The sequence below is a fragment of the Alligator mississippiensis genome, chromosome 15, assembly GCF_030867095.1.
Source record: "Alligator mississippiensis isolate rAllMis1 chromosome 15, rAllMis1, whole genome shotgun sequence".
NCBI lineage: Eukaryota > Metazoa > Chordata > Crocodylia > Alligatoridae > Alligator > Alligator mississippiensis.
The window spans coordinates 26,479,562-26,760,740 of NC_081838.1; the positions used below are offsets into that span (position 1 = coordinate 26,479,562).

Genomic DNA, 281,179 nt, shown 5'->3' on the forward strand with positions numbered 1-281,179 from the left:
CCGCTCCCTCTCTCCTCCATCTCTGGGCTGGGGATGGGGACTGGGCTGGGCCAGTGCTCCTGCTGGGACCAACCCCTCAGGGTCCTGGCCGGAGCGTCCTGCCCCTGCACTCAGGCTTAGACTGACACGGCACTGGGGGCAGGAAGGGATTTCCCCCTGCTCAGACTGGTCTGGACTGGGGGGTTTTGCCTTCATCTGCAGTGCAGCCCAGCCTCTGCCTGGGGTCTCCTGAGTGCAGATGAACCCCCCTGTGCATCAGCAGGACATTGGAGCCACGACCCCCTTGCTCTCCCTGCACCAGGTGCAGCTCGATGCCCCGGGCAGTGTCAGGGTGACGAAGGCTGTGGTCACTCCTCAGGAGTGGTGGTGTCTGAAGTCTCTCCTGAAGTCCCTTCTGCTCCCCCCCCCCATCTCTTCAGGTGATACCAGGCTTCCTGTTATCCCTCTCTTATGACCCTGCTCAGCAGCCCATGACACACCCTAGCTCTGCCCGTCCTGACAGGGACATACAGGCGGTGTTGCGGGGGGGTCGGGCTCGGAGACCACTGATGCCCAATGGGGTGGGGACGTGCTCTATGGTCTCGGACTGCACGGAGAGGTGCAGGCTACAGGCCCAGCCAAAGCCTGAGGCATGACCAACACATGCTGCACCTCAGACAGTCCCCCATAGGTACGCATTGGAGTCGGGAGCAGCAGGCTGGGAAAGCAGAATAAAAATCAACATCCAAGGGCCACTTTCTAGGGGTTCAGTGTGCTGCAGGGTGCCTGAGGCGGGCCCCAAAGCCTGTCTCTGAACCAGCCTTTGCAGACCTCACCACTGGGCGTGACAGGGAAGTCGAAGCGGCAGATCCCAGTGAGGAGCCTCCCAGTAGGGTGAGGGGAAGAGATAACCGGGCTGTTCTCCAGGACACAGACCCCAGGTCATGGCCAAGTCCACGGGAAAGCTGCTTTAGGCCAGTTCCCAAAGCCTTAGTGACCGCCAAGCAGAGACAATTTATGGCCATCGGCTGCCTTGTTCCCAAATGCTGGTGGAGTGACAGGGAACAGCCGGTACCCAGGTGCAGACACCCAGCCCACGGCCAGCGGGCACCTGGCGCGGGACCTTCCACACATGAACTTCACTGTCTGGGCCCATCTGCAACCTGGAGGGGGAGACAGTCACCCTGCAGCTGCTGAGGAAAGACAGCATTAGGCACTGCTATGCCCTGCAGGTGAGTCTCCCCTGGCAGTATGGGGCATAGGACACACAGGCACATGGGGTGTGCCATGGGGTGTGCCAGGGCGTGAGCTGGGTGCAGCCTCCTCCAGCTTCCCCTGCAGACCCTGGGCAAGGTGCAGGGCAATGGTCTTGGCTGGGGCTGAGCCCCTCAGGGTCCTAAGCTCCAGCCTTGGCCCCTGCTTCCAGGCGCCTGGGGCAGCGGGGCTTCCAGAGCTGCCAGCAGTGCCTATTGCAGGGGACCGAGGCCCCGGCCCCTGCCCTGGTCTGCTGCCCCACGTGCCCCTCGGATCACTGGGTCCTGGATCTGGACTATCCCTGAGCTGCGTTATACTTGGCAGGTACCCAGCATTTCCTCTCCAGAGCTGGCTGCATTCCCCAGCTATCCAACACCGCCCCCCCGGTTGTTCTGCTCCGGTCCCCAGAGTTTTCGCCCAGAGCTTCATCCCCCAACAGGCTGACTCCCCGGCACCAGCTGTGTTATTGTTGGCCAGTGCCCAACTGGGGTGGGTGGGGGTGCGTGTGCGTGCACGGGTCCTAGATGCCTGGGTTCTGCATGCATACCTGCACACGGGGCAGCCACCGGGGCTCTCCCTGGTGACCCCCGAGACCACAGAGGGTTTCCCGGAGCTGGTGCCAGAGGTCAAGGGTTGCACCCAGGGGATCCTACACTCAAGGAGGAAGAGCTCAGCCTGAGGGATGCCCCAGAGCCAGCCACGCTTGGCCACGGCCGACTCCTCTCTCCCCCATTCCTCTCCCAGAATGGGGGGCGAACTCAGGTGTCCCGGCTCCCAGACTGCCCTGCTCTCCTCCCCAGTCTGCCCTCCCCTCTCAGACTGGGGGGGAAGCTGTAGGGCTGGGTTCCCACAGCCCCCCACTCCCCTCCCACTGCTGCAGAGAACCCAGGGGTCCGGGCTCACAGTGGCCCCTAGTGGCCCCCAGGCCACAGCAGCCCCCGGTGGAGATGCATGGTGGGGCTGCAATGGGTTTAGCACCCCCTAGTGGCCACTGCACCCCAGCGGTGCAGGTACAGACCTGGTCCCCCGCTCCCCTCCTAGAGAACCCAGGTGTCCGGGCTCTCGCCCACTTATTTCCCCACAACCCAGCTGAGAGAACTTGGGCTCTCAGCCCAGTCCCCAGCTTTAAGCCCACCCCGCAACCTGACTCCCCTCCCAGAGCTGAGAGAACCCAGGCATCTGCACCCCAGCCCTGCCCCCCGATCAACAAGAGATGGCCAAGGATGCCCTTTATTTGCCTTGGAGATTTCATGACAGTGCCAGGCACCCCCTCACTGCGGTACACTCAACTGCTCCCGTGGCTCCGCCCCAGATATGGCTGCACCTTGGCACCAGGTAAGTCCCCCCAAACCCCAATGCACTGTTTCACTCGGCGCTTTCTGAGCTGCTCCCACCCCAGAGCTGGCTGCATCCCATGACTGACTGACACCCTCCCTGAGCTGCATTATACTTGGTTGGTGCCCAGAGGCACCACCCCAGAGCTGGGTGCATGACTGGGTCAAAGCACCCCAGGAAGCAGGAGCTGGGACAGGAGTGGGTTTGAGGCGTGGGGCTTCTGATGATAGGGAGGTGGATGCCCCCAGCCCCAAAACTTGGAAGGAGATGGGGCCAGGTGTTGGCAGGGGGTGGAGCTTGGGGGTTGTAGACAGGGAGGTGGATGCCTGGGTTTGGTGAGAGCCTGAGCCTGGTACTGGAAAGGGGGCGGGGCCTGATGTTGGAAGAGGGCTTTGGGTGATGGTCAGCCTAGGTTGGGTGAGAGCCTGAGCCTGATGGTGTTAGGGGGAAGGGCCTTGCTTGTGACTGACAGGGGGTGCTTGCCTGAGGGTGGAGCTTGGGATGATGGACAGGCAGGCACATGCTTGGGTTGGCTGGCAGCCAGCATGGAGTGTGTGGAGGGGGGTGGGGCCTCACTGTTGACTGACAGGAGGATGTCTGCCTGGGTTTGTTGGCAGCCTGTGCCCGGTGCTGCACAGGGAGCAGAGCCTGGTCCCTCCCCTAAGTCCTAGAGCCACGCCTCAGTCCCATTCACCAGTGACTGGCACAATGAATGTAGGCCAGCAATGGGTGCAAGCCATTTTCATGCGATTCCCCGGTGAATTGCGCAAGGAATGAAAAACCGGGCACGGATGCAAAACCGCTTCTGTGCAGTTCACTGGTGAAATGTGCAATAAATATAGGCTGGCCACAAGTGCAAAGACATTTTCATGCAATTCACTGGTGAATCATGCAATCAATGGAGACCAGCCACGGGTGCAAACCATTCTCAGGCCATTCACTGGTTTCTGGCGCAATAAATGTAGACCCATTTGGAGTTATCAAGCCATAAAAATGGCCATCCAGCTACAAAATTAGTGCTTAGCACCTTATAGGAGGCAGTGATGGGGCAGCCACCCACAGGGACAGGTGCTAGAGTCTGCTGCGGGGATCTCAGTACTTTGAAACCTCATGAGAACAAGACGAGATGGAAAGGCAGTAACGGCGTGTTGCCGACTGAATCAAGAACCCAGTGCTACCCACCCCCCATGGGAACACGTGTCCAAGCTGCAGTAGAGTCTGTCGATACTGGGTGGGCCTTTTCAGCCATCTTCGGGCACACAAATACGACAGTCATGGAAGACAATCAGCCTTGACTGTGAGGGGTTGCCAAAGGAGAGGAGGGAGCATGCTCAGCCACTACACCGATTTCTCCGAGAAGTCCATCTTCTGTAATACCATATATCAACTTGTATGCACAAGTCTTACCATATACTGTCTTTAAATTCAACTTGCTATAATGGGGTGCCTTTTTCTAGTACTAGAAGCAGGTACTAGATTTAATTCTCAATAGCAAAAGTGCAAAAAGGCCTCCATTTTCCAGTCATATACCTCTCGCTCCTTATACACCTGCCTTCTTCCCACCATGCTGGGTTTTCCTCTCAGGTGCCCTGGTGAATTTTCCCACCGAGCCCTTGATGTACTCCCCTAGTGTAGTGCTAACCTGCTACCAGATTCCCTCTCAGACTTCTTTTTTTTCAGGCTGAAGAGTCCCAGATCCTTCAGCCTTTCCTCGTATGGCTTGCCATGTATGACTCTGATCATACAGGGGGCTCTTCTCTGGACTCTCTCAAGCTTGTCCACTTCCTTGTTAAACTGTGGTGCCCAGACCTGGACGCAGTGCTCCAGCTGCGGTCTCACCAGTGCTGAGTAGAGCGGAAGAATCACCTCCTTGATTTTGCTGGAGATGCATGAGTTAATGCATGCCAGAGTATTATTTGCCCTGCTGGCAACAGCATCGCACTGCCAGGTCATGTTCATACTGTGGTCTAATTATTAATCCCAAGTACCTTTCATCTGCAGTGCTGGTCCATTTGGTGCCGCCAAGCCTGTAGGTTTGTTGGGGTTGTTCATCCCAAGATGGAGCACTTTACGTTTCTTGACTTTGAACTTCATCAGGTGCTGATCCACCCAACTTGCCAGCCTGTCTAAGTCTGCCTGTAGTTGTAGCCTGTAACTGTAGCTAATCTTCAAGTGTGACCACGCTTCACCATAACTTGGTGTTGTCTGTGAACTTAGCCAGTGAACTCTTCACCCCCACATCCAAATGGCTAATAAAGATGTTGAAAAGTACTGGAACAAGCACTGACCCCAGCAGGACACCACTGTCCACTTCTCACCAGGATGACACAGATCCATTCACTATGACTCTCTGGGTCCTACCCCGCAGCCAATTTCTCACCTACCTGATTGTCTCAGAGTTAAGCCCACAATCCTTCAATTTTCTCACGAGGAGGAAATCAGGGGACCAATTAAAAGGTCCAAATCAATTTGAATCAATTCAAATCTCTCTGAATTGATTTGGACAAGATTTGGATAGCTTTGGCGATTGGGGCAATCCCCACCCGCTGCAGCAGGGAGCTGGACCCAGACTCCATGCTGGTAAGTAGGGGGTGGGGGGAGGCTGGAGGAGTGGGAAGAGGACCATGGCGGGACTCCTGCCAGGGCCCATACCCTTCCTGCTCTCCCACCCCTCCTGAGCACCTCCCAACCCCCACCTGCTCTCTTAGCCCTCCCCACCCCATGGCTGCCCCACCTTCCCCAGCTCCCAGCCCTTTCCCTCTATGAAAGCTAACTTCAATGAGCTCAGGAGATTAGTAAGTGAAGCACTGCAGGGCAAGAGCATTGGTGTGATGGGAGTCCAGGAAGGGTTGTCGTTCCTCTAGGGAACAATCCTTTGGGCACAGAAGGGGACAATCCCATTGCACATAAAAGGGGGGCAAAAGGGCTTCCTTGGCTCGCACTTGCTGGGAGTCAGTTAGAAAGGCAAAAGCAGCAATGCGGCACAGGCTGGCAACAAAAATTAAAGACAACAAAAACTCCTTCAGGTATATAGGGAGGAAAAAGAAGGTGCATGACAACATAGGAGCCCTACAGGACAAACTAGGGTAATTGGTGACAGATAAGAGGGACAATGCTGAGTTCTTCGATGAGGTTTTTGTCTTCTGTATTCCTGAATATGGATCAAGACAAATCTCCCAACTGGACTATATAGGCAGGAATGGGAGGGACGCCAACCTACCAACATTTAGCACCGACCTAGTGAAGGGACACTTGGAGGAGCCTGTATGCATTTAAGTCAGCAGGCCCACATGATCTTCATCCAAGTGTGCTGAAGGAACCAGCCGGTGTCATAGCAGAACCACAGGCACGGCTGTTTGAGCTCTCGTGGTGCTCAGGACAGTCCTAGAGGACTGGAAAAGGGCCAATGTGGTCCCTATTTTCATGAAGGGGAGGAAGGAGGATCTGGGTAACTATAAGATGGTTAGTCTCACCTCTATCCTTGGGAAGACCTTTGAAAAACATTATTAAGGATTACATTAGTGGAAGTCCAGCAGGAAAAATAATGCTGAAGGGCAACCAGTATGGGTTCATAGCAGGTAGATCCTGCCTGGCTAATTTTGTTTCTTTTTACAACAGGGTCACAAAATGCTTAGAAGCAGGAGTTGAAGTTGATGTCATTTACTTGGATTTTAAAAAGGCCTTCAACACGGAGTCTCATCCCATTCTCATAAACAAACTGAGAGGCCGTGACATAGATGATTACAAGTTCAGGTGGGTGGAAAATAGGCTTATAGGATGCACCCAGAGAGTGTTGGTGGACAGGTCGGTATTGACCTGGAAAGATGTGGGAAGTGGGGTCCCCTAAGGCTCCGTCCCTGGACCAGTGCTGTTCAATATCTTCATCAGTGACTTGGATGAGGGCGTGGAGAGTGCTCTGTCCAAATTCATGGAGAACACCAAATTACGGGGCAAAGTAAATGTGCAAGTGAGCAAGGAACGGATTCAGGCAGATTTGGAAAATTTGGAAAAGTGGGCAGAACAGAATAGGATGCAGTTTAACAAAGATAAGTGCAAAGTGCTGCACCTAGGGAGAAGGAATCTCCAAACCACCTACAGACTGGGAGATGACTTCCTAAGCAGCACAGAGGCAGAAAGGGATATCGGAATCACAGTGTACTCCAAGATGAACATGAGTCATCAATGTGATGAAGTGATCAGTAAAGCTAACCACACTCTAGCATGCATTAGCAGGTGCATCATGAACAAGTCCAGGAAGGTGATACTTCTCCTCTATGCAGCATTGGTAAGACTGCAGCTGGAGTACTGCATCCTGTTTTGGGCGCCACACTTCAAGAAGCATGTAGACACCTTGAGAGGGTCCAGAGGAAGGCCGCTCGGATGGTTGTGGCTGTCTACAAATTCGGTGGGGTGGAGGGTGGGCAGCAAAGAATAGGGGATATTCTGTTTACCAGGGCACCCCATAGAATAACCTGGAACAACAGTCACAAACTGATGGAGAGCAGATTTAGATTAGACATCAGGAAAAACTTGTTTATGGTAAGGGTTGCCGAAATCTGGAATGGGCTTCCAAGGGAGGTGATGCTCTTCCCTACCTTGGGGGTCTTTAAGAGAAAACTGGAAAAGCACCTGGCTGGGGTCACCTGGCTGGGGTCATCTTACAAAGTCTTATGTTCTGGGCTTTGAATGGCTTTGCTAAAATAACTAATGTAAAACTATCATGTTCAAAACCCTTCAGCCACCAGGTAAATGCTGGTTTCCTTACATCAATAAATACAAAGAAATGTCCAGTCCGAGAAAGCTCGGTGCATCCTGCTTTTGTGCATTGTAAGCTCTGAAGACACTTGAGACACCCCACCTGTGTAACAGGGTCTGCTTCACAAGGGACCTCTCAGAAATGGCCTCCTATACCATGTAAAGCACGAACGGTGGCTCAGCAATGGGATCTGTGCAGCCCTTCCTGCCAGGCAGCGCTCACTGCAAAGGGACCAGCATTTAGCAGACAATACCCCAGCCCAGCTGGTAAACTACAGAACGAGCTGCTTGAAAAACTACTGGCTGAAAGCAAAACCATGGTTTGGATCTTGAACTATTAGGTGATTTTTTGACATTATAGCAACTGTATCCAGCCCAAGGAATAAACTGTTCAGTCAGGGGAAAGTAATGTTTCTGGGAAATAGGTAAGAGTCAGCAGCCTTTCCTGCCATGTGCGGGGACAGGACCCAATGATCCGTACAGTCCCTTCCAGCCCCAAACATCTCTGAAACTATGAAACTTGGGGACAAAAAGAGGAAAGCAGGAAGACCAGGCCTAGCTGCAGTCTTGGGTAAGAGGATTAGCAAGAAGAGGTGCTGTGGGTTGCTGTGGGGCTGAGGCAAGCCACTCTGTGGAGCTGGGGCAGTGGGTGTGCTGTGGGAGGACAGTGGCGTTTTGCAGAGCTAGACAAGAGGAAATTTTGTGGGAGCTGGAGCTGCTCCAGGGAGTTTGGTCTGTGGGCATGGAGAAAGAGATTCTCTAAATTTCTGGGGCATGGGGTGTGCTGGGGCATAAGCGGTACTATGGGGGACTTAAGGGCAGATGGTGAGAACCCCTTGGCTGTAGGTGGTGTGCGGGTGACAGGGATGAAGTGCTCCTGCCAGCTGTGGTAGGGGTACCAGTGTGGCTAGGGGAGCAGAGCTACAGGGTACGTGGGGGTGTAGGAGTAGGTGGTCTGGCTTTGAGGGTGGCAGAAGAAAGGCAGGTCTAGGGAGCTGGTCGTCTGCAAGCTGCATGCAGGGGTTGGGCAGACAGCTCTGGTGGTCCCTGGACAGCTCTTAGGGGTGAGGAGAAATCTTTTTTGAGAGCAGGGAACAGTGTGTGAGCAGAAAAGGAGATGCAGACCTGGAGCTTTGAGACGGGAGGGGGTCATGGGAGTTTGAATTTGCAAGGGGACAGAGACGTTTGGGAGTGGGTGGTGTGGGATTTGGGGAAGCTAGAACATTGCGGGCAGGGGAGAGTTTGCCCAGTCCCGAGGTCTCATCTCTGCTGTCCTTTGCCAGCAGGAGCACAGGCAGATGTGCGCAGGGGTGGGTTGGGAAGTGAAAGACCAAAGCAGGGAAATTACAGCTCGAGAGAGATCCTTTCCTCCACTTCCATATTCCCTATCAAAAAAAGGCTTCACAGTCCCAGCCCCACAGAGTCCTCCTAGCAAGTCTGACTATGATGGTCTGGTCGCATTTTCCTCCTCAGCTGGGTTTTTGCCATTTGGGATCAGCTGCCTGTGTACCTGCCATCCCAGCAAACAGCAGCTTCTCGGGGGTAGCAGCACAACCTGGCTGGGGAGCAAAGAGCATCTCTTACCTTTCCAGGGGAGGCCTGTGCTGGGAAGCGTGTTGACCCTGAGCCCCTCTCCTAAATCCTTCCTTCTCTTAGGTGCAGAGATAATGCGAGCGCCTCTGCTTCTCTGGCAGTGCTTGCCTGTGATCAGAGCAACAGCTGACAAAAATGGAAAGTGAGAGCAGCAAGTTCATGGACAGACGTCTCCGTACCAAGGAGCTGCTGGTTTGGGGGTGGGTTTGAAAGTATCTCAGCAACCCATCAGATGCATCTTGCTCCATCTCCTCTTTAAAGAAATCCCCCATCTCCCCATAGAAACTGCAGCATAAACGCAAGGATGCAGCCAGGCCAACGTAAGGTTACCATATTTCCGGTTCCAAAAAAGAGGACGCTTGTCGGGAAGACACCTCACTCTGAAACCCCAGCCCCCAGCCCTGATGCTGCCCCACACTCCTGACCCGCAGACCCCTGGCCCCGTTGGTGCTCCTCACTCGCGACCCGCAGTCCCTCAGCCCCCGGGCTATGCTGGTGCCGCCCAATCCCAACCTGCAGCCCCCTGGCCCTGCCAGTGCCCCTCACTCCCTGTCCACAATCCCCTGCACCCCTGGGCCAAGCTGGTGCCCTCTCACTCCCAACCCACAGCCCTCTGGTGCTGCCAGTGTCCCATACTCCTGATCCCCAGCCCCCTGCTGCCTGCAGCCCTGCCGGTGCCCCTCACTCCCAACCCGCAGCCCCCTGCCCCGCCAGCCCTGCTGGAAGGGGCCTCCAGCTGCCCCAGTCCTGACTGGGCTGGAACATGGCAGCGGCTCTGGCTTGTCTGGGCGGTGGCGGAACAAGTCCAGCCCTGGGACTGGCTGGAGGGAGGAGGAGGGGGTGCTTGTAGCACCCCTTGCTGGAGCCTGGGGCTCTTGCAACATGCCAGGTGACCTATCTGTGCCCTCCTCCCCCAGGCAGTGCCCTCCCTGGCCCCTGCAAGCCCCTGGAGCCACTAGCACCTAGACACCATTCCCCAGCCCCAGCAGGCACCCGCCCCCCTCACACACCCATCCCCTCCACCCCCCACTCCCAGTCCCCAAGCCCTGGCCCTCCAACCCCTACTCCCCATAGACTTACCTGCATGCCTCCCTGGGGTGCATATGTTGTGGTCTGGGGTCCATATGTTAAGGAACGATGTGGAATAGTAAAAGGGGGTGCAGAGGCCAGGAAAAAAATGACAGAGAGGCAAGCCACATGCAGGGAGGGTGAGGGAAATAAAAAATTTTTGTCAGTCTGCCTCTGCAAAGAGATGGCAACACCTGGGTGAGACAGGTAAGGTCCATTTCACCATCTGTTTGCAGTGACCAAGCAGTTAAGAGCAGAGAGGAGTTTGGGAGTGAAGACCACCTCTGAATCTGTGAGAAAACTCTGGGTGGGTGCCCCAAGGGTGCATCTGGCTACATCCATGTTCAGGGTTTGTCACATTTACACACATACATCTAGTCCAAGAACTGAAGGGATGTCTTAAAGCATGTAGGGAAGCTGATCAGTAGCAGGCTGACTGGGCTGCCAGGCCACCCTTGTGCTCATCACTGGATACCATTTGGCACAGAATCTCTCATCCGCTTGCCCATCTACCCCATAAACAAGCATGAACTCGAGAAGGTTAAACACAACACTATCGATGCATAAAGACTATATACACACCATGTCCTTTAAACAAATGCGATGGGGGTCTCTGATAGGAACCAAGTCTATAGCTGCTGGGTGAAAGGTCTGGGAATTCATGAGAATGAAAACTTAGCTGGTAAAGAAAAGACTCTGTTTCTTGGTGACATGAAGGGCATTGTTATAAGCAAACTCTGCTATGATGAGAAGGGCTACGTGGCCTTCCAACTGGTAATTTGTGAAGCAGTGTAGATACAGGCATGTCGCATCTTACGCGGGGGTTATGTTCTAAAGGCAGCACGTAAGGAGAATATCGCGTGTAGTGAAATCGCATATTACTGTGCCAGCGGTGACTGCCTCTGCCTCCAAAACCTCCCGCCGCTGCCGTGAAGCCGTGCTTAGAGCTGTGTGGCCGGCAGCAGTGGTGCAGCGCGGGGTGGTGGTGGGGATGGCTGCGTGCCGCCTGGCCACCACCATGCCCGGTGGCCGGCCACACTGCTCCGGGCACGGCTCCATGGCGTCAGCGGGAGGTTTTGGAGGCAGAGGCAGTCACCGCTGGCAGTGTGGTGTTGGCCGGGCCTCCAGGTAAGCGGCAGCGCCGTGTGCAGACTCAAGCCCCGCTCCCCCTCCCCACCCGCGTATAGTTGAATTCGCGCAAGTTAAATGCACGTATGATGTGACTGGCCTGTACTATTCCAGGGTCTGGTTACCCTTTTTGGCATAGGTGAGGTGTAGTGGGGGCACGGGGTGGGGTACATGCCCCCCCTGAGATTGGCCGCTGTCACAACCACCCCCAGCTTCTGCAGGCAATCTCCGCCCCCGCCCCTTGCTGTCGATGTGGCCAGCAGTGGCTGTGGGTGGTCCCCACTTGCCACTGCTGGCAGAACAGATGGCAGCTGCGGGCTGTTTCCACTCGCTGCCCACTGCTGGCCACCCCTCCCCCTTCGCTACCGACACTGCTGGGGCTGTTGCAGGCAGTCCCTGCTGAGCCCACTCTCCACCGACGTCACCGTGGCTGCCTGCAGGTGATCCCCACTCGCTGCCACCACACCGCCACCACTGACACCACCGCTGCCTGCGGGTGGTTACTGGGCCCCCTGCAGCCTCAGGATGCATGTGTCGCTCATGCTGTTTGGTCTGCCCATTTGTCTGTGGATGATATGCAAACAAAACCAAAAAGTACACCTGAAGTATCAGGAACTTACCTTCAAGAACAGAGAGAGAAAATATATCCAGCCTCCATGACAGACGTTTCCATCGTGGGCTTGGACATCTAACGGAGGGCAGGAATCCGGACTGTGTAGCTGTTGGTGGGCATCCTGTTCAAAGGCATCACAGATGATAGTTATTAGTCCAGGGTCTACTGTGCCCAATGCAAAGCTTGTGAGGGTGTAGGATATGAGTAGAGGCTTAAGGGCACAAGGTGAGGTGTTCATCTCACTGAGAAAGAGCATCCACCTTATGGCCTGGGTAGCCAGAGCAATACGTTATCGTAAAGCCAAACCTAATGAAAAATAGCACCGAGCATTTTTGGTGCTCATTCAAAATGTATATAGGCGTTCCAGGTTCTGGTGATCTGTGAAAGCCCCAGTGTGGAAATGTGCCCCATCATGGTGGTGATCCCATTCCTCAACAGCAGCCTTACCCACGTGTCCCTGAGGATGATGCAAGCTCTTTCCATTGGTGTTAGGTTCCAGGAATAGAAAGCGCATCAGCGTAGCAAGGTGTGGGGCCTGCACACTGTGACATGACTGCCCCTGTTGGCAGGACTGTCCCCTTCCGTGCCCAAAGGATTGTTCCCTTGAGGAACGACGACCCTTCCTGGACTACCATCACACCAGTGCTCTTGCCCTTCAGTGCTTCGCTTACTAATCTCCTGAGCTCGTTCAAGTTAGCTTTCATAGATAGATTAATAGACTGTAAGGCCAGAAGGGACCTTGGCAGATCATTAGGTCCAGCCCCCTGCACCAAGCAGGAAAGATAACAGTGGTTCAGGTGACCCCAGCAAGGTGACTATCTAGTCTCTAGTCACTTAGGTGCCCTGCTCCTTTAAAGGGCTGAAACTGCTAGGGAGAGAGCCCTAGCAGTGAGTGGGGAGCCCCAGCTGCTGGTTACCAGGGCAGCAGAATGAGTTAGCCCACACCTGCCCACACCAGCCAGCGGGCAGCTGACCAGAAGGGGCAGGGCCTGGCTCATATATAAACCCCAGGGCTGAGGCCAGGAAGGCAGTTCCCTGCTAGCAGCCAGAAGGGAAGGAGCCTCCTCTGCCCAGTGACGCTAGGGCTAAGGGGGCTCCATGAGCTCCACAGGTACCCTTGCCTACTAGACAATTAGTGCCAGGGACGAAACCTGATCATTTTCAAGGGTTAGAGCACACCCTGTTCTTTTGTATTTATGTTATAGCCCAGGGGCTTATGTTTTGTTTGCTGTTGTATAAGACCGGTGGTTTCGGTGAGGCTATTTGGGGAAGGAGGAGGCCTCATTGGGGGCCCACTGCAGTGTGGGGACCCTGGTGCCAGTGAGGGTGCAGCATTTGGGGGGGTGCAGACCCAGGCGCCAGTGAGGCGCAACAACAGGGCTGCAGAGAGCCCAGAGAGAGGACAAGGGGGCCAATCACAGCAAGGCCTAGATAGGACAACGTCAATGCCATCAGTGAGGCTTGTGGCATGGTAGAGGGGCGGTTGAAGCCGTGCATATAGCCCATAAGGCTGGGGTGTCCCGGGACATCTGTTTTTGAAACGGGACCCACAAGAGGTCCGGGACCCATAGGGCTCAAGAAAATCCATCAGGACAGTGTCCAACAGGACGTGAAAGCTGCCTCCCTATATTATAAATACATCAAGTCGTGGTGGGTGAGAATAGAGGATGCCCATTGGGCCGAATTGGCACGGTCAAGGGGCTGTAGGAGTAACACAGTCATCCTTGAGGACCCCATCCCATGACATCTCCTCTTGAAGATTTCCAGGGTAGGTGATTGCACCACCTCTGGAGGGAGCTTATTCCACAGTCTGGACACTAGGCATGTGTGAAGCAGCTAGTATTCACTTTGGATTCGGATTTGCCCAATTCAGGGGACTACATCCACCTACTCCTGTAATACTCTTTTAGCACTTGTGATCATGCTTTATATCTCTCCCCAAATAAGAACCCTACACACCTGCTCATCCTGAAATAACTGGATGTTCAACTTCCAGCCCCCTTTCCACCTTCCACTTCTGCCTTCAACACCCAACTCCACTCCCAATAACTAATGACTGCTGAACCCCACATTCTGAATCTCCTTCCTCCACACTATAATACTTTCTCACACTAACATAACGTCTATCCTCAAAGTTTTCCTCCCTCCCGGCTCCACCCTCTCCCCCAGCCACACATTTTGGAAACTCTTCTCCTTAATAATGATCATTAACGACCATGAGGAACTATCCAGCTCACTTTCCTCTACACCCCCACCCATTTCTTAATGTTTGCACCATCCTTGCCCATCTCCTCCTAGCTTCATTGTGGGCAGGTCTTGCCTTACCAACCTAATCTCCTTTTATGACCAGGGAACTCACCACCTGGACAAGAGAGAGGAGGTTGATATTGTTTACCTTGACTTCCAAAAAGCCTTTGATCTGGTATCCCATGATGTCCTCATCAGAAAATTGGAGGCTTAACTCTGAGACAGTCAGGTAGGTGAGAAACTGGGTGCAGGATAGGACCCAGAGAGTCATAGTGAATGGATCTGTGTCATCCTGGAGAGAAGTGGACAGTGGTGTCCTGCTGGGGTCAGTGCTTGGTCCAGTACTTTTCAACATCTTTATTAACAATTTGGATGTGGGGGTGAAGAGCTCACTGGCCAAGTTTGCGGACAACTCTAATGGTGAAGCGTGGTCACGCTTGAAGATTGGCTACAGTTACAGGCAGACCTAGACAGGCTGGCAAGTAGGGTGGATCAGCATCTGATGACGTTCAACGTGAAGAAATGTAAAGTGCTCCACCTCCAGGACGAGCAACCCGAACACACCTACAGGCTTGGCTGCACCAAACGGACCAGCACCACGAATGAAAGGGACCTGGGGGTAATAATGGACCACAGGATGAATATGAGCCAGCAGTGCGATTCTGTAGCCAGCAGGGCAAATAATACTCTGGCATGCATCAACCCACGCATCTCCAGCAAAATCAAAGAGGAGATTCTTCCACTCTACTTGGCATTGGTGAGCGCTGCATCCAGGTCTGGGCACCACAGTTTAACAAGAAAGTGGACAAGCTTGAGAGAGTCCAGAGAAGAGCCTCCGGTATGATCAAAGTCTTACATGGCAAGCCATACGAGGAAAGGCTGAGGGATCTGAGACTCTTCAGCCTGAAGAAAAGAAGTCTGAGTGGAGACCTCGTAGCAGGTTACCACTACACTAGGGGAGTACATCAAGGGCTCAGCGGGCAACTTCACCAGGGCACATGAGAGGAAAACTAGGAGTAATGACCACAAAAGCCAGCACGGTGGGAAGAAGGCAGGTGTATAAGGAGCGAGAGGTGGATGACTGGAAAATGGAGGCCTTTTTGCACTTTTGCTAATGAGAATTAAATCTAGTACCTGCTTCTAGTGCTAGAAAAAGGCATCCCATTATAACAACTTGAATTTAAAGACAGTGTATGGTAAGACTTGTGCATACATGTTGATATATGGTATTACAGAAGATGGGCTTCTTGGAGAAATCAGTGTAGTGGCTGAGCATGCTCCCTCTCTTCTTTGGCAACCCCTCACAGTCAAGGCTGATTGTCTTCCACGACTGTCCTATTTGTGTGCCCAAAGATGGCTGACAAGGCCCATCCAGTATCCACTGCAGCTTGGATATGTGTTTCCATGGGGGGTGGGTAGCATTGTGTTCTTAATTCGGTCGGCAACACGCTGTTACTGCCTTTCCATCCTGTCTTGTTCTCGTGGGGTTTCAAAGTACTGAGATCCCTGCAGCAGACTCTTCTTTCATTTGGGGCAGTTCTGGGCAATAGTTTTGAACTGACATCAATGTTGCATTTTTTTCAAGATGGCCTACCAAACTACCAAGCACAGGCCAGCCTGCAGCTCTGTCACATGCAGACTAGTGACTGCTGAAGTGCAGCCACTAGTGCCTGTCCCTGTGGGTGGCTGCCCCATCACTGCCTCCTGTACGGTGCTAAGCACTAATTTTGTAGCTGGATGGCCATTTTTATGGCTTGATAACTCTAAATGGGTCATTTATTGCGCCAGAAACCAGTGAATGGCCTGAGAATGGTTTGCTCCTGTGGCTGGTCTACATTGATTGCATGATTCACCAGTGAATTGCATGAAAATATCTTTGCACTTGTAGCCAGCCTATATTTATTACACATTTCACCAATGAAATGCACGAAAGCAGTTTTGCATCCGTGCCTGGTTTTTCATTCCTTGCGCAGTTCACCAGGGAATGGCATGAAAATGGCTTGCCCCCATGGCTGGCCTACATTCATTGTGCCAGTCACTGATGAATGGGACTGAGGCATGGCTCTGGGACTTAGGGGAGGGACCAGGCTCCGCTCCCTGTGCAGCACCGGGCACAGGCTGCCAACAAACCCAGGCAGATGTCCGCCTGTCAGTCAACAGTGAGGCCCCACCCCTTCCACACACTCCATGCTGGCTGCCAGCCAATCCAAACAGGTGCCTGCCTGTCCATCATCCCAAGCTCCACCCTCAGGCAAGCACCCCCTGTCAGTCATTAGTGAGGCCTTGCCCCCACAACCATTAGGCTCAGGCTCTCACCCAACCTAGGCTGACCATCACCCAAAGCCCGCCCTCTTTCAACCCCAGGCTCAGGCTCTTACCTAATGCAAACAACCACCCCCTAGGCCCCACCCTCTACCAACATCAGGCCCTGCCCCCTTTCCAGTACCAGGCTCAGGCTCTCACCAAACCCAGGCATCCACCTCCCTGTCTATCACTCCCAAGCTCCACCCCCTGCCAACACCAGGCCCCACCTCCTTCCAAGTTTTGGGGCTGGGGGCATCCACCTCCCTATCACTAGGAGCCCCACCCCTCAAACTCACTTCTGTCCCAGCTCCTGCTTCCTGGGGTGCTTTGGCCCAGTCATGCACCCAGCTCTGGGGTGGTGCCTCTGGGCACCAACCAAGTATAATGCAGCTCAGGGAGGGTGTCAGTCAGTCATGGGATGCAGCCAGCTCTGGGGTGGGAGCAGCTCAGAAAGCGCCGAGTGAAACAGTGCATTGGGGTTTGGGGGGACTTACCTGGTGCCAAGGTGCAGCCATATCTGGGGCGGAGCCACGGGAGCAGTTGAGTGTACCGCAGTGAGGGGGTGCCTGGCACTGTCATGAAATCTCCAAGGCAAATAAAGGGCATCCTTGGCCATCTCTTGTTGATCGGGGGGCAGGGCTGGGGTGCAGATGCCTGGGTTCTCTCAGCTCTGGGAGGGGAGTCAGGTTGCGGGGTGGGCTTAAAGCTGGGGACTGGGCTGAGAGCCCAAGTTCTCTCAGCTGGGTTGTGGGGAAATAAGTGGGCGAGAGCCCGGACACCTGGGTTCTCTAGGAGGGGAGCGGGGGACCAGGTCTGTACCTGCACCGCTGGGGTGCAGTGGCCACTAGGGGGTGCTAAACCCATTGCAGCCCCACCATGCATCTCCACCGGGGGCTGCTGTGGCCTGGGGGCCACTAGGGGCCACTGTGAGCCCGGACCCCTGGGTTCTCTGCAGCAGTGGGAGGGGAGTGGGGGGCTGTGGGAACCCAGCCCTACAGCTTCCCCCCCAGTCTGAGAGGGGAGGGCAGACTGGGGAGGAGAGCAGGGCAGTCTGGGAGCCGGGACACCTGAGTTCGCCCCCCATTCTGGGAGAGGAATGGGGGAGAGAGGAGTCGGCCGTGGCCAAGCGTGGCTGGCTCTGGGGCATCCCTCAGGCTGAGCTCTTCCTCCTTGAGTGTAGGATCCCCTGGGTGCAACCCTTGACCTCTGGCACCAGCTCCGGGAAACCCTCTGTGGTCTCGGGGGTCACCAGGGAGAGCCCCGGTGGCTGCCCCGTGTGCAGGTATGCATGCAGAACCCAGGCATCTAGGACCCGTGCACGCACACGCACCCCCACCCACCCCAGTTGGGCACTGGCCAACAATAACACAGCTGGTGCCGGGGAGTCAGCCTGTTGGGGGATGAAGCTCTGGGCGAAAACTCTGGGGACCGGAGCAGAACAACCGGGGGGGCGGTGTTGGATAGCTGGGGAATGCAGCCAGCTCTGGAGAGGAAATGCTGGGTACCTGCCAAGTATAACGCAGCTCAGGGATAGTCCAGATCCAGGACCCAGTGATCCGAGGGGCACGTGGGGCAGCAGACCAGGGCAGGGGCCGGGGCCTCGGTCCCCTGCAATAGGCACTGCTGGCAGCTCTGGAAGCCCCGCTGCCCCAGGCGCCTGGAAGCAGGGGCCAAGGCTGGAGCTTAGGACCCTGAGGGGCTCAGCCCCAGCCAAGACCATTGCCCTGCACCTTGCCCAGGGTCTGCAGGGGAAGCTGGAGGAGGCTGCACCCAGCTCACGCCCTGGCACACCCCATGGCACACCCCATGTGCCTGTGTGTCCTATGCCCCATACTGCCAGGGGAGACTCACCTGCAGGGCATAGCAGTGCCTAATGCTGTCTTTCCTCAGCAGCTGCAGGGTGACTGTCTCCCCCTCCAGGTTGCAGATGGGCCCAGACAGTGAAGTTCATGTGTGGAAGGTCCCGCGCCAGGTGCCCGCTGGCCGTGGGCTGGGTGTCTGCACCTGGGTACCGGCTGTTCCCTGTCACTCCACCAGCATTTGGGAACAAGGCAGCCGATGGCCATAAATTGTCTCTGCTTGGCGGTCACTAAGGCTTTGGGAACTGGCCTAAAGCAGCTTTCCCGTGGACTTGGCCATGACCTGGGGTCTGTGTCCTGGAGAACAGCCCGGTTATCTCTTCCCCTCACCCTACTGGGAGGCTCCTCACTGGGATCTGCCGCTTCGACTTCCCTGTCACGCCCAGTGGTGAGGTCTGCAAAGGCTGGTTCAGAGACAGGCTTTGGGGCCCGCCTCAGGCACCCTGCAGCACACTGAACCCCTAGAAAGTGGCCCTTGGATGTTGATTTTTATTCTGCTTTCCCAGCCTGCTGCTCCCGACTCCAATGCGTACCTATGGGGGACTGTCTGAGGTGCAGCATGTGTTGGTCATGCCTCAGGCTTTGGCTGGGCCTGTAGCCTGCACCTCTCCGTGCAGTCCGAGACCATAGAGCACGTCCCCACCCCATTGGGCATCAGTGGTCTCCGAGCCCGACCCCCCCGCAACACCGCCTGTATGTCCCTGTCAGGACGGGCAGAGCTAGGGTGTGTCATGGGCTGCTGAGCAGGGTCATAAGAGAGGGATAACAGGAAGCCTGGTATCACCTGAAGAGATGGGGGGGGGGAGCAGAAGGGACTTCAGGAGAGACTTCAGACACCACCACTCCTGAGGAGTGACCACAGCCTTCGTCACCCTGACACTGCCCGGGGCATCGAGCTGCACCTGGTGCAGGGAGAGCAAGGGGGTCGTGGCTCCAATGTCCTGCTGATGCACAGGGGGGTTCATCTGCACTCAGGAGACCCCAGGCAGAGGCTGGGCTGCACTGCAGATGAAGGCAAAACCCCCCAGTCCAGACCAGTCTGAGCAGGGGGAAATCCCTTCCTGCCCCCAGTGCCGTGTCAGTCTAAGCCTGAGTGCAGGGGCAGGACGCTCCGGCCAGGACCCTGAGGGGTTGGTCCCAGCAGGAGCACTGGCCCAGCCCAGTCCCCATCCCCAGCCCAGAGATGGAGGAGAGAGGGAGCGGTGGGGGCAGCTGCAGGGAGTGGGGGGTTGTTGCTGGTGGGACCCAGCGTGTGTAGCATGGGAAGGGGCTGCGGGTCAGGAGTGAGGGGGAGGGGCTAGGGATTGGGAGTGAGTGGCACTGTCAAGGCTGGGGGAGCAGGGGCTGGGGGTTGAGACTATGTACTGACAGGGCTGGGGGGCTGTGTCTGCAGAGTGGGGTGGGGGCTGTTTGTCTCTGCTTCCCACTAGTGGCAGGCTCTGAGCCAGGTCCCTTGAAGCCGGCCATCCTGCCCCTGGCTCTCAGCCCGAAGGGGACACCCCACCCAGTCCCTGGTGCAGGAGCTGCACAGGGCCCCATTCAGCCCAGGAGCCAGCATCCTAGCCCTTTGACCAGGGGCACTGCATGACTGGTTGTGGAAACCCAGCCCTGATGCAATGCCCTGGGGGTTTCTTCTCCACCCTGCACCACGTTGAAGTATGGGGTCATGGCCTCCAGACATGGCAGGAGCTGAGAGTCCAGCAAGATGCACAGTGGGAAGCGACACAAGCTTGGAGAAAAGGGGTATGGACAGCTGTAGTGCAGGGAGAGGAGCAGGGTTCGGACCCCAGACACTCTCCCTCTGTCACTACATGATTCAGGGCAGGCAGGACCAGCCTGTGGTCCTTGCAGCTCCTAGGTCTGTAGCAGGGGTGTGGGACATAGCAGGGGAATGGGGAGACTGCCTGGGTCTGGCTGCACTGCGGGGCAAAGCCAGCGAGAATGGGGCCAGCGTGGCCAGCACAAGGCCATGGCCCTAAAGGCCTCATGTCATCCTGCTTCTGTGAGCATCATGCCCCCGGTAAGCATGTGACATATGGTCCCACAGAGCGCACAAAGCAACAAGACTATATCCCCTGCTCCTCCCATGCACATGTCTGGCCTTGTGCAATGCTCAGCTGCGCTGCCGATTTCCTACCCAGTGTGAAAGGGGAAACACTCCATAAGACTTGCACCGTGCTCGGGATCTGCTCGTGTCCCCAGTGGCAGCTGTGCCCTTAGCTGCTCACCCTCTTCTCTTTATCAAACTACTTTTTGGAAGCCACTTGGGATTATAGATGGGGACATGACATACGTTTGCAAATATGGTATTTGGGTGGTCACCACACAACTCCCTGAAGCATCACCAGTGCTCTAGGACCTTGCATGCCTGCTGCCACGGAGCTCGTGCCACCCCTCGGTGCCAGCCTCAGCTCCCCCAGCTCTCAGGCTGGGGTTGGTTGCAGAGAGAGCTGGGGCCAGGCTCCCAGGGATATGGACATGGTGATGGCCAGGGCGCACTGGCCAAGAGCAGAGACCCTGCTGTCACCCACCCCAAAGCCTCATGCCCTACCACAAACACGGGGTATGAGCTACCCCCCTCTTGGGGGGCAAGAGAAGCGTGCTGGGGGCCACGTGTGTAGGGCAATGGGGTATATGGTGCAGGATCAGCAACGGGGCCGTCACCAGCACGTGCTCTGGGATCCCGGGGTGAGGCAGCCCAGGGCCTGGACAGCGGCCCCTCCCTCCCCGGGATTGCAGCGTTGGCCTCAACCTTTGCTCTGTTCTTGCACAATCCAGAAAACGAAAGGGAATGTGCAGGGCACAGGCGGACGTGGCTGGAGCAGAGGGAGCTGTGGATGGCAGGGCAATGGGGCTAGGGGCTCTCCTCCTCCTCCCCCTCCTCTTCCCTGCAGCTGGTGGTAAGTCTGGTCCCCAATGTCCCCCTGCCAAGGCTAGACCAGGCCCAAGCACCACCTAAACAGGGAGCAGGGTCCTGGCAGGACACGGGCCTGTCCCCGCCCTGCATTGGGGTACCGAGTCTGGGAGCTCGTGAGCGGGGAGGGGTAGAGCCAGGGATGTGTGGAGGCACCACCCCAAGTCCACCAGGACCTGGAGAAGGAAGCCAAATGGTGGAGAGGAGACATCAACTGGACTGGGCACACCAGCACGGTCATGCAGTGGGGAAAGTGAGGCACAGAGGAGATGGGGGCTTGCCAGCGACCTCATGCAGAGCTGGGGGTAGGACCCAGGCACCCAGAGATGTGGGCTTGCAGATGGCTAGATGCCAACCCCCTATACCACCTCCCTTGGCTCTTCCCCCCCACTCCCGCCCACTCATGGCAGTGGTTTGAGGGAGGGGGCAGAGCAACTGCAGAGGGAAAGAGCAAGGGGGGAGAGGGGAGTGTTAACCTCCCTCAGGGCTGGGGCCCATGTCCAGCTGAGGTGCGGGGCCAGCTGGCACTGCCCCGTGCAAAGACATCCCAGCCACCTCCCACAGTGGGCCGCCCCACCCCGGCCCTGGGGGCATGTGGGGAGCCCAGGGGCAGTGGAGGCTCTTGTAGGGGTGCCGCTGGCATCTGCTGCTCCTGTTCCCTGTAGGCTTCCAACTGCAGGTGCGCACGGCACCCTCTTACCAGGCTGTGCTGGGCGCTGGGGCCCGACTGCAATGCTTCTTCGATGTCGGGGAGCCGGTGGCCCTGAGCGCCCTGCGGGTGACCTGGTACCTCTGGGATGAGAGGATTGCACGCTATGCAGAAGGCAAGGGCCATGCTTATCCTGGAGCCAGCCTGGAGGAGACAGCGCTGGAGAGTGGAAATGCCACCCTGGTGCTGGCCAGGGTGACACTGGCTGACGAGGGGCTGTACAAGTGTGTCGTGGGCTATGGGGTGCAGCAGCAGGAAGCCCAGACTACCCTCCATGTGCTCGGTGAGAACCAGAGTGGGACTCCCATATCCCTGGGGGGGCCCTGACTGCTCTGGGTGAAGGGAAACTGGAGGAAGCTGGTGCTGGGGTGCACCGGGCCAGGAAGCGCAGGGCTGAAGGGGACATTGGGCCCGTGCCCTATGCTACAGCCATCTGTGGACCCCCAGACCACCCAGATCCTGGTACAGGAATGAGGGGGCACAACACGAGACCAGCAGGTCGTCAGTTTAGAGCGAAGACAAGGCCATTCTCTTCCACGCTCTTCCAGTTCTAGATCCGGCCGACGTCCCCTGCTCGGGGTGGAGGCGCCGTGCCAAGTGCCAGGGAGCCTGGAGGCTCCCAACATGACCCAGGCCTGTCACGCAGACCCCAGAGGCAGCACAGGGCTTTTCTCTCTCTTCCAGCTGCTCCCAGCATCTCTGTCCCCCAGCGCGTTGCTGTGGCTGGTGCCAATGTCTCCCTCCCATGTCACGTGGAGGGTTTCTACCCCAAGGATGTGGATGTCGCATGGCTGCGAGATGGGCGGGTCCTGAACAACACCACCCCTTCTGTCCCGCAAAGAAACCCCGATGGGACTTTCAGCTTCACCCTGACCTACGCTTTCACTTCTGCCAGGAGCGACGCTGGCAGCATCTTCTCCTGCCGCGTCCAGCACCTGGCTCTGGAGCAGCCCCTGCGAGAGGAGTTCCCCTTGGAAGTTGCAGGCCAGGATACAAATGGGGCCTTACAGTCAGCCCTGGGGGCAAACATGGGCAGATCTAGGATTTGGGAATGCGTGGGGAGGGGTGGTGGGGTGCAGATGGCGTAGCGCATCCTCATGACAGACCCAACACGGCTTCATCTCCACTTAAAGAGAAATGAGAAGCTTTACCAATACGCTGGGGGTAGTGCTATACTGATCCCTTTACGAACAAAGCAAAAATATATATATATAAAACTATTGGAATGTGCCCTCATTTCCTACAGCTTTTATCTATTTTTAAATAGCATAATAAACTAGGCCAAAAAATAGGCAAGGTTATTGTATTATGAGTGTTGTCATAATTATCAATGTATTTACGTCTCCAATTCAGATTCATAAAGGAAAATCTAGCCTTCTGGAGTGCCTTGTCAGTGCCTCCAGTACTTCACTGGCAGTTATTTCTACCCCTGAATTACTGCACCTGAGATGAGGCTGTAGCTAGAGGTAAAAGCAGTCTGCAGGGCTGTAAGATAGAGCAGAGAAGTGGCCAAGAGTGCCTGGCAGGCTGCAGCGCTGCAGAAGAAAGGGGATCTGGAATAGGGGCACACTGAGACCATTAACAAGGAGAGAGGGTTGTTAACATGTGTGGAGGGGGGAGAGATTAGCAGGAATCAGGGAGATGACAAGCAGCCATGATGGCAATGCACTGTCTCAGCGCTGCCTGGATGGAAATGGTGTGCCTCTCCCAGGCAGTTAGGCCTAAACCCTGGGGGAGGAGGGTTGAAAGCGGGGTGTGACTGCACCACTGTCCTCCCCCCGCCTCCCATTCACCCCTGCCGAGCGGAGCCTGATGGGGCTGTGATTTTCCTTCCCCTTCAGTGCAAGAGGCAGGCACAGATCGCACTGGCACCATCATCGGAGTCTCCCTGGGGATCGCGGTGGCAGTGGCAGCTGCTGCAATGGCCATTTACTGCTGGAGTAAGCAGCGGGACGGTAACAGGGAGAAGGCTGGGGGTTGTAGGGAGAGGGAAAAAGCAGAGGACGTGGGAACCTCTCTGCAGAGCACGGTCCCCATCCCTTCACTGTTCTGCTCTGCAGCTCTTGGCCCCCCATGCCCTTCAACCCAACTGACCCAGCTGTTGCTCTGACCCCAGGCAGGAAAGCCCCCTACTCGGTCTCCGAGGTGCAGGAGCCAGCGCAGTACGTGCTGGGGCAGGAGGTGACGCTGTGCTGCTGCATGGAGGGGACATTTCCTGAGGACGTGGCTGTGACATGGGAACTGGTGCACGGGGAGGTTGGGATGGGGATTGGGGAGGATGGAGCTGGGGCCGGCCCAGAGCACCAGCTGCTGTTGCACCCTCTCCCTGAGCACTGGAGAACAACACGGGAGAGATCCGGGACCTGCCTCGTGGCCTTGCTGATCTTCACCCCCACAAAGCAGGACGATGGGGTGCGCGTCAGGTGTGTCTTCCAGCACAAGGCCAGACAGATCCGGGAGCAGCGCGAGTCCCAGGAGATACGGGTGTGTGGTGAGTGGCCAGGCCTGCAGAGAGGCCCAGGACTGGAGCAGCCTCCATGGCCTGGGCCTTACCTTCACGGAGGCTTGGCAGGGTGGGTGGATGCACCTGCCGGGCGCGGGCACAGGGGCCCTTGGGCCATTGCCAGGGGACGGGTTCAGTGGGGGCAGCAGCTGCTCTGCCCTGATTTCTGTCCTGGGGGAGCTGAGAAGGATCCCATGCAACAGCCTGGGTGTCCTGCCCCACGGTCCCCTCAGCTCCTCTGCAGGGAGACTTTGTGGAGTTGGCCCTCAAGGCCCAGGAGTTTGTGCCCTGCCCTCCGTGCTCATGGCTACTCCAGGATTGTGTCCAGTCTCCTTGGGATCCTGCTTAGGCGGCTCTGAGCACACAGAGCATCACCAGGGAAGCCCGAGGGGCTGGGTGCAGGGCGCGTGGCAGTCCCCAGTGTCCCTCGTGGCCCAGCTGATGTGGGAAGGGCCAGGTGGGGGGATGGCTGTCGAGGTAGAGATCTCCCCTCTCCTTTTACCAGGCCGTGGCTCCAGTGCCCAGGGGGGTCTGCGGGGCTAGAAATAACCTCACAGGGACCCCGCATGGAACCACAGCATGGCAGGGATTGTCCCGTGCCCAGAGCACATCCCAGCCCGGGCTCTCACCACCACTCCTGCTGCGTCCCCAGCCCGGCCAAGGCTGTCCAAGATCCAGGTGCTGCCGGACTGGGACCCCCCAGAGGAGGTGCCATTCAGCGTCCAGATCCAGAACTTCTACCCCCGTGACATCCACCGCGTGGAGTGGAGCTGCGACGGGAAAGTCTGGGAGAGGTCTGCACCGATCGAGGTCGAGGACAACGTGGACGGCACCTTCACAGCGACGAGCCTCTGGAGAGTGCCCAGCCGGTGCCTGACGCAGCCGGAGCCCCGAGTTCGAGTGTCTGTGCAGCACAGTCCTGGGGATGCCCCTGTTGAGGAAGAGCTGAGCCTGAGGGATGCCGGTGAGTGATGGCTCCCCTGGGCTCAGGAGCGGGGATCCTCACCTCTGTGACCCAGCCAGGCCATTGATGGGGACAAGCTGTGGGGTCCTCTGGTCCCCATCCCATTGCCCAGCTGGAGATGCTAGTGGGTCAGGGCGCAAGGGGGGAGATTTCAGGGGTCCCAGCCCCACTGCGGGGGGTCAGTCTCTCTCTCGCATCTCTCTCCAGCTCCCCCGACAAAACCTCTCGTTGTCTCTGGGTGTTTCCTTCCCCAGGTCTCCTGTGGCCCCCAGAGCTGTCACAAATCTCCGTCCACAGTTCACGGTGGACCTTTGGTGGGAGTGAAATCACCATGAGCTGCCTCATCACGGGGTATTTCCCAGGGGAGCTGAGCTTGACCTGGCTCAGGAGGGGTGTTAGAGGTGCTGGCGCCGTGGCCCTGCAGGACTCATCTGAGTACAGCATCGACCCTGGTGTAGCCGTTCTAGTACGGGGCGGGAAGAGGTTCCAGCGGGAGACGAGACTCCGCTTCAAGTCCTCCCTACTCGGTGACATGGGTGCAGAGTACATCTGCCGGGTGGGACATGTCGCCCTGGAGACCCCCATCGAGAGTCGTTGCACGTGCAGTCTGGCAGGTCGGTCCCACGGCGTTCAGCGGGTTGCAGCCTCGTGCGAACAGCGATGCCAGCTCTGGGGTTCCCGTGAGCTCAGCGTCCAACGCCGCGCAGGGAGCAGTCCCTGACAAGAGCCGTCCCCTCCCCACTCACTCCTCAGCTCCCACGGGCTGGGGCTGCATCCCAGAGAGCCGCCGGGCTCCGGAGCCAGCGCGGAGGGCAGCACAGCCAGCCCTGCTGCCGGAGTCCATTTCAGGACCGTGGGAGCCCTTACCCCAGCCCGAGGTTCGTCCCTCAGCAGGACCCACGAGCTGGAGCCGGCCCAGGTGCTGCAGGTTGTGGCCCGGGGGTTTTGGGGTGTGAGCAGCCTGCTCCAGCCCCCAGCACTGCCTTCAGACCTCTCTCTGCCCCGTGAGGGTCTCCTCACTGCCCTTCTCTGCCCATAGCATCCCCAGCGTCCCCTGACACTCACAGGCCAGCCCCTCACCACGGCCCCTCAAGCTGAGAAGCTGTGACCTTCTCACCCTTCCCTGAGCACCGCTCCCCACCCGCCAGGGCAGGGAACGTGACCCCAGGGGGCTGAGGGTGATCAGATCAGGAGGGACAGGACATGCCCATGCTGTTCCCTTGCAGGCGGCTACCAAGCACAGAAACCAGCCCAGAGCTCCTCACAGTTCCCTGCAGAAGATGGGACTCCTCTTCCGCATCACGGGGCAAATGACATCCATGTGGAGGGTACACCTCTCCCTAAAGACCCTCCTAGCAGCACAGAACCAGGATCTGCAGTGACAGGTGAGCCTGAGCTGTGCAGTTAAGGACTGTGCCTCTCACCGAGCGAGCTATTTTCCCCAGTAGTCCACAACCAGCACCGGACATGGCACAGCCCAGAGCAGCAATAATTCACCCCACCAGCCCGTGGGCATGTCCACAGAACAGCTTCACAGAGCGGGCCCAGGACACAACATGGGCCGCACCAGGCCTCGGTCCCTAGATCTGTCTCCTGGGCCAGCCAAAATATTCCCCCAGGATCCACGGCCACAGGGTTGGGGCCGAGGGAGATGTCCTAGTACAGAGCATGAAAGGAAACACAGCTCCAATCTATACCAGGGACAGGTGGGACATTTTGGAGGGAGGGGCTGACTGCCATCAATTAATACAGCCCAGCCTTCATGATGTCACATGCAGCGGACCAGCGAAAGCCTGGTATATGACAGCATGGGTCAGGCTTCCCATCGGGGCTGAGGAAGAAGGGGAAGAAGATGCAGTTCACAAGACAATGGCAAGCAATGAATGGCCATTTTTCCCCTTGATAAAGTCTTTTGTCCCAAGGCAGCCATAAAATACATCCCCCCCACACCCCCACACTCTGATCACTTCCCTAAGGACAGAGCCACGGCTCTAAGTATGGAGGAGAACAAATTTATTCTTTGCTCTTTCTGTGTACTCTATTTGGCTTCTGTACCAGGCAGCTGCAGTGTATATCTCGTCCTGTACATAAGTGGAATAAACCTCGTCTTACTGATGCCTTGTTAAAACCTATCTAGTAGCATGATAGGAAGGTGCAGCCCATGATCTGATCCTTTTGCTCCTAGTTTTGTCCTTGTCTTTGAGTGTCACAAGGGCCCAAACGGTCCCGAGCAGGAGGGGAAAGGATGCACCTGTGAGACATGGAGACCACTCACAGGCTCGGCCCTGCTACCTGGCTCTGAGCCTGCCCAAAGGGCCCCATTGCAACGAGGGCACCTGAGATCATCTGCAGGTAGAAACCCCCTGGCGGGGTCTAGATAATTAACAGCACGCAGCAGGTCTCTTAGATGAGGTAAATTGCTTTGCTTGTAATGCATTATCTTTAACTCGCCCAGGTTTTGGAGCATCAGTCAATACCTGCAGCATTCAAGAGCGAGTTTGCACAGCAAAGACTGCTGAAGTGATGCTCTCCAGAGGGAATGGGTCTGTGTTACAGGGTGGGGTGTCAGCCACTGTGAGAATGGGCTGAGGGTATTATACTGGGGAGAGAGCACAGAGCCAGGGGACAGGAAGGGACCTGTAGAGGTCATGTCTCACCCTCACACTAAGCTACAGTCACAGAAAGCAGTATGGAAGCCCACCAGGGACCTGATAAGAAGGAAGAAAAAGAAAAATACAAGAATGAGCAAAAAACAGCAGCTGATTGACTGTAATGAGGAAGACCTCTCTAATGAGACCACATGCTGGTTTGCGAGAAGCAGGAGGCAAGGACCGGGGACCTCTAAGCAGAGTTGGGGTCCCGGGAAGGTGGAATATTACTGCCCAAGGGGCTCATGGGAAATTCTTTACTGTTTGCGTTTTGGGTGGACTCCTGGTGCCTGACGGCACACTGCTGCCCTGTGCATGGGGATGTGGCAAGTGCCACCTTCCTGATGCCAAGAGCAATACATGTGAGGGCTTGGTGGCAGGCAGAGTAGTGCGTGGGCCAAAGGGCCCCTGGTTTCTTGATCCTTGCTTAGGATGCACAGTTTTCAGAGGAAGCGACTGGACTGGTGACAGCAAAAAGGACTCAGAGAGAATGGGTGAAGGACCCCTGAGTCCGGGCCTGCTGGTGTCTGACTCATTGCACCCGCTTCTCCCGCACCGCAGAGGTAGAGCCCAGGTGCCCGGGCTGCCAGCACCTGCTCCACCCAGACCCCAAGAGTCCTTGGCCTTGCACCAGGGACTAGTTTTGCATCGGATCAGCACCAGGGCCAGGCAGCGTGTGGGCATCCCCTTCCCACAGGCTCTGCAAGGAGGGTGCCCAGGTCTAGCTGCTTTGGGGCCCAGGGGTGAACTGAGCTCATGGGGTGGTCAGGAAGTTTTGGGAGGGGTGGGAGGCTGCAGGCCCAACAGTCCCGTGTGATGTGGTTCCAGGATGGGGCAGGAGGACGAGGAGAGGGGGCATATCCTTCCCCCCTGCCAGCCCAGCCCCTCCGGCAACAGGAATAACTGGGGCAGGCCCCGAGCCAAGGGGCTGGAGTCCGGCTGAGGCTGAGCCCCCTGCCCAGCTGCGCGACTGGGCCCAGAGGAGAGGAGAGGGGCTGGAGAAGCAGCTGGGGCCAGGGCAGATGGGGAGCTTGGAGGTGTCACAGCCATGTCTGTTCTCAGCTGGTTGTTCCCTGGGAAGGTTCCCCTAAGGCCTGTGGGGGGTGTCCACGTGCGTGCCCATGTCTGTTTTTTGGATGCCCGGGCTCCACACCCCACTCCTCCCTCAGGTCGGGATGGATCCAGGGGCAGGGCCAGCAAGGGGGGTGGAGGGCCGGGCTGGAAAGCAACAGGTGTCTTTGTGCAACCCAGGACTACAGATTGGAAGTGAGGGGCACTGGCAGAGGGGCAGGGCTGCAAGTCGGGAGTGAGGGGAACCGGCACGGCCGTAGCGGGGCCAGGCCATAGGGTGGGCTGGGGTGCCAGGTTCAGGGTGGGCTCTGAGGGGTTTTGGGGCTCTTGGGGTCGGGGGGGGGGGCAGGGCATCTGCAGGTAGTGGGGCTGGGCAGGGATAGCAGGGGTCAGGGAGACTTGGCCCCCCACCCAGCCACGGCCTCCCCGTTGTCTTTTGCAACTCAGACACCCCAGAGATCCCCCCTCCCACCACCCCAGTATCTATCTGTAGTCTCCCCTCACTGTGGGCCTGCGCTGCCCTGGTCACACAGGGCAATGGGTGCTGCCCATGGTGGGGTGCCCGCGGTGCCAGGCCCAGTTCTGCTAACATCCCAGGGAGAAACAGCACTGGCATCCCTGCATGCTCGCTGCCCAGCAGCAGGGCTGTGTGGAGTGCTGTGGCCCCAGCCCATGGCTCCCCAACACTAAGCACAGAGCAGAGTTGAGCTCAGTAGACCTTAATTATCATCCTCCCATTCCCTGCCAACCCCCCAGTTCCGCATGGGAGCGGGCATCCTACCACTCCACCACCCATGCTCTCCTGAAGTGTGCTGGCGTAGCGTGGACTGGTTTGCAGAGCACCCGAGGGAGAGAAGTGAAAGGTGACTTTGGGGTGCAATGTAGCTCCTTCCAGGGAGAGAAAAGCTCAGGGCTTCCAGGGCTCTTCCTTGTCATTCGCCAAAGCAGAGCAAGGACCAGGGACTACAACTGAACTCCACCGCCCCAGACTCAGAGAAGGGGCGGTGGGGGATTAGCCAGGCGGGCCTGCTCCTGAGCTCTGGGTTTCGATGCCTTCAGCTCCAGGCTGCCACAAGGAGCCCAAATCTCCCTTGTCAGGCTCCTGCTGCCCAGGCCCACCCCTGCCTTCTGAGGGGCACACGGGGATGGCTGGAAGCAGCAGATACCCCCACCCACCCCCCTCCACTCAGTGTCTCCTGGAGGGGGGAGGCGACTCTGCCGCTGCCTGGTCGCTGGGCTGCTCCTTTGCCCTCTGCTGGCTTGCTGAACACGGGTGGGAGCCTTCCCTGTTCCCTGGAAAGTGGGAGGGGAAGAAAGCAAACCGCAAAAGAGACAGAGCTCAGAGGAGAACAACTTTTGCTGGGAGTTTGCCTCCTTTTGGTGCTTGCATCCAGCCAGGGGCAGGAGAAGCAGCCTTGGCTGAGCTGAGCTGGACACGCACTTGGCTGAGCTGATTGTGGCACGGCCGATGCTGCCTCAAGCAGGGGCTACACATGTTGGGAGCCAGGGGTCCCTTCCAGCCTGACTTCTCTTTGACACTGCCCTGGATCACACCCGTGCCCCAGGTGCCCTGTCAGCAGCCTGCTCAAGGGCACTGCCCGCTGGGGCGCTCTCAGCCCCAACGGGCTGCACTGCGTCCCGGCATGTTTTGTATCAGCATGAGTGCTCCGGCCTGGGATGTGACGTCATCTCTGACACCCAGGTCTGGACTGCAGGGCTCCTGACTTACCATTTTCTGCTGCTTCAGCGTCCCCAGAGGGAAATGGAAACAGCGTGAAACTACTGGGCATCACTCAGAGGTGGCTTGAATCAATTCGGCCTTTAAGCACTGCACCTGGCCCCCGGGTTACCTGCAGCATGGCTGCTCCCCGATGGTCCCAGGCTGTGCCCCGCTGACCGGGGCTCCCACCTCCCTCTTCTGAAAGCAGCCAAAAACAGGTGGAGGAGCAGGACCCGGGCAAAGGAGCTCCATGAGTCTGGTCAGCAGCTCCATCTCCCTTTTTCCTGAAGCAGGAAGAATAAAAATCTTTTCAACCAGGGCCTCCAGGTATTGCAGCTCCATGGGTTTTGTGATAAAACTCTCCTCTCTGGGCAGTACATCTCGCAGGATGCACCCATGCCAGGGATTAGTGTCCTATGCTCCCTTCTGCAAGAGGGGAGAAAGTGGTTCCCCATGGGAGAAGTAGTGTGGTGGGCAGCTGAGAGGATGGGGCAGCAGTAGGGTTACTGTGTTACCAGTTGCAAAAAAGAGGGCACCTGTAGGGAGCAGGGGGTATATGATTAGAGAGGGAGCAGTAATATGCCCGGGCCCTGCCCCTGCTTATGCTGGTGCCCCTCATTCCCAACTCCCAGTACCTCACCACCCTTGGCCATGCTGGTGCCCCTCACTCCTGACCCATGGCCCCCTTGCACTGCTAATGCCCAACTCATAGCCCCCTGCCCTGCCTTGTACCCATCACTCCCAAGCCACAGTCCCCCCAGCCCTATGAATGCCCCTCACTCCTGAACCACAGCATCCTGCTCTCCCCAGTCCTGCAGCATCTGTGGGCTGACCCACCTCCACCAGCAAGGGCACCGACCCCTGTACCGTCCATCTGGCCATGCGACTCCCTGTTGCCCCTGCCTGCTTCCCCTGCTGGAGGTGCAGGTGCCTCCCCCCTGCTCCCGTCCTGCTGCAGCCCCAGCACCAGCAGGTATCCACCCCACCTTACACACCCGTTCCCTCCACACACCCTACCACCCAGGACAATCCACATAGACTTACCTGCATCCAGCTGCTGGGGCGGCTCCCAGCACCCTGCCTGGCTGCATGCCAGCCACATGAGTGTGCATGCGCACATGCACACGGTACCCCTTGCCCCCAATTGCCCCACCCCCCAAGCAACTCCTTGCTAGCCCAAGTCGGGAAGTGCTGGTAAAAACACGGATGTGGAGCAGATCAAAATGTTGAACATTTGTTCATATTTTAAAACCTCCTGGATGGAGATGGGAGGACCTGAAAACAGGACATGTCTGGGAAAACCCGGATGTATGGTGACCCTAGGCAACAGGGTTCTGGTACAGGATGTTGTTGCTCATTCGTACGGCCGGGTTGGGGGCAGCTGTTGGGAAGCTGCTGAATGCCCCATGCAAGGGGTAGCGCTGTGGGCCTGTGAGGGGCAGGATGGTGTGGGGGCTACTGACAGACCCCAGCACTCTGTGGGGGAAGCTGCAAGGCTGAAGGACCCTGTTGGAGCAGCTGCCAGGACTCAGGACATTATCGAGGCTGCTGCAACCCTGGAGGGCCCTGTTGCAGCTGTTGCAAGCCCCCAGGACGCTGTCAGGTCTGCTACAAGCCCCCAGGATGCTGTCGGGACAGCTGCAAGCCCCCAGGATGCTGTTGGGGCTGCTATGAGCACCCAGGATGATGTTGGAGCAGCTATAAGCTCCTAGGATGCCATCAGGACTGCTACAAGCCCCCTGGATGCTGTCAGGGCTGCTACAGGACCCCAAGATGCTGTCAGGGCAGCTGCAAGGCCCAAGGACAGTTTTGGGGCAGCTGCAAGTCCCCAGGACACCGTTGGGGCTGCTACAAGGCCCCAGGTCCCTGACGGAGCAGCTGAAAGGCCACAGGAAACTGCGAGAATGGACTGACTAAAGCCCTTAACCAGTGTTTGGGCAGGGAGGTGAGGGGTGTGTGAGGTTGAGCCGAAGCATACAGCACTAAGACAGGGCGGATGCCCGCAATAAGAAGCAGGCCATCTACTTGGTTATGGGCTCACCCATACGGATGCTGAGAGGGTCCTGGGCCTGTTGACTCCCGTTTGTAGGGCAGACTGAGAGAGGTCAGCCTGCCCTACAAACCGGAGGGGCAATTACCTAGGGGTTCCTGCTGGAAAAAAAAATTCACCCAACCCCAGCCTGAGCCCCTACCCGACACCCGGGCAATGAAAAGGCATTTCCTGGGTGCTCGTCGTTGTTCAAGATCTCCCTGCTCACGGGTGCAGTGAAGAACAAGCCAGGAAACCCCCCGGGATACAAACATATTAGACTCCCCAGTTCCTTATGCAGCGCTTGTGGACATGTGTGATGGCCCAGTGAAACCACAGTGCAAGGAGCCTGGGGGACACGAGTCTCCCTAGTTCTGGTCCCACACACCCATGAGGCACTTCTGACCCCTAAACTTTCCCCTCACCTGGATTTCAACTGAAAATGCCCCAGGTGTGACATGCCCCTAAAACCCTACCTCGTGTAGTGCAAACCACAATGGATGTAGTCCAGTGTAAGCAAGGGCAGCAAGTCGCCAGGACCTGAGCTGAAGTCAGCTCTGGTTGAGAAAGGCAACATGGACTTTCCATGTAGAGGGAGCTGCTGGAAGCCATGTGTGATAGAGGCAGATCGGACCCAGCTGGAGCCACCTTGGCATCGGGGTCTGAAGTGGAACAGCAGTTTGCATAGGGTTTTTCCTGCCCAGGCCTGGAGCTGGGGCATTGCAGCTGGGAGCAGTGGAACCAGCTCCTTCCTCAGCGCATTCCCCTTCGAACCATTAATGGGCTCAGTGGCAATCCCCCAGCCCTGCGTGCTCACAGGTCTTTGGGGTTCGCAGTCCTCTCAGCCCATCACTGCTGAGTGGGGCAGGGCTTGGGGAGGGATGTGGCCCTTCTGGTTTTCCCAAGGGTCTTTTGTCCCACGTGCCTCACTCCTTGTCATGGAGGAATGGTGCTTGTCACGGGCACCTGCAGGACATGCTCTGATTTCCTGGGTGGCGGGAGGATGTGAACCCAGTTTCCACCAGCAATGATGCTGGAAATAAGGTCACATTGTGCCTCAGTTTACTTGGGAAACCAGGAGGAAGTCAGGACAGCAGAGAAACTGGTGCAGTCAAGCTCCACAGCTCTTGGGTTTCTGTCCTTGGGGACCAGGTCTCTCACCTGGTAGGTGGATGTGTCCTCTCCACAGTCTTGTTACCTGCCTCATGTCCACTGAACCTCTCAGGGGATGGACAGCCAAGACCCAGGCATCTTATTCAGGTCTTATACAATCTTCCCTAGAAATCTGGGTCCGGTATTGAGAGCAGACACATTTCAATGCACATCATTCCTGTGCTCCAGCGTGTCAAATCCCCCATTGCCCCATCCCCTCGGCCAGACTACATCTCCCGTGAGGAACCACTTTCTCCCACCTTGCAGAAGGGAGCATGGGACACTAATCCCTGGTAGTGGTTCATCCTGGGAGATACAGTTTTGCCCAGAGAGGAGAGTTTGACCATGAAGCCATGGAGCTGCAATACCTGCCTGGTTGAAAAGACTTCTATTCTTCCTACTTTACGAAAAAGGGAGATGGAGCCGCTGACCAGACCCACAGAGCTCCACTGCCCAGGTCCTGCTCCTCCACCTGCTTTTGGCTGCTTTCACAAGGGGTCGGTGTGGGGCACAGCCTGGGACTGTCGGGGAGCAGCCATGCAGCAGGTAATCTGGGGACCATGTACAGCCCTTAAAGGCTGAGCTGATTCAAGCATCCTCTGAGTGATGCCTGGTAGTTTCATGCTGTTTCCACTTCCCTCTGGGGAGGCTGAAGGAGCAGAGGGTGGTCACTCAGGAGCCCACAGTCCAGACCCGGGTGTCAGAGGTGAGGTCACAGCCCACACTAGTTCCTGATGCAGATGAAGATGCAAAACAGCTGGGTGCCCCAAACCAAGCCAGGATGCAGTGCAGCCCATTAGGGCTTGGAGAGCCCCGGCGGGCAGTGCCCTTGAGGAGGGTACTGACAGGGCATCTGGGGACAAAGGTGTGATCCAGGGCAGTGTCACAGAGAAGTCAGGCTGGGAGGGACCTCTGGACCCCAACACGTGTAGCCCCTGCTTGAGGCAGCATCAGCCGTGTCACAATCAGCTCAGCCAACTGCGCGTCCAAGCTGTCCAGAGAAACCCCGACGTAGAGACTTGCAGCCCCTCCCAGCACCTGCTCTCCAGGGCTGACCCCCCCTCCACATATCCCCCCTCAATCTGCCTTGGTACAAGTCAAGCCCCTATACCAGTGCATGGGATTGTCTCCTCCTAAGTGCAGGACTTTGCACTTGTCCTTGTTGAACCTCATTTCTTTTGGCTCAGTCCTTCAATGTGTCAAGATCTCTCTGAATCCTAGCCCAACCCTCCAGCATATCTGCTATTCCCCCCAGCTTGGCGTCTTCTGTAAACTTGCGGAGGCTGCACTGCATTCTGTCTTCATATCTCCCCCTGGTTCACACTCCTGGTACCCGACAGGCTGCTGAGCAAAGGGAAGCCTGGCCCTGACCTAGGCGCCCAGTGGAACTGAGTCAGATGGAGCTGGGCAGGCCACAGCAACATGCCCTAGAGCAGCACAACCCCAGCTGGGATGGGAAAGGGCAGCCCTGACTGGACACCAATGCCCCCACCCTGAACCATACCCAGCAAGGGATGCATTTAGAGCAGGAAGGCAGGGGTCCGGGGGGGGGGGGGGGGGGGGGGGGGGGGGCAGGCTCAGGCCTGTCGGACAGTCTGTGCACAGGGACAGTCCGTGCACCCCCAGTTTAGGTCATGTAGGGGCCACTTCCCCTTGTGCCCACATGGGGCTCTCACTCTTGCCACAGGCCCCCTGGGCTGGGAGGGATCATTCCCACCTGGTAAATTATCCCTGTGACAGGAGGATCCATGATAAATGGAAAAGGTGCAGAGGAGACTCTCTCAAATTGTACTGAGGCCAGCATCTAAAAACGAGGTCCTTTTTAATTGCATTTTCAGCAGAGAGGAAGTTCTTACCCTTTTATTTCCCTCCTTGCAGTTGGGGATAGCATCCAGAGCCCCCTCCCCTGCAAGAATAGGACCCTGCAAGAAGTCCCAGCTGTTACACCTCTGTCCCAAGCAGCAAGGGGAGCAGCTGTAGGGCCCTTCTCCCAGCTGTCTGAGCCCCAGGGGTGGGAGTCTGACCCCCCATTGCAACATTTTTGTAACAAGATGCTCCTTAAAACAGGGCAAGGGAAAACCTCAATATTGTTTTGGACATAAATACTGGGGGAAAAATATATAACTAACTGCAACAGTGAGAAAACGATGGGCTGAAGGGGCAGCAGTAAATAGATGATGCCCAATGCTTCAGCTCCTAGTCAAGAAAGACATTTGACGATGGGTTTAAACCCAGTGAGGCCAAAGTCCCTCCAGTCTCCCTAGGGAAGTACCCCCAGTTTGGCAGGCCCTGTCGGGCAGAGTTTTTCCCCTTTCAAAAAAAATAGAATACAAAATTACAGGGTGGCAATTATCTGCCATCCATTAATGCCACTGACATCACTGTCATTTGTGACTTCATGTTTCCTATGCATCTCAAAACGAGGGAGTTTGCGCCTCTCTCATTGACGGTGATGATCCGCTGTGTATCAAAATAGACTGGAGTCTCATCAGCACCAACCATTGGGCCCAATCAGTAATTATGAGTCTTATACAGCCCAAAACTGTACCGCTGGAGTTAAAGTTTCTCGCTGCAGCCTGACGGTAGTTGCTGGGCCAGTGGTGTTCTCTGTCGCAGGGCTAAGCCACTGCGTCGCATCATGCGGATGCACCACCCGTTGCTTGCCTTGAAATCGTGCTGTGGGATATTTAATTCCTTTGCTATTTCTAATGCCTGGAGCCTCAGCATTTCACAGGTGACACGCACGCCCTCGCTCCTCTGCCTCTGAACATAGTTCAGCACCTGCTTCTCGATTTCGGGAAAGCGGCCCTTCTTCGGACCACTGAACGACCGCCGCGTGGACTTGGCTGTCTTGAGTTTGCCTTTTAGCTGCCTCCATCGACGCACGTTGGCTTCGGTCACGCTGTAGATCCTCCCCGCCTCGCAGTTGTTCGTTTTCTCGGCGTAATTGATGACCATCATCTTAAAGTTCCTGTCATAGCTGCGCCTCATTCCCTTCAGCATCTTCCCCCGTACACCGCTCCGTTCTCTTTTTTGGACATGATCCGCCAAGACGATACCGAGGGCTTCCCCGCCACTGCCAGCCCTGTAGATCTTACCGTAGGCTCCTATATTAGTAAATGTGGGCCAGTCAGTAGTGATCAAGCCCTGTGCCCACACCCCCATATGCCCACCCCTTTCCACCACTAGCTGTGCTACCTGCTCCCCTGCCACCACTTGCCTGGTTGCCAAGTATCTTGCTGCTGCATGCTGGGTGCCTCGCCACGTGCCACGCTGCTGGGTATCTCCAGGCCACCACCTGCTTCACTGAGTGGATCCTTGTTGCTTGTTCGCAAGGTCCCGCCGCCTCTGACTGCAGGTATTGAATTTGCATGTGATACTCAATTCAAGGATAAGGTTTTATTTCACTCCCCTCCCATGCAGAACAGGATGGGACAAAGAAACCTCATCTTGGAATGAAGTCACTATGGTGGGGCGACCCATGAGCATGTGCTTGGGGGGAAAAAAGAGCACCCAGAGAGCACAAGAGGGGGTACTAGGACTTGACTGCCAATACTGACCCTGCAAGACCCAGGATAAAGCAACCAAGGAAAAGGATCTTTCTGCTGGGCAATGAGACCACACAAGAGGCCTTCAGTCCTGGCCCTGCCCAAGGGGCAGGGCCAAAGATTTGAGACCCTCGCTGCAGGTGGCATGTTACCTGACTCCTCGCGGGGTGGGGGTTCCTCTTTGGGGACAGGAGGCAGCTCACTCTGGGGCCCCAGGCTTTCACCCCATCCTGCCTCCGGCACAGGCTGGGGCTCTGACCGCTGCAGCCAGGAGTCAAGAGGTTCCCACAATGCCCCTGTAGGCATCATATTGTCTGAGGCCACCTCCTCCAGCTTCACGTGCACCGTGACCTGGGGAGGAGCGAAACGTGTCACTGGGGAGCCAGGAACCGGGAGAGATGGGGGTGGAAGGGAACATCCCCCAGACCCACATGGAGACAGGGCTGGCAGCATTGGTGATTGGGGTGAAAAGTTCTCACCTGCAGCTTCTCCTTCTCTGCCTGCCCCAGCTGAAACCCCTCAACTAGGGCCACGGCCTCCGCACAGGTCTCCACACCGCGCCCCCACACCCAGCTCTGCATCTCCTGGGGCAGGACAGCCAGGAACTGCTCCAGCACCACCAGCTCCAGGATCTGCTCCTTGCTGCGGTGCTGGGGCTCCAGCCAGCGCTGGCAGAGCTCCCGCAGGTGGCCACAAAACTCCCGTGGGCTCATAGCCTCCTGGGAACGGAAGCCTCGGAAGCACCGGCGCCGTGTCTCCAGCGTTGGGGCATCGTCCCTGGGAGCCACCTCCAGCTGTTGCGGGGTCAGCAGGGCTGGTGCAGCTTCAGCAGGGAATAGCGGGGCCTGGAGCACCTCCCAACGCTGGACCGGCTCCTCCTGTGGCTCCTGTTTCACCTGAAGTGGAGGCACCAGTGTCAGGGACTCCTCGCTGTTCCTGGCTGGGATGAAACAAGGGACTTTGTCTGTCACCACGGGGCCTGCTGGGTCCTGCTCCTCTTTTTTAACCAGGGGCTGCACCAGTGCCTGGAACGGGAATCCCAGGGCTGGCGTCGAGCCCAGCTCAGAAGCCATTTTATCCACTGGGGGAGGCTTCACCCCAGCTTGGGGCCTGTTCTCTTGCTCCCCAACGGCTTGTGCACTGGGTGCGCTGGCAGCAGCCTGCCCCCTGGGTGGTCTGTGGGTAAGAAGACAATGTAGATTTAGTCTTGTGATGGAGAGCGCCAAGGCCAAGGCCTACCTCCCCCAGCTCTGAGACACCCTGACCCTCACTCACCCAGAGGGGCCACATGGATGTCCCTGACCACCCTGACATGTGGTGCCATTAGGGCACTGTCTCCCAGAGGACCATGCAAAGGGCTGTCACCACTATAGTCTCCAAGGACCCTGTACCTCTGCAACACCACAGACCATCAGGTCCCTGCCCCACCTCCTCCACAGTCCCCCACACTGCCAGATCCTGCAGGGACCAGATATGACCCCCAGCCCATCTCCCCAGTGGGGCTCTCCCAGTGTTTGGCCCCACCACCCCCACGATCTCAGAGCTGAACCTTCAGTCCCCACATGGCCCACAAAGCTTCCTGCACCAACAGGCCTGCTGCCTCCGTCCCCTCCCCCAGGCTCAGCCCCTGTGCTACAAAACCAAGCAAAGGTCATTGCTGCCCCCATCACACTGGTAGCAGTCACAGCACCCATCTTGGTCCTTCAGATGCCAGCGGGCCTGGGCCTATAGGGAGACCAGCTTCCCTGTGCCCACCAGCCCAGGTGCACCTATTTTTTTAGGCACATGGGGGTCCTCTTATTGTCACACTAGAGGCAAGAGGCAGCCTTTTAACATGCTTGTCAACAGAGGTGTGGCCTCTTTAATCTCAAGCCTAGACCTCTCCAGGCAGGGCCCCCCTGAACCTTTCAAATGCCCTTCTCGCCATTCCCCTTCACCCATGTTGCTATTTGACATCTCCCTTTACATACAAGGGAAAGCAGCACCTCTTTACTTGAGTATCACAGGGTCAACACGAGTGTCCTGCAATTTGTCATGCACCTGTGATGCAGCCACGAGAGCAAGCAGCCTGTGGCAATCATAGCATAGAAGCAGAGACAATGAGGGCTGGAAGGCACCTCAGGAGGTCACATCTCGTCCAACCACCTGCTCAAAACAGGACCAGCCCCAACTATATCATCCCAGCCAGGGCTTTGTCTAGTTGGGTCTTAAAAACCTCCAAGGATGGAGACTGCACCACCTCTCCGTTCCAATGTTTTACTACCCTCCTTGGGAGAAAGCTTTTCGTAATATCCAACCGAAACTTCCCTTGCTGCAACTGGAGCCCATTGCTCCTTGTTCTGTCATCTGCTCCCACTGAGAACAGTCCAGCTCCATCCTCTTTGCAACCCTCCTGCAGAGCTGAAGGCTGCTGTTGGGTCCCCTCTCAGTCTTCTCTTCTCCAGACTAAGTCAGCCCAGTTCCCTCAGCCTCTCCTCATAAGTCATGTCTCCCAGCCCCCAAGCCATTTTTGTTGCCCTCCACTGGACTCTCTCCAACTTGTCCACATCCTTTCTGTAGTGGGGGGCCCAAAACTGGACACAGGACTCTAGATGTGGCATCACCAGTGCTGAATAAAGGGAAGAATCACTTCCCTCCGTCTGCTGGCAATGCTCATACCCATGCAGCCCAGGATGCTGTTAGCCTTCTTGGTAACAAGGGCACACTGTTGGCTCCTATTCAGCTTCTTGTCCACGGTAACCCCCAGATCCTTTTCTGCAGAGCTGCTGCCCAGCCAGGTAAGCCCCAGCCTGTACTGGTGCATGCAATTTTTCCGTCTGGAAAAAAAAGTGCAGGACTCTGCACTTGTTGCTGTTGAACCTCATGAGATTTCTTTTAGCCCAATTCTCCAATTTGTTCAGGTCTCACTGAATCCTAGCCCTACCCTCCAGCATATGTACTACTCCCCCCAGCTTGGTGTCCTCTGCAAACTTGCTGAGGGTGCACTCTGTGCCACCTTCCAGGTTGCTGATAAAGATATTGAACAGACCTGGCCCTAGGATCAACCCCGGGACACTCCACTTGATACCAGCTGCCCATTAGACATCGAGCCATTGATCACTATCCTCTGAGCCAGATGATCCAGCCAGTTTTCTATCCACCTTCTAGTCCATTCATCCAGCCCATACTTCTGTAGCTTGCCCATGCAAATATTGTGGGAGACAGTATCAAAAGCCAACTTCTCATCCACAGCCTTCTTGGCAACAAGGCACACTGTTAGCTCATATCCATCTTATTGTCCACTGTCACTCTCAAGTCCTTTTCTGCAGAGCTGCTGCTTAGCTAGTCACTCCCCAGCCTGTCCCCAGCCCTTTATGCAGACTACATCCATGATCATCCCCAAACCAAGGAAAAAAGAGAAAAAAAGATGACTTGGAGGTGCTGCAGAAAGCATAAAAATATTTGAGCTGGGCTGGGTTTAAAGCAGTGGTTTTCAGTGGTCCATAGACCCCTGGTGGGCCAAAGAGTGCATCTAAGGGGGTCCATGAAAGATTACTAGGACCAGTTAAAGGTATGTGAATATCCATACTTACCATTCAAAAGGGGTCTGCCCCTCCATTTGACATTTCCAAAGGGGTATGTAGATGAAGAAAAGGTTGAAAACCACTGGTTTAATGTCAACCTAGCAACAGCTCAGCTCAATCAGCAATCAATGACCTCAGTGTCCACCTGCGCAGACCAGTTTAACACAGCTGGAGGACTATGGTGACACTGCCCTGGCTTCCAGACTTCACCAGGCTTTGATCTTTTTTTTTTTGGTCATTGACTAGATTTTCTCAAGATGGTATTAAAAATGATTAATGGATTCATAGATTGTAGAGTCGGAAGGGACCACAAAGGATCACTGTGTCCGACCCCCTGCCCCTGGCAGGAAAGAGGACCAAGGTCAGATGACCCCAGCCAGGTGCCTATCTAGCCTTCTCTGGAAGACCTCCCAGTTAGGTGAGAGCACCACCTCTCTTGGCAGCCCGTTCCAGATTCTGGCCACCCTTACTGTGAAAATGTCTTCCTGATGTCCAACCTGAATCTACTCTCCACTAGTTTGCACCCATTATTCCTAGTTACTCCCTGGGGCGCTCTGGTAAACAGCACATCCCCAACTCTCTGCTGTCCTCCCGATAAACCTGTAGGCGGCTACAAGGTCACTCCTTAGCTGTCTTTTGTAAAGGCTGAAGAGATCCAGATCCCTCAACCTCCCCTCGTAGGGTCTTGCACGGAGGCCACTAATCATGTGAGTGGCCTCCTCTGAACCCTCTCCAGATCCTCCGTGTCCCCCTTGAAGTGAGGTGCCCAAAACTGGACACGGTACTCCAGCTGCAGCCTGACCAGCGCTGCATAGAGAGGGAGAATCATCACCCTCGATCTGTTGGTAATGCACAACAAGATGCGACTGGCTTTGTCGATGGCCTCGTTACACTGCCAGCTCATGTTCATCTTGGAGTCAAGTATGACTCCAAGATCCCTCTCAGCCACCGAGGTCATCCCCCCACCTATAGGTGTACAGAGGATTCCTCTTTCCTAGGTGGAGTACCTTACATTTATCTTTGTTGAATTGCATCCAATTTCGTTCTGGCCACTGATCCAAACTGTCCAGATCCTTTCCCCCCAACCCGCGTGTGGCCTCCTGAAAAGTCTCTGAAATGGGAACAAACAGAGGAGGACACATGAACTGTGAACAAGTTAAAACCACCTCTGCACCCATGTTAGCATTTTCTGATGAAGAAAACTTAGCCCGCCCGTAAGGGAGAACAAACCATCCCCAAGGTGCGGCTTGGGGGGGGCTCCTTCGCTTTTCTCTAATGCAGCCAGGATTCAGACCAGAGCGATGAGTGTATCCACTCCCTGCAAAGAAACCATTGGACTCTCCTGCAAAGCCTGGGAATATCATTTGTCTAGCATTAAATGGCATCTAACCCAAGCTTGGATACAGGCTGTAATCACCGGGACCTCAAGAGATGGAGATAATGGCACCGGACCCCAAAAATAAAGCAAATCATGAATGAGGCAGGAACCAAGTGGGAGAAGAAACTGTAACCCTGGGGGAAGCTGGTCCTAAATGAAGTTAACCAACCATCAGACAGCATGGTACCCTACGTACTGACTCTCACAGAGTCCTGATCCCCGCACGTCTACCCCGTCGCCCCGCTTCAAGAAAGGAACTCTACTGATTCTTGATCAAGTCAAATCAGCCCCGAGGCTGCAGTGACATTGGGGCACCATAGATGCTGTAACAACCCTCCTAGGCGAGTTGAGTTGCCTTGTGTCACTGGTGCCTTTTTGGGCAGGGACCTGGTGGGGCCCATCTCTGCCCCAGGAACCTATTGCTGATACCGGACCCCCAAAAAACAGACACAAATGATTGGATCAGGACCTGTGCGCACGCAAACTGGGTCTCCAATTGACTCATTAGACCTGCCAAGACACCTGCTTTTCAACGACCGAGGGGCAGCATCACATCGAGATCGAACCCCAGGGGATCAACCACACAGGAGCAATGTGATTGAGACCAGGGCGCACTGGTCTGCACCACGTGCCCAGGTGTTGTTGTAAATGAATGCACACTTTGCTTGGGCACATGATTCATGTCACGTCACTGCCACTCGGGGATGGGATCGAACGTTACAAGCCCCAGTTCCACGAGCCAGGTGTGAACCGGGGATTGCGCATCGCCGTCATAGAGAACAAGGGTCGAAGGGACCTCGGGAGGTCACACCTTGTCCAACCCTCTACTCCAAGCAGGATCATCCCCAGCTCCATCTTCCCAGCCAAGGCTTTGTCTACCTGGGTCCTCAAGACCCCACCACCTCTCTACCCTGGTGCTTTCCTACCCTCCCCATGAGTTTCCCCCCCAGATCAAACCTAACCCTCCCCTGCTGCAACACGGTATAAAGCAGTAACAGCAGCTCTCGCAGGCTCGGACCCATCACAGAAAGGTCGCTGCTCCACGAGCCGCGGGCTTTGCAAGTGGAGGAGATACAGCTCCGGTGCATCCGACGGACAGGCGGCGCAGAGGGCTTGGGAGGAGATAAACGAAGGCGATGGGTGCGACCGCAGGAGCCTGAGATCTGCTGCGACGGGGTCTTTAACCACCTACCGCATCCACCGGCCGCGCTCGCAGGCTGTGGGAGCTGCTCGTAAAGCGGGGGGCCGACCCCTGGGCGAGGGCACGTCTGCAGGGCGCTGCCACGGCCTCGCCTAGGCTACACACCCGGCTGCCACCAACGGCCTGAGCGAGAAGGAGGACGGCCAAGGCCAACCCTGATGGTCACCCACTGAGACGGGCCGTGTCCAGGCCGGCGGGCAGAGGCCGAGCCCGCAGCAGCAAGACTGGGGAAGCATCAACTCTGAAGCGCCAGCTCTGCTGAGGGCAGGGAAGGGGGCGAGGGACGCGGCAGAGGCGGGGGACGGGTCCAGGGCAGGGAAAACACGACGGAAACAGCCGCCAGAGTCAGCGCTGGAAGAGGGACCGGGCGGGGAGGGGCAGAGCCGGGGACAAAGGGTCCCTGCACTCGGCGGGGTCCCGCACGCCTGGTTTGGGGAAGACCCAGCCCTCTGGTGCCCCCCACCCCTGACCTGCATCCCCCTGCCCACACTGACGCCCCCACTCCTGACCCACAGCTCCTCACCCACCCTGATGCTCTCACTCCCGACCCGCAGCCCCCCACCCACCCTGATGCTCTCACTCCCGACCCGCAGCCCCCCACCCACCCTGATGCTCTCACTCCCCACCTGCAGCCCCTCACCCACCCTGGCGCCCCCACTCCCGACCCGCAGCCCCCCCACCCACCCTGGTGCTCTCACTCCCGACCCGCAGCCCCCCACCCACCCTGATGCTCTCACTCCCGACCCGCAGCCCCCCACCCACCCTGATGCTCTCACTCCCGACCCGCAGCCCCCCACCCACCCTGATGCTCTCACTCCCGACCTGCAGCCCCTCACCCACCCTGGCGCCCCCACTCCCGACCCGCAGCCCCCCCACCCACCCTGGTGCTCTCACTCCCGACCCGCAGCCCCCCATCCACCCTGATGCTCTCACTCCCCACTTGCAGCCCCCCACCCACCCTGATGCTCTCACTCCCCACCTGCAGCCCCCCACCCATCCTGGCGCCCCCACTCCCGACCTGCAGCCCCCCACCCACCCTGGTGCCCCCCCCCACTCCCGACCCGCAGCCCCCCATCCACCCTGATGCTCTCACTCCCCACTTGCAGCCCCCCACCCACCCTGATGCTCTCACTCCCCACCTGCAGCCCCTCACCCATCCTGGCGCCCCCACTCCCGACCTGCAGCCCCCCACCCACCCTGGTGCCCCCTCCCACTCCCGACCCGCATCCCCCTGCCCACAGTGACGCCCCACTCCCGACCCGCGGCCCCTCACCCCACACGCACGCGGCCCGGCAGGAAGGTCCCACGCGCGATGCAGGCCACCCCACCAGGTCAGAGCAAGCTCCCACCCCCGGGACCGCCAGCAGCCAATCAGGACGCACCCCGGCAGGGTCGCAGCCAATAGGCGCCAGGGAGGGGGAAATCCCGCCTCTCTCCTCTCCCCATTGGTTCGCTCCCTGCTCCGCCCCCTGGCCACGGACGGGGGCGGGGCTTAGGGTGACGTCATCCCCGGGGCAGGTTCTCCGCGCCCGGGACCGTGGATGTTCCACGACTGTAGGGGTTGCCGATGACGTAAGCAGCACGTACGGCTCGGCGGGTGCGCGTACGCCGCTGTTCCTCGGGGCACGTGCGTGCGTGGGGAGCGCGGGCGGGCAGTGCTGGTGTGCCGCGGGTGGGCGTGTGTGCGCGCGCGCGTTCCCTGATGGCAGGGGTTGTGCCTGCCTGTGTCCGAGATGCCGGTAGCCCGCGCGTGTCCGTGACGTGGATCCCGCTGTGCCAGCGCCGGACGGAGCCGCGGACCTGCCGTGTTCAGCCCGAGCTAGCGCAGCTCCAGCCAGGTGCCTCCCCTGCCCTGGCTGGAGGCCAGCTCCCAGCAGAAGTCCTTCCCCTCCCGCTTCCCGGGGAACAGGGAAGGCTCCCACCCGTGTTCAGCAAGCCAGCAGAGGGCAGAGTCGCCTCCCCCCTCCAGGAGACCCTGGGTGGGGGTCTCTGCTGCTTCCAGCCATCCCCGTGTGCCCCTCAGAAGGCAGGGGTGGGCCTGGGCAGCAGGAGCCTGACAAGGGAGATTTGGGCTCCTTGTGGCAGCCTGGAGCTGAAGGCATCGAAACCCAGAGCGCGGGAGCAGGCCCGCCTGGCTAATCCCCCGCCGCCCCTTCTCTGAGTCTGGGGCGGTGGAGTTCAGTTGTAGTCCCTGGTCCTTGCTCTGCTTTGGCGGGTGACAAGGAAAAGCCCTGGAAGCCCTGAGCTTTTCTGTCCCTGGGAGGAGCTACATTGCACCCCAAAGTCACCTTTCACTTCTCTCCCTCGGGTGCTCTGCAGACCAGTCCACGCTACGCCAGCACACTTCAGGAGAGCACGGGTGGTGGAGTGGTAGGATGCCCGCTCCCGTGCCGGCCTGTTATGAAGGTGCAGTGGAAACTGCAAGCCCCACTCGGTTGTTACTGGGGGGGCTGCTACCCACATAGCCACAGAGGACTTGAGACATGGCATGGAAACCACAGGCTGCCTCCTGCACAGGACCCTCGAGTTCAGTTTCCAGCCAGTGCAGTATCTTGGGTCATCCATCCAGCTGCTTAGGTTCATCCAGCAGCTTAGGCCACTCAGCCAGCTGCTCTCAATAAGTTAGAAGTAACAGAAAGACCAAGCAAGATGTTGGTTCCTCAGGGAAGGGGATGGGAAAGAGCTGATTTCTGCAAGGCCTTTCTCACTTCAGTTCTGTATGACTAGAAAAGGATAACGGCAGTGCCTATTGTGACAGGTGGAAACAGGAGTGATCCAGGGAATGACAGCGTGGTCCATCTGACCTTGACGCTCAGGGCCTAATGTGCTACTCCAGGATCCACAGCTGCACAGCTGACCTCATGTGCCCACCACAGCCATTTCCCAGCAAGCGGGGTGAACTGTGCTTGATACAGCACCCTGTGCTGCACCCAGCATAATGACACCCCCCTCTCAGTTGGGAGGGAGGCATGATGTGTGCTGGGGTCTGTCTCATTTTGGAGCCTGTGGGATGGCTGTGTGAGTATTCATGCAGCCCAGAGGGTCCATGGTACCCCCATGGCTGTCCCACCCTCCTCAGGCATGCTTCAGGAGATGCCCTCATTGATTTCACTGGCCTGACCAGGCGGGCTTACAGAGGTACATAAGACTTGCCCTGTACTGGGTCGGACCATAGGCCCGTGTTTCCCAGTCTCTCGTGTCCCACAGCAGCAGCGAGCAGAGGCTGCAATGGAGAGTGAACAGGGTCTGAATGGACAAGGTTATTTAGGTAAATGTCATATTTTTTATTAGACCAACTTAGACCAACATGGTTACAACCAACAACCCCAGGTTCTGACCAGGGTTTTTTCCACTCTTTCTACCTACTTTGAGCCCCCCAGTATTTAAGGTCTAGGAAGTTTTAATTCAGAGGCTGTGCCCCTCACTCCCATGCTCAATAGCGACTGATGCCTGTTTCCTCCAAGAATGAGTCCAGTCCCTTGGTGAATTTGGCTAAACTCTCAGCTTCCCCCGCATCTGGTGGCCACGAGTCCCACACTATAATTGCGCTCTGCGAAAAGGAACTTCCGTTTCTTAGTTTAAACTTCCTACCTGCTCCTCTCATGTTATGGCCCCAGACAGTTGATAATAAATCCCCATTACCTTTCCCTTCACTGTTTCATGTTTTATAACACCTTCTCATGTCTGCTCTCAAGCGTCTCGTTTCTGAACTGAACAGGCCTGGCCTCATTAGTCTCTCCTCAGAGGGAGGCCCTTCATCAGCCTTGTTGCCCTTCTTTGTACCTTCTCTAGGGCTGCATCTACACATGCACTTTAATGAGCCTTGGCCTATTTTAATGTGCATTAAAGCATCACTAAGAAAACCTGTGCTATTTAGTTAAAGCACATTAAAATAGGCTAACGCACCTTAAGCATCACCTAAAAACCACGCTCTTTAGTTAATGTGCATCAAGACAGGCTAATGCACATTTTCCTGGTACCTCACAATAGAGGTACTAGAGCTAATGTGCGTTAACTAAACCACATTAATGCATGTGTAGATGTGGTTCCTCTGTTTCTTTTTCAAGGTGCGGAAACCAGACCTGGGCATTGTATTCAAGGTGCGGGTGTACTGTGGGTTTAAAAGGGGTGGGCAAAATGTGGCCTGTGGGCTGGATGTGGCCCTCCAGGCCATTCTATCTGGCCTGCGGGTCCCCCCCAAAATTTAGAAAATTAATATTTATCTGCTCCTGCTGCCTTTCATGCAGCCCTCGATGGCTTGCCAAAACTCAGTAAGCAGCCATCCCCCCAAAATAATTGCCCGCCCCTAGTTTATAAAGAGGCATCAGGATACTTTCCACATTTTTTACAATTCCCTTCTTCATCATTGCTAAGTTTGCCTTTTTGATGTCTGCTGAGCTGATGTTTTTAGAAAACTGTCTGCAGTGCCTCCCAGAACTCTTTCCTGTGGGCTAGCAGAGCCCCTCATAGTATCAGTCTAGTTGGGGTTATTTTTGCTCGTTTTTGCCCAGGCTTCCCCGAAGAGGGGCCACGAGATACACCCACCCTTGGAGACCTGCCTGTGTTCTTTCTCTAGGCTTCCTTTTGTGAGGGTGCGCTAACACACAGGTTAAATGAATCCAGGCATCTCCTGGTGGCATTTGGGCTTCCCCAGACATGCAGGAGAAAGCTGAGGTCCAGCCTGTTCTGTGGTGGGATTTTGTGGGATCTGGGAATGTCATGTAAATGTCTTATGGGAAGAATCAAGAGAGCCCATTTAATTTATTTTTCCCCCACCTCTGAGGAAATGTCACCTCCCTGCTTCCCCTCACACATCACTGCTCAGCCTTGAGGGCTTAAAAATCCTTTTTGGGGATAATTCCCCAATCCTCCCAGGTGGAGCCTGGGGGCATTTCCCAGCTATCAGGTGGGATATGGGGGGCACGAGGGGAAATGACTCCCACATGAACCAAACTGGGGGGTTCTGCACAGGGACCATCTGTGTCACAGGCTCTCTTGGGGTCGGAGCCTGGATACCTGTGTTCTCGCTCTTGACATGCCCTTTGTCGGGGGGGGGGGGGGGGGGGTTGGAGGAGGGGCAGCCAACATGTAGCAAGCATGCCACAAAGATTGGCCCCACTGGGTTGGAGGGGGTCACTGCTCTGCTGTACATCACTGGCCACCCAGCTCCATGCAGTTCAGCCCCCCAGTTGCATCCGTTTGAGGGCTAAGCTGCCTGGCATGGCAGGGAAAGCCCGTGCACCAGGCCCGGCTTAACCCGGTGCAGTAGCCCTTTGAGTACTGGGGGTCTGAGTCAATGCACGGAGCAGAAATAAAAAAAAAAAGGTGGGGGGTGCATCTTAAGGGAATCCCATAGGAAGTGGAGTCAGACTGCTCTCAAAAGGCAGAGCAGGAGGATGTGAGGAAATGGCTCCTGCCTGAACCAGACTGGGGTTCCCTGTGTAAGAACTACCTGTGTCACAGGCCTGTGTCTGCACTTCTGTTACCTGCAGCAATGCTGGTTTCTCAGGGAGCACAGCAGTGTGAAATACTGCTTATGGGTGAGCCTGAGCCCTGACCCCAACCTAGCACCCCAGCACCCTGCCCCTGCTCAGTACATCCCTCCCTGACTTCTGTGTTGACTAGGGTACAACTGGGCCCTTCCCCAGCAGACCTGGGCATGATGCTGCTTGCAATGCCTCAAGCCCCCTCAGCCTGAGTGGGCAGGATCTAGTTAGAGCAGGGTCGAAGCAGAGCCAGGCTTTGCTTCTAGAGACACAGCAGGCGACCTTAGCTGGCCTGTCACCACACTCTCCTCTGAGGAAAGAGTGATTCAGGCTTCGGTGCCTTGCACACAGCCCCTCACACCCATCCACCACCCCCAGCTGTCTCAGCCCTGGGGAAATTCAGCTGCTAAAGGGGACCTTCAGACCTACTGCATACACCCTCCTTCCAAGAGTGAGACCAGCCAGCCCTCCCTCAACAAGCACGAGGGTCATTCAGACATCACAAAGGTTCTTTTCTTTAAGAAAAATTGTAATATAGGGAAAGTTTCCTGACTTTGGAGCTTCTGCCATGTTCAAGGAAGGTGAGTCTTGGCCCTTCCTGCAGTACAAGGACCCAAGGGATGAGCTGATACAACAGTGACAGGATGAAAGAAAACCTGATGCGCCCGACCTCTTGGAGTAATTACTTGGGGAGAAACCCAGAGCCACGTGGCTTTGGGACCCTTTGCAGGAAATTCCAATGGGCACAATCTCTATGCAAATGGCTCACACACCGGGCATCTTTGATGAGAAAGGCAGGACCTGCCAAGGGGTCTCTCCCCAACTCTAACCTAGCAGAGGGACTCCTAGCTCAGAGACCCCACAAAAACCCTCAGTGCAGGGTCCTGACTGTCCAGGTTTATAAGCTACATCCCAGAGCATGACTGGCTTCTATTCCCTGGCCAGGAAAGCTCCAAGTGTTGGGATCCTGGTGTTCCCACTGAAAGAGAAGAGGTTGGAGGTGCCAGTGCCACTGAGGCCTGGCAAGAGGCTCTGGCCCCTGGGCTTTTCCTACTGCACAGCTCTGGAGAAGCAGCAGACACTTGCCCTGGGAACACGACAGGCAGTTCTGAGACAAGCTGTGAAGGCAAGTGATGGGGCAGAAGTATGAGGAGAGGCTGAAACAGGAAAACCTGCCAAATTGGACTGGGAACATGGCAGCAGGTTGCAAACAGCCTACTGAGGAGGATAAGTTATAAAAGGCGGGGAAAGCAGGGTTCAGCGAGCACTATCATTATTGCTGCACTCCAGAAGCCTCACTTACTGGGATCCCGGGGCCTGGAGAGGGACAGTCTGTCAGCCTGTGCCGTGACGAGCATGGAGCTGGGATGACATGCATAAGAGTTGCCAGGTGCTCATCAGACCCAGCTGCGACGATGAAGGCCTCTGGCTGGGAGAGCACCCTGATCCACCTGGGAGAACCAGACAGCCTGGAAGCGTGATGGAGGGTGCTGGTTCCAGGAATGATCCAAGAGGGAGGAGGGAGGTCTCCCCTGGGGCACCTTTGTACCTATTTGAGGCCTCTTGTGCTCACCACGATCCTAGGCCAGATTCTCATTCCGCCTCCCTGAGCCTGGCCCCCCGCTAACTCCTGCTGGCATCCCAGCTGCGGGGGCAGCCTCTCTCTGCCTCCCATCCAACCTCAGGGTCAAGCCCCCATGCATCCTTAGTGCCTTGGGAATAACAACGGGAGGCTGAATTGCACCCCACACCGGGCGCAGGGGCTGGGGCCACAGGCAGCCCTAGGCAAGTACCCGGAGGCAGAGCTACGGCTGCTGGCGTGCGTGAAGGTGGCGGTGCCGGACCAGGCTGGAGTAGAAAACGAAGCTGTCGCCACACTCGTCACAGGAGTACAGCCAGGCCTCTGAATGGCCGCGCCGGTGGCGGGCCAGGTGGGACAGCTTGATGAAGGTCTTGCTGCACTCGGGGCACTTGTGCGGCCGCTCCTGAGAGTGCACACGCAGGTGCTTGGCCAGGTCCGAGTGGGTCACACAGGTCTTCCCGCACTCAGGACACTTATGCAGCTGCTCACCTGAGTGCAGCCGGCGGTGGATAGCTAGGTTGTTGGCACGGGTGAAGCGCTTCCCGCACTCTGGGCAGCCGTGGCACTTTTCCCCAGTGGGGCGCCTCGCCGGCACCTGCTTCTTGCGCTGCCCGGGTCGCGAGGAGACCCTGGCTCCTGGTTTTGGCAGCTCCAGGTCAGCAGGACCTTCCTGAGGAGGCTGCTCCTCTGCTTTGTCCCGGGGCCCTGCACCTGCTGGGTGGGGAAGAAAGTGCACAGGTTAGTCCCGGTGCTGCAGGGCAGGGAAGGCCCTCCCTGCTGGCAGCACACAAGAGACGAGAGGGAAGGATGAATCGGAGTCCCATGGCTTTTGCTAACACATCTCCACAATGATGTAGTGAGGGGGCAGTGCCTCCTGGGACTCTCAAGGAGAATTTGGCAGGTGTCTCAGGGACTCCCCTGACTCGCTCTGGCCCAGAGGGGTGAGCAGAAGGGGCATTAGATCCTGCAGGGGGGAATCCCAGGACAGTCCCTGGGAGAGGGTGGACATGATAAGGTGGGGGGAAGGAGGAAGAGAAAGATCATGGGGGAGCAGGTGCTCCAGCAGGTGGGGAGCTGTCTAGGGCAGCGCAGAACGGGATGGATGGATCTGTGGTGACATCAGCCCCTGCCGAAACCTCCTGGCAGGCCAGAGCTGTCTGGGCTCAGGGACAGGGCTAGGGAGGGCAGAACCATGGCTCCTTACCGGCTCCTGGGGAAGGGCCCCGTCTGCGGCACAGGCCCAGGGAGCTCTCATCCGCTGACGAGTCCCAGGTCCGGTCTGTGTCCGAGGAATCTGCAGCAGGAAGAGGGGCGGGTGAACCATTTGGGAACCAGGCCTGGGGATGGCCTGCCCCCAAGCATGCAGGGGGTCATCGGGGCTTCGTCACTGCTGCTACACGATCATGAGGACTGTGCTGGGAGCTGCCGTCAGACACCACGCAGCTCCGGTCCCAGCCCTACGCCACCCCGAGCTGGCAGTGACGGGGCCCAGACAGGTGGCAACCTGGCCCTAAGCCCCTCTCCATCACTCAGACCCAGGCCCCTGCCCTCCATCCCCTGAAGCAGAGGGACATGTCTCTGCCCGGTGGTCCCAGGCCCGCTGGCTCTGTGCAGGGAATGGGTGTCCCCCATGTTACCTGACTCCTGCTCGGGCGGGGACTCCTCTTCACGGGTGTGAGGTGGAGCTGGGCTTCCAGCCTGCCTGCGGGGCACGTGCACGGGCTGCTCCAGGCAGGAGTCTGGGGGTCCTCGCGATACCCCCTGGGGCGCCATCACAGCCACCTGCTGCTGCTCCGCGTGGACCGTGACCTGGAGCGCATCCCCCGGCACCAGCTCCAACCGGTGCGGGGTCACTAGGACCGGTGCGGCCGGGGCCGGGGCCAGCGGGGCCCGCAGCACCTCCCAGCGCAGAACCGGCTCCTCCCGCGGCGTGGGCTGCACCGCTCTCGGGGACCCCCTGCCGGTCCGAGCCCGGAGGACGCGGGGGCCTGTGTCGGGCCACTTGCCTCCCGCGACGGGCTGGGGGCCAGCTGGGGCCTGCTCCTTCATCTTCGCCGCGGCCATCCTCTGCGCCGGCCCTGCTCTGCTGCCACCCCGGGCCGCCTGCAGGGAAAGAGGTGCCAGGGACGCTGCTCAGTCCCCTCCCCCACCACCCCTATAGAGCCCCACGGCCCCCCCACCCCCCATGGGGTCCTGCAGCTCTTCTCCCGCATGCCTCTATAGGGGCCCAGAGCCCTTTCCTCCACTGCCCCTATAGGGTCTCACAGCCCACTGCCCCTATAGAGTCTCTGAGCCCATTGCCCCTATAGGGTCTCAGAGCCTCCACCGCCCCTATAGGGTCCTACAACCCCCTCCCCGTAGTATCCCAGAGCCCCCCCCCCATTCCTACGTGCCGGTGGAGTCCCCAAGCCCGCACTCGCCCCGGGCGCAGGCCGGGCAGGAAGGTCCCGGCAGCTCGGCCCCGCCCCCGCACTGTGACGTCAGCCCACGTGGCAGGCGGGGCCCGGCGTTAACCCCGTCGGCGCCGCCGCGCGCCCGCCTGTGCCCGGGCTAAGCCCGGCGACCCAGGAAAGAGCCGTGGGCGAGGGCTCTGCCTCAGTTTCTCTGCTCCCGGGGCCAGCAGCCAAGTGTCCCAGGACAGGGGCAGGGACACCGGGGAGCCGGAGCCGGAGCCCCCGGCAGCAGCCTGCACATCTCACCTTTGAGAGCAGCGGCGCGCGGACACCGGGGAGAGAAGCCTTACGGCTGCCCCGACTGTGGGAAGAACTCACCGGCAAGTGCCGCGTCCTGCCCACCGGCGCGCGCACGCTCGGGAGAAGCCGCACCACCGCGCTGCCTAGGGAGAGCTCCGGGTCCAGCACAGCACTCACCAAGCAATAGCAAACCCGCGGGCCAGACCCTTGCCATTGACACACGGCTATTTCAGCCCACTTCCATCTCGCCTTCCTTTCCTGCAGCCTGTGCCCTGTTGTGGGGTTTGGGAGTAGATCCGGCCCCTGGTCTAAGTGCTCCCACCTCCCCATGGGCCACGTGCTGATTTTGCGCGGCCCTGAGAATGGAAAGGGAGGGAGATGCAAGTCCCCAGGGCATCTCTCCGCAGGGGAACGACCCTCACTCTGTTCCCTTGGCTGTCAACACCTGCCCGTGTGCTCCAAGCCCAGGGTGCGTTGTGAAGGGAGCAGCTTGCTGGGGCTTTCCTTTCAGTGCCTGGGAGAGGAGAGGAGAGGAGTTTGGTCCGCTTGCTTCTTCCCTGAGCTTTGCTTTGGAGAATTAACCAAGGAGCCCCAAAGGACGTAAATTCTCCGGCAGAAGCCAGCAGGGCAAGAGACCTGCTTTACAGCAGATGGAGCCCCTGAGCCGGTGGGAGCTGGTCTGGCCCATCCTGGCTGCGGTGGAGCTCAGTGCAGAGCAGGAGGAATGAGAGCCCAGTCGCTTGGCGGGGAGCAAGTGGGTTATTGCTGTGAGCTAGATGGTGCCTGACTTCTATCCCAGCCCGGGGTCTGTTGGGTTAGGGAAAGGGGCCCCTGGAGAAGGATGCCTGGGCTCTCTCTTGGTTCTGGGAGGCGGGTGAGAGCAGGAGAAGGGTGTGGGAGCCTGGGTGCCTGCATTCTTTCTCAGCCCTGGGACGTGAACGGCATCTGGTGAGGCAGGTGCTTCATTCCTCACCTGGGGGAGGGAGAGTGCAAGGGCATTTCCCCCACACTGAGGGCAGTCCAGCCCTGGGCATGCATGGGATGCTCTCCGCTGTGCCCCAGAGCACAAGCTGCAGGGGCTGTTGGGAATACCCTGGCCCCTTCCCCACAGCACCTGGGACAGCACCGGTTAAGTGGGCTGGCTTGGAGCCTGCAGCTCTTGTGCGGGGCTCAGTGCAAGCTGGCTTTGCTGTTATTTTTATTGTAAATAGGATGCCCTTATGTCTTGTTGACTTCAGGTGCAGTCGGCAAACCGGGTGTGATGGCGGGCCGCAGAGGCAGCTCCCTGGCTGGTTGCCTGTGACGTGTTTTGTTTCACGGGGCGACTGCTTGTCCCTGTGTCGAATTCTTAACGGCTGTGCTGAGAGTGCAGGTGGCAGGGCTTGGAAGAGAACAGGTGAGGCCCTGGGAGCACCAGGGAGAGACGGGGCAGTTGTGCATGCATATGTGCATATATGTGTGTGAACGTGTCCTGGATGCCTGATTCTGTGTGTATGTGTATCATGTGCTTGGATTGTGTGTGTGTATGTGTGTCCTGGATGCCTGGGTCCCATGTGTGTATGACCCAGATACCTGGGGATACAGATACATGGAGGTGTGTGCACATATGTGTGCATGTGTGCCCATGTGTCCCAGACATTCAGAGGTGTGTGCACATATGTTCAGGACACCTACATCTGCATGTGTGTATGTACACATATGCGCGTGTGTGTGTGCATGTGTTCCAGACGTTTGGGGGGTGGGTAGTGTTTATGTGCAGATCACCTGCATGTGTGTGCATGTCCTGGACTCCAGGATTCCAGCTGTGTGTGTGTGTGTGTGTGTGTATGTCCTAGATGCCAGGGGATACATATACACGGGGATGTGTGTGTATGTGTATGCATGTGTACACATGTCCCAGACATTTGTGGGGGGGTGTGCTTATGTGTGTGTGCAGGACACCTACATCTGTGTGTGTGTGCATGTGTCCCAGATATTGGGTGCAGGACACCTGTGTGTGTGTGTGTATATGTGTGCAGGACATGTGCGTGCATGCAAGACATTGGTGTGTAAGTGTGTATGTGTGCAGGATGTGTGTGTAACACCTGTGTGCACCCATGTTTCCATGCCTCCGTGTGTAAGCATCCTCAGCTGCCAGTCTCTGGGCGTGACTTCAGCACCCTGCGAACCCTCAGGGAGGCTCTGCAGAGCAAGGAAGCTTAGAGCATCTGCCCCAGCCGCATTTCACCCAGCTATCTCATTCAGCGCCCTTTTAATCACAATCATAATATGAGGAGACCATGGGGGTGAGGCAAATCAAGCTGTTGATTACAAAGAAGGAAACAGTTGCTCATCCAAAAGCAAAGTAGAAGCACCAGTGGCAGCCCGGAGAGTGAGTGTCTCAGGCACACTTGGGCTCTGTCTCTCTCTCCCTCCTCCTCGTAGCCCAGCAAGCTCATCTCCAGTGAGAGTAGCAGGAAGTCACTGTGCCTGTGACGCTGTTTCAGCATTACTAGAAGATACTTCCTTCTAATAGGGTTTTGGGACAGACCTCATTTGTAGCCCAGGAAATGGGCGTATTTTAGTTGACAGCACACAGCTGTCTGTGCCCCCAGCCCCATGTGCAAGACACCAAGCCACAAAGTAAGCTCACGCTTCACTGGCTGCCTCCAATGACCTAGGGGCTTCTGCCTCAGCAGCTCTGTAACCGATCACCCTCCTTCCTCTTTTCCTTCCTCAACTCAAAGTAGATAGGACATGGGTCTAACATTCCACTATTAAGCAGCCTAAGCCTACTGTGATCTACAGCCAGCCCTGGGGCCTCCCCGGCTCCACTGCCCCATCGCACGCACAGCCAGCTGTCCATGCTGCTTGACTGCGCTAGCCCACTCCATCCACCCATCACTGTGGGCAGGACCCCAGGCTTCTGCAGCCTTGCCATACTTCATGGTGGCTGTGGATGGGATAGTGGCAATGCCACAGGCATTCACTCCACAGTAGATGTGGAAATAGCCCTGGGGGTTTAATGGAGAGATGCAGTCAGGGGCTAGGCAGATAACCCTCACCTCTCCCACTCCCCACTGTGCGCACATATGTTGGGAGGATGAGCCTTCTGATGTGCTCTATCCCAGTCTGCACTGAGCAGAGGTACAACCAGCCTACAACGCATCCCAGCCATAATCTGCACCGAGCAAGGGGGACCTTTATAATCAGCCCCCAGTACACGCCGTTCCACCTAGCTGCAACCTGCAGTGAGCTACAGGCCCTGTATAACCAGTTCCCTACACTCCCATCCCAGACCCACTCCCAATCTGCACAGAGCAAAGGGGGGCCTTTATGATGAGCCCCCAGTGCACCCCACCCCAGAGCTAGCTGCATCCTAGCGCACAATCCTGCCAGCCACTGCCCCCCTCTCACCTGCTCTCTCCACTCTGGCCCCCATGAGTTCTCGACGATCCAGAACAGTGTCTTCTTCTCTGGAGTGAAGAGGGAGGGCAGCAAGGCAGGGTTGGTCAGAGCCATCCTAGCACCAGAGCTCTTGGCACCCTCCAACCTGCTTGTCCTGCACCTCTTCATCCCAGGGCTCCTCTCCATCACCTTCCCCATCCACCAGCCCCAAGGTTTATGATTTTACTTTATTACAGTGCTTCAATCCACCTAATAAACCAGAATTTTTAAGGATCCCGAGTTGGACATTTGTAGCCAACACAGGGAGTCTATTCCAAGTGCTTTACCACCCTCCTAGTGAGAAAGGGGAGCAGGGCTGAGGTCTCTGTGGGGAGTGAAGGGGCACAGGAAACCACAAGGAAACATCAAGAGTCAACGCTGGGTTGAAGCTGCTCAGTCAGGAGAGACAAGCTGGGGGAACTGCTTAGGGGGGAGCAGGGGGAGAATTGGGGGCCACCAAGGGCTGCCCTGGGCATCAAAGCTACCCTTAGGGAAGTCCATGGTTTCCCCATCCCAGCCCCCCCCCCCCCCACCTGATTCTTGGCAGGGTGGCAGCCCCAGCCTTCCTCCAGTCACAGCCATGGGGGGCCGGCTTTCCAGGGTCCTGTACAATGGGGTGTGGGACCTGGCCCAGCATGGGGTGCACTAACCATCCCCTGAACTCTTCCTCTTTGCGGAAAAGAGGGAGGCAGAGCTGAGGTTGGGGGTGCTGGGATGTGGGCTAAGGGGACTTAGTTTGGGGGGGAAAGGGTTGCAGGGTGGGGGATTGCAGAGGAGCTTGGGGAGTGGCTTGAGGGGGATCAAGGGGAGGGCAGGTAGACGGTGTCGTGGTAAACACATGCAGCAAACTTTAGGTCAGGTCAGCAGAAGCTTGGTTTATTAGAGAATGTATTCTGGACAGACTCATACACAATTGGAGAATTGTGAACAGGTCTGACCTCATACAACAGGTGAGGAGAGTTCATATAGAAAATATGACGTCCTAAGCATAGCAACGACATATACCAATCAGCATTTGCCATGACTTTGTTAGTAATGTGCATGTCTTCAATTTATCTCTGTTAGCAGAATTTAAGGGTCTTTTGACTTGAAACTTCAGGGGTTACTTCCCTTTTTGGGCTGACTCAGCAGGCTGGTTTGTGGTTACTTTTGTGCTAAGCTTTTGTTTTTTACTAGACTAGGGCAGGATGGTCTTAGTCTGTGTTAGTTTGGCAGTTTCGGGTCATGTTCTTTTGACTTCTCCATAGCTTACATATTTTGCACCTTATACATAAGGAGATTCAACTCTATTTTTCTCTTCTTCCACAACGGGATGTAAGAGGGTTGGGGAGCCATTTTGGGGTCAAGCCTGGGGGGAGAGGGTGATGCCCCCTGGCAGGATTTTTGGGGGCTCACCAGTAAGGTCACTGAAGCAGGTCATGCTGAACCGGGCCTGGCCTGGCTCTGCCTGCTCCGGGGCTCGCGCCGTTGGCAGGTTCTGCTGGAAGATCCTAAACCGTTGGTGTTGCTCTGCAGGGGCAGGCAGGGTTTCAGGACTAGTGTGGGGGAAGAAGGGGCACTTCACCCCCACCAAGGAGCCCCCACAAGGCCTCCATGCTCCAAACCCTGAGGACCCCGCTCCCCCCCACCTCCCTGGTTCTAGAGTCCCCTCCTTCCACACATCCCCCTGGTGAAAATCGCTCCCACATCCTCCACTGCCACAGAAGGGGAAAGAAGCTGAGGCAGCTGCAGAGCCAGAGGGGACAGGACCCCTGTGACCCCCCCCCCCCCCCACCATTCCTAACCTGCAGATCCCCCTCTTCAGCCTTGTTGCACTGGACCTAGCATGTCCTGGGCACAAGACATCACAGCCTGGCATATTTGTGCAAGGACAGGGAAGTGGCGGGGAGGGGGGTTCCCCCTCTATGGGCCTTTTCTCCTGCCATTCCCCCCGCCCCACCCCCAGCCCACCTGAGCCTTACTATGCTGGGCTGTGGGGCTGGGTTAGAGGCCTCTAGGGGAGGCCTGGCCCCGGCTCCCCAGACCAGTAGCAGCAGGACACAGGTCCTGAGTCCCAGAGGCCCCATGGTGCTGCTCTGCGCCTCCTGCCTGTGCGGGGGGGGGGCGTTATGAAGTCCCAGCAGGGATGACACCAGACCCTCGCCTAGGAAGTTATGAAGTGGGAGGTCTCAGACCCAGGGGGGTGATAGAGGCTGGGAGGACTCAGCCTGGCAGCAAGGGGGTGAGAGCCCACATCCCCCACCTCATAGCCTACCAGTACCCCCTGCACTGTGCCTTGAAGGGCCCTTATCTGGGGGGTGTACCCTCCCCAGATACCCCAAAAACAGGATAAGGAGGGCTAGAGACTCAGCTCAGGCTCTGAAACCTGGGTCCACACAGGTTTTTGGGGTTTTTGGAGGGTGGGGTGGGGAGGCAAGGAACAGAAGGAGGTAGGATCATATTCTGCATGGGACAGGAGAGTGCTGAACTGGTACCACTGCTGGGCCTCACATGTACATCACAGTATCACCCAAATTCCCCCACTCTCAGTCCCAGCCCCATGGTGCCCTCTGCCAACCCCATCCCTGCCACCAAGCCCTGTAAACCCTCCTGCTTCACGGGGCGTGCCACCCATCACCACCGCTTGTCCTGGACCCCCTCACTCCTTGTCCTTCTCTGTCTCTGAGCACTCTGCCATGGTGCTGTGTGTGTTGTGTGTGCTGTGTCTGTTCCTCCAGGCACCTTGTGCACCCTTGGAGATCATACTGTTACAGAAAGAATAAGCCAAGTCCTTGCACCGAGTCCCCCTACTGAGCTCTTTTTTCCCCTCCAGCTTCAGACCCACCCCCTGACCCAGGCTGTAGGCAACAGGCTAGAGAAGTGGGCACATCTCAACTACACAACTGCTACACAACTTTACAGTGCTGCTACATACCTCAGCCTGTGATGCAAGACATCTACACAGTGTAGCTCAGATGCTCATCACAGCAGAGGTACACAGCTTGGGGTTCCACAATGGACCTACACACCAAGGCACTGAGACATGAGGGGGATGGTTGTGTATTGATGCTGCATTGAGCTGTGTGGGTTTTTTTAGCTCTCATGTCATTGTGTAGTGTTATTGCATAACCCTGGTGTGGGGTGTAGCTGTTGTGTTGCTTTGTGTTGTGTGGCAGGGGAGTTGGACAACGTGTTGGACTGTTGTGTAGCTAGGGTCTGGTGTGCAGTCGTGTAACACTGAAGTCATGTAACAGTGTGCTGTGCCTGTGAGTTGCAGCTGTGCAGGGCTGCATCTGCATTAGTGGGCATGTCTACAGGTGCAATTAATGCTATTTGGATTTACTGTGCAGTAGACTAATTTACTGGGCAGTAATCACCTGCACATGTAGACAGTGACAGTTTACTGCACGGTAGATTAGTCTACTGCACAGTAAAGTGTCTCGTGTAGACATGGTCAGTATTGCAGTGCCCCAGTGTGCGGTGGCAGTGCCAATGCATGCAGCTGTGGCCTGTATCTGTCTCATGGGTGGGATTTGTAACCCAGTTGTGTAGCTGTGCTGTACTGTGCTGAGTCTCTGGGCTGCATTGTGTAGATGGCTTGTGTCACAGCTAAGGTATATAGCAGCACTGTGTGGTTGTGTAGTTGAGATGTAGCCCACTTCTCTGCCCAGCTGTAGGCAACAGGTCCTGGCACGGGCAGGGTTGTGTAGCTGTATTGTAATGTGTTGTGTAGTTCTGTGGCTGTGGCTTGTAGTTCTGTGTCCCTGTCACTGTGCCGAGACCAAGCCTCTGGGGGGAAGGGGAGGGGAATTAGAGCAGATTCTTCCCTGTGGGTTGGGAGAGGGTTTGGCACACACAGCTCAATGCCCATATTCCAGCAAGGCCTGCATTCCCCTCCTTTTTTGTCTTCGTAAGGGGAGGAAGTCTAACCCTAACCCTAACCTTAATCCTAACCCTAACCCTCATCCCAGAAAACATCAGGTATAGACTAGGTGTTTCTACACGTTCATGAAGGTGCCATAGTTACTACGCATTAAGTTTAGTACTTGGATAACCAAATACTAAATCAATGCACAATAATTTACGCTATTGCACAGTAGCTTTGGTGTATGGGTTTATTTGGGCATTAATTGTGCAATAGCCTAATACTACTGTTCAGTAGCATATTAGCGCAGGTTTTCCCTGGCATGCTACTGTTCTGTATTATTAAGCTACTGTGCAGTTAGCGTCTCGTGTAGACGCACCCACTGAAGATGACCCAGCAGACTAACACTAGTATGTGCCCACCTTGCTATAACCATGTGTACATTCATGCCCCTTCTCTGCCTACTCATTGTTCTTCGTGTTCCCTCCTGCAACCTGTAGGCAGTTTATCCGAGCCACTTTCTGCCCCTTACATTGGGCTTGGAAATAGGAGATCATAGAACTATAGACAAGCAGGGCTAGAAGGGACCTCAGGAAGTCGTTTTTAGGGGCTCACCTGGGTGCACTTCAACCCCATCTTTGATTCCTGGTCTACCCAAAGTTCAGGCAGCAGTGAGGGAGTCCACTGATTTCATGATTCATTATAATCTACTGAATTTCTTCTAAACTCTTCATCCCACAGCCTTTTTCTTTCTTTTTTTAATGATCTTTAATCTTTCACTAATTAAACTATTCTTTCATCTGCATTTCTTCTGTCTTTTAGCTGCTCCTAGTAGTGTAGCTTCTATGACTCAGTCCTCCAGGCTGATTTGCACTCTAGCAAGAAACATTCACTCAGGTATGGAAACAAGCTTCAGTGAGGTATTGGATGCACTGCCAAGATGCTCAAGAAGGCTTGATTTTGTTTTATGAATCTGAAAGGGATGTATATTTATGTACATTATGAATCTCAAAGGGATGCAGCAAGGGAGGCTTAGGTTGGATACTAGGAAAAAAATTCTCCTTAGGAGGGTGGTGAAGTACTGGAATGGGTTACCTAGAAAGGTGGTGCACTCTCCATCTTGAAGGTTGTTAAGGCCCAGCTCAACAAAGCCCTGGCTGGGATGATGTAGTTGGGGCTGGTCCTGATTTAAGCAGGGGGTTGGACTAGATGTGACCTCCTGGGGTCCCTTCCAGCCCTCATTTTCTATGATTCTGTCATTCTATTTCATTCTAATGACTGAAGAAACAATGTCTTCTGAGAATTTTTGTCTAGTATGTTGTTTTTTAATACATGATGTTCGATACAGAAAATAAATGTTCATTCCAATACATCTTATTTATTTTTGCTTTAATCTTGAGCTGAATAATATAACCCTAGCCCCCTAGCATATTCATAACGTTTCTAGTTTCTTTTTACCTGGAGAAAACTGTGTCAGATTATATATGATGCTGCCCCACACCATCTGCACTACCCGTTTCGAAATCCTAGATCCACCCATGGTCATTTAGTCAAATCCCTGGTCAAGGCAGGATCATTCCTATCCAAACCATCCCATACAAGCGTTTGTCTAACCCAGACTTAAAACTACAAGACCAGCCCTGACACATGACTACCAGGCACATCTCCCCAAAACACCCTGTCCTTCCACAAGTAAAGCAAGGGAACAAAGGCATTATCAATCAAGTTTTTGTTAAAATACATTTGGGAGGTCCAAGAAAGTTGACCATGCCCCCTCCTCCTTAAGAGGAAGTCAAAACCCCTTGTATTCTGGGGTTTAAACTGAGAGGCGTGGCCTGTTTATAGTTGCTAGAAGCATCTTGGGTACACAGTGGCCATGTCTATATGAGACACTTTACTCTGCAGTAGTCTAATCTACTGCACGGTAAATTGTCACCATCTACATGTCTAGGTGCTGACTGCACAGTAAATTAATCTACTGTGCAATAAATTTACTGTGCAGTAAATCCAAATAGCATTAATTGCACATGTAGGTGCTCCCAGTGAGAGTGAGAGATAAGGAATGAATGATCATGATAACAAGCTTTAAATATTGTTAGGTATAATGATGGATAAGTACTAAGCAGTTTTACATTTTATTCCCTCATATGAAAGAAATGCACAAGAACTCCATAGCAGAGACCAGCCATCTTTAACTCAAGGCCATCATTGCCTTTGTTGTTTCCTCAACATGCTTGGACTCACAAGTCCCAGGCTGCATCTTAGTCGTAGTCAGGTTTCCCATCATATCACAATTCTTGGGTTTTTTTGTGGTGATAACTGAAGGTCGTTTGTTTCTATTCCATTTCAGATAAGAACTCCTTAACAATATTTAACACATCTTCACAGATTTTACAAGTGCAGAGCAGGTTCTTGCCTTTGAGAAATATTGACAACAGGGGTGTCAAGCTCCTGTAGTGTGCCCTGAGGCAACCAGAACCCCTGGGTCCTCCAGAGAGATGCTCTGGCATCTGGCCAAAGTGTCTTTATGACTGCCCCCTTCCCCTGCTGCCCCAGCACTGCCTCTGCAAGCTGGGGCAAATAGGAGTGGGGTACGACTGCAGTGTGCACCGGATCCAGGCACCATCCGAAGTAAGTAGGGATGTGGAGGGGTGGGGAGATTGTGGGTGTGAGGGGGAATGTGGTGGGAGGGGCTGTGTAGGTGTGGGGGGAGCTTCTTGGGAAGAGTGGGTCCCCTGCCCACCCCCCCAAGGCGCACAGCCCCGCCCCCCCAGCAACAGCAGCAGCAGCAGCAGCTATCAGGCACTCAGGGCCTGCTGCTGGCAGAGTCCCACCAAGTCACTGAGCCACTGTAGCCGTCACCTGGCCTGGGTCCTGGCACTGCATGCAGGGGCCACACGTTGTGTCGGGTTGGGTCATGCCTCTAAGTGCCCTGCATGGCATTGGCCGGGCCTCGTCCATGGAGGCAGGACCTGGCCTGGCGCAATGCACAGCCCCTGCATGTGGTGCCGGGGCCCCAGGTGACAGCCAGAGTGGCCTGGTGCTGGCCAAAGGTGCACACCCCCAGGCCAGGACAGGTCGGGCCTGTGACATAAGCCCCAGACCCCCCACAAACCCTACACCCACCTACAAAGCCCACCACACCCCTTCCTGCTAAACCCCATAACCCTCCTCGAATCTCACACCCCGCATGCCCAGCTGGCCACATGGAATAGGATGGGACCTGCTGGTGGGAGCTGCAGTTTTAGGGGCAACTGCCTTGCTGCAGCCCTGTTTCATGCCCACACCAGTACTGAAACATGTGGCCCCATCCATCCTGTGGGGGCTCTTGGTCCAAGGAACCACTTGGGGAGTGTGATGGGCTGGGGGGAGGTGGGGAGGTGGCAGCAGGGGTGTGTGTGACAGAGAGAGAGATGGGGGTCAGGAGTGGGGAACTGCTCTGGGTAGGAGAGGCCGTGAGATTCAGGCTTAGAGCCTCCCTGCCCCCATAGAGCAGCCTGTGCAGGGGGAGTCTGGCTGGGAAGGGAAGGGCCTTGCCCAGTCCAGTCCCTGAGCCCCAGTCAAGGGCTTCCCAGGAAGGGCATGGGGATCTCTGGGGCCTGGGCACAGGTGCAGGAAGCAGAACAGCAAGAGCTGGCACTGATCAGAGCCACAAAGCAGTGGGTGGGACATCTGCAGCTGGATCCATGTTCTGGTGCTGGGATGGAGCTGCTGCCAGGAGGGAGCTAGTGGGGGCAGGCAATGGGTGCAAGTCAGGAGTGAGAGGACTGGAGGATAGTGGGGAGCTGTGGGTTGACAGTGAGGGAGAGGGGCAGGTCACTGGCATATCAGTGCTGCTCAGTGCTCCACATCCTGGTGAATGAAGGGCGGCAAGAGAAGCCTTATTTTTCTATGTTAAAAAAACCAAAGAAAACACCAAAGTGTATAGATATTTAGAATTTTTATGATGATGATAGAGGCACTGGTAGGCTTCCAAGTTGCTCTAAAATTGTAAATATATCAATAAAACATTGCCCAACTGATCTCTCTTTATATCTCTCACCTATATAGTGATGTTTCATTTTAATCATGGAAGAACACGGATTTTGCGTACTCTAATGAAATAATTTGGGGGTTTTATCAGATAATTCTCTCATTAAAGTACCCAAAATCCGTGTTCTTCCATGATAATCCCTCCTGTCTCCCCTCTGAGGAAGTGTGAATGGTGCGGCCACCTCCTTGTGCTGATTCAGTCTGTGCAGTCTTGCACCTTAGCCCCAGGGTCCTCTCTCTGCTTCCCAGCCTGACATGCCCGCTGCTCTGCAATGTTGTCTCAGGGTTTCTGGGACAGGGCCTGGCCCCAAGGGGTGATGCACATCCAACAGCCATGGTTCCTATTTCATAATAAGTTAGACAAGGATTTGTATGGGTTGATTTGAATAGGGCTGATCCCAGGGGCGATGCGTAGTGGGTGCACGGGGATGCAATTGCACCCCCTGAGAGTGCCAGTGCAGCCCCTGCCAGGCCATGCTCCCTGTTTAGCCAGTGAACAGGGGGGCAGGTAGGAGCACCACTGCCCCCCCTGCAAGCACCAGCCAGGGAGTGGGACCGCCAGCAAAAGCAGCTGTGCTGCACCACTTCCAGAAGCGGCCCTGGGACTTCTGGAAGTGGTGTGGCTGCTTTCATGGTGACTGAGATCGGCCGCTGGGGAATACCCCCCTCCCCCGCCATCAGCAGGATTAGCTGCCGGGGGACTCCCCCCCCCAGTCACTGACTGGTGTCAGGAGGGGCACATGCCCCCCCTGATTCAAGAGGTACCAGACACCCATGGCTGATCCTGCTTTGAACAGTGTGGTTGGTCTCCTGCAAAGTGTGGCCTCTTACTGCTCTTCCAAACTGTCCCACACCTTGCGCTGCCCTTTGTCTGTCATCAGGGCTCTTGGGCAGTGGCTTTCCCCTAGGCCCACCAAGTCTCTCCCAGTACAGGCTTTTCCTGAGGTCTATTTGTAGTTTTCTGCAGGGCTTTTACTAGCACAGGCCTTCCTATGAAACAGGTAGGAGCCACAATGTTATGGGTTGTTCAGTCTAGCTGCTCTTACCATTGTAGCAGCAGCAGTGGCAAGGTGCGTGTGTGTGTGGGAGGGCTTTTTTAGGCACCGCAGATGCTAAAAAATACCCTCCCAGTGATGTCCAGCTGGTGGTTAGTATGCTTCACTCCAGTACCAGCTGTCTCCTGGCCCCAGCAGGGATATTACAGCTGGAGGCAGGGATATTCCAGTCCCTGCGGAGTGGGTTTCAGGAGCAGGGTGTGAGCACTTCAGAGTAGATGGTGGAGGGCCCATCCCTGGAGGTCACAAGAGCTCCTTGAAGGGCAGTGGGCACAGAAGGCTCCTTGAACTGCAGTGTGGTGTACTGGACATCAGCTGAGCCCTGCAGTGGCCAGACTTGTCATTAGATGAACCATTATATAGCAGGGGTCTCCCACTCCCTTCATCACAGCAGCCTCTAGGCCCTGCAGCCAGCCCTGCCTGCCTGGGGCTAGCACCCTCTGCTGCACCCTTTGGCCTCCCTCCTTGTAGCACAGTGCCCCTTGGCATTACCTCTGGGCTGGGGTCGCTGTTAGGGGAGGATTTCATTTCCCTGGTAGCCTTGGTCTCAGTTCGTGTTGGATACTCTGCTGGGAAAGAGGCGAAAAGGAGACACAGAGGTGACAGAAAGAGGGGGGAAGCCAGCCGGTGCCCCCAGATCAGGGCCAGAGCCCCTGCCTCACTCACCAGCCTGGTCCCCGTGTCCTTCTGCTTTCAGCACTATTGGGGTCTGGCTGTGGAGGGGAGGGTGATTATTTCCATGTGGCACCAAGCAGCCTAGAGAGTGCCACTGCTGCACCAGCCCACCAGCCCTGACCCCCTTCCTGGTGCTGGGAGATAACCGAGGCATCCCAGCTTTGTTGCCTTTACCCCCCTGACTTCATCCCCTCCCAGACTGAAGAGAGACACCTGTGTACCTGGCTCTCCTGGTCTGGTGCCTTTTGAAGCAGACAAAGGTGAGGGCTCCAATCAGGATCAGGCCCAGGGCACCAGCCAGGCTGCCAGCGACTATGGGAAAATGCTGGTGAGTCCATAGGGATCCCAAGGCTGGGGAGAGACAGGGCAGGAGCATCAAATGCTGCACTTGGACCCCTCACCCAGCACTGGGATATTACTACTGGGCGGGGGGAGGAGGGGGGGCATGTTGGGGTTGGTTATACAGAGCCTGAGGCATAGATGTGGCTTCCTCTTTGGGGGCTGGCTACACAGGGACCCGTTGCCCAATGCTGAAATTCAGCTGCTTCTGCGGTCATATCACAGGTTGGTTATGCAGAAACACCTCCCCTGGCATGAAGATACGCCTGCTTCTGGGGTGGGTGTGGATTAATAGCCACATCAAACTTCTCTCTAGGGGGATCATTATTTTGCCAACCCCCAGCTGGGCTGGATGGCAGGTGCTTTGGAAGGCATGTGGCCCCAGGCAAGTGGGCTTTTACCTACCTGGGGGAGCTGAGGTGGGGGTAAGGGTGGGCTCCAGCTCCAGGCAGAGCTCCCCAGAGAGTGGGGGGTCTCCAGACAGGACACAGCCCCACAGACCTTGATAGCGGGCAGAGAAAAACTTGATGGTGAGCTGCATCCGCAACTGCCGGACGCCTTCAAGGATATCTGCTGTCTTCCCATTGAAGCTCCAGGTGGCAGTGTGGGATGTGGAGGCAGGGGTGCCACCCCCTGCACAGGGGGCACAGCGCAGGGTCACTGTCACCCCCTTCATTAGTGGTCTTTGGGCCGGGACACTGATGGATGCCCCTTCCTGGCAACCTGAGGACATGACATTGACTGCCAGATGGTCTGAGACATAGTGCCCTCCTCTGGCCCTTGCAAACATCCCCCATAACCATCCCAGAGCTGGGAGAGAACCCAGGCATCTGGGTTACCAGCCCCACCTCATTCCAAACCCTAATCCTCTTCTGAAGCCAAGTGTCCTGCACTCCTTCCAGACCCCACTCCCCCTGAACTGGGGTAGAACCCAGGTGTCCTGGCTCCAAGCCCTCCCAACCCCCAGCCACTTTCCAGAGCAAGGGTAGGATCTGGGCACAATACCTGGGGTAACGGTGACCTGTGTTGTGGAGGCAGTCTGGTTCCCGTTGGTGCAGGAAAAGAGTCCTGAATCACTGACCTTGGGCTTTGTCAGCACAAGGTAGCTGTCCCCATTCCACGGGTCCCCCCTGAGATGTAGGCGATACTGGAAATGAGCCAGTTTCACCGTCTGAGTCTTTGCTGATGTCCAGGTGAATATGTGGGTGTTCTGCTGGAGCTGCCTTGCACAGAGCGGATATTGGGGGACCCAGATCCACATCAGACTTGGCCCCCGGAGGCTGCAGGGCAAGGCCAGCTCTGACCCAGCCTCCACCACTGTCTGCTCAGAGCCTGCAAACACCAAGCCAAGGTAAGTGCTGAGGTGCAGCTGGCTCTGTGGTGGGATGTGTCAGGGGGCTGGTTATACACTGGTGCTGAGGTGCAGGATGGGATGTTTAGGGCAGGAAGCAAAGGGCAACTCTGGCTGTGCAGGGGGGCTATGCTCAGCCCTGCCTGCATGGGTAGGCCTCTCCCTGCAGACCTAACTAACCCCTTCCTGAAGGTTTCCCTTGGTCCCCCAGACCAGGTCCTACCTTATTCAGTGCAGTCCCCCCTCCTGAGGCTGGGCTGGCTCCTTACCTCTCTTGGCCATGCCCCTCTGTGGGGCACAGAGCATGATGGACAGGAATGCGAGGGTCATGGGAGCATTAAAAGGATTAATCCATGAGGAGCCAGGATAGAGGCCCATACTTCCGGGTGTGTCTGCCTCTAGGGAGGAGCCAAGGGCCCAAGAGCAAAAGAAGAAATAAAGAGCAGAAGCAGAGGAAAAGGAAAACCACAAAGGCCCCAAGTCCATGGCAGAACAGCGTGATCATGAGCCTGAATGACACACTTGACAGCAGGAGAGAGATCCAGCCCACAATGCCACAGGGATGGCTGACAAGGGCTTCATGAGCTGATTTCTAAAAAGGCACCATCTTGTGTGACACAAGGGACCATGGGATGCAAAGTCCTGAAGTTAGGATGGAACAAACCTATCCACCGGTGCAGGCTGGGGGGTGACTGGCTAAGCAGCAGCTCTGCAAAAAGGACCTGGGGGTGACAGTGGACAAGAAGCTGAATAGGAGCCAATACTGTGACCTTGTCACCAAGAAGGCTAACGGCATCCAGGACTGCATTGGCAGGTGTGTTGCCAGAAGGTCCTGGGAAGTGATTCTTCCCCTCCGTTCAGCACTGGTGAGGCCACATCTGGAGTCCTGTGTCCAGTTTTGGGCCCCCCACTACAGAAAGTGGACATGTTGGAGAACTGGCAATGAAAATGGTTAGGGGTGAAGGACAATGAACATGGTTCTGGGGCTGGGGCACATGCTTTGTGAGGAGAGGCTGAGGAAACCGGGCTTATTTAGTCTGCAGAAGTGAAGACTGAAGGGGGATTTAATAGCAGACTTCAACTCCCTGCAGGGGGTTGCAAAGAGGATGGAGCTGGGCTGTTCTCAGTGATGGCAGATGACAGGACAAGGGGCAATGGCTTCAAGTTGCAGCAAGGGAAATTGAGGCTGGATATTAGAAAAAAATGTTCTCACTAGGAGGGTGGTGAAGCACTGGAACAGGTTACCTAGAGAGGTGGTGCAGTCTCCATCCCTGGAGATTTTTAAGACGTGGCTAGACAAAGCCTTGGCTGGGATGATGTATTTGGGGCTGGTCCTGCTTGAGCAGGGGGTTGGACTACATGTGACCTCCTGAGGTCCCTTCCGGCCCTCATTGTCTATGATTCTAGGATTCAGGTGTGTATTCCCAACCCGTAACATGGTAGAGCTTTTTCTCAGTTTCTCTGAGCTTTCCTGGGTATGTCACTCTGGGACAGGGTCTGATTACACCTTCTTTGCCACAAGTTACTGATGGCTCCTCTCAACCTCATCCATCTGGAAGGGCAAAGGGTTTAGGGACCCAGGTCTCCTGTGCACAAGGGGAACGGAGAGGAAGAGACTGGAAAAGTCATTGCTTGAAACTCTTCATCACGTTCTCCATCTGTGTAACATGTCTCTCCTGCTTTTTTAGAGGGGCACCATGCTGATAAATGTAATGATCCTTCATTCATTTCCCCAGGAAGGGAAGCAGAAAGTTTCATGTTTTGCAGCTGATATTCCAGCAGCTCTTTAGGGCTCTTTCTCAGAGCAGAAGCTCCATGAGATTTGTTCTGCCTCCCAAGTAACTCCCCAAGAAACCTCATTCTCCCAGGGACAGGCCTTTCCTCTGTGTGCTATGGGCTAAAGGAGCAGCATGCATTTTGGGGAGGACAAAAGTGGAGGGTCTGGCTTAGCTCTGTCAGAAGAGAACGTGGGCCAAATGAGAGACCTGCCTATTAGGATTGAGAAGAGGCTGGATCATGCAGGCAGGGATGAGAAGCATTTGGGACTTGGAGACAGGTTGGGGGGGGATGCAAAGCAAACAGAGAGAAGAGTCTGAGACAGCCTGAGACTGTGGCTGTGAGGGGCAGTGACAGAGGAGGGCTGGAAGGGGAGAGGAGGAGTTTTCTTTGGCCTCCATCCTTCTGAGCTGAGGAGGAGACCGTCTAGACTGAGATTTATAAGGAAGGCCAGGTTGGGGTGGAGTGGGAGGAAGTAGCTGAGGGGTATGAAGTGGATGTGAGAGCTGATGGCATCTGATGCCAGCTGAAGACTATGTGAAGAGATGACTGGTGTGAAGGGAGAAGAGCAAGGAGGACAGAGCCCTGGAGAAACACTCACAAAAGATAGGAAAGGGTTAGGGTTAGGGTCAGGGTTAGGTTGGGATTAGGATTAAGGTTAGGGTTTAAGGTTAGGGCCTGATTTAGGGCCAGGGCCAGGGTTTTGGGTTAGGGTTAGGATCAGTTGAGGAGGCACATCTACTGGAAGAAATGGTGAAAGAGCAGGCAGAGAGGAGGGGAAATGTGCCTGCGGAGCCCATTGAGAAGTCATATTTCTGGAGAGGCATCTGGAAGGTGGCCAGGGTGTGTCATGGAGCCAGGCAGCCCTGCTCTGTGCCCAGGGTGTCCATTCAGAGACTGGGGTGCAGAGAAGGTAACCCAAGGCAGCCAGGACAGCAGAGCCAGGTCCCACATAAGTCCCTTGACCCAGTCCCTCAGGGCAGGATGTCAGTGACATCATGGCTTCTCAGGACAGTGGATGGGCAGAGATGCAATAATGGGACAGCCCAGGGGTAGCGTAGCTGTGCCCCTCATCCTTGCATCCAGATACAAGGGCTTGGGACCTTCAGTGGGTGTGCAACTTTCTGCTGCAGTAAATGACCACAAAGGCCAGAACATGTGATGAGCCTCTGCCACCCCTATATGTCCTACCCGGAGCCTCAGCTTCCCGTGCTGGGCTGAAACCAGCAGCTATATCCTTCCAGGGTGTGAAGCAACAGGGCTGGAGGATGGTGCAGGGTGTGTTGGAGGACGCTACACAGTCTTGAACCTGGTGAGGATGAATGCACCAGGTCACGGTATGTCCAGATGCTGCAAGACAGAGCCCATCTCTACCAGGCTGAGACAATGATTTTGGCGTGAGGGAAAGGCTTAAGGACCTCTGTGGCAGGGCGCCTTTAGTGCCTGCCACTTTAAGAGGCTTGAACAGGCTGTGGAGTCACCAGCAGGTCCGGTGTGGCTTAACAAGGTGATCACATGACTTCAAGAGGGCTCCTGGACTTGGGGGGTGGGGTTGGGAAGCCTCAGTATAGCCTCAGGGGTAAGTGGGCAGTTGTTGCAGGGAGCCAGAGGAATAACATTGCCAGCTGCAGCTGCTGCTCCTAGAACACCTGGAAGATGGGGTAGGAACTATGGGGATGGAGGAGGTTCCTGGTCCTGGAGTGTAGCAGGCTTGCCTTTTGGAGCTTGGGTTGAGTCCCAGGCTTGACATTTTGCTGTTTTGATTGGTGGAGTCCATCCACCAATCAGGAGGCAGCAAGAGGAATTAAGTCATGCCCCTTTCCTGAGGGGAGGGGGAGAGGAGCTTGCCCTCCCCCACACCCCACCTGATTCAAAACTGCAACACTGCCAGGTTGGGAAGACTTCAGGGGCGGAGCCCTGGGGAGTATAAAAGGAGCTGAGTGCCCAGTCTGCGGGGGAGCCATCTGGGACAGAGAAGAGCGAAGAGCTGAGAGCTGCCCAGCCTGGTGAAGCAGTAACCTGGCAGCACCCCTGAAGGCTTCCATTGGCAGGGAATGGTGGCTGGCTCCAGTGGCTAGGCTCTCGGTGTGCAGCCCCGCACTCGGCGTCCAGACCCTGGGAGCTGCATGAGGCAGCTCGGGTCTGCAACCTCTGGTGTGCAGCCAGAGACACAGTGCACAGACCAGTGCGTGGAGGTCAACTGCCAGAACGAAGATGGGAGCTCAGCGCAAAAGGCACTGCATAGAGGGTCCAGGAGTGGACTGAGCCTGGTGCTGCATGACACAGCCCAGGCCTCTGACTCGTAGCAAAAGGGTTGAGTCTAGGAAGCCAGACGGTGCTCAGGCTACTGAGCCAGCAGACAGGGCCAAGCCAGAGGCCCCAGAAGCCTGCATAGCAAAGCCCTGCTCCAGAGGACAGAAACCCTCCCCAAAGCCCACCACAGGCGAGAGAGCAGCTTGGCGCAGAGGACAGGGGCCACCCTCCAGGCCTGGGAGCCATGACTTGCAGGGAAAAAAGGATTCCCACAGGGGAGGAGGAGTCCCCACTGGTTAGTTAAGGGCTCCTGAAAGTGGAGGTCCCACTAGGAGGGCCCCCCTAAAGTTACCAGCTTCCTTGAAGGGCTTGGGAAAAGCCCAAGGGCATTGGGGTTTCCCCTTGGGATTAAGTTTTTCTTTGGGACCATAAGTGGTGTGATGTCATGCCTTATATTTTGTGAACTCTCATGTTTGTAAATTAGTAGATGAGTAGAGTCCTAGGGATCTGCTGGGACCCCCTTTTGCTATTATTTCACCTGTTGTTTATTTGTATTTATTTGTGGCTTATTTATTGTTCACTCATACTTATCTATAGTTTATCTGTTGGCTATCTATGTTTATTTTGGGGTTTATCTGTTTCAGATACGGTATGGAGGAAAACTGAGCAGTCTGCAGTTCCCCCACGGCACACCTGCCAGCTAACAGTTCCCTTCCCTTGGAGAAGGGGAGTATATATCTGAGTAAACCTGGGGTATAGAAGCATGACCTAAAACTGCACCCTGCTAGGTAGGATGGTGTGGTGGGGCTGTCTGTGGCAGGGTCGTCCCCAGAAAATGCCACACCAGTACCTACCTCCCTAGTGAAAGGTGTGTATGGGGTGCCATATAGCCTCAGCCCCCATGACCTGGTGGGTTACCTCATAGAGGGCACAAGTGAGGGGTTAAGGCATGTCATCAGAGGCCTGAGGCCCAAGGGGTGTAAGACCTAGTAGCCCTGGTGAGGGGGCGGTGTAGTGGCTCCAATGAGGGGACATGTGTAAGCAGTAGGCCATGTAGAGTAAGGTCTGTGTGGGCAGTCCTTTAAGGTCTGTGTGGGCAGGCCTGAAGGACTGTGCATAAGCCAGCCTTAGAGATCGAGTGAGCTGTTTGGAGGGGCCCAAGAGGGCAGACCCATATGGGAGAGTGAGGGCAAGCAGCTCAGTACCTACCCTAAATCACCTTGCTGACCTGTGCTGGGGCCAGGAGCAGACCAGTTGAAGGGCCAGAGTGTCCACCCTGAGGGACGGCTAGAGGCTAAAGGCTGGGAGTCCTAACCTGCCTAGAGGTGAGGCCAGGGCCAGTGAGACCAAAAGTCCTGGAGAGGGCCATAGCCACAAGGGAAAAAGGGCTTAAGGAGTTTTGCAGCCCAGAATGAGGGCAGAGTAGACCGCCTGAGGAGGAGGGATCTGGGTGGGGTCTGAACATCAGGCAGGCATAGAATGAGGTCCATTGTGGGCCAAAGCCACTTAGCAATGCCATCTGTGAGGCATGGGACATGGTATAAGGTTCAGTTTGGACCTGTGTATTACGCCTTTGGCATTGGGCAGTAAAGGAGCAGCCTCCTGCCTTAGAAACAGCTACTTATGATGTTACAACAAAGGGGTGGCAGGCAAGACAGGTGGGCTGACTACCCTAGACAGCTGGGTGGGCCAATGATTAGACTGACCTCATGACAGCCTCCTGTCACACCCCCCTTCCACCTGGTACATAGCAACTCCAGCCCCAAACACTGCTCTGCTCTCTGGCCCTTCAAGACTCACCCAATGCCTGTGGGAGTTGACAGAAGCTGGATAGTGGGATGTGTGCAAGAACCAGGGCCTCTGCAGGACACTGTCCCCAGAAAATCTCTTCAAGCTCCCACTCAGGATTAGCAGGTTGGAAAACCCATCTTGCACATAGTAACAACCCCAGGCCTTGCATCAGGTGTCCTCTAGGACCAGGAGCTCTCACTAGGCCTGTTTTGGGGAAACTGAGGCACAAGGTGGGGTAGGGAGGAAAGCAACTCAGCCAAGGTCCCAGCAGGTCCTGGTCTCTGGGCACCCTGTTCCGTGCTTTCTGTTCTAGTCCAGGCCATCTGTAGTAACCATGGGACCCTGGGAGCCCTGAACATCGATGGAGCTGGGGTCAGGGTCATGTTGACTATTGAGTGCAGGAACCTGGAGAAGTTCTGATCTGACAGGATCCAGAGTCTGTGCTCCCTGCTTCAGAGCAGCTCAGCAGGTACCTGCATCCCTATCTTTACAGCAGCTTCTGCAGTAACCGAGGCTTGCTGCCTGTGCCCACACCTGAGTCTCCTTTCCCTAACGACACCAGCATAGTTCTCTCAGCCTTTCTTCACAGGTTGCTTCCCAGCTCCTTCCTCATCTTTGGTACCCACCTCTGGATCCTTCTAGTATCTCCCCATCTTTCTTGAACTGCAGTGCCAGGGCTGTGCGCAGTGCTCCAGTGGGGCCTAACCAGCCCAGAGTGATATGGAAGGGAACAGACAGGCCTTGATGGCACTGTAATATGGGGTAACATTGAGGATCACAGCTCACTACCCCTGCCCCATGGCCCTCCCCACACTGCTTTCAAGTCCCCATGCTCCTTCCTGTTCCCCTTCAGCTAGTCCCGAATTCTCCCATTTGCTGATGCATTCACACTGAGCTCCTACCTGCAGTTACTCCAGCCCTATCTAGGCTTCTGTGGCCATGTAAAGGGGTATTGAAGTAAGTGAATACTCTGTCTGGGAAAGGGACTGTCTCAGCTAGTGTGTGATCCCTGCATTAGCCTTGCTGCTAGCATTTCCCCCTACTCTGCAGAGAGTGGCTCAGGCATATAGCCAGAGCACTGTGTTGGGAGTGATCTGTTTCCCCAGGGTCTCTAAGGTTGCTTTAGTTTATGCAATGACCAAAGAAGGGCCATGAACCTCCCCAGATCCCATGAAAAACAAATGGAAATTAAAAATAGCTTGATCCCATCTATCTAGTGCCCCAATGCAGGATCACAGGGAGGGAGAATCAGGCCCAGTTCACTTGTTACCATGGATCACCTCTATCTCTCTACAGCTCTGGCTGCAAACTCTGCCTCATGGACTGGTGGCTGCATGGGGACAAGTGCTACTGGGTCTCCACAAAATATAAAATCTGGAGTTGAGAGCCTTGAGGACTGTGCAGCCAGGAGCTTCTAGCTGCTACTAATCCAGGACAAGGTGGAGTTGGTAAAGGGAATGACAATGTCATGCAGGGGAGGGGCCTTGGGGACAGACCCCAAGGAACGTGGGAGGATTCATTGCAGGGATGGGGCTTTCAGAACTCCTGGAGTGAGTGGGAGGCCCAGTACATGTGAGTAAGAATGCTGTGTCCAAATTCCCTGGGCAACTGTGACATCCTCCCCCTTAATCACTAGCCCCAAGACCAGAGTGACACAGGGGCAGCTTAATACCATCCTAATGGTTCCCCTTGTGGTTTTCTGCCAAGAAGAATTAGCTGAAGCCAAAGATCAGGCTGTGAGACAATGGATGGGAGATAGGGTAGGTGTGGGGATGAAGCCATGGATAGATAGACAGAGGAAAATGTATGGGGAGTAGTGTATATAGGGACAAACACTAGTTTGGTGAAGGCACTGTTAAGAACATGGGAGCAGAGGTGTACCAGGCAGCACTTACCCAGTTCCTGTCTCACATCCTCACAGGAGTCCATGAAGGGGCTGACACCAGCTCACACACTCTTCTGGATTGGCCTGTCTGTGCCCTCCCTGGAGAAGGGCTGGACTTGGCTGAACGACCCCCAGCTTCATACAGCCCTGTGAGTGTTTTCTGTTCCAAAACTAACTTTCTCTTTTCAACAGAAAGTGGCAGGGCAGTTGGGGAGACACTGCAAGAAAGCCCAGCAGCCCTGGGATACCAGTCTGCTCAGTTGGGGGAGATGGGACACCTGGGAGGAGGTGACACTGATGCTGGGGAGACTGCAAATACCATAGATCTAGGAGTCAGGGCAGGAGCAGGCAATGGCACTTTACAGTATTATGGGGGGTGGCATTTCCCTGACAAGGACACTCTGCTCTGATCTGCAGGTTGCCAGTAGCCAGCCTGGCAGAGGACAAGGTCTGTGGGGCAGTGAGAGGGGATCAAATTCAATCTGAACTCTGCAACACAGAATTTAAGTGGATTTGCCAGAAAGACGCCAAACTGATCTGACTATAGCTCTGATGGTGCCTCCCAGGGCCTTGTTTGATGGTTAGAAAATGATATTTAGAGATTTGCTTTTCTGAATTGACTTGTAGGTAGAGTAGATATTGCATTAGAACAATGGTCCAGGAGAACAGCAAGGATTAACTGGTTGCTGAAAGCCTGTGTGAGACACAGTTTCACAGTCTCAGTCTTCAAGGCAGACACCATGTCTGAGGTCCATGGACAAAAAGGCTTGGAAATGTGAACCATATGCACATTATAGAGATAAGGATCTCTGCAGCATTGGCTAGGTCACAGTGCCCAGCTGCAGAGCCCCTGGGATTTCTAGTTTTGGTGGACTAACCTAATTAGGAGGCCAGGACATGTCCAAATTAAGACATTGGCAAATGACCAAATTAAAATGTGTGCATGTGATGGGTTTGGGAAACAAAGGAATATGCTGACAGAACAGAACGTGGACAGTGTCAGGGAAACCAACCAATGGTACCCAGAGATGAAGAGTCATTAGAGGTGGGAAAGAATATAACAGGAGGGATTTCAGAACAGGAAAGGGTCCCCAAAGGGGGAACCTGAGGCCACCATGGACAGAGGGTACACCAAGAGCCTACGTGGCCCTGGCCCTTGACCTCCAAGACTTCTGACATTCAAGCAAGACCAAAGGGTGAAGCTTTCATACTGGCCAGATGTACCTTCCCTCTGTGACAGCCCTAGGACTGGTAGATATAGAATTGGGGAGCAGGGTATTTTATTTACCTTGTCTGCATTACTCTTATCTTCTATCAGTGTATATCAATAACATTTGCCTATTATCAAATGGAAGAAGTCATGGTCAGCCGGAGGGTTTGGGTCTGCCCAGAGCAAGGTATCTGGGTCATAAATCCAGAGCCAACATGCTGCTCTCATCATTTCACACTTGGAAAAACTGAGATGTGGAGACAAATGGACCTGAGTGAGATTGGGCAGCAGTTGGTGGCAAAGGGAAAATAGAACCTGGTGTCCTGACTCTCAGCCTTACTGTGCTCCATCCTGCTCGACCCCAGTCTCATCCCACAGCTGGGATAGTGCCCAGGCATCTTAAGTCCCAGCAGCCCTCACCTCCAACCCACTAGATCCCATTGCCTACTGGGAGAGGTAGATTGCAGGATACACTGAGCTGAAGAAGAGCATTGAGAGGTACAAGCCACTCAATGCTGGATACCCATGTCCCCCACAGGGTGATCAAGAGCACCAGATGCCCTGCACTGAGCAGCCCCAGTACCCAGCAGAGGATGCTGTGCTGGTTTCTCAGGCCAGAGAGGGCAGATGGGAGTGACCTATCCTGCATCTGTAGAGGGCTAGACAAGGATCCTGCAGGTTCCCACAGCTCCATGACCATGATGCATAGTGGGATCACCGCAGGATAGGAGTGCCCTCTAGAGCTCCTGCCCTGACCCAGACCTAGAAGTGTGCTAGGCCACAGGCCAGCTCCATGGATGAGTTCCTACATCCCCAGGGCTCAAAAAGCATGAAGGGAGGAGGAAGCAGGAGTGGTGCAAGGCTGTTGCATGCCCCGGGCACTGCCCTTGGCAAGTAGGGACTGGGAGTGTGTGGGGGGATTATGCGTGTGGGGGAGGCTGTGGAAGTGTGAAGGGCCTGTGAGTGTGGGTGGGTTGAATGGGGGTGGGGCTGGTCATGGAGCGTGGTTCCCTTACACGGCACACAGCACCTGCCACCCCCCACCCCCCATGCTCAGGGACCGCTGCTGCCAGAGTCCCCCATGGCACGGCATAGCCACAGCTGCCTTAGACCTAGTACCACCTGTGCCACTTGTCGCAGGCCCATTTTGGCCTGCTGCAGGGCCATCCACCTTCAGACAGCACCAGGCAGCTCAGGCTTTTACCCGGGGGCCTGGCACCATTTGCAGGGACCACGCATTGCACTGGGCTGAGACCTGGGCCGGTTTTGTCAAGGCAGGACATGTGGAGGCAAGACCTGAGCTGGAGTGACATATGGTCCCTGCAAGCAATGCCAGGCTCCTGAGGGGGGCTTGAACAAAGGTGGCTTGATCAGGGGACACAACACACTCCACCCTGCAGAGGACCCATGCCCCCGGACTAGCCCTGGCATGGCCCACCCCACTAGCGTGCCTTTGGACAGGACTGGGACAGCTCTTGCCACCACCTCCAGCTCTTGTCCAAAGGTGTGGGCTAGGGGGCCAGGCTGGGTGGGGTTGGGTCTTGTTGGGCCAGGCCCGTTCTCCATGAGGGTGAGGCAGCAATGAGTGACCACAGGGCTGAGCTGACAGTGGGCCATGGCCCTCGTGGCCCAGCAGGATGCTGCTGCCAGTGCTGGGGGTTGTGTGCCCTAGTGGGTGGGAGGGGTGGCATGTCATAGCCCACCTCACCCCCCCACATCCTGGTTAGTGAAAGGGTCAGGGGGTGCTGTAATTTTTCTATGATAAGAAAGCCGAAAGCAAACATAAAAGCATATAGATATTTAGAATGTACTTTATTAGGATGATAGAGGCACTGATAGGCTTCTAAATTGCTTTAAAATTGTAAATATATCAACAAAACATTGACCAAGTGATCTAGTGGCCTTTTGTTATATTTGTGGAAGACCATGGATTTTAGAGTAGTTGGAAGAGTGAATTTGGGATCTTTTTAATCATAGAATGTGCAGTTTTTAAATAGGGAACACTAGGATTCCTGGTAGTGAGGCAAGTGGCAGGACCCAGGCAGAGGAGCCTACTCTGGGCTGGCACACAGGACCCAGCTGGAGGGCATATGAGGTGTCTGACTTTTTGGCCATTTAGGGCCAGGAGGACATACTTTGACAGTTCAAAGCAGACCGCCATGCTGAGAACATCTTCCAGGCGATATCTGCCCAGATGATACGGTGGAAGTACAAATGGCAACAGTGCTGCACAAAGGCCAACTGTGCAGCCATGGCCCACTGGCAGCTGGCCCAGAGGTGCAGGCCTCTGCTGCAGCCATGTGGTCTCCATCTGGGTCTGGCAGGTGTGCAGCCTTGGGGTCGCATGCTGCTGTAGATGGCAGCAGGTCATATCCAGGCAGCAGCCCCCACTGCCAGACTGCTGCAGTGGGTAGAAGGTGCAGAGAAGTCTAGGTTAGGGCTGCTTCAGCAGCCCATTTGGCACAAGGGGCTAGTGTCCCCAGGTACCAATTGGCTGGGCCCCAGAAGGTCTTGTCTATTTGTTTCATTCAATTACTATGGGCCCTAAGGCCCACCTAGCTAACTAGTTGCCCCTACTGTATGGGGGCTAGTGAATGAATGGAATAACAAAATTCTGGGGACAACAGGGGCACAAAACACGATGGGGGTGTTGTGTGGGCCAAGGCATTAAAACGTGAAAATAAGTGCTCCTGTCTATTTATAACAATCATTTAATGGGCCCTCAGGCCCACCTGGCTAACTATTAACTCTGTGTGGGGCTAAGGAATGGGTGGTACAACTAAATTCTTGAGACAACTAATGAAAAAAGCAACCAGGATAGGAGTGTTGTATGGGTCAAAGGGTCAAAACATTAAAATAACTGCGCTTGAGGAGGACACTGAGCAGAGCCCCCCCCCGAACTGCACCCACAGGTCCTCAAAGGCATCCAAGGAGCTGGTGGATGCCGCCAACTGGTGCTCTGCCTATAAATGTGCATGGACAAGTAAGAGGAAAGTGGCTCCACAGTTTCCGGGCACCATCCCAGCCAGAGCATACTTCCTGGTCAAGTACAGGGCCCACTTGGCCAGGCCCAGGATAAGGTTGACCAGGAGGTCCCGGGACTTGGTCGGGCCATGGAATGGGGTGACCAAAAACAAAAAGGTGGGGGGTGAAATTCAACCAGAACCTCACAAGGAGGTTCTGGAGGTGGAGGGCCTGCAGCCTGGTGCACTCGGGGGTCATGTGTGCCAGGGTCTCCCTCTGCCCACAGAAGGGACAGGAGAATGGGGTATCCATGAAGCTTGCACATACATGCCTGTGGTGATGGCTCCATGGAGGAGGGTGGAGTACAGACTCAGCCACTGGGGTGCCCCAGCTGCACCCTCGCTGAGCAGGTCCTACCACTTGGTGTCTGGGTGGGACTCAAGGGTGGCATGATGGATTGTGTGACACATGAGTGTGTAGAGGTGGCGGTGATGGATGATGGAAAAGTGGACCGGTTTGGTGTCCTCCAGCTGGCTTAGGTGGTGGAGCAAGGAGTGCTGCGAGGCCAGGCGAAGCACCATCCCCATGACAAACTCTGGTGGGCTGGGGGACATGGGTGGGGGGAAGGGACTGCCACTGTGCAGGACCTGGTCAACAAGGGCAAGGGCATTGGGAGGTAGGGCAGATTTCACCTCTTGGACCAGACAGCAGGTCACACATGTCATGAGTAGACCCATGCACAGGGCCAGCATAGTGAGGTCCACCCACTCCTGCCTATCATAGTCCAAGAGGTTTCTGATATGGGTGGCACCAGCCAGGATCAACCTCTGTCGCAACTGGGGTGTCTCTGCTATCAGCACCTCCAGCTGGGGGTTCCAGAGGAGGGGCTCGATGAGCAGGTCAGTGCCCTGGCTGAGTGTTGCAGGGGACCTGGAGACATAGAGCAGCTCCCATGCCCAGAGGAGGTCCTGGTTGAACTCTGGCAACCCTCGCAGGTCCTGCAGGGATAAGCCTCCACAGGCTGAGGAGCTGCCAATCGTATCGGAAGTGGTGGAGGAAGGTGCACCCCAGGTGGCCCCATGACACATGGCTACCGACACCATATAGCATTTGCTGCAGGGCCTGAAGGTGCAATGTCAGGACCTGGCTGCACAGGCAAACCAGGCCCTGGCCAGCCTCCTGCAAGGGAAGGCTGAAGACCTCTGCAGTGACCCAGTGCTTCCTGGCCAGAACTCCAGTGCCCATCTCTGGAGCCCTGCCAGGACCTCAAGGGGCAGAGGCAGGGTGTGGAAGCAGTGCCAGAGCATAGACAGGACCATCTGGTTCAGCCCCAGCACCCTCTCACACAAGGAGAAACACCTCAGGAGCCCTGCCCATGCCTGAAGCTGCTCCACCACACTTGCCTCCAGCTGGTGCCAGTTCTCTGGTGGGAAGGGGTCTGTGGGGGACAAATAGACCTCCCAAGGAGAGCAGCAAGCCCATGCTCCAGCAGATCCCACAGAGCGTGGGTGGGAGTAAGCCCACCTGCCACACCGCACCCACCACCAGGCCAAAACTCTTGACACAGTTGACATGGGCAGAGGAGGCCACCAAGTAGGATGTCTGGCAGGCCTCCACCTGTGCCAGGTTGCCTGAGTCCTGGACCATGAGGAGTACATTGTCAGCATACACAGACAGACCCAGCCACACTGCTGGCTCCCGGAGCATCAACCCCACCACCTGCCTTCACAGAAGAATGAGGAAGGGCTCCAGGGCCAAGGTGTACAGCTTGCCTGACAGTGGGCAGCCTTGACGCACCCCTCTCCTGAATGGGATGGGCTCCATCAGGATCCATTTGAACTTGACCAAACACTCTGCAGAGTTATACAGCACCTGGAGAGCCTGCACAAAGCAGGGCCCAAAGCCAACATGCCTGTGAGGTACCCACGATCCACTCTGTCAAATGCTTTCTCCTGGTCCAGGGATAGGAGGATGAAAGACAGGACCTCCCAGAATGCTAGCTCCAGGAGGTCCTGAACCAGGTACAGGTTGTTGAAGATGAAATGACTGGGCACTGTTCCATCAGCATGGACCGCAGGTATAGTGAGATGACCTTCACTGTCACCTTGCAGTCTGTGCAGAAGAGGAACACGACGCCAGTTCTTCAGGTCATGGGGATACGCTTCTTCAGCAGGAGGGTCAGCACGACTTTCCGTCATGACAGGGGGAGTTCCCCACTTCCCTCAGAATCATCCCAGACCACTGCAAAGTCTGGGCCGAGGACATCCCAGAAGGCCAAGTAGAATTCCATGTTCACCCAATGATGCCTGGCACCAAGTGGAGGGCAGCTGAAAACTCAGCCAGAGTGAGAGGAGCCTTCAGCTGATCCTGGTTGCCCGCGGTGACCTGAGGGAGTCCCTCCCACAGGGTCTTATAGGCTTCAGCGTTGGTCGGATCCAGGGAGAAGAGCTCTTTACAGAAGGCCCATGCACGCCCATGGATCTTACCTGGATCCATGAGGGGGGTGCTGTCACCTGCCAGAAGGCAGGTGATGTACTTCTTGGCACCCCGCCTCCTCTCCAGGGAATAGAAGAAGTGGGAGCTGGGGCACATTTCCTGAAGGAGCTCGATGCAGACAAACGCATCATGGGTGCAGTGGTCATCCACAGCACAAAGCTCTTCCAGCCTCTCCCGACACTCTTCTCAGAGGGATGGGTTGGTTGGGTCAGTGGCCAGCAGGCCTGTGTGAGTAGGCAGCTATTAATCCAGCTTCAGATCTGGCCACTTCAGATGTCAGTGATCCAATCTGGAGCTCTGGACCATGTTCCCGGTTAGATCCTGCCGAAGCGGCTCTGAAGCTTTGGAGCCACCTTGGAGATCCAGCCATATGGTATAATGGAGAATCAATGAAACACCTATAACTTTGTGTTTTTTTGTCTGATTTGGATGAAACTTGCAGAGATGGTAGCCTCTGCTGAGCACACAAACCCTGCCAAGTTTCAAGAATATCAGTGCAGGGGTTTGGGGGGAACTATACCCCAAATTCTTGAAAGCAAAACTCATGTCACATCTATATGTTACACCACAGGGGGTCAAAACTGCAGGGATGGTAGCCCCTGTTGAGGCCACAAAGCCTGCCAAGTTTCAGGGTGATAGGTGCAGGGGCTTGGGGGGAACTGCACCTCAAGTTGCTGACAGGCAAAACTCGTGACGTGTGTTTGTGCAACTGTGTCTGTCTTGGGACAGTTGATTGTCTGTATTGATTCTTTCTTCTCCTTAGTCTCATAGATTTCATAGACATTTGGGCTGGAAGGGACCCCGAAGGATCATCAAGTCCAGTCCCCTGCCCCAGGGGCAGGAAGTCAGCAGGGATCATAAGATTCCAGCAAGATAAGCATCCAACACCTTCAAAGTGGGCGCTTGAACCACCTCCGGCTGCAGTCTATTCCAAACCTTGGGGGCTTGGACAGTGAAGAAGTTCTTTCTTATGTCCAGCCTGAATCGGTCATGGCGGAGTTTGTGACCATTCAATCTTGTCATCCCTTGGGGCGCTCTGGTGAACAGATGTTCCCCCAGATCCTGATGAGCACCCCTGATAAACTTATAGGTGGCCACCAGATCACCCCTGAGTCTGCACTTTTCCAGGCTGAAGAGTCCCATGGCTCTCAGCCTGTCATCATAAGGTCTGTTTTCCTGACCTCTGATCATGCACATGGCTCTTCTCTGCACACTCTCAAGCTTCTCCATATCCTTTTTGAATTGTGAAGCCCAAAACTGGGCGCAGTACTCCAGCTTCAGCCTCATCAAGGCCGAGTCAGTGGGAGAATGAAGTCCCGGGATTCGCTTGAGAAGCATCTATGGATGCAAGCCAGTGTTTTGCTTGCTTTACTAGATGCAGCATCTCACTGAAGGCTCATGTTCATCTTGGGGTCAACCATGACCCCCCAAGTCCCTTTCATTAGTGCTAACCAGTGTAGCACTACCAAGACTATAAGCATGCTGCAGGTTTTTTCTCCCAAGGTGGGGAACCTTGCATTTTTTTGGTGTTAAACACCATAAGGTTCTCATCCGCCCATTTCCTGAGACTGTCAGGGTCAGCCTGAATCACCCTCCTGCCCTCAGGTGTGGATGCTTTACCCAAGAGTTTGGTGTCATCGGCAAACTTGGCCAGTCCGGGTCTGACACCAATGTCCACATCATTGATGAAGATGTTAAATCATATAGGCCCTAGGACAGAGCCTTAAGGAACCCCACTGGTCACAGCGCACCAAGACAATTGGCTGCCATCAACCACCACCCTCTGGATCCTACCGTGGAGCCAATTCCCCAGCCAGCGGGTCATGGTGAGGTTGAGGCCACAGTTAGCCAGTTTTGCCATGAGGTGATCGTGGGATACCAGATCAAAGGCTTTTTTGAAGTCAAGATATACAACATCAATCTCTTCCTCCTTGTCCAGGTGATAGGTCACCTTGTCATAAAAGGAAATGAGATTGGTCAAACAAGATCTACCGGCAACAAACCCATGCTGGGTATCCCTCAGGATATTGCCTTCAGCTAGTCTGTTAAGGATGGCCTCTTTGATAATCTTTTCCAAGACCTTCTCCAGGATAGAGGTCAGGCTGATGGGCCTGTAGTTAGGCAGATCTACTTTCCTTCCTTTCTTGAAGATAGGCACCACATTGGCCTTTTTCCAATCTTCGGGCACTTCACCAGGGTGCCAGGATTTCTCAAAGATCTGTGCAAGGGGCTGAGCTATGATGCTCGCCAGCTCTCTGAGGACCCCTTGGGTGTAACCCATCAGGGCTGGCTGACTTGAAGGTATCCAGCCTGTCAAGGTGTTCGTTCATGAGGTCAGCTTCAATGGAGGGGAAGGACTCTCCCTCACCTGGGCCTCCCTGACCCATAGTGGGCAGGGCTGTCCCATGGGACTGGTGAAAAACTGGTGTGAAGTACCCATTTAGCAAATTCGCTTTTTCCTGGGCATCAGTTGCCCCATCTGGTTTAGCAGGGGTCCAATGTTGCCCTTGCTTTTCCTCCAGCTCCCCACCTATCTAAAAAAGGACTTTTTATTGTCCTTGATATTTGTAGCTAGCTGGAGTTCCATCGCAGCATTGGCTTTCCTGGTTTGCTCTCTGCAGGTCCGGACCAGAGCAGAGTATTCCTCCTTGGTGGCAGTTCCAGTCCTCCATCCTTTGTAGATCTTCTTTTTAAGATGCAAGAGGTCCACCAGTTCCCTGGAGAGCCAAGGGGGCTGCTGTGCCCTTTTGCTGCCTTTCCTCTGAGATGGGATGGACTTTGCTTGTGCATCCAGGATTGCTCCCTTGAGGAGCAACCACTCATCCTGAACTCCCCTCTCCATTGGGTTGTGGCCTTTTAGGGCCTCTCTGACAAGCCTCCTGAGCTTGTCAAAGTCAGCTTTCCTGAAGTTGAGGACTTGTGTATTACTGACTGACTTGCCAGCTTTACGGCAGATGAAGTTGATCAGCTCATGGTCACTGTCACCCAGCTTCCCTTCAGTCGTTAGGTTGCTGATTAGGTTGTCCCAGTTGCCAGTACCAGGTTGAGCAGCGCTTTACCTTTCATTAGCCTGTAGACTTCCTGCATCAGGTAGAGGTTATCCACGCATGAGAGAAAGGTTTGCGACTGCTTGGATTTGGCCGAGCACTCCTCCCACAAGATTTCTGGGTAGTTAAAGTCTCCCATGACAACCATACACTGGGATTGTGCTGCCTCAGCCAATTCCCTGGTGAACTCCTGGTCAAGGTCTTCACTGTGGGTAGGGGGTCTGCAGTAGACCCTCACCATAGTACCTCCTGTGCCATGTTCCCCACAGATTTTAACCCAGAGGGTCTCAAGTCATCCACTGTGGGTACCAATGTTGTCTTGCAGGGATACGTAGCTTTCCTTGACATAGAGAGCTACACCCCAGCCCCTTTTGTCCACTCAATCCCTCCTGTACAGAGTATAGCCATCTATACCCATGGTCCAGTCATGGGTGGAGTCCCACCAGGTCTCCATTATCCCTATGACATCATAGTTATTTGCATTTAGCTGGAGAACAAGTTCCTTCTGTTTATTCCCCAATCTCCTGGCATTTGTGTATAGACATGCAAGTGTCCCCTTGGGGGCCCTTGCCCTGCCTACATTTTGTTCCAGGGCTGGGGCTCGGGTGGGATCCCTTAAGTGCCATGGCCTGCTGGCTTTGCAAGGGCTACTCAGTGGGCCAGCAGTGGTAGTAGACCCCCCATTCCCCAGCAGGCTTAGTTTAAAGACCGGTGGAGCAGGTCAGCCAGTCTGGCTGAGAAGAGCCTCCTCCCCAGCGGAGAGAGGTGGAGGCCATCCCTTCCCAGCAGCTCGCTGCCTCTCTCTCCAAAGAGTGGACTGTGGTCAAAGCCTTTCCAATGACACCAGTGCCGCAGTCTTTGGTTAACTACCTGGATCCTCCTCTCCCTCCTCAGCCCATAGCTCGAGACTGGGAGGATCGAAGAAAACACCACCTGTGCCCCCAGACCCTTTAGCCCTGCTTCCAAATCCCTGTAGCGCCTCATGGCCCGGCTGGGAGCACTTTGAGCCATGTCATTGGTGCCCACATGAATGAGGAGCATGGGATAGTGGTCAGTGGGCTGGAGGAGCTTAGGGATCTTCTCCGCAATGTCTCAGATGCGGGCTCCCAGAAAGCAGCAAACTTCCCGGGCTAAGGGGTCGGGGCAGCAGATTACCCCCTCAGTCCCCCTTAGGATGGAGTCTCCTACGACAAACACTTTGCGTTTGGTCTTCGGCAAAGTGGGGGCGGTTGCTACAATGTCATCTGCGTTGCCTGCGGGAGCTGGCAACTTAGCAGGCTCTGCGGGGGCTGCAAGAGGTTCATACCTGTTGCAAAGCTCCAGCAGGGCAGGGGCCTTGGTGCGGTGAGCCTTGAGGCCCCTTGCCACCTTGGTCCAAGCCCTGGGCTAGACACTAAGGGAGGTCCCTGAGTCCTTCTTTGTCCTGCAGGGAGACCGTGGTCTACCCTTTGCCTCCCAGGGGAGAAGGGCCTGGCAGTAGGAGTCTATTTCCTGCTCACAGTCCCTGATGGCACACCGTGTCTGGACTGTGGCCTGGAGCTCCTGCAGCTGGCATGCCAGAGACCCCAGTAGCGAGCAGACCCCACAAGGGGAAGTGGTCATGCTCCCAGGCTCCAGAGCCTGAAAAAGTGACAGGCACCCTGCAGCCGAGAGCCAGGGGCTCCGTCTGTATGGAGCTTGGAACCATGGGCTGCATCTGAGTGGAGGTCTCTGAGGTGCTGGGGGGGGGGGGGGGGCCGCAGACTTAGAGGGGACCCAAGGGATGTGGCACATGCCCATCCGTGTCATGCCACTGGTGCGCTGACTGTGGCTGGAACTGTCTACCCTGGGGGGCTCACAGGCAGGGCCTCGGGCCCTCCCGTGCACCTTTCTGCTCAAACTCCTGCACTAACTCACTCACCGGGCCCAGGACCGCAGCCTGTTTGTGCGACCTGTTCATGAGGCTCCGGTCAAGTGGCTCCCTGTGGGGCTGGGTGAAGTAGGAGCTGGGTGGGGCATGACCCTCCTCAGCCAACTTAGCCCTCTCCCAGCTGACTATGTCCCTCCCTCCATGGGCTCTTGTTTACCTGCCGGTAGGCCGGGGCTCATCAGGGGTCCTGGGGTTGCTGCTGGGGTCCCTGGGCTCATGAGGGCACAGCAGGCTTACACCCACATGCCTCACACCAGACCCGGGACTCTAATGAGGCTTATGCCATTGCCAGGCCCTTTTTAAACTGTGCACATGCGCAGAAGGGCCGGCTGGTGCCTCGGTGCTTTCTGGGGGGCTAAGGAGGGTCCCTCCCCTCCACCGAGGGAAGGAACAGGTAGGTGACTCCCCCCTAGCCTGGCACACATGCCTGCAGGGGGGTCACGTGGCTCCTTGTGGGGCTGGGCCAAGTAGGAGATGGGGGGGCATGACCCTCCTCGGCCCACATAGCCCACTCCCAGCTGACTAGGTCCCTCCCTCCACAGGCCCCTGCTTACCTACCTGCAGGCCAGGGCTCATTGGGGGTCCTGGTGTTGCTGCTGGTGTCCCTGGGCTCATGGGGGCACAGCGGGCTTACACCCGTGTGTCTAGCACCAGAGCCAGACTCTAATGAAGTTTGTGGTTTTGCAGGTGTTAATCCAAGCTCATTAAATCGTTATGTAGTAGCTAGGTACTGTGTATTGAGCTGGTCCCTGAGTGAATCATGATTAATTGGTAACTGGTAACACAGTAGCTTAGCAGCCCCGCCTGTAGTAGTGTCTTCCTCCACCCCCCCCCCCCCCCGCCAACACACTGTCATGTATCATGTCATGAGTTTTGCTTGTCCGTAGCTTGAGGTGCAGTTTCCCCCGAACCCCTGCACTTATCTTCTTCAAACTTGGCAGGGTTAGTGGCCTCAGCAGGGGCCACCACCCCTGCAGTTTATAGCCCACTGTGCCTTAACACACACACAGTCATCTATGTCACAAGTTTTGCCTATCTGCAGCTTCTGGTGCAGTTCCCTGCAAACCCCTGCACCGATCTTCTTGAAACTTGGCAGACTTTCTGGCCTCACCAGGGGCTACCACCCCTTCATTTTGCACCCCCCTGTGGTGTAACATACATGCCATGAGTTTTGCTTTCAAGAATTTGGGGTGCACTTCCCTCCAAACCCCTGTACATATCACCTTGAAACTTGTCAGACTTCGTGGCCTCACCAGGGGCTACCATCCCTGCAGTTTTCACCCCTCTGTGTTATAACACATAGATGTGACATGAGTTTTCTTTCAAGAATTTGGGGTACAGTTCCCCCCAAACCCCTGCACCTATCTTCTTGACTCTTGGCAGGCTTCATGCTTTCAGCAGAGGCTATCACACTTGCAAATTTCATCCAAAGCAGACAAAAAACAACAAAGTTTTAGATTTTTCATTGATTCCCCATTATACCCCATGGCTGGATCTCCAAAGTGGCTCTGAAGCTTTTCCGAAGTGATTCAGAAGTTCTGAATCACTTTGGAAAGCCTAAAGGAGCCAGTGCTTCAATCCAGAAATGCTGCTTGGGATGCTGAAGCATCCAAAACTTCTCCAGATCCGAAACAAGCTCTGAAGCCTCGCACAGCCCTAGCTCCAGCTCCAGCACTTCCTGCTCAAGCTGCTCCTGCATCACCTCCCTCTTTTGGGTGTTCCTCCAAGTGTAGCTGTGCCAAAAACCCAGATGCTCACCTTCCCCACGTCCCACCACCTCTGAGCTGAAGACAAAGCTTCCCGTTGCTGCCACCATGCCTGCCAGAACTCTTGGAAGGCCTCCCTGAAGCCCACATCCTCCAGCAGACTGGCATTGAAATGTCAGTAGGTCAACCCCAGATGCCCAGGCCCTAACGTGGCCTGGGCCAAAACAAGATTGTGATCACTGAAAGGGGTCAGCCAGATGCCAGAGGAGTGGGCCTGGGCAAAGTGTGGCAGAGAGATATAAACCTGGTTTAACCAAGAGTGGCATGCTCCTCCCCAACCCTCACATAGGAGAAGGCAGGGAAATCAGTAGTGTGACAGACACACCAGACATCCACCAGGGAGTAGTCCATAAGGATCTCCTCGAAGATGCCCATGGCAGCCTGGTTCCGCTTCCTACCAGACTGGCCTCATGCATCCAGGGTGATGTTAAAGTCCCCACCAGTGACCAGGAACTTGTGAGGGTTGAGGGTGCCAATACAAGTGGCCACCTGGCAGGAAAAATCCACCAACTCCGGGTCTTTCAAAGGGGTGTACACATTCAGAAGGTTCAGGACCTGTCCCTGCACTTGGACCCGGAGGTGCACCACCCCAATGTCCTGGAAAACCTCTGGCTGCAGGCCTGGGGAAAACAGGGTGGCCACCCCACAAGAGGTGGCCAAGAGGTGACAAACCCCCCCCCCCCCCCCGCCTCTCTACTCCATCTGTCAATTAGGTTAATTGGCTGGAGTCATCAGGGTCTCCTGCAACAAAACCATGGGGTACCCCTCTCCTGAAGGAAGAAGAGCACCCAGCATCTCCGGAGACTCTTCCTGCAGCCATGGACATTGATGGTTGCAATCTTCATAGTTTCATCGTAGCTAGGGTCATGAGGGACCTGAACAGATCATCTAGCCTGACCCCCTGCCACAGGCAGGAATGAATGCTGGGTTCACAAGACCCCAGACAGGTGATCGTCCAACCTCCTCTTGAATTTGCCCAAGGTGGGGGCAAGGACTACTTCCCTATGAAGTTGGTTCCAGATTCTGGCCACCCTAACTGTAACATATTGCCTTCTGATCTCCAACCTAAACCTATTCTCCATCAGCTTATTACCATTGTTCCTCATCACCCTAGGTGGTGCTGGGGAGAAAAGGGCTCTGCCTATTTGCTGTTGATCTCCCCTGATGAGTTTGTAGGCAGCCACCAGGTCCCCCCTCAGCCTCCTCTTGCTGAGGCTGAACGGTTCAGGTCCCTCAGTCTCTCCTTGTAGGGCCTGTCCTGCTGCCCTCTCACCAAATGGGTGGCCCTCCTCTGAACTCTTTCCAGGCTGGCCAAATACTTTTTGAAGTGCGGTGCCCAGTACTGGATGCAGTACTCCAATTATGGCCTGACCAGTGTCTCATAGAGGGGGAGGATCACCTCTCTGGACCAGCTTGAGATGTATCTTTGGATGCACGACAAGGTATGGCTGGCCTTGCTGGTTGCGGTCTGGCATTGGCAGCTCATGCTCATCTTGGAGTCAATAATGACTCCTAGATCCGTTTCTGCCTCTGTGCTTTCAAGGAGGGAACTCCCCAGCCTGTATGCATGCTGTGGATTCCTTCTCCCAAGGTGCAGCACCCTGCATTTGTCTACGTTGAACCCCATCCTATTCTCATCAGCCCACTTTTGTAGTCTGTCTAAATCTAGTTGCAGCCTCTCTCTCCCTTCAAGTGTGCTCACCTTGCCCCACATTTTAGTGTCATCAGCAAACTTGGACAATGTGTTTTCAACCCCCTCGTCCAAGTCACTGATGAAGATACTAAATATTGTGGACCTGAGGACTGAGCCCTGGGGGACCCCACTGCTCTCATCTCACCAGGTTGAGTACAACCCGTCCACCACTACTCTCTGGGTGCGCCCCATCAGCCAGTTTTTTACCCATCCAACTGCGTAGGCATCAATGCCACAGTCACTTAATTTATTGATGAGGATGGGGTGAGAGACAGTGTCAAAGGCCTTCTTAAAGTCTAGAAAGAATAGGACCACTGTGACACCATCATCCAAGGATTTAGTTACTTGGTCATAAAAGGCAATCAGGTTGGTCAGGCAGGACCTGCCCTTGATGAACCCATGCTGATTGCCCCTGAGCATGATCTCCCCTGCAGGCCCCCCACAGATGTGCTCCTCAATGATTCTCTCCAAGATCTTCCCGAGCACCGAGGTGAGGCTTACGGGCCTATAGTTACTTGGGTCCTCCTTCCTCCCCTTCTTAAAAATTGGGACCACATTAGCTAGTTTCCAATCCCTCAGCACCTGGCCAGATGACCACGAATGCTCGTACAGCCAGGCCAAGGGCTCCGCGACGACCCCTGCCAGCTCCCTCAACACCCTTGAGTGGAGGGCATCTGGACCTGCAGATTTTAAAATGTCCAGCCTTTCCAGAAGATTTCTAATTACATCTGTGCTGACTGAAGGCCTGACAGAGCTATCCACGAGATTGCCCTTACCTCTGGTAGGTGGGATATCTCGGTCCCTGTTCAAGAAATCAGAGGCAAAGAAACTGTTAAAAATATTGGCTCTCTCATCTGGCATAGCCACAAGGTTACCATATGAGTCTTGCAGGGGCCCTACATTGCCTGGTGCTCTCTTCTTGCTCCTAATGTACTTGAAAAAGGACTTTTTGTTGTCCTTAATCCTGGACATTAGCCTGAGCTCCATCTCTGCCTTGGCCTTTGTAATAGCCCTCCTACACTCCTGGGCTGAGGAGGAGTACTCCTCCTTGGTGATAGCTCCTCCCTTCCACTGGTTTTACACCACCCTTTTAGTCCTCAGGCATTGCTGAATGCCCTTGCTGAGCCAAGGGGGTTTCTGAGCACTCTTACCCACCTTGCTTCTCGCAGGGACTGTTACCCTTTGGGCCTGGAGGATCGTCCCCTTAAGTTATGACCATCCCTCATGGACTCCCATCTCCTCTCCCTTCTGGGCCCTCAGTGCTTCCCCCACTTGTCTCCAGAACTCAATGAAGTTGGCCCTTCTGAAGTCAAGGGCTTTAGTCTTGCTATAAGCCCTTGACACCCTGCGCTGGATAGTGAATTCCAGCAGGTGATGATCACTATTGTCCAGGCAGTCAAGGACCTGCAGTCCCCTCACCAAGTCATCCCCAATGGCCAGGACCAGATCCAGCAAGGCAATACCCTTAGTGGGGCTGTGCATTTCCTGGATAAGGTGAAGGTGCTGTAATACAGCCAGGAACCTACATGAGCAGTCAGACCTGGCTGTCTGCTCCTCCCAGCAAATGTCTGGGTAGTTTAGGTCACCCATGACAATAACATCCCTTGACCTAACCACCCCCATAAGCTGCCCAGAGAAGTCCCAGTCCAGTTCTTTCCCCTGGTTGGGTGGTCTGTAGTAGACACCCATCATAAGGTCCCTTCCACCACGTTCCCCTTGTAGTTTGACCCACAGTGTCTCTGCCCGACCCTCCTCTAACCGGAAGCTAATTCTTGATGTTGTGAGGTGCTCTTTGACATAGAGCATGACCCCCCTCCAACATTTCCTCTCTGTCCTGTCCCTTCTATATAGGGTGTATCTCCAAATGCCCACTGCCTACTCATGGGTAGGGTCCCACCAGGTTTCTGTGAGCCCTACTAAGTGTGGATTCTTACTCGCAATCAGGAGGCACAGTTCCTTCTGCTTATTCCCCATACTATGAGCATTAGCGTAGAGGCACTTGAGTCCTCCTGAGGGTGCACGTGCCTCCCCCTTACTCACAGGACAGTTGTGGCCCCCTACTCCCAGGACGTTGTTGCTTACCTGGGCATCCCTTTCTCTTGTTACCCTGCATGCTAGTGAAGCATCCTCTCCACTCAGAGCAGCCCCTTAAATGAACTCATGGCTGCAGGGATGGAGTGGATGGTTTGGCAGGGGCCTTGTGCATCTCAATGCCCAGTGTAGAGTCTGCCAGCTCATGCAACACACTCCCATAAGTATAGAGGGCATCTATGAAACTGCGGGCCCACCTATAGATACAGGTATCGCAGCTTTTGGGTCCCTTGCCTTTCCCTGCCAGTGCCCTCACAGTGGTGAGGACGCTGTCAAAATCTCCCCAGCAGTCCAAGGCAAGCTGTACCTTGCTGGTAGACCGATGGGTGTAGTCACGGTCAAGAAATGCAAGTAGTTCAGCCCCGGGGATCATTGGGACTGAGAGGTCTGCAGGCTCCATGGAGCCTTCTGGTCCTTGAGCATCCTTCTCCTGGTTCTGGACCTCAGCAGGCTCCTTAGGCACCATCTGAACCCCCAGTCTGCTAAGACCCTGGACTCCAGTTGGGATTGGAAGAGTTCTGCAGCTCCTTGGGACAGGGGTGGGGCTGGGGTGGGGCACCTTCACAAGATGGTAGGGTAGAGCTGGAGCCCTGGGGGGGTGGTCTGTGTAGGGTCCCCAACAAGTTCAACCTTTTGATTAGGGGACCCGACCCCGATCCCCTCTGGTGTGGGACCATGAGGCAACCTGTAATTCTAATAGCCAATGTTTATAGTGGGCCTTCTGCCTATGTAAGCAAACCACCTTCACTCCCACACACCTTGGTGCTTTTTTCCAAGGTATCAAGGCTGGCCTTACAATGGATTGAGCACGTCCTGTGTCTATCACAGCTCATACTGGTCTGCCAGCCACTAGCACTGTTACCTCAGGTAAGGGTTGTAAGGTCTCTGCCGAACTATCTCCTATGCTACAGTGCATCATTTCAACCTCATGGCCCTCTCTTGGCCCCATCCTACTGACTTTAGGTTCTTCCTTGGATTCTTTCAGTCTCATGGTTATCTGTGTCCCGCAGGGATGCTCTTGGGCCATGTGACACCTGCAGCCCACAGGGACACTCTTGGCTCATGTGACCGTGTCTACCACAATTGAAGCACACCATTCCTGCTGCATTTCCTCGCTTGATCTCATGACCTTCTCCTTCACTTTTGTGCTCCATCTCCCAAGCATAATTTGTCCCAGTTCCCTTGTGCTTCTATCCTGGCTGATCTCTGCCTGTGCTGTATCAAAGTCTTCTGCCAGCTGAAGGGCCTTGGGGGAGGATTTTTGACAGTGGCACCAGACCCACCTCTGTGTATTGTCTTCCAGGTCTGAGAGGAGCTGCTCTAGTAGTATTTGATCACAGACTTCTTCTTTGGTTAAAGTTTCTGGCCTCAGCCATTTGTCTTGCAGGTCCACTAAGCGCTGCCGTAGAACTTGAGGTACCCTCTCTTCCTTCCTCTTCTTGCCCCTGAATGCCTGTCAGCGTCTCTCTGGGGTTAAATTGAGTTTCAATAATATTTCTTTTTTCACCTTGTTGTAATCTTATGCATCTATATGAGTCATGGCACAGTAGGCCTTCTGGGCCTGTCCTACCAACCACACTATCCTGTTGTCTCTGGGAGGACTTCCCTCTCACTGTAAAGAAAAGAAGAAATGAAAACAAACTGGGACTTATATTCCAAACTTTACGGTTGTCCCCCCCCACCACCTTTATTTTTAGCCCTGCTGTTAGGGTCTTTATGGTACCTCCGGACTGCCCCACTGCAGTTTTAGTTTCCCTTATGGCGTTTCCTTCAGGGTTCTCTCCTTTAGCAGCTGCCTCTGCAGAGCTGCCTCTTTGCACCTTTGGTTGTCCCTACCATCACTCTGGTTGAGTCAGCCACTTCTGGTTCCTGGTGTCTCTCTTCTGCCTGTTCCAGATATCTTTTTATCTTGGTGTTCCAGCTGACTCCCCATCCCCTCTGGAAACACCGGGTGAAGAACGAGCCCTGCGTAGTTCTTTGTGGCCTTGGGCCTGGGACGGCTGTTTGCCATTCAGGTGGGACTATCTTACTTTCTTGGGGTTCTTCTCTTTCCTCACAGCATGGACGGGACCTGCACCCACTCAGTCATGGGGTGGTCCTCAGGTGGAAAGGTTCCAGTAGGAGAAGGTGAGGGTTGGGGGGGGGGGGCAGCTACAGCAAGGGCATGACTAGGGGCAGGGGGCCCCCACTCCTTCTTTCCCCTTGGTTGCTCTTGCCCTCCCCAGGATCCTGCCAAACTTGATTTGGGAGCAGGGTCCTCTGACCTTACAGGGGAGCTGGATGATGTGACTGGGGTGCCATGGGGGCCTGAGGGGGGAGGGGTACCAGTGGCAGGGACACCACTCTTGCCAGTGGGACCTGCAGATGCCCTCTTCTCCTGGCCCATGGGGCATTCATGACACAAGTGCCCTTGGGCACAGCACTGGAAGCACCACAGGTCCCACTGTGTATAGAAAACCCTCACCAGGGCCCCTTGAAAAGGAATCACGAGGCATCACTAAGCTTCCAGACATGTTTCCACTGTCAGCTGGACCATAACCTGGCAATGGAAAGAGCACACGTGGCAGAGGCCAGGGTCTTGGCACCCCAGCAAGAGGGTCACCACTTGGGAGGTAACTCTCCACAGGGTTTGAAACGGGGGGAGTAGGGCGCAATTCGGGATATAGGGAGGGATGGAGCTGAGGACTAGGGCTGTGCTAAATGGCAGTGTTCCGTTTTGATTAGTGTTTCAATGTTTTGATGAAACAGTGGTTTTGAATTTTGTTTTGATTCAAAGCAGCTGCTCTGTTCTGTTGAAACAGGGTCAAAATGGTGAAACTGTTTCACCATTTTGCCCATGGGATATAATGGGGAAGGACAAAAGAGCCTATAACTTTGTCATTTCTGGCTTGATTTGGATAAAACTCAAAGGAATGATAGCCCCTTCTAAGGGCATAAAGCCTGCCATGATTCAAGGTGATAGGTGTAGGAAATTTGGGGAAAATGCACCCCAAATATTTGAAAGCAAAACTTGTGTCATGTGGACCCCACAGTGGGGTCAAAACTGCAGGCCTACTAGCCCCTGCAAAGGCCATAAAACCTGCCTAGTTTCAAGGAGATAATTGCAGGGGTTTGGGGGGAATTGTACCTCAAGCTGCAGACAAGCAAAACTCATGACATGGGTGACACTTTGTGTGTTAAGGTGCATCAGGGTGAAAGCTGCAGCCCTGCTAGCCCCTGCTGAGGCCATGAAGCCTGCCAGCTGTCAAGGAGATCGGTACAGGGGCTTCTGGGTTCTGGGGCCTGCACTCCTAGCTGCTGACAGGCAAAACTCAAGATATGGGAGCTTGTGCAACTGACTGTCTCTGTCTTGGGGCAGAAGCAGTCCCTGGCTCTATATTGGTTCTTTCCTCTCCTTAGTCTGTGGTTTCATACCTGTTAATCTTTGCTCATTAAGTTATTATCCGCTAGCTACTGTGTTACACAATCAAACATGATTCATTCAGGGACCAGCTCAATACCCAGTAGCTAGCTAGGATAATGAGTTGGTGGGGCTGAGGCAAGGGCCAGGGACAGGTTGAGTGGGTGTGCTGGCTGGTGTAGTGCACCTGGTCCCCTCAGGCACCAGTGGTCTAGTCTTGGGCCCTTGCCCTTCCCACCCCCAGCTGTGGAGAAGGATGAAGAGAAGCCCTTCCCACTGCCCTTGCCCTTGGTCCCTGATGGTGGGGGATGGGACTTGGAAACCCCTGGGGGGGGGTTAGCTAGGGGAAACCCCCTGGCCTTATTGGCTCCCAGCCAGAGTTCTGCCTGTCTCTGAAGTGGAGGTTGCAGGCTTCTCCACCTCCAGATGAGGTTGGTTGGACTCTGCCTCTGGGATGGGGGCTGCAGGGGCATTCATGTCCTCGAGGGCTTGGCTGGGACCTGATCCCATAATGGGACCTGCAGGGAGCTCTGTGAGGACATCTGCCCCCCACCCCGCAGAAGGTTCCAGCCCTGCCACTGCTTCACAAGGGAGGGGAGAAACAATAAAGAAAACCAAAATATGCAGTGGGGCTGGTGAATCTAATAGGGGAAGGTTGGGTATGTGGGGGAAATGGGGTGGGGGGGCTGAAGCTCACTGAAATACAGCCCCAGAGGAGAAAAATTGGGAGGGCTATGTTTGGGGAATGTGGGGGAGGGGGTAACACACACAGAAGGGCTGGGGAGACTCGAGCTGGCTTACTCAGCCACACAACAAGCAACAAGGCAGGAGGAGTGGACTACAGGACTTACCACACAAGGGCAAAAACTCAGAGTAAAGGCTGCCGAGGCAGATGTAAAAGATGGTTGGAGCAGGAGAGGGGCTTTTTTTTGTTGAAGATCAGTCCAGGAGCCCCTCAGGCCTCCAGCCAGGCAATCAGCAGCAGAGCAATAGGCAGGAAAAAAAAGGCAGAATGAAATGCAGTGAAGCAGCTGTGGGGGAGTGCAGGAGCAATCAGTCAATTAGGGAGTAATCCAGTGCAAGTCTGGTGTTGAGTGGTGCAAGGTGGTGCAGCAGGGAATCTCCCTTTCTCCTGAGATGGGGCAGAACAGAAGGCAGCAACAACAGCAGCAGTGGTGATAGCAGCTGTCCAGTTCAGCCACTCAGGGTATTCTTCAGATGAAAGTGGATGGGAAGGCAGAGGGTGGTCTGCCAAGGCATCTGGGACAGGCAAGGTGCCTTTAGACTCTGGCAGTGTTTGTGGGGGAGGGGCCCACAGGTGGGCTGGGCAGCAGGTCAGAACAGGAGTGCAGAAGCTGGGGCACATTGCTGGGCTGCAGTGCAGTGTGATGCCTGCCCCAAGGGGTGGGGGGGCAGTGGCATGTGGTGTGCAGCAGAGGACCCCTCTGCAGGGGGCAGCAACAGCAGCAGCCACCCAAGACAGGAAAGGGTGCAGCCAACTTATTCCCAAGAGCTCTGAGAATAAGCCAGCAGCTAACAGTAAGCAGAGGCAGGAAGGGGTCTGAAGCTCCGTAGACCAAGCAGCAGCCTGGGACAGGAAGGGGCATGGCCAGCCCCCTCCCAAAAGCTCCTGAGGGTAAGTGAACTGTTTCCAGGGCAGCTTTTTATACTGCTGGGGCCAGCACCTGTGCTGGCCCCAGGCTCTAGCTCTCCCTGGCTGAAGAACCGGGAGGAGTTGGGCAGGGTCATTTTGCCCCAAGTGGCACAACTTGCCCCACACCAACGTGCGTGTCCAGGCATGTGTGCTGAGGCAAAAATCCCTGGCACAAATTTCTGCTGCTCCTGTTTGAGCTGCTTCACGTGCATGTGCCTGCATGTGTGGACATGCCCATAATGTCTTATTTATACTATGATGGTATTGGTAGGCGGGGGGCACAGGAGAGTGTCCTGGCTGTCAAACACACCCTGCCCATCCAAATGCACAGTTCAAGCCTGCCAGCTGTCAAGGAGATGAGTACAGGGGCTTCTGGGTTCTGGGGCCCTGCACCTCTGGCTGCTGACAGGCAAAACTCATGACATGGGTACTTGTGCAACTGTGTCTGTCTTGGGGCAGTTGATTGTCAGTATTGATTATTTCCTCTCCTTAGTCTGTGGTTTTGTAGGTGTTAATTGTTACTAACTAACTAATTATCTAGTAGCTACTTGTAGCTAGCTACTGTGTATTCAGCTGGTCCCTGAGTGAATCATGATTGATTGATAACTGGTAACACAGTAGCTTAGCAGCCAGGCCTGCAGTAGTTCCCTCTCCTGATATTTTTTGTAATTAGTATTGGCTGCTCTGGCTCCTTGTATTCCAGCCTACAATGACTCCATTCCATGTTCATTCAAACAGCTTCTTTCCATCATTGTAATATTCATATACAAATGTAAGACATACGTTGCACATAAGCAAGGCATACCAAATTATACAGTACACAGACTAGAAACTATGAATCATATGTGTTTTATTTCTTCATTGTACATTATATTGTCACTAACCTTTTGCTTTTTGGGGGTGGGGTATATTTCACAGTCCAGTTCAAAGTGATTGTACCTGCTGAGCCTATTACTGCTTTAGTGGGAGACGATGTTGTGTTACCATGTCACTTGTCTCCTGAAACAAATGCTAAGAACATGAAGGTGAGATGGTTCCAAAATAAGTTTTCATCACCTGTGCACCTATATCATGCTGGAAAGGATCAAGATAGAGAACAGATGCCAGAATATAATGGAAGAACGCAGCTTTTGAAAGATGGCATTGGAGATGGTAATGTTACTTTGCGAATTCTCAGTATCAGGACCTCTGATGAAGGACAGTATCACTGTTTTGTTGAAAATGGCACGTATTATGAAGAAGGTATACTGGAACTGAAGGTAGCAGGTCAGTAGCTTGCCATAGTATTTCCTTCTGAGGTGGTTCATTATTTTTCATTTTCAGAGTTCCTCTTTATTTACACCCACATCCACCAAGAAATGTGCCAACCAAATTTTGCATGCACCTATCAGTCCTTGATAATTCACTAAGCAAATAGTACAGTTGTCTTGTTGTTGTAGCCATAACAGTCTGAGAAGGAAGCAGGTACAGTCTATGGTAAATAACATACAGCACAATAAAATCATTACACACAAAATAACAGATTAAAAAAAAACCCAGATCAAGCACAAGTTATTGTTTCATCTGTTATTTGGCTTGGGTGTACCTGCTTCTTTCCCATGATTTGGTGACTAGGACTGAATTGGTCAGAGCAAACTTCAAGGTCTCAATGACCTTTCAGAAAAAGAATGGCCATGCATACACAATATCCAGATTTCTCCAGCCCTCTGTCACTAATCCACCCCATCTTATGCCAGAAGCATAAAGTCTAGAGTTTGCACAGTGGTGGTAAGGGTGGCAACAGGGACTGCATAGCCTGCAGCTGGGCCAGCAGCTGTGGTAGCTGCCATTCATGCCACCCTCCAAGTGGGTACCTGGGACTAGTGCCCTTTTGTTACACTACTGCCTTATGAGATGATAGGTGAATCATTCCCCACTGTCATTTGTCTCCTAATATCACCACTCTCCCACATGTTAAACTTATACAAATGAGTAAATTGGACATGATAAGGATTGATGTTCCACTTACTTTAAAATCATCCTACACTGCACTTATGCTGATGCAACTCCATTGGGCCAGATTGCACCCACTGGGAGCATCTACACGTGCACTTAACTGCACGTTAGACTAATTTGCTGCAGTGTAAAACATCACACGTGCAACACTATTAGACTGCAGCAAACTAATTTTTGCTGCATAAGATAGTAGTGTATCCAACAGTACTATCTTATGGCAGCAGCACATTGTGCCCAGTCAGCCCAGACAGCAGAGAGCCAGACCTCTTCCTGTCACCTAGCTACAAGGGTCCACCTGCTGGGGCACTCATGTGCCCCAGCCAGCCCCTCTGACGAGGCCTCCCAGAGCCTGGGCCTGACCCCTTGGGCCCTTGCCAGCCCAGGGCTACTCTGCTGTAATTCAAACAGCTGTGGTTCTGAGTGCAGCATCTGTACACGTGTTCTGGACCGCAGCAGTTTTAGCATCTACACATCCCATTAAGGCACTGTGATAAACTCTGGCACAAACTGCGCCAGAGTTTATCACATCCCCTCAATGGCACGCATAGATGTACCCTCTATCACTAAAACAGAATCCAGAGTAATGCCATTAATTAGGATGTTGTACATCAGTGTAGATGGGGCATTTAATGGCCACTGGGTAAAATGGATAGACAGCTTTGTGGGCAGGGGACAGAACCCAGGACTTACTTCCTGATCAGGCAGCACCAACCTTTCTCATGCCAGTTAGGCTTTATGTTGCTTGTTCTTCTTCTGGACCTATGATTCTTTTCCTCGTGACTGGCTAGCCAGCTACCTCAAAAAGAAGGACCAAGACCATTGCTCCTTTTTTTTCCCTGTCATTTGCCACTATTGAGAACAGTTTAGCTCCATCCTCACTGGAACCACCTTTCAGGTAACTAAAGACTCCTATCAAATCCCCCCTCAGTCTTCTCTTCTCTTCTCTAGACTAAATAAGCTCAGTTCCCTCAGCCTCTCCTCACAAATCATGTCTCCCAGCCCCCCAACTTTTTTTGTTACCCTCCCCTGGACTCTCTCCAAGTTGTCCACCTCCTTTCTGTAGTGGGGGGCCACAACTGCACACAGGACTCTAGATGTGGCCTCACCAGTGCTGAATAGAGGGGAAGAATCACTTCCCTCCATCTGCTGGCAACACACGCACCAATGCAGCCCAGGATGCCATTAGCCTTCTTGGCAACAAGGGCACACTGCTGGCTCATGTTCAGCTTCTTGTCTACTGTAATCCCCAGGTCCTTTTCTGCAAAGCTCTGCTTATCCAGCTGGTCCCCAGCCTATACCTGTGCATGGGGTTGTTTTATCCTCAGTGCAGGACTTTGCACTTGTCCTTGTTGAATGTCATGAGATTTCTTTTGGTCCATTCCCCCAGTTTGGTGCAGTCCTCCAAGGAGCACACTGCTGGCTCATAGTTAACTTTTGATCTACTGTAAGACCCAAGACTTTCTCTGCAATACTGCAGTCTCTCTCTTCAGTGGTCAGTGCAATTTCCTACTCCTTCCCCAGTTTGTATTTGTGTACACAATTATTTCATCCCAAGTGCAGGACTTTGCTCTTGCCCTGGATGAATCATATCTGATAGAGTGTAGACAATTTTTCCTGTCTATCCAGGTCATTCTGTTCAGAAGCCTATTTCTTTCCTCCAGAGTATCAGCAATTCCATTCAACTTGGTATCATCCCAAGTTTATAACTTGGGTAAAAATCAAATACTTATTTCTTAATTTTGAGCATTTGTACAAATTAAAGCATCAATTACCATAAATGTATCAAATTTTCTTTAGCCATAGGTTCTGAACCTCTCATCTCCGTTGAGGATTACCAGGACGGAGGGATCTGGGTGGCATGTCAGGGATCTGGGTGGTACCCAGAGCCCGAGATGGCATGGAAAAACCCTGGTGGACAGCATCTACAATCAGTTTCAAAAACAGAAGCCCAAAAGGAACATGGACTGTTTGAAAAGCAAAACTCTATTATTATAAGAGAAGATTCATCCGAGATCTTATCCTGTTCTATCACTAACTCCCACCTCCACCAAGAGAAGATATGCAGAATTTATATATCAGGTCAGTTACCATGCAACCAGCTACACCTTAAAATCATCATCATTAAAAGGACAATATCCAAAACACCTCCCCAAATATAAGAGAGGGAAACGTTTGATGTTGAAGAGTTTGGGGAATTGAGACATTATAAGGGTTCATAAAATGTTTTTAAGGTAAAAATATATGTTGAGTCAGAAAACAATCAAACAGAACCCCCCCCCCCAAACCCCACTGTTGTTCTCATTTTCCTCCATCCAGCTGACAAGGGATTACATATACCACTCATATTAAAATATACAAGCACAATATATTATTTCCCAGAAGAAAAAATAAATGGCCTCAAGGTGGAGTTGTTTGAAAGTATTTGTCAGCACTTTCATGGTTAAAAATATCCCAGAATTGCTGGGCTTATTTCCCCAGACAAGCAATATTACTTATCTAAAAATGCAGACTTATTGTTAAATTGGAAAGAAATGGAAGGAAAAAAACCTCCTTTGGAAATCTCCCATGGAAGGCCCCAAAGATCCTGATATTTTCCCCCTTAAAGATGCCTGTAGGAGTAGCAATACAATGATTTTAAAAACATTGCCTATCATGACGAAAAAACATGACATTTCATGACATTTGTGTAAGACTGTGGGAAAGTCTTTCCAGTTTCTGGTCTGTCACATAAGCAGGACCTTATGTTAGCAATTGGATCAGTTAGCTTACTGCTGTGGTTCTTCTTTATCAGTAATGATATTTTAATCATATCCTTCATTTCAAGTAATACACGTTGCATTTTTATTTTGTTTTGCTGTTCTTTATTTTTTGTTTCAGGTCCCTTTTTCCCATCAGTCTCTTCTTGGATGGTGGCTTTTAGTGTGAACCTTGTGGTTTCCCTCATTTTCATCACCCTTACCATCTACCTTTTTAAAGTTAAAGGTAAACATTGATCATGGAAATATAAATTAATTCCAAGAGAAGTTCTTTTCATAAAGAAATTCAAAGATGCTTGCATATGTGAACAGAGGGAGGAAATGTAGGAAGTGTTACCTTCACCCTGTACTTCCTGGTTTGCCAAGCAATATTTTATGCTCTAACAAGTTGTGTGAAGAATAGGACTGAATTCCTGGGCATGTCTACATGTTGCCGTATGGACACGTTCTTTAGGCAAGTGCAAGTATGCAGCTATTGATCTGGCTTTGGATCCTGCCGCTTTGGATGCCAGGAATCCGATCCTGAGCTCTGGATTGGTTTCCTGCTTCGATCCAGCTGAAGCAGATCCGAAGCTTCAGAGCTGCCTTGGAGATCTGGCTGTAGGGTATAATGGGGAATCAATGAAATATCTATAACTTTGTTGTTTTTGTCTTATTTCAATGAAACTTGCAGGGGTGGTAGCCCCTGCTGAGGCCACAAAGTCTGCCAAGTTTCAAGGTGATGGGTGTAGGGGTTTGGGGGGAACTGCACCTCAAGCTGCTGAGAGGCAAAACTCATGACATAGATGACCCTGTGTGTATTAAGGTGCAGCGGGTTGAAAACTGCAGGGGTGGTGGCCCTTGCTGAGGCCACGAAGCCTGCCAAGTTTCAAAGAGATAAGTGCAAGGGTTTGGGGGAAACTGCACCTCCTGTACTGCAGCATATGGGCACTGCATGCTTAAATTCACCAGCTACATCGCTGTAACAGCACACTATAGCTGGGAAGTACACCACTATGGAGACATAGCTAGCAATCACATGTGGACACACGTGATTGCTATGTCACTGTAGCGTGCTGTATGGCAAAGTAGTGCATCACTACATTGCCGTAGGGTGACATGTAGACATGCCCACTAAGTTGGTATGATCTTTTATGAGCCCATGACTGTGCACCGAGTAAGCTCTTGTGTACAGCAAGCGCTAACTGAAATATTGACTATTGTTTTTTGTAACTAAGGCCTCAATTCTGGTTGAAAGTTTCTGTTTTATTGCAATCCTATTCTGCCTGGGAGAGGCTCATGCAAGTGTCTGAAATTTTATCTAGGGAAAAAAAAGAGACTAAGCAACTGAAGGGAAGGAGAAAGTCATATTTATGTTTCAGCAAAATAGCCTAGTGGCATGACACTTTCCTAGAAAGTGAGAAACCCAGGTTCTGGGCCTTCCTTCATTCAGAATGGGTTTAGGCCCTATTTCCAAATTCCCACTATATCTATCCCCTGACCAAGCTATGGGCTAGACAGAGCCAAGAGTCCCCTCCTGCTCTTGTTTCCTATTCTATATTTTCCATTATGTATTAAACTGTCATTGGATAACATGCATGGACAGCACTTGGAGCTGGAACTGAGGCCAAAAGAGTACTGGGACTTGGAACAGAACCCAGAACTGACTTCCTTCTGGTATTGTGGGCATCTCATGAAACTGCAGAACTATGCTTCTATTCAGTGGCTTACCTTCTCTGCTCCCCTGTGGGCCAGGTACTCTCAATGGAGGGAGATCTCAGTTTTGTCTAGTCCATAGGCTGATGGTTTGGACTTTTCTGGGAAGTGGTAATTGTGGATTCAGACCTTCTTTGGCTTGGGAGAGGGGCTGTAAAAAGGATTTCCCAGTCACTACTCAAGTTCCTTAACCATTATACTTTTGACCTGATGCAGAAGGGGGACAGTTCCTGGCCAGGTCCAGGCTGGGTGGGGAAACCCTTGCACAGCCAAGAGCTGGCTGGGATCTTCCTCAGAAATGAGACTGCTTCCCTGCTCAGCCTCAGGCTGGCCAGGAACTGAGATCTCTGAAGTCCCAGTGCTGCTAGACTCCTAGCTCCTGTAGGAAGCCAGGACCTGGGCAGAACTTGGATGCGGGGGGAGAAGGGGAGTGGGGCAGAGAACTACCCCATCCCAGCACTGCTTGGCTCCCCGCTCCTGGAGGGAGCTGGGAGCTGAGTAGCACCAGGACCAAGGGAGTTCCCTGTCTGCTGTGGCCCCCTAATGTTGAGGCTGACAAGAAGCAAATTTGTTCCTGGTCAGTGTCTACACATGTGCTCCTGCACAGTATCTACTGTGCAGTTAGTTTATACAGGTAATATAAACTACCTGTTTATACCCCAGGGTAGGGGGTCGGACTTGATGACCTACAGGGCAGGGGGTTGGACTTGATGATCTACAAGGTCCCTTCTGACCCTGCTTCTATGAATCTATGAATCTACACAGTAGACTAATTTACTGTGCAGTAAATGTGCACATGTGTAGATGGTGATGCTTTACTGCACAGTAGATTAGTCTACTGTGCTGTAATGTGTCTCATGGAGATGCGCCCACTGGGTGTATTCAGATGAGCCTGCATGTGTCTCTTGCAGTATCTCAAAGCAGTTTGAGACCCACAAGAGGCACGCTGGGACCAAAAAAAGTTTCCTGCACTGCATATTTATAGTAAGGGATCAAAATCTGATACCTGGAAATCTAGTTATTGAAAATAGATAAATAAATAAAAAGGAAAAAAACCGGGACAGGGCATGGTCCTGGACCATGCCCTGAGGTAACCAGAGGCTGAGTTCCTCTAAAGAGACACTTTGGTAGCTGGCCAGAGCATCTCTTTGGCTGCCCATTGCCCCAGTGCATCATCATGCTACCTCCATGTGTGGGGCAAAGAGTGGTGTAGGCTGCAGCCTGATGGGACTGGGCTCCTTCCCAGGTAAGTAAAGGACTTCAGGGTAGGGGGGACTGGAGCAGGGGGGCTGTGTGGGTGTGGGGGACTGTAGGTGGGTGGCTGGGCTGCTTGGAAGGGTTGGACACCTTGCCTGCCTCCTACACAGCGCACAGCCCCCACCCCGCCCCCCCGGCAGCAGCAGCTGCAGCTGCCATTGGGGTGCTCAGGGCCCTCCTGGCACAGCCCCACCATGGTGTGGGGCAGAGTTGCTTGGCCCCACCCATCTGGTACCTGGAGCCATCTGTGCCACGTTGCATGGGCCTGGTCTGGCTTGATGTGGGGTCATAGGCCTTCGGGAAGCTCCAGGCCACTCAGGCTGTCACCCAAGGTCCAGCATTGCTCGCAGGGACTATGCATCATGCTGGGCTAGGTCCTGCATGCATGTGCCCCACGCACCACTGGCCTGGGCCAGTTCTGTGCAGGACCTGGCCCAGCGTGACATGCAGTCCCTGTGTGGGGGGATGTGTGCCATGCAGGGGGGAGGATGTGGGCCTTGTGAGGGGGGCATGTGGGCCATACAGGGCAATATGGGGGCCCTGTGGGGGGGTGTGGGCCCTGTGAGGGCGGAATGTAGGCCATTCACAGGGGTATGGGGGCCCTGTGGGGGGGCATCTGTGACATGCAGCGGGCATGTGAGCTGTGTGGGGGCATGTGGCCCTGGGGGGGAGCAGTGGGCCTTGTGGGGGGGGTTGTGGCTCTGTGGGGGGAGCTGTGGGCCCTGTGAGGGGCAGTCCATGTGCTGTGCAGGGGGGCTGCAGCCTGTCGAAAGGCAGGGGACCCACCTTTCCTCAGCAGCTCCCACTACACAGCCACCCCACATCCCAAATTCCCCCACTATTCACCCACATCCCTCCCACACCAATCCCCCTACCCAATCCACCTACAACACCCACATCCCCTACCCACCCCCACAAACCCCTCACCCACATACCCAGCCACATACCCCAAACCCCTGCACAAGTCCTATACCCCCAAACCTCACCCCCACAAACCCTGCACCAACCCACAAGCTCCCCCCCCCCACTCATTGCTTTAAATTTGTAAATATATCGATAAAACATTGCCCAGCTGATTTCTCTATATATAGTGGCATTCCATTTTACTAGCTCAAGAAAAATATTTTGGGTTTTTTAATCAGCATATTTTGGTTTCTTATCAGAGTATTTGCAAGTTTTAAACAGGGAACACCAGGATTGCTGTTGGTAAGACAAGTGGTGAGACCCATGCAGGGAAGCCTGTCCAGGGCCAGCACTGGGGACCCAGCTGGAGGGCAGATGAAGTGGCTGACCTCTTGGTCATTTGGGGCCAAGAGGACATGCATTGACACTTCAAAGTGGGCCACTACAAGGAACTCATCTTCCGGGCCATAGCTGACCAGATGGCAGAGTGGGGGCACCCCATCCAGGTCTGGTAGGCATGCAATCATGGGGCCACAGGTCCAAGGGGGTGGAAGCTGTTACAGATGGCAGCAGCCCCCACTACCAGGCTTCGGCAGTGGGTAGAGGATTCAGGGGCCGCTCTAGGTTAGGGCAGTCTAGCTGGCACAAGGAGCTACTGTCCCCAGATACCAACTGGCTGGGCCTCAGAGGCTCCCTAAACTGCTTGCCAGGGCAGCTGTTTATACTGCTGGGGCCAGCACCAGGCTCTAGCTCCCCCTGGCTGCAGATCTGGAAGAAGCAGGGCAGGGTCTTTTTGCCCCAAGTGGCACAACTTGCCCCACACCAAAGTACATGTCCAGGCATGTGCACTGAAGCAAAAATCTCTGGCACAAATTTGTGCTGTTTATATTTGAGCTGCTGCAAGTGTACATGCTTGTGTTGATACACCCACACAGGGTGAGCAAATAGGATGGCAATTGGGCATGCAGATCATGATGAAGTCTGTAACTTCAGAACTTATTTTCCAATGACAAGAGGAGCAGCAAACAGAAAGGGGCTTTGCCTGGGAGCAGTTGTGAGAAGAAAGAGGAACAGCTCATCAGTGGGATGATTTTCCAGGAGCTGGTGGTCTGAAGATCAGATATTCTGGATGTCTGATTTGTTGCATCTGTGTGTTTGACTTGTTCCCATTTTTGGAGAGACTGCTTAGTAAGGTTTGCAGTCATAGATGGATGTGCAATCATCTGCTTCAAGTGGGGTTGGTTTAGCAAGCTGACAAGCAGAGCCAGGCAGACCCAGGCTAGGCACCCCTTTGCAAAGAGAAGGAACTTGAAGCAGAGAGGGAGTTTGCCTGGGAGTTCACCACAGGAAGGAGTCAGGGAGCAGAGAGCTGTGTGCATGACACCTGGCTGGATGGCAGCACTGGAGAGAAAGCACTGGAGAGAAAGTCTGAGAGTCTTAGTGGATCACAGATTCAGTGGACACATCTACACATGCAAATGCCCCCAGGGTGGTTTACTCTAGAGTAATTTACTCTGTAAACCCACCGCAGGCAGTCTACACATGTGAGGAAGCAGGACCAGATTTGCTGATCATGGCAGCAGTCTACTCCTGCCCCCACTGGGCCTGGACTGACCTCTTCCAGCAGCCAGGGGAAGCACTAGGCTCCCCCTGGGTGGTAGCCCAGAGGCTGGCAGGGAGTATGGGGCCAGAAGACAGCTGTCTTCTGGTAGGGGCTGGGAGATCACTCCCTGTCCCTGGGAAATGAGTGCTGCTGGGTCAGCCTGCCATTGGAGCCTGGGTGGAGACAATATCCCCCTGCCCCAGCAGCAGGGAGCTCCCAGCCCCTGCTCCATCATTGCAGAGTGGGGTCTGGAAGCTCCCTGCTGCTGGGGCAGGGGGACATTGTTCCTGCCTGGGCTCCCATGGCAGAGCCTGTTCCAGCAGCAGGCAGCTCCCAGGGGTAAGAAGCAAACTCCTGCCCTGATGCCTGGCTGCCTGGGAGTATATGTGCTCCCAGCTGGCCATCTACATGTGTTATACTGCACACTAATTACTGAGTAAATTTGCTACTTGTATTTACAGGTAGCAAATGCACTTACAATTAGAGCAAATTATTGCACAGTATGCATCTGCACATGTAGATGAGGATGATTACTGTGCAATAATTCGCTCTAATCTTGAGTAAAGCATCTCACGTAGTTGTGCCCAATATGAGTCTTCAATGTGACACAGCAACAGAAAAGGCACATGCAGTTTTGGGCTGCATCAACAGAAAGAACAAGTTTCAGGGCACAGGAGATGACAGTGCCTCTTTATTCAGGACTGGTTAGGCCTCATCTAAAGTACTGGGTGCAGTTTTGGGCTTCACATTTTAAAAAGGATAGGGAGAAGTTAGGAAGGGTCCAGAGCTGGGCAACAAAAATGATAAATGGCTAGCTATATGAGAAGAGGATGAAGAAAACTGGCACATTCTGCTTGCAAAAAGTCTGTTAAGAGACGACATGATAGCAGCCTTCAAATATCTGAAGGGCTGCCATAAAGAAGAGGGAAAGCACCTTTTATCTCTTGCTGCAGGGAGCAGGGCATGGGCCAATGGCTTGTAGCTTCAACAAAATAGGTTCAGAATGGATACTATGGACATCTTCAGTGTTATAATAGTGAGACAGTAGGATAAACTGCCTAGGGATGTTATGAATTCCCCATCACTGTAGGTCTTCAGGAATTTGGACAAACATTAATCAGGGATGACCTAGGAGTAGCTATGCTATACTGTGGGTATTTCCCATTCTTTTGGGCTTTGCTGGTTGCCTTATGGGGCCAAGAAATATCCCCCCCCCCAGCTGCCGTTCTGTTGCTACATGTATTAGGATTTGGGGGAGGGATGGGGAGAGGTTGTCTTCTCAGAAGCAGTGAGTATTGCCTACAGCCAAGGCTGTGGAGTGGGACTGAGTTATGCTAGGGGTGTGCAAAACTTCAGTCACTGATTCGATTTGGAGGAGATTCGGGCCAATTTGCCGGCCAAATCTCCGAATTCAAATCGAATCAGGAGGCACATTAATCTCTCTGAATCAAATCAGAAGCCTCCAAATAGATTCAGAGAGATTCAATGATTTGACCATAGACACAGCTTTATATGTTTTTTCTACATACCTTGAGGTTCAGGTGTGGCTCGTGAATGCTGAGATGGTGGGGTGGATGGAGTGTCCCACAGGAGCGCATGGGGGACCCCCTTCCCCCTGTCCCCCGGCTCAGCGGCTGGTGTCTCCTGGGTCTGGGGGGCACCTGGGGGCAGCAGACCCCTCCCTGCACTTCTGTAGGACACTCCATCTGCCCCACCATGTCAGGGTTCACAAGTCATGCCTGTTACGTCAAGGTATGTAGGAAAAACATAAAAAGCTGTGTCTATGTCCGAATAGCTGATTTTATGAACCGGAATAGAATCTTCAGATTCGGCTGAATTGAACCGAGAGAGCGATCAAAATCAGCGACTTGAATCACTGTCCCCTGAATCAGGCGAAATCCGAATCCAAATCAAGTACTGCCCACTTCACACACCCCCAGGGTATACCAGTACGCTGACTAGGAACAAAGCCTAGTCTGGCTTTGTTTCTGGCTAAAGGGTCTTACCCTTTCACTCCGGGTCAAACCAATTGCTTCATGTGGGCTCATGAAGCAATGTTAACCCGTGGTCAGATTGATCTGGACCATGGGGCTTTTTGCCTTTCTCTGTAGTGGGAGGCATGGCCCTCTACTTGGGATCTCTCAAGCATATTTGAACACCCTTAATAGAAGCCAAAAGAGGCTGCCATTGTCTGCCAGCTGTACCTCTGGCATATTTGGGAGTCATGCCTTCTGGTTGTGTGTCAGTGTTTACTGTGTAATTTTACTAATCGATTAGACAAGGTTTTGCTTAGAGTGGTTTAGATAGGGATGACCCTACCTCAGGAAGGGGGTTGGACTAGATGACCTATGGAAGTCCCTTCCAGCCTTCCTTTTCTATGATTCAATATTCTCACTGCCCTAAATATGCAGCACATATGTTGCCTATTTCCCAGTAGGCACTTTAATGTTGAGGGAAGAAGAAATACTCCTGTACTAACTGCTTATTTATTCTCTTTTATAAAGGAAAACTCGAGGAGGAGCTAAGTAAGTATCATTCTCTACCCTCTTCCCTTCCCTCTTTTCCCTCCCCACAAAAAATCCCCTTTTGATGAGGCTGTGGTCTCATAAGAGTATTTTGCTTGTTTCTGATGTTTTTAAAATTTAACTTTTAAAAACAGTATGAGTAAAACTAGACTAAGAAATATCATACTGTGGCTAAACACACAAGTTGAATATACATTTCTTTATGACGAATAGATATGATCTTTCAGGAATTCCTATTGACAGCTAGGGCTGTGCGAAACTTTAGTCCCTGATTCGATTTGGCAGAGATTCAACCCAATTCAGTGGCTGAATCTCTGAATCCAAACTGAATCAGAGGATCCTTTAATCTCTCCAAATTGAATCGGAACCCTCCGAATCGATTCGGAAAGATTTGGCAATTCGAACATAGACACCGCTTTAAATGTTTTTTCTGCACACCTTTAGATAGCAGGGGCTCATGAGTGCTGTGATGCTGGGGCACCTGGAGCGTCCCACAGAAGCACGGGTGGCATCCTAGCATGCTCGGAAGCAGACCTGGAAGTGGATCAGAAGCACTTCCCGTCCACTTCTGGGTCTGCCGGGGAGCGTGCCAGGCTCCCCCTCCCCCCATGCCCCCCCAGTTCAGCAACTGGTGACTCCTGGATCTCAGGGGGGCACCTGGGCTTCCCCCATGGCTGATTGCCAAGCTGGGGGGGGGGTGCAGGGAATCCCCCCCTCGTGCTCCCTGGTGGACCCGGAAGTGGGCTGGAAGTACTTCCAGTTCACTTCCAGGTTTGCTGCTGAGCACGTGAAGGCCCCCCCCCCACCCAACTTCTGTGGGACGCTCCATGCCCCCAGCATCGCAGCATTCACAAGCCGCGCTGGTACCTTGAGGGATGTTGAAAAAACGTCTAAAACTCTGTCTATGTCTGAATAACTGATTTTCTGAATCAGCATTGAATCTTCAGATTTGGATTTGGCCAAATTGAATCAGGCACAGTGATCTGAATCAATGAATCGAATCACTGTCCCTGATTTGGGCTGAATCTGAATCTAAATTGAATAAGGCCCACTTCACATGCCCCTACTGACAGCCCTTTATGGTAAAGTGTGTTAACAGGGGAGAGAGTATATCAGGGGTTGGCAACTGATAGTCCGTGGGTTGGATCCAGCCTGCCAAGTGATTTTTATCCTGCCCCACAGTCAGCAATTCAGCATCTGGAAGAACTGACAGCAGTCAATGGTGGGGGGAGTGATTTCATAGATTTCATAGACATTTGGGCTGGAAGGGACCCCAAAGGATCATCGAGTCCAGCCCCTTCCCAGGGGCAGGCAGTCGGCAGGGATCATAGGATCCCAGCAAGATAAGCATCCAAATGTGTCTTGAAGGCATTCAAAGTGGGTGCTTGAACCACCTCCGGCGGCAGTCTATTCCAAACCTTGGGGGCTCGGACAGTGACGAAGTTCTTTCTTATGTCCAGCCTGAATCGGTTGCGGCGGAGTTTGTGAATGTTCGATCTTGTCATTTCTTGGGGCGCTCTGGTGAACAGACGTTCCTCTAGATACTGGTGAACAACCCTGATAAACTTATAGGTGGCCATGAGATTGACCCTGAGCCTGCGCTTTTCCAGGCTGAAGAGTCCCAGGGCTCTCAGCCTCTCATCATAAGGTCTGTTTTCCTGACCTCTGATCACGTGCGTGGCTCTCCTCTGCACTCTCTCAAGCTTCTCCACATCCTTTTTGAATTGTGAATCCCAAAACTGGGCGCAGTACTCCAGCTGTGGCCTCACCAAGGCCGAGTACAAGGTGAGAATGACGTCACGGGATTTGCTTGAGAAGTATCTATGGATGCAAACCAGAATTTTGCTTGCTTTACTAGCCACAGCATTGCATTGAAGGCTCATGTTCATCTTGTGGTCAACCATGACTCCCAAGTCCCTTTCATCTGTAGTGCTAACCAGTGTAGCACTGCCAACCCTATAAGTATGCTGCAGGTTTTTCCTCCCAAGGTGGAGAACCTTGCATTTTTCGGTGTTAAACACCATCAGGGTCTCATCCGCCCATTTTCTGAGCCAGTCAAGATCTGCCTGGATCACCCTCCTGTCCTCAGGCGTGGATGCTTTGCCCCAGAGTTTGGTGTCGTCGGTGAACATGGCCAGCCTGCTTCTGACACCAATGTCTATATCATTGATGAAGATGTTAAAAAGTATAGGCCCAAGGACAGAGCCTTGGGGGACCCCACTGGTCACAGCGCACCAAGACAAATGACTTCCATCAACCACCACCCTCTGGGTCTGACCACGGAGCCAATTCCCCAGCCAGCGGATTGTGGTGAGGTCGAGGCTGCATTTAGCCAGTTTTACCAAGAGGTGATCATGGGATACCAGGTTGAAAGCTTTTTTAAAGTCAAGATATATGACATCAATCTCTTTCCCCTTGTCCAGGTGATAGGTCACCTGATCATAAAAGGAAATGAGATTGGTCAACAAGACCTACCCACAACAAACCCGTGCTGGCTATCCCTCAGGATATTGCCGTCAGCCAGTCTGTTCAGGATGGCTTCTTTGATTAACTTTTCCAAGACCTTCCCCAGGATAGAGGTCAGGCTGATGGGCCTGTAGTTAGCCAGATCTACTTTCCTCCCTTTCTTGAAGATAGACACCACATTGGCCTTCTTCCAGTCTTTAGGCACTACATCAGAGTGCCAGGAGTTCTCAAAGATCTGTGCCAGGGGCTGAGCTATGATGCTCGCCAGCTCCTTGAGTATCCTAGGGTTTAAACCATCAGGGCTGGCTGACTTGAAGGTATCCACCCTGTCAAGGTGTTCCTTCATGAGGTCAGCTTCGATGGAAGGTAAGGAATCTCCCTTGCCCAGGGATCCCTGACCCACAGTGGGCAGGGCTGTCCCATGGGACTGGTGAAAAACTGACGCAAAGTACCCATTTAGCAAGTTTGCTTTTTCCTGGGCATCAGTTGTCAGCTGCCCCATCTGGTTTAGCAGGGGTCCAATGTTGCCCTTGCTTTTCCTCCCGCTCCCTACATATCTAAAAAAGGACTTTTTATTGTCCTTGATATTTGTAGGTAGCTGGAGTTCAGCTGCAGCCTTGGCTTTCCTGGTTTGCTCTTTGCAGGTCCAGACCAGTGCAGTGTATTCCTCCTTGGTGGTGGATCCAGTCCTCCATCCTTTGTAGGTCTTTCTTTTAGACGCAGGAGGTCTGCTAGTTCTCTGGAGAGCCAAGGGGGCTGCTGTGCCCTTTTGCTGCCTTTCCTCCGAGACGGGATGGACTTTGCCTGCACATCCAGGATTGCTCCCTTGAGGAGCAACCACTCATCCTGAACTCCCCTCCCCTTTAGCTTGTAGCTCTTTAGGGCCTCACTGACAAGGCTCCTGAGCTTGTCAAAGTCAGCTTTCCTGAAGTTGAGGACTTGTGTATTTGCTAGCTTTATGGCAGATGGTGAAGGTGATCAGCTCATGGTCACTGTCACCCAGCTTCCCATCGATCATTAGGTTGCTGATTAGGTCATCCCCAGTTGCCAGTACGAGGTCGAGCAGTGCTTTACCTCTCATCAGTCTGTAGACTTCCTACATCAGATGGAGGTCATCCACGCATGAGAGAAAGGTTTGCGACCGCTTAGATTTGGCTGAGCGCTCCTCCCACGAGATACCTGGGTAGGTAAAGTCTCCCATGACAACCATACACTGGGATCGTGCGGCCTTAGCCAATTCCCTGGCAAACTCCTGGTGAAAGTCTTGACCCTGGGTAGGGGGTCTGTAGTAGATTCCCACCATAGTATCCCCTGTGCTATGTTCCCCATGGATTTAAACCCAGAGGGTCTCAAGTCTTCCACCGTGGGTGCCAATGTTGACTTGCAGGGATGCGTAGCTTTTCTTGACATAGAGAGCTACACCCTTGCCCCTTTTGTCTACTCGATCCCTCCTGTACAGGGTATAGCCGTCTATACCCCTGGTCTAGTCATGGGTGGAGTCCCACCAGGTCTCTGTTATCCCTATGACATCATAGTTATTTGCATTTAGCAGGAGAACAAGTTCCTCCTGTTTATTCCCCAAGCTTCTGGCATTTGTGTATAGGCACGCAAGTGTCCCCTTGGTGATGGCAGGTGGGTTGCAAGTGGTGGCCAGAATTCAGACTGAGCTGCACTAATTCAGCCCACTTCTAATGGTTTCTGACCCCTAATCTAAGTCTTAAGAAAATGTGAATGCTAAATTTCCTTCATTTTTGTGATATGTGACAGTCTGGTCAGCAAAGGCATAGCAAGGCAACTCCGTGCCCAAGCCAGATGCTGCTGTGCTGATTGTGGTGGCTGCTTTTGCTTGTCATCCATATAAAAATATAAAGAGCTGTGGAAAAAGTATGGGAATTCCTGAAAGAAAAGACATTACATTATTTTAACTTTAGAAATTGTAGTTCTCATCCACTGTATATCTCGAAAGTAATAAGAAAAGATCCCTCTATTTTCAATGAAATCAGGGAAACATTTGCCAGTGTCCTTAAAGGAAGATTTACAAAGGAAAGCCCAATATACATTTTCATTTTCATCAGGGGAGGAGGTTGAGGACAATATAAAGATGATAACTAAAGATAATACTGATAGTATAATAGAGCCTGTTAACTGTATAAGTGTAAAAAAAATGCTCCCACAGGGTACGTGTATCATTGCTTTTTTACTTATGAACTTTCATTGAAACATTATTTGAATATTCTTAATGCATTATTTGTTCTGCTCTATCTCTTTTTATGTTATTAATTTAAGAATGGAGAAGAAAAGCCAAACACCCAGGTGAGTAAAGGCCACGTTTCATTTATACCAAAAGCCAAATTCCTATTGTAAAATGATGACTGTTTTCTTAGAGAGCTCAGAGCAAACTCCTCAGCAGTCAGAACAGCTCTTTACAAGATAAATCACACAGTTTTGATGCTTCGCTGTCTTCTGTCCCTGTTCTTATGTGCCTGCTTGCCAGAGGTATAGCAGGGCAACTGGGCATCCAGGACAGCAGTGATGCATGGAGACAGCAGTGACTTCTGGCTGCCAGTGCTGGAGATATGGCTGTGGCAGCAGCTGTTATTTTTTCATCTGTACAACTGCTCCAGTGCTGTGCCTGGTTGTGCCTCTGAGCACAAAACTGAACACAGTACTCCAGATGTGGCTTCCCCAGTGCTGAATAGATAGGAATAATCACTTCCCTGGACCTACTGGCAACACACCTACCAATGCAGCCCAAGATGCCATTAACCTTCTTGGCAACAAGGGCACGCTACTGGCTCATATTCAGCTTCTTGTCCCCTGTCACCCCCAGGTCATTTTCTGCAGAGCTTCTGCCCAGTCAGTCAGCCCCAGCCTGCACTGGTGTGTGAAATTCTTCCATCCTAAGTGCAGGACTTTGCACTTGTCCTTGTTGAACCTCATGAGATTTCTTTTGACCCAATCCTCCCATTTGTTGAGGTCACTCTGAATCCTAGCTCTACTCTCCAGCATATCTGCTACTCCCCCAGCTTGGTGTCATCTGCAAACTTGCTGAGGGTATACTGACTACCATCTTCCAGGTTGCTGATGAGTATATTAAACAAAACCAGCCGCAGGACTGACCCCCTGGGACGCTCCACTTGATGCCAACTAGACATTGAACCATTGATTAATACCCTCTGAGCCTGATGCTCCAGCTAGTTTTGTATTCACCTTACAGTCCATTCATCCAGCCTGGACTTCTTTAGTGTGCCAACGAGAATGTTGTGGGCGACTGTATCAGAAGCGTTGCCAGAATCAAGGTATACAACATCCACTGGTCTTCCAACTTCCACAGAGCCATTCATCTCATCATAAAAGGCAATCAGATTGGTCAAGCATGACTTGCCCTTGGTGAATCCATGCTGACTGCTCCTAATCAACTTTTCCTCCTCCAGGTGCTTAGAAATAGATTCCTTGAGAATCTACTCCATGATTTTTCCAGGGAGTGAGGTGAGGCTGACTGGTCTGTAGTTCCCTGGATCCTTGTTTTCCCTTTCTTAAATATGGACACTATGTTTGCCCTTTTCTAATCATCTGGGACCTCTCCTGGTTGCCATGAGTTTTCAAAGATGATGGCCAGTGGCTCTGCAATCATATCAGCTAACTCTTTCAGCACCCTTGGGTGCATCCTATGTGGCCTCATGTAATTGTATATGTCCACCTTTTCTAAATAGTTCCTAACCTGTTCTTTTGATACAGTTGGCTGTTAACTTCCTCCCCGAACTGTGCTGTCTAGTAAAGTAGTCTGGGAACTGACCTTGCCTTTTCTGCATCTCCTGTCACAAGGTTGCCTCCCCCATTCAGTACGGGACCCACACTTTCTCTGATCCTCCTCTTGCTACCAACGTACTTGTAGAAACCCTTCTTGCTACCCTTCACATCCCTTGCTAGCTGCATCTTCAATTGCACTTTGGCCTTCCTGATTTCACCTCTGCATGCCCAAGCAATGCTCTTATATTCTTCTCTAGTTATATGCCCAAGTTTCTACTTCTTATAAGCTTCCTTTTTGTGATTTAGTTTACTGAAGAGTTCCCTGCTAAACTAAGCTGGTCTTCTGCCATGCTTGCTAGTCTTCTTTTTTTTAGGAAATTTTTTCATGTCCCTGGTCAAATTAGCCAGATCAGGTCCAAATCCATTTGACTAATTCAGGAACCATACTTGCTAGTCTTCCTGTGCATCAGAATGGTTTGTTCCTGCACTCTCAGTAAGGCTTCTTTGAAGTACAACCAGCTTTCCTGGACTCCTCTCCCCCTCAATCTGGCTTCCCAGGAGATCCTGCCCATGAATTCCCTGAGTGAATCTAAGTCTGCTTTTCTGAAGCCCAGAGTCCTTACTCTACTGATTTCCATCCTTCCTTTCCTCAGGATCCCAAACTCAATCGTCTCATGGTCACTGCTTCCCAAGTTGCCATCCACTACTACATTCCCCACCAATTCTTCCCTGTTTGTGAGTAGCAGGTCAAGAAGGCTCCTAGTTGGCCACAACCAGCACTTACACCAGGAAGTTGTCCCCAACACTCTCTAAAAACTTCCTGGAGAAGTCATAAAAGATCAAGACTCAAGATGGCAAGACCCTACACAGGCATGCCAATCAAATGCAAGGTTGAGTACCATCTGCTGTTGTTCCAGAGCTGCCAAATTCCCCAGCTGATAAAGAGCTTAAAGAGCCTTCTGTCCCTTCCAAGGAGGTGAAATGAATATCTGAACTGAGTTATCTGGGGTGAATTATGTTCCACCCAAAATTGTAAAAGAATAGTTATCTAATAGCAGAAAGGTGTCATGTGTTATGCATATATGTTATGATTCCTGCTGTTCCATATTGTTCTTGCTTCCTATTAGGTGAGACGTGCTGCTAGGCTTGGAAACCTTCAGTTCATCCTTTTGTTAGTACAATACAGATACATACGCTACCGCTCCACGTATGATCTCACTGGGATAAACCGACCTGTGCAAAACACAAAAGAAGAATTTGGTACTAGCTGGGAGTTTCTGACAACTGATGACCTTAGGCCCAGGAACAACTCTTTTGGCCTAGTCTGGAGTTTATTAAGGTTTAGAGTGTCAAAAGTAGGTTTTCAAACAGCTAGAACATTCTTTTTTGGATGCTGCTTCTGTCTGTATCTCCTGACTCTTTCCCAACTCTTACTGCATCCAAGTACTGTCATGGAGGACTGAACAGTAGTCTGTGGGAGAGAAACAGACAAAAATCTGCGTGGGGCATCTTGATAACATATTGAAAGGAACATTACAATCCTAGGGATGAGATGTGGATTAAAGTGCTTTTTTCTAATACGCATTAAATCTAGTACCTCCAATGTGAGGTACTAAAGGAATACACGTTAGGCCGGCATAATGCACAATAATGAACACACACATAGTTTTTAAAGTGATGCTTTACTGCACAGTAAAATAAGTAACTTCACATTAAAGTGCATGTGTAGCTGTGCCCAGAGACAGATAAACACAGAATCTCCCCTGTGCTTTGGTGGGATCTCAGAGCTGCTCCCTTTCTGAGCCAGGTGAATCCTGGAGAAAGGAGATGTCCCAGTTCATTCCCCAGCTGGGGCAGATCCTACCAATATCATGATCTACCAAAAATACCATGCCTCCTTGTACTGAGTTCTACTGTTAATGCTGATTTTTTTTCTCTCTCTCCCTCCTTCCCCACTCCCTTCTCAGAGATTTTGACTCTAGATGCAGAAACAGCTCATCCCATCCTTGTTTTGTCTCATGATCTGAAAAGTGTAAGATGGGGACAGAAACGGAAGATTCTTCCTGAGAATCCCAAGAGATTTGACACCTGGCGCTGTGTGCTGACCTGTGAAGGATTCACCACAGGGAAACACTACTGGGAGGTGAGGTTGGAGGGCAAGGGAGACTGGGTTGTAGGTGTTGCCAAGGAGTCTGCAGGTAGGAAAGGATTCATCAGTTTTAACCCTGAGTATGGGTTCTGGGCTCTGCAGAAGTGGGGAGGTCAATACCAGGCTTGCACCTCCCCTGTGACCCACCTCACCCTGAATAAAACCCCCACAATCATCCAGGTCTATCTGGACTGTGAAGGAGGATGGGTAATATTTACTGATGTTGTTAATGAGACCCATATCTTCAGTTTTCCCAAGGCATCTTTTGAGGGGGAAAGAATCCTTCCTTGGGTTGGGCTGGGAGTAGGATGTGGGCTCAAACTGTATCCCTGAGACATGGCTGGAAATCGTACTGAAGGGTCTTAAATCAAATATTTTAACCCAATGGTTCTCAAACTTTTTGGACTCAAGGCACCCCTGATTTGACTCATTCAACTCAAAGCACCCCTCCATGACTTTTTTTAATGCATTGAGGATACCCCCATTTAAAACTATCTGTTAAAATGTTTATTTCTGTTAGAGTGACAGTATTTGGATTTTGGGGAGCACTGGATTTGCAGATGAATAAAGGCTTTTAATCTGTGTCTCAGCAAAAGCTGCTGGTCACAAGGCAGATTGATATATTAAAAATAACCTTGCAAATGCTTAAGCAAGCAGTCTTCTAACAATGGGGTAGTGTGTAGCATATATGGGTTGTTATGGGTGTAGCATATATGGGATTGTCCTGGGGAAGAGCTTATGGGGTTGTTCCTGCTGCAGCCCAGCTAGGTGATTTTTCTGCCTCCCCTGGCAGCAGCAGACTTCAGCCTTTATATACTATGTTCTCAAAATGACTGCCACCATCAGGCACCTGGTGGATGCCTGACCCAGCCCTTAACGTGGCAGGCACCAACAGTACCCTGCCACAATAGTTAATTAAGGATTGAATTAATGAGTATATAACATGGTGCCTAAGTTATTAGCTGTGTATCCATTGATTTAAGCATCCTTTAAGTATAAATAGTTCTCAACTGTTATTCTTGTATTAACTCATCCTTGTACATTGTAAATAGAGAATTTCAAACTTTTGATATTTTTTAATGTTTGTTGGCATGTAACAATTACCTCCTGTATATAATTCAATTTTGTAAATAGTTATTTATGAGCCTGCAAGGTCTTTCCATTGTAAAGGGAGCCTCTCCTCTCAGGGAGCCTCCGGCCACTCCTAGGTGAGCTGAGCAGGGGGTAGAGCTACCTGATACCCCAGGTCCCGAACAATTAGACACAGCCATGGATAGTACCATGCCCCAAGGGTCAGTGGAAATGCATAGTGGGTGCACAGGGGTGCACGTGTGCCCCCTGAGAGCACTGGTGCACCCCCTGACAGGCTGCGCTTCCCACTTAGGTAATTGGCAGGGGGAGCAGGTGGGAGTGCTGGTATCCCCCCCGTGAGCACTGGACGGGAGTGGGAGCACTTCTGGGAGTGCTGCAGCTACTTCCTGTGTTGGTGCAATTGGCTGCAGGGGGAGCCCGCCAGTCAGCGAGATTGGCCATGAGGTCCCCCCCTTCCCTGGTCACTGAATGGCCCATGCCAAGGGTTACAATAGGAGTACTCTGGGCTCATTGCTGAAGTACAAGTGATTGCAATGTGTTGCTATGAGGTGACAGGGAGAAGGAACTAACTAGCAAACAGCTTCTCTGAGATGGAAGATAGCCCCTAACCCAGTGCATTTTCACCACTAATGTATCCCAGGCAAATTCTACACTGGATCTGAGTGAATATCACTTGTACAGTGGTGTGTGTCCTCATTCTTTACTCCAGTGTAAATGTCGCTTACACAGGTGTTAATGTGTCATGTGTCCAAGGATTCACGTAACTCTGGATGTTTCCATTCACCATTAAAATGCTCAGTCCCCTTGTCAGGATCTGGCTGTGCTTTCCATTGCCACAGTGCCTTGTAGAGCACTGTCCATTTGTGCCAACACCCCAGCTCAAAGGAGGACTCTGGGCTGGTGGGGAGTGAGGTTGGCATCACTCTCACCTGGTCCACGGGGGTGATCCTGGCCTGGTGTTGGTTCAGGGAGTTGGGATGTTTTTCTCTAAGACCCACCAGGCACTGATCCCAGCCAAGGAGACACAAGGCATGGAGCATTAGTGCCAGATGGAGGTGAAGTTCTTCCCTTTATCAGAGAACAGGGAACATTTTCCTCCATACCCAGCCCGGCCCTTTGGGGACCAGGGATTTGGGGTCTCCCTGTGCGAGGCTGTAAGGAGACCCTGAGTTACAAATGCATCCAGGGGCCTCAATCCTGCTTGGGGGAGACACCCCGAGAGAGTCTCAGCCCCTGGGGGCAGCTGAGACATGGCCCTGCCTGAGATAAGTGCATACAAGGGGCCCAGCCAGGTCTGGGATAGAGGGAAACCATGCTGTGATGCACAGTCAGTGACATGAACCAGCCACAGGGGAAAACCAGTACCTTAAAAACAGTCACAGGCTAAGCTAGTGAGGGCATTAAACCTTCAGTGTATTTAGGCTAGTAAGTGTTCTTAACGCTTCCTGTGACCATTGCCTGCCTGCTGGCAGAGCAGGGCAGGCATCTTACAATAGCCCCAAGGCACAGGTTTGAACCTGTTTTTAGACTCATGACAATGGCTGCCCCTCCCCTCCCCTCCCCCCCAACGAGGCTCAGCTAAACATGGTACCAGGCCATGTGGTTGGCCATGCCAGGCACCTGGATGCAATTCCAGACACATCCCTCCTATGGGTGTCATTGGTTACAGAGGTGATCTGGCCTCAGCCCCTCCTACCACAGGACCATCCTGCCCTGGCTGCACTGGAATTTTGACATTAACAACAAGGTTTTTGGCATCGTGACCAACATGCCCGTGGGCCTTGGGCCTGGAGCATCATGTGCCAGGCTGCAGAAAGTCAGAGAAGAGAGACCTTCCCAGCAGACTGCATCATGGGTTGCAGGGAACCCCTCCCTGGGTCTGCAAGAGCATAGCTCTTTTCTTGCTGGCAGGGATAACAGGCTGGTATCACCTCCAGCTTCAAACCGTGGCAGTGTTTTAAACCAAGTATCTCAAGTGTTGCACCTAGGGAGGAAAAATGTCCAGCACACCTACAGCCTAGGGAATGACCTGCTGGGTGGCACAGAGGTGGAAAGGGATCTTGGAGTCCTAGTGGACTCCAAGATGAACGTGAGTCGGCAGTGTGACGAAGCCATCAGAAAAGCCAATGGCACTTTATCGTGCATCAGCAGATGCATGACGAATAGGTCCAAGGAGGTGATACTTCCCCTCTATCGGGCGCTGGTCAGACCGCAGTTGGAGTACTGCGTGCAGCTTTGGGCGCCGCACTTCAAGAGGGATGTGGATAACCTGGAGAGGGTCCAGAGAAGGGCCACTTGTATGGTTAAGGGCTCGCAGACCAAGCCCTATGAGGAGAGACTGGGGCACCTGGACCTCTTCAGCCTCCGCAAGAGAAGGTTGAGAGGTGACCTTGTGGCTGCCTATAAGTTCATCACAGGGGCACAGAAGGGAATTGGTGAGTATTTATTCACCAAGGCGCCCCCGGGGGTTACAAGAAATAATGGCCACAAGCTAGCAGAGAGCAGATTGAGATTGGACATTAGGAAGAACTTCTTCACAGTTTGAGTGGCCAAGGTCTGGAACGGGCTCCCAAGGGAGGTGGTGCTCTCCCCTACCCTGGGGGTCTTCAAGAGGAGGTTAGATGAGCATCTAGCTGGGGTCATCTAGACCCAGCACTCTTTCCTGCCTATGCAGGGGGTCGGACTTGATGATCTATTGAGGTCCCTTCCGACCCTAACATCTATGAATCTATGAATCTATGAACTTGCTCAGAATTTACTAGCTGCTGAGGCCTGGCCCAGGATGCAGCCCTGTCTCACCAACTCACCAGGAGGGGCAGCAGAAAGCTCCTTCTCCATGGAAGACAGCCCAAGCAAAGTCTCTATATGTGACTTCAAGGCTAAAGCAGCAGCTGAGGCCTTGGGATACCTGGGGTCCTGGGCCCCAATCTGCCACTGTCCTGCTGTGGTAACCTTGGGCAATCCATTGCTCTGTGCCTTTGTTTCCCCATTACTCTGTGGTCCATTCTCTAAAACAGCTGGGGAGATCTTGTCTCCAGTATACAAAGCATGGAGATCTGTCAACAGGTGAGGGGCTGTTATTTCCAGGAAGCCAGCTGCTTCCCCAGGGAATAAATGTGGGCAACCCCTGAAAAAGTGAAGACAGCTGGGCCTGGAGGGTAAAACACAGCCACAAATCCCAGCTGGGAGCTCAGGACTCAGGGGGTCTCAGTAGCTCCACCCACCACTAGCTATGTAGCCCCACCACTCCTTCATTTCTGCTTCTGCTGCCCTCAGAACTCATGCTGTTCCATTGGGAATGGACACAGAGTGTACCTCAGACTCCGGTCAGCCCTTCTGCATGTGTATTTGTGATGGGCGCTGAGGCACCAAGGCCTGTTCCACTCAGCTTCAGGGCCCTGAGCTACTGCCTCTGTCCAGATGTCCTAGAGAGACCTAGAATTCAGGACGTGGCCATTGGGGTGGGCAGGACTGTGATATCATTCAATGTCAAAGCTTCATGATACATCATGACCATAAATAGCAAAACCCTGGGGTCCTGTCCGTGCCCACAGGATATGAATGACTTCCTTGGCTGAGCATCCTTCAGGACAGAGAGGTCAGAGCTGGATGGGACCCTCGTGTCACTGAATCTCACTTCCTGGATGGTACCGGGTCAGAAAGGTCCATGCAGCCATCTTCCCTCCCCATCCCTCTCATGTTCTGACCCCAGTAACTTGTGTGACTAATGTATCTTCCAGGAGTTAAGGCACCATAGGTATAGAGACTCCTTGTGGTGGGACATCGGGGTGCTCCTGCACTGAGACACCCACCTCACTGCGCCCGACCAGTTTCCAGGCTCCAAGTGCCTCCATGGGGGCACCTCACATCTGGCTGACTCCCCTCTTGAAGCATACCCACAAGCCTGGGGGTAATGCCACCACCACCCAGAGTCTGGACTGGTCTTGGATCTGTGCCCTTTGGGAAACACAGGCCTAGCAGTCCTTGAGGGTACTTGACCCACTGTAAGAACTTGGGGTGCTTCCCTCAGTCTGAAGCACAAATAGTGGTCTCCCTTAGCCCAACCAAGGAGACCCCAAGGCATAATATAGGCTGCTCTCCCATTAAGTCCCCATGCTAGGTACCAAGGAGAATTTTATTGGTTACAAGGAGTAGATTTGGAATAGGGTCCAGGGTAGAACAATATCAGAGAAATACCTTAGAGCAAACAGTGGCATGGTAGCCTTTGATCATGCATCTGAGTTACTGCAAGCTGTATATCTAGTTAGATCTCAGGTAGCTTACTCATGGGTAACATTCAGAGGTAGGTGGAGATTCCCTCTGGAGGCAAGCAGTTCATTGATCATAAGTTTCAAGAAAGAGAATTTCAGATGGTCCAGCTTCTCTGAGAGTTTTCATCATGGCTGCTGCCCTGCCTCCTGGGCAGTCCTTCACTTATATAGCCCTTATGACCTCATTTACCTGATCCAATGAAGGCCAGCATCTGTTGGCTGCCAGCCAACCAATTTGAAATGTTTCACTGGTTGCCAGGTAGACTGGCAGGGTCTCTAGCCCCCTCCCAGTCAGGGTGGCATTGCTTAGAACAACAGGGAGCCCAAGCCCCTCACCCAGGTGTGTGATGCCAGTCACGAGGCAGAGGAAGCAGGTTTCCCCTCCCTCAGGAATGTATCCAGCTCAGGTTACAACTCAGGGTTACATGAAGCTGATGGTGTCCAGAGGGGTCTGCCCTCCGCAGAGACCATGGTAGCCAGATTGTCAGATAGCAGAGTTTGGGGACAGACAGAGATGGTATTCTGCCACACTCCTGTTTCTCTCATGGTTTTTTTGCCAGGTATGGCCATTTCCTAGGTGCCTGTGCCAAGCTGTATTAGTTTGGCTGCAGCACCTGGCCTGAGAGGAGGAAATGTACTTTAAAATGGCTCTAAAAAGAGGGATCCCCAAAACAGAGCACACAACGGCTGTAGCTTAGGACAACAGTGGGAGTGAGTGACATGACGCAGTGCAGTAGACGCAGCTCTGTGGTAACATGTCCCTGTACCCAGGCCCTTCTGGTCCATAACACAAAGGCATTATTGAGCTGGAAGGCAGCAATGAATATCTAATTTTATAATCATAGAAAATGAGTGTTGGAAGGGGTCACATGTAGTCTAACCCCCTGCTCAAAGCAGAATCAGCACCAGCGACAGCATCCCACCCAAGGCTTTGTCTAGCTGGGTCTTCAAAACCCCCAAGGATGAGGATTACACCGCCTCTCTAGGTAACCCATTTTAGTGCTTCACCACCACTCTAGTGACAAAGTTTTTTTCCCCTAATATTCAACCTAAACCTCCCTTGCTGCAACTTAAGCTCCTTGTTCTGTATCTGCCACCATTGAAAAAAGTCTCACTCCATCTTCTTTGGACCATCCTTCAGGTAGTAAATGTTGCTATCAAATTCCCCCTGTCTTGTCTTCTCTGGACGAGTGCTGATGAACCTAATTCATTTTATAGATGGGTCCCACAGCCTTGCGCGTGATTTACACTTGGGGCAAGTTGTACATGGGATGGTTTCCTCACTATCACCTTGTGAACAGATGTCAGAGGTGTTTCAGCACCTGGCTCCCTTGTGTAGTATCTTCCAGGTCTGCTGTGCACATGCTCTGGAGGCTGCAGACCCAGTGCCTCTCGGTGGTGCACCTTGAGGAGCTGACCGCCTTGTCATTCAGGTATGCACAGCCACCCCCTCCTCGTATAGGAAACCTGAAATGGGAGATGATGACATGGTTGTCAGCCAACAGACAGGCCTCTCTTGGTAGTCCCAGAGGAAGAGAAAGCCTCTGGCAGCCCCAAGATGGATCACTGGATCTCTTACTAATGTGAGAGGACAGGTTCCCTCAGAGATGCCACTGCAGTGTATGGTGGATGTCTCACACTGCTTCTGGTGCAGGTCACTGCCATGCACAGGACACTGGATTTGATAGATCAGTCTGATGAGGCCTATTCTCCCACATCTGGGATGGGATTGAACAGGATCTGGCCCAGTCCCACTTCCCTGGGGAACACGATTCCCCGAAGCGGCCACATGAGGCAGTGAGTCAGGAAGTTAATCTCCTGCCGGGGGCAGGGGGGCTTATTTCTGACACCTTTCACTCTGACTGTTAACTGCACTGCCTCTTCTTCCACAGAACAAGGACTCTGCTTTCTGTGAAGACTGGGGGGCATTTTGTGTCCGTCTCAGATAGCCTGCTAGGCAAACACTGTGATCCTTTGTAGGGGACTTCACTTTTTCTCCTCCCAAGACTTCGAATTATAGAATCATAGAAAGTGAGGGTTGGTCACATCTAGTCCAACCCCCTGCTCAAAGCAGAATCAGCCCCAAGTAGATCGTCCCAGCCAAGGCTTTTTCTACACGGGTCTTAAAAACCTCAAAGAATGGAGATTGCACCACCTCTCTGGGTAACTTGTTCCAGTGCTTCACCACTAGGGCTGTGCAAGGCTTCGGACAGCGCTTCAGATCCAGAGAAGCTGCGGACGCTTCGGGGTCCGAAGCAGCACGTCCGGGTCGAAGCACTGCCACGTTCAGCTTCCCAAAGCGGTTTGGAGCCGCCTCAGAGATCCAACCATAGGGTAGAATGGGGAAACAATAAAATATCTATAACTTTTTTGTTTTTTGTCTGATTTGGACAAAATTTTCAGGAGTGATAGACTCTGCAGAGAGCATAAAACTTGCCAAGTGTCATGAAGATCGGTGCAGGATCTTGGGGGTAACAGCATCCCAAATTCTTGAAAGCAAAACTCATGTCACATCTAGGCGTTACAACGTAGCAGGGTGAAAGCTGCAGGGCTGGTAGCTCTTACTGAGGCACAAAGCCTGCCAAGGTTCAAGAAGTTGGGTGCAGGGGCTTGGGGGGAAGTGCCCCTCAAGCTGCAGAAAAGCACAGCAGGTGCCATGGGTGCTGTGGGCCTGGCTGTGTCTGTCCTGGGGCGGGAGGGGAGACACCGCTGCAGGCCTGGCTGCTCAGCTGCTGTGTTCCCACTTACCCATCAATCAATCATGATTCACTCAGGGACCAGGGACCCAGGGACCAATTCAATACACAGGACCTAGCTACTACATAACGACTTAAAGAAGGTAAGAAACAATGGGCCCCATGGGACTGGGAGCGGGGGGGGGGCAGCAAAGGCGCCAGTCACAGGGCTCAAGTGCCTATATACTAATGCTAGGAGCATGGGGAACAAGCAGGATGAACTAGTGCTCCTGCTTGCACTAAACACCTATGACTTAGTGGGGCTAACAGAGACCTGGTGGGATTCATCCCATGACTGGGCGGTACATATTGAGGGCTACAGATTGTACAGAAAGGACAGGTCGGGGAAGAAAGGGGGGGGGTTGCACTTTATGTCAGTGAGCAATATACATCAACCCTCATCAAGACAGAATCCGAGGCTGAGGAAGTAGAAGGATTGTGGGTTAGGCTACATGGGGGGCAAGGAGAAAGGGATTTGGTGGTAGGGGTCTGTTACAGACCCCCACACCAAGAGGAAGAAATAGATGCGGGGCTCCTGAGGCAACTCTCGGAGACCATAAAAGCTAAAGAGGCGGTAGTCATGGGGGACCTAAACTACCCGGACATCTGCTGGGAGACGCAGACAGCAAGGTCCCATCGCTCACGCAGGTTTCTAACTTGTGTACAGGACCTCCACCTGACACAGGAGGTGCATGGTCCCACTAGGGGGAATGCCATACTGGATCTGGTATTGGCAACGGGAGATGACATGATAGGGGACCTCCAGATCGGTAGCTATCTGGGAGACAGTGATCACCTTATAATAGAATTCAACATAAGACGGCGAGTGGGTAAGGTAACTAGTAGGGTAAAAGTGCTAGACTTTAGGAAAGCTGATCTCATTGCACTCAGGCGATTAGTCAAGGAAGCACTGCAGAGTAGGAGTTTTGATGGGATGGGTGCCCAAGAAGGGTGGCTGTGCCTAAAGGAAACGATCCTTTGGGCACAAAGCAAGATGATCCCCGAGCGAGGCAAAAGAGGGAAAGGGGCCAGGAGGCTTCCATGGCTGACCAGAGAAATCCAGGGCAGCCTAAGGGCCAAAAGGGGAGCACATAAAAAGTGGAAACAGGGTGAGATCACTAAAGATGAATATACCTCCTCTGCTCGTGCTTGTAGGGAGGCAGTTAGGCGGGCCAAAGCTACCATGGAGCTGAGGATGGCAACCCAAGTAAAGGACAACAAGAAATTGTTTTTTAGATATATAGGGAGTAAAAGGAAGGCCCAGGGAGGAATAGGACCCCTGCTAAATGGGCAGAAGCAATTGGTGACAGATAGGGGGGACAAGGCTGAACTCCTCAACGAGTTCTTTGCCTCAGTGTTCCTAAGCGAGGGGCACGACAAGTCTCTCACTGGGGTGGTAGAGAGGCAGCAGCAAGGCGCCAGACTTCCATGTGTAGATCCTGAGATGGTGCAGAGTCACTTGGAAGAACTGGATGCCTTTAAGTCGGCAGGCCCGGATGGGCTCCATCCGAGGGTGCTGAAGGCACTGGCCGACGTCATTGCAGAGCCACTGGCGGGAATATTCGAATGCTCGTGGCGCACAGGCCAAGTCCCGGAGGACTGGAAAAGGGCTAACGTGGTCCCCATTTTCAAAAAGGGGAGGAAGGAGGACCCGGGCAACTATAGGCCGGTCAGTCTCACCTCCATCCTTGGTAAAGTATTTGAAAAAATTATCAAGGCTCACATTTGTGAGAGCCCGGCAGGACAAATTATGCTGAGGGGAAACCAGCATGGGTTTGTGGCGGGCAGATCATGCCTGACCAACCTAGTCTCTTTCTATGACCAGGTTACGAAACGCCTGGACACAGGAGGAGGGGTGGATGTCGTATACTTGGACTTCAGGAAGGCCTTCGATACGGTATCCCACCCCATACTGGTGAACAAGCTAAGAGGCTGTGATGTGGATGACTACACAGTCCGGTGGGTGGCGAATTGGCTAGAGGGTCGCACCCAGAGAGTCGTGGTAGATGGGTCGGTCTCGACCTGGAAGGGTGTGGGCAGTGGGGTCCTGCAGGGTTCGGTCCTTGGACCGATACTCTTTAATGTCTTCATCAGCGACTTGGACGTGGGAGTGAAATGCACTCTGTCCAAGTTTGCAGATGACACAAAGCTATGGGGAGAAGTGGACACGCCGGAGGGCAGGGAACAGCTGCAGGCAGACCTGGATAGGCTGGACAAGTGGGCAGAAAACAACAGGATGCAGTTCAACAAGGAGAAATGCAAAGTGCTGCAACTAGGGAGGAAAAATGTCCAGCACACCTACAGCCTAGGGAATGACCTGCTGGGTGGCACAGAGGTGGAAAGGGATCTTGGAGTCCTAGTGGACTCCAAGATGAACATGAGCCGGCAGTGTGACGAAGCCATCAGAAAAGCCAATGGCACTTTAACGTGCATCAGCAGATGCATGACGAATAGGTCCAGGGAGGTGATACTTCCCCTCTATCGGGCGTTGGTCAGACCGCAGTTGGAGTACTGCGTGCAATTCTGGGTGCCGCACTTCAAGAAGGATGCGGATAACCTGGAGAGGGTCCAGAGAAGGGCCACTCGTATGGTCAAGGGCCTGCAGACCAAGCCCTACGAGGAGAGACTAGAGAAACTGGACCTTTTCAGCCTCCGCAAGAGAAGGTTGAGAGGCGACCTTGTGGCTGCCTATAAGTTCATCATGGGGGCACAGAAGGGAATTGGTGAGGATTTATTCACCAAGGCACCCCCGGGGGTTACAAGAAACAATGGCCACAAGCTAGCAGAGAGCAGATTTAGATTGGACATTAGGAAGAACTTCTTCACAGTTCGAGTGGCCAGGGTCTGGAACGGGCTCCCAAGGGAGGTGGTGCTCTCCCCTACCCTGGGGGTCTTCAAGAGGAGGTTAGATGAGTATCTAGCTGGGGTCATCTAGACCCAGCACTCTTTCCTGCCTATGCAGGGGGTCGGACTTGATGATCTATTGAGGTTCCTTCGGACCCTAACATCTATGAATCTATGACTTAATGAGCAGCAATTAGCACCTACAAAACCAGGCTAAGGAGAGGAAAGACTCAATACAGACAATCAACTGCCCCAACACAGACACAGTCTTGGCAGGAGTTTTGTCTGTCAACAGCTAGGGATGCAGGGCCCCCAGGACCCCCCTGCACTGATCTCCTCGATAGCTGGCAGGCGTCACAGCAGGAGCCACCATCCCTGTGCTGTCACCCCGCTGTGCCTTAGCACACGCAGTGTCACTCATGGCATGAGTTTTGCTTGTCCACAGCTTGAGGGGCAGTTCCCCCCAACCCCTGCACCTATCCCCTTAAAACTTGGCAGGCTTTGTGGCCTCAGTAAGAGCTACCAGCCCTGCAATTTTTACCCCCCTGTGGTGTGACACACAGCCGTGACATGAGTTTGGCTTTCAAGAATTTGGGGTACAGTTTCCACCAAACCCCTGCACCGATATTCTTGAAACTTGGCATGTTTTATGCTCTCATCAGAGGCTACCATCTCTACAGGTTTCATCCAAATTGGACAAGAAACAACAAAGTTACAGATATGTCATTGATTCCCCATTATACACTATGGCCAGATCTCCAAGGTGGCTCCGAAGCTTTGGAGCCGCTTCAGCTGGATCAAGGTGGAAACCTGGTCTGGAGCTCTGGATTGGATCGCAGCCATTCAAAACGGCTGGATCCAAAGCCAGATTGGATCGCTGCCGACTTGCACAGGCCTATTCACCACCTTCCTAGTGAGAAAGCTTTTCCTAATATACAACTTAAAACTCCCTTGCTGCAACTGGAGACTATTGTTCCTTGTTCCATCATCCATTGGTGATGCATAGGGAGTTCACATGGGTGCACATGCACACCCTGAGATTGGCGGTGCACCCCCTGTGATTGGCCACTGATGCCACTGCTGATGGTGTCTGCTTGCCACCCGCCCCACCCTCATTGCCAACACTGCTGGCAGCATCTGCGAGCGGTCACCGATCGTCAGTGGAATCTGTGGGTGGTTGCCATTGTGGCCACCTGTGGGAGCTCCCCACTGCCATACCCCCACTGTTGGCACTGTCACTGCCACCTGCGGGCAGTCACTGTGCCCCCCCAGCCTCCGGGGGCACTTGTCATTCATGCTGTCATCTTCCACCACCAAGAACAGTCCAACTCCAGATCACTCTTTCTGGAGAAACTTTCTCTTAGCCTAACACAATAAATGTCCAACATGCAGCCCTTGGACCAAAACAATCCCTTTGCCTCTGCCCTGAAGGGCGTGAGACCTCATTCAAGTTTGGCCCAAGAACATGTTTCTTCACAATGAAATCAAACCCCCAAATATTTGTCTGGAATGGAGCTCTGCTGGTGCACAGGAGTTGCAGTGCACAAGCCTCATGCTTTCTTGTTGCTTTACTGGATGACTCAATGGCCCGGCTACATTTCCCGCTATGCACCATGTTGCTGATGAGAGATTGCACTTCATGGAGTGTCTGGCCATGGTGCATCATGGGAGACATAGTGGACAAAAGAGAATGGGGACATGAGGAAACCAAACCATAGAAGGTATCAAAACAGAGCCTCCAATGGAAACATTTAATTTTTGGAGTGCTTTGACCTCCAAAACATTTACAGGAATGAAAGAGGTACTCAGCCATGTTGGTCTGAAATCAGGCAGATGATACAGTCTATAAGGTGCATTTCTGCCTTCTACACAAAACTCAGTTTTTGCAAAGCCTTGTTTTGTTGAAAACATATTTTCCCATTTGGATGGACAGTTTTGGTCTTGCTCTGGTGCTGACATCCTATCTCCTGAGGCAGTGTCTCCAGTCCTACTGAGCACAGATCCAGATCTGAGCAAATGGGAGACAGCTTCAGCCACTGGAGAGGACACTAATGTCAATCACTATCAGTATTTTTCATTCAAAGTAGGGGATGTTGGGTCTCACTAAACCCATCACCCACCCCACAGGGCTCAAAACCAGAATGGGCCGAGAAAGTCTCACCTGTGACTGAATCCGGTGCCATTTGTCCACTTCCATGGCTGTCCCTCATTCCCCCTCCACAGGCCAACCCAGTGCTCAGCGATGCCTTTATACCTCATCATGAAGGCCTTTAAAATAAAAAAAAAATTAAAAGCATCCGACTCCACATGGGCTGGTCACAAGGCACCAGGCAGCACGGGGTCATGTTCCCGGGTAGATTTCCCTGGTTACAGTTAAAGCGGAGATAGGAACTGAATCAAAATCTCCCATGGGCCTGCACCATACAGCCTTCAGGAGAGCTGCATCTCCATTACAGCAGCCATGCAAGTAGGATAACAAATGCAGCTAGTTGTTTTGGCCCTCAGTCAAACTTCTTACACAGCCCTGGCTCATTCTTTGCTCTTCATTCCTGTGTTTGGTATGAATCAGGGGCCCAATAGGAAAAACAAAACCCATGCACCCACTTAGAGACTGTATCATCACCAGTTCAACAAAATGAAAGAAAAGAAAAAAAACCAAACCCCAGCCTTGGGACAGTGCTGGTTTGGGGCCCAGCATCATTTCAAAAGTGCCTTCAGGCATATTCCATGATTCTACTTTGCACTGTTCAGCTTGCCTGAGACAGAATCAGTTCTCTCATTTACAGACGCATGCAATCCCAGTGTCATGGTTCTGAGCTCTTGGGGGTTATTTTTCACCAGTCTCAGACAGCACCTGTCAACAGTCCCATTTCCTGTCCCAATGGTCTTTAAGCTCAGGGAGATGGCCCTGCTGGGCTGGAGGTGGTGAGCTGCAGACCAAGAACTTCATCTCAGACCCATCGGAACCCCTGATGGTATCTACACATGTACTAATGTTCGGACACTTAAGCCAACTTAACTTTTTAAAGTTGACTTAACTGTCAGGGTGTTGTTTTAGTTAAGTCAACTTTGCTCACAAGATGGCTGCCACCATGTCAAGAAGCTGAACATGTGTAGGCTCCAACATGGATTAACTTAAGTCAATTTAGTTAAGTTGCCTTAGTCAAGTCACCTTATTTTAAGTTGACTTAGTATATGTGTATGCACCCAGAGTGCCTTGAAGATCACAGATTCTTTGGTTCTTACCAGGTCCTCTTGGCTGTCAATCATAGCCAGGGAGGCCCCAAGAGAAGAGCAGTGTCCCTGGCTCTCATTCCAGGACTTTTCGATCTCTGAGAAGTAATAGCATTTCCTTTGATACCCAATCCAGCCTGCTGGACACCAGGCAGGGCATTGTTGCTGAGAGTGACTTGTCAGACCTGAAACTGAGAAAGCAAGAGGGTAAGGATATCACCATTCTCCTGCCCTGCCTCAGGTGGTGGAAGCTTTCCCCATATCCAGGTATCGGATATAATTCTTGGCAGCTTCATGCAGCTACAGCCTGGTCATGGGAGGGGGCAAAGGGAACATCAGAAATGGGACTGTAGGGGTTATGGTAGAATCACAGATCATAGTCTGACTCCCAGTGATACTCTGATGGCCAGGACTCCATCTGCTGCAGCATTACTGTGAGCCTGGGAGCAGGGAGACAGCTAAAAGCTCTGTCCCTAAACCACCCAGTGCTTGGATATGGTAGCCAGACCCTAGTCTGAGGAGGTGCCCTGACTCCATAGATACATCCAGCAAGGAGAGGACATGAAGAAGAGGAAAAAACCACCAGGGACCAGCATGATGGAACACCATCAGGGACCAGCACTCACCTGCCAAAGCAGAAACAGCAGCTGTCAGACCTAGAACCACCAGTATCAATGCTACTGTCACCTCCACCCTGCACCCAGACAGTGCTATGAGACCTCTGACAGAAACATAACCTGGGAGAGAAAAAGCCTTTGATGTTCCTGGAGTGCACAGGGCAGAAACCCACGAAGGGACACAGAGGGCCAAACCCCAAATGCAGCCAGCATGTCCTCCGTGACAGACATGTAAGTTCCAACCCCTTACACACAGGAAACACTCTTCCTACTTGTGCTCTTACCACCAAAGCCAGGCTCAGCAGACCCCAAAGAAGGCTCATCAGGCTTCAGACAATCCAGCTGTCTTGTTGAAGACTGACAAGCCCTAGAAGCTTGAAGTGGGGGAATGATGAAAACACACATTCCCATAACCATGATGCACTCCCCAAACTGCACCTTCCAAGGTGCCCATGACCTACATCTCAACACTCTGGGTTGGGAGGCCTGCTCCCCTTGACTTGGGGACATCTGGATAGTCTGGCAACCAGGCAAGAGTCCTGCCAATGGGTTGGGTGAAGAGCTCCCTATGAACAAGCCCATCTGAGGCTGCAAGAGCTGTTTTCTGTCCATGCACAGACTTAGAAAATACTGGTACATGTGGAGGGTCACATTTAGGCCAGAAACAAGCAGCCCTCCTCCCCCCACACAGAAAAAACAGGACCCAGGGCTGTATGGCCACAGGAGTTCAAATCCTGCCTACCAGCTGCCTCCACCCTTGCAGACACCAACCCTTTTTTGCAGTGGGTTCACACCTGCAATTTTGTGGTTTTTTTACCCCCTAGCACCTGCTCTTACTCAGTCTGAAAATGCTGGGCTGGATACAGAGATGAAAGTTTTGTTCTTTGAACTTCATTGCTGCCACCCCACAAGGTTTCTCACTGTGAGCTGAACAGAGCCAAGCATATTCCCTGCTGACATATTACCCTCCACCATACATGTGATACCATTTTCCCCAGTCTCAGCATTATTCTCTTCTTTGTCCCCAGGCAGTTGCACTTATCTTCTGAGATCAGCCATTCAAGAGTTTCAACAGTGTTAGGGTTCCCCCCTCCCTTCCCCAATCAACAACCAAAATGCAGGCCCTGGCCCCCCTATGGTCACTCCTATTTCTCCATGAGTTACCTGGCTTCCCTTCTCCATCTAGGTCTGCACTGACAAGGTCCTGCTGCTTCTCACTGGCATCCATTCCTCTCTCTTTCTGTTGTTCCTTAGCAAAGCATATGTCTGGATGCTGGGCTTGGTGCCCAGGTGCTCATGAGCTATACAAGTATCAGGAGGGTCTGTCCCGGTCAACAGGCTGAGCACTGGTTCCTGGTGGTGATGAAATTCAAAAGACATACTGGTCAGGGATGAATGAGGCCTGGGGGGTCCTCAGGGCTCTGAGCAAACACACGATGTGCCTGGCTAGGGGGAGACAGCTGTGCTAGAGCTGACAGGAGGTTGTACCTGGCTAAGGAGCCATGGACTTTGCCACAGGTTAAAACTTAACTTTTCCTCAGTACAGTTGGTACTTTGGATGAGAAGGAGGGGCAATATTTGACACAAAGCAGGAAAAAGAGGCAGAAAATTTCCTGTCTACCCACAGGCCTGAGTCTAGATGTGAGTTAATATAGGGAACTGGTCTTGCTCCTTTCTTAGGGATAATAAACAGCTCTCTTCTTTACAACAAAGCTTTCCCAGTCTTAATCAGGCTCAGGTCTGGGGTGGAGGGGTGGCAGTGTGCACGTGTGTGAATGAGGACTGAAACAACACAGTCCCCTATGGTTTCCACAAGAAAATCTGATTTTTCTTTCCCTATGCTACGGACAATCATGTGTTGAGCGTATCTAATGATCCAGCATTTTGGGAAAAACCTAACAAAGGAAATTAATCCCAGAAAGGTATCAGGACCCTTGTCTACACCAGGGGATGTTAGGAAAGGAGACCCCAGCAACTGTGCTGATGGAAGCAGGATCAGAGGGGCAGTCTGCAGGAAGGGGGCTGTATGGCTGAATATCCAGTTAAATCCCAATAAGGTGCAGATCCAGCAGCATTTGGCAGGCTGCAGCCAAATGATCTGAGAAGCATTCAGCTTCACAGATGGAAGTGAAGAAAAAGAAGTTATAGCTAAGGGAGCTGGGAGGATGGAGAGTGAAGATGTGGGTGTAGCAAAAGGTCAGCATGTTACATTCAGTTTTGCTTTCCTGGAAGAGGGGATGTGTGTGCCTTTCTGATAATAGCTGTAGAAATGAAAGGAGAAGTGCCTAGTCTCCAAAATCTGACAGGTGAGGTTAGTATATTGTTTGAGTTGTCCCCCCCAAGACAGGGTAAAGGGGAGTCCCTCTGCTCTCCCCCCACAACCCCAAAGTCTTCAGCTCACTCAGATATCCAGGATCAGGGGATGCCTCCCATCTCCCTTCCCCCACCCAGCAGCTCCTCCTAGACAAGCAGCCTCCCCAGAGTCACCCCCACCCCAAAATTATCCCAGCATGGGTTGTAGCTGATTCTGGCACCCCATCTAAAGCAGTGCCCCAGGATGGTGCCCCACTTCCCCCACCCCCTGCTAGTGGAGTGAGCTGTCTCTCAGAGCCCAGGGCCTATGGTGAGGAGGGGATGAGGCAGACCCCTGCAGAGCTGGGGAAGGGAGTGACTGCCACTACTGCTATAGCTGCTTGGGCTCTGGCTACTGCTGGGGGGGGAGAGACCCACTGCTCACCAGCCACAGCAGCAGCCCCATGGTGCCTGGTCCCAGAAGCTGCCCCGATGTGCCATTCACTCCTTCTCCCTGCCCACTGGGTACAGGGTACCCCTGCTATGTCTAAGATTGCCCAAGAAGCACCAGTAGTAGTACATACACTACTAGGTGAGGGGCTACGCCTGGTTGCCTCATAGACCTGCACAGCACAAGGCTGTTTCCTGCCATGGCAAAAATTCCCAGGGTGATGTAATTCTGCCAATCAATTAAAAACAGAAACTAGGGCTGGTGGTGCCCCCCTCAGTCCCCACTCATTACATTACTGGAGGAGATGGGGAACGAATGCTATCTGTGCTCTCTGCCCCTGTGACAGAAGGAACTTCCCCAGGATGGGAGCTCCCTTCCTTTCAGGATAGGGGCCCCTGTCTGCAGAAGCGAAGTGGTTAAATGGATGAGAGGGTTAACTGAGTCTGTAGAGCAAGCTGGAAGGGGGGGGCTGGAGGAGCCAGGCAGGGTTAGCGTGAAAGAAAAGAAGGGGAATGGGTGATAGGGTTGCAGGCTCCAGGACAGAGGAGGGTGAACCACACTCCAGCCCGGAGAGCAGGGCAGTGGGTTTCAACCCCAAGAAGGCAGATGCAGTGTATCTTTTTGTAGCTGTTTACAGAGGAAATTTCAAGCCATGTTAAAAGGAGGGGACTTCACTAAGGAGTGTGCCTCAGCTTTTCCAGTTTAACTGGACCCACCACAGCCCCAGTGAGTGAAACCCCAATCCCATTAACCCTGAATGAAACAAGTTAACAGCTACAAAACTTTAGCTTCACTAGGCTGTAAGTGGCACCAGGACATCCAATACTAATCTGTCAACATCCTAGCATCAGAGCTGACAGGGCCTGGAAAAATCTGCCCCAGGAAGCCCCATCCTAGGTGAATTTAAGAAGAGGCTGGCCAGGCTCGGTGAGGTGCAGGGGGCGATAAGTGACCCCTCCAGCCCTTTCTGTCCCCTGGATTTTATGATTCTTCAGTCATGATCATGCTTCTGCAACCCTCCTCCAGCACCAGCCCTTGCTCTGACCTCCAAACCCAGCTCCCCTCCTGCCCAGCCTGCTCTGGGCTCTGCTACCTGAGGACAGCTGCGCTGCTGTGTCCTAGGGGCTCCGCTTGCCTGCACTGCTCACAAAACCCTGTCAAGCCTTGGCTACTTCCTCCTTGACCCTGCCCAGCCCAAGGTGGGTCCCAGACAGTGCCCACCTCATCCCCCAACCAAGCCCAGCCCCTCCCCTCCCATCCTCTCACCTGGGACAGGGCTCTCCAAAAAAAGCTGGGAGCAGGATACACTTTCATGGAGCAGCCAGGGCAGCAATGGAGCCAGCTGTGAGAGAAATGAAAAGAGAAACCAAAGCAGATATAGTACACATAAGCCCCCCCCCCTCCCTCCCCTTCCTCCTTACAAACTGGAGAAGCAGGTTACTACACCAATCCTTTCTGATCCCAGAGCTGGTAGAGCAGTGTCCCATATTAGAAGGTGACCCCAAAAGAGGAGATCTGTCTCAACACAGTAATCAGAGCAACCAGAGCTCAATGAGGCTAGGGAAAGACATTCAAAAGCCTGAGTCTGAACTGATTCAACCTTTGCAGGTTAGTCTAATCTGGCTAGGCTGAACTGGTTTCCAACCATACAGATAATCCCTCTGGATTGAGGAAATTCAAGCACAGGCCTGCAGTGGCTCAGGCTGGAAGCGGGGGGGGGGGGGGGGGGGATGCTAGAGCATCCTTCCCTGCCTTTCCACACAGCTAAACTGAGGGGGCTGTGGCCAGGCCCAGCAGGGCTCTGATTAGGGTGCCCCACCCTGCCTGCAGCCCCAGGCTTTTCCCCACCCGCTGCTCAAGGGGTGGGGGTGTTGCCATTCTGCAGCCCTGGGCTAGCACTTGGGGGGAGGGGGAGGGGGGGGCATTGCAGTGTAGTGCAGTGCATGCATGTGTTGATGATATGGAGCTTTTCACCCCCCCCTCCCTGCTTCTGTATACTGTCTGCAGCAAAATGACAGGCAAGCAAGTTGGGCAGGGAGGAGGAGCTGAGAACCAGGGATCCTGTTTTTTTCTGAGAAAAAGAATTGTAAATTCTCTGATAAACCCCTCAAAATCCATTATTAAAATTAAAAGCCCCCTGCAACATCCCCCCCCCCCCGCCCTTGCTGGAACCACTCACACTGCTCCCAAAGCCCCCCCAGCCCTGCTGGTGCCCCTCACCCACTCCCAAAGATCCCTCAGCCTTGCTGGTGCCCCTTACTGGTCCCAAAGTCCCCCCCACTCCTGCTGGTGCCCCTCACTGCCCCCACAACAGTCCTCCCACCCTACTCATGCCTCTTGCCCTGCACCCACAGCCCCTGCCCCCCAGCCCTGCTGGAGGGGGACCCCAGCTCCCAGGGCTATGGGGCCAGGGACCCAAATCTGCAACTCCCTGTCCCCAACAGATGGCAGCTGTAGCAGAAGCAACATAGAGCTGACTCCCCCACTGCTGCCACCTGTTTGGGCAGGGCTGGGGACAGCTTTTGGCTCTCCCCCAGCCCTGCTGGTGCCTCCCAGCCATGACCTGCACCCCTGCCCTGCCAGAGGGGTTCCCATCTACCTGCAAGCCCTACTTACCTCACAGGCTTCAGGAGCAAAGAGCAAGGCTGAGATGAGTCTTGAGCCACGGCTGACTGAGAGTCTCAGGTCCTGCCCTTCCCCCTCCCCCTGTCCCTCTAGGCAGGGTTCGGGGTTTCCTGCCCTGTTTGCAACAGCTCTTGCAGGCTAGAGCTCAACCAGCCTGCAGAGCTCTTTGCAAAAGGGGGAATCCATGGGTTCCTCTGCTAAAAGAAGACATCTGTGTTTTCTCTAATAAAATGGGAAAATCTGTGGTTTTCTCCATTTTGTGTGAGAAAAAGAAAACCCAGATCTCTGAGTGATAACAGTATTTATTACCCTAATCTCGATGTTTATAGCCCCATTAAGAAAGCAACAGAGATAGATTACTAGGTATCTGTTGATTCAGTACAGACCCAGCACGTGGTCTGCTGGCTAATAAACACCTCAGCAAAAGCAGAGGCGTGGGGGAATTTGTGTTTAGCAGAGAGTGGGGGGAAGGGGGAGAAGCTAATAGCTTTTTCTCAAATAATTTTCAAGGAAGGACATTAAGCCACCTGTTGTTTAGCTACAATAAGCCTTTCTGCCTTTGTCTTTCTCACAATATGGACTGTAGCCAGCATGTGGTCTGCTAGTTAATATGGAGATGTCTGCTAAAGGGGGGCGGGGGGGGGCGGGGCTGGGGGTAATCCCTGTTTAGCACAAAAAAGCCAGGCAAATGCAGAGGGGAGGGGCCAGCCCTGATGTGGAATAGAAAATCCTGCCAGGCCCAGAGAGCATGCTGGAATGCTGCGGGTGTCTGGTTTGTCTTAAACCAGCAAGGGGTTTGGGACAGACATTGCATAAACCTGTTTGAGCTAAATCACTTAACTCTGATATATACAAACAACTAGAACTCCTGGTTCCAAAATTATACCTTTTATTAGATGAACTGGAAAATGGCAAGAAAATTGTCCTTTTCTGCAAGCTTTCGGGATCAAAGTCCCTTCGTTAGGCTCTGGGAAAAGTGTAGATGGTACAAGATGGTAAAAAGTCCCCATAGGTAGGAAATAAACTTCATTTTTGCACAGAGGGAGCTGCAGATGGAAGTCTGTCCCTCTGGGTCCATGAGACTGTCTTTGTGAGTTGTGGTGAGTAGCTCTTTGCTGTGTTGATCAGGTAGAATTCCTTCCCTGGAGGTGTCAGATGGCAGGCAGGGAGGTAAAAAACTTTCTTGTTGTTCTGCAACTCCAGTTGGTCTAATAAAATTTATCATTGTGGAACCAAGAGTTCTAGTTTTTTGTATGTCTTTTTGTCTCAGACCAACACGGCTACCAAGTACACCCCTGTTAACTCTGATACTACATTCAACCACGTTTACCTCAAACCGGTTTCAGCCATTCTCAAACTGGTTTATATGCACTGAAGATCTATTCTGTTACAGGTTTAAACCAGTTTCTGATCATTTAAACCAGTTTATGTGTAATGTCTGTCCCTAGTCTGAGAGTCACAAGCCATGTTTATACAAGATGCTTTACTGTATAGACTAATCTACTCACAGAAAGTCATGGACTCAATATAGACAGGAGAATTCTGGCACATTGCAACCTGCTGGACATCTGACACCCCAGGCATCTCTGCACTTTTACCTGCACTGCTACATCCTCCTTTTCCCCTCACCCCGCACTGCAGCCTGTCCCTCCCCCCAGTGCCTCCATTTCCATTTTCACTGACTGGCTTTCTTGCCTGCATTATGTACCAGGCCAGCCTCTCGCTTCTTTACTATTCCTTCCAGCCAGGACCAGGAGACACACCAACTGCAGGTACTTCCTCAGCCTGACAAAGACATGACAGATCTGGGCATTCCCCAGCCAGGACTGTGTGCATGTGTGCATTAGCTGGAGATTATGGCACTTCCTACCCACCTTTCACCAGGGGATCATTGGTGCTGGCATTTATGGGGCTGCCGCACTACCATCAGTCCCACCAGACCTCCCTACCCTGGCAGGGTGCAATTTTAGCAGTTATGCCCAGGACCTGGGGCCTCCTCCTTCCTCATAGCCCCATCCCATACCTCCAGGTTCATCCTGGCAGGGGAATAAGCTCAGCAGGGATATGTTCTTCCCCTGCTAGCTGGTGATGCAGTTAGTGCCCCTTCCAGCTGAGAGTGGGGAATTACCTGGGTTTTAAAAAACTCAAAAAAGGAAATCAGTCCAGACGGAGTGAGGAGGGTGGCACTCAGTCTGTCTGCAGGTGGAGCTTGGGGAACCCCAGCAGCAGAAGGTGCACCTTTAGGAACACCAGCTGCTCCACCAAACCAGGATCCAAGCAGGTACAGTGGGATGTCATAACATCCCCAGCAATACTGAACACCCTCTCGCTCAGCACACCGGTCAGTGGACAGGACTGGTGCTGCCAGGCAACCGTGGCCAAATCCTGCCACATCCAGCTATGGCTTGCACAGTAGGCCAAGGGGTTGCAGTCCAGTGGCTCCATGTCCTCAGTGAGATAGGTAGCCAGCAAAGCCTTGGTGCTGCCTGCCTGAGGCTGGGGTCTGGTGTGTTTGGACCCCAGCATTGAAGCCATGCCGATGGCCCATGTTGGCAGTGGCTGGCATGGAGGAGACTGGCTGGTGCTGGTGCTGGTGCCAGTTCTGGGAGTGCTGGCCTGGGAATGTGGATCCCCCACTTCCACATCCCCACACCTCTGCACTTTGGTCTTCCTGACTTTGTTGACCAACACCTGCATCCAGTGATCGAGGGTTTTGGGGCTGCCAGTGCACATGCTTCTCTTCACCCTTGGGTTGCACATGCCCGCCATCATGTGGACTGTACTGGACTGGAAGGGATCCAGCTGTCTCCTGATGCCCTCCTTCAGCCGCCTCACCAGTGCCTGCATATCTGGTGGCAGCATCTTGCCCCAGCCAGGAACATCGATCCCTGGAACTTCTCCATTTGGTTCTCAAGTTCCCTCACTAGGGGGATCACCTGGCTAAGGAGGGCATTGCAGCACTAAGAGTCTCGGTGGCCTTGAAGAAAGGCTTGAGGACCATCGAGATCTGGGAGATGGTACCCCACTCAGCTCTGTTCAGGGGCCTGCTGATCCTGATCTCCCCAAGCAAGGCCATCTCATGGATGGCCTTCTGTTGCTCCACCAGCCTCTCAAGCATCAGGTATGTGGAGCTCCACCAAGTCTCCACATCCTGCAGGATTTTGTGCTGCAGGATGCTCAGCTCTGCTTGTTTCTCCTGCAGCCTCTTTCTCCCCCTGATGCTGCAGTGGAAGTAGCCTGCCACCTTCCTGCATTTCAAAATCAGCTGGCTTGTAGCAGTAGCAGTGGAGGCACCATCACTGGCAGCCCTGTCCCCCTCCAAGGCATCTCTCACTATGAGGTGCAGCCTGTGTGGCATACAGCGGAAGCCAACAAAGTTGGCATCATGGACAGCTTTCACTATATTGGCCCCATTGTTGGTGACCATGAACCCACAGGTGAGCTCGGCCTGCCCAATAAGCCACCCCTGCACCATGCGGTTTATGGTCCTTATGATCTCCCTTGCCGTGTGGGACTCATTCAGCACCTCGGCTTGCAGTAGAGCCCACTGACAGCCTGACTGATCGCACCAGTGCCCTGTGAGGGAGAGGTAGGCATGATCGCTACCCCGGCTGCTCCAGATGTTAGAGGTGAAGTGCAAGGCTACCTGTGGTCTTGCCTTGTGCAGCTCCTCCCTCAAGTACTCCCTGCATGCCTCATATAGGGAGGGCACCACCATCCTGCTAAAGGTGGTACATGCAGGCACTTTGTAAGATAGGGCAAGAAGTGCTACAAGCCACCTGAACCCTGGCCGCTCACCTAGGGAGAAGGACTGGCTATCCAGAGCAATCTTCTCCCCAGTGCCCTGGGTGATATCATTTGCCTTTGCAACTCACCCGTCTCTGTCTGCAGCTTTCCCCCACTGGTCCAGGGTGGCTTGCCTCTTCTTTGGGGGGAAGGGGGCTTTGGAGCACGCATGGGACTTCCCTTTCAGCACGCTCACACTGGTGCCAGGCTGAGCAGCAAGAAGGGCAAAGGGGTGCTGCCTCCTCAGATGCAGCAGCATAGCCATGGTGGAAAAGTGTTTCACCTCCTTGCCCAAGCTAATGTGCCTTTGGCAGGGCTGGCAGATGGCAAACCTGGGATCATCTGCCAGCTCAAAATGCTCCCACACTATGCTACTTGCCCTCTTTTGGGTTGAGGGTGTGGATCCTGCTTTATCCCACTCCTCAGCAGGCTGAGACACAACAGCAGGATGAGCTGCCTCAGCTGAGCCACCTACCTCCACAACCTCAACCTCCTCTGAGGTGCTGCTTTCCAGAGGAGACCTGGGTCTAGGGGAAATTTGAGGGGTGTGGAGCACAAACTCTGATTCCCCCTCGGTTCCCAGAATTGCTTGAGCCAGCATGCTCAGCATCCCTGGTTCCAGCTCCAGCTCCTTCTTTGGCAGTGGGAGGCTCACGCCTAAGAGATGACATTGGGCCGGAGGAGACAGCGATTCCACTGCTGGTGCCTGTTTCTGGACTGAGGGGAGGTGGTGCAGGTGCAGGGACGTCAGCTGCAGACACTGCTCCTACCTCCTTGCTTCCACTGGTAGCAGAAGTGTAATGGCTGCTTGGGAAGAGAATATATCTATGTTTGTGGGGGGTGGGAGGTGGACTTGCAGCTGTAGCTCTCCCCCTACTCCCTCTCCCTCTCCTGCCAGAAGACCTGGCACCTGCCTTTCCAGCATGCTTCATATTAATCTTTCCTGTGCTGCAAAAGGTGTGTGTGTCACTCCTTTTGTGTTGTGTGTTTGCTTCTTTTGCATTATTCATGTGCACTGGACTCTGGTTTGATTGTTTGATTCACTAATAAGTATGAAGGCCTATGTAAAGAATGTGTGCTATCTGTCTTCTTCTCTGCTGGGATGTGCTTATTTTTATGAATTCTGAATGTGGAATGTGACTCTGTTGTGTGTTTTATTCCCTCTGTGTTGCATGCATTCACTGGACTCTTCGTTGATTATTAATAACTATATATGGTGTCTTCTTCTGTGATATTCTATTAATGTGAATGTGTGACTACTACTGTACTTCTTGTTCTTCTTCTGTGTTGTAATGTGTACCTAAAATGATATATCTCCTTCTTCTAAAACTGTGAGTTCTGCGTTAGTCTCTATCTGAATCTGACTTCTGTGCTGTCTTCAGCCTCTATGTAAACTATAATAATATTAATAACTAATAACTACTATATATAATCTGACTCTCTTCTTCTCCTATGAATATCTGATTTTTCTTTGCGTGCATATGCGTGTGTGTGTGTGTAATCTGTATGCCTCCCTGCACAGTGATGGATCACACTGGCAGGGAAAATACTGAGCTTTCCTTTTACAAATTTACACAAAAAAAAGAGAGCAAATATAAATTGAAAGAAATTAATTGGATAATATTAAGAGATGCTAAGCTAAACTAAGCTAAACTAAGCTAAATCCTACCCAAGCCTTTCTAACAACAAAAAAGGAACAGGCAAGTAGTGTAGTAAAAAGATGTTAGCCCCCATAATTTTGCAGTAATGCTTGAGCAACAACCATACGATAGAAGTGTCTTATGACCATCTTATGACCCTTTTGTGTAAAGATCAGGAGGTCTAATGTCCAAGCTGTGGTTCTTACTGCTTGCCTTGCATTTTGAAATCATCTCTGTCCAGTGCCTTAAGGTTACGTTAAGATAAGAAGTTACTAAAGTTTAACTAACTTTGTTGAAATTGCTCTTTTCTTCTGAGCATGCTGCAATTCTACCTTTGAGTGCGCACGTACTAACCCTGATAAGTCACATTAACCAATAACTAGTTAAGTACAGCCTACAAGATAAGACGTCACAATTAGGAACTGGTACTGCAGCCAATAAACTTCTAGTACGTCAAGACTCTGTTGAATGTAAGCTATAAAAATGAGATTCCAGGCCGGACTCATCGTCGGCCCTGATTTGAGCTCTCTGCTCCTCAGTCGAACTGTTTGCAAACAATAAACCTAGATGGACCCAGCCTGTATGTATGTGTGACTCTTTAGCCCTTGAGGGTAATTGAACAAGCCTCCAGGGGAACGAAACTAGCCGTTTTGGCAACAGTAGCAACTCCTGCCTATAAAGCAAGCCAGGCAGTGCACAGTACCTTTCTCACACTGTTCCTCAGACAGAACCAGCTTACAAAAGGCACAGCACGCCTGCACATGGAGGCTTTTATGTTGTTTCTATGTCCCTCCCTCCAGACACTGTAACTGGAAAGGCAGTCAGAGAGAAATCTTGTTCACTGTCCACCTAGACATGTCAGTCTTGCCACCCTGCTCCCTCTCTCCCTCCCCCTCCCCCACTCCCCCTCCCGCTTCTAAGTTTCTGTTTCTCCATACAGACAGCCCTCTGAGTCACTGAATATTTTCCAAATCGATTTGGAAGCTCTGAATCAGTTCAGAAAGCCTAAAACAGCCAGTGATTTGCTTAAGATATGCTGATTCAGCCACTGAATTTGTCCAACTCTTTTCTGAATCTTAATCATGGGCTGAAGCTTCGCACAGCCCTACTGCTCAGCTCACTTAGGGGTGGCCAGAGGCTTCCTGAGAGGAGAGGCTTCCTTTATAATGGAAAGACCTTGAAAATTCATAAATAACTATTTACAAAATTGTATTATATATAGGAGGTAATTGTTACATGCCAACAAACATTAAATAATATCAAAAGTTTGAAATTCTCTATTTACAATGTACAAGGATGAGTTACTACAGGAATAACAGTTGAGAACTATTTACACTTAAAGGATGCTCAAATCAATGGATACACAGCTAATAACTTTTAGGCACTATGTTATATACTCATTATATTCAATCCCTAATTAACTATGCACAACCAAAGTCCAATCACCCTGACTTATGCCCAACAAATAGAGGGAGGGGCAGTCCCTCACTCCTCACCACAGGCTTGTGGCTCCAGCTGCCTCAGGGTACCCACGCAGGCTCAGGTGTCTCACAGTCTGCAGAAACTGTTCCTACTCAGACTTCTGCAAAACACAAATTCTCCTCCATCCACTGCCATGTGCTCTTCTCTTCCTGGGCACGGCTTCTCCATGCTCACAGAGTTGTTTACACAGTTAAACACAGAGGGAGAGCAAGCTGCTGCCGGCAGACCAGGCAGCACATCTGGGCTCACTTTCCCTTATGGCACTCATTCATGCTGAGGCTCCCTCTCAGGTCATGCCCCCCTGGGTCTCAACCCAACCAGGCATCCTGGGGACTTTCCCTAGCTGGTGTCTTTCTACGAAGACACCCAGTCCCACCACAGTTCTTTCCCCAACCGCTCACACGGGGGGGGGGGGGGGCATTATCACACTCTTACTAACATCCCCTCCCCACCCCCCACCCCCCACACTTTAAGCCCAGCAGGGAATTGACTTCCCATGCTCCAGTGCAACACTGCTGAAGAAAGGGAAGCTTGATTAATGAAACATCAAGGGCATGTGTAGACAAAATGGGGGCCCTAAATTGAAGCGGTGGGTTCTTAAAAACACCACTTCAATTTCAGGCCAAGTAAACCCCCGTGTTGTGCACACATTCGTGCACTTATTTGCCTCTCTGGCGACAGGGAGGGGAGGACAAGCTGCCAGATGGTGAAGCGGTCACTGGGCTGTTGGGGGGTGATTTCCTCTGTGGCAATGGCAGCATCCGTCCACAGGCACCTGGCTTGGGCAGTCTCAGAGGCCACCACAGCCATGGAGGGAAGCACCAGGCCCCATGCCACTCAGGCAGGCAGGGAGGCTCCAGGGGAAAAAAAAAAAAAGATCAGTCTCACTGCTTTTTTTTTTTTCTTGGGCAGAGCCTGCCTTCCTGGGCTGCTGCCGGGCTGCCTGCACGGGCTGCCTGCAGACCCCTGAGCTGCACAGAGCCTGGTGCTTCACCCCGTGGCTGTAGGGTAGTAAACTAAAACTCCTCAGAGGAGTTTTAGTTTGCTGTGCCTCAAGTCATTTAAGATGCATTACACCGACGAATTTCCTACAGCGGCTGGAATTACTACACAATATGCCGCTGATACGTGCAAACACCAACAGAATTAAAGCAGTGCAAAAGCATTTAACCCGCTTTAAAGTGTCATGCACACATGCCCCTCATTTTGTTTACACATGGCCCAAGACTATAAAAAAGGAGAAAGTGTCATTAACTCCAGGGAAGGGAAGACAGATCACAAGGAAGTAGGTAGGTGATAATAAAGAGAATCAACTTTATTGAGCATTAGTTTTAAATTGTGGGTAGCTCCAGAGTCAAGGGGAAGGGGGGAACTGCATTCCTGCCCTCCTAGATCCATTCCTGTGGTACAGGTGGTTTGGATTTTAAAAGTGTTAGAAGGATTGGGGTGTCATTGTTCAGAATCAGGCACCAAGCCAGATGCTGTCACTGTAAAGATGGTCAAATGTGTCACAGGTAATTATCATTCCTGGTGCTGAACAGGAATGTTCCCTGGGGGCCAGGCCTCAGCTCATGCACAGCACAGGGGTGCTGTCTAGGTCCCTGGGGTGGGGGGAGGGAGTAAACATTATGCCTGGTTCTGTGGAAGAGCCTGGTGTAGCCTCAGCATGCAGGAACTACCAGAAGGGCAGGTCCACGCTGAGCCCAAGTGCCATGAGGCACCAGAGATACCGTGGCCCCTGGTCATGGAGTCCCAGGATGGCTGGGTTGGTGGGACCTTCAGGATGTCACAGTTCATGGGAGCCCTGATCCAAGCAGCATTGGCCTTGTGCAACCCACCCAGGGTGCTGTGCAGCTGCACAGATGAAAGCAATGAACATGATGGCTGCTGCTGCTTGCTTGCTTGGCCTCCAGGCACCATGGCGGGGATTGCACTTCAGGGTGTTGGCTGGTGACAACCCTTTCTGGGGAGGCAATGTCAGACTGGGAAGGAGGAGCGGGGCAGGTTGAGGTGTTCCACGATGGAGGGATTTGGTGGGATGGCATGTGGTAGTGTCAGCTCCCAACTCAGAGAAATAAACAGCAGGCACAGGCCAAGGGTGGCTCAAAGGGTGGAGGGATCAGCTCTAGAGGTGTTGGATAACAGGGTTTGGAGGGCTCAAAAAAACCCTTTCTGGTCCCTTCAGGGATGCCCCAGGGCTCAGGCACTAGCTGGCTTCTGGGAAAGGGAGCAGGGTTGGGGCCTTTCCTTTCCATGGGGTGATGGGCCTGATCCAGCCCCCAGGAAGGGTCACTGGCTGGATCAGGAGGTGGGAATGGGTCATGGGGCCCTTTAAGGGTGCCCTTGCCCCAATCTGTTCTCATACCTGGCACACAACCTAGCTTAGCTCCCCGCCTCCCTGTCCCCTGCCCCATTGACCTTCCTCTGGCCCAGTGCTGAGCCTAGTTCCTGCAAGTTTTTCTGGTACTTGCTCCTTTCCTTTGCTGTCCATCACCCTGAGGTGAGCTACACTGCCCCCATGCTTTCCTGGGAGCAGAAGGCAGAGCCAGTCACCAGTCCTTCAGAGCTACACCCACACCCAGAACCATCCCTCTATGGTCAGTGCATGGAAAGAGGTCTCTGGGCACACCTCTGCAGGGATTGTCTTTGCATTTAGAGTCCCAGCACTTATTCTACCACTGGGGCACACTGACTGCTGTTGTCCTTGCAGGGGAAGCCCCTACAATAAGAAGTCTAAGCAATACAGAGATTAGTCTGCAGCATTTAGAAAGGTTGCTTGGGGCAGTCAAGACCATCCCAGTATCCTCGGTGCTCACTTGGGCCCCAGAGAAGTCTATTTGTCTGTCCAGTGTTGCCGTTATTCCATCACTTGCTCAAAGAGATTCAAAATGGCTCCCACACAGTCCCCAAGGTTTGAAGAGTCCTACACGTCTCACAGAAAAGTGTCCTGCTCATCCACGGGCCCTCTTCTGGCTGTGTCTACCCTTCCCCATGCCTACATTTCTTTCTTTCTTTTCCCCCACACCCAGTGTCTGTCCCATATGAACTCTCTGTCTGTCTCCCCAGTCCCTTATGCCTCCCTACAAGCCCCTCTACAGGCCATTCTGTCTCTCTGTCTGTTCACAGTCCCCCTGTTCCCCACCCTGCCCCAACAGATTGGCCCAGGGGACTTGATAACAGACTTCAAATACCCAAAGAATGGCCAACAGCACGTTCAGGACCCATGACTGCAGTTTGCTGTTATGGGCCTGAGTGTCCTGGTTATGGGTGTTGTGCTGGAGCCTCTGCAGGGACCTGGACCCACACTAAGCCAACAGCTTGGGCTGCCCCAGAACTGCATGTTTAAGCCAGTCAGTGCTCCACTGAACAGAAGACGGTGCCTGGCTCTGTTGCTAGCAGCCCTGGGGCAGGCTCAGCGTTGATGGGGGCAGGCCTGGGCTGACCCATGGGGCAAAGAAAGCCTGGGTGAGGTGGCTCAGCTGGGTTCTCTTAGCAAGGGCATGGAAGGTATAGAGAAGAGGATCAAGTGCATCCTGGCACAGGGCTGCTGTGGAAGTGATGGGGGGACCTAGGACCAAGGCGCTCCCCTCATGGCCTGCAGTTGCCTGGGGTGCATGTGCCTGGAGTGCACCCCTATGCCAGTCTCAGACTCTTCTCTGGAGAATTGACAGCACCTCTATGGGTTTACAGCAGCTGTGGGGCTTAGGGGAGGGGTGTGTTGGCTCATACCCTGGCTAGAGCTGCACAGAGGGGCCCTGGGGGTATGTCAGTCCCAGGGAAAGGCAATACCAAGCCCATGCAGCTGCTCGCAGGACATGGTGGTGATGCGGTGGCTCTGCTCCTCTGACAGCAAGTTCTTCCAGTCTCCAGACACCCCTGAAGAGCCAGGGAGAGACATGAGACCCCAGTTAGATGTAGGGCACCAGCTCTGGGGCCCTCAGCCCTGCCTGTACCCCTCAATCCTGACTGCAGCCCCCTATCACCCAGTTCAGTGCCCACCTTTCCTAAGGTACTGCCCTTTCTGGTGATCCATGTACTCATCAGGGATCTGTGAACCATTGGACATCTGGTTCTCCCGCATGGTTTGGAAGGAAGCGTTCTTCACCACTGAGGATATTTGCTCTTCACTCAGCTTCTTCCCCAGGAAGTGGCAGATCCTCACCACACTTCCCTGAAGGTCCTAGGAGGGAAAGACCAGCTCTTTGTGAGCCAGGAAGGTATCTAGGGAAAGGCTAAACTTATACTGAAGGGCTCACTTTGGTGCCAGAACCAGTACTGCCATTGGTGATGTGTAGGGGGTGCACGCAGGTACACATGCATCCTCTGAGATTAGCAGTGCACCCCCTGCAATCAGCCACCACTGCTGCTGCCAGTGGAACCTGTGGACAGTCGCCACTTGCCATGCCCCCCCACCCTTGCTGCCAACACCCATGGCACTGTCCGTGGGCAGTTGTCGATCACTGCTGGCCACCGCCATTCCTGCTGGTTGTGTCTGCGGGTGGCTGTGCTGCCGGTGGCATCTACTCACCCCTCCCCCCGCTGCTGACACTGCCATGGCTGCCTGCAGGAGCTCCCTCTTGCCACTGCCATGCCCCTGCCGCTGCCACTGCCACTGCCACCACCACCTGTAGGTGGCCACCGTGCAACCCCTCACCCCCAGCCTCTGGGGGCACGTGTTGTTCATGAGTACTGCACTCCTGGTGAGTTAGGGCTGGTTAAGCATGCCTCACCCAGCCTTGCCCAGAAACAAGCTTGGAACGCATCTGTGGAGTAGGATGGATGTTCCAGGCAGGATCAGCCCTGACTAAATTGTCAGAGACTAGGGTTTGTTCAATCTACTCTTGGACATTTCAAGACTCCAGAGCTACTTCTAGACCACCTGTTCCAGTGCTTGACCCCCCTTAGAGCCAGGAAGTTCCTCCTGGTCTCCAATCTCAGTTAGTACTACTGCACTTTGAAGCCGTGGCTCCTCAGTCTGTCCCCCACCACCACAGAGAAAAGCCCATCTTCAGCATCTGTAGACTCGTCCTTTGCATAATTCAAGCCTGTTATCGAATTTCTCCTCACGGTCCTCTTCTCCACAGCTCTTCCAGCCTCCCCTCATCTACCTTGCTTCCCAGGCCTCTGACCATATTTGTTGCCCTGCACTCACTCTTTCCAAACTGCTGGTATCCTCCTTGATGTTTGGGGTCAAAAGCTGGACACAGGGCTCTAGGGGAGGCCTCAATTGGGCCAAGTCTGTGTCTCACCAGCACCTTACATTTTCCCAGTGGAGCAAAGGCAGGGCTGAACTGGCATCTGGGAGTAACTCTTGTTTTACACCAGAAACAGCTATCGGGTTTTGACCTGAAAGCTGCTCCTCCTGGTGGACATGGGGACCCCATCCCCAGGGTCCTACCTGCTGCAGCTCCTCATAGGTGATGTAGAAGAAGTTCTTTTGGCCCCGAAGACCCAGCCAGCCAGCCACGTGGTCGAACCAGGAGCCGTAGTGGACTGCATGGGGAGAGAGTAGCTGTGATAATGGCCCACAGCTTGGTGAACTAGCCCATCCTGCCCTCCATGGGCAACTGGTGCCACCATAGTTAGGGGGGCACATACCCCCTTCCCCCCACCAGCTACCAGTCAGTGACCAGGGTGTCCTCCCATGACAAGTCTTGCTGACCGGGGCCGGGCAGTCTCCCTACAGCCATTCTCACTAGCACTCACGGGGGGGGGCAGCAGTGATCCTTCCTGCCCCCCCCATCACCTAAGTGACAAGTATGGTCAGTCAGGGGGGTGCGCTGGCACTCTCAGGGGGTGCATGTGCACCACCTTGCACACTCTACATATTGCCACTGCTGCCCTTACTGCCCTGGATAGTGAGAGAGGACCCTGAAGGCCTGTCCCCAGTAGTGGGTGGGGAGTGGGTCTCACTGGGAGGTGTGGGGTGCTGTGTGTGACACACCAAGACTTTTGTAGACTCCTGATAGAGCTGAGACTTGTGGGGTGGGGACTAGGGACACCATCACTGCCCTGCTGAGCTCCCTGCTGTGTTGGACAGGGGGATTCCCAAATTAAATGCAGTGGGGGCTCCCATGAAACCCAGGTGTCTGCCTAGGACAGGCCTGCGTGTTTTGGGTATAGGGACCACCCACGACTGCTGCTCACGGTTGCCGCTGAGAAAATCCTGCAAGAAGGCATCCATGGGTCCAGGGTCCTTGTAGAGGTGCAGGGCCTGGGAGAAGTGATAGAGTGAGACCAGCACATCTTTGGGGCTGCGCAGGGTGTAAATGACCTGGGGAGAGGGGAGCAAGGCTCAGATCCTGCAGAAGAGATCCTCCTATGGCTGCTGTGAGCCCTGCCCTAGTCTTCCCCACTGCTAACATGGCATGTGCTTGTGTGTGGGAGGGGAAGAACTGTTTCAGGACAGTCCAGGCCCATTCTTTCAAGCCAGGCAACTTCAAGAGCTTGAGACAGAGACAAAGGAGAGGACCACAGAACCCTGGAGTAGATGGGCTAGAAAGTACCTGGGGGCACCTAGAACAGGTGGAGCCAGGCTTCCCTGGGAGCTTTCCCAGCCTAGGGACCTGACATACAGACAAGAGCAATGCAGTGGATCCTGTCTCTCTGGGATTGTGGAAGCACTGGTAGAAGACAGGGACTGGTGCCAGAGCCATAAGACATGTAAGGAGCTGGGTCACAGGATAGGCAGCAGGCAGTGGTGAACAGGGGTGTCAGGCTGCAGGGGGTCACAGTGCAGCTCTTCCAGAACCCCCTATGATAGATCCTATGGGATAGTGGTAATAACAACCTCAGCATACAACATGGGAGTGGGCTGATGAAACTGGTGACATCCCAGGGCAGGGAGCATCATCTGCACAGAGGAGAACCTGAATATCTGGCAGAAGGAACTGGATGATATTGAGGATGGAGAAAACAGGAATGGGGCAAAAATCAACAGCACAGAGGGCTGGGTCTTGCCCTCACAGACACAACAAGGACCAGTACCAGGCACTGGGGCCTCATGGGCTGGGAGGGGAGACCATCCCAGGGTGACTCTGAGTCACCAGCATGATGCAACCAAGGGAGGGACGATGCTGGATGGGGTGAGGCATTTCCTGCAGAGACCAGGAGGATCTCTGTGCCACCCTGGGGACATCCTGCGGAAGAAACCCAGTTGGGTTTGGAGACGGTGGCTCAACCTGTTCAGGGGCTGAGGGGATGCTGTACCTGGGAGAGCCCCTCACTCCTGACCCATAGCCCCCTGCTCACCCTGCTCACCTTCGCCTGTGAGCCCTGGAAGGACCTGGGGAAGAGCTGGATGGGCAGGTGTGAGCTGAGAAGCCGGGGCGGTGGGTACCTCAGGGCAATCTGCAGCCCCCTGTTGGTCTCGATCCAGGGGGCCCGCCTCAAGTTCAGCACACTGCGCACCCAACTGGGGTCTCCATCGCACCGAATCAGGCTCAGGATCTCCAGCATCCAGTTGGTGCCTGGGTGAAAGGTTTGGCATATGGGAATCAGCTCCTGCTGCACTTTCTGGACAACTCTCCTCTCCCCAAACTCTGAGTTCCCCTCCACTGCCTACCTGCTTTGGGGTAGGTGATGTTGAAGATGTCATCGTCCTGCACCTGGAACTGTCTGTCCACGTAGTCGAGTGTCTCAGGTGAATACTCCAGGCAGGGGAAGGGGATCCCCTTGTAGGTGAAGAACTGAGCGGCCATCACACCCTGGGATGCAGACGTGGGACCCTGGGGCCCAGCTGACATGGGCAGCTATTGTGAGGCAGGGCTCTGGGCTGAGCTCAGGACACATGGTGGGGTGGGCAGGGCCATGTGTGGGGGGCAGCACAAAGGGAGGGATTTAGCCCTGGTGCCCTGTCAGGGAATGACCTTTTCATGCCCTGCCCTGCCCTGCCCCCAACCCAGAGCTACCTGGTGCCACTGCCCGGGGGCAGTGGGGTCAGTGTCCACAGGACCGCTCCTCCCTCCCCCCCCCCCGGCCTAAGCTGAGCCATGCTGGCTGTACATACAGCTTCCCTGTGGGGCAGACTTTGCTCCTGGCAGGCAAAGGGATTCAGTCCTCACCTTTGGACCTTGGGGGAGCAAATAGCTGCCAGATCTTGAGGAGAGCAGCACTGACAGGGGAGTGGGGCATGGGCATGGGCATGGTCCAAGTCTCCCTTACAGTCTTGGGGGCCATCAGGAGTCCTCTGACTGGTTCCCTGCCCCTGTACCCCTGTCCTGTTCTCTCAGAGGCAAATCAGGGGCACCCACTGTAGCCCTTGGCCCCAATCTCCACCCCCAACTCTCTCTAAAGATAACCCTGCAGTGGCCACCCCAGCTTTGGGGTCCACACCTAGGGGTCAGACTCCTCAACCCATTTTCCATCTCCCAGCCTGTGGCCCCAAGCCACAACCCAGGCCCACCACTCTGTGATGTCCCATTTCTGAGTGTCTGGCTCTTCCCCCAAGGGGCAGGGCTGGATGGGGAGAGCAGAAATGAAGGCTGGGGAGGGCTGGGAGCAGCAGGGAGATGTCCCTTTCATAACATCCCATTGCAGTGGGGATGTCTTCACTGAGAAAGCTATGTCCAGAGAGGTCTGACAGTCAGAATGCAACCTCATGTGCTGTGTCATCCAGATCTTTTTTTTTAAATTACAACTTCCAATTGAAACCAGAGGATACTTTCTTTCCTCATTCTTTAAATGTAAGAAATGCTTGTGAAAGCTCAACATTTGAAAAGACATTCATTTTACACACAAAGAAATACCGCTAGAGATAGGTATGACCAGACACAGCATATGATTTTTATTTTGAATAGATTTTCATTAGATTTTGTTTTATTTTAGATAGTTTATTTTACGGTCTATTCATTGTGTTAGTCCCACAGTCATCATAGTTAAATTTACGTCTCTCATTTTGATTCATAAAGCATAGCTGAGCCTCCTGGAGCATCCTGACAGTGCAAACCACCCTTCACAGTTAGTCATCTCCAAACCTGAGTTAATGTTCATTTGAGTCAACATAAGCACACACACCTGTTATAAGGATTTTAGTTAGAAGTAAAAGAGGTCTGCAAGCTGGAAAATAGAAAAGGGATATAAAGAGGAATGGCTGACACACAGCAATGCTGCAGAAGGAGCGGAAGCTTGACTAAAGGAACATTCGACCATCAAGAAAGAGAGAGGTTCATCAACCCCTGGGAAGCGAAGAGACATCACCAGGAATCAGGTAGATGCTAATGAAGACAATTGACCTCATGAACAGGCACTTGGTTTTAAAGTGTGGGTCAGGAGTCAAAGGGGGTAGTGGGGCAACTGCTTCCCTGCCCCCCGCTTCTCCCCCCCGGATCCACCTCTATAGATGTGCTTTGGTTTCTAGAGACCATTAGAAGGGTTGTGGGGTGTTGTTGTCCAGAATCAAGCCCCAACCAAGATGCTGTCACCGTAAAGACATTCAAGTGTTTTGTGTCACAGGGAATTCCTGCTCCTGGTTCTGAACAGGACCCTTCCCCGAGGGCCCCCACACTCAGAGCCCTGCAGGCCAAGCTCCAGCTCATACACAGTACAGGGGCCATGTCTAGGTCCCTGAAGTGGGAGAAGGAGCAAACATTAGGCCTGGTGCTGTGGAAGAGTCTGGAGTAGCCTCTGCAGGCAGGAGCTACCAGAGAGGCAGGTCCACAACCAGCCTGAGCACCAAGAGTCACTGGAGAGATGGCAACCCCTGGTCATGGAGCCCCAGAATGGCTGGGCTGGTGGGACCCGTAGGCTATCACACCTCATGGACCCCCTGCTCCAGGCAGCATCAGCCCCTTGTGACACATCCAAGGTGGGGGCTGTCTTCATGCACTTGGAGAGCTGGAACCAAGGCAGCCTCTGGCTTGAGGCTTATCTGTTATTTATTGCCTTCTAGGAACAGGTAACTGCTGCTGGTTTGCTCAGCTTCCAGGAACCTAGCAGGGATTGCACTTGAGGGTGTTGGCTGGTGACCACCCTGTGTGGGGAGGCAGTGCCCAGCTGGCTGAGGACCAGGTCAAGGTGGTCCATGGCGCAGAGATTTAGCAGCCAGCTGGATGGTGTGTGGCAGGACTGGGCCAAGTGTTGGGAAAGGGCTGGCTCATAAGGCTGGGGGATCAGCTGTAGAGTCACTGAATAGCTATGTGTCAGTGTTGGTATGGACCCCTCTGCCTCTAGCATCTGGACCCCTTCACCCTTCCGCCAGCCTGCCCCTCCTTTCTCACTCTGTCCCCCACACCAGTATCAGGAACTCTCAGTTGCAGAGCAGTGACAAGAGGAAGCTCCTGCCCTCTGCACCCCTCTCTCTACCCAGCCCACAGGCATGGGGCTTATCTGTTCCAGGAAATTGGATCTGGCACTGGGTGCCCCTCCCTAGGTGTCCCCTGCTCCTTCTGCCTGAGGCTACTATATGACCTCACTGGCACCTACCCCAGCCTGTCAGAATCCTGGGGCAGGGAAGTGCATGGCTTTCTTTCCGCAAAGCTCAGGGGACTCCTTTTGCCTTCTCCATGCAGAAGGGATGGTGTCCTTAAGGTGGGGGAGTCCTTGCTATGGGGCGTATGAGCCCCAAGCTCAACCCCTGTAGACTCTGCATACTCCTCATTTGGGCATGGGGTCCAGGGGTTATGAACCATCCTCTCTTCAACTGACTAGATCCCTTCCTCCCCCCCCCCGGCCGCCCCCAGACACTGTGCATGTTCCCATCCTTTGGCACCTTGTTGCCACCTCTGGCCCCTCTCTGAAGAATGACCTCTCTCCTGGTCCTTACTTTTCCAGCCATGGCACTGAGAATAAGGATGTTTCTACTGGTGCTGTTCTGGACTGGATTGGTGCTGTGAGGTGAGTCTGAACTGAGCTGGGTCCGGGCTGACTCAAAGGGGGACAGGACTGGCATGAGGACCTGGGGGAGCCCTGGATGAGCTAGCAGAAGGTGAGGGGCTGGGAACACAGGGATGGAAGGTCCCTACTGGACTACAAACCAGTGCCCTGTATTCAAAGACAACTCTTTACCTAAGGACTCCCCAAATGCCCACTTAACATCCCCAGTGACAGGCACAGTAACCAAAAACACCCAGGAATGCACCATGGCTAAAAAGTAGGGAAGATGGGGGCACTGCCCACAGGATTATCGGACCCCAACCACCCTGTCCTAGACTTACCTCCATGCCCATCTTGGGGGTGGCAGCATGTAACTCCATAGACTTGCTGAGCCAGGGCTCCATGTCATGGCCTATCATCCCTTCCACAAGGAAATCCAGTCCCCGCTTGAAGTGCTGCCAGTGTTTTGTTTAGAGAGGCATTCCAAACATTTGCTTCTCTGACAGTTAGATGTCTCATTTGCAAACTGAATTTGTCTACACCTGGGTGGTAGGAAGGTGCACTGGCAGAGCTGGTGCAGAGGAGTTCAAGGCTGCGGTAGGTTGAGAGGTGGGGGCACAAGTAGCACTGGGAAGTTGGGAGCAAAGAGAATGGGTGCTGTCAGATGAATGAGGGGGTTGTGGGTCAAGAATGAGGAACACCAGAAGAGCCATTGGGGTGGGAGCTTTTATAAATGCTCCACCCACCTCTGCCTCACACCTGGCTTGGACACCAATCCCATGGGGAAGCAATTCCTCATCAGCTTCCCATAGATGCAGGGCTCATGGAGCCCCATGGCCCAGGGCAGCCTCCAGCTGCTCATCACTGTCTTGGCCCCTTCCACTATGGTCACCGTCACAGTGGAAGGAACAGTTTTCCAGAGGGTCCTCACCCTTCACCAGGGTGAGATGTGGACTTTTCAAGCCTCCACAGAGATGGTGGGGACAGGCTTATTCAACAGAATGGTTCTGGTGGTCATTGACCAATGGTCCCCATCATCACAGTGAGCTCAAAAGACCAGCCATCTGAAAGCATGGTGCTGTACCCCATGGGGACCTTAGGCCAGAAGTACTATGTGGTCAGCCCCATGTCAGAGACCAGACTTCTGGCCAGGGTTCACCATCTTGACTAGGCTTGAAGTCCCAATGGTGGAGATCCACCCCCAGGGCCCAGTGAAGATCTATGGGGTTTCCTACAACCCCTGAAACATGCTGACCATTGATCTCCCATCCTACCAGGCCATTCAGCTGCAAAGTCAGGCCTTCTTGTCTGGCTCAGGTGTCTTCTCCCCATGGCCCATGGTGGTCCTGTCTGGACACATAAAGCTGCATAAAGTTAGGTGACACCCAGAGTCACATCATTAAGCATCTCCTGGCTATATCCAGCTGAGTCTCCTCCTTCATCCTGCCCCCACTGGGGAGCAGCAAGGAAAAGCTTAACCAAGTCTACATTGTGGCCTCCCAGCTCAGTGTCATTGCTCACCGGAGCAGGAGCATCCCCAGGACCCAGAATGCGGCAGCCAGGAAGGTGGTTAAGCTGGTTGTTGGGGGCTCCACAGTGCTTTCCATCATGGCCAGTGCTAGCATGCAAGTCTTCTAATGTTCTCTGGGGAGAACAAATGAGCACATCACCTTTTCCCCATTCTTCACCCGCCCATCATGAGCTTTTGCTTATCCTACCACAACACTGGGCCTGCAGGGTTCAACAACTATGTGGCCCTGGTGGCCATGGAAGAGGATGTCTGGGCCACCACAATCAATAAGAGGCTGCCAGGATCCACCCAGTGGCAGATGATGCAGGAGCTGGATTACCTCTGGGGCACCTATAGCCTGGGCAGGAGTTTCAGCAGCCACAACATGGAACACCCCCAGTGCAGTCTTCGGCATCCTGAGCTTTGGGATTGCCCCGATGTACTTGTAGGGCTCGGTGGGCATCTGTACTGAGGGTGGCGATGGTCTGAGAAGTGTTCAAGGGCTTCATGGACCGCAGGGATGGTCCAGACTAGCTAAGCCTGGGCTCCAGTTTCCTTTGGAGGGACCGTGAAGGATTCTCAGGATTTGGGAGAAAAGGGTGAGTCCAGAGGGCAGCTGGGAGGGTGCTCATTCATCTTCTGCTTTCCCTGCAGGCCCCTCTTGCCTCCATCCCTCCCACTACAAACTCTGTGGGAGTGATGCCCCATGTGCACTGATGCCTGGACAAAGTTGTATCAGGCTGTGAGTCCAGCAGGCTGATCTGAACCATATCTGGGTTCTTCAGCCACTGCCACATGCTGTTCAATCCTGCCATCTACTTTGGCCACTGTCTCTATAACCTGTGTGCCTCTGATGGGGCATGAGAAACACTGTGCTGGAGCCTCCAGGCCTATGCAACTGCCTGCCAGAGCCCCGATTGGGGCCTCCTTCTGCCATGAGTCTGCACAATTGTTTCCAGTGCATTGTCCTCACTCACTACTTTCCTGATTTGTTTTCACTGTCCTTAATGTGGGATAGGGGGATGCAGAACACATACCAGGGGAAGGCAGAAAGAATGCTTGTCTCTACTGGGCTGGCATCAGGGGTTGACCTTGGGTCCTTTTGGTCTAGGGGAGAATGGCAAGCAGTAGAGAGTTGTTATCCTCTCTGAGACAGCCACTAAGAACCAAGATGACATGACCTGACTGGGCAGGGAAGGAAGCACGGAGCCACCAAAAGGCCCAGGGTGAGGGGGCCTGGTGGCATACCAATATCCCCAAGCTTTGCATCTCACAGGTGTCACCTCCAACCATCAGCTGCCTATACAGGAGCCACTATATCTTGTGCACCCCCTCCTGTCACATCACATGCACCAGCCCAGCTCAGCCCGGTGCACGAGGAAGTGCTTTAAAGGCTGCCAGTGAGATTAAGGGGCCCTGTACAAAAAGGAGAAATGCATGTCTCTAGACAGCTGTGGCTTTGTCCATGGCAGGAGGTGCATCCAGGTACATGCACAGGGGCTGTTATGGCTGGCTCCACCATGGGGGAGAAGCAGTGAGCATCCTTTCCATGTCCACATGGCAGTGGGTGACTTGCTACCTGGCTCCCAAAGCAGCCCCTCAGGGTAGTGCTGTGACTCACCCCACATCCCACACAGAGTTTGGGACCCCACTGGGCGCTGAGTCCTCTGCTCTTGGACCTCCTCTTGAACTATGAGGCCAAGGGAGCCTGTGGCCTTGGTGTTTTGCTGCTGGAGGTGGTGACCTTTCAGGGATTCAGGTGGAACTTGTGAAGGGCTTCAGCCAGAAAAGACATGGTGGGAAACTTTGGAACGTGTCATGACAATTTAGACTGATGGTTTCTGCCATCTTGGAAACCCTGTCATTTTTCTTCTTAACATTTTTTTCAATGAAGCCCTTGATGTTTTTGTATCAAAACCTGTTTTCTTTTTATTTGGTTTGACCTTACGCAGAAAAAAAAAAGGCTTTTAAAAGGGTTGAGTGACTCAGAAATGAAAGCAGGCTGGGTGGAGATGTACCTTGTAGACTAACTAAGTAATGTGTATAGAGAGGGCTGAAGTGAGATGCATAGAGAGCTTCAGTACACAAAACTTTGTGCTCTCTCTATCCATCTTATTTAGCTGGTCTGTAAAGATGCATCTCTACCTGCCTTCTGACTAACTTCAGACTAACAGACTGGATAACCTTTCCTTTTTTTTTTGGTGTTAATCCAAAATTAAATGTTTCTAGGATTTTTCTGAGTCATTTACTTTTGACCCGCCCAAGATTGTCTTTCCCTTTGAGGTTCAGCTGCAGAATGCACCAAGCCTGTGTTCGTGCTGTTTTGATGTGAGCTGCTTGATACCCTCACCCCTGTGGCGTCTCTCTCTTCTCTCTGGGCACAGTCCTGTCTGCCAACTGGTTGGAAGCCTATACCTGTTATGGCAGGGCCATGCTTCTCCATGAGAGCACAGCTTGCATGCCAGAAGAGACCTGTGCCATGGAGAATGGTATGCATGCCTGTTGCAAGATAGCACCGGTGCTTCCCCTCCCCCCACCCCTGGCATTATGACCTTCTTCTATCCAGGAGGGCAGTGTCACCTCTGCTAGTCTCCCCCCCCCCCCGCATGCCTGCTGCTTACCCTCCTGGATCCTGCCCATGCCTTTGCCCTTGGGAGTGAAACCCCATGTTATACTACTCCTGCAGGAAGCCATGCTCAGGGGCTGGCTGCTTGCCACAGGGAAAGGTCTTTGTCTCCAGGGTCTGACCGCTTTGTGCAAACAGTTGCTGCAAAGCAGATGCCTTTTACAGCTGCAGGCATTGAGGGATAGTGGTTTGTCCTGGCTAACATTGACCCGGCTATGTTTCCTCATCAGGACAATAAAGAAGAGGATCAGAGCCACCCAGCTTTCTGGAAAGAGGAAAAATAGTATTTCCCTCACAGAAGGGGCACATCTGGGGGTGATGGGTAAGTGGGATGGAGAGGTGGCTGGAATGGGGTGGCATGTGAGGATGGCCTGACTGTGGCACATACCATTGAGGAGGGTCTCAGGAAGGCAACTTTGTCATGGAGCTGACTGTAAGAAGACAGCAGTGACCTTGGTCATTCCACAGGCCCTCTGAGGTCATCCCCATGGTCCTTGGAGTCTGTTGTTCTGTAACAGTTTCCTACATGCAAGGGCAGTGAGTGAGTCCTGTCCCTGTGGGCTGAAGTGTTCTCAAGCCATGGGAGTTCTCCAGCAAGGCAGATCAGGGTGTGGGCACACAGGATATGCTCAGGCCTTTCCATGTATGCAGCATAGAAGAATCTATAGGTCAGAACCTCCTGGCCAAGCCAAGCCAGAATGAAGTCTATTCTATGTCTGCAGGGCAGACTGGCCTTTCCCCAGCACTAGAGCCTCTGCTGTCCTGCTGTCTCCATCACCCACTGCCCTCCTACTATCTATGGGAAGTTAGAGTGCAGCTGGGGAGAGGCCAGGGCTGTAACTCAGGGATTTAAGCAGCAGCACCTGAGGGTAGACTGAGTACTGGGTGAATTAGAAAGCCCTGGCCAAGGAGAAGGCCATGAGATGAAAAGGGGTGGGAGCCAGCATACACAAAGCATGGCCCCTTAACCACAGAGGCAGTCTGGCCCTCACTCCCACTGAGAGCAGAAATCCTGCTGCCTTAGGCTTCAGTAGAGGGGAACCCAGGCAACACATGTACTCTGGGGAAGCTGCAAGAGGCAGCAGCTACAAGGCAAGCTTTCTGGGACCCAGGGAGACCCAGGAAGGTGGATGAGTGAAATGCAGTTGGCAGAGGACTGGGCACAGCTGATAGGGTGGTATGGAGGGCACTGGGGCACCTGAGGGGCACCCAGCATAGAATTCTATAAGGATCAGGGACCTCAGGGGCTGTAGAGAAGGCAGTTTGGCTTGGGCCAGGGGCCCCAAGGGACTGGGATGGCATGTGAGACAGGGCTAGGAGTCTGGGGAATGAGACAGGGTCAGTGGCCTGGAGAATAAGAGAGGCTGGGGTTCATAATCCAAGTCTCAGAGCAGTGGATATGGACTGAGGGGGGCAACTAGAGTAAAAGCCAAGGCTGGGTTGTCTGAAAGCCAGACAAAGGTGAGAGGCCTCACTGACCAAGGGCCGGGGTGGGACCAAGGTTTCCGCTCCAAATTGATACCAAGTGACACCTGCAAGATTTGGGCATGGTTATGGGGACATCAGGTGGCCACAATTTTAGCCCTTAAGGCAATAAGGGCCAGAGTGGGGGCTGAGCTTCATGAGAAGAGCCAGTGTCTAGAGGGATGAGAGTCCCTGGACTGAGATACTGAGGTTAGCAGAGGTGGATCCCTGAAGAATGAGGGGGTCAAAGCCCCAAATCAAGTGGGACAAGTTGAGGAACAGAATTAAAGGATCACCCAGAGCTTCTCGGCCTCAGAAAGTGGGTCCCCCTCTTTATTTGTACTATCAAGATGTAGCAGGTGAGGCAGGAGGGTGAGACCCTGAAAGGCCAGAGCAGGTGCATAGGGCAGGGTTAAGGTGGCTGCTCTGGAGCATCACAGCAGTCTTTGGGGCCTGTCCTCCTATAGGCAACTTCTGCAGGAAGAGCTGCATTGGGTTCCCCATGGATAGAGGGTGTGGGCTATGGCTGAGGGGAAGCAGCACTGAGTACCTGCAGCTGCATTCCCCCTGCATCATGGCCTGCACCCATCTCCTCCACTTCGTACATAGTTTGTGCTGGGATTGGGGAAATCTTGGACTGGAGAACCAGTGGGTTGTGAGAGCAAGACTTCTTGAGAACCGAGAGAGTCCACTCCATGCACTTGGTTTATTTAGCAGCTAATTAGTGCATAGCTAGCCAGTGACTCCTGCTCCCCATCTTGCTGACCAGGCAGTCCATGGTCTCACTGGAACATTCAGGGCTGTGGTTTAGTCATCCAGTAGTTCAATAACCCTCTGTTCCCAAACTGTGTTATGCCTTTTACTTGCCCTGTAACCCATTTGCCAGGCATTGGACAGGAGCAGCACGGACCCAGTTCACCTGAAGGTTTTTACACAATCTTGGCTCAAGCCCCCACCCAGAAACACGGGGAAATAATTTCTGCCTGGGTATTCCCATGTGAACAAACTTCCCCACTCACAAGCAATAGTAAACTATAAGGAGGGTTATGAATGCAGGAAAGGGACAGACAGATGTAAGAACCCCATAATAATCAGTGCCCCCCTCAACTCCCTACTAACCACTCAGTGCAGTCAGTAGGTTTAGGGGTCTCACTCCATCCCAGGCAGGGTGCACAGAGCAGCCAGTAGAGGTAGTGCAGCTCTTAGCCCAGGGCTTCATTTGTCTCCCTGTCACTGGGGCCCTGCTCCACTGCTGTTGCTTCTCACCGCTGCTGGGGGATGCTGCTCCTCATCACTGCCCACTGCTGCTGGGGGTGGCACAGCAACTCTGCTGGTTGCAGAAGCAGCCCAGCTCTCTTACATTCAGGCTTAGCTCTTTCAGGATCTGGGAAATGCAGGCTCCTACCTGACCTGCTAACACCCTAAAGTATCAGCAATTTAGGACTCAGTGGGCAACAGGTTCAGACTGGGCTCACTCAAGGGATTTATATATCACCAGCACTCATCCCTCTCTGGTTGCATGGTGAGATGCAATGCCATTCCAATCTGGAGCCTTTCTTTGTGCTGCCTGAGCTGGGAGTCCCTTCATCTTAGACTTCCACACAAATCATGCTGAGTAGTCACCCCTTAGCTTTATCTACTCAACTTTCTCTTACCATATAAGCCAGGGGTGGGCAATTTATGGCCTGTGGGCTGCATATGGCCCACCAGGTCATTCTATCCAGCCTACAGGGCCCTTAAAAATTTAGAAAATCTTTATCTGCTCCTGGCTTCCTGTCAAAGATGACAGAAGACAGGGGCAGTAGGACCCAGGGGGAGCCTCAGCAGGAACCCAGCACCCCAGCCTCACCCCACCTCCAGCCATTTCCCTGCCCTCCTGCCTCCTGCACTGCTCTAGCACCACATTGCTCCCGGCTGCTCCCAGCTGTACTGGTACCCAGGTATGTGTGGGGGGGAGGGGACGTGTGTGTGTACACACATGCACTGCTTCCCTTTACCTTACCGTTGGGTCTTAGTTGGTGGGTCTCTGGGTGCTGCCATAGTGTGGCAAGGTGGGGCTCCCTGCCTTGCCACAGTGCTAGGTTCCCCACTTGCCATTGGGCATGCTACCCACCTGACTCGTCTGCCATGCCTTGTTCTTAAGAAATTAATAGTTGTTAATTAAGGTGGGAGGCTGCCCACTTTATGCCCTGATGCCAGAGGCCACTATCTGCAGCTCCGAACCTTCCCTACACCGCAGCCCAGGCCTCACAGATGGCATCTAGATGTTTATAGCGCTCCCAGCCTACAGTTGGATCAAGCTTAGGCTGCTCTATCAGGCCTGTCACACACACATTCATACCACCCTCCTCTCACTAGGGCCTGTCTCACTCCACCCTCTCTCACAGGGTCTCTTTCATATATCAACGACTCATCCTGTCTTGCTCCCTCTTGGAGTGAACCCCTTAGGCCATAGGCTTAGCTAGTCCATCCCTTGGGTGGCAGACGTACTGTCTTTTGGGCCTCTCCCGTGACCCTCACCAGGGTAGTGACCAGCCAATTACGTGACCAGTTCTAAGCTTGCTCTAGCCCCTTCTGGGGGCAACTCTATATACATCAACATACCGGGCACTCAGCCCTCTGGTTTTCCTTCCCCAGCACTGGGGCTCTTCATCTCTGCCCATTTCTGGGTTCACCCCTCACCAAGGCAGCCTTATCCCCTCACTTAGGGCTCCACACCACCCCCTTCAATCAGGGCTCCAGATCTCCGCCCCCATCACCTGGGGCCACCCCCTCATTAAGATCCTCATTTCTGCCCCCCTCACTGGGGCTGTACACTGCCCCCTCACTTGGGGCCATAGGGCTTCACTCCCCAGTGGGCTCAGGTGGCCATAGCCATGCCTGGCCCCACTCTCCCTTTTCAGGGCCTCTCAGGGTCTTGCACCCAACAGGGTTCAGGTGGCCTCAGCTGTGCCTGGCTCCCTTTCATCAGGGTGATAACTGGCCTGGCATTTCCTGGGGGCTCCTGCACCACTGAGAGCCCCACCAGGCCACCCATTCCCAGCAGGGCACAGTTTTAGGTCATGCCCAGGACCAGGAGCCTCCAGACCATCCCCTACAGTTCCTCCCTTACCTACAGGATGTTATGGAGCCTCACAGCCAAGCAATGTTGCTTCCTGCCTGCCTGCAGTGAATTTCCTTGTTTATATGGACGGCCAGAGCTCTAAAATGGCCACCGCAATTAAGCACCTGCTGGCTACTTGGCCCCAGGTCTTAAAGTGGCAGGCACAAACAGTGGCCTGCCACATACCTTCCTTCTTAAAATGGTACCTGGGGAAGGTTTCCTCAGCTGCTCCTCCAAAGCAGGCTCCCCTCGGTGCCTGTGACAGCTCTCAAGTGGTGAGCACCCCCAAAGGTGCTCTGCCACACATAGGTTGCACAGAGGCTGAGGATGTGAACCAAGGTGGCCACTGAATCCAGGTGCAGACCAAGTCTGACAACCCAGGAGTTGGAAGTGAAGGACCAGGTGACCCAGAGCCTACTACATAAGGCCAAGCCTTAGGCCAGAGAAGGGCAGCCTGGCTGGGGGAGCCACTCAGGACAGGACCTCAGCCCTGGGAGGCACAAAGACAGATGTAAAGACTGTGGCAGGGGAACTTGGAAAGAGTCCTAAGCTAAGAGATGTTGCAGACCTGCAAGGAAAGCAAGTTAAGTCCCTTGTGCTCTTTTCTCTTTTGTTTTCTTTCCATGTGGAGTGTGCAACACAGGGGTGAGGATAACCCCTGCTGGACATCACAGTTCCCAGGAAGGGCATTGGCATTTTTGGGTGATTTTCATTTTTTGGCTCATGAAGGATCGGACTGTGGCTGAAGGGAAGGTGGAGACCATGGAAAGGGGGGTGACTGGGGACACCCTGAAATGAAAGCTCAGCTAAGCAGGCAGAGCATAAAGACAGGTACAATTTGGGACTACTAGCATGCAAAGTGCTGAATATCATGAGTTGTGGAACCCAGGTGAGTCACAAAGCATGACCGAAGCTAGAGGCAGGAGCCAGCAGTCTGAAACAATGGGCTGTGAGCTAGAAGGCTCAGCTAGGGTAAAAGTGGGACAGGGCTGGGGAACTCTGGCCCAGGTATGGGTTCATTTAAGCATGCTTTACTCTCCAGGCTGCCTCCGCAGAGTTGACATCAAGACGTGGCAGATGAGAATACTTAAAGGGAGGAATGGACTGAGAGTATGGGCACTGAGGAGTCTCTAAAGGCGGGAACCCTACAGTGACACCCGTGGGGTGTGTACACTTTCATCCCCCAAACTTGTCAATCACAGATCACACTGACTTGGCCCGGTTTGTTCACAGAAATCCATCGTGGCTGGCCTGGATCACTCCTTTGTGCCCCAGAAGTCTACAGATGCAGCATTTCCCCGTTTGGGTGCTGATGTCCCATTGACTGCTCTGCCCTTTCTGAGGTCCTCCTTTTCCCCATAGTGCCACCCCCTGCCCAGTCCTCTGTGACTTTGCTTCTCATCTCTGTGGTCATTCACAGTGAAGGAAATCCAGGATGGGAACATCTGGCTTGTGTTAAGCAGGAGGGCAACTAAGACTGCTCTTCCCACAGGGCACCACTGTCTTCTGAGGGCTGGGCTCAAACCCAGGAGTCCTGGCTCTGACTGCCTAAACCCTTGACCCACAAAACCTCATTGCACTCTGTTTCCCGAAGTGGAGCTGCAGCAATTTTCCTGGCATCAGGAAGAAGGAAGTCTTGCTTTCATTCCTCCAGCTTCCTGCAGCACTCCCTGCCCCTCTGTGGAGCCCATGCCTGCTGATATGGAAGGGCTTAGGCAGAGGCGGGTGCAGTGCAGGCCTCCTGGGTTCTGCTGAGACATGTTGCTCTGGAGAGCCTTTTCAGAACAAAATGCTCTGGTTCAGAATTTCCTTCTTCCAATGCACATGCAGTTCGGCCCCGAGGCAGCTTTTGTGAGCACATGAGGGGCTCAGTGGCAGTGCATTTCAGGCATTGATTCAAAGCACCAGCTGCCAAGAAGGAGAAAAGAGCAGATGCACAAGCCAGGAGTTGCCAGAGAAGCTAAGAGAGTATCCCTAGCCACTCCACCTGGCTGGGCCATAGCCTTCCTGCACTGTGACACCATGTGAGCCAGGAGGTTGATGCTGATAACACTTACAAGCATCCTGCCACAGCCTGGACCCCAAGGGGACTGAGTAGCTAATGGATCCACTGTGAAAATAAGCACAGCAAGGGATCAGTATGTGTGAGCATGGTGGGTGCTGCTTCTGTTATTTCCCCTCTGATTTAGGAGGGGTACAACTGACCCCCCATGACTCTCCCAGGTGTTAATAGTCAGGGACCAGACAGTTTTCTTCACCGGTTCTCTCCTGTTTGAAGGCCACAATGCTGACCTGTCATGCCTACAGTGACATGATGACCAACCTCAGCAAGGTTCAAGAAGCCTGTTCCAGTGCACCCCAGTACTCTACAGGCATGGTTATCAGGAAGCTTTAATATAAGTCTTACCTGGAATGCATGACAAGTCAATACAGAGCAATGCAATGTCAAACCAAAATATACTCATCAAAGTTACAAACGATAAAATGCTCATAAAAAAAATCCTAATACTACACAAAAGAAATCCTGAACGCTTCACAATCACTAGCAGGTGGCCAGTCTGCTAGAGGCAGTCTCATCCAAGGCCCAGAGCCTAAGTGCAGAAGCAGCAAGGGTCTTCTGGTATCTGAAGGTGAACCTCAGCACAAGCTGGAGTTCAGGGCTAGAGGGACTCAGTCACAAGTCAGTGCCTTGCTTGTCTTCCTTCAGCCTGACGACCTGACTTTCAGAGCTGCTAAGTGAGGAGTAATGCACTTATGGCAAATGGATAAACAGAAATTGCAAATACACCCCTGCTGTTGAAGCCCATTCTCACCTCTGCAATATTCTAGCCTCTTACCACTTCCTTCCCTCAGTTTACTGCTTAGCTTGACTCATGCTAAAATATTCCTCCAAAGCATCCTAAGGCCTACAAGAGCTCCACAGCCCAGGCCTGGGGGTTTGCTCTCTTCCATCCCCAAACAGAGGGAGCATGGGAATTGGGGGGGGAAGAGGGGTGCTTGGGAGGTCATTCCCTGAGGTTAATGGGATCAGCCTGATGTGTCCCCATGGCAGCCTCACTGCACTCCTTGCCGCATTTCTCCCTTCCAGAGCTGTACAGCAGGAGTATCAGATTGACCCACACCCAGGCTGGATCTGGATATCAGGGCTCCTTAAGGACCAGGTCGGGGCAAGACAGCATCACTGAGGGGAATGGTGGGGGCAGCCATTGGTTTCATGCAGTCATGTATTATCCCAGGCTCAGTTCCCTGGATACCAACGGAAGACCTGCCCCCACATCTCTTTCACAGAGCCAGTGTTGACCTTTATCTGGGGCTGGTCTGACTTAAACGGTTTTCAGTCCAAAGCCTTTTCCAGCACATCATCAGTCATGTCCTCCAGAAAAAAACAGAAACATAAAGTATGAGGTTGGGAAAGAAATGGTGGATACTACCCTGGAACCTATTATGAGACCCACTATGGGGATGGCCTTCAGGAGCAGCAAAGGGTATTGCACTGCCTCAGTTGCTGCCTTGGACAGGAGCTTAATGATGAGATGTCTTGTGATTTCATGGGCCAGGGGGAACTTCAGCACATCTGTCAGCTCTTTGATGGTCTCCTTAGTCTGCCTAGAAAGCTTGGCAAGGGACTTTTCATCCAGGTCAGATTCCCAGTACTGTTTCAGGAGTGTCACCAGATAACTTCATCTAAAACAGTAGAAAGGCCTAACAGAGGAAGAGTAGGAGCTCCTAAGGAATATAAACTTCAGCCATATCTGTGCATCAGGTGTTTCTTTTTCTTCTTCAAGGCTCCTTTAGAGAAGTTGGGCAGAGAACAGAGAGAAGTGATTGTGAGTGGGGAGCTCGTCCACAAGAGTATCCTGCAGCTTGGGAGAATCGTACTTGATAAACTGCCACCTTGAGACAAGGAAAAACTGTGCCGATTCCACCCATCCTGCTTGCAAGCTTTTGATGCACTTATCTTGCTTAGTAGGTAGGATTGCGGTTTCGTGTTCTTGATGTACTAAGGTGGGCGCAAAGCAGAAGCTTGACTTTGGGGTATTTTGGGTGTGGCAAAGGAGCAGGCTTGGATGTTTTTTTCATCACTCCTATGTCAGCTCCACCCTCATCTCCATCATTCTGGGTGTGCACAGCACTGATGAAGGATGACTTGCCAGAGCTTGGGATCTGTGTGATAGCAACATTGAGACTAACATTTTCTCCATTATCCTGCATACCTCGGGTATTTGCTTCTGCTACCATGAGATCTCCTTTCTTTAGTATGGCCTTCAGCTTCTCCAGCTCCTCTTGGGGTATATGGGAAAAGGCTTCAGGATCTAAACCCTCACTGGCACTGGCCATGGCAGATCCTGTAACTTTCTGCAAGGACCTGGGAGGTGGAAAGGAAAGGATCTCATTAGGGTTGGCTGGCTTGTAGCAGGAGGGAGGAGAACTGAGCTCAGGGATGAGCTGCAGGGAAGGCAGCCTTAGTGCTCCCATCTCAGGGTGAGCAGGCCAGTGATTACCCTGACCAACTCCCTTGTGGGGGCTCAGATTCACCACCTGGGGGGTGCAGCAAACTCTATTGAACCACCATTTGGCTTTCCTAGGAGGGCACTTGCTCCAGGCACTGCTCAGAGCTGTGGACACCTCCTATTGCAAAGCCGGCCCAATCCAACCCTGGCTTACAGAGGGAGAGGCAGCAGCAAAGGGCCTTGAGACAGGAAGAGCCCTGCCCTTTCTCACCCCAGCCTCTGCATCAGGATTTCCTGCAGCAGGCTCAGTCTTCCTGGGTGGTGTGCCCTTCCCAGAAATGACTCCCAGTGTTTGGTGGGTCTCTGGCATTGCAGGCTCATCGCTTCACAGGAAAGCAGTCAACTGTGACTCCCCAATGCCAGAGCAGCCACATCTCACAAGCTGGTGCTGGACAGGGATGCTGAGAGATTCAGGTAGCCATCCCTATAGGGTGGGGTCCCAGCTGGGACTCCCTGAGCCCTGGACATATCAGGGACAGAGAGCTGTTGTGCTGTCTGCTCCCTTGGTGTGCTAGAGCTGTACTGGGATGGCATTCATCTACAGGGAGATTCTGCCCTTGAACACCTATCACTGTCATCCCTAGGTCAGCTTCAGGGGCTTGACACATGAAAGACAACATTCAAATAATTTAAGCAAGTATCAAAAGTGAGAGATAATCCAGAAGAGGAAAAGGAATATCCCTGTAAATGACAGCTTTGGGGGATAGAGTCACAGGGTCACAGAGAAATCAGGCCAGAAGGGAGCTCCCATGTCATCCTGTCCTCCATGTTCAAAGCAGCAGCATCCCTATCCAGAGAAGAAAGGGTAGTGAGATGACAGGGGACAGGAAATCAAAGAGTGTATTTGGGTAGCTCAGACCATGGGGAGAGGGAAGGAGCTGCTTTGCCCTGAGGTCTCGTGGTGGGATCAGGCAGGGCCAGATTTAGACCTCCCATTAGGCATGTGATCTTCAGTGCCACCTGTACAGACATGGAGCGGGGGGTGGGGGGTCGCATGCAGTTGGATCCGGAGCAGGGAGCTGGGGATGGTGCGCAGGTGAGCGGAGATGGAGCGCTGCCTCCTCCCAGGAGCAGGGCTGGGGTGGGGCGAGGGGAGCTGCTGGGTGATGGTGGTGCTACTTTGGCACCCCTAGGCACGTGCCTACTTTGCCTTATGGGTAATCCAACCCTGGGATCAGGCACATTTGAGACTGCGAACCAGCTGGGAGGGTCAGAGGGATATATGACCGTCTCCACTGGAGCATAGGGAGGTGAGAGAGAGAGAGAGAGAGAGAGAGAGCAGGTGATCTTCAGCTTCTGGAAGTGTTTTTTTTTTTTTTTTCCCCTTACACAATACCTATTAAATACTGGTTTTAAACTGTTGGCAAAAGAAGAAATTTGTGACATCAAGGGGTAGATCCAGGGCAGTTTGAGTGGTATAATTGTCTCCAATTTGATTCCAATTCCACCCAAAATTTAAAACCAGGAGAGGGGCAGGCTGGGGACTGCCTAAGCAGCATCTCTGCAGAAAAGGACCGGGGGGGAGGGAGGAGGGGTTACAGTGGAAAAGAAGCTGAATAGGAGCCAGCAGTGTGCCCTTGTTGCCAAGAATCCTAATGGCATCCTGGGCTGCATTAGTAACTGCATTGCCAGCAGATCAAGGGAAGTGATTCTTCCCCTCTATTCAGCACTGGTGAGGCCACATCTGGAGTCTTGTGTCCAGTTTTGGGGCCCTCACTACAGAAAGGATGTGCACAAGTTGGAGAGAGTCCAGCAGAGGGCAACAAAAATGGTTTGGAGGCTGGAGAGTGTGACTTATGAGGAGAGGCTGAAGGAACTGAGCTTACTTAGTCTGCAGAAGAGATGACTGAGGAAGGATTTAATAGCAGCCTTCAACTCCCTGAAGGGTCGTTGAAAAGAGGATGAAGCTGGACTGTTCTCGGTGGTGGCAGATGACAGAACAAGGAGCAATGGTCTCATGTTGAAGCAAAGGAAGTTGAGGTTGGATATAGGAAAACTTTCTCCCTAGGAGGGTAGTAAAGCACTGGAACAGGTTACCTAGAGAGGTTGTAGAATCTCCATCCTTGGAGGTTTTTAAGATCTGTGTAGACAAAGCCTTGACTGGGATGATCTCTTTGGGGGCAGTCCTGCTTTGAGCAGAGGGTTGGACTTGATATTACCTCCTGAGGTCCCTTCCAGCCCTAATTTTATATTATTCTATGATTATCTCAAATGTACAAGTGTAGCCTTTGGATGCCAAAGGAAATGGTTGTTTGAAGAGTGTGACACCTGATCACCAAGCTCATGGTTTATCAAGAAGTCATGATCACCACCTTACTGTATGGAGCTGAGACATGGACAAGATACAGGAGACACCTCAAGTCACTGGAGAAATACCATCAGCTGTTTGTGGACAATCCTTTGAATCCAGTGGTAGACAGATGCACCAACATTAGCATCCACTCGCAGGCAAACACCCTGTGCATTGAGATGTCGATCATCTGATATCAACTTTATTGTGCCGGCCACATCATCCAGATATCCAACTCCAGAGTTTGAAACCTTACAATGACAATAGGAGATGGAAAAATGGGAGTGGCAGAAACAGTATGTTGTGGACTTAACCAAGCACCCAGAGACATCCACCCTGCACAGACATGTGCCTAAGCTGTATCAGGGTCTGTTGATCCTGGCTCAGCTTCTTCAGGCATCTTCAGACCCATAGATAAGACAATCATGGAAGACAATCATCCTCAACTGTGAGAGAGAGCCAATGTTGAATAAAGCACTTGAACAAGTTACCCACAGAGGTTGTGGAATCTCCACCTTTTTAGGCTTTTAAGACCTGGCTAGGCAAAGCCTTGTCTGGAAGGATATAATTGGGGGTGGTCCTGTTTGAGCAGTGGGTTGGACTAGATGTGACCTTCTGAGGTCCCTTCTAACCGTAATTTTTTATGACTCAATCATTCTGTGATTCGAAGATGCTCCAGGATACTAGATTGTGTATTACACACCTGAAGAAGTGATGTTTACTTATCTGTAATGACTACAGGACTAACAAAACAGTATCTTTTTACTCCTTTTCCCTAATTTTCATTGTTTATTTAAGCTCACTATATAATCTAGCAATTAGTGCACATTCCAGTAATGTACTCATTTTTTCTTTTATTTTAACAGAATAATATAGCTCCAAGCCCATAGCATATTAGTAAATCTTCTGGCTTCTCTTTAGCTGGAGATAAACCATAGAATCATAAAACCATAGAGAATGAGGGTTGGAAGGGATGTCAGGAGGTCACATCTAGTCTAACCCCCTGCTCAAAGCAGGACCAGCCCCAACTACATCATCCCAGCCAAAGCTTTGTCTAGCTGGGCTTTGAAAACCTCCAAGGATGGAGAGTCCACCACCTCTCTGGGTAACCTGTTCCAGTGCTTTACTACCCTCCTAGTGGGAAAATTCTTCCTAATATCTAATCTAAATTTCCCTTGTATTGTGTTGCTGCACCATACCCCTCCACCCCACTTTTTAAAGTCCTAGATCCAGTCATGGTGATATCTCTGACTCCAGCATAGTTACATGATCTCTGTGAACTCAGTTTCTGCTCTGTAGGATCTAGCCTGCTTAGCAAACAGCAGTGGCTTTGGGCCGGAAGCACAAAGACTAGCTAGGGAGCAAAGAGGATCTCTTACCTTCCCCAGAGGGCTCTTCTGGGAAGTGCCTTGGTCTCTTGTCCCTGTGCAGGCTCCTTTTTGCTCATATCAGCCACTCAGTTTCTCTCTCTGTCTCTCTCAAGTTCCTCTTTCAATTATATAAGGTCTGCCTAAGCTGCAAAGTGAAAGAATAAAATGTGCTGAGGAAGCCAAGCTGGCACCCATCCCAGGGGCACCACAGGACTGGGGGTAGGTCTGCTGCCACTGCTCCATCAGACCCTACAGGTACCACCTTGTCTTTAAAGAACCCCCTATTCTCCATAAAGGCATCAGTGCAAGCAGGGGGCTGCTGGAGACAAAGCCTGAGAAAATATGAAAGAGGGAGAGGAGGGTGCAGGGCAATACAAAGGAGTCAGAGCTGCTCAACAGCCGCTTGGGCTCAGTCTTCCCAAAACATGAGGCTGAAGCCAGATGGCTAAGAAGGACTGTTTAGATAAGGGCAGGGACAGCTGAGGGGTGAGATAAGGAGAGAGGCAGTCCTAGAGTTTCAGAAGGGTCTGAATGATTTCATGTCAGCAGGGCTTGATGATTCCCCCCCCCCCCCCTCCCAGTACTGGAGTAACTAAGAGAGGAGACCTTGGAGCCCTGGGCAATACTATTTACAAAGTCATGGGAGAGAGGTGAGGTACCAGAGGACTGGAGAAGGTGCAATGTTGTGTCCCTCTTTTAAAAAGGCAAAATTACTCAATGGGGAACTACAGAATATTTAGCTTCACCTCACTGGGATGCTGCAGGAACGTATCCTACGGAAGACCATTTGCAAGTATCTGGAGGAGGAAAGGTTGATCACAAGCCACAAGCACTGATTTGTGAAGAAGAAAATATGTCAAACAAACCTGATCTCCTTCTTTGACAATGTAACTTGTGGGGGGTGAAGAGAACGCTCTGGATATTGTGTGTAGGGACTTCAGGAGGCTTTTGACAAGGTCCCATGTGACCTTCTCATAAATAAATTGGACATGTGTGGGCTGGATAAAACTACTATAATTTGGATAGATAAATGGCAGGAGGTTTTGAGTGGAGTCTCACAGAGGTTGGTCCTGGGACCACTGCTATTCAGGATGTTTATTAATAGTTTGAATCTGGTATAGGAGGTTTCTTGAGCAAGTTTGCTGATGATGTGAACCTGGGAAGGACTGTGAACATGTTGGAGGATGAGAACACAGTTCAGATGGGTTTTGACAGACTAGAAAGCTGGATTGGAGCACAGGCGGATTAATGCATGGGCCAGCTGGGCATGAGCCCAGGGGCCCCTACCAATTCAGGGCCCCAGCCCCAGGATTAGGGTAGCCATCAGAGAGGACATTCCAGTTTTCTGCTACTCTGTCCTCTGTCCTCTACTGATATGAAACTGGATGTGAAACTCCTACTCTGTCCTCTGTCCTCTATTGATATGAACTGGATTACAACTTCCCAAGACCCCCCCCCAGCACCACTGCCCATCTGCAGGGATGTGGCGCAGTATGGCACTCCTGGCCCGGTGCTTCCACAAAGCGCTGTGTGGCACTCCCAGCCGGCCTGGCCCAGCCCAGCCACACAGCCAGCCCGGTTTCATATTTTTCTCTTGAAGAGAAAAATAGAGGCCATAAAGGCATCTGGCTTTGTATCAATAGAGGACAGAGGACAACCAGACTGTCCTCTATGATGGCCACCCTACCTGGGATCCTTAACAGCAGGGAAGTGAAAGCGGGGTTTTAAACTTGGTGCATTTTTGTCTCCCAGCAGGGACACAAAAATTGTGCCAAGTTGAAAACCCCAGCTTTCACATTTGTTTCTCTGCAGCTGGGAGTGGAGCCCCTCACCCAATGGGGCTGGGGGGACAGTCTGGGGCTGGGCCAGCTGGGAGTGCCTGAAAGCACCTTGTCCGCGGTGCAAGCCCTAGACCAGGAGTGCCATACTGCGCCGCATCCCTGCAGGCAGGTGGTAGAGCTGGGGGGGGGTGTCTTGGGAGGTTGTAGCCCCCCAAAATTCACCTTAGCCCCCTATATCTGCCCCTTCCAGTGCAAAGGCATGGCACGGCATTGTTCTCCCAGCCCAGCCCAGCCCTGCAGGTCTGTGCAACAGAGGCCAGACAGGAATGAGACAGAGCCATAGGTGGCTTGTGGTGGGGGGAGGGGGAAGTTGGGAGAGGGGTGGGGTCTGTCTCATAGTGATTAGTGATCAAGAGAGAGTGGGGGTTGGGGGAGGTCCTGTGGGGGGAAAGTGTGTGGCCAGGCTGGGTGTGCATGTGTCTGTGTGCATGTTTCGGGGTGGGGGGGTGTGCCTGCTTGTGTCTGTGTGCATCTGTGTGTGTGTGTGTGTGTGTGTGTGTGTGCATCTCTGTGCGCACGTGAGTTTGTGTGTGTGTGTGCATTCGCCTGCGTGTCTGTGTGCGTCTGTGTATGTGCGTCTGTATGTGTGGGCATGTCTGTGCATGTGTGAGTGTGTGCGTTTGTGTCTCTGTGTGTGCATTAGGGTGGCCAATATAGATGACATTCCAGTTTTCTGCTACTGTCCTCTGTCCTCTAATGATATGAAACCTGATGCCTTTATGTCCTCTATTTTTCTCTTGAAGAGAAAATAGAGAACATAAAGAGAAAAATAGAGGACATAAAGGCATCAGGTTTCGTATCAGTAGGGGGCAGAGGGCAAATAGATGGCCACCCTACTGTGCATCTGTTTGTGTATGTGCATGCATGTGTCTGTTTGTGTGTGTGTGTGTGTGTGTGTGTGTGTGTGTGTGCTCATGGCAGGGAGAGTGTGTTTGTGTCTCTGTGTCCATGTGCAGAAAGTGAGTGAGTAGCGTGTGTGCCTGTCTGCATCTGTGTGTGTGTGAGTCTGTGTGTGTGTGTCTGTGTGCACTTCTGTGTGTGCAAGTGTGTCTGTGTTCATAGCAGGCAGAGTGTGTTTGTGCCTGTGTGCCCATGGGCAGAGTGAGTGAGAATAGAGTGCACACCCATCTGTGTATGCCTGTGTGTGTGCACGTTGGGCCATAGCAGAGGAGGGGAGTGGGGAGCAGGGAGAAGAGGCGGGCATGTGCCCCCGCTCCAGCCCAGCAGGGTCCACCCAGCCTCTCCCCGCAGCACCAGGAGAGGAAGAGACACCTTCCTCCACTGCAACCCAGCACCCCTGGGGAGAGGAGGCCTTCAATTTTGTGTTTGCCCAGGGCCCCAGCACACCTTAATCTGCCTCTGGGCTGGAGTTAACAGGATGAAATAAAGGTAAGGTGCTGCAGCTCAGAAAGAATAATCAAAAACACAAATATAAAATGGGGGACACCTGGCTGGGTGGCAAGTCTTTGGAAAAGGTCTTGGGAGTCTTTGTAGACCCCAGACTCCATATGAGTGTGATGCAGCTGCTCAAAAGATGACTGTGGTTTTGGGCTGCATTAATAGAAGCATGAGGTGCAAGACACGGGAGGTGATAATACCTCTCTACTTGGCACTGGTTAGGCCTCATCTGGATACTGTGTCCAGAGAGTCAAGAGTTGGGTGACAAAATGATGAAGAGCTTGAAGGAAAATTACAGGAGAGGCTGAAGTAAGTCCAAATATTCAGCCATAAGGAAGAGGGAGAAGGTTTTGGGGTTTTTACTAAGGCGGAAGGCTACCCATTGCTCATCCTGCTGACAAGGGCCTAATACCTGCTCTGACCTCCCCTTCCCTCCCCTCCCCGGGTCCCATGCCTTGCAGATGTTTCTCTGATGTTACTTCTCCAGCCTATGGGCATAGCAAACTCTTGTATTTTTCCATCAAGGCATGGTAGGAGAGTGAGTGGGAGGTTATCCCAGGAGTAGGGTGGCCAGCGAAGACCTGACAAGGAGGCTACCTTGTTATGTAAGGAGTGACCTAGAAACTACTATGCAAAGCCTAAGCAAAAGTCTCTGTTATGTGACGAATGCCCATCTGCAATGATAAGGAGGAGACAGTCTTAGATAAAGGAGGCTTGAAAACAAAAGCAGAATCAGAGTACTGGGTCAAAGAGCTCATTAAAATACTAAAAATCACACCCCTAGGTGGGGAAAAAGTATGCTAATGAAACATACATGTATGTTAATGAGATGCATAGCTAAAACACAGGTATAGAGACATGCTCAGTAAAGAACTCCTTGTGTCACTCCTTTATACCCAATTAGCAAACAAGGATGCTTATGAAGGTCCAAAACCCCTGTATAAAAGATGCTTAGAATTAGAAATCTGGGTGCTTGTTATGTGAAATTATTCCGCTTGCATCTTTTATTGCTAGCAATAAATCTTCTTTATACTTTCACCCCTGGTATCTTTATTGGCCTTTGCATACCGGGCACGAACCTAGACTTGAGCTGGGGCTCAACAGTTACAGTCTCCAAAGACCTATCGCAACACATCCTGTTGATAATTTGGAGACCTTTATTGATGCACAGTAGCAGCATATGACAATTATAGAAAGCAAGCAAGCAAATGATCTCACCATACACAATGAGGCCAGGACTGGGGCCCAGAAGCTGAGGTCTAGTACACTGGACCTTGGGCTAGGGTGGGGGCAGGCAAAGAAAAAGGGGGCTGAAGCCAGGGAAATGGAAGCCTCAACAAAGATTTGAGTCATGAGGGGATGAGTGCAGAGTCAGGACCAAAGACTTCCCCAAAAACTGAGTAACATTTGAGAGGTGTGATGATGGGGGTCTGGAGGTCACAATTATTGTTCCTAAGGCACAACTGGGGCTGCCTTAAAGGGGAAACCCACCCTATGGAGCTTGGAGACAGAAGCCCCCAGGGCTGTACACAGAGGAAAGGCACCCAACCAAAGGCTATCCCAGTCTCTGGAGGTGGACTCCCCAGGTAAATACTGTAAGATTGAATTATGGAAGGTGAGAGATAGGAGGTAAAGGGAGGTTGGGGAGAATGGGCAGGCAGGTCTGACCAGTGAGGGCATCAGATACCAGAAACATGGCCTGAATCTGTCATGCTTCCCCACCATTACAGATCCTCCCAGTGCCTACAGCACAGCTCCACTCCCCACTTCCACATTACCTGAACTAGACCTTGTGTGAGTCCCTTGTGTATGCCTGTTCACAAAATCACAGACCTCCCATGCATCTCAAAAAGAAAATAGATATAAAGAACACAAAAAAAAATCCCCTTACCCCTAGCACCAAGCCCACCCCTAGCACCCAGCATGCTGGTGATACCCTCCCAGAGTCTCCAGGTACCAGCACATAATGCAGCCACAAATGCATGCGACTTCATTGCCTCTCCAGTTCTGCCACAAGGTGCTTGTGTTGGACCTTCAAGGCCTTGTAGAGGCGGTCCTTGCATGCCCTGTCCCAGCTGGGCACCAGGTCATACAACCTGCGCATCTTCTCCTGGTTGGTGGCCTCAGCCCTGATTCTCTGGTACTGCTCCTCATCTAAAAGGAGCCCGTAGAGATTGTCCAGGAGGGCATCCATGCCGGTGACGCGCTGGATCAGCTGCTTTCGTTGTTTGTCAATGAAATGTAGATCTGTAGGGGGAGTGGGAGGGGGCAGGCAGGAGATGTGGAAATGCAGTGGATTTGTTACAAAAATGCCTCTGCTTTGTACATTCCCCTGGGGGCAGGCCTTCTTTAGGTCTCCTTAGGGTGACAAGCTGCTATTGGTGACCTGTACTGTGTTTCCTGTCCTGTGCTCCCTGCCTTATCTGCTGCTCTGCTTTCTGCTCCCTGCCCTTTCTGCTGCTGTACCCCATCCCCTCCCTGGTCTCCCATGTTTCAGCCCCAGAGGCTGCCCGTGCTTGTAGCACCCCTCAGCTATGAGGCAGTGATGCCCTATTAGCCCCTACTGACCTGCTTGTTCCTCAGGTGGTGAGCGGGCTCGCTGGACATCCTCTGGAAAAGAGAAGAGACGGGGGGAGGGTCAGAGCACAGGCAGAGGCATTTGATGCATTTTGATTTTTTTGAGGACCATATAAGGAGTGCTATTTCCTGTGCATTCTGCCTTTCTGCCACAGACTAAAGGAACTCTTGCTGAAGGTGTGACAGCCCTGATCAGTAGGGCTGTGCAAAGCTTCGGTCCCTGATTTGATTCACTGGAGATTAGCCTGATTCGGTGGCTGAATCTCTGAACGTGAACCAAATCAGAGGACCCTTTAAACTCTCCGAATCGAATCAGAACCCTCTGACTTGATTAGGAAAGATTCAGAGATTCGGACATAGAGACAGCTTTAAATGTTTTTTCTACATACCTCTAGGTTAGCAGGAGCTTGTGAATGCTGCGATGCTGGGGTGCATGGAGCGTCTCACAGGAGCATGGTGGGTGGTCCCCAGCACATTCAGCAGCACATCTGGAAGTGGACCAGAAGCACTTCTAGTCCACTTCAGGGTCCATCGGGGAGTGTGCAGGGTCCCCCCCCCAGTGCCCTGCCCCCGGCTCAGTGACTGGTGCCTCCTGGGTCTGGGGGGGACACACCTGGGGTCCCCCTGTGGCCAATTGCCAAACTGGGGAGGCACACAGGGGCTTTCCAGTGTGCTCTCTGGCAGCCCCAGAAGTGGACGGGAAGTACTTCCCGTCCACTTCGGGTTTGCCACCAAGCACATGGAGGGCCCCCCCCTCCCCCCCGTTGGGCACTCCATGTGCCCCAGCATTACAGCAATCACGAGCTGCACCTGCTACCTCAAGGTATGCAGAAAAGACTTTTAAAGCTGCATCTATGTCTGAATCGCTGGTTCTCCGAATTAGCATCGAATCTTCAGATTCAGATTCGGCCGAATAGAATCAGGGACAGTGATCTAAATCAATGAATCAAATCACTGTCCCTGATTCAGGCCAAATCTGAATCCAACTTGAATAGGGCCTGCTTCACACACCCCTACTGATCAGGCCACATGCACTACCATAACATACGGCAGGCAAGTGGGGCACATCTCCCGGGGGCTGTCTAAGGTAGGGGTGGACAATTATTTTGGCTGACATTTGCCACCAGAGGTCCTTCCCCTTGCCCTGGAAGTGCTCCTTTTGGGAGGGGACTGTGCCATGCTAAAACTGGAAAAAAAAAATCATATACTAAAAAAATCAAACATCTACTATGACATTTAAAATTCATTTTTCAACTATTTTTGTCGTGATTTATGTGTGTTTGCATCATATATCTAGAGGTGATTGCATAATAGCTCAAAATATGATCCAACTTGTATATTGTGTGGGGTGGGTAAAGGGGTACATGTGGCTGGGTGTGGTTGGGGAGTGGGTGTGTGGGGGGTGTGGGCATGGTGGATGGGGTGTGTAGGGGAGGGTGGGGTTGGAGGGGTGTGGGTGTGGGTTATGTCGTTAGGGTGGTGGTATGTGGGAGTGTAGGTGTGTGTGTTGGTATGGTGGGGTGGAGGGTGTGGGAGTGTATGTGGGGGCTGTGGGAGGGTGTCAGTGTGTGTGGATATGGTGAAGGTGGGGGGGTGTAGGAGTGTGTATGGGGACTGTAAAGTTATGGTTGGGGGTTGGAGTGTGCGTGGGAGTTCTGGGTGTGTGTGGGGAAGGGGGTCCTCAGAGTCTCAGGAGTGAGCAAGTCCAGCCCACCTAGTCCCATAGCGCTCTGCTGCTCTGCTGTTTCTTGCCTTGTACTCCTTGCCCCATCTGTTGTGCTGTTTTCTGCTCTCTGCCCTATTCTCTCAGCATTATCAGCTGCTCTGCTTCATGCTCCCTGGCCCATCTGCCACTTTGCTGCTCACTTCATCACTGATCTGCCTTGTGCCACATGTAGAAGCAGCCCATGGCACTGGTGATGTGTGCCATGGGTTAGCCACCCCTGGTTTAGATGATGGATGTTGGTTAAATGAGTATCATCATGGGCAACTGGTGTTTCCTGAGTCTGGGGGGCACCAGATTGCTGACGGGGGGTGTCCCCCAGTGGCTGATGGCCAACCCGGTGGGAGCGGGGGTCGGTTCTCCGGTGGCCAATTGCTGAGGCAGCGGCAAAACTGGAAGTGCACTTCCAGTTTTATGGCTGGTGCTTCCAGCTGTGGGAGGGTGCCAATGTGTATCATCCTGGGGCCTGGGAACAGCATAGAGACAGCTGGTTCACTCCTCTCCTTATTGTTCACTATGATGTTAAAAGCCCAGCCTCACCTTGGTGCTAGGAACTAATAGAAGTTCTTTAGCTGCCTTCACTGGTGAAAGAAGAGCATCCCACAATGCCTACCTACTCTCACTGTGGTCTCCCAGAGAATTTCAGTAGAAGAAACTTCTGTGATATGGAGCTTGATGCCCATCTCCATGTCCCTGGTATAGACTTCAATGAAGGGCTGCCACTTCTCTTGGCTTGGATAACAGAACTTGAGTTTCTGAGGCAAAGACAAGAGCAGGCTATGAGTGAAGAGAAGCAGCCTGGGTGGTCTGGAAGCTCAATGAGGTCCTGAAAGCAACGACTGTAATCTCTTGTCTACCAAATGCCTCCATGAAAAACATACACCCAGTTTTAGGAAGGCTGTATGTAGTTACAAAGATAGGCAAGGATGACTGTGGGACACAGAATAAGACCTTCTGGAAACATAGGCTGTCCAGGAAGTGTGATATACCAGGACATACTTTAGGACAGCAGCAGCTTCCTGGGGGGAATTTTTTTATTTCATCACCATGTTACAGTCCCTGAAGGATGACAAGAGAGAGGATGGAGATGGTTTTTTCTCTGTGGCCACAGGAGACAGGATTAGGAGTAACAGTCTCAAGTTTCAGCAGAAGAAATTGAGGTTGCCTATGAGGAGGGACTTTCTGACCATGAGGGTGGTTCAATGGTGTAACAGGCTGCCCAGAGCACCTGTGGTGTCTCCATCCATGGAAGTTTTCAAGAGCAGACTGGACAGATGCTTGGTTGGGGTGGTTGAATCAGGGATGACCCTACCTTAAGCAGGGGGCTGGACTGGATGTGACCTCATGAGGTCCCATCGAGCCCAACTTTCCTATGATCTTGTGATTCAAATGGCACCAGGATCTCATCCCCCTCCCTGGAATCCACCTTCTGTTCCTTGCCCTCCAAAGCCCTGACCAAGGCAAGCGAAGGCTTAAAAATCTTCATAGCAGTAAGGCACACTGCTCACCTTAGGTAGTATCTCTGTGTTTGGAGAACTGGCCACGGAGTAATTTCTGTCAACGTACAGGGCTTCATCCATCTGAGGAGGCTTGTTTAGGAGCACTGCATTGTGCTTCTCCTCATGTTCTTCCACAGCCTGTGAAGAGGTTTCCAAGTTCTATCACTTTAATTAGATCAGTGTTTCTCAATCTTTTCAGACCCCAAGCCCCACTCTAGAGACTCCAGGGCACACCCAAAAAATGTCAGCTCTTTTTCACTCTTTTTTGACTATAGAAAAATACTACAGAAAAATGCTAGAGCAATTCTCGTGTTATAAAGAACTCAGAAAGACCCCAGAAGGGCAGGATACTTTTAACACTATGGAATCCTCTTTGAAATCTCTGGATTACCTTTGTGAATCATGTTTGCAGACATAACCATGCTCACATTACATTAAGTATTATCTATCTATCTATCTATCTATCTATCTATCTATCTATCTATCTATCTATCTATCTATCTATCTTTTTTCTAAAGAATGAAAACTTGGAAAACCTGGCAACGTGTGTCTGTGTGTGTGTGTGTGCATGTTTTAACCTTATACCAAGTTACTTCACAAGAACAGAAGAGGGAAAAAACCCTGTTTCCCACTTCTGCTAAGGGTGGGAAGAGATCTTATATGTCTACTGGGATAAACCAACAGAGCCAGAAAGGCAAGAATTGTGAATGTGGGTAGATTTTAACAGTGAGGATAGAGGAGGAGAGGATTTTACTACATCCCTCATGCATTAACATCCAAGTTATCCACCCATTATATCCAAGGGCAAAGTGCAAGATTCCCAGATAAGGAGGCAGGAATAGTCTATGCTGCCATATTGCCAGCTACCTCTGTACAATTTCCCCTGGGATTGCATCTTTGAATCACGGAAGAAAAGTGTCAGTGCATTAAGCCGCTCATGAAACCCTGATTAGCAGGGTGATGTGTGTACACACCAGTCTCAGGAGATTTTTTTGTGTTTCAGGATGAACAAAGGTGTAACTAAGCATGCTTGTGAATGCTTGAAGAGCTGAGGCTGGATGACCTGGGCTATGATGCAGCTGGCCTCTGTTACACAGACAAGTTGCTGTATATTTGGCTTTCCTTTTCACAGGTTTAAGGGTTAACATAATACATTCTGCTGGGCACAGAGGAGAGAGCAGGAGCCTCATAAAATGGAAAGGTTAATGAAGAAGAGAGAGGGAGACAAAAATGGGGGGCACAGGGGAGGAAGGGAGGGCTCTGTTAATCCCGGCACTCAGGGCTTCCACAAATTCCTCTGGGAGTATTAAAGAGAAGGAGGCAGCAGATCCATTAAACAAGCAAGTGAGGAATGAAGAGGCCAAGAATGTAACCAAAGCATTTCAGTAGTGTTAAGAGATGGAAGGTGGGTGTAGCAAGGCCTGGGTCCTTCATGCCCCTGTCCAGAAGAGATCTCGATCTTCAAAGCATCTCTGATGCCCTGGCTTGTGGTTTCCACAGCTCTCCTGTGGCCACTACCCAAATCTCTGGTTGAGCTTGAACACACAACACCAACCCTAGTGACTCTAACTCAAATATAAACCCTCCCTTGTCTTTCTCTTTCCTCCAGCCCTGCTACCTAGGCAGACTTGTTCCCCCCCAGCCGACCAGGTACTTCACCTGGGCCAGACTCACTCAAAACTTCAGCCAGTTCAGCTTGGAGATCCTTGCCCTGTGGCTGTTAGGGTAGATGTCCCACCTCAGTTCCCAGAGGCTTGTCTTATGTGCCCCAAACCTGCCCCACATCCAGTCATGTGACCCCGTGGCTCTCTGTAGCCAGTGTCTCAGTTTACATGGACAGCTCTCACCTGACATGAGGCACCCCCAGAGAGGCATTTGGAGCCTGGAAGGTGGTCGGGCACAGTGAGGTGGGTGGCTCAGCGCAGGAGCATCCCCAACTGGCCTGCCACACATGGCAGAGGATTCCTGTTACAGGGGCCAAGGCTGCAGGATGGGTGTGATTTGGGGTTTCCCTTTTGCAGTGGCTTGCATTTGGGAGGAGGCTGATTGCTACCAAGAAGGGACCTTTTACTGCTTCTTCCCTCAAGCCTGATAACTGGGTAACCCAAGGCTATGTACCATATTTTCTACCATGCCCTCTGCCCCCGCACCTCCCCACCAAATAAGACCCATGCCCTGTTTCTGGGAAGGCAGGAAAAAGGGGGGAAAAAAATTCTCTCCAGAGTTATGGATGCATACAGACAAAGCCTCATCTGCAGGATGCTCACTCTCCCTTTCCTGCTCAGGCAAAAGTTATCATTTTAACCCTTTCACGGGTGAACTGTCAGCCGATCTTAGCTTCTCAGCCAAAATCTGAAACTGTGGCTGCTGTTGAAGACTGGACCCCCTGAGGAGATTAAGAAGAGAGCTATAACCCTGTTTTCAGGGCTGTGAAATAGGAGAAAAGAGGCCAGGGGACAGAAAGCAAGATTTCCATAGACAAAAGCTTGATTTGTGGAAACTAAAATCCTAAAAAAAAGGAGAGATGGTCATTAAAGCCTGATAAGTGATATGCAATTATCAGGAATGAAGTAGATGATAATGATTCATTGCTTTATGGCACATTGAGTCTCTCAGCACTGCCTAAGTAGAAGGCTGCTGCTGCTGCTTTCTGGGCAGAAACATTTTGTGATGAAGACAGACCTGCTGAAGAATGTCTTGCATTTGAAAGTTGGTCTGACTCTTTTCCAACGATGCAATTGGTTCAATAAAAGAGATGACCCTAAGGAAGCCGTGCCCTGTGTAAGATGCACAGTCCAGTTTTGGAAGGCTAATTCTTTGGAGGAAATGTGCATGTAGTGTGTGGATCAATATGGTAGCCCTTTTCTCAATCCAAGTGTATATCTCAGCCATGCAGGGCCCTCTGAACGTGTCCATCACCATCTTGCCCTGCCCTGTGCTAGGGGGTGAGGTTTTTCCATCACAGCTACCTTTCTCACTCTGAAATCTCCCTCCCCGTCTGTGCCATAGTCAGAGGCAAATCTGGACTCTGGCTTCCCCCATATATGTGGTGCTTTGAATTCTCCTTTACCTTTTCTAGTGAATCATCACAGGGAATCACATAGACGTGCAGGGTTGTGGGGGCACTCATGGCAGCATGATACAGCAGCACCTTGGAGTGGACTGGAATATGCTTAAATAAATATCTGAAAATGAGGCCCAGGCAGGAGAAGCTGGGGTTCTCCAGCACAGCATAGAATGGCTTTACTCTCGTCGGCTTCTCCAGGGTCAGCTCCCCATTAACGATGTGAGCAACATACATGAGGGAAATGTCAACCTCTCCACCTGTCAACGGATTCAGATAATGGTCAAAATCCTTTAGCCAGTGTCAGGGATGACTGCTGCTGCCTGCAATTCATGAGGACATGGGCAGGACTCACTGGAGTATGGACTACCATAACTTCCAACATATGACATGCCCCAGAATATAACACACACCTTGTTTTTGAAATTCAGAATGAAGAAAAATAAAAGTCCAGATTTATGACTTCAAAGGCCAAGGAGAGAGCCAAATCTTCTGTGCACTCACCCTCCCTTTCCTGCTTAACTAAAGCTGAAAGCCCTAGCTGCTGCTGCTCCAGGGTCTCCAGGGGTGGAGCTATGCCTTTGACAAGAGAGAAAGAGTCATCAGGGCTCTGAAATTTGAGATGAAAATGCAGAAGCAGCTAGCAGCCAGCTAAATCACCAACAGAAAGGTTACCTTGATTAGTGAACCATGACAACCGTTACCCTCGGCTGAAAATCAGCTTCCTTAATGTACACACCCCAATATGTGAGGAAAAGGCGTGTTTTGTATGTGAGACAATATGGTAATGTATAAAAGTTCTTATCTTATATATGCATGCAAGCCTGTATGTCAGGGGTTGGTTGGTGGGCCGGATCTGGGCACTGGATCAGGCTTGTGGGATTCAGCAGCAATCCATGATCCTACCCCTAGGTTTGAGCACTGTGGGGGCTTGTGGCCAGTGGTGGGAGGCTGTGCCTACGACCATACCAGGGCTGGATCAAAGCTGTGCCAGGGACAGAGCCAGGCAGCCAGGTCAGAGCACTTATCCTGCCTCATATCCCAGCTGAATGGTTCCACCCCATGGCTCTGAAACCTTGCCGACCTCTGCCTTACACCCTGGCTTCAAAAAAAAACAGTCGTTGTGGGATGTATACAAGCATGGGACCCTTGTGACTGACACAGCTCTGATTCTGGCCCCTATCTCCCACCCGTTACCTTTGAGGCACACGACATGCGGGAGGTGAATGGCTGCTATGGCCCCAGCTGGCTCCACTTGGATGCTGAACAAGGGGCCAGCAACATCCCATCCCTGCAGCTGATGTGGATTCAGATGCTGCTTCCAGGATTCCCATTTGTACTCAATAGCCACCGATGCCCTCACCTCGAAGCCCAGAGCTGTTTCCGAACATCGGTATGAACCTGTCCTGGAGAAATGAACCCTGACAAGAAAGAGAAACCCAAGACCTCATTCCAGTTCATCCTAGAGCTCAAGAATACATATCTACCAGGTTGTCTGGCATAGAACATGCGTTTCTTCCCCCTAGGATCAGCATCTGCACTCTGCCCCTGCTCTTTGGATCCCCAGGTGAGAAGTGTATGGGATCCCAGATGGGGAAGATCCAGGTGGGTGGGGTGGAGTGGTCACACCTCTCTTTCTCCACAGTGACAGGCACATGCAGATGGACTCATCTCCTGTAGCCCTGGAGGGCTGGGTGCCCTGTTGTGTAAAGGGAGCAGGTGAGAAAGGGAGGGCCCACTTGCTGCTGTCCCCAAATGGTGTGAAGATGGGGGAAAGCCTCAGGATGTCTCCTGCCCACCTCCAGCCAGGGACTGTGGTAGCATCTCCACAGGGCCCCTGGTCTCTGCTTCTCGTCCAACTTTTCCATCCTGGGCAATTCTGCAGACATACAGGGGAGGGACAGGGGGTAGGAGTGCCTGGAAGGGTGAGTATTACCCACTGAGGACACCATCCTCAGCCCTCAGAATAGCTTTCATCAGCTGGATCCCTGGGAACAGCTGAGGAATTGCAGTGGAGAGGTGAGGGGAACCAGGCAGGGACTGGGCACCCCATGTAGCTGCTCTCCAGGGCCCTGTAGCTATATCAGGGCACAGGTAGTCCTGAAGCTCCCATGCCCCCAGGCCAGTTGGAGACAACAGGAGTAGCATGCAGGGCAAGTGCACCAGGAACCCCAGCTCTTACCTGTATGTATGCTGATACCTCTTTGAACCTGGAACAATTTCTGGCTTTACTTCTTCAAAAATATCCTGAAACAGAAACAAGCATTCACTTACCTCCACGGGAGTGCGGGGTTTCTGCATGGGCAGAAGTGGGTGGAAAAACAGAGGAGGGGTTTCAGGAAGAATGGACAGATAGAATGGGTGTAGAGAGATGAATGATGGTCAGTCAGAGAGGGGGCATATGGAGACTGATGGGTTAAAAAAATGCAGTCCTTACCTCCTCTGTCTGACATAATTGGCACATGAGCTTTCTCCTCTGGCCTGTATTAGAACCTACTCCAGCCCCATCCTCTTGTCTCACTGCAGAGGAGAGAACAAGACTCCATGTAACCAGGCCGAAGGGAACTTTGTGCTGGGGAAAAGGAGTGGCTGTAGGCATATGGGAAATGTGGGATGTCTGAAGCTTCAGGTTACCATATTTCCTTGCAGGAGGGATGGGTGCCTTGTTGTGTGAAGGGAGCTGGTGAGAAAGGGAGGGCCCACCTGCTGCTGTCCCCAGATGGTGTGAAGATGGGGAACAACACACTTGGTCTCCCAAAACCAGCTTCTGAAATTTCACTGTGCAAGACACTTGGTAGGAACACTTTCTGTGATGGGGAAACATGAGACTCAAACTTGCATGGGACTCACAAGGAGCAAAACAATAAGCAGGCCCAGTTCCATCACTGCTCAATCACTAATTACAAGGAAATATATATATATATTTTTTAATTCGGTCTTTCAAAAACAAGGGGTGTATAATATTTCAGGGCATATTGTATGTGAGAAACTTTAGTACTTCCAGCCTGGCCATTCGCAGCTCACCTGAATCTTTGTAGGAATCAGTAGTAGACATCATCTCAGAGGCACTCACATCTATGGGAGGTGGAAGACAATGGCCTGAGGAAGAAACAAAGGAGGGGATGTGAAGGAAAGAGGAATGCAGACCCCTTTGTAAAACCTTAGAGCCATGATTCTCAACCAGGTAGGAACCACAGCAGATACTTGCAAGTGTGATGCAAGGTGCGCTCTTAGGAGTGCAAACATGATTCACTAAAAATACCTCAAGATTTTCAGATGACACCCCTCCATCTCTAACTTCCTAGTCATTGTCCACCCAGGGAGCCTGTGCTGTGAAGGGGAGGCCTGAAGATTTGAGCAGCTGCCTGGACCTATAAAGCCTCATGTGTCCCTTGCATCAGTGAGAGGAGGGGGTAACCAACCCGAGAGTCCATAACTCCATAACAGAGTCACCTAACCCTTGGAGGAGAATGCTCTTCACAAAAGACTATATTTCTCAGAGTACCTCACATGCCTTTCCCCACCTAATCCCACTGCTGGCAATCAAGGGGCATATTATAAGTGAGGAATTGCAGCAGCAGCTTCTCCATCTGCCCGAGCAGCAAGTGAATATAAACTTGCCCTATCCTGTCTGTAAGCTCCTTGACCATGGGAACTTTCTCCTACCCACCAGCAAAGGCTGTGGAGGAAATGTCTTCTTCCTCTTCCTGCTCCCTTCCAACACAAGGTGCATATCTTACTCTGAGGTGTGTTGTATATGACACAATACAGTACTCCAACCTCCCAGTCCTCTTTCTCAAAGGCTGCCTGAGCTATGTGACTCTCAGGGGCAGAAGCCAGGGATTTGGGAGATGCCTTGTCCTGCAAACAGAACATGTCCCTTGCGGCAGATCAAGGAGAGGTTACCTGTATGGCCGGTTGTAGCTCACCTGAGTCTTCATGGGAGCCAAACTCAGAACATAATACTTCCTCATCCATGGGAGATGCAAACAGAGGGTGTCAAAAAGAGAAAAATGCAGAATACTAGCTATACCTTAGAGCTTTGATTCTCCTAGGGCTCCTGTTACTTTAAGGAGAAAAACTGTTGCAGATGGAGCTTGGCAGTAGAGAGAGAGGCAAGCTGCAACAGGGTAAGCAGCAAAGAAACATTACTGCCTGAGCAGGGGCTGTTCATTAAGGAGAAGGGGAACAGCTTCAGCCAGTCCAGTGAGCACTACACAGAAGAAGCTGGCTGTCAGAGAATGGGCAGCTAGTAGACAAAGGCCATGAGCGAGCAGCTCTACAATAAGACTATAGGACAATAGGATAGTAGGATAACAGGATGGAGCCTAGTGTAGGCAACAAGGGTGCTGCTGAAGACACACAAGGATGCTGCTGAGTTGCCATTGTGCCCAGCCATTGTGCCCTGATAAGAAATTCTGGGCAGCTCTTTGGGGAAAGCCATCTGCCCAGAAAGGGGCAGGGCTGGGGAAGCATATAGATCAGGGCCTGGACCAGGGAGGCAGTTTGATACTAGAGACACCTAGGAAGGAGCTCCAGGACAAGGGAGATGCAGAAGAGATTCTCAGAGACATTTAAGCTACCTTGGGCATGCAGGTAGACTGCCACTGGCTGGTAGCAGTATAGGAATCAGGGTAGGGGAAGTGTTGCGAGTCAACAAAGGAGCGGATATTTGGGGTTCCAACCCAGTGGGAGCATCTATGTGAGATGTTATGTCACCATAGTGATAAGCTACAGTGACATAGCTCATCTCTATGGTGATGTACCACTGGGAGGCATTGCTACTATGCAGTAGCGTGGGAAACAGCAGTGTGCCACCAGAATGCACAGTAACAGTGGTTACTGCACAGCATGTAATACTCGCTAAAGTAAGTACTAAATGCCTGCACACTAACACCTGTGCTGTAGGGTGTACACGTGGATGCACCCAGTGAGAATTTGTATTTAAACCAGCGGCACTATTCATTTTTTATAATAAACTGGTGGCTTGGGTTATGGATATTGGGGAGGAGGAGGTCCCAGCGGTGCACAGAGCAGGGCAGAGCCTGAGCCCAGAGCAAGACAAAAAGAATGATGCAACTGCCTGGAAGCCAGGGGAGCTAAGACCCAGTGCCTAAGTAGGGCAGAGTAAGGGCCACGTGACCCAGTGCCTGCGCAGGGCACAAGTGGTGTCAGGAGCCCATAGTCCAGGGGAGAACCAGGGTTTTAGAAGCTGCAGCCCATGTCTTTTGCTGCACTTAAAGGAGAAGTCACCGTCCTGGTTGTTGGTAGCTCACCTGAATCTTCAGTGGAGAGAATAATAGGCATCTCACAAGCAGACGCACGTATCCTAGTTGGAAGATCATTGTCTGTATCAGAAATGAAGAAGAGGGTGTGACAGAGAAAAAAAGACAGAGTCATATTACAAGACGTGTGACCTCCTCTGGGCAAACAGGTAGACTGGCACTGGCTGGCAGCAGTATAGGAATCAAGGTAGGAGAAGTACTGTGAGTCAGAGGAGCAGCTATTTGGGGTTTGGATCCAGTCAGTTTATTTTTCAGCCAGAGAGCTTATTCTTTTGCTTTAGTTAGCTGGAAGATTAAATTGGGGAGAACCAGAACGCATCGTTCTGCAAAGGGAGTGCTGAGACTATGGATGGGTGCCTTAAGTCAAACAATGCAAAGCACCACAGCCTTAGACAGACAGAAGCTAGTGTCTCCTCCAGCGAGCCAGCACAGCTCCCTAGAAATTCCCTAGGGGCCCCGCAGGTGAAGAGGAAGGTGCTCAGGAGAAGTTTCCTCATATCCTGCTGTGGTCCCTGAAACCCAGTGATGTGTTTACATTTGTAACGTGTTGTTATCCTAAATTATGGACCAGTGGAGCTGGAAGGGACCTTACAACATCACCAATGCAGCTCCCTGCTCCAGGTAGGGTAAGCTTCTACTAAATCATCCCAACCAAGTGCCTGTCCACCCTGCACTTGAGAATTTCCAGGGATGGAGACTCCATCACTTCTCTAGGCAGCCTGTTCCAGTGCTCAATCACAGTCAGAATCAGGAAGTTCCTCCTCATCCCCAACCTCAGTTTACCCTGATGCAGCTGGAGGCCATTGCTGCTAGTCCTGTCCACTGCAGCCACAGAGAACAGCCCATCTCCTTCCTCTCTGTCATTGGCCCTCAGGGGTTGGAAGACTGTGATCATATCTCCTTCAGTCTTCTCTTCTCCAGACTGAATTGCCCCAACCCTCTCTACCTGTTATCATCATCAATTTTGTCTTCCAGGCCCCAGATCATTTTCTCTTCTCTGTGCTGGATTCTTTCTAATCTGTGCACATCCTTCTTGGCAGGTGGGGCACAAGACTGGACATAAGACTCCAGGGGAGGGCTTCTCAGTTCTGAATCGAGTGGGAGAATTATGGCTCTGGATTTGCAAGTGATGCAGCCCAGGATGTTGTTGGTTGCTTGTTCCAACAAGAGCACCCTGTTGCCCCATATTCAGCTTCAGATATGTTGCAGTATCCAGGTCATTAATTGCAGTGCTCAGTAGGCTGCAACGCTCAATAGACTGACTTCTCAGGGGGAAAACCCAGGGTTTTAGAAACTGCAGCCCATGTCTTTTGCTGCACTTAAAGGAGGGGTCACCCACCTGGCCGTTGGTAGCTCACCTGGAAGTGTCATACTGCAGTCAGCGATCTGAATAAGTTTCCGTTGTTCCATCATAGGTAAAAGGAAACAGTTATAGTCTGTGTAAGAAACCAAAATTAGGGTGCGAAAGAGAAAAAATGACAAAGCCATATTGAGAGCTACATAAGCTTCTCTGGGCATGCAGGGAAAATGCCACTGCCGGGCAGCAGTATAGGACTCAGGGTAAGGGAACTATTGTGAGTCATCAGAAGATCTGATAATTGGGTTTTGGATCCCATCAGAGTTTGTTTTTCATCCATAGGGCATATTCCTTTGTTCTAGTTTATTGGTGGATTGGGTTGGGGATATCAGGGAGAGGAGGACTGAGCAGTGCCTAGAGCAGTGCAGAGAGCGAGCCCATAGTAAGGCAAAGAGAGTGATGGTATGGCTGGAAGCCAGGGGAGCTAAGGCCCAGTGCCCAAGCAGGGCAGAGTCAGGGCCTGGTGGTCCAGTGTATGAGCAGAGCACAACTGGGGCCAGGGGTCCATATCCTCAGGGGGGTGAAACCAAAGCCCTAGAGGGCTGAACTATAACCAGGGGCCCACAGCCTTGAGGAACAGCACCAGATCCTAAGAAGGGGCTGATTGAAGCCAGAGAGGGGTGAGGCCAGAGCACCAGACAAGCGCATCAAGGGCCAAAGTGGAGCTGACGAGATAAGGACTAGTGCCCTATTAGCGCAGGTCTGGTGCACTGGGCTGAGGCTATAAGGCACTAGCGAGACCATAGGGGCAGAAGCTGGGATGGCCAAAGCCACAACAAGGGGCTGAAGGCCTGAAGTGGCCTGGTGTTTTTTGTGGGCAGACAGCCTCACCCAGGGGATGACAAGTTCTCCTGTGAGGCATGAGCATGGCTGTTAGGGTTGGTCAGAGCCACGACATTAAGCCTTATGGTGACTAGTGCCCTGGGGCATGGATGGGCCAGGCAGTCCCATTGAGCACTTGGAGTTGGGATGGAGACCAGTGGGGTTTTGAAAGGACCCAAAGATAACGATTGGATCAGGACTTTCTCTCAGACCTGGACAGCATCCTTCCATCCCAGTACCAATAACAGCAAGGTGTGGCAGGTGACAGGGCAAAAGAGAGAGTGGACCCTGAGCCAGAGCTGCACAGGAGCATCATGGCTGCACTTGGGGCCTGGTCCTGTTCCAGAAGGATGCGCAGAACCTGGGGTGCCTTGAGCCTTTCAGAAGTGCTTCAGGTTGCCTTTTAGCAAACCTAAGCCTGCAATTCTCATTGAGAAAATAAACACAGAGATTCCAGCTCCTCGTGGCTTTCTGAGTTCTTTGAAACACAGAGATCACTCTAGGAATTTTCCATTGTCGAAAAACAAGTGAGAACCAGAAGCCGTCATTCTCTGAGGGGAGCACTGAGACTATGGAGGGATGCCTTGAGTCTAGCGAGGCAGAGCACAGTGGCCATAGAGTGACAGAGGTTGGTGTCATCCAGAGAACAGCTCCCTGGAAATTCCCCAGGTCCCCAGGGGAATGGGAATGGGAAATGAATGGTGGAGGAAGGGAGAGGCCCCATTCCTTTAGACTCTTCCAGTCACCTCCCCTCAGACCCAGCTCCACCAGCCCACAGCCAGGCCTATTCAACCCAGTAGGGATATAAAGAGGAAGGTGCTCAGGAGAAGGTTCCTCACATCCTGCCATGATCCTTGCACCCAGGCATGTGTTTACATTTGTAATGTGTTGTTATCCTAAAACATGGAAAAGTGGAGCTGGAAGGGACCTTGCGACATCATCAATGTAGCTCCCCGTTCATGGCAGGATCAGTCCCTACTAAATAATCATAACCAAGTGCCTGCTCACCCTGCGTTCGAGAACTTCCAGGGATGGAGACTCTATCGCTTCTCTAGGCAGCCTGCTCCAATGCTTGATTACAGTCAGAATCAGGAAGTTCCTCCTCATCCCCAACCTCAGTTTACCCTGATGCAGCTGGAGGCCATTGCTGCTAGTCCTGTCCACTGCAGCCACAGAGAACAGCCCATCTCCTTCCTCTCTGTCATTGGCCCTCAGGGGTTGGAAGACTGTGATCATATCTCCTTCAGTCTTCTCTTCTCCAGACTGAATTGCCCCAACCCTCTCTACCTGTTATCATCATCAATTTTGTCTTCCAGGCCCCAGATCATTTTCTCTTCTCTGTGCTGGATTCTTTCTAATCTGTGTACATCCTTCTTGGCAGGTGGGGCACAAGACTGGACATAAGACTCCAGGGGAGGGCTTCTCAGTTCTGAATCGAGTGGGAGAATTATGGCTCTGGATTTGCAAGTGATGCAGCCCAGGATGTTGTTGGTTGCTTGTTCCAACAAGAGCACCCTGTTGCCCCATATTCAGCTTCAGATATGTTGCAGTATCCAGGTCATTAATTGCAGTGCTCAGTAGGCTGCAACGCTCAATAGACTGACTTCTTAGGGGGAAAACCCAGGGTTTTAGAAACTGCAGCCCATGTCTTTTGCTGCACTTAAAGGAGGGGTCACCCACCTGGCCGTTGGTAGCTCACCTGGAAGTGTCACACTGCAGTCAGCGATCTGAATAAGTTTCCGTTGTTCCACCATAGGTAAAAGGAGAGATTTATAGCCTGGGTAAGAAACCAAAATTAGGGTGCGAAAGAGAAAAAATGACAAAGCCATATTGAGAGCTACATAAGCTTCTCTGGGCATGCAGGGAAAATGCCACTGCCGGGCAGCAGTATAGGACTCAGGGTAAGGGAACTATTGTGAGTCATCAGAAGATCTGATAATTGGGTTTTGGATCCCATCAGAGTTTGTTTTTCATCCATAGGGCATATTCCTTTGTTCTAGTTTATTGGTGGATTGGGTTGGGGATATCAGGGAGAGGAGGACTGAGCAGTGCCTAGAGCAGTGCAGAGAGCGAGCCCATAGTAAGGCAAAGAGAGTGATGGTATGGCTGGAAGCCAGGGGAGCTAAGGCCCAGTGCCCAAGCAGGGCAGAGTCAGGGCCTGGTGGTCCAGTGTATGAGCAGAGCACAACTGGGGCCAGGGGTCCATATCCTCAGGGGGGTGAAACCAAAGCCCTAGAGGGCTGAACTATAACCAGGGGCCCACAGCCTTGAGGAACAGCACCAGATCCTAAGAAGGGGCTGATTGAAGCCAGAGAGGGGTGAGGCCAGAGCACCAGACAAGCGCATCAAGGGCCAAAGTGGAGCTGACGAGATAAGGACTAGTGCCCTATTAGCGCAGGTCTGGTGCACTGGGCTGAGGCTATAAGGCACTAGCGAGACCATAGGGGCAGAAGCTGGGAAGGCCAAAGCCCCAACAAGGGGCTGAAGGCCTGAAGTGGCCTGGTGTTTTTTGTGGGCAGACAGCCTCACCCAGGGGATGACAAGTTCTCCTGTGAGGCATGAGCATGGCTGTTAGGGTTGGTCAGAGCCACGACATTAAGCCTTATGGTGACTAGTGCCCTGGGGCATGGATGGGCCAGGCAGTCCCATTGAGCACTTGGAGTTGGGATGGAGACCAGTGGGGTTTTGAAAGGACCCAAAGATAACGATTGGATCAGGACTTTCTCTCAGACCTGGACAGCATCCTTCCATCCCAGTACCAATAACAGCAAGGTGTGGCAGGTGACAGGGCAAAAGAGAGAGTGGACCCTGAGCCAGAGCTGCACAGGAGCATCATGGCTGCACTTGGGGCCTGGTCCTGTTCCAGAAGGATGCACAGAACCTGGGGTGCCTTGAGCCTTTCAGAAGTGCTTCAGGTTGCCTTTTAGCAAACCTAAGCCTGCAATTCTCATTGAGAAAATAAACACAGAGATTCCAGCTCCTCGTGGCTTTCTGAGTTCTTTGAAACACAGAGATCACTCTAGGAATTTTCCATTGTCGAAAAACAAGTGAGAACCAGAAGCTGTCATTCTCGAAAGGGAATGCTGACACTATGGAGGGGTGCCTTGAGTCTAACAAGGTCGAGCACCACAGCCTTAGAGGCACAGAGGCTGGTGACTCCAAGAGCACGGCTCCCTGGAAATTCCCAGGGCCCCCAAAGGGAATGGGAAATGCATGGTGGAGGAAGGGAGAGGCCCCATTCCTTTAGACTCTTCCAGTCACCTCCCCAGCCCACAGCCAGGCCTATTCAACCCAGTAGGGATATAAGAAGAGGAAGGAGCTCAGATGTTTCCTCATATCCTGCTGTGATCCCTGAAAACCCAGGGATGTGTTTACATTTATAATGTGTTGTTATCCTAAATTATGGACAAGTGGAGCTGGAAGGGACCTTACAACATCACCAATGCAGCTCCCTGCCAAGGCAGGATCAGGCCATACTAAATCATCCCAACCAAGTGTCTGTCCACTCTGCATTTGAGCATTTCCAGGGATGAAGACTCCACAGGTTCTCTAGGCAGCCTGTTCCAATGTTCGATCGCCCTCAGAGTCAGGGAGTTCCTCCTTGTCCCCAACCTCATTTTAACCTAATGCAGCTGGAGGCTATTGCTGCTAGTCCTGTCCACTGAAGCCACAGAGAAAAGCCCATCTCCTTCCTGTCTGTCATTGGCCCTCAGGGGTTGGAAGACTGTGATCATATCTCCTTCAGTCTTTTCTTCTAATGACTTAATCACCACAACTCTCTCTGCCTGTCCTCATCACCAGTTTTGTCTCTGAATCCCTAGATCATTTTCTCTTCTCTGTGCTGGATTCTTTCCAATCTGTACACATCCTTTTAGCAGGTGGGGCACAAGACTGGACACAGGACTTCAGGGGAGGGCTCCTCAGTTCTGAATAGAGTGGGAGAATCATGGCTGTAGATTTGCAAGTGATGCAGCCCAGGATGTTGTATCTGCACCCTGTTGTCCCATATTCAGCTTCAGATATGCTGCAGCCTCCAGGTCCTCCCCTGCAATGCTGCAGCCCTCAACAGGCTGCCTTGTCAGAGTGACAACCCAGGGTTTTAAAAGCTGCAGCCCATGTCTTTTGCTGCATTTAAAGGAGGGGTCACCCACCCAGCCACTAGTAGCTCACCTGACTTTTTATTGGATATCTGAAGAGTACATTCCTCCGTGTCAATTAAATCATTATCTGTATGAAAAACAAAGAAGAGGGTGTGAAGGAGAAAAAGGATAAAGTCATATTCAAAGCTTTCTGATTTTGAATTTCAATGATGAAGAAACCACAATACTCTCCCACACCTTGAGATCTTTTAAAGGGTGTTGCCGGGTTACTCTTAGTAATTTTAGGCATGGAAATATTATTCAAAGGAGAACCTCAGAGCTTCTGACCCATCGGGTCCTTTGTGAGTTCTTTGCAACAGAGATATTACTCTAGGATTTTCCATAATGAAAACATGAGTGACAGCTAAATGGCAGCATGTTTCTGCACAGCCTTTGAGAATATGGAAGGATGCCTTGAATCAAGAAGCCTTAGAACCACAGCCTTGGACGGCTGGAGACTCCCATAGCTCATCTCCCTGGAAATTCCCCAGGGCCCCCATGGGAAGAGGATGGGCAGTGAAAGGAGAGACCCCTCCATTCCTTTAGACTCCTCCTTCGCCCCCCCTCACCCTGAGCCCGAACCTCTCTTGTGGTTAGTCCCTTTTACCCCATAGACATCCAGCTTGGCTCGGGCACCTTTCTGTGGTCCCTGACACCCAATTACAGTCCTAAAAATAACAGCCAAGTGTCCAGCTTTATAGCACACCCTTATCTTACCCTTATGGTTAAGTCCCCAGGAGCAGTGTGGCAAAAGGAAAAGATTCCAGACAGGAGTCTCTCCCTGGATGTTTTCAATGAACTCTTCATATTAAAAGTGCTTCTGAATAAAGTGCTGCCTAGTGGGTCAACACAACACTGTGCTATAGTAAAAAGAGCTGGAAAAAAATCCCAGAGCCTACCACTGATACAGGGCAGAACCTGAAAGATGTGGGGTTCCATGGCAACCTAAAGAGGACCAGTAGAAACCCCTGGGAGGACAGAGGAGTGATGGATACCCACAGTGGTGTGGCAGAGTAGCAGAGACCGTCCCCCAGTGGAGCAACAGACATCCCCAGTGGTGTGCAGGAGCAGCAGAGATCCCTCAGAAGAGTGGTGAAGACCCCCCAGAAGTGTGGAGGAGTTGCAGAGATCCCCCACAGAACTACAGAGACCCCCCTGCAGAGCAACTGAGACCCTCTGGCACTATGGAAGAGCAGTGGAGACCCCCCTCCCCCACCAGCAGCATGGAGGAGTGGCAGAGACCCCCAACATCATGGAGCAATGGACACCCCCAGCAGAGCAACAGACACCCCCCAGCAGAGTAACAGAGACCCTCTAGCACCGTGCAGGAGCAGCAGAGACCCCCCCCCCCAGTGGTATGGAGGAGTGGAGGAGATGCCCCAGCAGCATGGAGGACCAGCAGAGACCCCCAGCAAAGCAACAGAGACCCCTGAAAGTGGCATCCACAGCAGAACTTCCTATCATCGAACTCTAGCAACGCTCTCCAGCATCAAGTCATAGTAACTGTGGCATGGCTTTCAGTAGCCAGCTTTTGCTACTTTGGCTGTCATAGGTGGTAGAAGTCCAGGAGAAGAGCAGCAACCCTTGCAATGAGGAGGACATGAACCAATGGCAAGAAGCTGCAGCAAAGTAAATTTACATTGGCTATCTAGGAAACCTTCTTCCCTGTGAGAATAATGAAGTATTGGAATAGATGCCCAGGGAAGTTGTGGACTCTCCATCACTGGGTGGGGGGTCAGTAAGAGGTTGGACAGCTACTGGTCAGGGATGACTTAGGCATAGCTATGCTTACATGTGTCAGGGTGTTTTTAAGCCTTCTTCAGATGCACTGAGTGCAGCTATAGCTAAGGCTCAGGACTTGAACTAGGAATTTGGAAAACCAGAGAGCAAAGCCAGAGAGTCCTGACTAGAGGGTCTTGTCCTTCACTCAGGGTCAGACCAATCACCATATTCAGAGTCAGGAAGGACTTTTATCCCATGATCAGATTGGCATATGGACTGGGGGGGGGGGGGTATTGCCTTCCTCGATAGCAGGGGTGTGGCCTCTACCAGGGACTCTCTGGCACATATATTGATAATATTTCATAAAAGCAGGACAGTGGCTGCCATAGCTCCCTTGCTTTACTTGTGGCAGGTTTGGGTGTTAGGTCTATGATGTATAGTTAAATGGGATGGTTTGGATAGGGTTGTTCCTGCCTCAGGCAGGGCCTTGGATTAGGTGACCTCTGGGGGTCCCTTCCAGCCCCACTTCTCTACGATTCTGTAAATCTATGAGCCCCTGGCAGTGGAGAGTAACAGAGCTTCTGGGTTGGTCCTTCCTACCCAGAATGTACTACTAAACTCGTGCAGGTGGTAGAGTCCCTGGATGGCAGCCCTGGGTGAGACTCCCTTCTCAAGTGACTGGAGTAGAAGGGAGCTCCCCAGGTTGGTTTGCCACTGACTGTGACTGTGATCAGTTTTGAGCTACAGTTAATGGTTAATAGTTAAGGTTTTGCTTAGATTAATAGATTCTAGGGTTGGAAGGGACCTCAGTGGGCCATCTAGTCCAACCCCCTGCCCCTGGCAGGCAAGAAAAGGGTCATCAAACCTGGGATCATGTGATCCCAGCCAGGTGCCTGTCCAGTCTCCTCTTGAAGACCCCAAGGATGGGGCAAGCACCACCTCCCTTGGAAGCCATTCTAGATCCTGGCAACCCTGACCGTAAAGAACCTTTTTGTAATTTCCAGTCTAAACCTACTCTCCAGTAGCTTATGGCCATTGTTCCTTGTTGTTCCAGGGGGTGCCCTGATGAACAGATTATTGCCTACTTCATACTGCTCTCCCCTTATATTTTTTGTACACTGCCACAAGGTCCCCTCTCAGCCTTCTCTTGGAGAGGCTGAAGAGGTTAGCCTTTCCTCATAGGGCCTCCCCCTCAGGCCTCCAATCAGATGAGCGGCTCTGATTTGGACCCTCTCCAGGTTGTCTGCATCCCACTGAAGGGGAACAGAACAGAGTCAATCGCCATTATGTGTAAGTGAGCAGGTCACGTGCACAGCTTAAGCTGTGAGGAAGTCAAAGGGCATGACCCCAAACTGCTCGGCTAAGCAGAAACTGGAACAATTCTAGTTTAGTAAAAACAGGATACTAGTATAGAAAGTGTGTGGCTATTAAATAGATTGATGTATCTGTTACTATGCATATGATGTCATACTTCCTATATCATACTTGCTATATAATCAAGCTGTGTGCGAAGTAGAACAATAGACAGTTTCCTCTCGAGGCAGTTGTCTGTTCAGAATGCATTCTTTAATAAATCAAGTCTTTAAACTTATGTTGTTGTTCGTCTGAGCCTCCACCTAATGAACCTGGGGACAAGTTTTACCCAACACCACTTGAACTGCGGCATCCAAAACTGGACACAGTACTCCAGCTGTGGCCTGACCAGTGCTGTGTAGAGAAGGAGAATCACCTCCCTGGACCTGTTTGTGAAGCACCTACGGATGCACAACAAGGTGCTATTGGCTCTGCCGACTACTACATCACATTGACAACTCGTGTTCATCCTGGAGTCAACAGTGACTCCAAGATCTCTTTCTGCTTCAGTGGAGCTGAGAAGGTGGCCCCTCAGCCTGTAGGTATGATGCCAGTTCTTCCTCCCTAGATGCAGCACTTTGCACTTGTCCTTATTGAATTGCATCCTGTTGCTCTCTGCCCACTTCCCCAGCCTGTCTAGGTCAGCCTGGATCTGGTTCCTCCTCTCCAGGGTGTTAGCTTCATCCCATCTTTTTGTGTCATCTGCAAATTTGGACAGGGTACTTCCCACCCCCTCATCCAGATCACTGATGAAGATGTTGAATGGCATCGACCTCAGAACTGAGTCCTGAGGGACTCCACTGCACACATCTTTCCAGGTTAAGTACTGCAGTTCCCTTTTCTGCTTGTAATAAAATTCTTTTAATTTAACATTTGCTAGTGAGTGAGCAGGTTTCTTTAAATTACAACACCCAGTTTTATGTTACTTTACCAAGTTCCTGGATGGCAGCTGGAGGTAAATGTGAAAAGCTGTTGAAAAATCCCTAGGGATATCTATACCCATGCTACAGGGGGTGGTGGGGTGGGAGGAGGGTGTGATTTAATTAGGAAGTCTCTGACAGACACTCTTATTAAAGCATCCACAATGTCACATGTATTCAGCACCCCACGCTTCAAAATGGCTGTGGGGGTGCTTTAACTAAAGCTTGTTTGACAAGCTTTAGTTAAAGCACACCTGCTGCCATTTTGAAATGCAAGAACAGTGAATACACATGATGCAGAAGCTGCTGGAATATGCTAATTAGCATGTTTCAGCAGACTGGCAGCAGACTCAATTAATCGAGTCTGCTCTGACATGTGCTAAATACCATGTGTCACAGCAGAGGTCTGTCATGTGTATAGGCACCCTATATCTGTATGAAGCTGTTCTTCCTGCCATCCAGTACCTGGTGGAACAACAACATAGAGGTCTTAAAGGTTGGGTGGCAACTGTCAGGCTCATACTCAAAAACCAAGCATTGGGTTGAGCTGGGACATGCCCAGATTTCTTCAGGAGGCTCTGTTGGTAGTGGGGACATGTTTTAGGATGATTCCAAGAGGGTTTTCCCCCATGATCCCAGCAGAAGGGCAGCTCCTAATTGGTAGCATGTAAACAACATGCAGGGATGGGGAGTAAGATGGAGCCTGGCATGGCCAAAATGTGCTTTGGACCAGACAGTGCTCAAGTCACAGATCTCCAAGAGAGTTCCCCGTTGCCACAGATGCTTGGTGTGGGGTGGTCCAAGAAGGATTTTTAGCCATAATCCCATCCAAAAAGTCAGTTCCTTATTCAAGCCATTACACTTAGTACAGTGGCGACGGGTGGGGGGGTGGGGGGTGTCACATGGCAGACTGGCATGGCCATACTGCACTTTGGACCAGGTAAGACTCTGCTCAGGGGTGTTGAAGAGAGTCCCCCAGTGCCACAGAATCATGGGGTGGGGTGGGGTGGTCTAAAAAGGATTTCCAGCCATAATCCCAGCCCAAAACTGGTTCCTTATTTGAGCCATTATACATAGTACAGTGGTCATGGGGGTCTGTTAGTTTGCATCCTGGCACGGCCAAACCACACTTTGGGCTGGGCAAGTCTCTGGTCAGAGATATCTGGGAGAGTCCTTCAATCCAACAGGTATGTTGGGTGGTGGCCGAAGAAGGATTTCCAGCCATAATTGTAGTTCAAAACCAGTTACTTATTGAAGCCATTATACCTAATACAGTGACTGGAGGGCCGTCAACTGGCAACCTGACACACACAAACCACACTTTGAGCCGGGCAAGACTCTGGTCAGAGATGTCCAGGAAGGCGCCCTAGTGCCCCAGAAGCATGGTGAGGGGTGCCCCAAACAGGATTTCCAACCATAATCCCAGCCCAAAAACCAGATCTTTATTCAAACCAATGTACTTAGTACAGTGGGCATGGCTGGGGGCTGTCAATTGGCACCCTGGCACAAAGAAACTGCACTTTAGGCCAGGCAAGACTCTGGTCAGAGGTGTCCAGGAGATTCCCCTGGTGCCACAGCAGTATGGTTTGCAGTGGCCTAAGAAAGATTTCCAGACATAATCCCAGCCCCAAACAAGTTCCTCATTCAAACCCATATACTTAGTACAGTGGGCATGGGAGGGCTGTTAGTTGATAGCATAGCACGGCCAAGCCATGCTTTGGGTCAGGCAAGACTCTAGTCAGAGATGTCCAGAAGACCACCCTGGTGGTACAGAGGCATGGTGAGGGGCGGCCTAAAAAGAATTTCCAACCATAAACCCAGGTGAAAGCAGTTCCTTATTTGAGTCCATATACTTAATACAGTGGGTATGGGGGGAGGGACTGTCAGTTGGCAGCCTGGCACACACAAACTGGGCTTGCAAAACTCTGGTCAGACATGTCAGGGAGAGTTCCCCGGTGATACAGAGGTATGGTGTGGGGTGACCCAAACAGGATTTCCAACCATAATCCCAGTCCAAAAGACAGGTCCTTATATGGGCCATTGTACCTAGTTTAGTGGACATGGGGGGCTGTTAGTTGGCAGCCTTGCACAGCCAGGTGACCCAAAAAGTATTTTGCCCCATAATCCCGCCCTAATCTGGTCTTCATTTAGGGCTCTGTACTTGATGCAGGATATTATTTTACATATTAATTAGTAAATATGCATAGCTAATGAATTCTCTCTCTGTAGTATGTGTAATTCATTAATAACAATCTTGTATTAACTTTGGTAAGAGGGGATAAGGGGTGTTACCCTCAGACAGACACTTCCTAGCACTCTCCTGCCACCCCCGATATTTCTAGGGGGATCAGGGAAGGGGGACTGTTTGGGACCCTACTAGGATTTTATGTCCTAGTGGCTCCTTCCTTACCAGCTTGTGGGGTCTCCATGAGTCTCTCTGCTAGGGCTCCCTGGCCCATGGCTCTCAGGGCATCTGCAGTCACCTCTGCACCCTCATGCTCCCCATAGAAGCTGATGAGCAGGTCCACAAGCCGGGCTGGAGAAGCATCTTGTAGCCTCTCTGAGGGGACACGTTCCTGCCCCTCCTTCAGCTGAACTTCACCCAGCCCATCCTTAAGTCGCTGGAGCTCGTCGTGTCCCAGCCCGGTGAGAATTTCCAGGAGAAGGGACCTCTTTAATCCCTCCATGCCCCCCACTTCATGCCAGCAGTGTGAATAAGTTTCTCCCAGTGCCAGTGACTTGCACAATAAAGGGTGGGGGGTGGGGGGAAAGGAACAGCCTGGAGGGAGACAGTCCTGGTGATCTCAGCTACTGCAGCTCCTCCCACCATCCCTGAAACTTCCTGATTGCAGTTGAGGTTGGTGACTGCGTCATCTTGCTCCATCCTGGTGCTGTTGTAGTGAGTGCATAGTTTTGTCACTGTGTGGGCTTTGAGCAGGGGGAGATGGATGGTGCAGTGGGAAGAGCACCCTGTGTGAGGAGGGGAGATACACAAGCTCCATCTCCTGGTCAAAGGCTCCATTTAGTGGGGAACAACAATAATGGGATATCTATCTGGCATGCACAATTTGAATTGGGAGCTAAGGTAAATGGATGGGATGAGGCTAGCAAGCTAGACTTCTTAGGTCTGCTATTCACAGGGAAGGCTGGGGCAGTCTACTATGGCCTCAGCCCTGAAACCAAGCAGGACTACAAATGCTTAATAGAAGCTCTCAGGGAAGTTTTCAAACCAGCTGCAGATCCTGGGTAGGCTAGTATGACTTTCCGTACATGAGTACGGTCACCCAATGAGTCAGTCCAGGGTTTGGCCTGACACTCACACTCAAACGATTAGCCTTAAAGGCCTTCCCACAGCTTAGCTCAGTTGCACATGACATGCTTGCCCTGGACCATTTTGTACAACATGCCTGCAATGGGGTGGTAAAAGCTCAACTTTGGCTGGGAAGACCCCAGAGCCTGGAAGCGGCCATACACCTAGGCACTAACTTGGAGCTGGCAGAGAGGATGTGGGGCCAAAGTCCTAGAGACCACGAGGCCTGAGTACATATACATACTAAAGAAGATGAGCTGGCAGTGCACACCCCAACCCCAGAACTGTCAATCCTGCAAGCAATAATGGAGACCATGCAGAAACTTCAGGGTGGAATGGACTAACTCCACCAGGCTCTGAAAATGGGGGCCCACCTGGACCATGGCAGCTGGGGTTGCAACAAGTGACTGCTGGCCGGTGCTGGCAGTGTGGTGGCCATGACCATTTCCAGAGGGACTGTCCAGAGAGAAAGTGTCATCCCAGGTAGGGAAACTGAGGCAGTCAGTGGAGAAGGGCCCATCCTCTACTGATACACCCCAAAGCCAACAGGAGGATCTAGTAATTGTTGTTCCACAGGTTTGGGGTATTACCTGGAAGGAAAGCTAGGAGAGGTTCCTTGCCAATTTCTCCTAGATTCAGGTGCCCAGGTATCCCTTGTACATTACTGAGGAAGGGCACAAGCAACAACTGGGACAGAAAGGGATCTACAACCCTGTAGCCTAGTAGTCAAGGCAGCTAATGGGGAAGCATTCCCAATCCTGGGGGAGTGGAATACAATCATCTACTTCCAAGGCCTGCAGCTAAAATGCACATTCCTTGTACTGAAAGATGCCAGGCAAGACACTTTGTTGGGAACTGACTTCCTAAAACAGTTCCAAGTCACCATAAACGTTACTGACTCTTCCTTGCTGGTGTGATGTTTTCCTCTGTACACCACAGATAGTCAAACCGAAGTGTGTGAAGTGGTAGTGGAGGACAGTCGGACAGTACCTCCTAGAAGTGAAATGATAATCACAGACAGATTAAAGAGATGGTGCCGCAGGGATGAGGAAGGCTTGTTTGAACCTAAGCTTAACAAGGAATTGGGGCTCCTGGTGGGAACTGCAATGGGTAAGAGCCACCAGGGCGAAATTCCAGTACATGTGGCCAATATGTCAGCAAAGCCTTAGGTTGCATATCAAGGTACCATAATTGGGACATTTGAAACTGGCATAGCTGTCCTGCAAGGAGACCCTGGGACACAGGGCTCAGTCACTATATGAGCACTGAGCACAGACAAGAACCACCCCCTGGGGGAGCTGGGTGAGGACCATCAGTGGACTGCAGGACAACTGACACACGAGTTCAAGCTAGGCCATCGTGGCCTGGAACCAGAGCAAGTAGGAGCCGTGCAAGAGGTGCTACTGGAGTATGCCAGTGTATTCAGCCTGGGGGACCATGATCTGGGCTGGACAGGCTTAACAAAGCACCGGATTGATGTAGGCAATGCCAGATAAATAGTGGTCCACAAACAGTGGTCTCACAAATAGTGGTCTCCCTTAGTCAGCTGAACCAAGGGGATTCCAAAACATAACCTAGCCCCTCTCCCAATAAGTCTCCCATGCTAGGTACAGAGGAGAACTTCAATGGTTACAAGGAGCAGGTTTGGAATAGGGTCCAGGGTAGAGCAATATCAGAGAAATCCCTTAGAGCAAACAGTGGCATGATAGCCTTTGATCATGCATCTGAGTTACTGCAGGCTATATATCTAGTTGGATCTCAGGTAGCTTACTCACAAGTATCATCCAGAGGCAGGTGGAAATTTCCTCTGGAGGCAGGCAGTTTATTGAACATGATTTTCAAGAGAGAGAGCACAAGTTTCAGATGGTCCAGCTTCTCTGAGAGTTCTCATCATGGCTGCTGCCTCACCTCCTGGGCAGTCCTTAACTTATATAGAACTTATGACCTCATTTACCTGATCCAATGAAGGCCAGCAATTGTTGGCTGCCAGCCAACCAATTTGAAATGCATCACTGGTTGCCAGGTAGTCTGGCAGGGTCTCTAGCCCCCATCCCAGTCATGATGACATTGCTTAGAACAATGGGGTTTTTAAGTCCCCACCCGGGTGTGTGAGGCCAGTCATGTAGGCAGAGGGAGCAGGTTTCCCCCTCCCTCAGGAAAGTATCCAGCTCAGGTTACAATTCAGGGATACCTGAAGCCAATGGGGCCAGGGGTGTCTGCCCTCTGCAGTGACCATGATAACCAAATTTTCAGATTAGGCATCACCTCATAGCAGAGTGTGGGGACAGACAGGTGGAATTCTGCCACAGGCTGTAGTGAATGTGCCTGACACTGCAGGGGTTTGTTACAGTGGTCCATGTCAGCTGCATGGCTCAGAGTCCACCAGAACCACGGTACCCTCCTGCCAGGTTCTGAGGAGTGGAGAGGATGGGAAGGGGGCAGGGAACTTCCCCATTCAGTGGCTCTTTGGGATGCTGCTTGTGGCCCAGTGTATCATGAAGGACCCTGAAAATCAAGGAAGGAAATGGGGCTTTTATACAATCATCAGGCCTTGTACAATGATAATTTTAGGGGGCTTGTGGAGCTCCAAACTAGGGCTGTGCAAAGCTTCGGTCCCTGATTCAGTTAGGCAGAGATTTGGCCTGGTTCAGTGGCCAAATCTCTGAATCTGAATCGAATCAGAGGACCCTTTAATCACTCTGAATTGAATTGGAACCCTCTGAATCAATTCGGACATAGAGACAGCTTTAAAGGCTTTTTCTACATACCTCTAGGTAGCAGGTGCTCATGAATGCTGTGATGCTGGGGTGCATTGAGTGTCCCACACAAGCACGGGACGCTCCCCACTGCACTCAACAGCAGACCTGGAAGTGGACCAGAAGCGCTTCCAGTCCACTTCTGGGTCCACCGGGGAGTGCGCAGGGTGGCCCCCCGCACCTCCCAGCTCAGTGACTGGTGCCTCCTGGGTCTGGGGGGGTGCGGCATCTAGGGTCCCCCTGTGGCCAATTGCTGAGCCAGGGAGGCATGGGGAGGCCCCCAAGCATGCTCTGTGGCAGACCTGGAAGTGGACTGTAAGTACTTCTGATCCATTTCCTGGTTTGTTGCAGTGCACGTAAAGCGCCCCCCACCCTCCCCTGTATTCCTGTGGAACACTCCATGTACCCCAGCATCGCAGTGATCATGAGCTGCACCTGCTACCTCAAGGTATGTAGAAAAAACTTTTAAAGCTTTGTCTATGTCTGAATCACTGATTCTCTGAATCAGCATCAAATCTTCAGATTCAGCCAAATTGAATCAGGGACAGTGATCCGAATCAACAAATCGAATCACTGTCCCTTATTCAGGCCAAATCCAAATCTAAATCACACACCCATACTCTAAACCCCTGGACTGGCTGCACATTAACACCTTTTCAGTGGCTTTAAGCACCCATTCTTCATCTTAATGTTACACTGCTTCAGGACAGGAGTATCTTTAATCCACCTTTTTTCCCCACTATTCCATTAAGGTGTAGCCACTCGGGGCAACTATTCCACCTAAATTGAAATCTTCTAGTATCCCAGGATGCACAGTGGCCCCTCCCACCTCTGAACTCTACTGCCCAGGGAGTGGATCTGGCACCAAGCCAACTCCTCCTCCCACCTGTGACATTCCCCCCCCTCCCCCACCCCTGGAGGTAAAAAAATGTAAACACTGCAGGGCACATGTCAGCAAGCACAAACTTTTCCTGAATCAGTTCGCTAGCATGAACCAAAAGCTGCCCCCACCCCCGATCCCATCAAGTGGTCATCTAATTGCAGCAGTGTTTCATAGGTTTCATAGGTTTCATAGTAGGTAGGGTTGGAAGGGACTCCAGCAGACCATCAAGTCTGACCCCTTGCCATGGGCAGGAAAGAATACTGGGGTCAAACGACCCCGGCCAGGTGATTAAATGAGGTTCTGGACCTCATTGCTATATGGGGAGGGTAGAAGAGGAACATTGAATCTATAGCAAAGGGCACTAAGGACACATTTAGATGAGCCTGCACATGCTTCTTGCCATGTCTCAAAGCAGTTTGAGATGCAGCAAGAGGCATGCTGGGAACAGGAAATGTTATCCACACTGCATATTTTCAGTGTGGGCTCAAAATTTGATACATGGAAATCCAGGTATTAAAAAAAAAAAACAACCTGCAGAAAAAAAGTGGGGCAGGGCAGGGTCCAGGACTATGCCTTGAGGCAAACAGAGGTTCAGGTCCTCCAAAGATATGCCCTGGCAGTCAGCCAGTGTGTCTCTATGGCTGCCCCTTGCCCTGGTGCTGGAGCACGTTGCCTCCACATGTGGGGCAGCCTTGAACGGTGCAGGCTGCAGCCTTATGGGACCCCCATCCCAGGTAAGTAAGGGACCGGGAATGGGGAGGGACTGGAGCAGTGGGGGTGGGGGGGTGCTCTGTGGGTGCAGGGGACTGTGGGTGGGGGGAGTCTGCTTGGGAGGGGTCAGTCCCCCTCCTGCCCCCTGCATGGCCCACAGTCCCCCCTGCAGCAGCCATAGGGGCACTTTGGGCCCTCCTGGCACAGCCCCCCACATGGAGCAGGGCAGCACAGCTTGGACCCAGCTGCCTGGTACCTGGCATGGCCCATGCTACATCACAAGGGCCCAGCCTGTTTTGGTGTGGAGCTGTGCACCTTCAGACAGCTCTGGGCTGCTTGAGCTGTCACCTGAGGACCAGCGCCACTCACAGGGGCTGCGTGTCATGCTGGGCCAGGTCCTGAGTGTACAGAACTGGCCTGGCCTGAAGGGGTGGGGGTCTGTGGGCTGTGTGGTGGGAGGGCCATGTGCCCTGCGGGGGGCATGAGAAGGAGCTGCACCCTGTGGGAGGGCATAGGACTCACCCCACACAGTCCCCCAATCCACCCACACCTACCTACACACCCCATGCTCCCCACATGGTGCCACACACACACACCCACATCCCCCCACATCCCTTTCCACCCCCACTTCTGCAAACTCTACATCCCCCCATCACACACCCAGTGTGCCAAGCTGCCAGACAGATTGAGACCTGCAGGCAGGAGCTGTGGCTGCAGGGGCAGCTGTCCCTACCCCATAGTTAGTGAAGGGGCCAGGGGATCTCTAATTTTTCTATAAGAAAACCAATAGCAGACATCAAAACATGTACATATTTAGAATTTATTTTATTATGATGATCAAAACACTGGTAGCTTCCAAATTGCTTTAACATTGTAAATATATCAATAAAACATTATCCAACTGATTTGATCTCTCTCTCTCTCTCTCTTTCTCTCGGTCCCTCCCTCCCTTGTGGTTGTTTCCTTTAATCATAGAAGAACATGAATTTGGGGGTATTTTAAAGAGTGGATTTGGGATTTTTTATCAGAGAATTTGCAGTTTTTAAATAGGGAACATCAGGATTCTTGCTAATGAGGCAAGTGGCAGGACCCAGGCAGAGGAACCTGCTCAGGGCTGGCACATGGGATCCAGATGAAGGTGGCTGACCTCCTGGCCACTTGAGGCCAGGAGGACATACTTTGACAGTTCAAAGCAGGTCACAAAAGTAGTTTGTTCCTAGGTGTAGTGAGAGACGCATGGGTGGAAGCCCGCTGCACCCCCGTGAGCCCAGGGACCCCCAGAAGAGCCCCAGGACCCCCGATGAGCCCCAGCCTGCCCACAGGTAACCAGGGGCCTGTGGAGGGAGGGACTTAGCCACCTTAGCCAGCTGGGAGCTGGCTGAGGCAGAGGTGGGGAGGGTCATGCCCCCCCCCAACCCGGATCCTACTTTTTCCAGCCCACCAGGGAGCCACACGACCACAGCCTCATGAACAGGTCACACAAACAGGTGCACTCCTGGGCCTAGCACATGAGTTAGCATGGGGGTTTGCACAGGAGGGCATGCGGGAGGGCCCAAGGCCCTGCCTGTGAGGCCTCCCAGAGTAGACAGCCCCAGCCGTAGCCAGCCCACCACTGGCATGACATGGATGAGCACATGGTGCACCCCAAGGGTCCCCTCGGGGTCTGCGGCATCCTGCTTTGGTGCCTCAGAGGCCTCCACCCAGATGGAACCCATGGTTCTGGGCTCCACGCAGATGGAGTCTATGGCTCTCAGCTGTGGGGGCTGCCTGGCACTTTCTCACTGGCTGGAGGAGCTCCAGGCTACAGTCCAGAGACTGTGTGCCATTAGGGACTGTGAGCAGGAGATTAACTCCTACTGCCAGGCCCTTCTCCCCCAGGAGGTGGAGGGTAGACCACGTTCCCCCTCCAGGACAAGAGAGGACTCAGGGACCTCATATTCTGTCCAGCCCAGGGGATGGCCAAGGACCTCAAGGACCGCTACACCAAGGCCCCTGCCCCGCTGGAGCTTTGCAACAGGTATGAAACTCTTGTTTGCTGCTTCCTGGGAACCAGAACACCTGAGGACAGGAGGGTGATCTAGGCAGAACTTGACAGGCTCATGAAGTGGGCAGATGAGAAACCGATGGCATTTAACACTGAAAAATGGCAAGTTCTCCACCTTGGGAGGAAAAACCTGCAGCATGCTTATAGGCTCGGCAGTGCTACACTGGTTAGCACTGCAGATGAAAGGGACTTGGGCGTCATGATTGACCACAAGATGAACATGAGCCTGCAATGTGATGCTGCGGCTAGTAAAGTGAGCATTGCATCCATAATTGCTTCTCAAGCAAATCCCAGAATGTCATTCTCCAATTATAGTCGGCCTTGGTGAGGCCACAGCTGGAGAACTGCGTCCAGTTTTGGGCTCCACGATTCAAAAAGGATGTGGAGAAGCTTGAGTGCAGAGGAGAGCCACATGCATGATCAGAGGTCAGGAAAACAGATCTTATGATGACAGGCTGAGAGCCATGGCAATCTTCAGCCCGGAAAAGTGAAGGCTCAGGGGTGATCTGGTGGCCACCTATAAGTTTATCAGGGGTGCTCACCAGGATCTGGGAGACTGTCTGTTCACCAGAGTGCCCCAAGGGATGACAAGATCAAAAGGTCATAAATTCCGCCATGACCAATTCCGGCTGGACATAAGGAAAAACTTCTTTACTGTCCAAGCCCCCAAGGTTTTGAATAGACTGCCGCCGGAGGTGGTTCAAGCACCCACTTTGAACACCTTCAAGACACATTTGGATGCTTATCTTGCTGGGATTCTATGACCCCCAGCTGACTTCCTGCTCCTGGGGCAGGGAGCTGGACTCGATGATCCTCTGGGGTCCCTTCCAGCCTGAATGTCTATGAATCTGTGAATGAAACCACACTGAGAACATCTTCTAGGCAATAGCTGCCCAGATGTCAAGGCAGCACACATGGCAACAGCACTGCGCAAAGGCCAACTATGCAGCCATGGCCCACTGGCAGCTGGCCCAGAGGTGCAGATAAGTGCCTTTGCTGCATTCATGCAGTCCCCATCCAGGTCTGGCAGGCACTCAGCCTTGGGGCTTCATCCTGTTGCAGGTGGCAGCAGGTCATAGTCAGGCAGAAGCCTCCACTGCCAGACTGCTGCAGTGGGTAGAGGATGCAGGGAACTCTAGGTTAGGGCTGCTGCAGCAGGTCAGCTGGCACAAGGGGTCCCCAGATATCAACTGGCCAGGCCCCAGAAGCTCCTGTCTACTTGTTCATTCAATTACCATGAACCCTATGGCCCACCCGGCTAACTGGCAGCCCCTACTGCATGGGGGCTAATGGATGTATGGAACAACAACATTCTGGGGACAACAGAGGCAGAAAACAGGATGGGAGTGTCATGTGGGCGAAGAGGTCAAAATGTGAAAATGAGTGCTCCTGAAGGGGTCACTGAACAGAGCACCCCGGGCCACACTCACCTGTCCTCAAAGGCATCCAAGGAGCCAGTAGACACTGCCCAGTGGTCCTCCACCCAGAAACATGTGCAGACCAGTAAGAGGAACATGGCCCCACAGTCTTTGTGTACCTTTCCAGCCAGAGCCTCCTTCTGTCTATTTGTCCATTTGAGTAATGTGGGCAAGGCCTACCTGGCTAGCTATTAGCCCCTTTTCATGGTGGCTAATGGACGAATGGAACAACTAAATTCTTGGGGCAACTAAGGCAAAAACAAGGTGGGAGTGTCATGTGGGCCAAGGGCCAAAATGTGAAAATGAGTGCTCTGGAGGGGGACACCAAGAAGAGCCCCTTGGGCCACACCCACTCGTCCTCAAAGGCATCCAAGGAGTTGGTGGATGACGCCCATTGATGTTCTGCCCAGAAATGTGCATGCAATAGTGAAAGGAATACTGTCCCACAATCACCAGGCACCTTCTGGGTCAGAGCCTCCTTCCTGGTCATGTACAGGACCCATTTGGCCAGGGCCAGGAGGAGGTTGAATAGGAGGTCCTGGGACTTGGAGGGGCCATGGATGGAGTGACCAAAAACAAAAAGCTGGGGGGTGAAATTCAACCAGAACCTCAGAAGGAGGATCTGGACGTGGAGGTGGACAGGCTGCAGCCTGGCGCATTTGTGGGTCATGTGTGCCAGGGTCTCCCTCTGCCCGCAGAAGGGGCAGGAGACTGGGGTGTCTTTGAAGTTTGCCACATGCACACCTGCCCCCAGAAGCTCCTGAGAACAAGTAGCCCTGACTTGCTCACCAAGGCAGGTTTTTATACTGCTGAGGCCAGCCCCACAGACCCATATCCTCATGGCTCATCCCTAGCCAGAAGAATTTAGGGGGTGGTGGGGGCATGGCTTTTCTTCCCAGCCTCCCACACTTCTGGAAGAAGAGCTACGTTGTGCACAGTGTAGTGAGAACATGAAGCCCAAGGAGGCATGCTTCACTAGCATGCTTTGTATTTAGAATAGTTTAAAGCTAACCTGTAACACCACCCTAACTGAATGCTTTTATGAGATTGGCATAATAACCCTTAAAGGAGAGGGCTGAGAACTTTGAAAGTGCCTAGAAACTATTACAAACATTTGTAAATGGTAGCATTTATAAATGCTAGAACAATTGTTACAAATGTTACATAAACACTTAAATGTGCTCCCAAGAGCACAGCTAGGTATTACAGGGGCCTATTAGTTATGTGAAGAGAAGTATTGCATTGATTTCGCCCTTCAAAATTATGTTCGGTTGATCAGCTAACAGTGAATGTGTTTTCATTTTAATTTGTCCCACTGGGATTTATTTAAAAAAATCTTTGCAAAAACATGAAATGAAGTTCACTTGTAAACATGTTGCAGAGGGCATGAAAAAAAATCACTGGACTCAACTGGTTTGGAAGCCTAATGTTAATTAAGACAAAAAAGTCATCAACTTTTCTGTGCAACAAATTGGGTTGTGTGAAGCTTCAGTCACTGATTTGATTTGGTGGAGGTTCGGCCCGATTCAGTGGCCAAATCTCTGAATCTGAATTGAATCAGGAGACAGAATCAGAATCTGTCTGAATTGAGTCGGAACCCACCAAATTGATTCGGAAAGATTCAGAAAAAACCGATGATTTGGACAAAGACACAGCTTTGAATGTTGGTTTCTAGATACCTCAAGGTACTAGGTGGCTCATGCATGCTGTGATGCTGGGCTGGACAGAGCATCCCACAGGAGTGCGGTGGGGGTGAGGTCCCCAGTGCACTTGGCAGCAGACCCAGAAGTGGACCTGCCTGGCTTATATTGCCATCTCATGGCTGAAAATAGTAGATCTGATTCCCTCCAGTAGAAATGGAGGCAGCTCCTCCAAAGTAACTAAGTTAGGTCCTCCCTCAGCATCAATTGCTCATGTTCCATCCAGCTCAATGGAGTCGTGCTTATTTGCTGAGGACCTAGCTCTAAATGTTGAGGTGTTGTTCTTCTCTCACACACATCAGTTTTATGAGGGAAGTTCAAATGGTTATCTGCAATGGCGCCACTCCTGCTTTACAAGCCTGAAGAAAAGACTGAGGCTCAGATTGCTGGCAGTCATTAAACTTCTAAGAAGAATTTATCTGACTTTTGTAGATACTGTGCTGTCAAAGAGATAACTGACACTGCCCAAGAAGGACACTGTGACAGCAAGTTCACTGGGAAAGATTGGGCACCTAGTGGTCAGTGAAGAACAGACAGTGAGCCAGTTTCTTCAGAGCAGCAAGGATCTCCTTGTTCCTCATGCTGTAGATGATGGGATTCATTGTGGGGGGAACTAATGAATATATGATACCAACTATGAGATCCAATCTTGCTGGAGAGTGGGAAGTAGGTTTGAAGCATTCAACCGTGACAGAAAAGACAAACAAGGAGACCACAATGAGGTGAGGGAGGCAGGTAGAGAAGGCTTTATGCCGGCCCTGCTCTGAAGGGATTCTCAGCACCGCGCTAAAGATCTGAATGTAGGACACAACAATGCAAATAAAACAGCACAAAAAGAGACAGAAAGTGACAAACATTATGCAGGTTTCTCTGAAATATGTGTCTGAGCAAGAGAGCTTGAGAAGATGGGGGATTTCACAGAAGAACAAATTCACCACATTGCCTCCACAGAAGGTGAATGCAAACATGTTCCCAGTGTGCATGCTTGAGTTGAGTATCCCTGCTACCCAGCCACTGAATGCCATTTGGACACATGCTTTTCTGTTCATGACCATCTCATAATGCAAGGGCTTGCAGATGGCAATGTAGCGGTCATATGCCATGACAGTGAGAAGGGCAAAATCTGCTCCCACCAAGAAGACAAAGAGGAAAACTTGGGTGGCACAGCCAGCATAGGAGATTGTTCTGGTGCTCGTCAAGGAGCTGGACATGGCTTTGGGGATGATTACAGAAATGATCCCAACGTCCAGGATGGACAGGTTCATCAGGAAGAAGTGCATAGGGTTGTGGAGATGGTGGTCAAGGACTACAGCCATGATGATGAGAAGGTTCCCCATCAGGGCAGTCAGGTAAATCACTAGGAACATTGCAAAATATAGTATCTCCAACTCCCAAGCATCAGACCATTTCAAGAGGATGAACTCAGACACAGAGCTTTGGTTGGCCATTCTCTTTCTTGCCACACTGTGGGCTGTCTGCAGAGGAAATGACAGATGCAAAAGTCAAGGGTTAGATCCATCATGCAAAAACTACTGAATGAAATGGGGCCCCTAATTTGAAGTGGTGCATTTTAAAAAACACTGCTTCAGTTTAGGGCTGATTAAACCCCCGTGTCATGCACACTTCCCTCTGACTTACCTGCTTCTTTGGTGGGGAGGGGAGGGTGAGCTGCTAACGGGTGGAGTGGTCCCTGGGCTGTGGGGAGGGGGGAGTGGTGCTTCCCTCCATGGCAGCTGTGGGGGTCCCCCGGGCAGCACCTGCCCACAGGCACCCAGCTCGGGTGGCCCCAGGGGTCACCGCAGCCAAGGAAGGAAGCACCAGGCCTCTGCACAGCTCAAGCAGGCAGGCAGGCTCACCGCTTTTTTTGGGTGGAGCTGATTTCCTGGGCTGCTGTCAGGATGCCTGCAGGGGTTCCTGCAGAGCCGTGGAGCTGCACGGAGCCCGGTACAGGTAGTCCTCGGACTTACGACACAATTGGTTCCTGAAAACTGTGTCTTAAGTTGAAACATTGCAACTTGGAACCAATTTTCTCATAAGAAACAATGTTGTCTACTCAGTCAATTATAGATGAGTAATATAGCTACATTAATGTATTTATATTGTAAATAGCAATCATATTGATTTGGAAGGATTTCTTTAGGGTGACTTTGCTGGACTTTTTGAAGAGCTCTTGGTTGGACTTTTTGAAGGGTTCTTGGCTGGAGTCTTCTCAGGAGTGCTGGCTGCAGGTTTTTCTGGAGTCATGTCTGCTTTCTTAAAGAAAGTGTCCAAGGAAGTTTGGACAGATATTCTCCAGGGAGATGGGCAACGCAGCAGACTTGTTCACTGGCATAGCATGGCATTGAATCAAGCACTGTAAAGTTGAAGCTGATGTCAGAAAGTTGAAGCAGTGTCAATTTATAAACGTTGTAAGTGTGAAACGTTGTAACTTGAAACGTTGTAAGTCGAGGACTGCCTGTACTTTGCTCCGCAGCTGTAGGGGCAGCAAACTAAAACTCCTCAAATGAGTTTTAGTTTGCTGTGCCCCAAGTCATTTAAGGCACATTATGCCGCCAAATTTCCTACAGCTACTGGAATTAATGCACAATACGCTGCCGAGGTGTGCAAGCACCAACACCATTAAAGTGGTGCAAAAGCATTTGGCCCACTTTAAAGTGTCATGCACACACGCCTCTTCTTTTGTCTACACACGGCCATAGAGACAGAGCCTTCCCTGATGTTACTCAGTTGGCTGCATTAAGCTTCTAATGATTTCCATCAGGAAGATTTGGGGTGCAATCCCTCTACCAAGCTACTCTTGGTAACTCCAGGAGTTAAGGAAAAGTAAAAACAGTTACATTCTGTTCAATGATCATCCTCCAAATTAACATGGGGTCAGGGGAGGATCATTTGGACCCAAAGATACAAGAGCATTTACATTTGGGGGAAATTTCAGGGGCATCAATACCATTGGCTTTGGAGAACTGGAGATATCTGTATGGAGAGAAAGGAATAGCAGTCTCCCCATTTCACAAAAGGTAAGCCACAGCACCTGGGGCCAGATCCTGATCTAGTCTGTTTTATTAACACCATTTCCTGCCGGCCTATAGCATTCCTATTCTGAGAAAAGAAAAAGGCAAAAAAGAAGAAGACAAATGCCTATGTTAAATAAACACTCTTAAGTGGTCAGTGTGAAAAAAGAAACAAATTTCCCTCCCTCCCTCTCTGTTGCTGTTTCCTTTAATTTCTCTTTTTCACTGTTCCATGTCAATTCCCACCCTAGGGTGCCCATCAGTTTCTGCTTACTTCTATGTGCTTTTGCTTTCCCCCCAATGTTCTGCCCTTTATTTCTGATGGTAACCACTGCTGTGCACCACCTCAGAGCCACCCTGCCTGAGGGCCCTCAAAAAAATGTATTCCACATAAAGGGATGATGTGCAAGGGAATTGGACTTTAAAGTTTCTTTAATTTTATAGGTTTCACTCCCCTTTGGAAGGCCAGGAAGTCAAACCAAAATGCAGACACTCTGTTGGGAGACCACTGGGGAACCACCCCAAAGTAGCTTGGTGACTAGAACGTCTACCCCGAAAAACCATGGTAAGGTTCGAGAAGTATCCCTACCCACGATGTCCAGGGGTGAGGCACAGGAGGCTACAACTTGCTGCATTGGCCAGGAACGGGGAAGCAGAGGTGACCTTGGAGGCCAACACTGCAATAAAAGTTAACCTTAGCTCCCAGATCAACCCGTTAGGTCAAACGTTGCATGCTGTGACCCAGGTGCTAGAAGTCCAGCAGCAGCAGGCCATACAGCAGCAAGAGTGGATGTGCCAAAATTGGACAACGTTCTGCATGCACCAGATGATGCATGAGGATGGTGTGGAGATGTATATTGAGTTGTTTGAGAGGACAGTGATCCAGATGGGGCTGGATTGACTCCAGTGGGCCAGCCAGCTCAGATCATTGGTGGTAGGCAAGGCACAGGCAGCATACCGGGCACTGCCAAAGGAAGACACTTACGACTACAACAAGGTGAAGGCGGCCATATTGCATCACCTGGAGCTCACCCCAGAGCACTACCAGAAGCTATTCTGGGCTCAAAAAAGCAAGGAGGACCGCAAGCCCTGAAATCTGATACAACTGTTAAAAGATCTCATGGACAATTGGTACCTCCAGGGAAGGAAGACCAGGCCACCCTGGCCAACCAAATCCTACTCAAACAGTTTATGAAGGACCTGGAAAAAGACACCCAGCTATGGGTGCGGTGACACCTACCCCACAGAAGCATTAAGAGGAAGCAGAAGGAAGCAGAGGCTTTTGCAGCCTCAGAAGGAGAGTCACTGAGGGAAAAAAGGTATAGAAGCTCGGCGACCATGTCTAAGAAGGACAACAAACCCCAACGAGGACCCTCACAGTACACTCAATGAGGGGCTGTGTGTTATCAATGTGGCAAGACTGGCCATATCTCCAGAGAGTGCACCATGGGGACGCCCAAAAGATGGAAACCCACTGGAGAATCCTCAGGGGTTAGGGACCAGCATGAAACCAGCAAGCTGGTTGAAGAAATGAATTGTAGTTTTGGGCATAGTGAGGAAGTAGTAATATGGGACCGCCCCATGGTGACAGCGTGGGTGGCAGGCAAGCCACTGCAGGCTACAATAGATTCTGGCTGCTCCCAGATGTTAATACAGATGAGGATAGTTCCCAGGGACACTATTGAATGGTGCCATCCAGTCAGGGTGCACTGCATACACAGGGAGGCAGAACAATATAAAAGAGGCTTCGTGGAGGTGAAAATCGTGGATCGAACGGGCAAGTTACGGGTAGGATTTGCACCACACTTGGATGGCCAGATGATCGTGGGGTGAGATTGGCCACCTCTATATGAAGTTTTAGAAGAGGTACAAACAGATGAGTTGCAACACAAAGAGTGGCCTCAAGGGGAAGGTTGGATCACAGAAGAAGAATTAGCATCATCCGGGGAAGAAGAGTGGATAAGCCTCAAGACGGGTGCCGAGGGACCACAGTTCTGAACCTCTCCAGAAGATGATGAGCTACAGAAGTTCAGGGAGATGCAAGTCGCCTGCATTGAGGATGAAATCATATGGCCCAAAGTTGATGTAAGTGCTCCGTATTTTTGGGTACATGAGGGTCTATTATACCGGGTGAATAAATGTCCCATTCGTGGGGAAGGGACCCAGCAATTAGTGGTACCCAAGAGTCTCCATAGTCGGGTATGGAGGTTGGTGCATGCTAGCCCCATGGGGGGTTACCTTGGAGCAGATAAGACTCTGGCCAGGATCGGGCAGTGGTTCTTTTGGCCAGGCATGAGGGAGGAAATCACGTGGTGCTGCGAGGCGTGCTTGGAGTACCAGACAGTCCAAGATCAATGGCCTCCATGAGTGCTGTTACGGGCAATGCCGATCGTGGAAGTGCCCTTTGATAGGATAGCCCTGGACATAGTGGGGCCCTTGGCAAAGAGCAGAACCAGACACCAATACATATCAGTCATAATTAACGATGCTACAGACTGCTTCATGAATCGCAGAGGAGTTATTAAAGTGGATATCATGGGTGGGGGTCCTGAAAGAGATAATTATGGATCAGGAGACAAATTTTATGTCTGGGGTTATCCAGGCCATGTGCCAATTACTAAGGGTACGTCAACTGCGTACCTCGATGTACCATCCACAGACTAATAGATTAGTGGAACACCTGAATGGTACAATCAAATGCCTATTATGACATTGTGCACAGGACGAACCGCAGAGGTGGGATCTGATCTTAATACCCCTCCTTTTTGCCCTGAGGGATACTCCCCAAGCATCGATGAAGCTGTCTCCCTTTTAATTGATATTTGGCCACAGGCCACGAGGCCTGTTGCAGGAAGTGAGAGGAATGGGAGAGCTCGGGATGGCCAGGAGCTGGTGTTCAGTGACATTAACAAGAGATGATCGAACGACTTGAGAAGGTGAGGCGGCTGGACCAGGAGAACCTGGCAAAGGCCCAGCAGAGGCAAAGGATGGAGTACAACAAAGGGGCCTACATGCATGACTTCAGTGTAGGGGAGAGGTGCTAGTCTTATTCCCTACCATGGCTGATAAGTTGCTGACACGATGGCAGGGGCCATTTGAAATTGTGTAACAGGCTGGCCCTGTAGATTACGAAGTACATCGTCTGGGGCATAAAAAAGACCAGCAGATTTATCATGTGAATTTGTTGAAGGCATGGCGAGAGCCAGAAGGGTGGATGCTAAGCCCAGAGGAGTCCTGAGAAGAATTGCGATCTGAGATGGGGGAGCCACAGGAAAGGGTGGATCAAGATAGCCAACTGACACATGGATCAGGACTCAATGAAGAACAACACTGCCAGTTGTGGCAGCTAGTGGCAAGATTCAAAGAAGTATTTAATGAGAGGCCCGGATGGGCCCGAGGGGTACAACATTAAATTAATATGCCAAAAGGGGTTGTTGTGTGAGAAAGACGGCAGCCCATTCCACATCACCTGTGAGAGGAAGTGCGGCATGAACTACAAAAGATGCGGACACAGAGGGTCATTGTGCCTTCACGCAGCCCTTGGCGAAGACTGATGGTCATAGTACCAAAAGGCGATGGAACAGTTCAAATATGCATTGACCTTAGGAAAGTTAATGGGATTGACAGATTCAATGCTTTTCCTATGCCGCATGTGGAAGAATTATTGGAATAGGTAGGGTGGGCTCGGTTTATCTCCACGATTGACATGGTGGAGAGCTAGTGGCAAATTCCCATGGCAAAGAGCGACCAGCAAAAAACAGCCTTTGGCACCTGGGGGCTATTTGAATTCATAAGAATGCCATTTGTCCTTCATGGAGCCACAGCCACATTTCAATGGCTTATGGACCACATGCTTGCTCCACACACTATGTATGCTGCAGCATAAATTAATGACATTGTAATTTACTCACAAATATGGGAGCAACACCTGTGCCACATAGGCATGATATTACAGGAAATACGCCGGACAGGGATGATGATCAACCCCAAAAAATGCGCCTTGTGAGTACAAGAGGCCAATCATCTTGGGTTCAGAGTAGGCCAGGGTATTATACACCCACTGGCTAGTAAAGTGGAAATAATAGAAAAGTATCCACCTCCTCAGATGAAAGGTCAGTTGTGGGCTTTTCTGGGCCTAGCCAATTATTATAGGAGGTTTATGCCCCGCTTTGTGGAGAAGGCGGCAACACTGATGGATGCTATAAGGGGAAAAATACAGGGTCCCATTTATTGGACTCCTGAAATGGGAAAGGATTTTGAGGATGTCTTAAGGGCCCCATGCATTGATGTACTTGTCATAACGCCTGACTTTTCTAAAACTTTCATCCTGCAGACAGATGCTTCTGAGATGGCTGTGGGCGCAGTACTCTGTCAGGAGCAAGAAGGCATTAGAATGCCCAATCGCCTATACTAGTCAGAAGCTAAACGCTGCCAAAACCAGGTATTCAACAATTGAAAGAGAGTGTCTAGCCATAAAAAGGGTGGTGAATTATTTTAAGTATTACTTGATTGGGTGAGAGTTCGAATTAGTTACTGATCATGCTCCCTTACAGTGGACAAGCAAATTCAAACGTGACAATGCCTAGATCATGCGGTGGGCGTTGTCATTGCAACCCTTCAAATTTAGGGTTAGTTACTGGCCAGGAATGGCTAACCGAGTGGCTGATTTCCCATCAAGGTGTGACAACACAGGAAAGATACTGACAGATCAACCTGAGAACTCCAGCAAGAACAGGAATGGACAAGATATCAATGACAGAATGCCCTGAAGCAACTTAAATGAGGGGTATGTGGAAAAGACTTACCTGCTGGAGTCGGGAGGCGGCAGGATGCCACAACAGGAGACAAGCATGGCAAAAATGAAACTGGCAGGTGGAGCCATCGTAGGTGAAGATGAAAGAGAAAAAATTGGATGAGCCAGAAGAAGCCAGGAACGGCTCCCGCATCAGCTTGGGCACATTTCATACATACGTGCCAGGGCCGATTGGCTGGACGGATACCCAGGGCCAGGTGGAAGAGCAGCAGGGGGGACTGGAAATGAAGTCCCCAACCTGTCTGGAGGGACAGGAGCACACCAGCGATCCCAGGGAGGGGACCTGGTGGGCACCCCAGGAGGGGGTTGCCCAAAAGATCCACGGCCAGCATGAGCCAGGGGAGACGCCCACAAAGCCAGAGTGGGCATCAGCAGGCGCCAATGAAGACTGGAGTCCTGTGGGACCCAGCAACACCTTAAATTGGACACAGCTGATGAGCAGCAAAGACCCAGCCCAAGAAAGGGACAATGCACTAGGGAATAGGACAGTGCCAAGGATGGATGATGCCTAGGCAGAGAAAAGGGGGCTGCAGGAGACGCTCAGGAAAGGAACAGCACCAGTTGACTCTGGCCATCAGACCCTGCGAGATCGAGTGTTAAAGAAAATCCTGGACATCACCCTAGATGATGCAACTGTCAACATCACAGTTGGCGGTAGGTGGGGTGTAGGAGAGGCGGAGCCCAACATAAAAGGAGCTGAGGAAGTGACCAAGGGAAGACACCAGGGGGCAGAACCAAACATCATCCTCCCGATTCAAACAAACTAATCATCAAAGACGTGGCAAGCGAGACCCCTGGGGAACCACCTCAAAGTAGCTTGGTGACCAGAACGTCCACCCCGAAAAACCACAGCAAGGTTTGAGAGGCATCCCTACCCATGATGTCCAGGGGAGAGGCATGGGAGGCTACAGTCACCTAACTCCATTTCTTGTTTTGTGTCCCTCCTGTGCATATTCAGTAGGCTGCACCACAGCCACATGCAAACCTCAGAACAGAATGACCTTGAACATGGATACTACCAGGAAAGTCCTAACAACTGAGTCACAAAAAAATTAAAAATTGATTAGAACATGTTTGAACCTCACTCTTAGCCCACGAGCTTAGTCTCTGTGACACTTGCAAGACAATGTGGGCCAAGACAATGTGGGGTGTAAATTCCCCTACCCACAGGAGATTTGATACTGAATCTCCCACTTTGCAGGAAAGCATTCTAAGAACCAGGTGATATAGGTAGCAACACAAATTTTGTGAAACGAGGCTTGACCCTAAATGTCTCCACATGGGTCTAATGAAGTCCAATGTAATAGTTTTGCCCATAAATTCAGATTAAGTAGATGATGTCTAAAATCCATATGCAGCAAGAGAACCTTGGGTTAGGTATTAAGGGAAACTTTTTCAGGAGTGTAGCAAAGCACTGAAACAGGTTACCCAGAGAGGTTGTGGAATCTCCACTGGAGTTTTTTAAGACCCAGCTAGACAGAGCCTTGGCTGGGATGATGTAATTGGATTTGGTCCTGTTTTGAGCAGTGGTTGGAGTAGATGACCTCCTGAAGTCCCTTCCAACTTTAATTTTCTATTATTCTAAGACAGACAGACAAACAGACAGATAGATCATCTATACCAGTGGTTCCTAAACTGTAGTAAGCGTACTACCAGTGGTACGCAGAAAACCTGTTAGTGGTACGCGGAAGGCTGGGGGGAGGGACACACACGCACATACACAGACATACAGCTGCAACCTGCTGCAGGTGCCCAGAAATGCAGCCTGGCCACGTGGTGGAGCAGTGCCAAGCAGGTAAGTGTGTTGGGGGGAAGGGGAGTGTGTGAGGAGGGGGCAGATCAAGGGCTCCACAATGAGGAAGGGACTGGGGCAGAGGAAGGGACAGGAGCTGGGGTGAATGGGGCTCCGGGGTGGTTGGTGGGGCAGTCAGAGCCCTGGGAAGTTTGTCTAGGAATGCGAGGGGCCTCCAGTGTTGCGTGGGCACCCCAGGAGAGACACAGGGGACAGGCTGCCACTGCATGCTGTGTTCTGTGCCCTACTGCCACTGCCTCGGGAGCTGTGCATGACTCCAGGTTCCTTCCACCGCCAGGCAGTGCCTTGACCCTTGCTTGCCTGGCAGCAGAAGGCACATGGTGTTATGTGTGGCTCCTGAGGCGGCAGCAGTGGGGTGAAGAGCTCAGCATGCAATGGTAGCCTGCCTCCACCCCATGCACAAATTCAGCGGGCAAGTGCCCCCCCCACCTCTCCTGGGGTGTGCACAGTGGTGGGAGCCCCCCTGCATGCCTAGAAAAGCCCAGGATGCCTTCAGAAGGGCCTGGGCAGCAGGAAGGGCCTGGGTGGGGGAACTTTATAGATTTAATAGATTTCATAGCCATTAGGGCTGGAAGGGACCTTGCGAGATCATTGGGTCCAGCCCCCTGCCCAAGGGGTAGGAAGTCAGCTGGGGAAAGATGACCCCAGCAAGATAAGCATCCAAGAATTTCTTTAAGGTATCCAGAATACGTGCTTGCACCACTTTTGGGGGGAATCTATTCCAGACTCTGGAGACTCACACAGTAAAGACGTTTTTCCTTATATCCAGTCTAAAAAAGTCTTCCAGCAGTTTGTGACCATTAGACCTTGTCTTCCCTTGGGGTGCCCTGGTGAACAGACATTCTCCCAGTTCCTGATGCACACCCCTTATATACTTATAGATTGCCACCAGGTCACCCCTGAACCTTCTCTCCAGGCTGAAGAGTCCCAAGTCCCTCAGCCTCCCCTCGTACAGCCTGTTCTCTTGACCTCTAATCATGCATGTGGTTCTCCTCTGGACTCTCTCAAGCTTCTCCGCATCCTTTCTAAAGTGTGGAGCCTAGAATTGGATTCAGTACTCCAGCTGTGGCCTCACCAGAGCCAAGTAAAGCAGGAGGGTGACTTCTTGAGTCTTGTTTGAGATGCATTGGTAGAGGCAAGCCAGAGTTTTATTTGCTTTGCTGACTGCAGCATCTCATTGAGACAGGGTGAGCCTGTCTGAGGGGAGAAACCCCACCGGGAGCAGTGGGCTTCCCACTGAGTGCTGGGCTCTGTGCCCTGCTGCTGCTCCCTTGGGAGCCACGCATGACGCCACACTGTGCCTCTTGCCCACCACGGGTAGGGGACACAGCGCAGCCAGCACGTGGAAGGCACATGGCATCATGCATGGCTCCCAAGGCAAAGACATCAGGGTGCAGAGTCCAGCATGCAGCGGGTAGTATGCTGCCTTCACACACACAAATCCAGGGCACATATACCTGCCATGTCTCCTCCAGGAGATGCACAATGGCAGGGAGCTGTGCACCTCTCCAACGCCCTTCGACTAGCTGCCCATGGCTCTGTCCTACAACCTGCACTGGGCCCATGGTCCCATTCACCCCAGCCTCTGCCCCTGCCCCTGTCCCACTCCCTTCCTCACCATGGGGGCCTCAATCTGCCCTCCCCCACACCTTCCCTCTCCCCTTCCACAGACTTACCTGCTAGGCACTCTGTATGTGTGTGTGTGTGTATGTGTGTGTGTGTCTGTCAATCCTAAGCTACAGCCTCACCAGCCCTGCTGCTGCCGCTCACTTCTGACCCACAGTACCCTGCATCCTTCCAGAGCATGTGGGGAGACCCCCTCCCTGAGCTCCAACCCCCCACTCACACCCACAGCCCCCAAGCCTTTACAAATTCCCCCTCACACAAGCCCCACCCCATCCCCCCAACCGTACAAAGCACCTGCAGAATTTTGAGTTCTTAGCTGTGTGATTAAAATCACAATTACTGGCTACTATTTTTTTAATCACGCAACTAATTACGATCAATTTTTTAATCATTTGACAGCCCTAATAAATGCCCATAGTGTTTATGACTCTGAAGAGTTCCAGTGAAGTCATAACTTTATAGGTGACCACTGAAAATCTGGCTAACATTAGGCACCTACAGGCAAATCTGGGGGACATGTGCCAAATCTGGGGGAGCCCCCTATGCCCCTGTGTTCTGTCAAACCAGCTCACCCCTCCCACTAAAGACATCCCCAAAAGCATCTCTGGACAGGAGCGTTTACACTGTATTTTTTCTAATTAACAATTGTTTTATATGGCTACCATAACTGATAAAACAATGTTTTACAACCAGGTGACCTATCACCTGGACAAGGGAGAAGAGATTGATGTCATATATCTTGACTTTAAAAAAGCCTTCAATCTGGTATCCCATGATCACCTCTTGGCGAAGCTGGGGAACTGTGGCCTTGGCCTCACCATGATCTGCTGGCTGGGGAATTGGCTCCGTGGTCAGACCCAAAGGTTGGTGGTTGATGGAAGTCAATTGTTGTGGTGTGCTGTGACCAGAGCGGTCCCTCAAGGCTTTGTTCTTGGGCCTGCACTATTCGACATTTTCATTAATGATGTGGACATTGGTGTCAGAAGCGGACTGGCCAAGTCCGTTGATGACACCAAACTCTGGGGTAAAGCAACCACACCTGAGGACCGGAAGGGTGATCCAGGATGACCTTGACAGGCTCAGGAAATGGGCGGACGAGAACCTGATGGTGTTCAACACCAAAAAATGCAAGGTTCTCCACTTTGGGAGGAACAACCTGCAGCATCCTTATAGGCTTGGCAGTGCTACACTGGCTAGCAGTATGGGCAAAAGGGACTTGGGGGTCATGATTGACCACAAGATGAACATGAGCCTTCAATGTGATGCTGCAGCTAGTAAAGCAAGCAAAATGCTGGTTTGCATCCATAGATGCTTCTCAAACAAATCCCAGGATGCCATTCTCCCATTGTACTAAGCCTTGGTCAGGCCGCAGCTGGAGTACTGCGTCCAGTTTTGGGTCCCACAATTCAAAAAGGATGTGGAGAAGCTTGAGAGAGTGCAGAGGAGAGCCACACACATGATCAAGGGTCAGAAAAACAGACCTTATGATGAGAGGCTGAGAGCCATGGGACTCTTCAGCCTAGAAAAGCGTAGGCTCAGGGGTGATCTGGTGGCCACCTATGAGTTTATTAGGGGTGCTCAGCAGGATCTGGGGGAACATCTGTTCACCAGACCGCCCCAAGGGATGACATGGTCAAACAGTCACATACTCTTCCATGACTGTTCCAGGCTGGACATAAGGAAGAACTTCTTTACTGTCCGAGCCCCTAAGGTTTGGAATAGACTGTTGCCAGAGGTGGTTCAAGCAGCTACTTTGAACATCTTCAAGAGACATTTGGATGTTTATCTTGCTGGGATCCTATGATCCCTGCTGACTTCCTGCCCCTGGGGCAGGGGGCTGGACTCAGTGATCTTCTGAGGTCCCTTCCAGCCCTAATGTCTATGAAAAAAAATTCTATGTTTTAAGATTGCTAAAGGTTTTGATGTTGTTTTAATTCATAGTCTGTTACCTATGTGCATGAAAACTTCGCTGGTGGTACTTCAGGCTGTATCATCTTTAACTGGTGGTATGCAATCTGTCAGAGTTTTGGAATTGCTGATCTCTAGTATTAGCAGCTGTCTCCCACATGCTCCCTGCTCCCTTCCTTTCCCTACTAGTTTCTCATCTCCCCTATTTTGCATCACTTCAAGTTATTCCTGCTGTCCTTCTGTCTTTTACCATTGAATTGGCCTGGACTTTACAATATCCCATATATACTCTCTAACCCAGGTTGCCAGCACGTAGAAATGGTTGCCAGCACTTAGGAATACCCTATGTCCCTCATTTTTGTAGGGTAACCCTAGACTCCTGAAAAACATGTCAAGGTATAGAAGCTTTTTAATGAGCTGACTTTTCTTTCCTTTTTTTTTTTTTTTTTTTTTGTCTTTGCTGCTGTGGTTGCATTTAAGTAACTCTTTACAATTGTGAAACAATATAAGAAAAACATTTTCAAGGTAACTGTTAACCATAGGCATTAAGCATTAGCACAAGCCAGGAAACATCAGTTTCTAACCACATTAAGGAAGGTACACAGAATAGATAGATAGATAGATAGATAGATAGATAGATAGATAGATAGATAGATAGATAGATAGATAGATAGCAAATTGCAACACCATAGTTAATATTGCTTGTAGACTAACGTGATGTCTCACAAAGCATAAATTAGGTTCATGATAGGAACCATGTGATATTTTAGTCTGGACACCAAAGAAGGAAACATCTATATTTGAAATAAAACAAGTTTGGCTGACCATAACGGGCCCCTTTTTGATCTGGAAATAACCTGCATATGGTTGTTACAAGCTTGACAGCATATTATGCATAAATATAGGCGGTCAAAAGGGGAAAAGAGGCACCAAAAAAGATGCCCACAAGACATGTGAAGATTGGACATGAATCAGGATCAGCAACTGCAGAAGGTAGTAAAATCTGATTGAATAATGGCAAACAAAGGCATTGTGAGGTATATAAAAGAAGTTATATGGAAAGCAACTCTGGTATGTGACACTAAAGACAGTGCCATGCTGGCATGCAGAAGCCCCCTTACCTGACAGCTCAGCCTGGGCAGAGATATTGCCAAGCAAAGTCTACTCATCCTATATGTAATGCATCTGATTATTTCATTTCATTTTGTTTTGTTTAATATGTCAATAAATCCATGTATCCACATGACTGGCACATTCTGAAATCTCACTTATTGTTGCTGCCCCTGCTGCCTCAAGTCTATCTGCAGTTCGAGTATAACGCTAGCAATTCTTCTTTAGACCTCTTAATCCACTGTACACATCTATGTATCATCTTTGTTATTGCTGTCTTTTCACCAGACAACACCAGGAGACAAAGTTTCCACCTTTGGTTTCTGAAAGGTAACACCACTGCCTGGGGCATTTCATGGGTTCTGCCCAGATCCTCCCCCCAGAGATTTCTTCTTCAGAAAAGTGGTGAAGTCCAAGAGGATTAGCCCAATGCTTTAAAGCCAAACCAGAATTGTGGTTGTCTGACCTGAAGTAGCCTTGGTTTATTTTGGCTTAATCCAAACCACCTGAACATTTCATTTAGACTTGGAACCTACCGGGATGTCACAGGCAGACGAGCCCTCCATTTTCATTACTGAAAATTCCAATGACAACAAAAATATGGGAAAAATATATCTACTGCCCTCGAATCAGCCTCTGCATCAGAGGGTCACAAGAAATGAAGTAGGGCTAGAAGGAGCCTAGTGAAGTCATCTGTCTAGCCCCCTCCTTAAAGTAGGATATACTGACTAAAGCATCCCAATCAGAAGGGATTATGTCTCCTCTGTAATACCGTAGTATCTCTAAAGTCAGCACCAAACTTACTTTGCTTCTCTGCATGTGTGTTTTATCCCTGCTGAGATATTTTTCCTCTTCCAAAGCCAGAGTTCTTGGAATCTCTCTCTCTCTCTTTCTTGCACTATTTTTCTAATCTATGCACATGGTGATCTTGCTTCAGGGGACATTTTAATGTCCAACTGCTGGAAATATTCTGCAGATGATTTATTCTGATAACCTCTGTGCTGTGGGAGGGTATTTGTCAATGTCTAGCCCAAATGGCTTCCAGGCAGGCAGTCCCAGGAGCCCTGAACAATGCACAAACAGAAGCACCAGGTAATGTGGGTAAGTAAATCAGGCACTTGGCTAGGAGCCAGAAGCAGAGCTGGAAGGAAAACTTTCTTATGAGACAAAATTCTGCCCCCAAAAGTTGGTTCTCCATTTCTCAGGTATACTGTTTGAAACCTTCTGGGTCCAAGGCACTCCTCCTATATCTAAGCCAGGGTTTCCAGATACCTCTAGGCTCCCATGCTTTGAGGCAGACAAGCCCAATTTACTGTCCTAGATCCAAGGGTTCCCAGCCCAATGGACACACAGCAGCAGACTATTTGGGAGCAAGGGGCATGGTGTTGCAAAGATGTCAGGTTCCCAAGGCAGATCATCCTCTACATCACTATCTGCTAGCCCGTACCACCCCAGCTAATGAAGGCTGTGCTCAGCTTTTTTTTTTTCTATCTGCAGCTTTTCAGATCAGAAGACACAGCCTTCCTTATAGTCATTTCATACGGCTGATATATTGCCACCTTCATCCTTCTCTGGCACAAGGTGACAAAGGAGAAGTATGTATCTCCAGGCCTTTGGGTCTGCAGAATGATCCCTGGAGATAGTTAAAGTATTTTTTTTGCCAGTAAAACAGCTTCAGAATTCTAGTTTTTTTCCCAGTTGCTAAAGATCCCCTGCCCTTTTACCTCTTGCTGCACAACAGTTGATTTTATAAGTGTGTGCATCTTCCATGTATGTATTGGTTCCCCTGACTAGAGGGGCTGTCTCCTTGCTTTGGAGATTATGATCCATGTTTGGTTGTCATCTTGCAGGGCTGTTTGTGGCAATGAGCTGTGCCCAGCTGCTTAGTCCTACAGTTCTACCTCCCATGATGGGCCCCTTACCATCCAGGTTTCCCCTAGGAGATTAAATGGCATCTGCTGTGCATGGCAGCCAGGCCCCTTGTGAACCCAAGGAGCTTCTGTTTGAATGCTTTGATGGCAGTCCTGTTCATGAAGAATGCCCCATTCCACAGGTGGGTCTAGAGCATGGCATGAGGGCAGTCACCTGGGAGACAGATGGTCGGGTCTTGCAGATACTAGCTCAGACTTCCCAGGTAGGTGCTTAAAGCAGAAGGCAATCGTGCCAAATGTGGTTGACAATACCACCACCACAGTAATGCCCAGTTCCTAGCCTCCGAGGAGAACTCCATACTTTAAATCGTGAGCACATGAAGGTGTCCTTCCTCCCAGAGCGACAGCGAGTTTAAATCAGTGTCCATGTTTAGCAATCTCCATGAAATCTCCACACTGCTCTCCCTCAGTGTCTAACGTCTCTGAATTTCACATCAATAGGCCTAACTCCAGTGATCCAAGAAAGCAAACTGGGAACATTTTTCTCCCTTTTTGGTCCAGGTACTTACCTGTTATATGTTACAAAGCCTAAAGTTCCTCCCTGGATGTCACCTTAAGTGACTTCAGGGCACTGTCTGCATTAGCTTTCAGTTATACCTTCTACATGGTTTCATAGTAGTTAGGGGTCAGAAGGGACCTGAATAGATCATCTAGTCTAAACCCCTGCCACTGGTTGAAGCACGCGCTGGGATCACACGACCCAGACAGGTGTTCATCCAAACTCTTTTTGAATTTACCCAAGGTAGGAGCAAGGACCGCTTCCCTAGGAAGTTGGTTCTAGATCCTAGCTACCCTGACAGTGAAATAGTGCCTCCTAATCTCCAACCTAAACCTATTCTCCAGCAGCTTCTGGCCATTGTTCCTCATCACTCCAGGTGCCGCTGGGGAGAATAGGGCTCTTCCTATTTGCTGCTGATCTCCCCTAACGAGTTGGTAGGCAGCCACCAAATCCCACCTCAGCCTCCGTTTGCTGAGGCTGAACAAGTTCAGGTCCCTCAGCCTCTCCTCGTAGGGCCTGCCCTTTTGCCCTCCAACCAAGCAGTACCTCCTCTGAACCCTCTCAAGGCAGGCCACATCCTTCTTAAAGGTTGTGGCAGTGAGGCATGAAGGGTGTAGAAAAGGGGGACAGGCAAAGCCAAGGGAACAGAGAGGAACAACAGAGAGGAGAAAGCATGCAGGACATGGAAAAAAACAGGCCTACAGCTTGCCAGTTGGAGCTACTCGCAACAAGCACCAAACATCACCTGCAAGGTGAAAACTATATCACTGCATCCCTGCAGTGGAGTGTAGCATCACTGCTGCAGCCTTACTAGACACCACAAATGTCTCAGGTTCTGGGAACCATTTATTTATATGCTGTGCAACCCTCCACTTGTGTTTTGTCTGGTCTAGAAACTTAATAGGGCTTTCAAATGAGTAACCCACACAGGGAGGATACTCAGAAGCAGGAGCAGGTTCCACCTCCTGGGTGGTGATGTTCCCTATTGAGGGGGGCACCTAAGATGAATCAGAGGACACCACCTTCTGAGGCAGGACTTCTGTTAGCTTGTCCTCAGAGGCAGAATCAAAATCTGACCCCGAGGAGGAGGAGTTGTACATGTCAGGCGCTGAGAGCCACCAAGCCCTGAAAGAAGCACTTGTCCCCTCACCAGGATCCTCAGCATCAGTCCCTGTGGAAGAAGAGTTCCCCAAGGGGGCCTGGTGGGGGACATCAGTCCCTGATCTCTTGGGTGGGGCACTCTCTTGGGTCAGGCACTCTTGCTCCTGGAACAGCTTGCAGCTCCCATGGGGTCCAACCTCCATATCAACCTCATCATCCTCAAGGAGCTGAGAGGTAGGTGGAGGGCTATTGGACTCCACCACCACTTCCCCTAACACCAGGTCACCCCTGAGTACTACAGGGTCTGTGTGGGATACAAAGGAGGCAGGGGGGGTGGGGAACGGTCCTGCTCACTAACCTCATCTCCACTTGAAGTGGAGGAGAGGTCTTGAGGGGGTAACAAGGCCTTTTTAGAAGACCCATTTTTTCTGGGATTTGCCCTTCCCAGCAGGAGGGGCCAAATCCTCCCCTGAGGGGGGAGGAAAGGGGTGGGGCAGGTCCACTGCCAAGGAGCTAGTTGACTCTGATGAAACAGGGGGTGATGATGGACATCATAACGGTGCACATCTGGCTGTCCAAAGCCCTGGCCAGGATCTTTTTATCACCGTACAGGAGGGACACTGGCCACCAGTTCTTGATGAAGCCAAGGTCTCCTTTTTTAGGCAGCAGGGTGATAACTGCTCAGTGGCAGCTGGCTGGCATGGTCTGGTCCATGGTCTGGTCTGGACTCTCACAAAAGACATGCAGGAGGCAGGGGCTGAGGAGAGGCCAGAAGGTCTTATAAAACTCAGCAGGCAACCCATCAATGCCTGGGGCTTTGCCCAAGGTGAGGTCCCAGACAGCAGCCATGAGTTCCTCCAAAGAAAGTTTTCATACAAGATGGACAGCCTCTGATGAGCAAAGCCAAAGAAGGCTGTTATGTAAGCGCCTATTGGACTCTAGGCAAATCAGATTAGCTGCGAACAAGTTTATGGGAGAAGGCAATGGTGTGGTGTTGGATCTCAACAGGATCTGTGAACATTTGGCCATCTGGGATCTTAAGATGGTCAATCACCTTCCGTGTGGCACGTCGTTTCTCAAGGATGAAGACAAAGTGAGTCAGGGAGTCAGTATCTGCCAGTTTCTGGCAGCAGGCATGGACCCTCACACGCCAGGCTACATTCTCTGCCAGCTCCCACAGATGTTGCTTGCAGAGCTTAAGACTCTCAAGCAGTCTGTCATCACCACCAGCATCAAGCAAGGCCATTTCAAGCTGTGCCACATCCTCCTCCAGCTCCCAAACACAGCGGCGAAGCTCGCTTGTTGCCAACTGCATGTACTGTTGACAGAAAACCTTGATCTGTACCTTTCCCACATCCCATCACTTCTTTAAGGAGAGGAAGGTGGCTCAAGGGCTGCCCATGTCTGTCAGAACTGAGCAAAACAGTCATGGAAGTGAGCATCCTACAAGAGTCTAGTGTTGAGGCACCAGTAGGGTGCCCAGGAATGCGTCTTGCCAGGAAGCCGCAGCACACAAGAAACCAGGCTGTGATCTGATAGTCCTACTGGGGTAATGCAGCTGCTGCACAGGAGTGGTAGGTGGTGCCTGGTGACATACAGGCAGTCAAGCCCACCAGCAGTTGTCTTCAGCCAGGTATACTGCCTCGCATCAGCATGGTGATGGTGACAGACATCACTGAGGTCTGCTGCCTCCAAAGCAATCCACAGCTTCCAAGCCGAGGATGGATGGGGCTCCAGCCCATTCTGGTCAAGATGTGCATTGACCGTGCAATTAAAGTCCCCACCCAGGAGGAGAATGTCATCACCATCAGCTGCACTCTGCAAGAAGTCAGGCAGGGTCTCAAAGAAGGCGGTCCGTTCTCATCCAGCAGTGGGTGCATAGATGTTCATTAAGAGGAGGTTATGTTCCATAGTTTCATAATAGTTTGGGGTCAGAAGGGACCTCAACAGATCATCTAGTCTGACCCCCTGCCACTGGCAGGAGCACACGCTGAGATCACATGACCCCATACAGGTGTTTGTCCAACTTCTTTTTTAATTTACCCAAGGTAGGACCGAGGACCACTTCCCTAGGAAGTTGGTTCCAGATCCTAGCCATCCTAACAGTGAAATAGTGCCTCCTAATCTCCAACCTAAACCTATTCTCCAGCAGCTTCTGGCCATTGTTTCTCGTCACCCCAGGTGCTGCTGGGGGGAATAGGGCCCTTCCTATTTGCTGCTGATCTCCCCTAATGAGTTTGTAGGCAGCCACCAAATCCCCCCTCAGCCTCCTCTTGCTGAGGCTGAACAGGTTCAGGTCCCTCAGCCTCTCCTCATAGGGCCTGCCCTGTTGCCCTCCAACCAAGCGGGTGGCCCTCCTCTGAACCCTCTCGAGGCAGGCCACATCCTTCTTAAAGTGCAGTGCCCAGAACTGGGTGCAGTACTCCATTTGTGGCCTGACCAATGTCATGTAGAGGGGGAGTATCGCCTTTCTGGACTGGCTTGAGATGCATCTTTGGATGCACGACAAGGTGCGGTTGGCTTTGCTGGCTGCGGTCTGGCATTGGCGGCTCATGTTCATCTTGGAGTCAATAATGACTCCAAGATCCCTTTCCACTTCTGTGCTCACGATAGGGGAGCTCCCCAGCTTGTATGTATGCTGTGGATTCCTTCTCCCCAGGTGCAGCACCCTGTGTTTATCTACTTTGAACCCCATCCTATTACTATCCGCTCACTTCTGTTGCATGAGGAGGATGCGAATGGTGAGCAGGAGGCCAGGTATGACCTCCTGGGCTACCGCCTAGTCGTGCATCAGTTGTGGTGACCAAAGGATCGCGACCCCTGCACAGAGGGAGGTGCCATGACTGAAGAAATTATAGCCCTTCCAGGAGACATGCCAGTAGGCTTGATTAGCTGCACCAGTGCGTGTTTCCTACAGAAAGGATGTCCAGCCTTTTGTGGCACAGGAAATTAAAGAGTGCCATCCACTTCACAGGGTCTCTGCAGCCATTGGCATTAAGAGAACCAAAGGTTGTGGTAGCCATGTGTGAAGGGTGTAGACTAGGGGACAGGCAAAGCCAAAAAAACAAAGAGAGAAACAACAGAAAGGAGCAAACATGCAGGACAGGGAAAGACTGGACAATGATGACATGTAGGGGGAGCACGGGGGTGCATGTGCACCCCTTGAGAGTGTCGGTGCACCCCCTGACCAGCCACACTCACCACTATGGCGATGGACGGTGGGGGCAGGCAGGAGTGCCAGTGCCCCTCTGCAAGTGCCAGCTGATTGCTGCAGCCACTCCCAGAAGTGGCTACAGCGATTGGCTGCAGTGATTGGCTGTTGCGGGATCGGCCATGAGGGTCCTCCCAGACAGCAAGATCAGCCATTGGGGGGACATCCCCCCCCCCCCCCAGTCGGCAGGATCAGCCGGGGGGGGAACCTTCCCTGGTCAGTGGAATCAGCCGCAGGGGGACTGGTCACAGGGGTGGCACGTGCCCCCCCCAACTAAGCTACCATGGAACTGAGGATGGCAACCCAAGTAAAAGACAACAAGAAATTGTTTTTTAGATATATAGGGAGTAAAAGGAAGGCCCAGGGAGGAATAGGACCCCTGCTAAATGGGCAGAAACAATTGGAGACAGACAGGGGGGACAAGGCTGAACTCCTCAATGAGTTCTTTGTCTCAGTGTTCCTAAGCGAGGGGCACGACAAGTCTCTCACTGGGGTTGTAGAGAGGCAGCAGCAAGGCGCCAGACTGCCATATGTAGATCCTGAGGTGGTGCAGAGTCACTTGGAAGAACTGGATGCCTTTAAATCGGCAGGCCTGGATGAGCTCCATCCGAGGGTGCTGAAGGCACTGGCCGACATCATTGCAGAGCCACTGGTGGGAATATTCGAACGCTCGTGGCGCACGGGCCAAGTCCCGGAGGACTGGAAAAGGGCTAACGTGGTCCCCATTTTCAAAAAGGGGAGGAAGGAGGACCCGGGCAACTATAGGCCAGTCAGTCTCACCTCCATCCTTGGTAAAGTCTTTGAAAAAATTATCAAGGCTCACATTTGTGAGAGCCCGGCAGGGCAAATTATGCTGAGGGGAAACCAGCACGGGTTTGTGGCTGGCAGATCATGCCTGACCAATCTAGTCTCTTTCTATGACCAGGTTACGAAACGCCTGGACACAGGAGGAGGGGTGGATGTCGTATACTTAGACTTCAGGAACGCCTTCGATACGGTATCCCACCCCATACTGGTGAACAAGTTAAGAGGCTGTGATGTGGGTGACTACACAGTCCGGTGGGTGGTGAATTGGCTAGAGGGTCGCACCCAAAGAGTCGTGGTGGATGGGTCGGTCTCGACCTGGAAGGGTGTGGGCAGTGGGGTCCCGCAGGGCTCGGTCCTTGGACCGATACTCTTTAATGTCTTCATCAGTGACTTGGACGAGGGAGTGAAGTGTACTCTGTCCAAGTTTGCAGATGACACAAAGCTATGGGGAGAATTGGACACGCCAGAGGGCAGGGAACAGCTGCAAGCAGACCTGGACAGGTTGGACAAGTGGGCAGAAAACAACAGGATGCAGTTCAACAAGGAGAAATGCAAAGTGCTGCACCTAGGGAGGAAAAATGTCCAGCACACCTACAGCCTAGGGAATGACCTGCTGGGTGGCACAGAGGTGGAAAGGGATCTTGGTGTCCTAGTGGACTCCAAGATGAACATGAGCCGGCAATGTGATGAAGCCATCAGAAAAGCCAATGGCACTTTATCGTGCATCAGCAGATGCATGACGAATAGGTCCAGGGAGGTGATACTTCCCCTCTATAGGGCGCTGGTCAGACCGCAGTTGGAGTACTGCGTGCAATTCTGGGCGCCACACTTCAAGAAGGATGCGGATAACCTGGAGAGGGTCCAGAGAAGGGCCACTCGTATGGTCAAGGGCCTGCAGACCAAGCCCTACGAGGAGAGACTAGAGAAACTGGACCTTTTCAGCCTCCGCAAGAGAAGGTTGAGAGGCGACCTTGTGGCTGCCTATAAGTTCATCATGGGGGCACAGAAGGGAATTGGTGAGGTTTTATTCACCAAGGCACCCCCGGGGGTTACAAGAAACAATGGCCACAAGCTAGCAGAGAGCAGATTTAGACTGGACATTAGGAAGAACTTCTTCACAGTTCGAGTGGCCAAGGTCTGGAACGGGCTCCCGAGGGAGGTGGTGCTCTCCCCTACCCTGGGGGTCTTCAAGAGGAGGTTAGATGAGTATCTAGCTGGGGTCATCTAGACCCAGCACTCTTTCCTGCTTATGCAGGGGGTCGGACTCGATGATCTATTGAGGTCCCTTCCGACCCTAACATCTATGAATCTATGAATCTATGAGACCGGGCCTACAACTCCCCAGCTGGCACTTCTTACAACAAGCACCCAATATCACCCACAAGCTTGCTAAGGCAAAAATTATAACACTGCAACCTTGGATTGGAGCGCAGCACCACTGCTGCAGCCTTAGGGAACACTGCAAATGTCTCAGGTTCTGGGAACCATTTGTGTATATGCTGTACAACCCTCCAGTGGTGCTTGGCCTGGTCTAGAAACTGAATCAGATGTACAACAAAGTAACCAGCACAGGGAGGTTCCTCAGAAGCAGGAACAGGTTCTGCCTCCAGGGTGGGGATGCTCCCTATCGAGGGGGGCACCCTAGCTGAATTGGGGGATGCTACCTTCTGAGGGAGGACTTCTGTCAACTCATCCTCAGAGGCGGAATTAATATCTGACTCCGAGGGGGAAGAGCTGTACACATCAGGAACTGAGAGCCATCAAGCCCCATGGGGGGAGCACTTGACTCCTCACCAGGACTCTGAGCCTCAGGCCTTGTGGGAGCAGCATCACCAGAGGGGTCCTGGGGGGGACATCAGTCCCTGCTGTCTTGGTTGGGGCGCTGTCCTGGGCTGAGCACTCTTGCTCCCAGAGCTGCTTGTGGCTTCCAGAAAGTTCAACCTCGATGTCAGCCTTGTCAGGTTCAAGGATCTGAGAGGTGGAGGGAGGGACATCAGACTCCCCCACCACCTCTCCTACCCCCAGGTCACCACTGACCACTACAGGGTCTGGTGCGGATGCTGAAGAGTCAGGCAGAGAAGCGGGGCTTTGCTAGGTAACGTCAGCTCCCCTCAAAGTGGTGGGTAGGTCTTGAGGGGATAACAAGACCTTTTCAAAAGACCCCTTTTTTGTGGGGGGGAGACTTGCCCTTCCTGGCAGGAGGGGCCAAATCCTCCCATGAGGGGGGAGGAAAAGGGGGGGGTCTAATGCCACAGAACTAGGTGACCCTAACGAAGCGGGGAGTGACTGGGAGGAAGGCCCTTCCCCACCACCTGACGGAGCTGTGGCACCAGAAGTGGATGAGCTTCCATCGGGTAGAGCCATAGCAGACTCCGCTGCGCCCCACTTCTTCGGGTATTGGGTAGACTGGATTTCTACAGAGATTTTGGCAGAGCCTCGGCTGCTCTTCCCCTCTGATGGGGAATATGGCAGAGGTTAGGAAGCAGAGAAGGAAGAAACGAATCTAGGTGTCTTGCACATCTCCATTTGGGCCTTTTGAACAGGCTCATTCACTTACTCTCTGCTGAGAACCTACTCTGATGTGGAAAGCATGGACATTCTACATAAGACCCAGATCTTTTGTTGCCCAAAATTATAACAAGTGACTGTCTGTAGGAGACCCAACTATCAGCTTAATGGTTAAGGTACGTGTACCAGGAGTGGAAGACCTTGGGGCGGGGGGGTGCTCCAATCCAGTGCAGGCTGGGCAGCCCCTAGATTGAGCTCTCTTTGCTCCCTTCCCCCCCTCCCATTCTGAAGATAGCACTAGGAGCAGGGCTGGGATGCATCAGCTGAGCCCTACTCCTGGCATGAACTGACGCAAGTTAATTAAGGCACTTTGCTTTGGAACACTTTCATCTGAACCCTCATGTAACGAGGGTTCAGCTTGCCATGGGATCCGGCCCTTTTAAAGTACTCTGAAGCCATGCTCTTCTGTAAGGGAATAGCTGTCAGTCACGTAAAAAAAAGGTCACTTGTGTCAGCACCCAGAGTTGGTGCAGGGCCTGATCTAATGCAGAGAATTGGTAATGGCTGATGAAGCTGAGTAAGGTGAACCAGATATCAAGTGTAATGAACTGGAAGACACCACTCTATTGCAATCAAACTTGAAAATACATCAAATTCGAAAATACATCTGATTAAATAGATTCCTGCATCCCCAGGTGGTTTGAGCATCCAAAGCCATCAGAGGGAGTTCTCTGAGCACTGTTTACCATTCAAGATATTCTGAAAGCATTTATCAAGATGGCATGAAAATGCTGTATAAATACCCGATGCTGACTAAGATCTTGGTCCTGATTACCCTTCACTTAAGTTCATTTTAAATTGCCCTGGCGGTGTTATGATAAAGGAAGGTGGGACCAAATATTAATTTGGAGTAAAGGAGCTTTCCGTGTGAATGAGAAATGGCCCATTATATCTTGATTTCAGCTCTCATATCCATGTATTGGTATTTCCCATGTTTTGCACTCATTAAATAATATTTAAAAAATGATGTGCATCCCAGTCCAGGGGAGATTCCCGTTCCATGGAAATGTGGAGATCTGGGTTCTACTTCTGGATCTGCCACTGACTTCACGGGTGCTCATTGTCAAAGCACTTTGCAGTTTTTGTGCTCCACTTTCCCAATCTGTAAAGTGGGGCTGATACTTATCTATCTTTGAAGACAGACCACAAAAACTAAGGATTAAAATGGCCTCATAAGTATTCTATACAATTATTAACATGATGCATGTTTTTTCTCACTTATTTTGGCTCTTGCTACAATAGCAGATTATACCTTATGGAAAAAGACATTTATTTTGAGTTTTGAACAAGAACTGCAGAATCCGCGATGTTTACTCTCTTAAACAAATGCCACAAAGTTAATTCCCTTGTGAATTCAATAGCTAAAAGTGATCATTATCTGCAATCCCAAGGAAAGTTTCATCATCAATGCCTGGTGGTGAGAAGCTGCTTTCTTATAAACCTGAGCGAATGCCGAACGGGGGCAGTGGTGCTGGGCGTGGACACAGCAACATCCAACAGGCAAGACAGCAAAATCATTCCAGCTGGTGAGTAGCATGTAGAGAGACTCTGTGACACTGCGAGGAGCAGAGTGATGGGGTCCACGACACTGATCCCCACACCCCACCACTACAGATGGAGAGGATTATAGGTAAGTGTTATGTTATGGCTGCTTGGTCTAACCACAGGGAGGCTGGCAGGACAGAGTGAGAGCTACCGCCTTGTATCCTTGGATCCTGCCTGCAGTCCTACCCAACTGACTCATGCATGTTGGGGTGGCCAGCACGGTATAGCTGGGGACAGAACAGATGTGCCTTTTTTCTGGTTCCTTGTCCTTTTCCTCATGCAAGCAACCTCTTTCTCGTATACATCTTCATTCCAGGGATATCCCATCCTCTCCCCTTTCTTTCTGAAACTCATCTTCAAACACTGGCAAATGCAAGGGCTGGGATTTCTAGGTCCATCCTGTGCCCCCGTTGCATGCTCCTAGCTGCACTCAGGAGAGGGATCCAATCCTTACAGCAGAAGCACGCACAGCAGTGATGAGTTAGCAGCCCTGCATTTGTCCCTGATGCATGCTGTGTTTGGAGAGCTATTGATCCAGCTTGCTTTTCATTCTCCCCTTCACACATTTCATCACAGCTCCTGCGTCTGAGGCACAAGGCAGCATAGTTGGCAGTTGTGAGTAGGAGCTGCTGTGTTGCAGCTCTACCTGTTACGCTCCCCTCCACGTTTAACTTTCTCCTCTCTCTCTCCCACTGCAAAATCCACCCAACCAACCTCCTAGCCCCGTCGCATGCCCTGAATCAGCTGCTTTTCTTGCCTTCCTGCTGTAGAGCATTTCTCACAGAAATCCCATGACCCAGCTTATCTCTTCCTCTACTAATTCATTCTCCTTGTTCAGTTCTGCCTCTCCAGCTTCATCAAAGCTGACATCATGTCTCTGGTGCTTTTCACCATCATTGCTTTGTTCTTCAAGCTCTTCCTTCTTCATATCCCCGCAGGTTCTTGCTGGTTTCTTCCAAGGGAAAAAGACATCATATTATATAAATTCCCACCTTCCCTCAGCTCATCTCCCTTGAACCTCTCCCCTTCCTACACTTATTTCCTCCTTTTCCTTAGCCTGAAATGCAGGATTTCATATAATCTCTTATTTCCTAATGCCATCCCTTGCACAAGTTGGCCCCATCATATAGCCTGATCAGCCGTGTGACTTCTCATCTCTTCCCTTTTCTTTTATTCTTCTAATTAAATTCTTCTTCTTTTTTCATACTCTTATCCCTCATAGTATACACGTCTGTTAGGTGTCCACATCTTGAGGGAAACAAAATAACAGAAGAATAAAGTATTCGACACCACTTGCCTATTCAGTTAGTGCCTATTGTTACCAGATTTGCCCAGATTTCCCCATCACTTTGGGGTGTGCTCATTTATTAGGGATCTGTTTCTAGGGTCTTTGTAATTCTATCCATGTGCTGCTTGTGTTACTTGTGTTTCTATATGGAGCTTTATCTCTCCCTTGTGCAAGTCCTCACCCCAATGGAGCTATCTTGCAGGACTCGTTTTCAATGGGGCTGGGTTCCCTCAGTCACCAAATCAGTCAAATACACACACACACACACACACACACACACACACACACACTAATGTGACATGTCTGACACGGCCGGGTTAATCAGCATGGTCAGGCTGGCTGACACCCTCATATGCCAGCAATCAGTTCATTAAGGTAACAATAAACTGCAGTCAGACACAAGCACACAGGTGACCAGAATCCCTCTGAATCCGGCTGGGTGTCCAGCTGACACCCTCGTGGGCCAGCATTCAGTTCATTAGGGCACGTCTGAGACAAACTGGGTCAACCAGCCTGTACAAGCTGATCCCCTTATGTGTTTCAAACTCAGCACGTCCCAATCTTTTGCCCTAACTGTCCTAGTAGTGATAGCCTCTTGATGAGTGAACCCCACAGTATTTCTGGGCTTCACAGGGATCTTTGGCTTAGGTAAAAGAAGCATTGCGGCAGAGCAAGTGGGGAAGGGGAAATAGAAAAAGAAAAAGTCACTCAGTTGCCACCAGTTTGTCTATAAAAGTTGTTTATTGCTAAGTCTATGACATTTCTAATGGTACTAGTAGTAATAGACATGTAAGGGGAAACAAACAAAAACAATTACAATATTACCCTAGTTTCATTGAGTATTTGGGGAAACCTAGCTCAGACTTAACTAATAAAATTTAGGTTTAGAAAGCTATGCCTAAAGAGAAAAAGGGAAAGAGAGAGAGAGAGAGAGAGAGCTAGAGAGCAAGAGCTTGGATCTCCCCGTTCCAAGGCACTTGGGTGGTTTGTTGCCAGGCAAAGTTCCCAGCACGATTGTTGAAGGTTAAACAGGCAATGCAAAGAAATGATCCCTTTATCCCAGCTTCCCAAGAACAACAGCGGATGGTGTCAAGAGAGATTTCTCCCACTTGAAGCACACTGTTTGCTGCTTTACAGCTTTTTTATACCTGTAGTCCAGCCTCTTCAAAGCATGCTTTAATTGTGTAAATCAAGAGGGTCCCAAGCCATAACTGACAGGGAAAATCCTGTTATATAAGCAGTTTCAATTTAAATGAATTACTTTTTTCAGTGCCAAGGGGTTATCTGGTTTGGAACATCTTAAGAAACTGATTAACAACCAGGAAAAACATACAGTTTTAAGGAGTAACCAGATACCTTGAAGCCAGCTTGAAATTATTATGAATATTGAAGATATACTGGAAGGGATACCACATTGTTTCTACTCAGATGGCCAAGCAATTCTTGCACTGTGAAGTCAGCATCAGTAGTTGTACTTTACCTGTTGTGAATAAGCCTCAGTCTAGCATGACTTTCAGATTTCACTGTAGTCTTTTAACAAACCTAAAGGGATTACTTGGAGTATTCATAAACTTTGTGGGGAGGACTTCCACCAGTCATCCCAGGAAAAGTAAGACGGCATTTGTGGTTAGGGCTCCAATGGGCTGGATGTTGTGATGAACCCTTAACCATTGTTCAAATGTCACCCATACCCCCTCTGAATGAGTCTCTTGCCTCAGCATTCCCTAACCTGGCAGCTCAGTTTTAGTCAATCAAGTTTAAACAGGCCTCCCATACTGGGACCGGGAATGTACGGCCCAAAATGCCTATTAAACTTTTCTTATGCTTAGTTCTGGTTAAATGAGGTGTGTGTGTGTATGGGTGGGTGGGAGTGGGGGTGGGGGGGTGGGATGCAAAAAGTCCTTTGTAAGTCAAGCAAGCTGGGTGCCAGGCCTCATCCAGGAACACAGAGCTAGCAGGTATCTCCCTTCTGAGTTTAATCTCTAACCTCATCCCACACACACTGTTTACAATCACCACCTTGAGTTCCTCTTCTCTAATTCCATTCAGAAATTCTCCAGTCCTATCGTACCCCTTTCACTGCATGAAAGCCTCCACTGGCAAAGCCTCTAATGAGCTTTCCTCAGCCAAACTCATAGCCAGTGCTTCACCTTCACCCTCCTTGCCTTGTCAACCACTTTCAACAGCACCAGTACTTATTCCCCTTTGTCTTGTGGATCTTCTCTTTTTCTAATAGATTTTGAGTGTGCCATGTGAAGAAAATTCTGCACCCCCATCAGCTTTCTGCGAGGCTTCTCCTGCTCCCATTTTTGGTAATTTTTTTTATTTCTTCTAAAAGTCATAGATGCTTCTCAAGCAAATCCTGGGACATCATTCTCCTGCTGTACTCGGCCTTGGTGAGGCCACAGCTGGAGTACTGCGTCCAGTTTTGGGCTCCACAATTCAAAAAGAATGTGGAGAAGCGTGAGAGGGTGCAGAGGAGAGCCACACACATGATCAGAGGTCAGGAAAACAGACCTTATGATGAGAGGCTGAGAGCTATGGGGTTCTTCAGCCTGGAAAACTGCAGGCTCAGGGGTGATCTGGTGGTCACCTATAAGTTTATCAGGGGTGCTCATCAGGATCTGGGGGAACGTCTGTTCACCACAGCGCCCCAAGGGATGATAAGATCAAATGGTCACAAACTGCGCTGTGACTGATTCAGGCTGGACATAAACAAGAACTTCTTCACTGTCCGAGCCCCCAAGTTTTGGAATAGACTGTCACTGGAGGTGGTTCAAGCACCCACTTCGAATACCTTCAAGACACATTTGGATGCTTATTTTGCTGGGATCCTATGATCCCTGCTGACTTCTTACCCCTGGGGCAGGGGGCTGGACTCAATGATCCTCCAGGGTCCCTTCCAGCCCACATGTCTCTGAAATCTATGAAATCTATGAAAATCTGACCTATGGGAAAGCAGATCTAGAAAATTATAGTTTTTTAGGGTGATGGCCCATAGATCTTCCACACATACTTGTCATGTTCTGCCCAGACTAAAGCACCTACCTGTCTCTTTGGCATCTTGTCTCTGTGTCCTCATATTGAAGGTCTGTCTTTTCTTGCAGAAAGTTTCTTCATAACATCTTTAAGTTATGGCCACTGATATCCCTCCACACAGCTAGAATTCATCCTGACCTTTTTCAGTTTGTCAGGCTTTCTTTGGGCTTTGAGCAATGCAAGTGTACTTATTTATTTAATGTATTCAATTTATATGACACTTTTCCTAAAAAAAGTCTCATTGGCTCAAAATAAGAGGACAGAATAACTTACAAAAAAGCTTTCTAGACCCCCAAACCCAAATGCCCCTCTCTATCTGCCCCAACACTGAACCCCGTAAACCCCCACTCTTCCCCTCTTTCTCCCCAGCTCCCTGACCCCAAAGACCCCTCCGTAACTTCCCCCTTTGAACTGCTTCCCATCCCTTCTCCAAAGCATGGAGGGGAGGGGGCAAGGAAAGTTCTCCCTGCACTTGCCCCAGAGGTGAGGCTGCTCCTCTGAGTGCAGTCATTGGTGGGTGCTGAGGGTGTAGGTGTGCTTGAAGCATTACCTGCACTGTAGGTGGAGTTGCTGGTCCCTTGTGTGGATATGCAGGTGTCAGGCCAGGTTAGTGGTCCCAGTGAAGCCCTTCCCATACTTGGCACACTCATGGCCCTGCTGCTTTCCATCTTGCCCCTCTTCTTTCCATTCTGAAATCTACTGGAAGACAAGTTCTGGAAAGTTACTGGAAGTCAATTCTCCATGTTTGTTACTCTTTCCACTCTGTAGCTTATTGACTATAAACCATTTGCTGTCACTACAAAATCTCTCTGGAGCTGCAGATGTTCTTTCTCATTTCCTATAAAACACACCCAGGATGCCAGCCAGCATGACAGAGATTTGAAGGATTTTGTATAGATTAAGCCTGAATGAATCCCACCAGTAGGCCTCAAGGAAGGTGATGGTTAGAGGCCTGAGGACTAAGGGGGTGCCACTAATGAGGCTTGAATGGGTTTATAGCTGAGCTTACTGTGGAAGTCATGAAGGGTCATTAATATTGAGGTTGATGATGATTACAGTAACTATGATGATGAAGTATTAATAACTACAGAAAAGAGAAGGAATTTCGGAAGGCATCTGCTTGGGACATTTCCTTTTTGAATGCACATTTCTAAAAAGCTGCTAGGTATGACTAGCCAGTAGGGCTGGCTAGACAAAGCCTTGTCACAGATGATATAGTTGGGGAAGGCCCTGCTTTGAGCATAGGGCTGGACTGATGAGGTTGCTTCTAACCATAATTATCTATGATTCTGTGACCCTAAGCCCATTAAACCTGCATGTAATGCCATGGGCAGAAGAGCACTAAATAACTGTAGAGCTCTTACCTGAAGCAGGCAGCAGTGGCAGCATGTAATGGTGCATGTGCACCCTGTGAAAGCATTGGTGCACCTCCTATCAGGCTGCACTGCCCTCTTAGGTCAGGGGCAGGGGGGCAGTGTGAGCACCAGCTGGAATGAAGCAGTGGATGAAGTAGCTGTCGCCACTTCCAGAAGCTCCGCGGCTGCTTTCAGGTGAGTGTGATCGGCCGCAGGAGACACCCCCCAGTCACCAAGTTTGGCCCTGGGAAAACACCCCCCAGGCACTGACTGGTCACTGGAGGGCCACGTGCCCCGCCTGACTCAGATGTCACTGGTCGCCCATGGTAGGCAGGTACAAAACTGCAATTCCACAGCCCTGAGCAAAGAGAACATAAACCCTTGCCTGAGTTTGAACAGTAATAGTATTGATTCAATGTACATCTCCCTGGTGGAACTGTATAGCAAACTTTCAAAGATCATTACTTTTTTTTTCATTTCCAGGAATAACCCACTAGAATAGTGACCTGATGAAAAATGCTTGTGTTCAAAAGCTTGTCTAACTTAATCCAGACCACGAAAAAGGTCCAATAAAAAATATCACCCACAAAAATCCTTGCTTCTCACTAGAAGAGTGAAAGGAAAAACCCAGCTACCCCTCATGGAGGAAGTAGGAGGAGACAATCACACATCTATCACAGAATTCCTCCTTCTAGGATTTGGGACCATTCCACAGCTACAGATTTTTCTCTTCCTGCTGTTTCTAGTGATCTATATGTTGACCGTGACTGGGAACATCCTCATCATTGTGCTTGTTGTTGCTGATCCGCAGCTTCATACCCCCATGTACTTCTTCCTGGGAAACTTGTCGTACTTGGAGACTTGCTACACCTCCACTGTCCTGCCCAGGATGCTGGCCAGTCTCCTGACAGGGGACAGAACCATTTCTGTTAGGGGCTGCATTACACAGTTTTATTTTTTTGCAAGCCTGGCAGCTACAGAGTGTTGTCTCCTAGCTGCAATGTCTTATGATAGGTATTTAGCAATTTGTAAACCACTGCTCTATGCGATGTTAATGAATGGCAGAGTCTGTCTACTGCTAGCAACTGGATCTTGGCTAGGAGGATTTCTGGTTTCTACATTAATAGTTATTTTTACATCGCAATTAACTTTCTGCGGGCACAATGAGATTGATCACTTCTTTTGTGACTTCACTCCAATGATACAGCTCTCCTGCAGTGATACTAGGCTGGTCATCCTTATTAGTTTTATAACTTCCTTCTTTGCTGCCATTTCCCCATTTTTCTTAACTCTAGCATCTTACATTTGTATCATAGATGCCATTCTGAGAATCCCTTCTGGGAGGGGAAGACAAAAGGCTTTTTCTATCTGCTCCTCTCACCTCATTGTAGTAACAATTTTTTATGGGACCATATTGATTGTATATTTGCTACCAAAAAGCAACATACTGAGGTACTTAAACAAAACATTTTCTGTTTTCTACACAATCCTTACACCCCTGATCAATCCTCTTATCTACAGTCTGAGGAACAGAGAAGTGAAAGAGGGCCTGAGAAAAGTTGTCAGCAAATTTAGTGTCTTGTGAATTCAAACTACCAAGCTGATATGAGGATAAGTGAAAGAAACAGTAATGGAGTGGTTTGGATTTCAAGAGTCTTCTGCACAAGTGATGTATCGTTATGTTTGTAAAAGTTGAACCTGGTTGAAAGGCAGTATATTCTTCTAAAAAGTTAAAACTATCTTTCCCTCCCCACAACTAAAACTTTTAGGTGGAATTTTCTGAACACAAACACACACACACAATTACACACACACTTTCAGGTTCCTCTGTACTAATGCTAATAATATGTATTATTTCTCATGGGTTTTGTAGAACTAATAAAAGTTGTTGCAGATTAAAAGTGACTAGGTTTATACGAACCTCGATGTGCGGTGCTTGATAATCCTAAACTCAGGACACTGAAGACTCTCTGGGAAGTATATTATCATCTATTACCTATATCCAGTTGTACTGCACTTGGCTTGGCATTTTCCAGACAAATAGGAACAAATAGTTTCTGCTCCTGATACATCTCAGCCATCAAGTCTGAACCTTTGTCTACCAGCAGCTCTATGAGAAGCTTGATCTCCATCAACAATTCCTACAGTAAGGGCATGTCTACATGTTACCCTATGGTGATGTTGTTACTGTCCTGTGCTTTAGTACTTCCTTTTGGAAGTATAAAAGCAAGGCTCAATAACTGCCCGTACAGCACTGTACTCATGGTGCATATTTTTTCTTGGCAGATACTTCACCATAGCAGTGTACTATAATGGGGAGGGTGGTGGGCCACACTGCCATGGCAAAGTAGATGCTCATCATGTGTAGACACCCATGGACACTACACTGCTGCATCATACAGGTATCAAATTTATACCTGATTAGTTGCAGTGCAATAATGCATGTGTCTTAGAATGAACTACTGGGTTCAGAAGATTCCCCGTGCTTGAACAAAGGACGTACTCATGGTTGTTCATACCCTTGCAAAGCTTTATTTAAGGATACTCGCAGAGGCAGGTGACAGGACAGAGCAGAGAGGATGGTCACTTCACATCGGCTCTAGGCAGCAGCCGCCACCCCACATAGTTCCCCTGGCCCTGGAGCGTCCCGATCCCAGGGATGCGATAGCCTGCGCCAGGGCTCCGCACAAGCCAGAACTTTTTGCCAGAGCTGAGGATCCATTGTAACTTAAGAATGTACAGCTTATATAGTCTGGAGTAAATAACATTATCTCGAGCTAGGGATTTGGGGATGAGTCGTGATCCAACACACCTGGTGTTTATCACATTCCACCGTATTACAACATTCTACTGTCTAGGTTCATGATTCGGTCACACTCACAGAGCAGGAGGCTACGTGACATTTCGCTGGCCTACTATGGAATCAGCATACAAAACTCTTGCTATTAGCATTACTAAAGCTCTTACTATTACAGCATGTGCAGAGGCATTACTGCGCAGCAATGTGGGAGCTTCCAGGCTGGGTCTGCGAAGCCACTATGAGGCGAGCTGGAGCCCAGCCCCAGGGCTCCTGCCTGGCCCCCTCTCCTGGAGTTGGACTGGGTTGCTCTCTGGCAGCCCCTAGCTGCAGGGTATAAAAGATTGAAGCCGCTGTGTGCCTTGGGCCACACACCACAGGGAGCTGGAAGGAGCTGCTCTCTGTCCAGGAATCAAACAGACCCTGTGTGCCTCCCTGGACAGGCTGCCGGCCATACTTGCCTGGGCTGTCCCCATCCTGAGCTGCTGCCTGGCCATAGGTGAGCACTGCAAAGGGCTGCAGGTTGCTGCACCCCTTGCCCAGGCCTATAATCCTATCTGGGCTCCTGGCCTTTCTGGCTGTGCTACCAGGACCAGCACCTGCTCCCCACTGCTACTCAACCCCACATCTCTCTCTTTCCAGGACCACAGTGAAGCACCTTAACCACACAGCTGTGACTCCCTGGCCAAGCCCCTTTTGGGGGTGCTGCTGTCAGCCCTCAAGGGCCGACATCACAGGGCCAGTGGTATGGGGGCCCAGTAAGCCAACAGGGATCTGACATCATCCTCCTCCCTTGTGTCCAGGCCAAGCCCCACCCATCCATAGCCCCAGGGGCCCAAACTGGATACAGGAGGATGTGTGCACATTTAGGGCACTGTGGGGTCAGGAAGACCTCCTGAAACAATTTGTCCAGGGTGGGCACTTGAATGCCCACACTTATGAAGCCCTGGTGGCTGAGATGCATGCACGGGGCCACTCCCAGTTGTTATGCAAATAGCATAAATACCAGCTTGATGTTAGGTAAATAACATGGAAATAGAGTTTTGCCTATTGCTTTTAAGCTTATGTATTTTCCTCAGTTTTGCATTGCCTTAAGAAACTCCATTTTGTATTGCTCTGTAGTTTGACATAAGTACTCGAGCTTTTACTCTTTTGTATGCTGTATGGATGAGAGTGTGTTTCTGGAAAAGGAAAATATCAGCTGGCAATTGGCTGAAGAATGGCAGATAAAAGAGCAAACAAGAAGTAGCTGCCCCAGAAAAGCGAGACAGCAACCACAATTGACCTTCAAGAATGAACACTGATAACCTATGAAGAGCCCAGAGGACTGGGTGAATTGACAAGGCTATTGCAGATGGGGCAAGACATATCAATTTTGGGTCTTGCTCTGCATGTCATCCTGGAGCATTGGTCCATCTGACGAGATGGAGCAGCAGGAATACAGTTCCCACTTGGATCAACCTGGCTGGCCACTAAGTTGATCCAAGCACCGACAAAACTGGTAATGTATACCAGCACAGAACAGAAATTGGGGTATGAATGTGGTGTGTGTGTGTGTGTGTGTGTGTGTGTGTGTGTGTGTGTGTGTGTGTGTGTGTGTGTGTGTGCATTAAGTGCTTAATCAATAAACACAGCACTTTGCCTAATCCCCTCATAAGGTCTGCTTGTGATTTGATCAGTTGGCAATTTATGTAACAAAGTTGGTGTGGCAGTGCTACATTAAGGTCAAAGACCTGCAGGTCCAGTGGGTGACCATAACCAGCCACAGTCTTTGGTCTGGTGGGGCCCCAAATACCATGTCTTTCATGCGGGAGCTGAACCCCATTCGAGTGCCCAAGGAGCCTGCACCCATGTCCACCCTGACACCTCCAGTGACACATCATTGGACCTCACGCCTTCAGTGCCCTGCCCTGAACTCTCCACAGCTGCTGCCCTCATTAGTAGCCCAGGGAGCCCTAGCCAGCAGCTACCTTGGCCTTAGCCCTCCCCTGCAGCTGCCCATGAGGATTGGCTGACCATACCACTGCCAGCTGCCAACAGCATCAGCTCCTCCCCAGGGACGGCGGGGGGGGAGGGGGGAGGGAACACCAGGTGTCAGCACCCAGCCCACAGGAAGCCACAGACACCAGGTGGAGCTGCATGCCTCTTAGCATGGGGAGCCCCATGCTGAGCTGCCAGCCTCACTGGTCCCAGGCCCATGGTAAGTCCCACACTGGTGGGTGGGTTCTACCAGGCTCATTTCCCACCCCCACCTCTTCCCCTGCCCCTGGCCCCAGCTCCAGCCCTGGTCCCCACTCCTTGCCTGGCCCTCCCACACCCTCCTGGCTACAGGTTCCCCCCCACAACATGCAGAGAGGTGGGACACCTATCAGACCTTTATTGAGCAGCCTATGTCCTAGTGGCTGGGCAGGCATGGGCTTCCCATTCACTGAGGAAGGTATTGATTCATAGATTCATAGATGTTAGGGTCGGAAGGGACCTCAATAGATCATCAAGTCCGACCCCCTGCATAAGCAGGAAAGAGTGCTGGGTCTAGATGACCCCAGCTAGATACTCGTCTAACCTCCTCTTGAAGACCCCCAGGGTAGGGGAGAGCACCACCTCCCTTGGGAGCCCGTTCCAGACCTTGGCCACTCGAACTGTGAAGAAGTTCTTCCTAATGTCCAATCTAAATCTGCTCTCTGCTAGCTTGTGGCCATTGTTTCTTGTAACCCCCGGGGGCGCCTTGGTGAATAAATCCTCACCAATTCCCTTCTGTGCCCCCGTGATGAACTTATAGGCAGCCACAAGGTCGCCTCTCAACCTTCTCTTGTGGAGGCTGAAAAGGTCCAGTTTCTCTAGTCTCTCCTCGTAGGGCTTGGTCTGCAGGCCCTTGACCATATGAGTTGCCCTTCTCTGGACCCTCTCCAGGTTATCCGCATCCTTCTTGAAGTGTGGCGCCCAGAATTGCACGCAGTACTCCAACTGCGGTCTGACCAACGCCCTATAGAGGGGAAGTATCACCTCCCTGGACCTATTCGTCATGCATCTGCTGATGCACGATAAAGTGCCATTGGCTTTTCTGATGGCTTCGTCACACTGCCGGCTCATGTTCATCTTGGAGTCCACTAGGACTCCAAAATCCCTTTCTACCTCTGTGCCACCCAGCAGGTCATTCCCTAGACTGTAGGTGTGCTGGACATTTTTCCTCCCTAGGTGCAGCACTTTGCATTTCTCCTTGTTGAACTGCATCCTGTTGTTTTCTGCCCACTTGTCCAACCTATCCAGGTCTGCCTGCAGCTGTTCCCTGCCCTCCGGCGTGTCCACTTCTCCCCATAGCTTTGTGTCGTCTGCAAACTTGGACAGAGTACATCTGACTCCCTCGTCCAAGTCGCTGATGAAGACATTAAAGAGTATCGGTCCAAGGACCGAGCCCTGCGGGACCCCACTGCCCACACCCTTCCAGATCGAGACCGACCCATCTACCACGACTCTTTGGGTGCAAACCTCTAGCCAATTCGCCACCCACCGGACCGTGCAGTCATCCACATCACAGCCTCTTAACTTGTTCACCAGTATGGGGTGGGATACCATATCGAAGGCCTTCCTGAAGTCTAAGTATACGACATCCACCCCTCCTCCTGTGTCCAGGCATTTCGTAACCTGGTCATAGAAAGAGACTAGGTTGGTCAGGCACGATCTGCCCGCCACAAACCCATGCTGGTTTCCCCTTAGCATAATTTGCCCTGCCGGGCTCTCACAAATGTGAGCCTTGATAATTTTTTCAAAGACTTTACCAAGGATGGAGGTGAGACTGACCAGCAGGATACCAGCAGCGATCTCTTCCTTGGCAGCTGGGGGCAGAAATATTTAGAGGTGCCACAGATAGCCCTACAGGCAGCAGCGGACATTCCAGGGCAGGCCAGACTTATGCCCCACGGTATTATAGCTCAGGGTCTCACTCCAGCAGGTCAGGGTATGCCCAGGGTGCCATCCAGGCAACAGGGCATAGTGGCCCAAACAGCCTTCCACCAGGACAAACAGCCCATCACACCGCCTATGGCACATGCAGCAGGAGCACACTTGGGGCACAGTGGTGGTGTGGTGGAAGAGGCCCTCAGTGGTGGTGGGGGGGGGGTCGCCTGGTGGGAGAGGACCCTAGAGGGGAGAGTAGGGATGTGGCTAGCCCCTCACCCCAGATGTCTGGGAGCCCCACATGCCTGGAGCCTGTCTGTCTGCAGAGGTGGGAGGGGGTCAGTGGAGGATGAAGCCATGGCAGCAGGTGCTGCCAGCAGCCTGGCATGGCCCATCCTGAGAAGGGGGCAGGGGAGGCAGGAAGCCTGTGGCCAAAGTCCAGGGAGCAAGCGAGGATGGGAGGCTCAGGTTCCACCCACCTAGGCCCAGACTTGCCCAGCTGGCTTACTATGGCCCCTGGGCACCCACACACAACTGACCTCCAATCTGAGGCCAGGCAGTGCAGGGCCTCAGGAACACAACATCTTTTCTCTCAAATGTTGCAAACTCTCACAAAAGCCATCAGTCTCTTGCCTCTTAAGGGCCAACATCTGAATGCAAGGGAGAGACCAGAACGGACTGCACGATTGCCACCACAGCCTCACTGTCATCTGCTGCTGGAATGACCTGCAGGTGCCGGCTGCACCAGCTGCACACCCTGAATGGTACCCACCTGCTCCAGTGGCTGGTGGTCACAAGAAAGGACTGGGTGGTGGATCAGTGGGCATGGTGGGCAGGGGACCTTGCTCAGGAGGCCATCTGGGAGGAGGTGCAACTGTGGGCCTGCCAGGCCCACTGGGCAGAGCCACAGTCATGGAGCAGCAGCATATGGAGCTGTCCGAGCAGCAGCTGGTGGCCCAGGGCCTCCCAGCAGAGACTGCACCCAAGCCCCACCACACTTCACATCCCACCCTGGCCCCACAGGACCCCTGAGTACCAACCCTGCAACACATCCATGGCTGCATCATGGAGAAGGTGCTACAGTCCCCTGTTACCAGATTTGCCCATCACTTTGGGGTGTGCTCATTTATTAGGGATATGGTTCTAGGGTCTTTGTAATTCTATCAATGTACTGCTTGTGTAGTGGTGTTTCTATATGGAGCTGTATCTCTCCCTTGTGCAAGTCCTCACCCCCAGTGGAACTATCTTGCAGGACTCAGTTCAATGGGGCTGGGTTCTTCCAGCCACCAGATCAGTCACATACATACAAACACACAGAGATTACATGACACACCTGACCCAGCCGGGTTGATCAGCATGTACAGGCTGACATCCTTATATGGCAGGAATCAGTTCATTAAGGTAACAATAAAATGCAGTCAGACACAAGCACACAGGTGAACAGAAGACCTCTGAATCCAGCCGGGTGTCCAGCTGACACCCTCGTGGGCCAGCATTCAGTTCATAAGGGCACGTCTAAGACAAACTGGGTCAACCAGCCTGTACAAGCTGGTCCCCTTGTGTGTCTCAAACTCAGCACGTCCCAATCTTTTGCTTTAACTGTCCTAGTAGTGATAGCCTCTTGATGAGTGAACCCCACAGTATTTCTGGGCTTCACAGGGATCTTTGGCTTAGGTAAAAGAAGCATTGCTGCAGAGCAAGTGGGGAAGAGGAAGTAGAGAAGAAAAAATTTACTCAGTTACCACCAGTTTGATTATAAAAGTTATTTATTGCTAAGTATATGAAATTTCTAATGGTACTAGTAGTAATAGACATGTAAGGGAAAACATACAAAAACAATTACAATATTATCCTGGTTTCATTGAGTATTTGGGAAACCTAGCTCAAGCTTAACTAATACAATTCAGGTTCAGAAATCTATGCCTAGAGAGAAAAAGAGAAAGAGAGAGAGCAAGAGCTGGGATCTCACCATTCCAATGCACTTGGATGTTTTGTTGACAGGTAAAGTTCTTAGCACGATCATTGAAGGTTAAACAGATGACAGAAAGAGACAATCTGTTTCTTCCAGCTTCCCGAGAACAGCGGATGGTGTCAGAGGGATTCCTCTCTCTTGAAAACACACTGTTTACTGCTTTTACAGCTTTTTACACCCTTAGTCTAGCCTCTTCAAAGCATTCTTTCAATTGTGGAAATAATTATCTTTTCTATTGACAAGGAGTTATCTGGTTTGGAACATCTCAAGAAACTGATTAATAACCAGGAAAAACATAAGGTTAAGGAGTAACCAGACACTTATGAGCCAGCTTGAAATTCTTATGACTAGATGGGATACCACATTGTTTCTTCTCAGATGGCTTAGCTATGCTTGCAGCATCAGGGTTTTATATTTTACCTGTTGTGAATAAGCCTCAGTTTAGCATGAGTGTTCATAAACTTTGTGGGGAGGACTTCTACCAGTCATCCCGGGAAAAATATGACAGCATTTGCGGTCAGGGCTCCAATGGGCTGGATGCTGTGATGAAACCTTAACCATTGTTTAAATGTTGCCCATACCCCCTCTGACTCGGTCTCTTGACTCAGCATTCCCTAACTCGGCAACCGAGTTTTAGTCAATCAAGTTGAAATAGGCCTCCCATAGTGGGACCAGGGAATATATGGCCTGAGATGCCTATTAAACTTTTCTTCTGCTTAGTTCTGGTTAGATGGGGGTGGGGTGAGGTTGGGGATAGAAAAAGTATTTTGTAACTCAAGCAAGCTGGATGCCAGGCCTCCTTCAGAAAGACAGAGCTGACAGGTAACACCCCAGCCTTTGCTGCAGCCCCCAGACATGTGAGGGGACTGTCTGTGGGCAGGGTGCTAGCTGCCTGCCAGCAGGCTCTGCACCCTGGCTGGCCCCACCCTTCAGCTCCACACAGCTGGACTCAGAGACAGGGTCAGACATGCGAAGTGTCTTTAAAATTTGAGGAACAGGGTTTTTATTGTTGGTGGGTGGGGATGGTGCTGGAGGGGCACTCTGTGGAGGGGGAGGGGAGAGCAGTCTTTGTTTGTTGAGGGAAGAGGGATGGCTGGGGGGCTGCTATATTAATTAAGTTTGTACTGTTTGACTTGTGTGTCCTCGAGTGGTGAGCAGGGGGTTGGGGGTGAGCAGGGGGTTGGGGGTGTGTGGGTGGTGGGGCATGTGGGCTGGAGAGGGGAGTGCAGGAGGAGGGGGTTGGCCAGAGACTTCCAGAGCTGGTACCCTGGGCCTGCCTGGCAGGTGTGTAGCTGTCCTGGGGCCTGGGCAGGGGGGCCTGGTGGGCCAGCAGGGCCAACACCATGCCAGCAGCAGTGCAGGACACTGCTCATTGCTGGCAGGGGCCAGGCTGAAGCAGCGGGGCAGGGGACACTGCTGGCAGGGGCAGGGGCAGGGGCAGGGGCAGGGATGGCGCGGGGAGGCAGGCTGGGCAAGGAGGAAGCTGCTGCATGCTGCCCTTGCACTTGGCATGCAGCTTCCAGGCAGGGGATGGGGCTGGCCAGGAATCAGAAGGGGGGGGGGGGTGCTTTTAAGACAGCTGCCAGTGCTGACAGCTGCCTCTGGCATCAGCATGGTTGCCAAGTCCTGGAAGCCATGTGACCAGAGGCTGGAGCTCCCCTCAGTGGCCCCAGGGACACATAGCAGGCTGCTCAGATTTGGGACTAAATGTAGTCCCAGGTAGACTGCACATGTGGGCACTGGCCCTATACCCACGTCCTGATTTTTTTAAACAGAGAGCTGAAAAGCAATTATATAAATAAGCACTGACACATTAAACAGTAGTTCAAATTATTTAGTTTATTGAGTTTGTGTGCTTGCATGAGCAAGAGAGAGGGAATAAATAAGAAAGGGAGATTTTCTTTCATTTGTTTATTTCATTTGCCTTGAATTTCAATTTAGTTTCTTGTGTGTTTATTAAAATATATGGTTGGACTTCTTATCTTGCTTGTCACCTCTCCCAAATTATTACTCAATGATAGTATTGATGTAATTAAAATAATTTAGAAAAGTCAGTCTGTTTGACAAAACGTTAAATGAATGTCGTATTAAATTGGTCCCTGTACAACAACAATCCCAGACAGCAGGTACGTATGTCCCATACAGATGTCCTCTGAGGCCTCTGGTTGTTTATACTCAGGAAATAAGTCAGTCACTCCCTAGGCTTAGCCCCACCAGAAAGGTACGCAGCGGAGATAGTAAGGCTCCATGCTGAAGGATACGAACCTGGGGAACCTGTGCACTTGGTTAACAGAAGGAGAACAGCAAATTCCAAGCAAGACTGCAGCACCAGCTTTTCTCTTCAGGGGGGGCAGATCTATTTACTGGGTGAATCCACGTTCAGTGATGAGAGATGAGGAGCTCTGGTGAAGAAGCAGAACCTTGGTCAATGTCTCATTAAAAATAAAAGTCAATCAATTGAAGTTTGCAGTATCCTGGGGTTACAGGTAGGTGCTAACTCTCCATCTCTTACTTTGCTACCTTGTCATAGCAAACAGTAGCGTTAGCTCTTTGGAGCAATTTGGGGTGGGGAAAGGATTTTATCTGTTTGTAGTCACATTCAGTAGGGATAGATCTGAGAGAGCTTACTGATTTTCAGGTTTTGCCCACTAATTTTCAGATTTCATCAAACTCCACTGTGTGAATTCCCTCCCTCCAAGCTGTGTTTCCAACACACTGTTTGTGCAGGTAAGCTTAAGGAGAGGGAGTATTAATACATAAGGGAAAGAGTGTAAGGTAAGGTCTGCTATAATAGAACTACGAATGGATTAAGGACTGTGTTACACAGCAGGGCAGATGACATTATAATAGTAGTCCATCCTAGCCTTGCAGTCTGCAACTCCAACTCCTCAACATGGAGATTTTAACTTTAATAGGCTTAAACTAAAATTGTGGGGCTGTTGTAACATTTCCTTTTTTCAGCAATAGATATCATCTTCATGATTAACACCAGAAGAAAAAATCAAACTTCTGTCACAGAATTCATCCTCCTGGGGTTTGGCAATAAATATGAACGGCAAGCTCTTGTCTTCATGCTGTTTCTAGTGATCTACCTTGTGACTGTGGCTGGGAACATCCTCATCATTGTGCTGATTTTGACTGATCAGCACCTTCACACCCCCATGTATTTCTTCCTGGGGAACTTGTCCTTCCTGGAGACCTGTTACAGCTCCACCACCCTGCCCAGAGTACTGATGAGTACCCTGACTGGTGAGAACCACATTTCCTTCACAAGTTGTATCACCCAATTCTATTTCTTTGGTGGCCTGGCAGCTACAGAATGCTTTCTCTTCTCTGTAATGTCTTATGATCGTTATCTGGCAATATGTAAACCTCTGCATTATATGGCTATTATGGATAGTAAGCTTTGCTTGCAACTAGAAGCCGTCTCTTGGATAAGTGGCTTTGTGGGTAATACCGTAACTACTCTCTCCATAACACAGTTGACTTTCTGTGGTTCCAATGTAATTGACCATTTCATCTGTGATTTCATCCCCGTGATACAACTTTCCTGCAGTGATCTCCACCTGATGTACATTTTGATTTTTATCTTCTCCATACTATTCACACTGATGCCATTTCTCTTAATCTTGACGTCCTATATTTGCATTATCACCGTTATCCTGAGAATCCCTTCTAATACGGGGAGGCAAAAGGCCTTCTCCACATGCTCCTCTCACCTGATTGTAGTGACAATTTTCTATGGGACCCTGATTATTGTCTATATGTTTCCAAGCACTCATTCACTGAGAGACCTAAGCAAAATGTTCTCAGTCACCTACACTGTTTTGACTCCCATGGTTAACCCCCTCATCTATAGCCTGAGAAATAAGGAAGTGAAAGAGGCCCTGAAAAGGCTGCCTAAAATGTGTAGATTTTACAACAACTGCAATTTTTTTTAATAAGACCCCTTAGTAAAAAGAAGATTTGCATTTGTTATAATGTCAGATCTGTTGTTATGTCTAGGTCTGGCAAGATCTTTGGTAGTCTTCCTTAGTCTTTGGTAATCTGTATCTCTGGTATCTGAGGATCTGAAAATATTGGAAAGCTTTGGATCAGATAGATTTGGGATCTTTCTAGTCAGACTACATTTGACTTCTGCTATATCTAAGGGACTGTCATGTTAGTAAAATCCATGTGCTACCCAAAGTAAAAATGATATGAATATAAAATAAAAAATTCAATCTAAAGGTATAACAACTTGGACTAAAATTTTCAAAAGATATTAAGAATCTTATTTTGCTAGGATTCTGGTGCCCACATCCTATAAGTAACCTACACATAGCATCTGAGGTAGACGTGCCCAGTCAGAACATGTAAGTGAACATTGGTGTGCTGAGAGGATCCATGTAAAAATTACACGGTTGACAAAACACATGAGTCTCAATATGCTATTAAATATTTTCCATGGAATTATTCAAATATTTGTATTCTTTGGCATTGCCATTTAACAATTTTGAAAATGGTTAACTCTTCCACAATCCAACTAATGAGGATATTTTATGGGGATTTCTCCCCCACAATCAATCTGAATTCTTTACTTTTACTCCCCTGGTTTGAACAAGTACGTAGTTGTCTACATTATGTCCCTCTTTTTCTAATACCCAGTTTCTGTGTACCTTCCATCTAGCATGTAAATGCTTATTAGCTGAAATGCTCTGATTTTCAATAAACAATCATCACTTTGAAAGATACATTTTTAAACTAATTAAGAATGACATATGTCACTCTCATAAGCTAATGAACTAGGGACTTATCCAAAACAGAACCAGGCAAAACCTGGCCCCCAAAGTCTATTATCACAATCCAAAAAACTTTTATTCATCATCTATCCTCAATTTGCTATGATCTACCCTGTTTGCCCAGAAAATTCCCACTATTACTGCAGTTTTCACTTCCATACATACCCAGAACTGCCCTGGCACCTTCCTTTGGCTCAAGCCCCATTTGGAGCTAGAAGTTAGGCCAACTTCCTTTCAAGTTGTCTGAAGAGCTAATCCAGTAGACATGCTCAGAAATAGTTAAGACACATCAACAGCTTTGGGTCTTGCAAAATGCAGGCTTAACTGCTTCCTGTTTAAATAATGGGGAAATAAAGTAGATGGAAGTTCTTTCCTTGCAGACCTGATTCGAGCACCAGTTCCAGGAGAAGCAGGATTTCAGCCACATCCAGGGTTTACGACTATTTATTAGCTAGCTTCCAGCAACTCCCTGCCTGGTCCTTTGACTTACCCATTTCCTTCATGAAATGCATATGGAACCTCGGTGCCTAAAACTGGGGCTCCACTCTAGGGCACACTTAAATTTAGGGTTTGTAGCACCTGTCTTGCAGGCACGCAAGTTATTTCTTCTATCTGGCCTTTACTCTTTCATTAGAAACTATTTCCTATTCTCAATGAAAAAGCCTCTGTCAAATAGTTAAGCAAAACTGATTACATTCCCACATTTGAACATACAAACATTGCAGCTACAGAGGCTTGGTCCAAACCAAGACATCTCAGATGAATGATTCTGTATCTGTGAGTGACTGCTTGGACTAATAATCTTCTCAAGTAAAGGAAATGTAGATTACTCTGTGTTGTGTTTGCAGACTGAATACACCCAACACATGGAAAGAATCTTACTGTAATACCTGGCTTCATCCTCTAGTGATTTTCAAATCTGCTCAACCTGCAGGGTTGGCCCTTCACATTTTCTCCTGGCTGCCATGCCCTATGCTTGCTATATCGCCATATGTAACCCTTCACATAACATAATCATCATAAATATGGAGGTTTGATGTAAGCTTATAGCCTGGTCGTGGACTGTCTAGGCAAACATGTTTTGTGCTTCCTTTGCCATTTTGTGAGTTTCATGAAATTGACCATTTCGTCTGTGACACCTCGCCTCTCCTGGACGTGTCTTCCATAGACAGCTCTTGCAACAAAATGGCTGTCTATATAGCTGTACTATTAATACTCATCCCATTTTTTCTTGAGAGTTATTTCTTATATTAAAAATGTTAACCCCATTCTGATGCCATGAGTTCAAGGCAGATATAAGGCCTTGCCCCCTTGCTTTTCACACCGCTGTGTGGTGCCACTATGCTATGGTTCTGCAACTATTGCGTATTTAAGGTCCTAGTCAAAGGATTTAGAGGGCAATTAAAATGGTTGAGGGCCTGGGGCACATGACTTATGAGGAGAGGCTGCGGGAAATGGGCTTATTTTGTCTGCAGAAGAGAATACTGGGGGGGAATTTGACAGCAGCCTATAACTACCTGACGGGTGGTTATAAAGAGGATGGAGCTAGGTTGTTCTCATTGGTGGCAGATAACAAAACAAGGAGCAATGGTCTCAAGTTGCAGGACGGGAAGTTAAGATGGATATTAGGAAAAAAAAAAACTTTCTCACTAGGAGGGTGGTGATGCACTGGAATGGGTTCCCTAGAGAGGTGGTGCAATCCCCATTCTTGGAGATTTTTAAGGCCTAGCTCAACAAAGCCCTGGCTGGAATGACCTAGTTGGGGATGGTCCACCTTTGAGCAGGGGGTTGGAGTAGATGTCACCTCCTGAGGTCCTTCCAACCCTCATTTTCTATGATTCTATGATTCAATCCATACTGGCTAACTCCTCTCTGACACCAGTGTTTAACCCCATCATATATAGTCTTAAAAACAGGGAAGTGACATTTGCTTTAAGGAAATTACCAGAACCAGAAAATTATTTTTAAAAATGCTGCATATTTCTAAAATGCTGTTTGAAAATATTCTATATTATTCAAACAGGTATAGACATTGTTGATTCAACTGGTTCATCTATAGAATATTTAGATATTAGAAGAAATATTTTAGGCTGCTTGAAGACTGTATCATAACTATCCATATCTTGCAGAAAGAAATTTCTTACTACAGAGTTAAGATTTTGTTTGTTTTTCCTTATACTGTCTACAAAAGAAATCACAAGGAGAATGTAGAGGCATAAGAAGCGCCGTACTCGGTGGGACCCATGACCCAGTTCACCCACTACCCTGCTTCCCACTTAGGGTTTGGACAAGGCCACTTTCTACTTCCTCTGGTCTTGATGGAGGTGGGAGCAAGAGCAAGGAGCTGTTAACTCCAGGAGAGGCCTCACCAGTGCTACCAGAGGGGAAGAATCACTCCCCTTGATTCGCAGGTGATACACCTGTTAATACAACTCAGCATGCTGTTGAGGTTTATTTTTCAACAGGAGCACACTCTTAGCTCATATCCAGCTCATCATCAGTTTTACTTAACTATTAACAAAGGCTTTTATTGATAATAAGAAATAGTTTCTAATGAAAAAGTAAGGCTGAATATGGTCTTAGAGTGTGCTCCTGTTGAAACCCCTTCCCCACCCCAAAAAAACCAGCTTCCTCTCTGCAGTATCACAGACTTGCCACTCATTCCCTGGTTTGTATTTTTTCAGATTGATTGTGGACCATTTCTCCAAGTTTTCCTGGTCATTCTGGATTATAGCCCAATCTCCTGGAGTACCTGCAACTCTATCCAGATTGGGCTGGAAACAGATGTTGCCCTTGTTCCAGCAAGGCCAAATTAACAGATACCCGTGCCCCTTGTTACACCACAAATGCCAAAAAATTGCTGCCGCAGGAGAGCTGTGGGACTCTGCTAACTCCTCCTGGGGGTGCAGAGATCCCAATCAGCCAGCAGCATCATCCTCCTGTCATCTGGCAGGCAGATCTGGGGCTTGCCCACACCCCTGGGAGGGCTGTAGGCCTGTACCAGACTGCTCCTGTGCATGTGGGCCCCCAATCTGCCTGCCGGATGACAGGAGGCTGGTGCTGCCAGCTGGGGCCAGCGGCAGCACCAATCGTCCTGATGCTGTGTGCAGAATAGCCTATTGGCAAAACGTCAAAACGGCATCGAAACAGTGAAACAGTTTTGATGAATCAAAATAGAACGGTGCTTTCAAAACGAAACCAAACTGAAAATGAAACACTGTTCTGTAAAAACATCAAAATGGAAGTGGAAGCGGAACGGTGCTGTTTCACACAGCCCTGCTGCACAGTAACTCAAGGCAGCAGCATGAGAATTAGATGTGACAGTACCTGAGACTAAAGTGACCTGACTGTATTCATGGCTTTGCCACCGGCTTTCCAGGGGGTCATGGACAAATTGCTGAACCTCTGACAGAAAATCCCAGTATAACATCTCTGAGCTTCAGTTTCTCCAGCTGCAGAATGGGAATAATGATGGTGGGTGCATCCACACATGCATTTCATTCGGGTCAGTTTACTCATGAGTAAACTGCTCCTGCTTCCTGAGGTCCTGCAATGGGCCTCTGCCAGCACCCTGGGGAGCTCTGAGTGCAGGCTCCCCCTGGGTGGTAGCCCAGGGGCTGGCAGGGAGCACTGGGTCGAAAGATAGCTCTCTCCAGGCAAGGCACCGGTGACGCATATGGGTGCATGTGCACCGCCTGAGCATGTTGGCGCATCCCTGTGAAAAGGCGCTACTGACACTGTCGGCAGTGCCTGAGGGTGGTCGCCACACAGCACTGCCCCGCCTTGCTGCCAGCACCGCTGCCACTGCCTGTGGGAGCTCGCTGTACCACCCCAGCCTCCAAGGGCATGCAGTGTTCATGTGGTAAGGGCTGGGACATTACACCCTACCCCTGGGGGCTGCCTGCTGCTGGGGTGGGGACAATGTCTCCCTGTCCTGGATCCCTGATTAGGGGCACAGGACTTGGAAAGAGCTGCAGGGGAGGGGCAAGTCCTGGGACCTTGCCAGATCTACCAGTGGGGCAGCTAGCAGTTACCTCACTGTTATCTGCCCCAAGGGGCTGGGACCTACCCCATCCCTCCAGGTTTGATTTTTTATTTTTTTTGCCTTTGACACGTGTGTCAAGAAATTATTTAAATATCCATATTTAGTATCAAAAAGAAGGTGACATCTTCCCCTCACAATAGTGAACCTCAGCTGCTGCTCCTCTACTATGCATGACCACTGCTTCCCTGCCCTTTCTGCTGGTGAAGCCAGAGGTGCTGTACAGAAGGTTCAGGGTGCTGTGAAAAGCAGAGGGCGGGGGGGCGGTTAGGGTTAGGGTCAGGGTTAGGGTGAGGCACTGTCCAAACTTAATTCTAGCATCCCCGCTCTTAGGCAGTGCCCAGGGCTCATGCTCTGCTCACCGCCCTCCCGCCCCCCACCCATTGTTATGTTATTGGTCGCTGATCAAAACAATATAGAATATCTGTGCGCTGAAAAATATTCTAAACAAATCCTAAATCCAGTGAGTCCTAGTACTTCTTCATGTTTAACTTATCATGTAGTATTGTGGTATTGAGAACACAAGGATTGGCACACTATTCTTGCTGGGTGAATATCTCAGAGAAGCATCTAAAAATCAAGAATATTATGCAATGTTTTGTTTGAGCTCTGCAATTTCAGCAGTGCTGTAGTAATTCTACAGTGTCCAGCCAATTTCCTGACTATAATTTATTGACTAAGTGGGAAATCTCCACTTCAAAATATCTATCTATCTATCTATCTATCTATCTATCTATCTATCTATCTATCTATCTATCTATCTATCAGAAAGTCAGCCTCCTCAAAACACTTACATTTTTCTTCTGAAATATCTGGTGGCAAAATCGTGAATCTATTTGTTCTTTTGGTCCTTTCATATATGTTCAGCAGTGAAGATATTCCACTAAAATGCGTCCAAAAACATCCTGGTTTTCAAACTGCATTTTCAAAAATATATATATATTTATATTATGCAAGGTCAGAAAATATCAGGGAAGCATGGGGTCAGAGCTGAGGTCCAAAACCTGACAAATCTGCAGCCTGCTAGTTTTTCACTCCCACTCACAAGTTGCCCCCAGGCATCCTACACCAGAAGTTGGCAACCTTTATGATTGGCAAGCCTCATCTTGTGACCTGACCATGACTGTGGGATGCCAATGCCCAGATGCCACCCCAGCAAAACCTACTGTCTTTCTCTGTTTCATGCTCCTCTACAGTCACCATTTACAGTTACCACCAAGTGCTGAAGCTTTTGATGATCAACAGCCAGGCTGAGGGGGAAATTTAGGTCAAGAGCAAAGATTTGGTAGGGCTGGAGTGTTGCAGGCCCACAAGGAATCCATTTCTAAAAACTCAAAGGAAAAGAAGGTGATTAGGAACAGTCAGCATGAATTCACCAAGGGCAAGTCATGCCTGACCAACCTGATTACCTTCTATGATGAGATGACTGGCTCTGTGAACATGGGGAGACCAGCGGATGTGGCCTACCTCGATTTTAGGAAGACTTTTGATACAGTCTCCCAGGCAAGCTAAGGATGTATGAGCTGGATGAATGGACTGTAAGATGGATAGAAAACTGGCTGAAACATTGGGCTCAAAGGCTAGATGTCTACCTGGCAGCCAGTATCAAGTGGAGTGTCCCAGTGGTCAGCCCTGGGGCTGATTTTGTTCCATATTTTCATCAACAACCTGGAAGGTGGCCTAGAGTGCACCCTCAGCAAGTTTACAGATGAGACCAAGCTGGGAGAAGTAGTTGATATGCTGGAGGGTAGGGCTAGGATTCAGAGTGACCTAGACAAATCAAAGATTGTGCCAAAAGGGATCTCATGAGGTTCAAGAAGGACAAGCACAAAGTCCTGTACTTAGGATGGAACAATCCCATGCACCAGTATAGGCTTGGGGCTGACTGACTCTGGAGTAGATCTGCAGATAAGGACCTGGGTATTACAGTGGACAGAAGGCTGAATATGAGTGAGTAGTGTGCCCTTGTTGCCAAGAAGACCAACGGCATACTGGGCTGCATTGGTAGAAGTGTTGCCAGCAAGTCAAGGAAAGTGATTCTTCCCCTCTATTCAGCACTGTTGGGGCCACATCTGAAGTACTGTGTTCAGTTTTGGGCCCCCCACTACAAAAAGGATGTGGACAAATTGGAGAGGGTCAAGCAGAGGGCAACAAAAATTGTTTGGGTGCTCGGGCACATGACTTATGAGGAGAGGCTGAGGGAACTGGGCTTATTTAATCTGGAGAAGAGAAGAGTGAGAGGGGATTGAATAGCAGCCTTTAACTCCCTGAACGGGGGTTCTAAAGAGGATAGAGCTAGGCTGTTCTCAGTGGTGGCAGATGACAGAACAAGGAGCAGCCATCTCAGGTTGCATCCTGGGAAGTTTAGGCTAAATATTAGGAAGAATTTTCTCACTAGGAGGGTAGTAAAACATTGGAACAGGTTCCCCAGAGAGGTGGTGGAAGCTCCATCCTTGGAAGTTTTTAAGACCCAGATAGACAAAGCCTTGGTTTGGATTTTCTAGTTGGGGGTGCTCCTGCTTCCAGCAGGAAGTTGGATTAGATGACCTCCCGAGGTCCTTTCTGTTAGGGTGACAGTATTTGGATCTTGGGGAGCACTGGATTTGCAGCTGAATAAAGGCTTTTTTCTGTCTCTCAGCAAAATTGCTGACCACAAGGCAAAATGATATATTAAAAATAACCTTGCAAATGCTTAGGCAAGTAGGTTCCTAACAATGGGATAGTGTGTAGAGTATATGGTGTAAGAAGAACAAGATGCAGCCCACCAGCTATCATCAGAGATAAAGTAGAAGCGAAACCTTGGAGAGGCTGTTGAAGTCAGCAAGAAACCAGAAAGTACCAGCAAGTGACTGGGAGAAGCTGAGTTCATAGCCTTACGCATGTGCTCTTAGCAGAGAGCCATGTAAATGAATGAAATGCAATTCCATGTTAATGAAGTAAACAGTAAACAGAGGTGGAGCTGGAAATGGGAGGAGAAATGGGTGTGACAGAAGGAGGGACGAAGGTGGAATGAATGCTAATGAGCACAAACCAAGATGTATAAAATGTGAAAAGAACTAATGTTCAGTGCAGGTCCCTGGTGTGTTGGTTTTTTGGGACCTTTGCCCGAAGCTGTCTCCATGCTGAATAAAGTAGTTGTGAGCAATGTGTGCAAGTGCAACGTGTGCAAGTAGCGTTTGCTTCCTGCTTGCTCTGGCTAATGAGTAACAGGCTCCATGAGCAATTGGATCGTCATCTCCCTAGACAATGGGCACCGCATAAAGTCGGGGTCTAACACTGTCCAAACCTATTTTTTTATGATTCTATGATTTGGGAATAAAAATAGGTTAACGGGAACTGAGTGTTAAAATATTTGGGTGCACAGGCTTCCAGCCTAAACAAATTAAGTTCTCCCGTATCGGTATTCCAGCCTGGTGTAAAAGCAGTGGAGAAATAAAGATTCATGACAGGCATGAATGCTACCGAGTAGTATGAAACCAACAGTGATAAAAGGGGCTTTGCATGTTGCACTGCCTGTCGGGTGTGTAGCCCCTCCCCTCAACTCGCCTGCCACGACTTGATATTATTTTTTTAAGGAGAGAGGGTTCAATGGAGATCTTCTTTCTGGGAGGGCTTCTCCAGGAAACGGCAGTACTCACAATTTAGGCACGATGTTCCACGGGGCTCCACCTCCCCTACACCCCGTCCACTCACCAACCAGATGGGCGTTAGCACAATGGTGGTTCGGTCTTGCTGTCTTGACCACAGCTTGCCTCAAGGGGAACCCCACGTCTGAGTGGGCTCGGTTGATATTTGTCCCTCATGCCTTGATGCATAGCCTTCCCTCCCTCAAGGCTGTCAGGCTATCTAGATGTCATGTCACGTCCACTGCAATGCCTCTGAGGAGGGTGCTTTGTTCTTACACCTCTTCTCTTATTTTTTTTCTTTTTCTTTTTTTTCAAAAGAAATAGACTCGTGAGGAGGAGAGGGATGTGGAGTTGCCTCCTTTGCCCCAGCCTCCTACAGGGGGCTCAAATGTTTCCCCTGCTCTGCCTTCTACAAGGGGCTCAAAAGCCTCCCCTGCTCTGCCTTCTCGTGCTGCACTGGCTGGGCTGCTCCTCTCCCATGCAGGAGTCTCAGCACGTCTGGCGTGCTGCACACCAGTGCGCGCTCTCCGGCTCCCTCCTCGCCCGGGTTCTGGTGGGGCTTTTAAATCTTCCCGCAGTGACCAACATGGCCACTGTGATTGGTCCAGCTGTTCCCCACCTGGGAAACAGCTGATTATACAGCCAGTGTAACACCGGCTCGAGTGGCCACGGCTGCAGTTCCTGCTCCTGCTCTGGCTGCCAGGTGGGAGGTAAGTTTTCTCCATGAGGGGGCAGTTTCTGGGGTTTGGGGCCCACGGGGATTATCCTCTCTCCTTCAGGAGCCTTTGGAGGTGCCTCACCGCCACACCAACAGTTCACCTTTTGTATTCCAGTTTTCTTCTGGGGAGTAAGAGTGAGTCTACGGTCTTGTGGATAGGGAGTTGACTTGAGAAAGAAATGTTGCTTTTGGTCCCAGCTCCAAATTGGACATGAAATTATAGGCCAATTAGACAGGCCAACTAGTGACACCTCAATCCCTGGTAACATTCTGGAGAAAACGATCAAAGAATCCATTATACACAGGCTAACTGATTAGTATTCTAATTGATAGCCAACATGGCTTCATAATGGGCAGGTCATGCCAGACCAATCTCATTTCCTTCTGCAATCAGGGAACTTGCCACCTGGATAGGGGAAATGAGGATAATGTCATATATTTGGATTTGAAAAAGGCCTTTGAGCTGGTCTCCCATGATGTCCTCATGGTCAAACTGGAAGAATGCAGCCTCAACTACTTTATGGTCCAGTGGCTAGGCAACTGGCACCACGGTAGGACCCAAAGGGTATTGATTGACAGAATTGAGTCATCATGGTGGAAGATGATGAGTGGCATCCCACAGGGCTCAGTACTCAGACCAGTGCTCATTGGAGACAGAACAGACATGAACAGACATGTTCATTGACCATTTGGATTCAGGTATCATAAGCTAACTTGCAAAGTTCACTGACAACGCCAAGACATTTTGTGAAAGGGATATTGAAGTACATGATTTGGGGTCAAACTGGCTTCTGTTTAGTAGGGATCTGGAAACAGTTCTAACGCCAGGAGGAGGAGCAGACTACTGCACAGTGGCTGCTGCAGGGCTCTCACATTTTCTGTTGGAGCTTCTCACCATTGGTATGATGATATGAACAGCACAAAACTGACCTTGGGTCTGGCTCAAAATGACAGCATTTCTTCCTTCCCTCCCTTTCTTCCTTGCCTACCCTACACCTCTATTTCCTCTTCTCTCTCTCACTCCCTAATTAGTAGTGTGTCTTTTCTTATTGTTTACAATCTGCAGTCTTTCCCTCTCTCTCTCTTTTTCAAGGTAATATAGTCTCCTACAAAGCTACATCATGCAAAACACCAGTGTTGAGGGAAGACTGGGTTATTTCATCAATTCTGAAGTTTCCCTGGGGCTTCAGTCTCCAAAGAACTTCCCAGGAATGCTGAAAATTGACTCAGCGGGCTTTCTTGGGAAGCCATTGGAAGAGGTGAAATGCTAGTGTAAGGAACAATGATTTATGCTTCCCTCTGGCAGGTCTGCCAAATTACACATCAAACTTCATACATTTAGCTCATGCTGAAAGTCTGTTAATTCTTTAATGTTTTCTCTGTCTCTTCCCGTCCCCTTCCCTCCCCCAAATTCTACCTAAAATCCATGGGATTGAATGAAAATACATTCCATGGACCTCAGTTTGCCTGCTTCATGTCTTTGAGCTCTCAGAGGAGCAAGTCCCATCAGGCTAACACCCATGATTAACAGGTGCTGTCATGAGTAGAGGCAGTCAAATATTACATAGTGTTTGTACTGCAAATTACTGTTTGGTTTGATCCTGTTTGTACAATTATCTTCCCATTTTTGGTAAATTAGAACAACATACACAAATACACACGTACATATGGTACTTTTGGCCAGAGCCTGAATTTTATTTATTTTTGTGTGTCTAAAGAGCAGCTTTCTAGCTACCCGCTTTGCAGTATGCTGTGGATGAATAAGTGCATGAGTAGCGCACAGAGCAGCTTTATGCACTCTTTCCTGCATTCCCTGCTCTGTGGATGCATACACAAGTGCAAGACCCAAAAAAGTGGACAAAAGGAAGGAGTCCCCTCCCATATTTTAGTTCCACTAGCTGTGGAGACAGGATACTCAGGCAGGAAGCCAGAGACCTGCATTCTAGGCCTACATGGCCCCCAAAGGGTGTTTGTTCTTTCATCTCTCTGACTTCTACACACAGGTGTCCAACCACCATGGTACAGATAAGGCATCATCTAATAGCGTTTCAGGAGCCCTTTTGAGCTTGAGTCAAGGCCCATTACCATGGGCTACTGGTGGCACCTTAGTTGGGCGGGGGGGCACGTGCCCCCCAAGCAACCAGTCAGTGACCAGTGAGGGGGTGTCTCTCTATGTCCAATCTTGCTGACTGGCAGGAGGGTCCCTCATGGCCAATCTTGTGACTCGAGGTGGGGGGATTCCCTCCCACAGCAAAACTCACCAACCAGGAAACAGCCACGCTTCTCCCAGAAGCAGCCACAGCACTGCTAGAAGTGGCCACGACACTACATCTGGTGCTCCCACTCCCTGGCTGCCATTCACAGGGGGGAACCAGCACTCCCGTCTGCTCTCCACCCATTGCCTAAATGGGGGGCATGGCCAGTGAGGGGGCGCACCAGCACTCTCGGGTGCACGTGCACCCCTGTGCACCCCCTACATATTGCCATTGCCCGTTGAAGTTAAAAGTCACTGGGAACAATTTATGGGTAGTATTGGGGTGAGTACATTTGCTGCCCTACTCAGAGAAAGGATCCAGGCTAGAACTCAGGCCCTACTCCCTTTTTTGGCCCCACATCTTTCTCTCTCTCTCTCTCTGGGCTGCCAAAAATGGCTTGATTCAAAAAGAACATTGCCAAGGAAACTGGAAAGTGCCTAACCTGAAGCCTGGTGGTTAGAGTACTGTATGGGAAAATCAGAGTGATGCAGGTTCAACACCCCCCCACCCCCGCCCCCAGACCAGAGGGCCTAGAACTATACCTTCACTCGATGTGCGAATGTAGTAACAGATCAGTTATTACGGTTAAAATATGGAAGTGCAACAATCTCCTCTAGGATCTAACACAGTGGTTTCCAACCTCACTTGAATGCCAGAAGGGCATGCGGGGGACGCGCGCCCCAGATCTACAGGTAGGCCAGGGCAGGGTGGGCTGGGGTGTGGGTCATGATTTGTTGATCCTAGGTCCACCCTGTCTTCAGCTTCCCTGTCCCCTGATGAACCTAGTTTAAAGCCCTGTGTAGGAGATCAGCCGACCTGTAAGAGAACAGACGCTTACCTTTTGAAGAGAGATGTAGACTATCATGTCCCAGCATGCCCCTTGCATGGAATTGCGGATTGTGGTTGAAAAAGGCCAAACTTGCACGATGGCACCGACTCTGGAGCCACAAATTGACCTCTCTAATGAAACTGCTGTGATGCTGGCTATGACTGCTGACCAGGAGGATAGACAAGAAAACTAACTGTACCCCCAAACCCCGAAGCCTGGCTCCCAGAGCCATGTAGTCACTCATGATCTGGCCTGGACTACTCTGGGCCACATCATCTATACCCACATGGATGAGGACTGTGGGATAGTAGTTGGAGGGCTGGATGAGGTCCAGAATCCTTGTAGTGACATCACTAATCTGAGATCGAAGAAGGCAGCGTACCTCCCATACCATGGGATCCGGGCAATAAATGACTCCTGCCGTTCCTCTCTGGAGGGAGTCACCCACAATTATAACCCAGGGTATATTCCTCCGGCTGCCGGTTGAGCCTCAGTCTGCATGCTGGTAGATGTGGATGTGGCTTCACCTGCTGCACTATCCCCCAGTGAGACCAGGGCCTCATATCTGTTCCCCACCTGTACTGGGGAAGTTGTCCCAGCAGTGCAATGTCTGGCTCTGGAGGTAACTGTCTTCATCCATCTGCACCAGGTCCCTCCCTAGTTGTCTTCCCACTAGGTGTGTGGTCCTACAGAGAATGAAAGTACCCATCAATCTCACCCTCAGGACTCCTGATCCCCTGCAGCCTGCAAACATTTGCCTGGAATTGCCTCAAATGCCCCTCCAGCGGCTCAAGCTGGGCACATGTCAGACAGGTGAGAGGACTTCTGGTCTCTCTGCCCCCTGCAGGCCCCAGAGGCCCTGCCAGGCAACCCTGCAGTCAGGGGGCTAGGGTTCTGCTGACCCCCCCAAGGGCTCCGTCTGGGTGGAGGCCTCAGAGGAGCTTCAGGTGGGAGGCAGTGCCAAGGCAGGGTCCCTGGCTGTGCACTGTGTCCTTACCGTGACTGAAGACTCCTTCTCTTCCACTCACCTGAAGACTCTGTGTGGGGCTGCCAATGCCTAGAGTTCAGGTTCCCCCTGTGCACCCTACTGCATGAACTCCCGTGCAAATTCCACCACGCCCCAGAAGAACACACCTGTTTGCGTGGTCTACTTCTACCTCTGTTCTGTTCTGTCTCTACATATCTACATATATTCATATCTCTGCCTTATCTCTACATATCTATTGCTTTCTCACCAGTGATGTCTCCCATGAGAGACCTTCACTCACTTGAGTCTGGCCCTGCTCTCTGTTTAGTTGGGGTGTACCCTGGCCTATCCCTAACTGTGGGCATGCTTGCCCATTGGCCACTCTGGCCCTGGCCCCAGATTGGCCAGTTGAAAGCCCTGGCCCAATCCTACACTGGGTTGGCCTATTTAGTTTCGAGTTTTATACCTCCCATAGGAGGTATAAAACAACATCTTCTTCCCAGAATTGTGCTCTAACAACCAGATTTCAAGGCACTCAGTACCCAGCCCTTTCTTCAGTCTTCCTTTGGAAATTTGACCCAACTGAGGGAACATCTACATGAGATGCTTAACTGTGGAGTAGCCTAGTTTACTAGGTGTCATTCCAGGCTCCTGTGTCCCCCTGAGTAGGCCACAGACTATCTGTGCCAGCCTGCCTGAACTTCAGTGCCACTGCCTGTCACTGCTGTGCTTCATGGCTGCCAGGCCCACACCATCCAGGCCTGCTGGGTACTGCACACTGTAGCTGCAGGCTCCACCCATCCAGGCCTATCTGAAGCTAAGTCCAACTTCAGGCATCTTCTGGCTTCTGGGGTCAGTTCCAGGTCCCCACAACCCATCATAAACAGCCTGCCCTGAGCACGCAGGTGCTATGGGGCATTGCCTCACCTGTACACCTGTCAATCCCATGCTGGGTCCTGTGCTGGGCACTGCATGCAACTACCCGGGCCCGACAGCACAGGGACAGTCGCAGGGAGGCCCTAGAGCCAGCATGGAACCATCAATGATGTCATTCTTGTGCACATCCAGGCCCATGCCCATCACCCAGTGACCCAACTGGTGGCAAGAGAAGACTGGCACCCTGATGGCACTATGGGGCAAAGTGGAGGTGCAGCACCAGTTCAAACAAGGCACTTACTCCAATGCCCACTTTTATGAGGTGCTGTCAGGCTGGATGTAGGAGCGTGCGCAAAATCCGTTGGCATGGCAGTACCACGTAAAGACCAAGGCCTTGCGGGCACAATGGGTTGACATCACCAACCACAATTGTCAGTGTGGGAGAGTCCGTAAGTCCATAAGTGTCCCTCAGGGGTCTGTGCTTGGTCCACTGCTTTTCAACATCTTTATCAATGATTTAAATGTGGAGGTAAAGAGCTCATTGGCCAAGATCGTGCATGACACCAAGTTATGGGGGAGAGTGGTCATGCTTGAAGTTAAGCTGCAGATACAGGTGGACCCAGACAGGCTGGCATATTGGGTGGATCGGAACCAGGTGAAGTTCAACATCGAGAAATGTAAAGTGCTCCATGTGGGGATGAACAACCCCCAACATACTTATAGGCTTGGTGGTACCAAAAAGACCAGCACCATGACTAAAAGGGACCTGGGGGATATAATAAACTAGAGTATGAACATGAGCCATCAGTGGAATGCTGTAGCCAGCAGGGAAAGTAGTGCTCTGGCATGCATCAATTCATGTATCTCAAGTAAAACCAAGGAAGTGATTCTTCTACTACGCTCAGCACTGGTGACACTGCATCTGGAGTATTCCATCCAGTTCTGGGCACTGCACTTCATCAGAGATGTGGAAAAGCTTAAGAGAGTCCAGAGAAGAGCCACCAATATCATCAGAGACTTGCAAGACAAGCCATATGAGGAAAAGCCGAGGGACTCTTCAGCCTGAAAAAGAGAAGGCTGAGAGGGGACTTGGTAGCAACAAGTGCCCCCCCAGCAGCCAGTCAGCGATGGGAGGTGGGGTCCCCCCACTGTCGATCACGCTGACCTGGCAGTGGCAGCGGCACCACCACTCCTGCCTGCCCCCCGTGCCCAGAACGCTGGTGTCAGAGGGTGCACGTGCACCCCCATGCATCCCCGATGCATTGCCACTGACCTACCCTGGGAATCTTCAAGAGCAGACTGGACGGTCACCTTGCTGGAGTCACATGACTCCAGTTGTCTTTCATGTCTAGTGCAGGGGGCTGGACCCGATGATCTCACGAGGCCCCTTCCAGCCCTTACAGTCTATGAACGTCCAGATTTTTATTTACATTGTTGTTGTTATTAGACTTTCATTAATGGAACAAATATCAGCATGGGGATGCTGATTTTTTACATGAGCCAAGGATGACAATCACTGCGATGATGAAAGCTGCTGTCTCAACTATGTGCGTGTCTGTGCAAGACAGGATTATTCAGGAATCTATATGGCACCAGAAATTGTTAATGATATTAGGACCACAGAAGGACAACTTGCCAATTAGAAATGCTATTATTGAGATAACCAGGAAACCACCCACCCAACATGCAATGGCCATCTGAGTAGATAAGGTGTTAATAGATAATAATAGAGCTAGAGCGCAATGGGTGGCAAATGGCCAAATAGCGATCATAGGCCATGAAAGCCAAGAGGAAATGTTCTGTGCAGCCAAAGGAAAACATAAAGTACGTCTGCAGGAGGCAGCCATGGAAGGAGATAGTTCTGCTTTCCCCTAAGAAAAGGGCAAAGGTCTTGGGAACAGAAGCTGTTGTGTACCATATTTCTAGAAAAGAGGTTGCAGAGAAAAAGTACATGGGGGTGTGGAGCCGGTGGTTGGTAATTACAAGGGTTATGATAGCCATGTTTCCGGTGACTGTTAGGACGTACACAAGAAAGAAGAACATGAAGATGGAGATCTGCAAAGAGAAGGATCCAGGGAAGCCCAGAACAATGAATACCATCACTGTGGTTTCATCTTGTTTTCCCATTTGGTCCTTTTACCTGATGAAACCAAAAAAGTAAAAAGGGAGAGATTACCAGAGATGGGAAGCCATTGTTTCCAGGTCAGCTAAGGGGTCATTTCTGGCAGATACCTGTCCAGAAAAATTGCATCACTTGAAAACTAGACCAAATCTATATACATGAAGGCTGGCAAAGAATGAGGGAGAGGGTCTTTTCCAATTCTTAGTATTCTATATTTTGTCTGATGCAGCTGAATTGTTGGGACATTCATCCTGGAAGCCTGAGGACCTAGGTTTTAGGCCCCGTCATGCAGAGAATATTGGATTTTGGTCTCTCTGACTTCCAAGTATAGTACTCTAAGCACAAGTCCAGCATTCCCACAAACCTTTCCTGGCCCACCTTTTGAAAGTAAGCCACAAACATAATAATTAAAGAAAAAAGAAAAAGGGTAGAGGGGGTAATTTCTGCCTCCCTAGGAAGAAAAAAAAGTCTGTGTAAAAAACCTAGGCTTTTCTCCCTCAGAGTCAGCAGTCACTTTACGAAGCTATTCACTCTCGGACTTAATTTAGTGTGCTCTGACCATCCAAGATCTTCAACATACCTTGTGCCCGGGGCTGCCCAGTGGACCAGCTTCAGAAGAAGTGCCAGCGAGACAGGGAAAAATGCCTTACCTGTGCTGTGCTGATTAGAGCTTGGCTGTAGGAAATCTGTTGAAATCCAAATTGAAGACTCTGCTAGGTGAGGGAGGAGCAGAAACCTGGTCCTTAGTCTACCCTGTGAGTGTCTGCATATTTGATTGTCCACAAGTGCAGAACTATCTGTCCAGGAAGATAATTCCTCGGGTCACGTAAATTCTGATGAAAAAAATGACTATTTACAGAGTCAGGAAGGGAAAGGAATGCTAGTTCAAATGTCTCTTGCTTTCCTTTCAAACACCATTGATTCTGCTTGGTCCTATCTTCAATAGTAAATCAGATGGCACAAAGCTTAGATTAGAAACCATACATTCATAGTCCTAATTTCACAGTTAAAAGACTAGAAACTGCTCCCTCTGGAAAGTGGAATAGAGTCCTGGCCTGGCATTCTCTAAGAAGCACTGTTATGTAACCAGGTCCTTCGTGTTAGGAGTAAGAGTTGGAAAACTAACTTCCTAGGTTTCCTTTGGCCATCCAAGCTGCTAGGAACAGCTAAAGCCCATTTATAGAACAAGGAGTTAGAGACAAGACTCTTGACTTGCAGTGCGAGAAGTGGAAGAAATATGTTCACATTTTCACATTTGCTTTGTGCCGTGACTATGTTTTTAATGCTTAGAAATCAAACATAGTGTTCTACACAAATGCAGACTTGTGTCCTTTTGTGCGTGCCAGGCCAGCCTCTGGCTTCTTTACTGTTCCTGCCATCCAGGACCAGCAGACACACCAGCTGCAGGTACTTCCTCAGCTTGACAAAGGGTTTTTCAACCCAAAAGCTTCCTAAGATATATTTTTATAACTATGTTGGGGTTTTTTCATAATAAACCTATAAACATAAAAATGGAAGATAAGCCATCACACACCATGAGTGTGGCAATGGACAGGTGGAGCAGGCAGGAGCACCTGTGCCCCCCGTGCAAGAGCCACCCAATCTCTGCAACCACACCCTGAAGCGGCTGGAGGGATCAGCCACAGCAATTGGTTGAAGGAACACCTTCATCTGAACCCTCATGTAACAAGGGTTCAGCTTGCCATGGGATCTGGCCCTTTTAAAGTACTCTGAAGCCATGCTCTTCTGTAAGGGAATAGCTGTCAGTCACAGGAAAAAAATGGTCATTTGTGTCAGCACCCAGAGCTGCTGCAGGGCCTGATCTGATGCAGAGAACTGGCAATGGCTGATGAAGCTGAGTGAGGTGAACCAGATATCAAGTGTGATGAACTGGAAGACACCACTCTATTGCAATCAAACTTGAAAATACATCAAACATGAAAATACATCTGATTAAATAGACTCCTGCATCCCCAGGTGGTTTGAGCATCCAAAGCCATCAAAGGGGGTTTTCTGTGCACTGTTTACCATTCAAGATATTCTGAAAGCATTTATCAAGAAGGCATGAAAATGCTGTATAAATACCCGATGTTGACTAAGACCTTGGTACTGATTACCCTTAACTTAAGTTCAATTTAAATTGTCCTGGCAGTGCTATGATAAAGGAAGGTGGGACCAAATATTACTTTGGAGTAAAGGGACCTTCCGTATGAATGAGAAATGGCCCCTTATATCTTGATTTCAGCTCTCATATCCATGTATTGGTATTTCCCATGTTTCGCATGTATCATGAAATAATATTTAAAAAATGATGTGCAACCTGGTCCAGGGGAGATTCCCGTTCCATGGAAATGTGGAGATCTGGGTTCTACTACTTGATCTACCACTGACTTCACGGGTGCTCATTGTCAAAGCACTTTGCAGTTTTTGTGCTCCACTTTCCCAATCTGTAAAATGGGGCTGATACTTATCTGTCTTTGAAGACAGACCACAAAAACTACAGATCAAAATGGCCTCATAAGTATTCTATACAATTATTAACATGATGCATGTTTTTTTCTCACTTATTTTGGCTCTTGCTACAATATCACTTTACATTACAGAAAGAGACATTTCTTCTGAGTCTTGAATTAGAACGGCAGAGGATTCGATGTTTACGCTTTTTAAAAAATGCCACAAAGTAAATTCCCTTGTGAATTCAATAGCTAAAAGTGTTCATTATCTGCAATCCCAAGGAAAGTTTCATCATGAACGCCTGGTGGTGAGAAGCTGCTTTCTTATAAACCTGAGCGAATGCCGAACGGGGGCAGTGGCGCTGGGCATGGACACACAGCAACATCCAACAGGCAAGACAGCAAGATCATTCCAGCTGGTGAGTAGCATGTAGAGAGACTCTGTGACACTGCGAGGAGCAGAGTGATGGGGTCCACGACACTGATCCCCACACCCCACCACTACAGATGGAGAGGATTATAGGTAAGTGTTATGTTATGGCTGCTTGGTCTAACCACAGGGAGGCTGGCGGGACTGAGTGAGAGCTACCGCCTTGTATCCTTGGATCCTGCCTGCAGTCCTACCCAACCGACTCCTACATGTCGGGGTGGCCAGCACGGTATAGCTGGGGACAGAACAGATGTGCTTTTTTTCTGGTTCCATGTCCTTTTCCTCATCCAAGCAACCTCTTTCTCTTATACATCTTCATTCCAGAGATATCCCATCCTCTCCCCTAGACCCCCAAACCCAAATGCCCCACTCCATCTGCCCCAACACTGAACCCCGTAAACCCCCACTCTTCCCCTCTTCCTCCCCAGCTCTCTGACCCCAAGGATCCCTCCCTAATTTCCCCCCTTGAACAGCTTCCCATCCCCTCTCCAAAACATGAGAAGGGGGCAAGGAAAGTTCTCCCTGCACTTACCCCAGAGGTGAGGCTGCTCATCTGAGTGCAGTCATTGGTGGGTGCTGAGGGTGTAGGTGTGCTTGAAGCACTACCTGCAGTGTAGGCGGACTTGCTGGTCCCTTGTGTGGATGTGCAGGTGTCAGGCCAGGTTAGTGGTCCCAGTGAAGCTCTTCCCATACTTGGCACACTCATGGCCCTGCTGCTTTCCATCTTGCCCCTCTTCTTTCCATTTTGAAATCTACTGGAAAGTTACTGGAAGCCAGTTCTTCATGTTTGTTACTCTTTCCACTCTGTAGCTTATTGACTATAAACCAATTGCTGTCACTCTACAAAATCTCTCTGGAGCTCCAGATGTTCTTTCTCATTTCCTATAAGACACACCCAGGATGCCAGCCAGCTTGACAGAGATTTGATGGAGATTTGAAAGCCCCAAGGAAGGTGATGGTTATGGGCCTGAGGACTAAGGGGGTGCCACTGATGAGTCTTGACTGGGTTTATAGCTGAGCAAGACATGAAGGGTCATTAATATTGAGGTTAATGATGATTACGGTAACGATGATGAAGTATTAAAAACTAGAAAAAAGGGAAGAAGGAATTTCTGAAAGCATCTGCTTGGGACATTTCCTTTTTGCATGCAGTTCTCTTAAATGCTGCTGGGTATGATTAGGCAGTAGGACTGGCTAGACAAAGCCTTGTCTCGGATGATATAGTGGGGAAAGGTCCTGCTTTGAGCAGAGGGTTGGACTGATGAGGTTGCTTCCAACCATAATTATCTATGATTCTGTGACCCTGACCCATGAAAGCTACATTTAAAGACATGGACAGAAGAGCATTAAATAACTGTGGAGCCTGTACCTGGGGCAGGCGGGTAGGAAATTGCAATTCCACAGCCCTGAGCAAAGCCTGAGCAAAGGGAACATAAACTGTTCCCTGAGGCTGAACAATCATAGTATTGATGCAATGTACATCTCCCTGGTGGAACTGTATAGCAAACTTTCAAAGATCATTATTTTTTTTTTCATTTCCTAGGAATAACCCACTAGAATAGTGACCTGATGAAAAATGCTTGTGTTCAAAAGCTTGTCTAACTTAATCCAGACCATGAGAAAGGTCCAATAAAAGATATCACCCACAAAAATCCTTGCTTCTCACTAGAAGAGTGAAAGGAAAAACCCAGCTACACCTCATGGAGGAAGTAGGAGGAGACAATCACACATCTATCACAGAATTCCTCCTTCTAGGATTTGGGACCATTCCACAGCTACAGATTTTTCTCTTCCTGCTGTTTCTAGTGATCTATATGTTGACTGTGACTGGGAACATCCTCATCATTGTGCTTGTTGTTGCTGATCCGCAGCTTCATACCCCCATGTACTTCTTCCTGGGAAACTTGTCATACTTGGAGACTTGCTACACCTCCACTGTCCTGCCCAGGATGCTGGCCAGTCTCCTGACAGGGGACAGAATCATTTCTGTTAAGGGCTGCGTTACACAACTTTATTTTTTTGGATGTCTGGCAACTACAGAATGTTACCTCCTAGCTGCAATGTCTTATGATAGGTATTTAGCAATTTGTAAACCACTGCTCTATGCAATGTTAATGAATGGCAGAGTCTGTCTACTGCTAGCAACTGGATCTTGGCTAGGAGGATTGCTGGTTTCTATAATAATAATAAGTTTTATGCCACAATTAACTTTCTGTGGGCACAATGAGATTGACCACTTCTTTTGTGACTTCACTCCAGTGATACAGCTCTCCTGCAGTGATACGAGGCTGGTCATTCTTATTAGTTTTATAACTTCCTTCTTCTCTGCCCTTTCCCCATTTCTCTTAACTCTGGCGTCTTACATTTGTATCATAGATGCCATTCTGAGAATCCCTTCTGGGAGGGGAAGACAAAAAGCATTTGCTACCTGCTCCTCCCACCTCATTGTAGTAACCATTTTTTATGGGACCATATTGATTGTATATTTGCTACCAAAAAACAACATGCTGAGATACTTGAACAAAGCATTTTCTGTTTTCTACACAATCCTTACACCCCTGATCAATCCCCTTATCTACAGTCTGAGGAACAGAGAAGTGAAAGAGGGCCTGAGAAAAGTTGTCAGCAAATTTAGGATCCTGCGAATTCAAACTACCAGGCTGATATGAGGATAAGTGAAAGAAACAGTAATTGAGTGGTTCGGGTTTCAAGAGTCTTCTGCAAAAGGGTTGTATCTTTACGTTTGTTAAAGGTGAACCTGGTTGAAAGGCAGTATATTCTTGTAAACAGTTAAATCTTTATCTTTCCTTCCCCTCTTTGAGGTGGAACGTTCTGAACATGAACACACACCCTTCCCCCCCCCCCCCCCCCCCCCCCCCACACACACAATTTCAGGCTCCTGTGTACTAATGCTAATAATATGTATTATTTCTCATGGGTTTTGTAGAACTAATAAAAGTTCTTCCAGAGTAAAAGTGACTAGGTTGATACAACCCTCAATGTGAGGTGCTTGATAATCCTGAGAAGTATATTATCATCTACTGCCTATATCCAGTTGTACTGCACTTGGCTTGGTTTTTTCTAGACAAATAGGAACAAATAGTTTCTGCTCCTGATAGATGTCAGCCATCAAGCCTGAACCTTTGTCTCTACCAGCAGCTCTGCCAGAAGCTTCATCTCCATCAACAATTCCTAGAGAAAGGGCATGTCTACACATTGCCCTGTGGTGATGTTACTGTCCAGTGCTTTAGTACTTCCTGTTGGAAGTACTAAAACAAGGTGCAGTAACAGCCTGTGCATGCACAGCACATGGTTAAAATAGCAGATACTTCACCATAGCAGTGTACTGTAATGGAAGGGGTGGAGGGGTGAAAATTGCTATGGCAGAGTAGCTGCTCATCATGTGTACACACACATGGACACTACACTGCTTCATCATGAAGGTACCAAATTGATAGGTGAT

General features: G+C 51.6%; 11 protein-coding genes across 22 annotated transcripts; 5 read left to right on the forward strand and 6 right to left on the reverse strand.

Annotated features, from left to right (window-relative positions):
• The first annotated feature begins 20,893 nt into the window (after positions 1-20,893).
• Positions 20,894-27,340, forward strand: LOC132245831 (uncharacterized). 2 transcript variants are annotated; one of them, XM_059718925.1, is made up of 9 exons: positions 20,894-21,035; positions 21,715-22,041; positions 22,443-22,742; positions 23,600-23,698; positions 23,875-24,249; positions 24,914-25,225; positions 25,480-25,839; positions 26,452-26,610; positions 26,978-27,340. In XM_059718925.1, exons 1-9 carry the CDS (start codon positions 20,927-20,929, stop codon positions 26,989-26,991), a joined length of 2,055 nt encoding a protein of 684 aa, XP_059574908.1. In that variant the 5' UTR covers positions 20,894-20,926; the 3' UTR covers positions 26,992-27,340. The 2 variants fall into 2 exon arrangements, with proteins under 2 accessions (XP_059574908.1, XP_059574907.1); XM_059718924.1 differs by having other exon boundaries at positions 27,004-27,340.
• An 8,310-nt stretch (positions 27,341-35,650) lies between these two features.
• On the reverse strand, positions 35,651-44,906 carry LOC102564554 (zinc finger and SCAN domain-containing protein 29). 3 transcript variants are annotated; one of them, XM_059718944.1, is made up of 5 exons: positions 44,820-44,906; positions 37,873-38,569; positions 37,546-37,744; positions 37,066-37,197; positions 35,651-36,952 (listed from the first exon to the last, which is right to left on the reverse strand). In XM_059718944.1, the coding sequence occupies exons 2-5, from the start codon at positions 38,464-38,466 to the stop codon at positions 36,402-36,404; spliced, it is 1,476 nt and encodes a 491-aa protein (XP_059574927.1). In that variant the 5' UTR covers positions 38,467-38,569; positions 44,820-44,906; the 3' UTR covers positions 35,651-36,401. The 3 variants fall into 3 exon arrangements, with proteins under 3 accessions (XP_059574927.1, XP_059574926.1, XP_019353924.1); XM_059718943.1 differs by having other exon boundaries at positions 44,809-44,902; XM_019498379.2 differs by lacking the exon at positions 44,820-44,906 and adding an exon at positions 41,969-43,210.
• Positions 44,907-49,520: 4,614 nt separating this feature from the next.
• Positions 49,521-53,346, reverse strand: LOC102563790 (zinc finger protein 568). The gene is made up of 4 exons (XM_019498378.2): positions 53,303-53,346; positions 52,241-52,706; positions 51,808-51,897; positions 49,521-51,317 (listed from the first exon to the last, which is right to left on the reverse strand). The coding sequence occupies exons 2-4, from the start codon at positions 52,665-52,667 to the stop codon at positions 50,827-50,829; spliced, it is 1,008 nt and encodes a 335-aa protein (XP_019353923.2). The 5' UTR covers positions 52,668-52,706; positions 53,303-53,346; the 3' UTR covers positions 49,521-50,826.
• An 11,143-nt stretch (positions 53,347-64,489) lies between these two features.
• LOC106740264 (uncharacterized) lies at positions 64,490-68,409 on the reverse strand. 4 transcript variants are annotated; one of them, XM_019498372.2, is made up of 7 exons: positions 68,288-68,409; positions 67,673-67,999; positions 67,073-67,168; positions 66,550-66,679; positions 66,320-66,366; positions 66,146-66,222; positions 64,490-65,975 (listed from the first exon to the last, which is right to left on the reverse strand). In XM_019498372.2, exons 1-7 carry the CDS (start codon positions 68,394-68,396, stop codon positions 65,841-65,843), a joined length of 921 nt encoding a protein of 306 aa, XP_019353917.1. In that variant the 5' UTR covers positions 68,397-68,409; the 3' UTR covers positions 64,490-65,840. The 4 variants fall into 4 exon arrangements, with proteins under 4 accessions (XP_019353917.1, XP_019353915.1, XP_019353914.1 ...); XM_019498370.2 differs by lacking the exon at positions 67,073-67,168 and adding an exon at positions 67,169-67,390; XM_019498369.2 differs by having other exon boundaries at positions 66,146-66,219; positions 67,073-67,390.
• A 30,465-nt stretch (positions 68,410-98,874) lies between these two features.
• On the forward strand, positions 98,875-120,951 carry LOC102565021 (butyrophilin subfamily 1 member A1). Its single transcript, XM_019498376.2, has 6 exons — positions 98,875-99,219; positions 101,746-102,027; positions 102,826-102,930; positions 110,667-110,687; positions 115,440-115,466; positions 118,871-120,951. The coding sequence occupies exons 1-6, from the start codon at positions 98,973-98,975 to the stop codon at positions 119,383-119,385; spliced, it is 1,197 nt and encodes a 398-aa protein (XP_019353921.1). The 5' UTR covers positions 98,875-98,972; the 3' UTR covers positions 119,386-120,951.
• Positions 120,952-124,260: 3,309 nt separating this feature from the next.
• Positions 124,261-137,948, reverse strand: LOC102564089 (C-type lectin domain family 2 member D). 3 transcript variants are annotated; one of them, XM_019498375.2, is made up of 6 exons: positions 137,855-137,948; positions 135,010-135,198; positions 133,855-133,965; positions 133,241-133,419; positions 132,156-132,262; positions 124,261-125,882 (listed from the first exon to the last, which is right to left on the reverse strand). In XM_019498375.2, the coding sequence occupies exons 2-6, from the start codon at positions 135,071-135,073 to the stop codon at positions 125,720-125,722; spliced, it is 624 nt and encodes a 207-aa protein (XP_019353920.1). In that variant the 5' UTR covers positions 135,074-135,198; positions 137,855-137,948; the 3' UTR covers positions 124,261-125,719. The 3 variants fall into 3 exon arrangements, with proteins under 3 accessions (XP_019353920.1, XP_059574223.1, XP_059574222.1); XM_059718240.1 differs by lacking the exon at positions 133,855-133,965; XM_059718239.1 differs by lacking the exons at positions 135,010-135,198; positions 137,855-137,948 and adding an exon at positions 134,130-134,953.
• A 9,463-nt stretch (positions 137,949-147,411) lies between these two features.
• Positions 147,412-154,019, reverse strand: LOC102564321 (sulfotransferase 2B1). 2 transcript variants are annotated; one of them, XM_014600006.2, is made up of 6 exons: positions 153,686-154,019; positions 153,373-153,590; positions 152,269-152,395; positions 151,520-151,614; positions 150,121-150,301; positions 147,412-149,997 (listed from the first exon to the last, which is right to left on the reverse strand). In XM_014600006.2, the coding sequence occupies exons 1-6, from the start codon at positions 153,864-153,866 to the stop codon at positions 149,888-149,890; spliced, it is 912 nt and encodes a 303-aa protein (XP_014455492.1). In that variant the 5' UTR covers positions 153,867-154,019; the 3' UTR covers positions 147,412-149,887. The 2 variants fall into 2 exon arrangements, with proteins under 2 accessions (XP_014455492.1, XP_006278457.2); XM_006278395.3 differs by having other exon boundaries at positions 153,382-153,590; positions 153,686-154,017.
• A 24,166-nt stretch (positions 154,020-178,185) lies between these two features.
• LOC102565937 (NACHT, LRR and PYD domains-containing protein 1a allele 5) lies at positions 178,186-204,309 on the reverse strand. 3 transcript variants are annotated; one of them, XM_014600005.3, is made up of 14 exons: positions 203,918-204,309; positions 197,544-197,600; positions 195,073-195,150; positions 192,553-192,630; positions 191,186-191,257; positions 188,934-189,008; positions 188,347-188,429; positions 188,092-188,156; positions 187,107-187,330; positions 185,916-186,169; positions 182,855-182,983; positions 181,960-182,101; positions 179,615-179,656; positions 178,186-179,293 (listed from the first exon to the last, which is right to left on the reverse strand). In XM_014600005.3, the coding sequence occupies exons 1-14, from the start codon at positions 204,192-204,194 to the stop codon at positions 179,037-179,039; spliced, it is 1,833 nt and encodes a 610-aa protein (XP_014455491.2). In that variant the 5' UTR covers positions 204,195-204,309; the 3' UTR covers positions 178,186-179,036. The 3 variants fall into 3 exon arrangements, with proteins under 3 accessions (XP_014455491.2, XP_019338289.2, XP_059574224.1); XM_019482744.2 differs by having other exon boundaries at positions 179,158-179,293; positions 181,964-182,101; XM_059718241.1 differs by lacking the exon at positions 181,960-182,101 and having other exon boundaries at positions 179,158-179,293.
• Positions 204,310-246,594: 42,285 nt separating this feature from the next.
• On the forward strand, positions 246,595-247,539 carry LOC102565408 (olfactory receptor 5AP2-like). Its single transcript, XM_019482743.2, has one exon. The coding sequence runs from the start codon at positions 246,595-246,597 to the stop codon at positions 247,537-247,539; it is 945 nt and encodes a 314-aa protein (XP_019338288.1).
• Positions 247,540-257,595: 10,056 nt separating this feature from the next.
• On the forward strand, positions 257,596-258,558 carry LOC132245540 (olfactory receptor 6B1-like). The gene has a single exon (XM_059718123.1). The coding sequence runs from the start codon at positions 257,596-257,598 to the stop codon at positions 258,556-258,558; it is 963 nt and encodes a 320-aa protein (XP_059574106.1).
• Positions 258,559-277,572: 19,014 nt separating this feature from the next.
• On the forward strand, positions 277,573-280,574 carry LOC132245612 (olfactory receptor 6N1-like). Its single transcript, XM_059718265.1, has 2 exons — positions 277,573-277,809; positions 279,260-280,574. The coding sequence occupies exon 2, from the start codon at positions 279,417-279,419 to the stop codon at positions 280,383-280,385; it is 969 nt and encodes a 322-aa protein (XP_059574248.1). The 5' UTR covers positions 277,573-277,809; positions 279,260-279,416; the 3' UTR covers positions 280,386-280,574.
• The last annotated feature ends 605 nt before the right edge of the window (positions 280,575-281,179 follow it).

What these genes read in the sequence shown, in the direction of transcription:
- LOC102564089 (XM_059718239.1), bottom strand. Translation starts at nt 134,484, where the DNA reads ATGTACCAGTATTTTCTAAGTCTGTGCATGGACAGAAAACAGCTCTTG. An exon ending in TGCTGAGCCTGGCTTTGGTG is followed by an intron (nt 133,966 to 134,129) that starts GTAAGAGCACAA and finishes TTTCTCTCCCAG; the next exon opens with GTTATGTTTCTGTCAGAGGT. An exon ending in GGCACCGGATTCAGTCACAG is followed by an intron (nt 125,883 to 132,155) that starts GTGAGACTTTCT and finishes CTCCCATTTCAG; the next exon opens with GTTTCCTATACGAGGAGGGG.
- LOC106740264 (XM_019498368.2), bottom strand. Translation starts at nt 68,396, where the DNA reads ATGGGCCTCTATCCTGGCTCCTCATGGATTAATCCTTTTAATGCTCCC. An exon ending in GAGGGGCATGGCCAAGAGAG is followed by an intron (nt 68,000 to 68,287) that starts GTAAGGAGCCAG and finishes TGGTGTTTGCAG; the next exon opens with GCTCTGAGCAGACAGTGGTG. An exon ending in AGGACACGGGGACCAGGCTG is followed by an intron (nt 66,223 to 66,319) that starts GTGAGTGAGGCA and finishes CCTCTTTCCCAG; the next exon opens with CAGAGTATCCAACACGAACT.
- LOC102564554 (XM_059718944.1), bottom strand. Translation starts at nt 38,466, where the DNA reads ATGGCTTCTGAGCTGGGCTCGACGCCAGCCCTGGGATTCCCGTTCCAG. An exon ending in CAGAGAAGGAGAAGCTGCAG is followed by an intron (nt 37,745 to 37,872) that starts GTGAGAACTTTT and finishes GCTCCTCCCCAG; the next exon opens with GTCACGGTGCACGTGAAGCT. An exon ending in CCCACCCCGCGAGGAGTCAG is followed by an intron (nt 37,198 to 37,545) that starts GTAACATGCCAC and finishes CAATACCTGCAG; the next exon opens with TCAGAGGCGGCGGGACCTTG.
- LOC102565937 (XM_014600005.3), bottom strand. Translation starts at nt 204,194, where the DNA reads ATGGAGGGATTAAAGAGGTCCCTTCTCCTGGAAATTCTCACCGGGCTG. An exon ending in TGATTCCTACAAAGATTCAG is followed by an intron (nt 188,430 to 188,933) that starts GTGAGCTGCGAA and finishes TCTCCTCTGCAG; the next exon opens with TGAGACAAGAGGATGGGGCT. An exon ending in ACCACCTGAGGAACAAGCAG is followed by an intron (nt 179,294 to 179,614) that starts GTCAGTAGGGGC and finishes CTCCCCCTACAG; the next exon opens with ATCTACATTTCATTGACAAA.
- LOC132245540 (XM_059718123.1), top strand. Translation starts at nt 257,596, where the DNA reads ATGATTAACACCAGAAGAAAAAATCAAACTTCTGTCACAGAATTCATC.
- LOC132245831 (XM_059718924.1), top strand. Translation starts at nt 20,927, where the DNA reads ATGTGCAGGGCACAGGCGGACGTGGCTGGAGCAGAGGGAGCTGTGGAT. An exon ending in GACTACCCTCCATGTGCTCG is followed by an intron (nt 22,042 to 22,442) that starts GTGAGAACCAGA and finishes TCTCTCTTCCAG; the next exon opens with CTGCTCCCAGCATCTCTGTC. An exon ending in GTTCCCCTTGGAAGTTGCAG is followed by an intron (nt 22,743 to 23,599) that starts GCCAGGATACAA and finishes CTTCCCCTTCAG; the next exon opens with TGCAAGAGGCAGGCACAGAT.
- LOC102563790 (XM_019498378.2), bottom strand. Translation starts at nt 52,667, where the DNA reads ATGGCCGCGGCGAAGATGAAGGAGCAGGCCCCAGCTGGCCCCCAGCCC. An exon ending in CCCGCCCGAGCAGGAGTCAG is followed by an intron (nt 51,898 to 52,240) that starts GTAACATGGGGG and finishes TTCCTGCTGCAG; the next exon opens with ATTCCTCGGACACAGACCGG. An exon ending in GGGCCCTTCCCCAGGAGCCG is followed by an intron (nt 51,318 to 51,807) that starts GTAAGGAGCCAT and finishes TTCCCCACCCAG; the next exon opens with CAGGTGCAGGGCCCCGGGAC.
- LOC102565408 (XM_019482743.2), top strand. Translation starts at nt 246,595, where the DNA reads ATGGAGGAAGTAGGAGGAGACAATCACACATCTATCACAGAATTCCTC.
- LOC102565021 (XM_019498376.2), top strand. Translation starts at nt 98,973, where the DNA reads ATGAAGGTGAGATGGTTCCAAAATAAGTTTTCATCACCTGTGCACCTA. An exon ending in CTACCTTTTTAAAGTTAAAG is followed by an intron (nt 102,931 to 110,666) that starts GTAAACATTGAT and finishes TCTTTTATAAAG; the next exon opens with GAAAACTCGAGGAGGAGCTA. An exon ending in AAGAAAAGCCAAACACCCAG is followed by an intron (nt 115,467 to 118,870) that starts GTGAGTAAAGGC and finishes CTCCCTTCTCAG; the next exon opens with AGATTTTGACTCTAGATGCA.
- LOC102564321 (XM_014600006.2), bottom strand. Translation starts at nt 153,866, where the DNA reads ATGTCAGCTGGGCCCCAGGGTCCCACGTCTGCATCCCAGGGTGTGATG. An exon ending in CCTATGAGGAGCTGCAGCAG is followed by an intron (nt 150,302 to 151,519) that starts GTAGGACCCTGG and finishes TTTCCCTCCTAG; the next exon opens with GACCTTCAGGGAAGTGTGGT. An exon ending in AGGGCAGTACCTTAGGAAAG is followed by an intron (nt 149,998 to 150,120) that starts GTGGGCACTGAA and finishes CTGGCTCTTCAG; the next exon opens with GGGTGTCTGGAGACTGGAAG.
- LOC132245612 (XM_059718265.1), top strand. Translation starts at nt 279,417, where the DNA reads ATGGAGGAAGTAGGAGGAGACAATCACACATCTATCACAGAATTCCTC.